Below are 253272 nucleotides of genomic sequence, written 5' to 3'. Positions count from 1 at the left end.
GTAAAACTTTGCGCTGTGCCATAGGCCCGCAATGCAAAAAATGTTTGGTAAGCGAAGAATAATTTCACTTTTGTAGTTCCTTTTTTTAGATTACATAAATAAATAGCTTCGGATTGGGAATTATTTCATTTCCATTGGGATTTATTTCATTGGAAGTTATTTCGCTTTTTTGGGACTAATATTTTTAAAATTATGAAACCGCCGATTATTGGGAGTAATTTCATTTTACCCTTTGGTAGTTATTTCATTTTTCAAGTTTGGGAATTATTTCATTTTTGATGGCAATTACTTCATTGGGGTTATTTCTTTGGGAGTTATTTCATTTGGGAGCTATTTCACGGTACCCGAAAAGTTTCAGCTAACGAAATTCTAAATCAAACTAAAGCTAAATGAAATATAATAAATAAAAATCCACTAAATATTTGATACTTTATAGAAAAATAAAAGTAAAAATAATGCATTTAAGGGTTAAATTCATATGTACAATTTATTGCTCTATTTGACTAGCAAAATGTTTAGTTTTTGCGGCATATGTTGCGTATGATTAATATTTATTTATATTTAATTAAATATTAAGTATACGTCGATATTGGGATTTGAATGTTTATAATTTCAGTAAAATATTGAATAAGTCGAATTCAAAGTTTTAAAAAGCTGTAAAATGCTTTTTCAAATTCAAATTTGATTATAATTTGCAAACTTTCCGAGTCATTTTATCTAATTGTTAAGTGTGATTTACAATGTTTTTGAAAATTTGTTTAAAAAAGACTTTTTTAATACATTTGATTGGGTGTCATTTTGAAGGGTACATATCTGTCATTTATTCTCACTTAGTTATTGAATATTATAGTGTAAACGAATTTTGTACCAACTTCTTTAATTTAAAAAAAAGTGCCGCTGAAGTACACCGATAGCTCACCAAAGCTTATGGTGAATGTTTTCCATCGGTTTTAACGTACGATAGATGGTTTGGGCTGCTCAGAAGTGGTGATTTTGACACTGAAGACCGCCACGGCCAGCCAAAAAACTTTGAAGACCAAGAATTTGAGGCATTATTCCATCAATATTGTTGTAAAACTCAACAGAAGCTTGTCAAACATTGGGAGCTACTCATGCAGCAATTTCAAAACTTTGGGGAGCAGCAGAATTCATACAGGGACAGAGAAATTGGATAACATATGATGAAAAATGGATCCATTACTATAACCCGAAGTGTAAGTGATCGTATGTGAAGCCCGATCAACCAGCCGAATCTACACCAAAGCCAAATATCAGTAGCGCTAAGGTAATGGTCTGTATTTTGTGGGAGCAAAAGTGTCCTATCTATTATGAGTTGCTAAAATCTGATCAGACCAACACAGAAAAACTTTACGGAACCCAACTGAGCAATTGCCGAGAAAAATGTGCGACCATCCATGAAACCGTAATATATCATCATTATAACGCTGGGCCTCATATTGCAATAACTGTTAGCAACTATTTAAGGAGATGGATAAAACTTCACATTGAAGATCAAAATCGCAAGAAGCTGTCTAAAATCAAATGTCGTTCGTTGGTAATTGCAGTTGAGAATGAATGTTGGTCATAGTCTAACTTAGGTATTTAAGGAATGAAAAATTGACCATGCCCACTTTTACGCCCACTAATTTTTAGTTTAAATGTTCGTAGTTATCCTATTTAAGTTTTTACTGAAGGAAAAATTGAAAACGACCACTTTTTTCGATTTATCTAAAATCACGCAGAGAAAAAACATGGTTGTGGTAACCATAAACTAAGAGCAACATATCTGTGGACATTTGACAAAACGGCTTCTTTCTAAAACGTCAACTTTTCAGGAGAGCGAAAAAACTGTAAAAACTACTAACAAAAGTTCTTGTGTAGAAAATCAAAGAAATGTTATATATAAACATTATAGACAAATATCCAATAAACAAGTAGCGCCTTTTCTTTTGTTTGAAAGAGCAATAGTTTTCTTTAAAACAGCAACAACAAATTTTAAGCCTTTTTGTCAAATGTATTTTTAGCAAACAAATTAGCTTGTATCATATAAGTCGTTTTGTCAAAATTGTTTTAATTAAATTAGAGTCGGCTTATGTAAAAACAAGTGGTTTTGTGAAATTGAAATATAAAAAAACAGTCGAAAGAAGTTGATTTGACAAAACATATTTCGGTATTATTAAAAAAATTATTCAACTTTTTCGGTACAATATCCAAATAATTAATCAAATATAAATATGTTTCTTTAAAAACAGTAAATATTTGATTAGGTTGAATTTTAATATAAAAATTAAATTTTAAATAAAATAATAATATTCTTATTATAAGAAGAAAACAGTAAAAAAATCATATTTTGCGATTTACTTTGTGAAACTTTATCGAGTTTCTTCTTCGTCAAGATCCAGATAGATTTTAAACGATCTTTATGCTTTAAAAAATGTGTGTTATCAGTGGCAGCATATCCATCAAATCGCGGTTTTTGTTATGTGATACGACTAATGGAGACATGTAACTTCGACCAATTGTGGAATCGGCATCTTTAGACGACGAGGGTGGATCTTGCCTATCCTGGGTCTAGTAATGATTTGTACTGCAAAACTCCAGGTTTACTTTACTCGTACCGCATCCATCGAAACTATTTTCACTCAAATTTGTTCACCTAAAAAATATATATGTATGTAAGTAGTAAAAAATTAATATATAATGTAGCCTATAAATAAAATTATCTTTATAATTACCTGAAATGTTGCATTTCCTCCATGTGTATTCATCAGACCAATAACATCTAAAAAATAGTTTTGGTTTAATTCGTGCACGATTTGTAGCCGTTATTAAATTTACCCAGTCGTGTGTACGGTATATTGAAAAGGATGAATTTTTCTTAATTTTTTTCAATTTGCTCATGCACTGTGTAAAACTCAAGATGCGTATGACCCACAACTAGAAATGTATGATCAATCCATTCACATGATCGAAATTTTTGGCAATCAAAGTATTTCCATCACTTGAACCATATATTTTTCCATTTTATGTCTTTGGTCGAAAACAAAGACATATTTACGTGTTCTTTTTTTCACTTTATTGGTCATAGCCTTAAATTTTTTTACTTCATTCATTTACACGAATTTTAATTTATTTTTATTTATTCTAGTATTAAGTAGCAAAACAGCTTCTTTTCTTCTTTTTTCCATTTTTAAAAGCACTTATGTTAAGATAAGACTTAACTTTTTTAAATTTTCGTTTTTGTAAAAGAACCTCTGTCTATACAAAACGTTTTGTCAAAACGAAAATTCGCGATCAACTGATTTAAAAATCTACTTGTCTCAGACAAGTGGTAGGTTTTTCAATCTTTGCTTTCGACAAAACGACTTCTTTCGAAAGAAGCTGTTTTATCAAAAAATAATTGTTAAAAATGTGCTAAACCTAAATAGAGATAGGCTGTTTTGTCAAAAGGCAGTTACTAGTTTTTTTAAAATGTTTTGAATTCTATGAGAGAAGTTGTTTTGTCAAATTGAAATTGGGGAAACCCTGAAAGAGGTCGTTTTTTCGATTGCGTATCTTATGTTCAAAAAGTCATAGAAATACGGCGATAAGACCAAAAGAAGCGCATTCAAATCTAATATTTACTACAAAAATCCTGTAAAATTGTCTTATCTCGAGAGAAGTCGTTTTGTCAAATGTCCACAGATATTATGATCAGATTTTTGCTTGTAGTCCAAAACATATTATGATCATTATTAGTATCATAAAATATCATAATATGTTCTGAAATAATCAAATTATGATAAAAATCAATCATAATATGCTTTGAAATAATCATATTATGATATAAATTAATCATAACATGACCCAAAGTCATCATATTATGATATTATGAATTAAATCATATTATGATCCAAAACAATCATATTATGATCCAAAATAATCATATTATTATTAAAATTTATTTTTGGGAATATATAATTTTAATAGGATTTAGTTTTAAAGTACTAAATTCACAATTAAAATATTATTGATAAAATCAAATTTATTGTTATTCGCTCTAGTAAAGTTAAAGATAATATATAAATAAAACTATAGAGTGAATGGGAATTACAGACACTCAAAATTTAGTTGTAAAAATAACACAGCCTAGACAAACACCAGCACTCACAAATGGTTGGAAAAAAGACTATTAAAAGTAAACATATTTTGTTTGCATCTTAAACATATTATGACTACATAATATAATATGTTTACCTATTTATCATTATATAGTTGTTGTAAACATATTTTGTTTGCATCTTAAACATATTATGACTACGTGTATATAAACCTAACATTTAATGGTTGTATATAAAAATATGTTTACCTAATTATCATTATTTAGTTGTTCGAAAACCATATTCATATTTATAATTGCGATGAAAATATAAACGTTTACAGTAACTATAATATTGTTGAAATTAAATTAAAACAATAATTATATGTTTACGACAACAATATATTGTTATAGAGAACATAGTATAGTTGTCGTAACCATGTCCAACCATGTTTTTTCTCTGCGTGATCGGAAAACGGCTGCACCTATTTTGCTAATTTGTTTTTAAATGTTCATAGTGAAATTCGTAAGAAAAATTTACCATGCCCACTTTTTTCAATATATCAATATATATCGCACAACGCCTGGACCGATTTGGCTATTTTTTTTTAAATGTTCGCAATAGTTCACAAAAGTTTTTTACACCCAATAGAAAATATCCATTGAAATAAAATTACATAGCCAATTAAATAACTCATTCGCTGTCATACAAAAAAATTCATTTAGAGGATGCAAGCACATTTTTAAACTTTAAAAATCGAATTAAAAGTATGCATTTCAGTGTTGTCTACATTCTAAATTCGCTAATAACTTGGCGTTCAATCAAGAAAAAGAGATCGATATGTGATCACTCATATTTCTGAACAAAAATTGATTTTATATATAAAAACTCAAAATATCTAAATTCGATAATAAATTGGCCAATAAGCGTTTAAGCAAGAAAAGGAGCTCGATCTGTGATCACTCATATTTCAGACCAAAATTCGATTACTTATATAAAAACTCAAAATATGTACATTGATTTACATGTATTCTGCAAGACTTAGGTTTTTGACAACAGTCTTAGGTTCCTTGTCTCTCAGTAACGCTTCTATGTATATTTTATTTTATGACCATAAGATTCATTGTACATATTTTAAAATCAAATGTAAATCAAACATAACCCAGGACGGGAGAACGTCTGTTGGGTCAGCTAGTTTATAGTAGTTTATGGCCCAAAACACTTAATTCCTTTAGTTTTTTCTTACAAACTTACATTGACCTAACTAAACGGTATTAACCCTTTAATGCATATTGTTGCCAATTGTCTACATTTCAGTTCCACTTAATTTTAGACGAATATAAGCTTGATACTAATTCAGAAAAATCAAATGGAGTACGAAAAGTTTCAGCTAAAGAAATTCTAAATCAAACTAAAGCTAAATTTAATATAACAAATAAAAATCAACTAAATATTTGATACTTTATAGAAAAATAAAAGTAAAAATCATGCATTTAAGGGATAAGAATCATTCCCAGGAAGTTCATATGTTCTAGAAAGTTGTTTATTGAGATCTTAGGTACTTTTTTGTAGTTGATTGTTGCCTTGAATTTTGAACGGCTTGCTACCTATGGACCTGAACAGGGGTAAAGAGGTGAAAAAAATCGATTTTTCCTGAAAGAAGCGTTTCAAATTAACAGTTTGGAAGATATGAGTCTGTGAAAATTTCACTTTTTTGCAAAATGACTCCGAGGCCCAAATCTTTGGGGGCCTATAAAAAAAAGTGCATGACTTTGGAGCAATACTGGGAAATACGGGTCTTTTTTTTTTGGTCTTTTATCACGTAGTGGTGTCCGTAATATCAGATACCTTCAATGAAATTCTGTAAATTTTTTGAAAACTAATGGTTTTTGCGAGCGATATTCAAATATATCTTCGATATATCCTATGGAGTTCTACGAATTGGTAGCATTTTAATATAAATTAAGCTAGAGCAAGCTGTATATTTAAGATTTTTTTTACATTTAGCTAGTAAATGTATCGAAATATATATCTACAAAACATGAGATCATGTTATAAGAAACACTTTTAGTTAAATCATTCAATTTTTTTGAATTTCCTTATATGTATATGAATATAAATTTCCTATTGAATATCTAAATAATAAGACAACACCTCCTATGTTTCTAATTTCAATTAACTGTCCAAAACAATTTAAACCCATATCATAATTACTCCATAATACATTTATTGCATCAAATTTGTGATAAATTGCCCAAATCCAAATAAAAAAACACACATGTATTATTTCATTACTGAAAAATTGTCTTGTTTTCAATTTTTTTTGCTAACAAATTAATACACAATTTATTTATGGTGTAAAACAAAAGCAATAAATCCTTTAGCTGCAAAGCATCTTGTAAATGTCACGTAATACATTTAAACCCTTTTCCTAACAAATAATTACCCTTTGCCACATAATGCTACGCAACACAACATGCCGCTAAATATTTGCTAAGACGATTTCTTGGAAAATATTACAACATGTTTGTTAGCAAAATACATACGTTTATTGAATTTATTAATGGTCGAACGTTTATAAATCATTTTACAAAATCCCTGTGTCAAAATAGCGATTTATGGGGATTTTGTTTATGGAGATTCATGGTTTTTAAACATTTTTACATGGCAAAATAGAAGGGGGGCAAAAAGTTTGCAACATAAAACTAAGCAATTGAGATGTATTAAACATAATTTTGCCAATATACAGACATATTCATCAATAACACTAGTTTACTAGGTTTTTGCTTATGATATGAAACGTTTGTGTAAAATTTGTGGTGGAAAAAAAATCATGGAAATATAACCATATACGGACACCAGTACTTGATAAAGGACCAAAAAAAACCCGTGTCTCCCAGTTTTCCCAAAGTCTTGCACTTTTTTTATGGACCTTCAAAGATCGGTGTCATTTTTGCAAAAAAGTAATAATTTTCACAGGCTCATATCTTGTGAACAGTTCGGAATTTTGATTTGCTCTCTTAGGAAAAGTTGCAGCCCTTCTCATAAAGAATACAAATCATGAAAATATAAAATCATCTTCAAGATCAAAATCGCAAAAAAACTTTAAAAAATTAAATTTTTTTACCTTTTTACTCCTGTTCAGGTCCATAGGTAGCAAACCGTTCAAAATTCAAGAAAACAATCAACTACAAAAATGTAACTAAGATCGAAATAAACAACTTTCTAGAACATATGAACTTCCTAGGAATGATTCTTAACACCGTTTTGGTAGGTCAATATAAGTTAGTAAGATAAAACTAAAGGAATTAAGTGTTTTGGGGCATAAGCTATTAAATTATTATAAAGTAAAGCATACTTTTAGGCAGCTTTAAAAAAATGTGTTTCTTAATTTGTTTCGAATTTTTTTATGTTTTTTGCGATTTTGATCTTGAAGATGAAGATCTTTTGATTTTATATGTTTACAATTTTTGTTCTTTATGATAAGGGCTACAACTTTGCCTCAGAGAGTAAATCTAAATTCCAAACGGTTTGCTAGATATGAACCTGAGAAAATTATTACTTTTTTTCTTTGGGCGCCGATAAAAGAGTGCCATTTTTTGGTATTTTACTGACACCTGTATAAGGTTATTTTTTTTCGTGTTGCTCTGTGCAATTGGTCATAGTTCAAATATAAGGCCCTCTTCCAAAAATCACTCACAAAAATAAATTATTGAAATTTTAAGAGAAAAAGTTCTTTGCTCAGTGTAGGGTATCATATGGTCGTGACCGATTACACTTTCTTACTTGTATTTTATGTAAATCTTAACCCTTTATCGTATTTTGTAACTGATAAAAGAATGTTTTTGATTAAGACATAATAAAGGTATGAGGAAATGCAAACATTTAAGATAAATTGAGTTGTTCACTCGGGCAGCTATCCAGACAGACGGACGGAAGGACATAGTTAAGTCAACATAGAAAGTGAATCTGAGTCGATACTTTAAGGTGGGTGGTTGGCATTAGCACAAACCCCACTAAGGTGGTGTAGGGTATAAAAATCAATAAATTTACCAAAGAAATTCTATGTAATGGACAATTTCATCTTGTTCGTAATGTAACACAAAATGGCATCAAATACAAAAGAGACCATAGACCACCATTAATCAAAATCATTTACAAAAAATTCTCATAAATAATCTGAGTAAACAAAACTGAATTTATTTTAGAGCAAACGAAGAAAACAAAAATAAAAATCATCTCGAAATAATAATAGCTAATAAAAACTGAAAGAATTTTCCTAGCAACAACTGTATTTGCTTAAGACATCTGGGAAAATTCATATATTTAAGATAAATATGATACATTTAAGATAACAAAATAAAAATATGAACTTAATCAAATTATATTGTAGCAATTACATGTTTGTGTGTTTGAAAATTGAGATTTCTTGTTTAGTAAAGTTTGCTTTTTAGTTATATTCATTTTGACGGAAACTTTTCAGGAAATTTATATTTTATTTCATTTTCCGTTAAAAATAAACAGTTTTGTTAGTTGCGGAAGTTGTAAGAAACTTTATCCGCAACACATAAGAAACTGTTTGTCTTTGTAGGTTGTGAGAATTGTTGCAGACATTTTACTCACATACAATTTACTTATATACAAATATCTTAAGAATAGTTTAACTTAGTTGATTTAAGCAAATATAATTGGTTTAGCATTTTGTAATAATTATAATTTTAAAGTAGGAAAATGTAGTTTTGGAAATTTGGTGGGTTATATTTGTAATAAATATTCAATAAAAAAAACTTATACTTGTATTAAAAATTCTAAAAAGTACAAATTCATTAAACATTAAAATTAAATTGGCATGTTATTCGCCATTTATAAATTTATTCACTTTTTCCGGAAATCCTCCCATTAAAGATTTTATAGTTGCTTCCGTTACCTTTTTGGACAAGGTGGTAGACTTACGTTTAAAACCGGACATGTCTTGGGATACCATTCCTGTATTCTTTAGTACTTTTTTTTGACAAGAGCCCAATACTTTTCCACAGGACAGTTGAGTGAATTTGCCTCCCGTGGTACAAACTGCACGTTATTATTTGATTACCACTCAAGGGCTTTTTTTCCATAGTGACATGATGCCAAATCGGGCCAGGAATATGAAGGCGCTCTATGCTGTTTTAAAAAGGTTAAAACCGTTTTTGTAGATATACATTTCTGCGTTTATCGTTCCTGATGTAACATATGATTGGCCTCTTTTGCCAAAACTGCAACACAAGAAATTTTTTGTTTTTTTTTTAACCGATATTATTCTTGAACATAACCTCGTCCATCATCCACATAAAAATCTTGACCCGGAAGTTGTAAAAAGTCTGTCAGTACATAAGTTCCATCAAACAACAGGTTTATTTTATTTTTTAAATTTTACCTCAATTTTTTCGCTCGCTCATTTGTTTCTAAGTTAATTAAGGCATTGCGATCTGGAACTTTCTGAACTTTATATGACATCAAGCCAGCATTAGCTTTGGCTCTGAGCACACAAGAATCAGAGCGTTTAACTTTACTTTTCTCATAGAAGTGTTCGGTGCTCTTCGAAAAAGTTGTTCGACTTCTTTTTCCTTACCAATATCTGTTAGAACTTCTTTTATTCCTGACCCAGTATTTTTTTTAATGTTCAAGTCTTGCTTATACCAGCTAGCTTATTTCGTTTGGGCTCTATCGTGTTTTCAATAGACAGACAGACGGACGGACATTGCTAGATCGTCTTGGAATTTTATGAGGATCCACAGTATATCCTTTTTGGTTCTGCCACCAATTTTTCTATATGTTACAAATGGAATGACGAAATCAATAAATGTACTCCCATATTTTTGATGGTGGGTATAAAATCCCAAAAATGGCAATTTTAGGATTCTGCCCATTGGAACCACATTTTGTCCGAAGCTTCTAAAAGTCGTCTATGTCATATTAAAAACATATTAGGGTATATAAAACTGTATTCCGTTTGGGATTCTTTACTTTGGGACTTTAGAACAAATAAGGTAAATCCGAAATTTTAACATAAGATGTGTTAAATTTTAAAGGACATTAAAAATTGGAGGTATTTTCAATGTTGAAAAAAAGCTCTGTAATAATACGAGCATTTTAGACTTAATCATTTTATTTTTCAACATAGTCTCCTTTGAGCTCTATGCACTTTGTGCAACGATTTTCCAATTGTTTTATCTCTTCCAAAGAATAAGATTTGTCGAGGTCATCAAAATAGTTATTTTTTGTGAGATGAATTTAATCGTTGGAGTAAAAAAGCTTGTTCAAATTTTGACAGAAGTCAACTGACAGATGCCTGTCGATAGGAGCAGTGTTGAAATTTCTGTAAATAGGCGGGAAATTCTAAAATTCACTGACTTATTGGCCCTCCCCCATAAATAATATTCAATAAAAGGTGTATTGGTTAACATATCGCAATGATAGAAAATGTAAATGTGGAAACATGTATAAGTTTTAGTTTCGCATGTCCGAGGTGTCCTACTCTAAAACCCTTTAGCGCCGCTCCTGATGGTTTCATAGATCAACAGATAAATTCAAATACTCCTTTGCTAAATCTGTGTGAAGTGTCATGTCAGTACAAGATTCGGTATAGCCGAATATACATAACACTCTAATACAAATCAGATTACCTTGGGATATGGAAATTGACGGAACAATATATCTAAGTAGTATTATAAAATATTTCCAATTCAAAAATTATTCCAGTATCTATATTATTTGATTTTATTTAATAAATGATGACTTTTTTTATTAAATAAAATTATTTTCTTGTGTAAAAATGACAAGGAGCACAAAATATCCAGCAATAACTTCAGGAAAGCTCTACTAAAGCATTTAAGTTGATTGGAAGTGGTAGAATAAGGACGAAGCTTTAAATCAAACTGTAAGCAACTAGTATTTTTTTAGGTATTTAAGTCCAATCCTGATAACTTCTAACATATTTTTTACCTTAAACAATTGCTACAAATCACACCAAATTTCTCACTGTGTAAGAATTGTTTTTTTTTTTACCAGAATTAAGTAGGATTTTAACTAGTTTTAGTTTCAAAATTAATTAATAAATAATTTGGCAAAACTTTATGTCATAACTTGGAATTTATTTTATATTTAGTAGATTTACATTTGTAATAGATGAGGCAAAGTGTCAAAGGGAATTTGTTGGAAATAAAAACAAAACTATCATATAATACGTATTTAATTAATGTTGTACAAAAGTCCCCAAAAAAAATCAATAATAAAATACAAACACTATAGTAAAACAAGTAAGAAAGTATGATCGGTCAAGCCCGACCATATAATACCCTATACTAAGTAAAAGAGCAAAAACATTTTTCTTTTAAAATTTCAATAATTTATATTTTTGAGTGATCGGAAGTGGGCCTTATATGGGGGCTATGACCAATTATGGACCGATCACCATGAAATTAGGTCATGTGATTTATGTCTATATTAAAGTTAACTGTGTTTAATTTTGTATATATACCAAAATTTTTAAGCGATTTATACACGTTTTCGGAAGCGGGTCTATATGGGAGCTATGACTGATTATGGACCGATCGTAACAAAATTTGGTGACATGAATTTTGTGTATATAAAACTTATTTGGGGCGGAATTTGTGGAGATACATATATAAATTAAACATTTATGACCGATAAATTCCAATTTCGGAAGGAAATTTGTATGGGGGCTAGGTGAAATAATGGACCGATTTCAGCCAGTTTCAATAGACATGGTCCTTGGACCCAAAAAATAATATGTACCAAATTTGATCGAAATATCTTCAAAATTGCAACCTGTACTCTGCGCACAAGGTTTACATGGACAGCCAGCCAGCCAGACGGACGGACGGACATCGTTTAATCGACTCAGAAAGTGATTCTAAGTCGATCGGTATACTTTAAGGTGGTTGTTAGACTAGTATTTTTGGGCGTTACAAACATCTGCACAAACGTATTATACCCCCCCCCACTATCCCAGTATGCAAAATGATTCGAAGTTATGTCGAAAATGATTCATTTTTTCGTAAAATTTTATCGATATCGACTTCGATATAATGTCGAGAATGTGCGGGTTTTCCTAAGTAGAGTGCAGAGCGATAAAGAGTCGAAAATTATTTATTATTCTGATTCTAATTTTTATCGATATACTATAACTTTTTCGGTATTAAAAATATTCTAAAATGATTCGATTTCGATTAAATATATGAACAATTTCGAATACTTTATACCATCGAGCAATTTTTTCTTGAAATAATGCATATTCAATACCTTTATTATTATCCAATAATGTTGCGATAGATGTGTTTTCATTTTCAAATGAAATAAGCTCTGCACATATTTCTGATGTTTGCTGATTATGAGATTCGAATTGTCAATTATCCAGAATATGAAATCCCAGGTATTTTTACAACTGCCGCCAAGTTATTAATGTCTAATGGAAATGGGACCCATGATCAATTATAGGCCGATCTTAATATATTTATGTGCGTAAATTTCATGATATTATTTCCAATATATTTAAGGAAATAGCAAAGCCTTATTGAAAAAGATCAAGGATACTAAGCTTTAGTCCATTTTCAACACTAGACATTTCTGATTAACAAATAATATTTGGGGAAAATTTCATCCTCGTGAGTCCATTTCTCGACATACCAAAAACATAAAGACAGAGACATAACTAGATCGTCTTAAAATTTGGTTTTCGATATATTACAATCGGAAAGACAAACTCAATTTGCTCTCAATCTTAGGTATAAAAAGTATCTTTAAATTGTTCACATTATAATTCGAATTTGAAAGTATTAAATAGAGTCTCAAACTTTAAAATTTGTGAAATATTTTTTTTTGGAAAAACTTTAATCAAGAGCTTCAAATTAATTAAATTTTAGCTTAATTGAATGACATCTTAATTCGGAATTAAGAAATGCTAGTCATTCATGTCAAAATTCAGTCATTCAAAGGCTTTTATTTAAATAGAATTCTTTCGTCTTTGAATTAAATCATAATGGAATTCATTCATAATAGTTATTTTGTAAAGGATTTGAATTCAATAAAATTTGAGGATAAGGAAATCTTTATATATACATAATTTTTCTGTACGTGTGTTAGTAACTGAACTCCTCCCTAACGGCTGGGCCGATTTCGATGAAATTTGTTGTGTGTGTTTGAGTGGGACCCTGGATGGTTTAGATTCACAATTGACCTATATAGGAACAATGGGCATGGCACCTCCCATGCAAAGTAAAAATTTATTATTGCATATCTGGAGTACTATTTTCAATGAAATTCATTCAATACATTTGAAGTACAAAGGAATTAAGCCTATGAATAAATTCATAATGAATTTATTAACGGAATGTTTATGAGTTTAAATTTATTATACCCTTCACCATGAGTGGCAAGGGTATAATTAATAAGTTTGTCATTCCGTTTGTAATTTCTACATTTTTCATTTGCGACCCCATAAAGTATATGTATTCTTGATCGTTATAGATCGATATGGCTATGTCCGTCTGTCCGTCTGTATGTTGAAATCAACATTCCGTAGCCCCCAAATAACTGGCAAACATGATTGATACATAAATATATCGGGAATTCTTCACAAATGGCCGAGATATATGAAAAAACCGGAAAATCTCGATTTCTGGCCTATTTTTAATCTATATCTGGATTACTAAGTCATTAATATAGACAATATGGATATCTAATGATAGATATTTTAAAGTCCATTGCAACGATGTATATAAGGCTATAGTAATTTGGACCTACAATGGCTCAAAATCGTGAAGAATATTTTTTAACGCCAATTTTTTTTTCCAAAAAAAATTTGTTTCCCATAAATTTTTCACTAATAAATTTTGAAAAAAATTAAAAAAATTTAAAAAAAAAATTAAAAAGTAAAAATTAAAAAAAAAAATTAATTTTTTTTTTTTTTTTAATTTTATCCCAAAATGTGTAGATAACAAAAGCTAAGAAGCACAAAAGCACATTTTTTAAAAATTTTGATTTTTTATATACGGTGGCGGCTAGCTATTTAGGGTCAAATAAATATTCGAATTTTTTTGTATTTACTGAATTTTAAGTGTGAAAGTGCCAAAACAATAGGACCTAGGGGTATGAAATTTAGTGTTACTATTTTTAGTTGTTCAAAAATATTTGGAAAATCGGTACAATATATATAGACAAAAATATGTGGAAATATGTTGACCTGCCTCAGCGAGCATCCGTTGTTAATAACATGATATGACCGAAATTTTGTCTGAATATATTCTAATAATGAAAATATAATTAAATAAAAGTTAGGAAATATGTTTATTGAAAAAATAAAATTTTGGTCAAATTGTAGAAAATTGTTATAACAGTTCTTTTGCATATATATTTGTTGAAATATTTGAAAAATTAATTGAGAATCACATGGAATTTAGCAAAAAATTTTGTCTCTAATTAGCTGGCCACCACTGTATGTAGATTGCGAATTAATAAAGATTACTATTCGATTATAACTAAATGCGAAAATAAGAATTTAATTACAACCAAATTTGCAAAAACTTGAAAAATTTAAAAAAGATTCCTTATAAATGCATGTTCAAACATGATTTGGCTCAAATTTCCAGCGTTGGAGTTTCACATTAGTCTTATAAATAATTCAGCGACAATTTTCAGTGAAATAATTCTTAATTAGTAACTACGAAATTAGCGATCTAAATTTTAATTAGCGAAACACTATTTTTCCATATGATATAATTTTTCTTCCTAACAAATATTTAATTTGAAGTAAAAATAGAAATTTACTATTTTGGATGATTGTGTTAAACTGAAAAAAAGGTTTAAAAAAGTTTTTTAAGTTATTGGAAAACTAACTACAGTATTTTGTATAACTGTACAAACTAGTTTTATTTTAGAAAGACACGGGTCATGTTATTTTAAATTTTTTGTTTTGGCTTGTCTCCTGCTATGTATGACATTTAAAGTTGTTATTATGCATAGATAGATTCGAATACCTAGAATTGTTTAAATTTAGCTAAATAAATATCCAAGTGTGTATGTATAATTCGTTCTATATTATCATGGGTAAGTGTATCATTGTATGTCTAACAGTGACTGTGTTGTGAATTGTGGAAATTAGCTCTTGAATTCTTCATATGAGTGCAAATAGTTAACAACGTATATTACTAGGGTGGTCCTTATTTTATACTAAAGTCTAAAATTTTTTTACATCATATTAGGCTACATTTTGCAATACCTGTAAAAAACTATTTAGAAAGAAGTGGCTGGGAAGCTTTGCCTTACCCGCCATATAGTACAGACCTTGCCCCGTCCGACTACTATTTGTTTCGATCGATGCAGAACGATCTGGCTCTGTGAGATGTGCTACCTCTAAACATTATCCGATTTTGCTAAAATTTTCAGCATTTGTAATTTTGAGACAAATTAGGCATTGGTAATAACGAAAATCACAAAAGTCCAATATAAGTGTCACCCTAATAAATATGATCATCTGTATATCTAGATGTATACATCGTTTTTTTTCAGGGACCGTAGTGATATCAAAAAAGTTAATTTATAACTGCTATTTTGTGAGTTTGAAAAGAAAAATCCATCTAAACAATTATTACAATATACAACAAAATCTAATTTTTTCTAAAATTACAAGGTCCGACCAATAAATTTTGATAGAGGAGACAAAAAAAAAAGACACGTGTATCGGCGTTTTGATAGTTTACATCTGAATTTCATTTGAGGGGTATAAAATGTGTTCAGCAAATTTATGTAAAATGTTACGGAGAACATTTTTGTAGCATATGTTAACCCTCTAAATCCTCATGGCATGGGTCTTTTTGTCCTTCTTTTAGAAAAGAGCAAAAAACGTAATTAAAACAGGGATTTAATTTTACTATAAGTCCCAGAAAAAAAAATACTTCAAATTTAACTAAAAACCACTGCTATCTCTATTATTTTACCTTCGATAGCATATTTGGATAGGAAGTATTCATTAGGTACATTTTTGTAGCTCTAGGAAATTCCACTTCATATCATACAATTTCCAGCATATTTCATAATAAGTTCTCATGAAACTCTTGAAATAAGAGTTTTAAACAGCGCACAGTGGTATGAGAATAAAAAAAGAGGGAAATAAATCTGTAACTTCTAAACCTTTACTCCGAAAATTCACTAGAAAATTCATGGAATACTTTTTTGAAAAATATAACAAAAAATGCTTTTTATTAAGTTTTTGCATAGATACAAATTTTTCAAATTGAAATTAAATTTTTATTTATGCATATTTTTTAATGAAATTTTACACTTATATAGATTTTTTTTATTGAAAATGGAAAAATAAAAACAAATTTTTAAATTTATAAACAGGAATCCCGCAATTCCCAAAAAAGTATTGAAAAATTCCAAAAATGGTATTTTTTCGTTTTTTGGCTATAATATCCATACCAGGGGCGGGGTTATAACAAGCCTTTACAAAATGATTAAGAACATATTAGGCCATCTAAAATAGGTTACCATATTTTTATATCGAGTATGCGATTTGAGATTTTTTGCCCTAAAATTTAATTTTACATAAAAAATATGCATTTTTTGAATGGACCTGGTCCCCTAGGTATCAAAAAGTATAATTTTTTTTCATTTAAAATATTTGACGTAAAGTTAGCTTTTCAAAAAGTACAAATTGATTATACATCCTCTTAGAAATTTTTTAGATAACTTAAAAAGAATAAAAGTACTTTTTTCCCCAAAAAATTGCGAAAAATGGCCTTTTTTAATATTTTTAAATTCAAATGCATGTAACTTTGGACTCAGATTTTTAAACACTTCTTTCTTTATTTGATATATACATCTATTCTTAATCCTATAAAAGAAAAATGGATAAAATCGGGGAATATTTAGAACCGCGGTCACCAAAAAACTGGAGTAGGGTGGGTAAAAATGTTGAAAATTAAATTTTCAAATGCGAATATCTCCTAAGCTATAAGAGATAATTGATAGTGCTAAGTTTTAGTTTTTATGTTGTCGTCATCTATTTATATATTTTTAATGCTTAAAAAATTAACTGCCAGTTTTTGCCTAAACGATTTTTATTTCATTTAGAGTTTAATATGTCCATTATAAGTAAGGAGCTGTATTTTTATTTTTAAGGTTGGCGTGGCATTTCGCCCACTTCAAGTTTTTAATGAAAGGTAGCCTTTAATTCCTTCCACACATACAGTAAGACGGTGTGAAAATTTCAGGAAAATCGGTCCAGCTGTTTCGCCGTCTATATGCTTCAAACAAACCCACAAAGAAAAAATTGTATGTACACATTCATGACCAAACAATTTTTTTTTTTTTTTATTTTTTTTCACAGATTGTTTATATTGATGAAATATATAAACGTACAAAGTTTCACCATCAGAAAAAAAAAACTTATTTGAGGAGTTTTATTTTTCGCGTCACAAAAAAAACTTATTTGAGGAGTTTTATTTTTTGTGTCAGAAAAATTAAACTCATTTTATGTAAATTGACACCTAAAGCTTACAGCTAATCAGATCATTACAATTTATAAAGCACCTTGCATTGCAATTAATTAGATTTTCAATAAAATAAAGTCAAGTGGGATTTTAATTTGCTATTGTTTGATTCCTATTATTAGATTGTTGTTGGTATTTTTTCTTAAACAAATAAATTACTACACACATTATATCAGAAAGATTTAATAAAGAAAAATACTGAAAAAAGGTAGAAAATAAACAGAAATAGTTTTATTTTCCGACGAGAAAAATAAAACTCCTCAAATGATTTTTTTCTGACGGGAAAAAATAAAACACCTCAGAGTTTTTTTTCTATGACGGCTATTTAAAACTGTTTTTTTAAGAGTTTCGTGCGAACTTTTATTTTTACGTTGAAAAAGAACTGCTAACTGTGGAGTTGAGATCATTATAGATTGTGAAAGATCACGTCAATATGAATCTATCGGTCTCCATTGACTCTAACATAAAGAGTTATTGATTTCAAATTTTCTAGATAACCATTATTTACGTTCCCTGTTTTTTTTGTACAATTTCGTTTTTCTGCACTGCATTATTTTATTTTATTTGGCCTATTTTCTTGTTTATTTCATACCAAAAATAATTTCATCATTTATACTTTTATATACATTTTATTCTGCTAACTACCTAACTCTGCACACAGATACAGTGTTTTTTTATTAACACATCTATAAAGACACAAATAGGTTTATGTTGAACCATAAAAACATGTCCTCTGGGTAAAATCACATTCATACATTGTATTTTACCCAACACTTATGAGAAAGTGGTTTTATAAAAATTATATAAACTTTTATTATTGTTGTAGATGTTGCTGTTACTGACAGTGTTACTGAAAGGCACACAAATATATTAGAGGGTCATAATGAGGGTCTGGGGGGTGTTGCTGACAGCGAAAACATTCAGAGTTTTTTTTGGCCAAGTACATTCTTTTTGTGGTAAATGCTTACAAGAGCTTAAAGTACTTTGATAAATGCAAGATTATAATTGAATGAAAAAGAATCACACGTAAAATCAAATGTAGTCACTTCACTTTGAAAAATACGGACATATAATAGAATTTAGTAAGATGGACTGAACAATAGAATTTGCTTAAAATGAAGGTATCATTTCGTAAAATCTTACGAAAAGCTTTCTCTCACCCAAGTGATCATTCAAAATTGAAACCACTTAGCCATGTGAGATGCTTATGCCTTCCACAATCTCTAGCATTTTCAATCCCCTTTCGGCTAACACCATATCGAGAATTTTCTAAAGTGTTTCGGATGTAGAGGCCTCAACTGGGGGTCTAAAACGTTCGGCATCTTCCGTGCTTGTACGGGCACAACGAAATTCAGTAAACCACTTTTTTACCATTGAAATTGATGGTGCAGAGTTCCCGTAGTATTTATCAAGCAAAGACTTGGTTTGAGCGAGATTTTTTTTCCGCTTAAGAGCACACAAAATTATTTTTATACCCTTCACCTTCGTAAGAAGGGTATATATATAAGTTTGTCATTCCGTTTGTAATTTCTACATTTTTCATTTCCGACCCTATAATGTATATATATTCTGGATCTTTATAGATAGCGGAGTCGATTAAGCCATGTCCGTCTGTCTGTCTGTCTGTCTGTTGAAATCAATTTTCTGAAGACCCCAGATATCTTCGGGATCCAAATCTTCAATAATTATGTCAGACTTGCTTTCGAGAATTTTGCTATTTAAAATCAGCAAAATCGGTCCACAAATGGCTGAGATATGAGGAAAAAACCAAGACAACCTCGATTTTTGACCTATTTTTGCCCTATATCTGGATTATTAAGACATTAATATAGACAATATGGATATCTAATGATAGATATTTCAAAGACATTTGCAACAACGTATATAAGACCATAGTAAGTAGGACCTACAATGGGTCAAAATCGGAAAAAAAAATTTTAACCCGATTTTTTTTCACAAAAAAAATTTAAAAAAAAAAAAAAAAATTAAAATAATCGAAAAAATTTTTTTTCCAAAAAATGAAAAAAACAACTGGAAAAAAAATTAAATTTTGTTTACCTAAAAATAATTAAAATTTTGAAGTATAATTTGGTGAAGGGTATATAAGATTCGGCACAGCCGAATATAGCACTCTTACTTGTTTTTCCATTTTCTCCTCAAGTTTCACGAGGTAGTCTGCTATCAGTGGCTGTCAAATACAAACTAAATGACGCAGCTTGTTCAAATTTTGACAGGAGTCAACTGACAGATGCTTATTGACAGGAGCAGTGTTGCCTTTTCAATTTAGAGGCGGGAAATTCAAAAAGTCACTGACTTATTGACCCGTTCTCGTAAAAATTCTTATATATCATAGTTTCACTATATTTTCATTTAATCCTTTTCTTTTGATAGTGAGCCATTTTCATTCGAAAATTAATCTATATATATAAAAATGAAATGGTCCATGTATGTAATTTCATCAAGTGAGAAGGGCTGAGCCATTTGGCAGATTTTTTTTTATTCGATTCGAAATTTTCAGGAGATGGTTTGTAAAGAAAAAAAATCAAAAATTCCTGGTAAAACTCGGAAATATTTTTTTTTGGGTCCAGTCAACTGTAATAAAAAAAGCCCCTTAAAGTATGCAGTACAAATTTAAATATTTTATTTGCAAATAAATGAGAACATGCTGATGTGCGTGGGTTGGAGAAACTTGAAGAACTAACATTAGTAAATGCCACCGGGCGAAGCAGGGCGATCATCTAGTATTTAAATAAAAATGATTCAAATTTTTTTCATAATGTTGTCTTTAAAGAATAAATCCCGTAAATCCGTATTGAATTGTTAAGTGTCTACAAATGTTTATTACACAACATTGATTCTTCTTTCAATTTACATTAAATTCCTTAACAAATTTAAATGAAAACTGTAAAATAAAGATGAAGACTTCAAAGTTAGCACACTGACAGACAACGAAAAGAAAAAAAGAAGAATAATTTGAAAGAAATAACAAATAAAATTTAAATGAACAAATCAACAAACACTGACTGACTGACTGCATCATGCTGAATATACAATAGAATCCGAGTAAATTTATTTAACACGTGTATGAATTTTCCAATCCTAAGGAGTGAGATCGAAAAATTCTTAACATACATATATGTTTATAAAAAAGAAACCACTAAACTTACAGCTTTAATTTTTTTTTTATTTGATTGAAATTATTATTACAATTTACAAAAAAAATTATTTTTATAGTTTTAATCACTAGTGATGAAATTTTGAACCTTTTTCGGAAACCCTTCCATTAACGTTTTTATAGTGCTTTCTGTCACTTTGCTCGAACATGTAGTCCATCTCCGTTTAAAATCTACCACACTTTTGGACACCTTTTTTGTACTCTTCAATTCTCTTTTAACAAGAGCCCAATATCTCTCCACTGGCCTTAACTCCGGGCAGTTTGGAGGATTTGCCTCTCTTGGTACAAATACCACATTATTGTTCTTGTACCACTCAAGGGCTTGTTTGCCATAGTGACAGGATGCCAAGTCAGGCCAAAAATAAGTGGACACATTATGAAGTCTTATGAATGGAAGCAGCCTTTTTTGTAAACATTCCTTGATGTAAATTTCGGTATTTATAGAGCCCGTTGTAACAAATGAGTGGCTTCTTTTGCCGCAACTGCATATTGCTTGCCATACCAAGAACTTTCTGGGAAATTTTGTCTGCTTTTGGGTCCTAAACTTTTCTTCAACATTCCCTCGAGCATCAGCAACATAAAATTTTTGACCTGGAAGTTGCGAAAAATCTGCCAGAACATACGTTTCGTCATCCATTATGCAGCAAGAATATTTTTTTATAAAACTTGACTTCAATTTCCGTGCTCTGTTTTTGGCCTCTAAATTTTTAGTAGCGTTCCTGTCAGGAACTTTTTGAGCCTTGTATGTTTTTAAACCTGCATTAGCTTTAACTTTTCGTACCAAATAGTCCGAGCACTGAGCTAACCGGGCTGCTTTCCTACCGGATGTGTTGGGAGCTCTTTTGAAAATGCGTTCTATTTTTTTGGCTTTAGAAACATCATGTGGACCATTCCTTCTACCTGAACCAGGTTTTCTATCAACTGACAAGTTCTCCCGGTACTGTTTAATAACATTGGAAACAGTTTGACGGCAGACCTTTGTATGCTTGGCCAACTTTTTGTAAGACCAAGTTGGGTTTTGTTGAAAATATTTAATAATTTCAGTACGCACTTTTTTCTGGTCACTCATTTTAATCAGATTAACAAAAAAATTAATATAATTGACATTACACATAATAACTGACATGTTTTTCAAAGGTAACTTGATCAAAAAAAAATTCAAATAATACTTGGGTTAAAAAATGTAATGAAAAACGTGTGTTAAGAATTTTTCGATCTCACTCCTTATTGTATCTGTAACAAACTAACGCACAGTGGGGCAGTATCAAAAATTTTTGGAATAAATCTGTTGGGAAATAAACTGCTGGTCCTATCGGTATAAAATTTGGGTTGGGCCTAGACTAGCAGTATTCGAGTTTATGTTATTAAAATGGACCATGCTAAAAAATATTGCACTTTTTCATATGTTGCATAAAATAGTATAAACAAAATTTTAGTATGAAAAAGTGCAATATTTTTAAAGACGGAGTTTTAAAGTGTGATATTTTTCAATCTAATTGAGATATTGACTTGAAATTTTTTTTGTAAGACCAAAAATTGACTTATCTATACAAAAAAACAAATAGTTCCGAATAAATGTGGATGAAATTGTAATAATTGCAATCATATTAAAATTTTGATACAAATTTTAGTTTTAGAAACTCAATAAATATGTAATAAAATCTTTATTTATTAACATAACTCATAGAAATTTTCAACGTTTCTTAAATTTGTCATTCTAAATAACAAAGTGTAAAAAGACTTGTCAAAAGGAAGGATGGGAATCCCGCAATTCCTAAAAATTGGTGCTAAAAGCCCAACAATGGTATTTTTCAAAATTTTGCCTATAGGGTCCCCATTTTTTTCGATGCTGTGAAAATACATTGGGTATAAATAGGTAATACATCAAGGTTTCCAAAGCTGTTTTCCGTTTTCTGATCCCGGCTTTGGGATTTTAGAACAGGTGGCTGAGATTTTAATAAAAAATAGTTCAAATTTCGAAGGGCGTAGGGGCAACATTAGGGTGGCCCTTTATAAACGAAAGTTGGATTTTGGCCATTCTTACCCCCCAGTTTGGTGAACATTTTTACTAATGTAAAATAAATCATTCTGAAAAAATTTTAGGTAATCGGTGGGGTTAAGACGGAAAAACTATAAGAGATATTTTCATAATTTTTTCACATTTTTATTCCCTATTCCCAATAAATCCAAATGAGATAATCGAAAAATTCTTAAATTTGTTTAACAAAATTTTGAAAAATTTGAAAATGGAGTTTTGAAACTGGAGTTAAAAAATTTTAATTTTTTTGATCATATCTGCGAATAGGTTAACGGAATCCTACGAAGACAAAAACTCATATACAAGTAAATATGGATATATTTTAAGTAAAAATTAGCTTTTATTTTAATATTTATCAAAATATGTTAATTTTGTTCATACATTTCTTGTTCTAGTTGCCTGAGACACGTTAATGGCCTGGCGAATTTTTAATAACTTTAAAATTTTTTGACCAATTTCTGTTTTTTATGTCTCATTGGAACGACAATTACGTACACATTTCTATTCTATTCCTTTAAATTTAAATTTCTTTTATTTCTGTAAAAACTGGTGAGTTAAATAGATGATATTTACAAGCGACACTTACATCGACACAAAAGAGTGCTGATGAGGTGGTGGTGGCTAACCCCGAAAATGCATTCCATTATGTCGTGTGTCTAAATATAACTTTTTCAGTATTCTTTAGAATTGTGAAAATTTAATAGAATAAATTGTATTTCTATGGAAATCAATTTAATGAACTTGAGCCTAAATAATTATTAATAATATTAATCAGGAAAAACGTTCGACAAAATAACCACTAATATTAGTTTAAATTTTTATAGAAAAATTTAAAATTTTTCGTTTTTTATAATAGTTCCTTCATTTATTAATATTCTCCATTTATTTTAATACCGCACGCCACCATAGTCGGGAGGGAATATTTGGTTAGTGCTGATGTTTGTAACGTACTAAAATATTGTCCCAACACCACCTTTCAGAATCACTTTCTGAGTCGATTAAGCGATGTCCGTCCATGTAAACCTTGTAATCAAACTACAGGTCGCAATGTCAAAAATAATTCGAAGAAATTTCGTACCAGCTTTTCTATTGTCCCAAGGACGAAGCCAAATGAATTTGGTTAGAATTGGTCCATTATTTCTCCTAGCCCCCATACAATTGTCCTATCTGAAAATAGTTAAGCTCTCATTAATATCTTATTTATATAGATATCCAACCCAAATTTTGTGATGATCGCTCCATAATTAGTCATAGCTCCCATATAAGGCCTACTTTCGAAAATCACTTTATCGAGCATAAATATCTTAAAAATGTTGGTGTTCAAATAATATTCAATACAAATAAGTTTCATATCAAAAGAAAAATGTTTAGAATCATATACTATGTGTAGGATATCATATGGTCGGGCTTGACCGAGTATACTTTCATTTCATTCTTTATTTAAATAATCGAGCCCATTGGGCCATATACGATTAATACTTTCTTACTTGATTAAATTTGTTACTTTTCCTTGTGAAAGTATAACAAATATAGACAACCTTGAAAGCTTAATTTGAAGTCATAAGTTAGTTTAATTTTGAAATGTTGGCAATTCTTTAAACTTTATAACCAAAATTAACTTTTTAGCTCAAAATCTAGTCATTGAGCCCAATGTGCTAACACACATGAATAAAAATGTACTTGTTTGTCTATATCTACGGCTACACGTTAAAACAGCTTAAGTCGAAAACCTTAGTTTTGTGTTAATTTAAAAAAAAACTTTAAACACATATTTCTTTGATTATAAGTTTGATAGCGTTTTGCGTTTGTGCAGATGTTTGTAACGCCCAAAACACGCACTTTAAAGAATACCGATCGGCTTAGAATCACTTTCTGAGTCGATTAATCGATGTTCGTCCGTCCGTCCGTTTGTCCGTCTGCACAGTGGTTTCCCTTATATGAACAAGCGGTCAATAATCAATATCTCCAAAACTAACAGTTTAACATATAAATAAGATATTAATGAGAGTTTAACTATTTTCAGATAGGACAATTGTATGGGGGCTAGGAGAAATAATGGACTAATTCTAACCAAATTCATTTGGCTTCCTCATTGGGACAATATAAAAGCTGATACGAAATTTCTTCGAATTATCTTTGACATTGCGACCTGTAGTTTGATTACAAGGTTTACATGGACGGACAGACGGACGGACATCGCTTAATTGACTCAGAATGTGATTCTGAAACGCTTGGAATATTAACAACTGTAGCCACAGTAGCCCTTTGATCTTTCAAGGGTTATTTGGCTTTTACACAGAGAAAACAGATTCGTGATAGCAAACGAATTTGTAGCCAATCGAATGATTCGGTTGCACACATAGAATTTTTCGGTTCCATCAACAGAAAGTCAGTTGATAAAAAAGAATTTCGGTTGAAGCAATCAAAATTTTGTTACCGCTTCTAAAATACTGCAGCTACAACTGTAAAATTTAGTTACTTCGGTAGAATCATTCGATTGGCAACAAATTCGGTTGCTATCACGAATCTGTTTTCTCTGTGTAGATTTGTTTTATGAATTTTTGAAATAAAATATTTCAGTATGAAAATTCGTTTGTTTTAAACAATTTTAGTAAATTTTTATTCCATTTGAATTATACACTGAAGAAAAAAACTAAATTAAAAAGTTATACAAAGTTATATTGCGCGATATTTTTCGGGTATGTTGCAATCTAAACTGTTTTATATGCATATTTTTCGCTTCAGCTGCTTCCTCCGATAATTCACCTATTGACACTACTACATGCTTGCTTACCTCAGCTCCATGGATCAGATTTTTATATACCGATGCAAAAATAAGACGGCGCACAGATGGATTTTGGTGTCAAAAAGTCAATTTTTCAAACACTTAATTTCAACAATCAAATGATGCTGTTTTGTAGAGAAATATTTAAAGATGAAATGTACACTTATAGTTTTAAGAAAAAAATTATTTTATTTTTAAAAAAGTCCATGCTAGTAAAGTCCACGCTAGGGTGTTAAGCAAAAATTTACTTATATTTTCACGCAATTCAGTGGTTTATATATGTATAATTTTCCGAATAATACCATTTACCTTTAACATATTTGAAAAATATAACATTTCCACATCAATGAAGATATGCCCAAATCTATAAGTCTGTAATAATTATTGTATTTTTGATTTTCCATAGAGAAAAAAAATGTGGCCCCACTTTCCCCCTAGCTCTTTTTTTAATAAAATGAAAGGTGGGAGTGTCTTGTTTCGATTAAAAAAAAGAATTGTTTTCAGAAGTTTTCGGAACAGGATGAAAACTTAAAATTTTTTGTCGAATAATAAACGAAATATCCAAAAAATTCTAATCTGTGAATGGGTTTCGTGGGCGTTGGGCGTGTACGATTTTGATAAAATTTAATTTTTTTCTTAACTTAGTTCATATAATTCTCTGTGCCAAATTTCAGCGCTCTACGACCACACCTTATAATTTTTGCAAAAAAATGTATGAAGCCATCCCTCTGTGGGGCGAGTTAGTATATTAAAGATTACACGCCCATCCGCATATTTCCGCAACTACCTTCAGCACTTTTATTATCTTAAGAATCAGATAAATACAATGAAAAAGAACCCTACGGGGGAATCTTGGGGGAACACAACCAAAACTTTAAGTAAACATAATGAAGTTTTACAAAAAAGTAACAAACATATAGGTTAACTAAAACATTAATTTCACAAGCATTACAACACAAGTTAGTTTTATTATTTTCTAAAGATAAAATAAATACCTTTAACTTCAAAATCCATTGAAAATAATTTAATTTTGTAGACTACAGTAATTGCAAGACCGTTTTGAAGTGCACTTTTGCTTTGAATATTTCTTCCAGAGTTCAGCTGCGCTTTTCAAATGAATATTTGCTCATGCTTTTAATTTTAGTTTTAAAAAGTCCCGTTAGATTTCCAGCAAAACCCGGTTTTCCATTAAAAAGATTGGATATTTAAGAGAAAATTTTTTTGCATTTTGTCTAAATATTTTGTGATTGTTTTATTTATTTTTGGCCTATGGGCGGATCCACTGTGGTCTTGATGGCTGGCTGTGCGCAGAGTACAGGTCGCAATTTTGATGATATTTTGATCAAATTTGGTACATATTATTTTTTCGGCCCAAGGATCAAGCGTATTGAAACTGGCTGAAATCGGTTCATTATTTCACCTAGCCCCCATACAAATTCCTTCCGAAATTGGACTTTATCGGTCATAAATGTTTAATTTATAAATATATCTCCATAAATTGCGCTCCAAATAAGTTTTATATATACAAAATTCATGTCATAGCTCCCATATAGACCCGCTTCCGAAAATCACTAAAAAATATAAATTATTGAAATTTTTGAAATTTTTAAAAAAAAATATTAAATATTACCCTACACTAAGTAAAAGATTAGTGTAGGGTATTATATGATCGGGCTTGACCGACAATACTTTCTTACTTGTTTTTTTTAAATGAAAGGGAAAACATTTGTTATAAATTTTATGTTATAAACTAAAAATTTATAGAAATTTATCATCATGATTATACAAATTTCGTAAGTTTAAAAACTTTTTATTTTACAAAATGAAGCCCTGTAATGATGAATAATTAGTTATAAACTTTTCGTCATGAGCAATTATCATTATGATTTATAGTAAACATTGATTTTTAAATCTGATTTCAAGCTAAATTAAAAAAATATTACTAAATTCTGAATTTGAATTTGGAATAGAAATTATATATGAATATACTTTAGTAGTATTTTTTACAAAATACAGAAACCGGTAATACAAATAAAGTCGATTTAAGATGTTAAGCAATATAGCCACAGGCATGTAAGTGATAAGAATATATGTACATATACATATATATTATATACATATGGGCAATTCCATGGGAATGACAACCTCGACTGAAAAAACAAAAACCCTTGAAACTTTTTTTAAGATGATTTGAATAGGAAAACACACTAAAATTGTACTATGTGAAAGTATAAAATAATAGTTTAAACTGACTATATTTAATTTTTTAATTTAATTGGTATGTTTTAGGCTAAGATTGCGGCGAAAACTAAGCTCCCAATTAGCATACAGTATGAAATGAATTTGACTCTGATTGTTTTTTGCTATTATCAACTTGCTTATTGAAACCGAATATATGTATATATATTTAGTTTTTGTATAGAAATATTTACAGAATATATATTGTTTTACTATAAGAGAAAAACGTTGGGCATGTCACGTACGATATTAAATTATATTTATTATAAAATCATACAAATACTCTTTTATTTAAATATGACGGATTGTAAAGGAAAAATATTTTGTTTAGTGTGAGAAATTAAAAAAACATAACGGCTCTCACGATTCGAAAATTTTCGCATATTTCTGCATGTACCTCAAAATTAATTCCGTTTTATGTCACGTACGATAACCATTATTTCGCTTGATATTTTGGACAACAATGTTTCGAAAGTTCGTATTATTTTTTTAAATATAGTACCCTCTGAATGGAACTTAAAGATCAAATTATATTTCAGATATTCTTATTTTTGCAAAATCTATTCCACTCTATAGGCGAACAAATGTCACGTACGATGACATGGAATTGCCCATATATAGGTATACAAGCAGACCCGGTGCGCTTCGCCACCCCAATTAGAAGAATGAAATAGTACTATTAAGTCTCCCTTTGTGAATCTAATTGTAAATGTCTAATTTCATATTTCTGGGTCCATTATTACAGAAAATGCAAAAGAAAGTTACCACTAAAATCACCTTTTGTGAATTCAAATTCATTTAAAATCATGTGTGCCTAAAATTATTATAAAATATTCAAAAAGTACCATTGATTATCATTTCTGAATTCGCATTCACTAAACCATAACCCGTCAATTTTCAATTTTAAATTTGTATAGCCTTTCCTATATTATCATCTAATTTTGTTTCTATAACAATTAATATTTAAAAATTATCACAAAACCCAAAAAAAAAAAACGAAACCGCGGTTTTGAAATTCTTTGGTTTTTTGGAAACGCTAGGTCCATTATTATAGTAAATGCACAATAGTACGTATGAGAACAAAGAAAAAGTACCAAGCGCCTTGAATTTCCACTCACTTGGGACCATAGACGCCTAATTTCATATTTCTATGTCCATTATTACAGAAAATTCATAAAGTACCATTAGAATATATAAAAAGCACCAAAAAGCCCCCACTTGTGGTTTCCCACTCACTCCCATATAAGCTTAATTTCATGGTTTTAGGTTAATTGGTGAAGAAATTACAAAAAGTACCATTCGAATAAAGAAAAAGTACCAAAAAGTCTATCCCTAGAATTCTCACTCACTTTACAACATATACGATTAATATCATGTTTCTAAGTTCATTGTTATAAAAAATTCAAAAAAGTACCATTAGAATAAAGAAAATGTACCAAAAAGTCTCCCCCTGGAATTCTCACTCACTTTAGAACATATACGATTAATTTCATATTTTTATGGCCATTATTACAGAAAATTCAAAAAGTACCGCTACAATATACAAAAAGTACCAAAAATCAGGCACTTATGGATTCCCACTCACTCCAGTCCATATAAGCTTTACTTCATGTTTCTAGGTTCATTGGTGAAGAAATTACAAAAAGTACCATTCGAATAGAGAAAACGTACCAAAAAGTCTCCCCCTAGAATTCTCACTGACTTAGGACCGTGTATGCTTAATTTCATGTTTCTAAGTCCATTGTTATACAAAATTAAAAAAAGTACCATTATAATAAAGAAAAAGTACCATGAAGTATCCGCTAAATTTTCAATCACATAGGACCATATACGCTTAATTACATATTTCTAGGTACAAGTACCATTATAATATAGAAAAAGTACCAAAAAGCAGTCACTTGTAGATGCCCACCCACTGTGGCCCATGTTAGCTTTATTTCATGTTTCTAGGTTCATTGGTGAAGAAATTACAAAAAGTACCATTCGATTAAAAAAAAGTACCAAAAATCTCTCCCTAGAATTCTCATTGACTTAGGACCGTGTATGCTTAATTTCATGTTTCTAAGTCCATTGTTATAGAAAATTCAAAAAAGTACCATTAGAATAAACAAAAAGTACCAAAAACTCTCCCCTTAGAATTCTCACTCACTTAGAACCATATATGCTTAACTTCATATTTCTATGTCCATTATTACAGAAAATTCAAAAAGTACCATTAGAATATAGAAAAAGTACCAAAAAGCAGTCACTTGTAGATTCCCACTCACTCCGGTCCGTATAAGCTTAATTTCATGTTTTTAGGTTCATTGGCGAAGAAATTACAAAAAGTACCATTCGAATAAAGAAAAAGTACCAAAAAGTCTCCCCCTAGAATTCTCACTCACTTAGGGCCATATATGCTTAATTTCATGTCTCTAAGTCCATTGTTATAGAAAATTCAAAAAAGTACCATTAGAATATAGAAAAAGTACCAAAAACCCCACAATTGTGGTTTACCACTCACTCGGTTCCATATAAGCTTTATTTCATGTTTCTAGGTTCATTGGTGAAAAAATTACAAAAAGTACCAATCGAATAAAGAAAAAGTACCAAAAAGTCTCCCCCTAGAATTCTCACTTACTTAGGACCATATATGCTTAATTTCATGTTTCTAAGTCCATAGTTATAGAAAATTCAAAAAAGTACCATTAGAATATAGAAAAAGTACCAAAAAACCCACACTTGTGGTTTCCTACTCACTCGGTTTATATATAAGCTTTATTTTATGTTTCTAGGTTCATTGGTGAAGAAATTACAAAAAGTACCATTCCAATAAAGAAAAAGTACCAAAAAGTCTCCCCCTAGAATTCTCACTCACTTAGGACCATATATGTTTAATTTCATGTTTCTAAGTCCATTGTTATAGAAATTTCAAAAAAGTACCATTAGAAGAACAAAAAAGTACCTATAGTTCTGTTCACACATTTTGGTATCTAAATATTATACCCTATGCCTAACACAAACTTCACTCAGATACAAATCAGCTAACTTTAATGTCGATTAGTGCAATAATTTAAAATATTAAAAAAGTACCATTAGGAGAAAAGTACCAATTTCCCTTTTCTTCCTCGAACACCCCTCAAGTTCGACCTTTAAAAATATTCCATTTTGCCAAAATTGTTTATGCTACAGACATGTCGCAAAATATTAAAATTTGTGTTAATGTGCCCAAGAAAAAATATATTTTAAAAAAGTACCAAACTGTTTACCCGGATTTGGCCCAATATACACCTTGGCACTCGAGTTCCAAATAACACCCTGTTAGTTAATTTTTGTATGAATCCAGAAACCAGTGTTAAAAAAATTATCAAAATTGGCTTAATAATTTCAATAAAATGTATTTTTCCGATTTTATCCCCTTTTTGGTACCTTTTTTATCCCCATTGCTTTGGTAAAATTTAATTCAAATAAATTTCTGTATCGTGGTGGGAGCTCATAATAAAATATTCGTATGCCTATGTCAAATTATAAAAAAACATATTTTATGAAAAAGTACCAAAAATAAACACAATTTTTATCCCTTAAGGGTTTGAATTTCCAAAAAGTACCAAACTTGTATTTTTTATTTTTTGATAAGTAAAGAATGCGATTTAAAATTTGTTTATATGTTTATTGGTTTAAAAGATACATAGGGTGCAAAAAAAGTACCAAAATACAGTTTTTACCCGTTTTCTCCCCTAAATGTTTTGAATTTCGAAAAAGTACGAAACACCTGTCAGCTTATTTTTTAAATGGAGTATTATTAGTTTTGAAGATATAAGGTTACCGAATTTACCCGTTTTTACCCTTTTTTACCCCCTAAACGTTCGAATTTCCAAAAATCCCTTCTTATCGGATCGTTTTGGGGAGGGAGGAACCCACAGTTAAAATTTCGTGATTCTAGCTTCAGCCGTTTGGGCTGTGCGATGATGAATCAGTCAGTCAGTCAGTCAGTCAGTCAGTAACGTTACTCTTTTATATATATAGATAGTATAATCTGAACATTGTTCTTATCCATCTCTATCTCCTTTACTCTCGTGCATTCATTTAACACTTCATTTTAAATAAATCCTATATTGAAATTTTTGGTCTCCATGACTGTTTGTGGCCTCTGTGGAATACTTTATAGTTACGAACAGTTGTGGTATGAGCATCTATCATCTAACTGTGCAGATATGTACATTGTGTATAGGTATATATGGGTTTAAAGCCGTTGGCGGTTTATAGCAACTGTAAAACTTTAAACAGCACCTGAATGCCAAGGGCGAATGTAATGAATACGAGTAAAAAGTATTGTCTGTTTTCTGTTACTGTGGTGTGTATTTTTTTCCTGATTTGTTCATGTTTTATTTGATTTTTCTTTTCTTTCCTACTACCAACTACTAGTCTCTGGTGTAGTTCGTTATCTGAATTGTTCGTCATCATCATAAGATTAAACAAAATGCATTCAACAAACAACCAATATATAGACATTTAAAAAAAAACAATCATTACACCATTTCCAATTGAATTTCAGAAGTTTTAGCTTGTATTTCAAACATTTTTAATTACATTTCAGAAATTTCCAATTGAATTTCAGAAATTTCCAAATTCAGAAATTTGAATTATATTTCAGAATTTTCCAAATTTCTGAAACTTCCAAATAATATTTTAAAAATTTCTAATAGTATTTCAGAATTTTCTATTTGTATTTTCAGGATTTAAATCTAAATGTATTTTAGATATTCCCATTTGCATTTCAGAATATTTAAATTATATTTTCTAATTGTATTTCAGAAATTTCCATTTGTATTTCAGAAAAGTTTAATAGAAATTTGAATTTGACAAATGGAAGTATCTGAAATAAGTTTATCAATTTCTGAATCGGAAAGTTCTGAAATACAATTCGAAATTTTTGAAACACAAATGGAATCTTATGAAATATAATTGATATATTCTGAAATACAAATGGAAACTTTTGAAATATAATTGAAATACTCCTAAATACGATTAGAAATTTCTGAATTACAATAGAAAATGGTGTAGTTTCTGTGGTTGATGATGTTGGAATGTGGAATTTAGTGTATTGTATTATATATGAATCAGTTGTTTCAAAGAATCCGGACAAAACTTTGTGTTAATGGTAGAATGTTGGCATTAAACTTGTGTATAGATTTAAAAGCACCAGTATTGCATTTCAAAGTGTATGGTTTTACTTTTATTTTAATGGAAATCATGTTGAAATTTAAATCAACAAAACTCAGTTGAATATACTGTGATTAAAAGGTATTGGAGAGGAAACAAACATTTTCTACAAGATATCGTACCTTAGCCGTTTCAAATATGTTCAAACATGGTACACAGATTCCTTATGGTCATACAAAATTTTAAGTTGCTAAACAATTTTGAAATTTGCTTTGGTTTGATTTTTATCGAAGTTATATAGAAAAATGTAGTAAACATTTTATCTGTTTAGGCAATTTCTACAATATAAGCCTCATGTACCTTAGTTTCAATATATTTTCCTAAAAATCCTTTTATTTTGAACACAGGATACTGAACCAAAAATTTTTCTTTGAATATAGAATATTCAAAATTACCACATACATTATTTTGTAATGAGTGGTCGTTACCCAGCACATTATTTTTAGGTAGTAGATTTTATACAGGTTGGTAAAGAACTTTTACATTAAGAACAGCTTTCTAGTGTGCTTGAATGAAAAACGAGACAACACTAGTCAAAGCTGTTCATTATTGTAACCTTCACCATTTTTCATTTGAGACCCCACAAAGTATATATGTATATTCTAGATTTTTATAGATATCGAAGTCGACATAGCCCGTCCGTCTGTCTATCCGTCTGTCCGCCTGTATGTTGAAATCAACTTTACGTAGTCCCCAAATAACTTGCATACATGATTCATACATACATCAGTACATCGGGAATTCTTCCTACTCGGTTGCTATTTAAAATCGATGAAATTGGCCCACAAATGGCTGAGATATAAGGAAAAGACCGGGACAACCACGATTTTTGGCCTATTTTTGAACTACACTGAATCAATTAAGTCTCCGTACAGAAACACTTTTAATCTAAACTAGTAATTTATGGTCACTTTTCAATACATATTTAAAATTTTTTTTAATTAAGTTTATAAAAAATTTTATAAACTAGAAATCAACATAAAAAAAATACAAACATTTTCATTAAAAACATAAAAATTTACATAAATTCAATAATTGTACTAAAAGTATCACCAAAAAAGTCTCCGTACAGTTGACCGTTTTAAGACAAGGAACCCCTATATTAAAATTAATTGCATTTAATATGTGGTAGATCCTCCTTTCTGAGCAATTGCAGCATTTAAATGGCAGTGCATGGAATGGACCAGCTTTGTTGTTGTTAGGAAATCTATTTTATACCACTCTTCCATTATAACGGCTTTTAGCCGTTATATTGTGTTGCCGAATATTTATTTCCAGGTGACTCAGCTGGACAATTTAATCGCTTAGGAATATTATAAATAAGACATTCCTTTACTAATCCAGAGGTGTGTTTGGGATCGTTGTCTTATTGGAATCCATACAAACGTCCCAACCATAATTTTTGCATCACTTTGTTTTAAGTTTTCTTTTAATATATTAAGGTATGTATATTTATCCATCGTCTTTTCAATAAAAATAAGATTTCCCACCCCAGATGGAGCCATGCAACTCTAACCAATTACGTTACCTCCTCCATTACGGTTAGCGTCAAATGCTTCGGATCCATTTCAGTATTTGGCTTTTTCCTTACCATTTTTCTTCCATTAGAACCAAAAATATTAAATTTACTTTCATCGCTAAAAAAAAATTCGATTAAAAAAAAAAATCTTTATCAATATGCTCAATAGCGTAATGCAATCTCTTTCTCATGTTCACTTTTCGAACAAGCGGCTTCTTTCGGCTTACCCGACCATTGTATACATTTAGTTTAAGAGCGTTTCTTATAGTTTGGGGGTTTGCCGTTAATTCATCACTAGTTTTCAAGTTTCCCGCAATTACACATGCGGAATTGTAGGATTTCTACAAATCCTACAATTCTCTCTAAGTGGTGGTCTAGTTTTCTTGGACGGTGATTTCTTGGTTTATTTGCCATTGTTCCGGTTTTTTCGCACTGTTGAATAATGTACTGAATGGAAGAGCGTGGTCTTTTTACAATATCATTGATTTCAGTTAGACTTTTTCCTTCATTTTGCAGGTAAATAATAATTTTATTTCTATCCATTGAAATTTGCTTATTTTTGCATTCCCTGACAACAACAAAGCTGGTCCATTCCATTTAAATGCTGCAATTGCTCAGCAAGGAGAACCTACCACATATTAAATGCAATTAATTTTCATATTGGGGTTCCTTGCCTTAAAACGGTCAACTGTACGGAGACTTTTTTTGGTGATACTTTTAGTACAATTATTGAATTTATGTAAATTTTTTTGATTTTAATGAAAATGTTTGTATTTTTTTATGTTGATTTCTAGTTTATAAAATTTTTTATAAAATTAATTAAAAAAATTTTTAAATATGTATTGAAAAGTGACCATAAATTGCTAGTTTATATTAAAAGTGTTTCTGTACAAAGACTTAATTGATTCAGTGTATATCTGGATTACTCAGTCATTAAAATAGACAATATGGATATATAATGATAGATATTTCCAAGTCCATATGGGCTTATGCCCATAATACTTGGACCTACAATAGGTCAAAATCGGAAAAAAAAAATTTTTAACCCGATTTTTTTTTACCAAAACATTTTTTTGTCATAAATTTTTTGCATTAATAAATTTAAAAAAAAACTTAAAAAAAAATAATATTTTGTTTACCTAAAAATATTTAAAATCTGTATTTTAAAGTATAATTTGGTGAAGGGTATATAAGATTCGGCATAGCCGAATATAGCTCTCTTACTTGTTTTTATACAGGTTGGTAATGAACTTTTGCGTTTCGCACAGCTTTCTAGTGCTTAACTGAAAAACGAGACGTTAGTGGTTCAACAGCAGTCAAAGCTGTTATTTTTTTTATTCGTATTATCTACGTTTAACTTACCATAAAATAACTCGTACATGGAGCAGTGATTAAGCAGCTAGACTTTCAAACTCAAAAACAACACGAGCATGCCGGTTCAATTCCCACACAAGGCAATAGCTTTTATGTTTTTTTTTAGCTACATATTTCTGTAAGAGAGACGCATGAAGTTTGTCAAATTGCGAACAAAAATAACCAATAATAAGTAGTTATTAGTTAGCTCCAATATTACTGGCTGGCTTACTATTGAGTTTTTGCTGCGATTATATGCAAATGCATGTATTTTCTTGAACGTAAAAAACTATGTAGAGCAATGTCGTTTTCTTTTCTGACACAAAATGTTGCCCTCATTACCATTACCATTTATGCAATTTTCTTTTATGTAGGTTCTAAATATTCTAACACCCATATTCATTAAAAAAATTTAAAATTAAACAATTGGAGGATTCAAACGGTCTGCTATTAGGTCTTATTGTCATATTGTCCTAAAATACTGTTTTAGTTTAAAAACATTTTTATTGTGTTTCAAACAAAAAAGTTCTTAAATAATAAGACTTTTGAACAATGTTTATTATTTTGTCATAAAATATTTTTTTTTTGTTTGCAGCACAACAAAAATTTGTTTAAACTAAAATAATATATTAGGACATTATGACAATACGATCTAACAGCAGACCGCTTGAATCCCCCAAATGTTTTAAAGCAAACTTTCCATACCAAATTTGATTTTAAAACGTTGTTTAAATTTAGAAATTGTTTATGAATAATGCCTTAAAACTTAATTTTTTGATTGCATCAAAAAACAAAAACTATTACATTAATACAAACGAACTTCAAAAACAATTACAAGCAAAACGGTTCAAAATGTGGTGCCTTTTTAAAATTTTGATAAAATTGAGGGTTTATAACATGTAGCATATTTTCGGGGTTTTAGGGCAACATTATTTGAAAAGAACACGTAAAAGGCATAATAAATGCAATATTTATGTCAGAAAAGAAAACGTTATAATTATCTATCGGAATTACATATTTTGCAGCAAAATAGCATCGATTTGTTACAGCAAATTTGTTATATTTTACTTCAAAATGCAAGTTATATACATATTATTCCAATTTTTAATAAAAAATTGTTATATAAATACTAAGCTTCAAATGTTGACGACTAACTTCTTTCGACATTGAGAAACTGGCATTTTTCTATTAGCAATTGAAAATTATCATTTCAAAACATGTTGCTTTAAAAAAGTTTAGTTTTTTTTTTCAAAGTACCAAATATTCATTAAGGTATTTATAGACGGCAATACTGAGTATTAATATTTGTCAAAAACTCAAGTATCATAATACAATTTCATTGTCTAAACAAAATTTGTATTAGATTTAAAAAAATACAAATGATTTTTTTGATTTACTGTCGGTATTGAAAATTTGTTTAAAACAATTCAAAAACTTTGTATTTTCATATGTATCGGGTATGTATTTATAAAAACAAATAAGGCAAACAAAAATGTAAAGAAAATATAAAATAAAAATAAAGTTAGCAGAAAAATATCAATGAACAAAGAAATAAAATATTTGTAATACTATCGTGTAAACAAGAAATATATTTTTCGAAACGATTTCTTGACATACCGAAAGATTTCAATAATATTTTAAATTTGAAAAGTGTTAATACTCAGTATTGCCGTCTATAAATACATTTAAATGTATTAATATCATTCATATTGTTTTTCATTGTAATTTCGATATAAAAGAGATTTCATTAGCGAAAGATTGTGTAACTTGACATGCTCAGTTACCGCTCTTCACGTTCATTTATTACGAGATGAAAATAAATGTTGAATGTTACTTTACAGAACGATCAATATCTTTATGATTTTAAAGGGCAATTCTCATGATGGAGGCTCTAAAAATTGCAATGTTAAACAAGTATTAATACCAAGATAATATAATTGATTGGGGTTTTCACACGGTCTACTATTTGGTCATATTGTCATAATGTCCTAATATATTATGATAGTTTAAATCACCTTTTGTTGTGCTGCAAACAAAAAAAATATATTTTATGACAAAACAATAAACATAGTTCAAAAGTCTTATTACACTATACAACACCAAAAAAAATAAGTAAGAAAGTATGGTCGGTCAAGCCCGACCATATAATACCCTACACTAAGTAAAAGAGCAAAAACATTTTTCTTTTAAAATTTCAATAATTTATATTTTTGAGTGATTTTCGGAAGTAGGCCTTATATGGGGGCTATGACGAATTATGGGCCGATCACCATGAAATTAGGTCGTGTGATTTATGTCTATATGAAAGTTTCCTATGATGAATTTTGTGAGTATACCAACATTTTTAAGCGATTTATGCATGTTAAAGTGATTTTCGGAAGCGGGTCTATATGGGAGCTATGACTAATTATGGACCGATCGTAACAAAATTTGGTGACATGAATTTTGTATATATAAAACTTATATGGAGCGCAATTTGTAGAGATACATTTATAAATTAAACATTTATGATCGATAAAGTCCAATTTCGGAAGGACATTTGTATGGGGGCTAGGTGAAATAATGGACCGATTTTAGCTAGTTTCAATAGGCTTGGTCCTTGGGCTGAAAAAATAATATGTACCAAATTAGATCGAAATATCTTCAAAATTGCGACCTGTACTCTGCGCACAAAGTTTACATGGACAGCCAGCCAACCAGACGGACGGACGGACATCGTTTAATCGACTCAGAAAGTGATTCTAAGTCGATCGGTATACTTTAAGGTGGGTGTTAGACTAATATTTTTGGGCGTTACAAACATCTGCACAAACGCATTATACCCTCCCCACTATGGTGGTGTATTATGGTGTACTATTATAGTATATTGGGACATTATGACAATATGACTAATATCATATTCTTCGTTTTCTCAGGCGAACAATTATAATTTTAAACCATTAACTATTTAATTGTAAGTATAATTTAAAGAAACTCTTAAATATTTAATTGTCTTTCGACAAATATTTTAAAAGTATTTACTGTTAGAAAAAAAAAACAATTCAACCAGAACCACATTTTTACAGCACCTTCCGTTCATAGCCATGATAATCTAAACCTTTTTTTAAAACTAAAACTATATCAAAATGGCATTGACCACAATACAAAAAAATACCAACCTTGTATTTCTCTTAAAAACAAAACTTCTAATGCCAAAAACGTTCGCCACTTTAAAGTCCAAAGTAATTAAAAGCAAAACTTCTTTGCAATAGTTTTTAAGTGCTTTAAGAATATGAACAACAAAAATCTTTAAAATATATTTTTATACTAAACAAATCCTTTTAAAAACTATAACTTTTCATACTAAAACACGTACATTTAAATGCATTTGGAAAACAGAAAAAAATTGTTCTGCATCTTGCTCCTCGCCCACAAAAACACATGTCAGCAGCTTTAGATTGTTATATATAAATGTGTATATATTTGAATGCAAGGAATGCATGGATGTGTAAAGGTATGGGAATGTGCAAATGTCATTTACTAAATGTGCAATAGTGTGTATAAGTTTGTGTTAAATAAAAAATATACTCAATAAAGTTCTAAAAAAAACATTGTTAAAGAATCCAGACTATAAATACTATAAAAATCATTTGCTATGCATTTTTATATCCACCATCAAAAAAGATGGGGGGTTTATTGATTTTGTTATTCCGTTTGTTACACATCAAAATATTTGTCGCAGACCTTCGTTAGTATATATAAGATTCTAAGATGATATAGCCATGTCCGTCTGTCAATCTGTCTGTTTGTTGGAGCTCAAACGAACGTTAGAGCTCAAACGAAAAGAGCTATCTAGCAAATACATTCTGATTGTATTGAAAATAGGCAATATTGGTCCATGATTTCACCTAGCCCCCATACAAATGTCCACCGTAATACTCTTTGAGCTGTAATAAATATGGTGATTATACGACAATCCTGATAAAATGTAGCACAAATTAGTTCTAAGTACTTTGAAATTATACTGTGAAGTATGTCGAAAATTTGCTCCTAGTCCCCATGCAAGGTCCCCATCAGGAAATGATTTTAACATTCATTATTGTCTTATAATAATTAATGTGGAATTGGACATAAACAAGTTTATGTGAACCTAAATCCTTCTACCAACTTTTATGAGGATCGGTTCCCCCATGTAACCCCCATATCGAAAAAAATATTCTCAATGAATAATTTATATAAATAATGATAAGTATTAACATAAATTTCTATTTATGTTATTTAAAGTATTAAGAATTAATCACTCTATAAATTTCTGTACAATTTGACCCATTACTGATTCATGTCCCCATAGATGGCCAAAACTATAGCCGTATTCACTGTTAAGTGCGAATGGTCTAGCATCATTGCAAATGCAAAATTTTACCGTAATCCAATAACAAAATACACACAAAAACATTTACAATTTTGCATTTGCAATGATGCACTTAACAGTGAACTCCGCTTATATATTGATGGTGGGTGTAAATGATTCGGCACAGCCGAATATAATATTCTTACTTGTTTACGCCCTCTCTCTCACTCTCTCTTTATATTTTTTGTATTTAACAGACATCATCATTGTTGGTACCTTTTTGTTGATGTCTGTTAATAAAATTGCAACAAAAAAAAAATAACTTTTACAGACAAATCTAATGTGGATTTTTAGTTTAACGGTTTTTTGTTGTAGATTATATTGTTAGATATTTATACGCATTTACTCTATGAACCTTGAGGATGACCCCTAAAAATTTAGTTTTAATATTCTGGTAGATTTTTTATGAAATAAGAAGTAAAGAAGACACTCATGGTGTTCCATAACAGCTCAAGAAGTCTACTTATATTGGGTGTATGACATAAAAATGGCGTATCTTTTAAATTCGATTTTTGTTTTTAAAAACTTATTACTCCAATAAGATTATTGTAAAACTCAACAAGCAATTTCAAAATGTTTACAAGCTGTAGTATTCATCCAAAGGCGGGTAAAATGGGTACAATACGACCTGAAGTAAAGAGACCTTGAAATACGATTTTACATGCCGGAAATGATGCCTCAATGTTATTAAAGAAAATAATTTTTGCACCGAATCATTACTTGCGATGAAAAATGGATCCAATAACCTGAAGCGTAAGATATTGTATGTAAAGATTCGGCCAACCAGCCGAATCGACACCTTAGCCAAATATCCATGGCGCTGAGGTAATTATCTGTATTTGGTGGAAGCAAAAGGACCCCATCACAACATTGAAAATACTATTTGTTTCGATCTATGCAGAACTCTCTCTTTGGTATACGCTTCAGTTTGGACCTCAAAACGTGAGCAGTTCTTTTGTTTCGGAATCCGTATGTTGTAAAAAAGGTAGGAAAAGGTCATAGCTAACAATGACAAATATCTTGCGTAAATTTATATTGTACAAATGTTTTTAGCACACTTCGCTGTAAATCAGGCAGTATTTCGGCAAGAACATGTCGAATATTCGCTTCCAAGTGCTCGATCGTTTCTGGTTTTTCTGCATAGACTTTACATATCTTTACATAGGGACTTTACATATCCCCAGAGAAAATAATCTAATGATATCGAATCACATGAACAAGGTGTCCAGTTTACAGGTCCATTTCTTGAAATTATTCGCTTGCCAAAGGTTTCTCTCAGTTCTCTTGCTGTGTGACATGTGTCAGCTTACTGCTGAAACCTCATGTCTGCAATACTAATGCCTTCCAATCGAGGCAGGAAGAATTTGGTAAGCTGGTCTCTAACCACTCGCAGAGTGGCGCCATTTTTGCTTTTTGTTGCAAAAAACATAATATATAGTTAATCAACCTATGAATTGAGTGTTTGGAAGGGGTTCTACACCTTTTAGGTTGAGGAGTATCATCGCGGCAATGCAGTTTATATATAGCCGTTTAATCAAAAGAGAAGGGTGTGTAAAATTTTTGTTTTATTTCAATTGAAATGTCTCTAAATGATGTGCCGCAGAACAAAAGGTACTTTTTCGCACATTTCAAATTTTTGGGAAAATGAGTTTTATTTATTTCGCCCCATTAAAAAACAGCATGAACCTGGAAATGGTAACAAGTTTCTTACTTATCAATAGATACATCTAACTGCCATAAGTCACCATATTAAATGTTAAGGATGTTTGATATAAAACCATTTTAATATCGGAAAAAGAACCTTTTGTTAAAAAATAATGAAAAAAGTACGTTTTGTTAAAAACAAAATTAAAAATTATGTTTTGTATGCGTTTTTTTTAAACGATAATATTTTAAATGAATGTTTTTAATCCTGATCTAATATACATATTAACAAATTACACATTGAAATTAAATACAGTTGGTATATTCATCCTTGACTTTACAATACTTTTGATTTTGGACCAAATTATTTCAATAGAGTGAATAGGGACTCAATGGTAAAAATGTTGCTGGAGAGTTGTCGAAATCTTCACATAAACGACTGTGGCAAGGGGCATTGTCACATACCAAAACGAGTTCAGATAACTGATTACCCAACTCTTGCCATCTATCAAGAACACTTTTGGCCCATTCGTTTGCGCTTTCGGCAGTGAACGAACCTCTGCGACTATCCATTTGAATAATGCATGCGGTACCAATTGCACCTATCAGGTGGATGTCAGGGCCACGGGAAGTAGGTATCAAAAGAACTGTTCGGGATCCAACACAAAACCAACCATGTTTTCTACGACAAAATAAAGTGAAATTGGTCGCTTTACCCAGACCACCACATCTTTCCACATCTGATATAATCGTTAATTTTGTTCTTTTTAGTTTAAAATAATTTATATAATGTTTCTCAATTTTATTTAGAATTTTCCCAATTTCATTTGGAATTTTCTCAATTTAAAATGGAAATTCTCAATTTCAATTGGAATTTTCTCTATTTCAAATGGAAATTCTCAATTTGAATTGGAATTTTCTTAATTTGAAATGGAATTTCTCAATATCATTTGGAATTTTATCAATTTCAAATGGAAATTCTCAATTTCAATTGGAATTTTCTCAATTTGAAATGGAATTTCTCAATTTCATTTGGAATTTTCTCAATTTCAAATGGAAATTCTCAATTTCAATTGGAATTTTCTCAATTTAAAATGGAAATTCTCAATTTTAATTGGAATTTTCTCAATTTGATATGGAATTTCTCAATTTCATTTGGAATTTTCTCAATTTCATATTGAAATTCTAAATTTCAATTGGAATTTTCTAAATTTCAATTTGAAATTCTCAATTTCATTTGGAATTTTCTCAATTTCAATGAAAAATGGTGTAGTCGCAATGTATCAAATTGATATCAATAAAAGAAAGACGCGTTTGAAAATAATCTCTTCACTTTTAATTTCGAAAATACAAAAAAATAACACGGTGCTACGATGGAAAAAAAACTTGGAAAACGACCTAGCGTAGGTTATAGGGCTTGCTGAGTACATTAGAATTTGTGTCAAAAAATTTCCGAAACACCCTCAAATTCAGAAGTTATTCTGAAGAAACCGTTTTCAGTGATGTCCGTGAACTTATCGATCTGTAACTCATTCAGTCTCTGTCCGACTTTAAATTTTTAAACGGCGTTGGAAAGAAAACTGATTACGCTTTAAAATTACGTGCATTTTATGATACATTTTTTAGTTATAAGTATTGTTTTTGTTAGGAATATCTAAAAGAAAAACAAAATTTATCTACTTTTTTGAATTTAGTCGCTTTTCATTGCTTATTTTGATATGGAAGCTTAACAAACCATTGGTTTAATTATTCAAATCGGATGAAAATTATAAAAGTTATTCAACTTTTCATTAACACCTTTTTTAGTATTTTCTCCCCCAGTCCATATGAATAAAAAACAAGTAAGAGTGCTATATTCGGCTGTGCCGAATCTTATATACCCTTCACCAAATTATACTTAAAAATTTTAAATATTTTTAGGTAAACAAAATTTAATTTTTTTCCAGTTGTTTTTTTCGATTGTTATTTTAAATTAAAATTTTTTTTTTTTAAATTTTAAAATTTTTTTTTATTTTTTTTTGTGAAAAAAAAATTCGGGTGAAAATGTTTTTTCCTATTTTGACCCATTGTAGGGCCAACATTGTAGGTCCACCTATGGTCTTATATACGTCGTTGCAAATGTCTTTGAAATATCTATCATTAGATATCTATATTTTCTATATTAATGTCTTAGTAATCCAGATATAGGTCAAAAATCGAGGTTGTCTTGGTTTTTTCCTCATATCTTAGCCATTTGTGGACCGATTTTGCTAATTTTAAATAACAAACTTCTCGAAAGCATGTCTGACAGAATTATTGAAGATTTGGATCCAGAAGATATCTGGTGTCTTCAGAAAATTGATTTCAACAGACAGACGGACAGACAGACGGACATGGCTTCATCGATTCCCCTATCTATAAGGATCCAGAATATATATACTTTATAGGGTCGGAAATGAAAAAATGTAGAAATTACAAACGGAATGACAAACTTATATATATCCTTCTCACGAAGGTGAAGGGTATAAAAACAAAAAACTATAAAAACAAATTTTTTTCTACAATTTTTAATTTACAAGGTAAATTTTGTGGAACTTTTTTCGTAACAGTTTAATAACTTTTGCAATTATTAACCGATTTTAACAACTAATATCTCGTTTTTGTCTATATAAAATTGTCTTTAAGATACTGTGAAAAAATATAGGGTTTCATAGACAAAAATTAAAATAACTACTGTTGAATTTAAAAAATTACGAAAAAAAAATCATGAAAGCTTGGTTCCTTACCTATCCATTATTATGAAAATTTTTGAAATCGGTCTAAAAATGTGTGAGTTAGAGGTACTAAAGTACTACGACCTACCCTAAAACAGTTTTTTCAAAATAACTCAAAATTTTGAGGGTGTTTCAAAATCTTTGAAAACGGTTTTAGTATGTCCTCACCTAGGCCTACAACCTTCATTAGTTGGCTTTTCAAGTTCTGACAAAAAGTGTAATTTTGTAGAAGAGTGTAATTAATTCAAAGTATTTAAAAGAACAATAAAAATAAAATTGCAATAAAAATATATTTTTATCAAAAACAAGCTTAAAATTTAGGGTTTTTCAAAAAATTTACAATAACAAAAATTGTGCCTGTATCAACTAGAGGGTTAAATATAACAGATTGTAAAGGATTCGCAAATTTTCGCATTTTAAAAATTTCCCTCAAAATTAATTCCGTTGAATGTCACGTACGATATACCCTTATTTCGCTATTTTGGACAACAATGTTTCGAAATAACTTATTATTATACCCTACACCATAATTGTGGTAGGGTATTATGCGTTTGTGCAGATGTTTGTAACGCCCAAAAATATTAGTCTAACACCCACCTTAAAGTATGCCGATCGACTTAGAATCACTTTCTGAGTCGATTAAACGATGTCCGTCCGTCCGTCTGGTCGGCTGGCTGGGTGTCCATGTAAACCTTGTGCGCAGAGTACAGGTCGCAATTTTGAAGATATTTCGATGAAATTTGGTACATATTATTATTTCGCCCCATGGACCAAGCCTATTGAAACTGGCTGAAATCGGTCAATTATTTCACCTAGCCCCCATACACATGTCCTCCCGAAATTAGACTTTATCGGTCATAAATGTTTAATTTATATATGTATCTACACAAATTGCGCTCCAAATAAGTTTTATATATACAAAATTCATGTCACCAAATTTTGTTACGATCGGTCCATAATTAGTCATAGCTCCCATATAGACCCGCTTCCGAAAATCACTTTAACGTGCATAAATCTCTTAAAAATGTTGGTATACTGACAAAATTCAACATAGTTAACTTTAATATAGACATAAATCACAGGACATAATTTCATGGTGATCGGCTCCCATATAAGGCCCACTTACGAAAATCACTCAAAAATATAAATTATTGAAATTTTAAAAGAAAAATGTTCTTGCTCTTTTACTTAGTGTAGGGTATTATATGGTCGGGCTTGACCGACCATACTTCCTTACTTGTTTTTTTTTAAATATAGTACCCTCTGAATGGAACACAAATACCAAATTATTTTTCAGATACTCTTATGTTTGCAAAATCTATTCCACTCTTTAGGCGTACAAATGTCACGTACTATGACATGGAATTGCCCATATGTCATATTTTGTTCCATAAATTTCTAGAATGGTCTAAGATAGATACAAAATAATAAAATGATAGAGTTCTAAACAAATCATGAAAGCAATTTACTCGAATTTTAACAAAATTATATTTTTTTCCTATATCTTCAAAATAAATTCGAAAAGTTGACAAAGTTTTATTTAAAACTGCAGGGTACTGCAGTGGACATATGTAAAAGAGTCTGACAACGTAACTAGATAAACTGGGTAGTAATCCCCAGTTTATGAGCAAGCTAAAATACAAACATAAATGTATATATAATGTAAATATGTATAAAATATTCCAACTTTAAAATATTCCAACTGCAGAGCTGCAGTGGAATTATTTTTAGTTGACGCCACAATTTTTTTTTTCTTTTATTTCTTGCTATTTGCCAATGACACTCAAGACGTAAGGGAACAAATATAATGGAGAAAAAAAAGTCCAGACGTCGTCGTTGTCTAAAATAAAGATTATTTTTGTTTAAATTCTGCCATAAAGAGTTTTTGCTTTAAGATGTTTGTTTAAGATATTTAACTTTCACTGGGTTTAAGTAGTTTACAGCAACTTTCTCGTGTTTTATTTTCTTTTTCTTTTTCGCAAAAAATAAAGCAATAATAATAAGAAATTTTTAGCAATTACTTTTCTTTTCATCTTTTTGGTTTTGTTTTTTTCTTTATTGCTGACTTTATTTTCAATTGCATCTTTTGTTGGAAATTCACTTTTGTGGTTATTGTAAAATACTTATGGCAAACTTGCAGCATGTTGCCATGGCTGCATGTCTTATTGCAATTTCTTTAGCAATATTTCAACAATCTATGAATTTTCATAATTTGAGTTTATGGTTGGTTTTGTGCATATATTTTTAAATAGAATATTGAAAATCAAATTAGTTGTATGAGCATGTCTGAATGTGGCCACCAGCCATTGCAACGTTTTTGCTGGGGATGCTGTTGCAACTGTTTGTTTGTCTATGAGTCAAGGATGTTGTGCTGTTGTTTGCTTTTATTTCAATTATTAGTTCTTTTAGTTTGCTATTTTAGGTTTATGTGTTTTCTATTTCGAATATGCATTCATAGTTATGCAGTTGAATTTGGCTGTTTGCCAGCTTGGCTGGAAGACAACTTTTATCTGTAGTTTATTTTAGAGTTGTTTGCTTGTTTTGTTTCCCTGCTAAAAGTACATTTGGCTTGTCAAAATTTCCTTTGTTTGGTTTTCATAGCCATTATACTGTTTTTGTGTGTTTTAAGTTAAATAAAAACTAGATAAAATAAAAGTTAAGTATTAGTGAAAAGTGGCAAGTTACAGTCGAAGAAACTGTATTGTTAAACAAATAACTATGATGTTGGTAAATGTTAATCAAAATTTAAAAAAAAAAATAAATGATTTAAAACTTATTTAATTCTCAGTTACTTTACATAAGGTTAGAGTAGATTTTGATGCTTAGAATTTTCAGGATTTACAAATTGTAAATTAAAGTTGTCATTTGAAAAAAGTGCCACTGAAGCACACCGATTGATTACCAAAGCTTTTGGTTTGAAAGAGCGAGAGATGGTTTTTGCGTTAAGATTTTGACACGGAAGACAAAGATCGACCAGGTCAGACAAAAAAGTTTGAGAGCCATGAATTGAAGATTGTTGTAAAACTCAACAAGAGCTAGCAAAATTATTTGGAGCTACTTAAGTAGCAATTTTCAAGCAGCAAAATTCATCCAAAAGCAGGGAAATTTGCTACCATATGAATCGAAGCAGAGAGACCTTTCTTTTCATGATTTAAAATTATTCCAGAAATGTTTTAAAAATAAATTTTTTTTAAACAATTTTTTGTAAATATTTCAGAAAAGATTTAAAATTTTTTTAAAAATTATTATAAAATTAAAATTTTTTTTTAAACATTATTATAAAATTTTACTAAAAATTTTAAAATAAATTTTTTTTTAAAAAAAATCTTTTCTGAAATATTTACAAAAAATTGTAAAATAATTTAAAAAAAAATATTGCTCACAATCCGTAAAAATGGGTATTTACGGGGCAGCTGGACATTTTTGCATTAGGTAGAGGAATTACCTGTTTTTTTTTTGAAAACTGAAAATCTGTCAACTTTGAAGGACTATATCTTCTGAACAAAAAATCTGATCTGAAAGTAGCATATTTGAAATCGTTGCACAATTTCTTCTAAAATAGGTTTATTCAATATTTTTTTGGAGCACATGAAATTTTTGATTTATGCAACCTCACTTGTTCTACGGGCGCCACTGTTCGAAGTATATAAGTTGGACCTACAATGGGTCAAAATCGGAAAAAATATGTTTAAGCCCGAAGTTTTTTCACTTAAAAAAATTTATTTGTCATAAATTTTTTTCCAATAATAAATTAAAAGAAAAAAAATTCAAAAAAAAATCTATTTTGAAAAAAATATTTATTAAATTTTTATTTTAAAGTATAAATTGAAGAAGAGTAAATAAGATTCGACACAGCAGAATATTGCTTTCTTACTTGTTATACCCTTCGCCATGAGTGGCATGGGTATACAGTGGTTGACAAAACAATGGAAACTTTTCCAAATATTTCATTAGTGGCCTAAAATCTGAAATAATTTTTTTAAAAATTTTAACATTTTTGTAGTATTTTATTTGTATACTTTTATTAACTTAATTTAACAAAAAACAAAGGACATAATTAATTAAATTCTAAAAATGAGAAAACAAAATTAAAAGATTTCTTTATTACGGCATTCACAAATCAATGGAAACTTAGGTATTATTTTAACAAATATGGTCTAAACTTTGCAATAACTCAATATTTTGTTGGGTATCCCTTATTTCGACGATGCATTGAACCAATTAAAGAGTCAATGGTCTTCTTTGAAAAATTTAGCTTTTCTCTTATAACCGCCTCCAATAAATCTTCCTTCCTGGTGTAATTTTGGGTCCTTATTTTGAGATCTGGCGATTGGGCAGGTGTCGTTTCGGTTGGTTGGTCGGACTTCACATACGATCTCTTATGTTATTGTATTCGATAAATTTTTATAACCTTCACCATTAGTGCCAAGGGCATAAATAAGTTTATCATTCCGTTTGTAATTTCTACATTTTTCATTTTCGACACCACAAAGTATATATATTCTCGATCCTTATAGATAGCGGAGTCGATTAAGTCATATCCGTCCGTCCGTCTGTTGAAAGCAACTTTTCGAAGCCCCAAAATAACTTATATACACGATTCCTACATCAATATCTCCGGAATTCTTCCGGTTGCAGTTTAAAATCGTGAAAATCATACCAAAAATGGCTGAGATATAAGGAAAAAACCAGGACAACCTCGATTTTTGGCCTATTTTTATCTATATTTGGATTACTAAGTCATTAATATAGACAATATGGATATCTAATGAAAGATATTTCAAAGACCTTTGCAACGACGCAAGGTGGCTCATATCTCAATTTCATCGGCCAAAAGTCCAACTTTTTGTTAACTCCGATTTCAAAAATTTTAATTCCATTCAATAGTAAACACATTGAGACTAAGTTAGCCAAAAAATTAGATAAAAATATTGTCAATTGTGTGCGTGGCATGCTGTTAAAGTCAAATATTTTATGTCATTTTATAAAAATGTGATTTTTGTAAATTTAATCAGAAGTAAATTATCATTACTCGCAAACTATTATAGATAATTGGATGATTTTTCTTTTGTTATGTTGGTAGGATAATAGTCCTTAAGAGCTAATATGATTTGTCATTGTACCGTTTATAGCTGATGTGTTATTAATTTTTTTCTCAGGTACTATATTTTAGCCAAATTTGAATTCCAGTGGAGTAAAAGTGCTTAGGGTCAAAAGGGGTTAAACAAATTTTACAACCAGGAGAAAGTCCAAAGTGTCCTCTTTAAGCCTATATATACTTGTTGACCTGTTTTGACCTGTTTGTTGAAGACTTTTTTAATTTGAATGAAATTACTCCCAAATTTTTGTTCTAATTTTATTTTATTTGTTCATATGACTGGCGCAAAGTACAAGTCGCAATTTTGAAGATATTGAGATAAAATTTGGTACATACATTTATTTCGGCCCGAGGACAAAGTCTATTGAAAATTACTGAAATCGATCCACTATTTCACCTAGCACCCATACAAATGTTCTCCCGAAGTTATACTTTATCGGTCGTAAATGTTTAATTTATATATGTATCTACACAAATTTTGCTCCAAATAAGTTTTATATAAACTGAATTAATATCACCTAATTTTATGATGATCGGTCCATTATTAGTCATAGCTCCCATATAAGACCCGCTTCCGAAAATCACTTTAACGAGCATAAATCTCTTAAAAATGTTGGTATAAACACAAAATTCAATAGAAATAACTTCCATATAGGCATAACTCACACGACCTAATTTCATGGCGATAGGTCCATAATTAGTCATAGCTCCCATATAAGACCCGCTTCTGAAAATCATTCACGAAAATAAATTATAGTGTAGGGTATTATATAGTCGAGCTTGGCCGAACATACTTCCTTACTTGTTTTTATCTGCTGATAACTTTTTTAATAAGTATAGCTGATTCAAAAAACAAAAAAATTTGCATTTTCATACTAAATGCTATAAAAAATTAAAAGTTCAACTTTAACCTTTAACAAATTGCGCAACAACTGCTGAACCGATTTTAATGAAATTAAAACTGGAGAAAAATTCAAGAAGTTATCTGTCCACCAAAAAAAATGTCTAAAATATCTCTATCGGTTCAAAAGTTACAGAGTTTTGGCCGATGAAAAACGAAAATGAGCCACTGTGCGACGTATATAAGACCGTAGTAAGTTGGACCTACAAAAGGTCAAAATCGAATCGATTTTTTTTTTCGAAAATCACATGAATTTTTCTAAATATATTTTCAAAATTGTTTCTTTCCTCTGAAAGTGGAAAAAATTTAATTTGTTTTCTATCACAGCTCTAGTTTGTTTGCCTCTTATGTTAAAATTAAGAAATTGTGATTTATTAAATATTTTGTATTATTAATTTTCTTGTCAATCAAATTGTTATAAAATTAATTAAACTTTTTAATTTTATATATTATTGCAGATATAAAACACCATCCATACGACTTCTACTGAATCGTTAAACCACTAGCATTCTCGAACACAGAACCGATTAATTACTTTAACGTACTGTGTTGTATACGTTGTACAGTGGAGGATAAAACAAATTTATTAATTTGATGTGCTTGTGTACACATTGTTTTTTTTTAAATCATATCAACAGTTAAGTCAAGTGAAGAATAACAGATCAATACATATTCATACAGAGTAATCAATGTAGAGACATTGTAAAACACAGCCCGTCAATGTAAGTTCGTGTATTAATTTGCATACACAAAGTTAAAAGATACAGAATGTGAATGAAATAGCAACTGGGATACTATCGTTTAAATTATTTGCTTGAACTAAAGAAACAACTCCCACGACTACTGCTACCATACATACATATATGTAGATGTTTACACATGTACAATGTAAACAACCACATGTCATTGGAATGACAGAGAAACCAACAAAAAATTACACAGTTTTTGCCTCTTTTTTAATTTAAAGGCAAAGAAAAAAACTTAAAAAGGAAGTTAAAGAAGAGAAAAAAAAAAACATAAAACAAACTTTTCCTACTAAATCAACAACCAAGGAATGTTTGGTAAACACGTACAGACATATGTAAAATTATACACAAATACAAAATTTAAATAACTACACTTCCCCAGAAACTACAGTCTAAACGTTGTATTCATACTAAAAGTCAATTTATCAAGCCATGACTACTTGCGACAACTACACGGTTTTTTCTACACATTTGTGGGCCCTATAAACAAAACTCATATTGAAAACCAATTTCCAATACTATTGAATTTTTCAAATACATTCATTCATTCATACTGTGAATATGTGTTCATCTGTGCATTAAAAACATGTAATATTCAACTGTCATTTCGCCTCCGTACATACATGTGTCAATCAATTGGACTTAAAGATAAATCAATCGTTTATTAAAGGAAACCCCAAACATTGTCTCTATTGTACATTAAATTGACATCATTTTAGAATTTCCATATTAATGGGACACATTTAACAAATGTTTGTACCTATACACGCTCGTTTGTCTGTGGTAATGACACTAAACAAATAATAATACAATAATAAATTGTCGGCAGAAAAAAGTAATCAAGTGTATCTGAATGTATGAGTTTTGTATTGTGTTGAATAGTAAGCGGGGATTGCTCATGACATGAATCACCATGTGGACGTATATGATGGCAGCTGCCCGAGGAGATCGGGCCAACTCTATGATGTCAAGGCGTCGTAATGAAGTTGAATCACCCAAATATGGTTATAAGTAAGTAAATCAATGTTTTTTTTAGTTATGTACTGTTACAATAGGTACTAAAACTTCAGATTAGTGTAAGTTTTAAATCATAAGTTTTGACTTTTCAACATTTCATACCTAAAAATAGGTAACACCACTTTTTGCGAGAATTGAGATAACACCAGATAATAGGTTTTTATGTAAAAACTTGTTAACATAGAAAAAATATACATAGAAGCGCTACTGAGAGACAATAAAAATAAGTCTGTTGTCAAAAACCTAAGTCTTGCAACAACAAAATACAAGTAAATCAATGTATTTTGTTGTTGTGTCAGCCATAAAATTTGGGAGAGAGAATTATTTTTACTCTCAGCTTACTTTCAGTTGGGCCCCTAGTTCTACACTATGCTTGATAACTCCGTGTATTTTTTGGTAAAACAAGGTAACTCCATAGTTTCTTAAAAAACAGAAAAATTAGAAGTTTAAACACACATATTGAAACTAAGGTAGCCAAAATATTGGCAATTGTGGGCGTGGCATGCTGTTTTTAAAAAATGTGATTTTTGTAAAATTGATCAGAAGTAAATTGGGAAGATCCATGTGAAAGCGGACAGCAGTCGGATTAACCATCTCCGATTTTAATCCACATACATAGTATATCCAATATGTTTCTCATATCAATGACTTTTTCAATGGAAACTCATTCCGATGTAAAAATATCGCGATTTGAAAATTGAAAAATTTGTTAAAATTGTCTAAAGTTATATACACATAATTGTCCATAACTTTGAAACTACTCAAAGAACATCAAAATTGTTTACTCCATTTTAAAGACAAAGATATTGTTCTAAAAATGGTGTGAATAAAATTGTTTACTTCCAAAAGGTTAAAGGTCAATATTTGGGGTATATATTTCAATGTAAAAAATATCATAGATCGCGGTGTCAAAATTTAATAAAGAATACGGTATGAGGACACCTAAACTCTCTACTATATTTGTGCAAAAAAATTACGATGGAGTCTCGATTAGTTCAGGAGTTATAAAGAAAAACGTTAATAAAAGTAGGTTTTTCCATATAAATTCATATAAAAATTTAAGCAAATAAAAAACAGAACACATAAACACAGGTGCTTAAATTTTTATATGAATTTATATAAAAAAACATTGTGATACCCAAGCAGGATATTTGTACTACATCCTTTGTTTCCAAGGAAGGAATGGATTCGTCTCAGATTCATCCTTGATAACACTTTTATACACGAGAGGAAGGGTGTTCCATAAATACTTGCCATCATCGCCTTTGACCAATTATGCATATAATTCCCTAATCGTATTCTGGGACCCATACAAGCATTATCCTAGACATACGACAATGAGGATTTTAAGTGTCCAGCATTGGGAATGAAATCGATTGAATAGAGTCAACATTAAATGGATAGGTTTCATCATTCAACAAATAACTGGGTAATTTCCGAATCATCACTTAACTCTGTACTTAAATATTTCATAACATTCGGGATGCCACAAATCTTCCTTTTTGCGTTGATAAAAGTAAAGAATGACCTTGGATTGTGTTTAAAATTACGTTTGATTTTTGTTAAGTAGTTTTTGTATAGTTTAGAATTCAACAAATTGTATTCAGCACGAAGAATAGAATATTTCTTATAATCCAGTGCATGGTCAGATATCTTTTTTTTTAATTTTTTAAGGAAGATAGATGGTTGGGAGTTCCAGAGTGGACTAGTCTGAGAACTTGGTAAATGTTTTCGAATACATTCATCCATATTTTGGTACATGGTTTCATACAAAATTTTAACAGAATAAAACAGAAGGCAGCAGAATAAGGCATTTGGAATGGACGATAATTGAAGCCAATTATTATTATATAAAAGGTTATTAAAGTCAGCATAGTTCGTACGTTGGAAGAAAAATGCTTTTCCTTTTTTTGTAACATTATTAACCCAATAAAAACCTTGAAAATTATATAATCGTCCTTCCGAGACCGCTATTAAGAACATGCGTTTGTCTTGGCACCAACGCGTGTCAAATTGACCCCTAAAGAGAGGAGCTAGAGGGTTAAGATCTTCCACAAAATTGATCCCCTTATAATAATAAAAATTCTCTCAGACATTAACTTACAATTTTTCTTTCATTTAATATAACGCTCTCTTCGATCAAAAAATTAAAACTTTGATCTACTATAAAAAAGCTCAGACCAACTGTACTATAAGTTTATTCTACACAAAACGATCTACTCAACATGCCCTTTCAGAATAATAGGGTCGCTATGCTGTTCCAATCAAAAATTCTTAATTTGTTGGACAGTGCTACTAATGAGTTCCTGGTGTTAAATTTTAAAATAATTGAGTAATTCAAACTCATATTACTCACTTCCTTAATATTTTTTTTTAATAAAATAATCTTTTTATCATAACTATTGCAAAACCAAATTCCTGCAAATATTAAGGACATGACCGGCTTTGACCTAATATTATTTCCTTAGATGCTTAACTCAACACTCTATAATAATAATAAATTTGTTTGCCAAATATTAATAAGTTTTCATCTATTTATGCTCTCATACCAATAGTCTCAACCGTCCTATGTACCGTTCCATACGTCACAATAATGGACCATCATCACAGCAAAGTTGTAAAGCTTCGACATTGGGTAGCTCATATCCTTATACCACCTCAACGAGTCATCATTATGGCAGTGCCATTGGCACGAACCCATCATCAACTTCTAGTTATACACAGCAGCAACAACAACATCATCGTCAACAGCATCATATTATTGGTATTGATGATGTCTACACAAATCCCGTTACAAGTGAAAGTTATGAAATGGAAGATGGCACCAGCCTCTTCTCGCCCCTCCCAACAACCACTACCACAACAATGACAGCTGATACGGCTGTACTTATAGCCAGAAAACACATGATATCCAGTCAACAGAAACATGGCTCACATGCGAAGGGAAGTGGAGGAGGAGGTTGTAGCAGTAGTGCTGGTGATTTTGTCACTGGAGCCGATGGTGAAGAACAAAGTTGTTTTGTTGGCAGTCAGGCGGCTGTTGTTCGATTGCCATCACGTAGAACAACAGTAACCTCATCATCTTCGGCCTATTATCATGAAAGTGATGAAGATGATAGCGATGCTGATGGTGATTCGAATGGTGACAATTATGGACAAATTGTCAAATGTTCTGATAGAGTAACAAAGCCTGCAACATTAGCAATTGATCAGGAGAGACGTAGAAGACAGCAGCAGCAACAACACAGACACCAGCATCGACAGCATCAAGAGGACATTAATGAAGATTTCAATGTCGATGATAGTAGTGATGACGAGGATGAAGACGATGATGCGGATGGGATAAATGAGCAAAAGCGGGCCAATTATAATGAAAATATTATGGAAAATGGCAAAAAGTTATCACAGGTAAGTTAAGTAGTTTAGTTAGTAAAACAAATTAATTTTAGGAACTTGTGCCTCATGCTTATTTTTTCAATAAGAATACGGAAAAAATCTTTTTATAGGAAATTACTGAAATATTTGCAATTGCTAACACAAGAATACTATAAATAGTATCTTTGAAAATTTATATATGTGTGTATGTATCAGGCACGGATCTCGCTAAATAATTTAGGGGGGGATTTTTTCCAATAAGCAAATAACTACGTATTATTAAGTATGCATTTTTGAACCATACCTGTTTAAGTTCCCTTAGAAGGCCGAAACTACATAGAACACTTTTCCAGCCATAACTTATCCTTGGTCAAACAGATTATTAATTTTTTAATACCGTTAGCTTTTAAAAATATTTCTAATGTTATATTTTCTAAATCATTCATTTTCAACTATTATCTCTAAATGGTCACCTAAAAAAGTAAGTGAAAAAATAACACTGTCCAACAAATTGAGACTTTTTGATTGGTACAGAACAGTGATCCTATAATTCTAAAAGGGCATGTTGAGTATAATTTTTGACATTTTTTTATTTTTAAATAACGAAATTCCTATAACGGGGAAATGTGTTCCAAAAAGTGCCTACAGTGACGTCATTTACTGTGTGATAGTAAAATTGCTTTATATATATTAAAACAAGATATAGGGTTATATAAATATGGAGCTTTTTTGAGGATCGGTGCTTGCCTTTTTAGAATTTTTTACTCATTATTTTTTTTCAATTGGCAAATTTTAGATATGTCTGAGTGCGACTAGGTCCGCTTAAGTGAGCCATGCTTTACTTTACACGATTTTGTATTAAGTTATCGGATCATATACAAATGTCATATAGTCCCGAAGAAAAATTTTTTCAACAAAAGAAAAAATATAGGCACTTTTTTGGGAAAAAATTGGCCCTTTTTTACATTTTCCAAATGTTAATGCATGTAACTTTTTATATGTACGAGATAACTGTTAGCAAGTTGCTTTAATTTTATTCAATTACAATAAAAATATAGCTGATATTTTTAAACGTTTCGAGCCTCCATAGGCCCGCCATATCTAGAAAAACAAAAAAAGATCGAGCAGAATTAAAACAAGTAAGAGAGCTATATTCGGCTGTGCCGAATCTTATATACCCTTCACCAAATTATACTTCAAAATACAAATTTTAAATATTTTTAGGTAAACAAAATTTATTTTTCCAAAGTTGTTTTTTTTTAATTTTTTGGAAAAAACATTTTTTTAATCGTTATATAACTTTTTTTTTTTAAAATTAAATTTTTTTTTTTAAATTTTTAAAATTTTTTTTTTGGTGAAGAAAACAATTTGGTTTTAAAAATATTTTTTCCGATTTTGATCCATTGTAGTTCCAACTTACTACGGTCTTATATACGTCGTTGCAAAGATCTTTGAAATATCTATCCAGTAATCCAGATATAGGTCAAAAATAGGTAAAAAATCGAGGTTGTCCTGGTTTTTTCCTCATATCTCAGCCATTTGTGCACCGATTTTGCTGATTTTAAATAGGAAACTTCTCGAAAGCATGTCTGACAGAATTATTGAAGATTTGGATCCCGAGGATATCTGGGGTCTTCAGAAAATTGATGTTAACAGACGGATAGACGGACAGACAGACAGATAGACATGACTTGATCGACTCCGCTATCTATAAGGATCCAGAATATGTATACTTTATTGGGTCGGAAAATTATATTGTGGAAATTACAAACGCAATAACAAACTTATAGTATATACTAGGGTATTCGAATTATTCGATTTTTCTCTTGTTCGAATAAAACGAATAATTCGAATAAGAGATTTTAACTTGTTCGAATAATTCGATCACACGTTTAAAATTAATTGAATTATTCGAATAATTTAAATTTTTTTAAAATAGTAAAGAATGAAGTTTTGATGTCAGTTTTTTAATATTTTATTGTTAAAGAAACACAAAAAGTTAACAATTCAAGTAAATAGTAAAGAATGAAGTTTTGATGTCAGTTTTTTAATATTTTATTGTTAAAGAAAAACAAAAAGTTAACAATTCAAGTATTGATAATGTTAAAAAACATTCGAAAACAAAGTCTATCATTAAATTTTCAACAGAAATATTCTGATCAGATTAACTCCCGAACAATCTACAAAACAATTGACTAGCAAACCCAATAGTTTCCGTTTTGGATCTATGCTTTAAAAAATGTGAGCTAGTTGGACATGATCCTGAATTCAAATAGAATATTCATTAATTCGGGTTTTAACTAACTAATTCTTTATTAAATTAATTATTCATTATTTCTAAATAATTTATAACAAATCGTATTATTCATTCAACGTTGCAGCATCTTTGCTTAATAAAGTGGTTTTGGGAATTACACAATAAAGGGAATCTGCCCAAAGTTTGATATCATTGTCAGTGAACTTGGCTAATTTGAAGTCAGGCAGCGCGTGATACGCAAAAAGTTTATTACCATGTTAGACAAAGATGTTCAACGATGTTCAAAATCATGTATAAGACGAACTCCATGCTTTTCTTGCAACGAAACGTTAGTTTGCAATATTTGTGTTTATCATTCGATTTATTAAATATTTTGCAACACTTATGTAAGCGGTTAATAGCATCACTTATATACACATATTTTTAAGATAATGACCTTCATCTATTTCAATGTAATCATTATAAATGTCATACTCAATGTCACTTTCTATGACCGTTTCAAAATCACATTCTCCATCACTTTCAACTCCACTTTAATCTAAGTTAATATTTTGATTATAAATTGTGATTCTTCTAATATTTAGCCAGCTAAATAACAAATATTTTATTCCGTACCTTTTATTTTCATTGGTTGAAGTCTTAAGTTAAAAATTTTGAAAGATTTGTTTTTAGAATTGTAACTTCTTGCAGTAATATTTATATATTTATAGAAGGAGCTATCGGAACATTCATCTACAGTGATCAAAAGTCCCTTTGTCTTTAGTTATTTGTCGAAATTCAGAAACAATACAATTTTTGTGAGTCATTATTACTTATTTAAATTTGAAATTATGAAAAATTTTAAGCAATTTAATAAATTTAAATATATATGAACATTTATTCGTTTGTTCGATTATTCTACATAAAATTGTTCGAATTATTCGTTATTCGAAAATTGTCATTTTTAAATTGGTCGAATAATTATTCGTAAGAAATTATTCGATTAATCGAACGATCATTAGTCGAATGAATACCCTAGTATATACCCTTCTCACGAAGGTGAGGGGTATAAAAACAAATAAACCTAAATATCTCTTGAACCCAAAGAGATAACTTACATACATATGTTTTCACGTTTTTTGTAGATCTTCTTAAGAACTGTTCATATTTTAAATTGCAGCTTATTCGGATCATAAATGGATTTTTGGTGATTTTTTTAAAAAAGAGAGACCCAAGATGGCGTGTAATTGTGCTAGTTAAACGTATACAGCATTATTTACAACTTTGGTATCTTTGGTGACCCCCACTGAAATTTTCCGACAAATATTTTCGTGGAATAATTGATTCCTTAAATGTCCTTTTTGAAAGGACTTTTTTTGATTTTCTCGAAAAAGGGATCAAATTTACGCCTAAAGAAATGAGTTAGAGGGTTAAGATCTTCCACAAAAATGATCCTCATAAAATTCCACCATATAACTCTGACAATAAGAATTCTCTCTGACATTAACTTACAAAATTTTTTTCATTTAGTATCATGCTTCCTTCAACCAAAAAATCAAAATTTTGACCCACTGTAAAAAAAAATTCAGACCAGTTTATTCTACAAAAATTATATACTCAACATGATCTTTTAGATTTATAGGGTCGCAAAAATGCTGTTGGACAGTGTAAATAAAACTTTTCAAAAATTTAAAAAAAATATCGAAAGATTGTTTTAAAAGCAATTAAACAGTATAAGGAGGACTTAAAGATTGAAAGAAAACCTGGATAAATAAGAAAATTAGGAAAACAACTTTTTCGAAGAGCACCAAACACTTCTATCAGATAAGCAGCTCCAAAGTTAAATGAGCTGCTTTTATTGAAAAAGGCCATTGAGTGGTATTCAAACAATGCTCGGTGGTAAATTCCGGCCAAAAATTTTTTTTTTTTGTTTTTTTAATTTTTATAAAATTTTGATGGTAAATTTTTCTTAACACTTCAGAATATAAAGTATCATTATTATTTTGGATATAAAGTAACTATGTGGCCATTTATAGTGCTGTAAATTCAAAGGTTTTTTCTTGTCATTTTAATATTAAAAAAATTTGATTTTTTTACTTTTGAATCGAAGTATCCTGTGCTTTTTTTTAAAGTTTTTTTTTTGCAAATTAGCACATGTTTTTATAAAATAGTTAGCAGTTAACCATTCCCTGTAGTTATTAAGGAGTTTTTGCGTGTTCTTTTTACATAAATGTGAAGTGATTAGAAACTAGTTTTAAATCTATAGAAACTAAATTAAAAAAAGTTTGTAAGGCCAGAACAAATTAAATGGGGCTATTAGAGGTTAAGTGTAAATTACATCTAATACTTTAAAGTATCAAGAGTTAGTACTATAAATTTCAGCTGCAATTATCTGCCATTCCAATAACCAGAACGATTTCAGTGCCTTCATATTTTACAAATTTTTTTTGTATTTTTTTTGGTCAATTTCAAAAATTATGTAAGTTTGAGAGTTATTTACGTCTATGATGAATTGGCCAAACCATGTATTTGTATGTCGAAATTTTTTCAATGGATTATTTATGTTATTTTTAATTATAAACCTAATTTAAGCCATGTACAAAAATTACATACTTTTTTCGATACTTTTATAACGTCAATTTTTATTTGGCCAACACCTGTATGCAAGTTATAATATTTTGTGCGATGGATTTAGTGTGTATTTCTTAAATGTACACCAAATTTTAAATTTTACAAGAATAATCTTACTTTTCCGATAATTTCAAAACTTCCATGATTGTTTGGCCAAACTCTGTATACATATGTATTCCGAAATTTGAAGGACAAATTTTTGTTCGATTACATATTTTATTCTTTATTTTTGGACTAAATTTCAGCCACTTACATGCAATTTTTTTGATACTTTTAGAACGTCCATGCTTTTTTGGCCAAACCCTGTATTTGAACATCGAAATATTTATCGATCGATCGGTTATGTTAATCTTAATACAAATACAGAATTTAAAACATTTTTATGAAGAAATAAAGAAGTTATGTATTTTTGGCCGGAATTGAACACCGTGCAATGTATATGTATATTTTGTACGATGGAAGGCAAATTGACCTAACTGTCCAGAACTTTGGCCTGTAGAAATGTTTTGATCTCTTGTAAGATAAGAATTAAAGAAGATATATCACGACATGTGCGATTTTAAGCATAAGTGGTTCACTCCGTCCAAAAATGTACGGAAGCAACTATAAAATCTTTAATGGGAGGACTTCCGGAAAAAGTGGATAAATTTATAAATAATGCTTATATTTTAATGTCTAGTGAATACGTACAATATTTGAATAAATTTACAAATTTTTTTGGTTAATCACTCCATCAAATTCTAATTCAAATCCCTATTGAAGGGCGAAACTTATTTAATATTGTTACGAATTTTCACTAGCGATTTGAATTTAATGGTCTGTATATACTGCCAGCTACATTTATCGTGTTTGTAAACATTTTCATCAGTAGAAGCTTCTACTTATCAACAATGTCAATGATAGCATGTGGTTGTTAGCATTGTTTGAAAGTATGGCAACACCGAATGTTTAAACTGCGAACATTAACTTCGAAAGCTCTAGAATTCGAATATACCCAGCAAAAAATATTCTGGATTTGGAAGCAATAAATTTGATTACTGCATCTTCTACTGCTACATTAATTGAATCCTAAAATTAATGCCTTACAAAAATGATTTTGGAAGGCATACATTAAGCTATTTGTATAGGAGGTGAAGAACTTAGAAAAAATCAGCGCTTCTTGTTAGGCAATCACTGGGTCTGTAAGATTTTATTGCTTCTCAGCAGCTCTAAAATCTATGTGCACAGTTGTTTGCACATATTTAATTTGAAGAAATCAGGTAAATTTTATTTTGGATTCCTTATGTACAGCCTCTACGCGAGGAATCCCATATAAAAATCTTATAATCTTTCATGCGAAGTGGTAGCAGTATACAAGTGCTCTCTGCCTTACAAACCTGCTTCCGAGGAAGCACCATTTTTTTAGTAGTTGTCCGTTAAGATCATTGTAGAAGGTTCACGAAAGATGGCGTGTGTATAAATATTGGCAAAGGATGCAGTCGTCAATGAGTTTATTATAAGCGCTGTTAGAGTTAAAATCAACTGTCTTGTATATTCAAAAGTATGTCTGTATTTCTGCGAATTTATAAACGTGTATAAAAACATTTAAATAAATAAAGAACTATTACAATTTTTAAACTACTAAACGGTTTTTATTTGCAATCAAAAGTATACGGTTTATTTAAAGGAAATAAACCGTTTTTAAAAGGTAAAAACGTAACAGTAATAATGTTTCATTGAGGGGATTAAATTTCCTTACATTTCCCCCCTGCGACCTGTCCCTGGTATATATGTATATTTAAATCTAACTTGTCATGTACACATATGCATATACAAATGGATATTCCTTATTTAGTTATTTTTACCTAAACAAATATTTATACTTTACTTTAAATTGATCAAAAATTTTAAACTTGCATTTTCTTATTAGCCTAAATACTACATAATACATACATTAACTTACTTGCATTTTGTATTCAATGCTATTCAATAGGTTAATATTTGCATATTTCTTGTTGCATTTAGTATATAGTATCTAATTACAAACTTCATTAATATTTTTCATCATTGGCATACTTTTGCCTTAACTTAATTACATATTCATATGAAGATGACCTAATTGGTATTGAAAAAAATCAAGTTAGAAACAACAACCCGACCATACAAGTACTTTCGACAAATCAGAGCAATAAAAATCTACTGGTATTATCGAAGGCCTTCTTAACGCTCATTGTACTAAATGATTCGGTACACATTACAACATGCAGTCTTTTAAAAGGGAAGCCATATGTTGATTTTTTCGATCTTTCGTGGTCTTAGTTGCAATGAAAATAACTTTTATAAAAATCAGATCAAAACCATATAAAGAAAAACAAAAGTATTTTTGGTGCAATTTGATCCAGTATATTGGAATAAGCTCTATGACAATATCTTTAGAAAAATAATAAAACAAATACGAAAGTATAGTCGGTCAAGCCCGCTCATATAATACCCTACACTGAGTAATTAATCAACACAATTTATCTTTTAAAATTGCAATAATTTATTTTCGTGAGTGTTGGTCAATTATGAATCGATCCGACCAAAAGTTTTAGGTGTAATTTATTTGTATTGTATAATTAACTTATTTGTGTGAAAATGTGTGAGAATATCTATATAAAGTGATTCAGAATCAATCGGTTACAAACGTCAGCACCATGTGGTGAAGTGTAGAAATTTTTCATTCAGGGGTTACGATTGTATTGGAATTTTTTTACTACAAATCTATAAAATTCTAAATTTCGGTATTATTCAATATCAAACACACCTCTTTTTGAACTCGTACAAAATATTGATGATCTGAAACAGCATTTTCTAAACAATAAAGTTAATTTTATTGGAAGTCGTAGGAAAATTGTTTCCAATATTTAAAAAACACTCCAAATTTAGGAAGAAATGACAAAAGAGTTTGTAAAATTCATAAATATATGGGGGATTTCATGTCAAGTGAAACAACTTTTAAATTCGATGTCTTCCGATCGGGATGAAAATTACACCAAGGTTAAATCTATTTTTCAACAAGATCGGTCAAGAACTCTATGAGTTAAAGGGGGGTCAGACGGCATGTATTGCTTGTGTTTTGTGCCATGTATTGGGACATTTTTCCATATGTAAACATATACATGCCGTGTGATCCATATGAAACTTTGTGTATGTAAAATACATGTGTATTACTCGTGACATTTTTGGCAATTAGAGCATGTTCTATTTTCGTGTGTATAACAGAGTTGTATTTTGAAATACAACACTGTGTGAGTGCAAAATAAAAAAAACAAAACAAAAAAGAGTAAAGAAAAATCATAACAAAATAAATTTCTTTGCATTAAATATATATATTGTGATATAAAAATGTTTTAAATAAATATATTGTTAAAAACAACAAACATATAAACTAATAGAGGTTATGTCACATGCAATTACATATGTACGTTTGAACGTGGAAATTATGAATCATATGTATAACGTGAATTTTGACATACACATGGAATTCCATATGTATCGAATACATGTCCCAATACACAAGCAATACATGCCGTCTGACCCCCCTATTAGAGAGGGTAGAAATTTGACATGTTGGCCAACATGTTTTTTTCTCATTCATATAACTTATTACCTATTGTTCTTAGCAAAATGTGTTCCAAATAGTTTATATAGCTATTTCTTCAATCTTTCGAAAAAAAAAATATTTAAAAAAAATAAAAAAAAATTTAATATTTTTTTTCCGAAATCAAAAACTTTTTTGACTTTTTTTTTTTTCTTAAAATAAAGCTTAGATATTTTCCTTGAAGATCTATGTAGTCGCTTAGTGGGATGCAAGTTCGATATCTATCAAAATAATTGTTTAGTAACTCAAGACATGCAATTTTTGAGTTTTCTTTTGCAAAATCAAAAATTTGGTTTACTTTTTTTTTCAAAATGGACCCATTTTTTTATTTTTTTTTTGCTCAAAAGAAAGCTTATATATTTTCCTTGCAGACGTATTTGATCGCTTAGTGCGATGCTGTTCGATATCTATCAAAATAAATGTTTTGTAACTCAAAACATGCAATTTTTGAATTTTCTTTTGGACATTTTTTTTTTCCAAAATGGGCCCTTTTTTAAATTTTTTTTGTTCGAAAGAAAGCTTGGGTCTATGTTTTGTAACTCAATATATGCAATTTTTGATTTTTTTTTTGCAAAAATCGAACTTTTTTTTTCCAAAATGGGACCTTTTTTTAAAATTTTTTTGCTCCAAAGAAAGCTTAGGTCTATTCCTCTAAGAGCTTTTTGGTCTCGTATAAAATATAAAATTTTGACCCCCTCTAAGAGAGAGTTCTTGACCGATATTGTTGAAAAATTGTGTCTGAATTACTATCACATAGGTCTACCTTGGTGTAAATTTCATCCCGGAAGACATCGATTTTAAAAGTTGGTTCACTCGACATGAAATCCTCCATATAATATTCAATAAAAAGTTTGTTCGTTGACATATAGCAATGAGGTTTTGTACGTTGGCACACATTTTGATACCATATGAAAATTCGGAAACAAATATAAAATTTACGAAAATAAAATTCCGCAATTTTCAAAAAGAAACAAACATTTCCTTTTAATTCGTTCTTATACTGTAATATGCAAAGCGCAAAGTCCATTTTATGGTACGCAATCGTGCTAATTCCATTTTTGTTTTTGTCAAAATTTCAAAATTATTATCTAAGACAAATTATTAAATATTCAATAGCGCGATACTTGGATTATGCCCCACTGTGCTATGTACATCTAAATGTGATAATTTAAACTTCAACAACCCACTTTGTAATGTTTGTTTTTCCAAGTATTGTTGACAAATTGGGCAAACAAAATTATGCTAAACAAAATTTTAATTACTTACAAATTTTAGAATGACCCTCAAACTTTTGAGTGAAGTCAAGGTGTATTCATGAGGTAAAGTTAGCAAAAAGCAAATAATGTTTTTCTTTTTTGTTTTATTTTATTGTTTGTATTTTTGTCAAACTTATTTTCATTGTGTGGGTGCTTCCCCCAGAGATTCGACTGTGGTACTTTTTGTTAAAAACTGTGAAATAAAATCAGTTTAATAGTTTTTAAACAAAATTGTTTGCATTTAAAATATCTGAGTTTGACATTGATTATGTATTTCACAATAATAAAATGAGGCATTTTAAAGAATGTACACATGAGCACAAAAAAGTTGTGGTTTTACCCATCTAAAATTCTTGTTAATTTTGTTAAATTAAAAATTATAGTACCACTACATTATTATAAATACAAAATAATGAGTGTTACAGAAAATATTTACGACAACAAATTATAAACACAATCAAAAATTTAACAAATAAGAATTTTGTATTCGGCGGTGCCGAATCTTATATACCCACCATCAATATGTAGTTTTCGCCTTCCATGTTCCCAAACAGTACTGAATTTTATTTTGAGTGATACATTTTTTAAAGCTTTAAATTACATATGAAATTTATGTTAATATCATTTAATCGTATTTAGGAAGGCATTTAAAATGAATTGTAATATTCGATTGCTTAAGAAGTCATGAAAATTACATTCACTTTGAACTATTTCCTGTTTTTCCTGGATTATTTTAAGCTGCAAATCCATTTTTGCATATTGCGTATGATTAATATTTAATTATATTTAATCAAATATTAAGTATACGTATTTGGACGTTTACAATTTTAGTAAAATATTGAATAACACTGTGTGTAATTTTTTGAGTCACGGAAATATAACCATATACGGAAACCACTACGTGATAAAAGATCAAAAAAGGTTTTGCCCAAAGTAAAGCACTTTTTTATGGGCCCCCAAAGATTTGGGGTGAAGTGATCAAACAGTTCGGAATTTTGATTTAGTCTCTGAGGCAAAGTTGTAGCCCTTATTATAAAGAACAAAAATTGTGAACATATAAAATCAATAAAACTTCATCTTCAAGAAAAAAACGATTTTTTTTACCTTTTTTCCCCTGTTCAGATACTTAGGTAGCAAACTGTTCAAAATTCAAGGAAACAATAAACTACAAAAATTTATCTAAGATCTCAATAAACAATTTTCTAGAACATATGAACATATGAAGTTAGCAAGAAAAACTAAAGGAATTAAGTGTATTGGGCCATTAACTATTAAATTATTATAAACTAAAGCATACTTTTAGGCAGCTTTAAAAAAATGTATTTAGAATTTTTTAAAGTTTTTTGCGATTTTGATTTTGAAGATGAAGCTTTTTGATTTTATATGTTCACAATTTTTGTTCTTTATGACAAGAGCTACAACTTTGCCTCAGAGAGTAAATCAAAATTCCGAACTGTTTGCAAGATATGAGCCTGAGAAAATGATCACTATTTTGCAAAAATGACACCGAGTGCATGACTTTATCACGTAGTGGTTTTCATAATTTGTTATTTTGAATATGTACGTATTTATTCAAATTCTCTCTTCAAATATATCGCTAGCTTAGTACGAAATGTAACAAGTCCACTTTTGATTGAAATTAAGATTTTGATGCAGAAAGATAGTAAAACATAAGATACATATTTTGCAATAAAAAATTTCGTTATTTTGATTCTAACTGATGATTTTTCAGTGATACGCAAAAGTGCTAACTCCACAAAAAAAGTAATAAGAAGAAAACATGCTAAGTCCAGCAAAAAACATTGAATATGCTATTTCTAAATCTACTTTTTCAATACTATTTGCTATAATACTTTGAAGATTAACATTTTTCGATGTAATCACTATAGTATGGTTCACTGCAATATAAAAAAAAAAATTTTTAAGAAATAATAATAAAAAACTAATTTATTTAAGATTTTGAGTTATTTTGTTTTACAGCAATGAAATAGGATTGTTTTTTGTTATGTATTTAAATAATATAAAATAATAAAACCAATTTGTAAAATAATAAAACGAGAAATTAAAATGTATTATAAGAAAATGTGCTAAGTCCAGCCAAAAAACACAAAATCATAAAAGTCAAAAGACCTAAGTCCCTAAAAATGGCTTCAGTTTCTAAAGTCATTTCAATTATTTTATTTTTTTGAACTGATACTTAAAGCCAACAGATCATAGGAGAGAACTGCGTTTACAGATCTAAAGAATATTGAAAGCAAAAAAAGATATAACGTTTTTTGTCTCTCCTGTAAAATTCAAAAAATTTGACTTGGCACGTTTGCGTACTAAGCTAACGATATTTTAATCGATTTTGTTATATTTTGTATTAATTTATAATTATATTTTATGTATAATAAAGTTTCTACTTTTGTAAATGGTGTAGTATAAAATCTTCTTTTTACTTCTCTTAATATGTTTAAATTAAATATCATCATCTCAGTCTTTAATAAATCTTTTATCAAATAAATTCAGTTGTTTTCGAATATTTTGTTTAATGGAAAAGAAAATTTATGTGAATTTTATAGACTCGTTTGGTGTCTAATACCCGTAAAGAAAAAATAAATAATAAAAATCTGTAGCACGTTTGACATGAACTAAACAAATCTGCTGATAAACAATTTATTGAGAAGCGTTTATATTGTTTTAGGCAACAAGATGAACATATTACTAAAGCATAAAAAGAAGGTGTTAAAATGGAAGAGATTTGTGATGTGAAACATCATATAGGCTGATGTAGTAAATTGTTCTTTCTTCAGACGTACACATATATGTACATATATGTATATAAATACCCAGTTGGCCACGTCTTCAAGATATTCTCAAAGAAAGTTCACGAAAATGTATATTCCTAAAAGACAAAAGAAAAAAGACTTTTTCAAACAACTGTCGTTTAAATCGTAAAGAGAGACAATATCGCTCAGTTTGTCATTCACACTATAACAATGACAAGATAGGCTTTAAGTTGATATATTCTTCAGTCTTCTTATCGTCAACAGAGATATATGACAATATGCAAAACATTGTCAAATCGTCAACAACTTTTTCGAACAACAATAGCGAAAATCAAGGTGGACTACAAGAGAGACAATGTCACTCAGTTTGTCGTTCACCATGATACAATAATTGTAGAAGGTAGAATCACTAGGCAGATTTTTCAATATTTAGCCCTATAATGTCAAACTTTGATTTTGATTTTTTTCATATTTTTTTATATTTTCTTTTGTTTGACGTTACCAGAATTGTATTGAGAATTTATTTTCTACTGGCATGGAAAAGATAGGCTATAAGTTGAGAGGTTCATCAGTCTTCTTATAGTCAACAGACTGAGATATATTACAACATTCAAGACCTTGTCAAATCATCAACGGTGTTTTCGAACAACTGTCGCCAAAATCGAGGTGGACTAAAAGAGTGACAATATCGCTCAGTTTGTCATTCATGCTATAACAATGCAAAGTTACTCTATAAGTTGATGTATTCTTCAGTCTTCCTATCCTCAACAGACTGAGATAGCAACGACTTTTTGGAACAACTGTTGTGAAAATCGAGTTGGACTAAAAGAGAAACAATGTCGATCAGTTTGTCATTCATACTATAACAATGTAAAGTAAGGCTATTAGTTGCCTTTTTATCGCCAATATACTGAAATATATGACAACATTCAAGACATTATAACACTCCTTGTCAACAATTGTGTGTTGATATATGTATAAATTGCCAAATACAATATCGTCTTTGACGACTTGGCCAACTGGTTAAACATCAATACTGTGTAACTATGTATTACAACTTATTTCAATATTTTATGCAACACAAATCCTGATTTATGATGGTCGTCTGTCTACCTTGAGGCGTGCTTGTGCTTACGTTATGTAATACTTTTCTTATGTGTGTGATTGCCTATTGTTGGGCTTGGTATTTCAGTGTTGGAATCTCACATATTCTGATGCATTAATATTAACATGGATTTGCACACAAAATGTACTTGTTTGAGACATCCCAAATATAAAGTATGTGAGTTAAAATTTTTGTCTGAGTTTGACATGTAATAACAGTTTAAAGGATGTAACTTTTTCAAATGATTGTCAAATATTTGATTGAATTATGGAAATATAAATTGAGTTTGCAAAAATGTAAAATTTGTTTCCATGAATATGAATGATTTCAATAAAATGATTAAGAACTGAATAACTTTAAAAATGTACGAGCGTGGGTGATACACTGACTACTTGCTTAACTGCTGGGTATTGTGACAAGAGTCAACTGACAGAAGCTCTGTTGCCCTTTCAGTTAAGAGCTGGGAAAATTAAAAAATCATGAACTTATGACAGTAATTTTCACTAATTGAAACACTTAGGATCATTTAACATTTCTGTGCTCTTTGTAGTGCAAACAGAAGTCAATTGGTTACTTTACATTTCCCAGGTAATCTAGCATGAAGTCAATTGTCTCTTTAGTGTCTCTAAGTAATCTAGAATATAGTCACTTTAAACGTTTATTTCGTATTGAACTTTTTAATTAGTTCTTCATACAAACTGGTTTTATACAAATTGTATTGATATAATTCTCATACACTTTACTTTCTTTTTGCTTAAGTATACTGATATCCCAAGTAACCTAACGTGAAGTCAATTGTCTCTTTAGTGTCTTTAAGTAATCTAGAGTGTAGTCACTTTAAAAATATATTTTGTACTACAATTTAGAAAGTAGTAATTGTTTGCCCACCAGAATTAATCTATTTTAGAGTAGACGATGGAAGGTTTGCTTACAAGCAATTGGTTATGGCTATACGATATCTTTTTAACTGACCACTTGAGGTCAATTAACACCATTAAATGTTAAAATAACTTTCTATATAGCTGATCAAGTATCCAGTTATATAGATAGTAAGATAAGTGACTCTATGTAACTGGTATGTGAATCCAATGCTTTGACTAGTTTGGGTCAGCTATAAGGCAGTCTCATTGTTATCCAGCTAGTTACAAATGATAAAAAAATGTGTTTGACAGACATTGATAGCACCATAAAATTTGCGGGAAAAAAACATCACTCAAACCAAGTCTAAGATTGATAAATGCTGTGCGAACTCTGCCCCATCAACTACAATGGTAAAAAAAGGTTTACTAAATTTCTTTGTGGCCGTATAAGCACGGAAGATGCGGAACATTCTGGTTGAGGTGTCTACACCCGAAACAATTAAATGGGAGATTGAAAGTGTGAGAAATTGTGGAAGCTTTCGGCATCTTACACGGCTCAGTGTATGACAAAGCTTTCTGCAAGATGGGTGCCGCGTTGGCTCACAATCGACCAGAAACGCAATCGTGTGACAACTTCATAGAAGGTTTGGCGTTGTTTAACCCTAATATGGTCGATATTTTGCACCGTTTCGTAACCGTGGACGAAACGTGGAGCCTCCACAGCACACCAGAGAACAAACAGCTGTCAAAAGAGTGACTTTCTCTCGGTAAATTGGCCCCATTAAAGGCTATGGTGGGTTTGCCAGCCTAGTAAGTCATGGTGACCGTTTTTTTTTTTGGATGCATCAGTATAATCAACATTGACTACCTTCAATGGCGAATATTACGCCAACTTCGATATGGTCGATTTGATGAGGACATGGAAGAAAACGACCGCAGTGTAATGTAAAGGTACACACATGTGCAGTTTACATGGAAAAAACTCTATGAATTAAGCTACTAGTTGTTCCCTAGTCTACCCTATTTTCCGTCTTTAGTCCCGAGTGACTACTTCTTGTTTCCAAACCTGATGAATGGCTGGGCGGAAAAAGATTTGATTCTAACGATGAAATCATGTCACAAACAAATACCTAGTTTGATGACCTCAAACAATCTTATTTTTTGGAAGGCATAAACAAATTGTACAAACGTGGGACAAAGTGTATAGAGCTGAGAGGAGACATCAAATTTTTAGCTTTTATTTTGAAACATTAGTACAATTTAAATTTATTCAAAGTATTATCCATTGTTAGCTATAACCTTTTCCCATCTTTCTGTCAACATATGGATTCGGAGCCAAAAGAACTGCTCAACCTTTGAGGTCAAGAATAAATCAAGCCAATGTCGGATACTCTGTGCTTAAGTGAAGGGAATTCCACACAGAGAATCCTGCATCAATCGAAACAAACAGTAGTCGGACGGAGCAAGGTATGGACTACAAAGCAGGCGGATGAAGCAAAACTTCCCAACCACTTCATTCTAAATAGTTTTTAACAGGTATTGCAATATGAGACCGTGTAGTCATGATAAAATAAAAAGGTTTCATGTCTGGTCATATATTTCAGATATTTTTCGGTCAATGCTCGCTTCAAACGAATCAGTTGTGTTCGGATCAGTTTCCATGTGATGGTGTGGTCTGATTTCAGAAGCTTGTAATAGATAGGACCCTTTTGCTCCCGCCAAACACAGCGAATTATCTTATCGTCATGGATATTTGGCTTTGGTGTCGATTCAGCTGGTTGGCCGGGCTTCACGTACGATCTCTTACGCTTCGGTTTGTCGTAATGGATCCAATTTTCCTCCCCTGTACTAAAATGATTTTCTTTTATAGCGTCAAGCAGCATTTCAGACATGTGTCTTTCAAGGTCTTTTGGCTTCAATTCGTATTTTACCCAATTTCCCTGCTTTTGGATGAATTCTGCTATTCTCAAACGTTTTTAAATTGCTGCTTGAGTAGCTTCCAATGAGTTTTCAAGCTCTTGTTGAGTTTTACAACCATCTCCATGGAGTAATGCCTCCAATTCTTGGTGTTCAAAAGTTTTTTGGCTGACCTTCAATGTTATGAAAGTGTCCCGCTGAAACATGGTATTTTTAATACTTTTAAAACATTAATCCAACGGATATTTATACTTAATTATCAAAGTGTCTTTAAAGCTGTATTTTATTTACTAAAGTTCTATAATTATAAATTATTCGCTAGTAGTAATTTCATTGATGTGAACGTTAGCTGGGATTTCACCATATGCTGCTTCATTGTTACTTTTAAAATATTCTGGAATATAGTTATTTAAAAAGATACCACCACTAATAAGCTGCACATTTGAGTACAATGTTAAAAAGCGACAAGATATTTCCCAGAAAATAAATACATTTAGCAAATGATTCTATGGTACAGAATTTTGCCATAAATTATACTATCTAGAGACAATATTATACTCATATTGTAAGTAGTTTCGTTACTTGTACAATAAACTAAAAAGCTTTAAAAAAACCATATAGATAAACTAGAATATTCTAGAGAATTGTGTAGCATTTGCAAAGCAAGTCGATTATCAAATTCATGAAAAATGACACAAAAAGCACAGTATAGTTTATAACTATAAATTTATTTTTGTACATCAGCTTTGTTTCTTGTAAATTTTGTTGCACTTAATCTTATATTCAATAACATGGAAATGCATTTACTTTCTATCTATTACTATTACTATTATTATTATTTTTATTTTTTTAAACTTGTGCAGAGGGTTTTTACTTCCAAGCAGCTTGAGCTTTAATTTTCAGTTGTCTCTTCATTATGTGTTTTCTTTTTATCTTTCTTGTCGTTATCAACTTGTGATTATCGTTATCATATTACAAATTAAAAAGTTTTTGACCTCAGCCATGTTGTAAGAACAAAATGTTGAATATATAACTTATATTTCTGTTTGTTTCTTTTCAAAATGTTTGTAAAAGTTTCCTTATTCCAATCGTGCTGTTTACAAAAGTTTTTTTTAGTTCTTTTTTTGTCGATTGAGTTTGATATATAACGTTTCTTTTACACAGTTACTGCTGGTTCAATGTAATATCATTTGATTTACATTCATTTCATGTTGAAGTAGCATTTGCAATGAAAGACAAATATTTTACTTTTCCTGTTGTTTCTTTTTTAGTTGCTGTCTGAAGTCTGTTGTAAATAAATAAATGTATTTCTATTTTTATATTTGGACCATTACGTTTAAATATTTACACTTTGTTTTAAAAATGTTTAAAGTCTTAAACTAAAATATATTAAAAAAAGCAGTCAAATGTTTTTGGGGAAAAAAATTTTGACAAAAAATGTTGTTTTTAAGGGGTCTCGAATGGTTGTCATTAGAAGCAAAATATTTTGTGAAACATCATAAAACAAACCAATGTTTATTTTGAGAAATTTATCAAGAACAATTTTGTCCTTTCTGTACAAAGTGAGTCCCTCCAAAGTACATACTTGTTTGTTTGAAAAACATCTAAACATTACGTATGAGTAATATTTAATTATTTCACAATAAATATCATTTATAAGTTATTTTTATTATTTGTTTGATATGTAATGTTGTTGATTTTGCAACTTCGTACTTACGTATACTGGGGAAATATATGATGTTGGAAATAAATATGGAATTTCTAAACGGCCGGGACAAAATTTGACGTAGGCGTAGATAAGGAGTACTCGAGTTTAAGTTATTAAAATGGGCCCTATAAATGCTCCAGGTGCAGCGCTATAGAGGCTCAAAGAAGGATACAAAAGTGTAATATTTTTGAAGGACGGTGTTTAAAGTGGCATATTTTTGAATCTAATTGAGATATTGACTTGAAATTTTTTTTTGCAAGACTAAAAATTAACTTAACTTAACAAAAAAAAAAAAAATTATTTTGGAATTAATGTGGATAAAATTTTGATATAAATTTTAGTTTTAGAAACTCAATAAATATGTAATATGTAATAAAATCTTTATTTATTCACAAATGAAATTTTCAATGTTTTAAAAAGACTTGTCAAAAGGTCAAAGGGAATTCCGAAATTCCCAAAAAATTGGAGCGAAAATATCAAAAATGGTATTTTTGACAATTTTGCCCATAGGGTCCACATTTCTCTCGAGGCTATAAAAGTACTTTGGGTATGAATGAGGAACACATCAATGTTTCCAAAACTGCTTTTCGTTTAATAATACCAGCTTTGAGATTTTAGAATAGGTGGCCCAAATTTGAAATTTTTATAAAAAAAAAAATAGTTCTAATTCCGAAGGGCGCAGCGGCGACATATTCGAAAAATAGCACACAGTTTTTATACCAAGATACCCTACTGAGAAACATAAATTTGTCATGTGTTCTTAAATAAAGTGTTTTTTGATAAGAGAAAGAGTATCACCACAAAAAACAGCAAAAAGCTACTGGAAGAATCCATATCAAAAAGGACAAAAAACTGCTATTTTCAGATTTGACATTTTCGATTTTAATGAAATTTACCACACATATTACGGTTCAAAAGGGTTCCGCAAATTAATGACTTTTTCATCGGAAACCGTTTTCATTTAAAAAATATCTCGATTTGAAAATTTAAAAATTTGTTAAAGTTGTCTAAAATTATAGACACATCCAACATCATTTTTGAGTCCATTTTTGAGTCCTTAAAATGGTGTGAATAAAATTGTTTACTTCCAAAAGGTTAAAGGTCAATTTTCGGAATATATATTTCAATGTAAAAAATATCAGAGATCGCGGTGTTAAAAATTCAAAACGAACATGGTATGAGGACACCTAAACTCTTTGCTATATTCGTGCAAGTTCAGGAAGTTATAAAGAAACACGTTATTATAAGTACGTTTTTTCATATAAAAATTTTAGCAAATGGAAAACCGAATATTGAATCAACTTCAAATTATATGGTAAAACACAAGTGCTTAAATTTTAAATCGCATAAAACGGTACTCTAGCTTCATATAAAAACTAATGATTCGTTCCAAAAATTCTGAAAAACCGCATAAATTCAGATTTTAATTAAACAAGTAAGAGTGCTATATTCGGCTATGCCGAATCTTATATACCCTTCACCAAATTATACTTCAACATTTTAAATATTTTTAGGTAAACAAAACTTAATTTTTTTCCAGTTGTTTTTTTCATTTTTTGGAAAAAAATTTTTTTCGATTGTTATTTTAAATTTTTTAATTTTTGTTTTTTTAAACTTTAATTTTTTTTAAATTTAAAATTTTTTTTTTGTTTGTTTTTGTGAAAAAAAAAATCGGATTAAAATTTTTTTTCCAATTTTGACCCATTATAGTCCATCTTATTATAGTCTTATATACGTCGTTGCAAATGTCTTTGAAATATCTATCATTAGATATCCATATTGTCTATATTAATGACTTAGTAATCCAGATATAGGTCAAAAATCGAGGTTGTTTTGGTTTTTTCCTCATATCTCAGCCATTTGTGGACCGATTTTGCTGATTTTAAATAGTAAAATTCTCGAAAGCATGTCTGACAGAATTATTGAAGACTTGGATCCCGAAGATATCTGGGGTCTTCAGAAAATTGATTTCAACAGACGGACAGACAGACAGACGGACATGGCTTAATCGACTCCGCTATCTATAAGGATCCAGAATATATATACTTTATAGAGTCGGAAATGAAAAATGTAGAAATTACAAACGGAATGACAAACTTATATATACCCTTCTCACGAAGCTGAAGGGTATAAAAATCGATACAAAATCGCATAAAAAAAATCAACAAAAATATATTTATTTCACTTATTAAAACAATAAAAACAAAACACATTCAAACAAAAATATAATTGGTCTGTTCACTAACAAAAAACTATTAAAAATTTTCACACAAAAATTTTAAATTTGTATTGAAAAACTGGAAAATTTATAAAAAATTTGTGATAATTCGTAATAGGTTTTTGTTATTGAACAGACCAAATATTAATTCATTAATTACAGAAAAACAGAAAATGATCCAAAAATAAAGCTAAAACATTTTTTAAGAAAATTTTGTAAATATGTATGTATTTTTTGGAATTGGTTTGGTTCAACGTCACTTTCATCTCTAGATGATATAATCATATTGTCATCACATGGTAACATATCATTTTCATCACTAGAATTTATCTTGTGAATAGGGGATGAGATCGACGAATTTTTAGGGGCTTCAATTGTTTCTTTTCTTGCAAAATAATTTGTCATCAATCTTTGCGATTTTTAATTTTTAAGTTTCTTATGCAACTATTGATATCCAGAAAACAGATCAGTCAGTATGCATTCAATCTTTAATGCTCTTTCCGTATCTGGATCCATATTAAGAATAAATATTTTGTAAAATAAAACAAACTATAACCATTCAGTGATGCAAACTTTAATTTAAAAATAGTAAAAAAAGCTAAACAAATTTTTAAAATTTCAAAATCTGTTAAAATTCTAAAAAAAATCTTTAATTTAAAAATCGCATAAATTTGAAAAAAAAATCCGCATAAAACGAGACCTGAGTGTAACGTTTTACTTTATAACTCATGAACTAATCGAGTGTGCATCGAAATTGGAAGTAAACAATTTTATTCACACCATTTTAAAGACAATGGCCCATAATCATAGTCAAACACTAAAGTCGGTTCTTTTTAGAAACAACTTTAAAATAAAAACCTGCTTTTGAAATGTAGAAAATGTTTTCATACAATATACAAAAAAAAAACAGACAAGGCAACGCTGAACAGCTGACATACAAAATTAAGAAAAAAAAAACAAAAAGTATAAAAGTAACCGGGACAACTAAAGAAAAAAAGTTGTTTGTTGTGGAAAAATAAGATGAATATCATAATTAGAATTTTTTGGTACTAATTTTATTGATAACTGTTCAATAATTGCAAAATCTCTACCAATATCTTGTAACTTAAACATTTTTTACTTTGTTACGAACTTTTTTACTTGGTGAAGAACAGCTGATGCTATTGTTAAATGAGTTAATAACAGCTTCAGCTAGTTTTATATTTAGAGTATACCTTAACTTGTCTATAATAGACCTAAAGTCCACTCTAGAGTAAAGTCGAGTTTAATTCTCTTAAAGTATTCTTTATTTCTGACTATGATTATAGGCCAATATCTTTTGCTTTCAATTGGAGTCTGGTCTTTGAGTAGTTTCAAAGTGTAACTATATAATTTTAGAGACTTTTAACAAATTTTTCAATTTTCAAATCGCGTTATTTTTTTATCGGAATGAGTTTCCATTGAAAAGGTCACTGATATATGGTAAATTTCATTAAAATCGGATATGGTAAATACGACTGCTGTTCGCTTTCATGTGCACCCTCCCTACTATTTTGTTGAATTTTTAAATTGAAAATCGTTTATTTTTGGATGGATAATTAATATTGCTCTGAAATTTTTTGTATGTTTGAGTCCATTCGATCCAATATTTTAAATAAAACGGACCAAGGTACTGCAAAATTTTAAAATTTCAATTTTGAAACTCGGAAATTATAAGAGATAAATAGCACACGTTTTTCAAGACCTAGCCAAGCGATTTCCAAAAATATAAAAATCTTTGAAATAGGATGGGAAACAACAAAAATGGCACGTGTTTAAAAATTGTACATGTCGTTGAGCCCCTGTAGCGCCGCCCCTAGAGCATTTATAGGTCCCATTTTGATAACATTAACAAATACTTCTTGTCTAATCCCACTTAAAATTTTATACCGATCGGACCAGCAGTTTAAAAATGCCAGATTTATTTCCAAAAAAATTTCAATCTGCCCCATTGTGCATTCTTCATAATAAAAAGTTTTGGTAGCTTCATATTTGTTATCAATTTGTTGGGCAAAATAAATGTTAATTAACGTAATTAGCAATTTTTAAGTCATAAATTGGCTATAATTTTCTACAGGAAAATAATTTTGAAAATATTCACATCTCAACTCTGCTGTTTGGTCGTTTCTATATATCTATATTATTATGCTGTGTATCAATTTCCTAAAATTTAACCACTACAAACTTTAATTAGCATATGTTTGCTTCAATCATGAAACTTTTATTTATTTATTTTATACGAGTGCTCTTTCCATAAATTAAATAAATTAGTAAAGAACAGTTTTATTTAACAACGTATTTGATTTGAATTCTCATTTTAATTGAACTACAGAGCGTATGATTATTTTATTTACCAAGAAAATAAATAACACTCATACGTAACAACATTTTCTATGAAAATTACTCATACGTAGCATGTGTTAAAATGAAACTTTCTGCATGAATTATGTATAGAATGTTGATCGATTTTATTGAAACAATAATACAAATTATACATAGCAATAAAAGACAACTGATTATTTATTAGCTTAAACCAAAACACAGTGGTTTTAATTGCAACTAAAATGGCGATTAATTCAGGGAAGCTGTCAATAATCAGAAATACCAAAAAGTAAACTTTTTTGGCAATTTCAGCAAAACCAGAGACAATATAGAATATATGTTTAACTAATATAATCAAAATCGGAAGACCCAAGGTATAGTTTTTTTTTGATGTCTTCTGTAATTTATAATATAATATGTACAAAATTGCCACGTATGTACATTAGGGTGGCCCCGTTTGTATGGAGAAAAAATAAGGTATTGATGTTCCCGCCTAAAATGAAAATTTGATTCATTCTAAGACTACGTTTTGAAATTTTTTCGTCCTGGGGTCAATATTTGGCGAGCTGGATCAAAGGATAAAAAGGTCCTTTTTTGAGGTTTTTTACATTTTTTCCATATTTCTTCCAAAGGAAGTATATGTAAATTTGGTATCATATGAAAGGTCTTTGAGAGACGCATTGAATTAGTTAAAAGAAATTTAAAAAAAAAAAATTTTAATTAAAAAATTTTAAAAATTTTCGACAAAATTTTAGTTTTTTTTAATTTTTTCATAGAATTTATTCAAATACATAGATGAAATTTCTTGATCATAAACATCATGTAATTTCACCGAAATGGTTTTTCTCGTTTTTTAAAATTCAATCCAGTTCAATGTTTATTCAAATTTGTTTAAACCTAATTTCATCCCTATCTGACAATCTCTGTACTCAATTCATAGTATATGTATGGGCATCAAAATAACTCAAATTTTATAAGCTTTCCATCGATGTATAAATTCTTATACTTTTCTTTTGTTACACTACGAATATTTAAATTTAAGCTAAAACATTTACTATACATCGCGCTATAATGATTATTTTAATGTTATTCCTTTGGAATGTTGTTGTTAATTTTAAGTAACATGTGAAAAACTGCTTAACAGATAGGGATGAAATTGGGTTTAAACAAATTTGAATAAACATTGAACTGGACTGAATTTTAAAAAACGAGAAAAACCATTTCGGTGAAATTACATGATGTTTATGATCAAGAAATTTCATCTATGTATTTGAATAAATTCTATGAAAAAATTAAAAAAAACTAAAATTTTGTCGAAAATTTTTAAAATTTTTTAATAAAAATTTTTTTTTTTAAATTTCTTTTAACCAATTGAATGCGTCTCTCAAAGACCTTTCATATGATACCAAATTTACATATACTTCCTTTGGAAGAAATATGGAAAAAATGTAAAAAACCTCAAAAAAGGACCTTTTTATCCTTCGATCCAGCTCGCCAAATATTGACCCCAGGACGAAAAAAATTCAAAACGTAGTCTTAGAATGAATCAAATTTTCATTTTAGGTGGGAACATCCGCAACTTAAATTTTGGGGCCACCCTAATGTACATACATAATTACATTTCATTAATAATTTTTAAAATTTTATGTAAATGAACTGTTCTTAGAATATGTCATTTTATAAATAATACTCTTAATGTGTGGGAAGAAAAATTAACCTATCATTATTGTACGTCATAATATATTTGTCATACAATAATGTTTTATATATATTACAAATTAAATACATGAAATAAGAACCTGGTAAAAATACTTGTGTTTAAAATAAAATTCATTCAGCAATAAAGTAATTTATTTCTTTTTATACTTATTGACTTTAATATTTGTATATTGAACATTTTTAATGCAATGATTTTTATCACGTCTTACAACGTAGTTGCCTCAGATTATTGAATTGTTGAAATTTAATAATATTGACTTTGATGCTCTAACCATTGAACATTAACTCTTGATAATGGTTGTTACAATGAAATATAACAAAATATGTAATACATCGAAAATTATATAAATGTATTTGGTTAATCTTTCCACTATGACCTCAATATTAAACGGAGATGTATTAATTCCTGTACTTAGTAGTGTATGCTAAAGTCAGTGCATACCTTTTCGATATTTTCTCAACAATTTTCAATATATATTTAAACAATTTACACTTGAATGTGTATTCATTAGTATGGTCCATATTTGCACTTTTTCGATTTTGTATTCTTCCAAAATCTGGAACTGAAAACAAAATGCAGAAAATTTGGTCAAAATCGGATACTGTTTAAAGGAATCGTTTGAAGATGATTTTAAAAATAGAATATTGAAAAAAAGATATCCTATTAAAAATATTTTGACATCATAGCTCATTATAAATTGATACAAAAAAAAATCATAAAATTTGATTCTAAAGTTTATTACCAGGGAAACCGGAAATATGCTTTAAAAAAAAGCGTTTTAAGCGCTTTAAATATGCTGTAAAAACTTTAAAATATGCTCTTAAAATTTAAAAAATGTGCTCTTAAAAAACAAACTTCTACATAATTTTTAACCAAAAAATATACTTTTATTTAAAAAAAATCAATACAATTCATTTCTAAACTGGTAAAGTAACATAAAATAAACAAAAATAACATGAACTAAAACAAGTATAACAAAAAATAAATACAACATAAAAACAATGAGCTATGAAAAGGTCTCGAGAGGTATTTTTTGATGATATTTTATATAAACTAGCAGAACCCGGTGCACTTCGCTACCCCTACCCTAGTAAAATTAAAAAAATATGAATGGATTTCTGATAAAACCTAACTACGTACAATGGTACGAAAATAACACATACAAAATATTGAGAATCTCTCAATTACAGTTCACTTCATATTCAAAAATAACAAACTAATTTGGTATGGGAGATAATTCCACCGTTCTGAACCCACCCATTTTTAAACTTTTATGTAAATATCAAGCTTTACTTTAACTTTCCTTTATAAGGGAGGGGTCAATCCTACAAAGCCGATCATGCTTAGCTAAACTTCGAACAGGGATCAGGAACAAATTTGTTTTTAGCTAACCTCGGTAGAATGGTAATAAATTGATACTGATTGATACTGAGTTTAAATACTTTTAGAATTATAGTTCTCCATATATTCAAAATTAGTTATTTACTTTGTGCCACGATCACTAATGGAATCCTGACAAATTTTCTCATTTTCAGCCAATCTATGTAAAATGGTAAGAGAGTTAAGCGAACAAAGTTTGAATAACCTTGCAATTATTACTTTGTATGGAAGGTGACTCACCTCCTTTTCCGACCCCTCCCATTTTGATCCCCAGATATTCGAAATCAATATTTACTCTGTATGGGAGGTGCTACGCCCTCTAATCTAATTCCGTCTATATTCAGCTAAACTCCGCACAGTAATAAGAAATTAATTCGTAAAAAGTTTAAACAGTTTTACAATTATAGTTCTACAGATATTCGAAATTAATTATATACTTTGTATAGGGTGTACCACGATCACTATACCAATCCCGAACAATTTAAATGAAACTATGCAAAATTATAAAAGAGCCATTTAGACTAAGTTTGAAGAATCTTGCAATTATAGTTCACAAAATATTTAAAAATAACTATTTAATTTGTATGGGGCTCACCATTTGTTCCAACCCGTCCCAGTTTTTATTAAACTTCATGCAGTGATAAGAAATTGATTCGTATGAAGTTTGAAAACCGTAACAGTTATAGTTCTGGACATTAACCCCCAGTAACACGAAGTCTGGTTATGTGTTAACTAATAGTTATTCTGACAGTTTTCATACAAATATAATTTTAACCGACAGTATAACTATTAGTTAAGGCATAACCACACTTCGAGTTAATGGGGGTTATAAAATAACTATTTACTTATGTACAATTACATATTTACCCCCCCCATACGCATAAACAGTTTTTAAATTTGTCAAAGGGTTATAAAACAAATTTTGAATGGAAATTTGATAAATTTAAAAATTGTTTATGCTTATGGGAGTTAGAAAACAAAAAAAAAACACCTTCAAAATATAGTTTTTAAGTGTCTTTGAATTACTAAAGTCTTCTTATTTGTTTTCTATAACAACTCTCACTTAAACAGAGCGAAATCAATACTGTTTAATTGTTTCTCTTATTTATTTACAACAACAAATTGGACAAACAGGCATTGCTTTGTTTACATTTTAGCTTAAGGTTCACATGTACACGTTTCTGCATATGTGTTAGTAACATCTTTAAACGCTTATAACTCCTAAAAAACTGAACCGATTTCAATAAAATATATATTCAGCACTTCTGTGAATAAATCCCTTTAAAATGGTATATTTCTTACCAAAATTGAATATATAATATGACCGTAAAAGGGGTCTAAAGAAATCGACTTGCCTATTAATATTATGATGATGATGTAAAGTCACTTCTTCCATTAAGGTTATTATTGCAATAAATTACAAAATATTGACTTAATTTTTTAAATAAAAATCGTTGTCTATTGGATAGGAGCATATTTAAAAGACAATATTTCTTTAACACTTAGAACGGTTAAGTTTGAATTAGAACTAAAATTTGATATTTAGATGGCGCTATTATTAAAATAGAGCCTATTTTATATTAAAAAAAAGCTATCTATTTTTCAATTTTGAATTTCAAACAAAGGAAGTAAAAACCTGTAACAGAACAGCGAAAAATAAGTAAGACAAAATTTGTTTTTGATAAAGTCAAAATATGCTATTAAACAGTAAAATATGATCTAAAAACGCAAAAATATGACATAAATATGCTCTTAAAACAAATATATGCATTTAAGGGTAAAATATGCAAAAATATGCACTAACAAATCGATGCCAAAATTCTTAAATAGTTCTGAAACGTGTAAATATCTTATCCAAGTGCTCATTAGACTCACCAGAAAAAACACGCATTTGCATATTTTGGTTTCCCTGTTTATTAACAATTTTTTTTTAATAAAATTTCAAAAAGTTTTTAAAATGGATTTCTATTGTTAAATAGACAAATTTCAACACTTGTAGAGTTGTTGGATTTTGAGTAAATTCATTTTGAGGCCACAAATTTGTTAATATTATTATTGTTTCTTTGAATTGCTAATTAAGCCTGTTCGTAATCTTGAATTTCTATGACCAATGGTATCCACAAGCACATTGAAAATATAGTTGTACATGTTTACCATAACCAAAAATTTTGACAATTGTTTTTACAATAGTATGGCCACTGTAATTATGTATATGATTGCGGTATCCATAACATGTTTATGTAATCATTCATATGATTATAGCAATCATATATATAATTGTAGTAATTAAGTATATGTTTGTGGCAGCCATTGTTATCGGATTATGGGTATAATTCTCTTAGAACTACATATATTTATTTACTACAATCATATACATACATACATATATGATTGCTACAATTTGTCCCCATAGATCATGCATGGATCATGTATTGTATTTGGAGCGCACTCATAAAGGTTTCCATATGTCATCTAAGTTGCAAGTAAGTTGCGGGCTAAATATTAGTGTTTGCCAAACAAAAGCTATGAGCTTTTTTACTCTGAAATTAAATCAGAAAACTCATTCACATATCTCGGGAGTATTATCTACAGTTCTAATAGTTCCAGTGAAGATATAAAGTCATGTTTATTTAAAGCTAAGGCTGCATTCGGAGTGCTCGCTTCAGTTTGGCAATCCACAACCATATCCAGAGACACAAATATAAAAAATCTTTAATGACAATATAAAGCCTGTCCTACTCTACACTTGTGAAACATGCAACACATCCAACTGCGAACTGAAAACAATGCAAGCTTTTATGAATCGTTGTTTGCGTAGAATTCTGCGAATATTCTGGCCTAACTTCACGCAAACAATGAGTTGTGAGAACAGACTCGGCAGACACCGATTCTGTAATGCACGTTCGTTACTTTAGATAATATCGAAAATATATTTTTTTTATAAGACGATACTAACGCTAGGGAAAATACACTTCCACTAACGAAGGCAAATCGACTCACGACTCTGGGAGTAGCAAGGTCTGCGGGACCCTTTAATGAGGCTAGGCTTCAGCAGTTGGGGAGGTTCTTGACCCGCACCATCCCAAATAGCATTACGGAATTATTATATAGAGTCCCTATTTAAAAACTGAACACTATTTTACATAGAACATGTAATCACCAGGAATGAAATACTTTTATTATTTAGAAAAACTATGGAATGTGAAATTTATGATAAGGTATGCTAAATTCCTAAAATTTAAGAAATGGACAGATGTTTTGTCCCGTGCTCATAACCCTCCCACCGTGTTCCATTTGGCACGATATTTAATGAAACCCAAAAATCACCCTAAGGAAAACCTAAAATCTTTTAGTGAGCCATAATAAATAATAAATTCTAATTATTTCCTTCAATAATTCATAATAATATTTTTATTAATAAATTTTCCGATTAAGTAATTAGAAATAGTTGTTTACAGAATGTAATGTGGATCAAAATTTCAAAATATTTAACAAAAATAGAAAAAAATTCTTAAATATAAAAATTCAAAACATTGCAAAATGGCTTTTAACTAATTTTATAAGTAGTTTTGTTGAAACGCGATTTTATTTTGGTTTATTGTGATTTGGTTTTTAAAATTATCTGTATATTTCATATTTTATGTCTTCAACATAAAATAACCATAGTTATATATTTTTTTATTTGGTGAATATTAAATTTGTATAATTTAATTATATTGAAATTAAAGTTTTTTTAAAAAAAAATGTGAAGAAGAAAACAATCACAAGTTCTGATTATTTTATACAGTGGCTAATTATTCATTAATGTTTAAATAATCATATTTGAACATTAACTATTGATGAACAATTGAATTATTATCCACTGTACAGAACAAAAAGACAAAACAAGTAATAATAAAAAATGTAAAAATAAAAAGTGGAGACTTACGTATACACTGCTGATGAAAGGCCTTCCAACGATGCGGGTGTAGACGGGAAATATTCCATTAGGTTTATGTAAATTTTTGTTTTATTGTTGCTTTATTTGTCTGTTTTTTTTTCTTTTTTTAGTAATTTATCTATTTTTTTCTTTCTTTGCGTTATTACTGTTTTCACTGATCTTCTTTTCTTCACACTTTCGTTTCAATTTTTTTTCTACTTAAATTATTTTATTTAGATCACAGTATTCCGCAATGGATAATTTAACAAAAAAATTGAATTAGATCTTTTTTTTAGCAAATTTATTTTTTTCTTTCTTTTTTTTTTTTTTTGTTATTTATTTTCAAAAAACCAAATCACATACATATGTATATATTACCATATTATTGGTACTTTAATATATATTATTTATATATATATATTATTCTCATTTAATTACACTGATGTATAATTTATAATTTTTTTATACGATTCGAGCCACTGTGCAACGTTGTTAAACCAATAACATATACTATTTTTTTTAATTTGTTAATTACATAGCTTTTTTTAATATTACTCACTAATAACATTTAATCTTTTCGATATTTTCTTTTTCAATAGTTTTAATACTCTTTTTTTTATATGTTTTATAAATTTAAATTAATTAATTTTATTGAATTTTAGCTTTGCTGTAAATATTTTTTTTTGTGGAGTCTACCACTTTCACTACATTACTGAGTAGTCGCAATTCCGTCAAAAACATGAAAGGCAAGGCAAAACAACTCCAATTATGTGTCACTTCCAGTGATATTTCCACTCCTCTTCTAATAAAAGAGAAACAAAAAACTCTAAGAAAAGAAAGGAGACAACGACATATCGTCAATAGCCTTACCTCTTCATATAAGAAAATTGAGGATAATATAAAAGCAAGAAGATGACCACTCCGCTGTTGTCTGTAATTCCACTCCAACCCAAGTTGCCTGAGAATATTCCCTATTATATTTCTCCACTATTTCAAATTTTTCTTCCCTTTTTTGAGCAAAGTTTAAATAACTATCAGATTAAAAGTGGTCTTAGCTCCAATTTTTACAAACTCTTGGAGACTACTCTAGGGTTCAGTCTCACCGTGTTAATCTGATTTTTATTGAAAAATTATCTACAGGCAAACAAATTGAAGAAATTAAAAGAAACTGGGAATTTGATAATGAAAAATGACAGATTATAGAAGTGTTCTTACCAATATTAGAGGGCCAAGCGTTAATATTAGTATCAACTTAAATCCCCTGGAGTTAAAAACGGAAAGACCGAGTTATTTCCTTTTTAAAGGTAACTCAATTTCATGAAAATCACGTTTATTAATTTTCGAACACGACTGTCAAAAGATCTAGCTACAGTGTAACCATATTTTCAAGCCTCACTAATCTCCTGAGAATTTATATTTTGTCATTACACAAAAAGTAACATCAAAAATTTCCGTTAACAAATGAATAAGTTTTAAATAATAAACAAAATAAATTCAGTGGTGATTGTACATTACAATTCGTATAGAAATTAAACGACGTAAATGGTCCTGGCTTGGACATACCATACGCAAACCACAAAATCATGTAACAAGACAAGATATCGAGTGGATACCTCAAGGAATCCGGAGTAGATATTGTCCATCCAAAACCTGGCGCAGACTAGTGGAAATGGAAGCAGCGGAGACTAGTGTATCCTGGAGCATATTGCCAACGACAAAACCAGATGGAAAACCTTTAATGAGGAACTATGCTCTTAAAGGGAACTACAGGAAAATATATATTTTGAAATTTTCAAAGCAAAAAAACTAATGTTCAATAAATAAGTAAGAATAAATGACAGATCAATTGTATGTGTCCCGACTACTATCACAGAGACAGCAACCGCATTACGCAAACTTAAACGCAACAAAGCTTGCGGTGCAGACGAAATTCCACCAGAACTCATACAACCGAACATTACACAAGCCTGAAGAACAGAAATCAGAAATTATTTGTAAACTAGAGGTAATGTAGTAAAACTACCTAAACAAGAAAGAGAGCTATATTCGGCTGTGCCGAATCTTATATACCCTTCACCAAATTATTCTTCAAAATAAAAATTTTAAATATTTTTAGGTAAACAATTTTTCCAGTCGGTTTTTAATTTTTTGGGAAAAATTTTTTTTCCAATTGTTTTTTTATTTGTTTTTTTTTAAATTTGAAATTATTTTTAATAGATAGCAAAAAAAATGTTAAAGAATATTTTTCCGATTTTGACCCATTGTAGGTCCAACTTACTAATATACGTCGTTGCAATGGTCTTTGAAATATCTATCATTAGATATCCATAATGTCTATATTAATGACTTAGTAATCCAGATATAGGACAAAAATAGGTAAAAAAATCAAGGTTGTCCTGGTTTATTCCATATATATCAGCCATTTGTGGACCGATTTTCTCGATCTTAAATAGCAACCGAGCCGGAAGAATTCCGAAGATATTGATGTAGGAATCGTGTATGTAAGTTATTTGGGGGCTTCGGAAAATGATTTCAACAGACAGACAGACTTAATGGCTTAATCGACTCCGCTATCTATAAGGATCCAGAATATATATACTTTTTAGGGTCGGAAAATTATATTGTGGAAATTACAAACGGAATGACAAACTTTTATATACCCTTCTTACGAAGGCGAAGGGGATAAAAATGGCAGATATGTACCATTCAAAATGACATACATACATATATGTATGTATATTATTAAAAACAAGTAAGAGTGCTATATTCGGCTGGGCCGAATCTTATATACCCTTCACCAAATAATACTTCAAAATACAAATTTTAAATATTTTTAGGTAAACAAAATTTTTTTTTTTCCAAAGTTGTTTTTTTCATTTTTTTTTTAAAAAATTTTTTAAATTTAATTTTTTTTTAAAAATTTTAAACTTTTTTTTACAATTTTTAAAAAAAATCTTTTGTTTTTAAATTTTTTTTTGGTGAAAAAAATTCGGGATAAAAAATATTTTTTCCGATTTTGACCCATTGTAGGCTCAACTTACTATGGTCTTATATACGTCGTTGCAAAAGTCTTTGACATATCTATCATTAGATATCCATATTGTCTATATTAATGACATAGTAATCCAGATATAGGTCAAAAATAAGTCAAAAATCGCGATTGTCCTGGTTTTTTCCTTCTAGCTCGGCCATTTGTGGACCGATTTTCTCGATTTTAAATAGGAAAGATTTGAAGAATTGGATCCCGAAGATAACTGGGGTCTTCAGAAAGTTGATTTCAACAGACAGACAGACGGACATGGATTAATCGACTCCGCTATCTATAAGGATCCAGAATATATATACATTATAGAGTCGGAAAATTATATTGTGGAAATTACAAACGGAATGACAAACTCACGAAGGTGAAGGGTATAAAAACGGCGTTCAAAAGATAGGCTATATATTTTAAATCACGGATTTTTTAAGGCATACACCCACAAAAACTATTTTTAATTGGAATTTTATTATCAACATAATTTTTTTTTTAATATTGCTACTTCGACATAAAACTGAAAGAACTACAAATTGAATTTGCAATCTCTAAACGTTAAATAATGTTGATAAAATTGTCAGCATTTGATTTTAGATGACGGAGAAAAATTATAGACCTTTTGAGCATCCAAAATCTAAAAACGCAAATTAAGGACCACCCTAGTATTCATTATAAGTATTGTTAGAGTGACTGACGATGACAATCGCAATGTAAAATATTAAATCTCATTTAAAATTAGGTATTTACAAGAAAATCAACAATCATTGTGACAAGTCATTCGAAAACAAACAACAACTGTAAAATACATTTACAAACTCACAATCCTGCAAAACATTATTTAAAAGTGTATTGAATAAAAAGTCAACATTTCAACAACAAAAGAATTAAATAAGTTATAAATATTTGCTTTTATTCATAGAACGAACGAAAGTGAAAATATTGTTTGTATAGCAGGCAACTTTTAGATTTAAAGGCAGAAGACACAACATCACAATGAGTTAAATAATCAGGGTGTAAGTGTAGGATTGACTATCAGACCAGAAGGAAATTAAAAAAGTCTTGTATTATTGTAAAGGTTTTATGTTTAGATATCTTAAGCATACACAAGTATGAATACTTTTATTTGGCACTGTAGGTTTATTTTAAATTAAAGTCCTTGATTATGATAGAATGACTTGGAAATTGAATATTTATTGTAATAAAATAAACGAAATTTTCATTTTTACTTAGAAAATGCAGCAAAATTTTAATTTTAGTTAAAATTTAATTTTATATTTTTTTGTTCTTTATAAAGTTTCTTAAGAGAATTCTATTTAGATGTATTTTATGCATCCATTGTTTCAATGTCTTTCTTTGGCAAATCTTTGCATGTTTTTTTTTTGTATCTGCACATGATGAGGGTTTTTCTCTATTGTTGTATTCTGTAGATTTTCTTGTCTTTTGGTTGAGTTTCTAGTTCTCTATGTGTTTTAAGTAACGATTTTATGATTTACATTTTATAACGCATTTAACAAAAGCAGCAGCAAAAGAAGACAAAACAAAAACCTAAAACAGCTAATATTTTTTTTTGAAGGGTTGAGCATGAATTTCTTTGTCATTTAATTTATGTGTGTCAAAATCGTGAAACAACTTAAGTCGACTTAAGCTAAATTACATATTTTTCACTGTGCGCTTTGGAATTCATTTTGTAAATTTAGCAGATTTTTGAATTTAAAAGAAAACAGCTTAAATTAACAGAATATTTTTTAAGACGAAAAATATTAACATAATTTAATTTATAATTCAACGAATCAAGCCAATATCGGATACTCTGTTCTGAAGTGAAGTCTATTCCAGAGATAGCGTTCTGCATTGATAGAATAGAATTCGGACGGGTCAAGATATGGATTATATGGCGAGTATTGCATGCCTGGCCGCATATTTTGGGCGTTTTTCGGTCAATTCTCGCTTCAAACGAATCAGTTGCATTCGCTTCAGGTGATGGTCTGATCAGATTTCAGCAGCTCCCATCAAATATACAAAATTATCTTAGCGTCATGGATATTTGGATTTGGTGCCGAGTCGGCTGGTTGGGCTTGCCGGGAAATAAAGCAAAACTTCCCGCATTCGTTGATACAAAATTCTATATTTTCGAAGAAAAAAAAACTTTGTTGTTTACACTATAATTTTCAAAAGTGAGAATAGATTACAGATTTGTACCTTTCAAAATGACATTTAAGTTATTAGAAACAAAAACCATCTTCTAAATCCTATTGTAAATCCCGCATTATATTAGAAAGCACTCTTAATAAGTCGTCTTAAAATTTAAAAAATACGAAGGGTCAATCATTAAGTGGGTTTGAGATATCATCGATGACATTATGTATGGAAAATAACATCGCAAATGTTCGCCGGGAAATATCAATGGCGCATCAATCAAGCTGAATTTTACCGATGGCATGGGTTATGTTGGCTTTGAGTCACCTGTGGTTTGTGGCATAGAAAACACCACAATAAAAAGTCTAACGGGGACAAACTGCACGATATCTGTGCCCAGTTCACATGAAGGCATGGTCAGTGATCATGTCCTCAAATCGCTCATGCAGAATACCTAATGTGCATGACCTGTGTGGCACTTAGCGCTGTCCTATTGAAACCACATATCGTTGGTGTCCATATCATCCAATTCAGGCCAAAATAATTTTTTAATCATCGACCTATAGCGCTATCCGTTGACAGTGATGGACTAACCAACGTCATTATCAAAGAAATATGGACCGATGGTCTATGAAAGACCGAGTTCTTGTATTCAAATCTTGCTTTACGTCATTGCAAGAGCATTTGTTCATTGTTTACCGAACCAGTGGCTTCAAATTTATCCACCACGATTACGGCGACCGTATAATGGGCAAAGCGCGCGAAAAGTTGTCCGAACAAAACACTCATTTTAATTTTTTCAATTGCAAGTATTATTGATCGCTATAAACAATCTTATTAAATAACAGACCAATCGAAATATGACGCTTCAACAATATAGCCGTTCCAAACTGTCAAAGTTCGGAAGTCCCTATTGGAACACTCTATATTTAAAATTTATTAAATTAGTTCAAAAATAAAAAATCTTTAATATTTTAAAATTATGATTTTGTACATAAGCTGTTTTAACACAATTGCCAAATTGAGCAGATAATAAACTTACTGTGAAAGGATTACTTAATGGTTTTTAAGTGAAAATATTAAATTATGTACATATCTGTATGTATATTATGCTGGCACATATTTTAAAATTTGTTTATGTTCCCAAGGTCTAACATTGTTCTACGTCATCAAATAAACAAATACTGCAAATCGGATAATGTTTAGTTATTTCATATTTTATTTAAAACAAATTTGTAAAATTAAATGTTAAAAAAATCCAGTTAAAAATAGTTGTTCGAAAAAAAATCGTGTTTGATTTCAGTTCTAAATGAGGATTAAAAATCATTATGTGTTAGCGTGGGAACCGATTTGAAATTGACGGTTTTGGAGGTAAATTAGTTTTTTGTCATTAAATTGTTAAAATTATTTCGTAGCCTATTTTTCTAATATTTGCCTTCAGATTTTTTCTTTGGTTTGTCTACTTTGTTAATTTCTAGCACATTAACCTTTTGATTGGCTGTAAAAATGTGGTCTTTTAAACAATGTTCAGCTTTTATTTATAAACATTTGTACAATATAAATTTATTCAAAGTCTTGGCCTCTTCACATCTTTCAGGCCACATAGGAATGCCGAGCCAATAGAACTGCTCATCTTTTGATGCCAAAAACAAATCAAGACAAGGTCTGTACTATAAGGCAGGTGAGGCGAAACTTCCCAACCACATAATTATAAATAGATTTGAACAGATATGCAACTTGTGGCCCAGCGTTGTCATGATAGAATATTATGATTTCATGTATACAGAAAAAACAAAAATTCAAATCCAATTACAAAATTCATAAAGTCAATTGAATATTTTATTGAAATGGGATCTATCACAAAAATCACAAAATCAAACAACAAAATTTGTAAATATTTTATTGAAAAAAAAAATACTTTTTTTCTTATTAAAATATTTTAACTATCAATGATACATATTATTTGAAATTGCACATAAAATCAAACAATATTTTTAATAAAACCATACAAACAAATAATTGATTTTGAATAGATATTCAAACAATATTTATTATTAAATCAATTAAAATATTAATAACATTTAAATTCAAAATCAATAAATATTTTATTTAAATATTATAATATATAATGCTATAAACCATATTTTCTATAGAAACTACTGATATACTCAATATTTTCTAAAGAAAATACTGTTATACACAATAGTTTCCAAAGAAAATACTGTTATACAAAATATTTTCTATAGATAATACTGTTTAAAATACTGTTTTAAAGAAAATACTGTTATACACAAAATTTTCTATAGAAAAACACTATTACACACAATAGTTTCTAAAGAAAATACTGTTATACACAATATTTTCTAAAGAAAATACTGTTATACACAATAATTTCTATATAAAATACTGCTATAGACAATATTTTCTATACAAAAATACTGTTATACACAATAGTTTCTAAAGAAAATATTGTTATACAAAATATTTTCTATATAAAACACTGTTATACACAATATTTTCTATAGAAAACACTGTTATACACAATATTTTCTAAAGAAAATACTGGTATACACAATAGTTTCTAAATAAAATACTGTTATACACAATAATTTCTAAAAAAATACTGTTATACACAATATTTTCTATAGAAAAACACTGTTATATACAATAGTTTCTATAGAAAATACTGTCATAGAAAATATGAATTAGTTTCTGCCAAACTTACGGACTTTCCAGCAAACGGGAATCCAAGTTATATGGATTTTGTTCACATGTGGAAAGATAAACCAGTTTTCACATTCATCTTAATTGAAAATCAATCGTCTTACCATTTATGTCGTATTCTCCCAAATTTCTGTCATAGGAAGCTAACAACGTCTGCAATAATATAATAAAAAATTTTAAGTTCATACATACTTACCAATCTTGAAACGTGAGGAGTTATTGAGCCCTTGAACTCCTAGTCTGTTTCATGAAGACCAAAACTTAAAAATTGTGTACATAAATATTTTTTTTCAAAATATATGTATAATTTATTTTATTTTACAGCTGTTTGTCAAAATTCACTATAAATTTGTTTTTGTTTCAAAGTAAACAAAAATTTTTTCAATCAGTGACTAAAGAAAATATTTTGTTATGTACAAGTGTTGTCTATTATTTTTAATATTATAAAAATGGATCACAAAATTAAAACGTACTTGATTTTAAGTACATTATGTTAAACTATTTACAAAACAAATAGACGTTTCTGATTATTACAAAAAGTTGTTAGCATTGTTAACCATAAAATAAATAATAAAATACAAATCTGATTTCAAACATTCATATGTTTGAAAAAATTTTAGTCATAATTTTTTCTGTGTATATTCAGGGCGTTTTTCGGCCAATTCTCGCTTCTCGTTACATTCGGTACAGTTTTCCTATGATGGTCGACAACAACCTTCATGGAGTAGATCCTCCCAATTCTTGATCTTCAAACTTTTTCGGCTGATCTGGGCGATCTTTGTCTTCCGTGTCAAAATAACTACTTCTGAACTGCACAACCTATCTCTCGCATTTTGAAACCAACGAAACACATTCATGGTGGACACGAAAATTTTATTCATTTTATTCATAAATGCTAAAAGCATTTATTTAAACCAAAAAATTTTTATTAATTTTTTGAAATTTCGTTTACAAAAACCTTGGCAAATGTAAAATTGTCCATATTTTAAAAAAATTGTTTCAAGATTTCGTTTTTAGTTGAGGGTAAACCTTGGGTGCACCTAACAAAAATCGATTTTTTTTAATTTAAAAATAAAAACACATTTGAGCAAAGGTTTTTTTCCAAAGGAATTAACCAATTTTTAAAACATTTTTTACAGTTTTATTTTTTGTGTGATCTATATATGCGTATGAGTAATATTTATCAATTACAACTCGTAAACTTTCTCTTAATTTAATATCTTTCCTCTTAATTTGCAGTAGGCTAAAATTTTAATCCTTGTTAAACAGTCTTGCACTCCTCCAATTTTCACAGAAATATAACTTTGGCTTTAAAACTGTTTACTCTTTTTTAAATGACTGATAAACTTTTATGTGAATATCTGTACAAATTCCTTCCTTTATTACTTCTGTTGCTGTTGTTCTAGAAATTTATTTAACACAAGTGGTTTTAAACTCAGCATTATAAAACCCACACATTTACTCTTACATATTATATAAATTGTCTTTAGTTAATGGAATAATCTGAAAAATTTAAATTTCAAGTTAAAGACATAATTTAACCATTTAGTTAATATGATACATATACTCAGTTTTATACTTTAGCAAGCTTTACTTTACCAGTAATCTAACATAAATATCTGAACAATAAAAGAGATATTCCTGGTAAATATTCTTAACAGAAGACATAAAAACGAGTATGTAGTAAAATAAAAAGACATACATATATACAAGGAATGTGAATGTAATAACGCACATACATATGTATGAGTAAACATACATATTAGGGTGGACCTTATTTTGCACTTTAGCTTTTTAAAATGTTCCCAAGATCTAAAACTATTCTAAAATCATATGCAAAATCAGCTAACGGATCATTTTCCGAAAAAGAATATCAGCTAAGTCCCAAAAAGACTTCCAAATCGCCAATTCTTCTAAACAGTGATTATTTAGCATTATAAATCATACAAAATAAGTACTAAAACTGCTTTAGAGAATTTCAAAAATATTTAAAACAAAAGATTTGAGACATTTTTTTGTGAAAAGTGTGTTATCACAGAACACTAAGCTAACGATATAAGAATATACACATATTAAACAGGCTGTAAAGGAGTGCAGTTGTTAAAGCTTTAAACTAGTTTTGATCTAAGTATTGCATAAATACCTATAGATACAAAACTTTCGAATATATTACAATACTAGCTGACCCGACAGACGTTGTCCTGTCCAAATTAAAAGCTTATTGGCCAAGTTATTAGCGAATTTAGATATTTTGAGTTTTTATATTGTGAACGTGTTTTCTTTCAGTAAAAACTTAAACTGGATTACTATGAACATTGATACAAAAAATTAGCCAAATCGGGCAGACGTTTCCCGATTTTGGATAAATCGTAAAAAGTGGGCGTGGTCAGTTTTTCATTCCGTATGAGCCTAAGTTGGACTATGACCAGCATTTTAATTTGTCTAAATCGGTTCGGCCGTTCTCAACTGATGCAATTACCAACGAACGACATTTGATTTTTATTTATATAGATAACACTGTCCAACAGCATTTTTGGAACAGAATACCGATCCTATAATTCATAAAGAGCATGTTGCGTAGATAATTTTTGTAGAATAAACTTATAGTCCAGCTGGTCTTAATTTTTTTTACACTGGGTCAAAGTAAGTTAATATCTGAGAGAATTCTTATTATATGGTGGAATTTTATGGGAATTATTTTTGTTGAAGATCTTAACCCTCTATCTCTTCTCTTTAGGGGTCAAATTGACCCTATTTTTCGAGAAAATCAAAAAAAGTCCATTCAAAAAGGACATTTAAGGAATAAAATATTCTGCGGAAATTTTTGCCGGAAAATTTCAGTGGGGGTCACCAACGATGTAAATAATGCTCTTTACGCTTTATTAGCAAAATTACACGCCATCTCGGGTCTCACATTTTTTTAAAAAATCGACAAATACCAAATATGTTTCAAATGAGCTGAAATTTTAAATACAAATTGTCCTTAAGTAGATGTACAAAAAACATGTATGTTTAGGTTTATTTGTTTATTTTTTTAATTATGCTCGATCTTTTTTTGATTTTTTAGATATGGCGCACAGTGCTTTGTTCAATGGACAAAAATCAAAAACAAGATCATGTCTTTTATGTTAATGAAATTTATATTTTTCAATAGACAACTAAATAACTCATTCGTGTAAAAAAGCCTTTTTTATAAATTTCTCTTTTTGTCGTCACTATAGGTCGCTAAAGTTAGTACATTTTCAACATAAATTTTATGGAGAAAAATATATTTTTTTTATGGTTAACTAAAATCATTGTTAAAAATTCATTTTAAAAGATATAAACTCACGATTGGCTGCAAATGAAAGAATATGAATGTGGAATTATGGAAAATTACTTTCTTTGTCAAAAAAGGTTTAACAGTTTAATCTGCGCAATTTTTAATAATTAAAATTTGTTTTATTGTAAGCCTGAAATTCTAAAACTTTGTTGGAATATTAGTAAAATATATGTTAATCTATTTTGATTGTGTTTTACTATAAAATAGCCTTAAGTATTATCTATAAGAAAATGTAATAATTAGTTGTCCTTTCGTATGAAAACTATTAAAATTTTGTTTTTGTTTAAATGTATAAATTACCATTTCGTAAAATTTCAATTTGATGGTTTGGGGAAATAGCTCCAGATTTTTTGATTTCTATAAAATAATACCGTTTTTTCTTTTAAATAACTGAGAAATATTGCGTTATTTAACAAAAGTAGTTTAATGGAATAAAGTGTAATAATAGGACTTTATTTGGTTCTTGATGTTGTATATTTTTTTCGAAAGTTTAATTTAATTTTGAAAAAAAACATGTTAATCCATTTTAATTTTTCTTTAATTTTATCTAATGCCTATCTCTTATCTCTTATTTATTATAATGTGAAATCATTATTTGTCCGTTTTGACTAGAACTTTAAAAAAATTGTTTTTGATGGCACCCATAAATTATACATTTTTACCGTAAATGTAAGTAACTCAATAATTGAATATAACCTACATATCCTTAGGTTGAGATAGTAATATGAGCTTCTGCAGATATTAGGAACACTTAAAGTATAATCCAACATCCAGTTTCTAATATTACAGCTGAACCATAAGGCTATCAACATTTGAAAATGTCCGTCCATCCGTCCTTCCAAATTTAGAAAATATATACAATATTTCAGTATTTTTTTTAAAAAAAAAAGGATATATTGCAGTTATGTAAATCCTTGTTAGAATTTAAATGTTAATAACTAAATTAATCTAATATTATAAGAGAACAATATTTTCTGAAAATTAATAATTTTATTCAGGTTTATAGGTTTTTTAAGGAAAAGGATGTTGGTAACCACCCGAATCCTTGCTGCGATTGTAATAAAAATTTTCACAAACAACAAAAACTTTATTAAAATGATTATAACCAAATTGGTTCCAAAATAAGAAACGATTTTTACGAATTTTTTTAAAAAAATTTGATGTTATACAGGATATTGAAATCTTGATGTCTTGGAATTATAAATATCCTTCCGATAAAATTTTCATAATTTTGCATCTAATATTATAAGAGAACAATAATTTCTGAAAATTATTAATTTTATACAGGTTTATAGGTTTTTTAAGGAAAAGGATGTATGGCAGCCACCCGAATCCTTGCTGCGATTGTAATAAAAATTTTCACAAACAACAATAACTTTATTAAAATGATTATATTAGGAGTATAACTGTGAATTTTATTCAAAATTATATGTTCAGGATATATGGGAGGTACCCGTGTCCTTGCACGGATTTTTTCAAGAATTACATTTTTTCTTAATCTTACCAAAAGGTAATATTCTGCTAATTTTTATTCGTCTGCAATAACTCCTTCTATTTTTGTCCATTGCCTATATGAAAACAAAGCACTGTGTGGCGGGCCTACGGAGTTTCGAAATTTGTTTAAAATATTAAATTCGAAATTTTATCGCAAATATAGATTAATTTGCGATAAAATTTCGAATACAATAATAACAATGTTTTTTCCAAAACACGTTTAACATGGAATGCATATAAAAATGTTAAAATTTTTCAAAAAGGAGCAAGGTTTGTGGAGCTCCTGATGAATAAATATAAGTTTTTTTTGTATAAGTAGTTGGTATTGCTGAAAACCATAGGACTTGAAGCTTAACAGTTTAGTGAAAAAAAAAAAAATTTTATTAATTTTTCGGATGTCATTTACCTTAGAAACAAAAAAATTATAGTTCGAATTAATGTAAAATTTTTACGCTTAAAGATATTATAAAAAAAATTGAAAATAGCGTATATCCAAATGTCCTTAAATCAATGGCATTATAATTTTTGACGCTTTTTATTTTCAAATACCAAAATTCCTAAAACGGGGAAAATGTGTTCCAAAAATTGAGTTTTTTCAGAAAAGACCCTATTGTGGCGTTATTTACTATGTGATAGTAAAATTACTTAGTAATTATTTAAATTGGATATAGGGCTATACAAAAATGGAGCCTATTCGAGGATCGGTGCTTTGCCTTTTTAGAATTTTTTACTCAAACCTAATTTTTATACACTTCGCCATGAGTGGCAAAATCGGTAAAAATATTTTTTAACCCGAATTTTTTTATTGTCAAAAATTTTATTTTGTCATAAATTATTTTTCCAAAAATTTTTTTTTTTAAGAATTAAAAAAAATTTAATAACAATATCGAAAAGAAAAAATTTACAAAAAAAAATTAAAAAACTATTTGATAAAAAATTTTAATTTTGTTTACCTAAAAATATTTAAAAAAAAATTATTTTTAAGTATAATTTGGTAAAGGGTATCTAAGAATAAGCTCTCTTACTTGTTTTTTTTTTTAACTTGGCAAAATGTGGATATGTCTGGGGGCGACTATGTCTGTTTAAGTGAGCCAATTTTTGCTTACACGCTTTTGATTTAGGTTCTCTTTTCGGATCATATACAATTTTATACAGTCCCGAGGAAATTTGGTTCTACAAAAGAAAAAAATATAGTAAATTTTTTGGAAAACACGTAAAAAATACGTCCATTTTTACATGTTCCAACTTTTGATGCATGTAACTTTTTATAGGTACGAGATAACTGTTAGCAAGTTGTCTTGATTTTATTCAAAATTTTATAGTAAAAACAACTGATATTTAAAAAAAAAATGTCGAAAAGTTGGCCCGCCAAACCAAAAAAAATCGAACAGATTTAAAAAAATAAATAAATATACCTAAATATCTCTTGAACTAAAAAAGATAACTTAGAATTTATAATTTAAATTTCAGCTCATTCGAAACATACTGGCATTTTTGGCGATTTTTTTAAAAAATGTGAAACCCAACACAGAAAACATTTATCCCATATTGAACTGGTTTCAATTATTTCATAATTAAATCAAGTATTCATTTCCTCAAAAACAAAAATTTTTAATATTTTCTATTGAATTTTGAGTTTTGAATTTGATTATTTTGACAATTGAATATACAATTTTCGTTATTGGTTGAATTTCAAATACAAAAATTATTGAATAGATAATTTTCGTAATTGAAACACAAAAAATAACAAAAATGTGTTTTCAATTACGAAAATTTGTATTTGAAATTCAACCAATAACGAAAATTGTATATTCAATTGTCAAAATAATCAAATTCAAAACTCAAAATTCAAAGTTTATTCTACAAAAATGATTTACTCAACATGGCCTTTCAGAATTATAGGCTCGCTATTCTGTTTCAATCAAAAAGTCACAATTTGTTGGACAGTGTAATTTGTTACTGGTTTCTGTGAATCTTTATATATTATTTATGATAGGAAAAACAATTTTAGTAGTAGGATTAACAACGAAATTTAATAATTAGCTATTATAGTTTAGTTTATTTATTAAAAATCTAATATTTCTCATAATTCAACTTTCCACCCAAAATATAAGATTTCACTCTCTACAACCTCTGTTACTCTTAACAATCCTGTTAAGGAAGCTTAAGCAGTTGCTCTTTTATTTTCTGCTATGGTTAAATAAAATCCAGCTACTAACTGAACTCAAGATTTATTCCAGTTTTACTTATGTTTGGCGTATACTTATGTAGTAATAACTTGATATGACAAAAGGAAATACATATTAAAAGATGTTTTATGAAAAAAAATGCATTTAAGTATATCTAGCAAAATTTCCATAAACTTTAAGCATTGTCATTTAAGATAAATATACTTAAATTCCTTTATAAAGATATCAATGCAAAAGTCGATGTCAATGTTTGTGTAGTTCGTTGACTTCAGGAGTAGCAAGTACTTTATATTTATGACGCGCAATATTTTTCGAGGAATTTTCATAAAGTTAAATTTTATTAAATCATTTTATATTATATTTTGTTGAAGGACTCTAATCTCTAATCTGCTAGAACCAACGAAAATTTAAAAATGCAAACTTAAATATCGTTTATACTATAAGAGGTAACTTAGTGAAATAAACACTTGCTTTATAGCAAAATTTCAATCATTGAAATCTGTCCATATTCGAGCAAGGTTTTAATGTAGGCCCTAAAGTCTACCCTGCCATTTGTTTCGTAAATTTTCCATTCATCTTAAAAGTCAATACATAAATTTTTAATAAAAATAATAATAATAATTTTGTTTAATATTTATTTTTCTCATCAAATGATTGAGTACTTAAAGCATCATTAAACTTATAATTGTTGTTGGATTAAATTTAACTCAGGCACTTAAAACACGAATACAAATGAACAGACACGAACCAGCAAACCAACAATACAATAAGAAGAAAATAACAAAAATAATAACAATAACAAATAAACGACATAGTAATAAAGGCAAACATACATACATATTTATGCTCGTATGTATGTTTATATGACGAGTGTAAAACTACTCATTTAGTTCTCTAAAAAGAAGAGAGTATGAGAATAACGGAAAAATAAACAAAAAGAAAGAGCAAATGGGCTATTAACAAATAAATAAACAAACATGAAGGTCATTGCAAAAAGAAAATGTAAACAAAACCACAAACAAAAAAAAAACAGTTTGTATTATTGGTGTTCAGTTGCGGATGCTGCAATGATGAATTAATTTTTACTCGTTACTCATACGCAGTGTGAGGATTTCCTTATAAATGTCTCTTTTAATGAGTCGCTGTTAATCATGGTGATAATTTTGTTGATTTTTTTGGTTTAAGGACAAATATTTTTGCATTAAATTCACTCACAAATTTACTTAGTTGAAAAAGGAATTTATAATGAAATTTGTATATAATTCTTGTAATGTGTTTGTCATAAGCTGAATTATATAATTTATATAATTAGCTGCACTTAAAAAGAAACAGAATAAATTTATAGAGGACATTTTAATATTTTAATTTATTCAAACTAGCTTAACGTGATTAACTACGAAAATATTATTTGATAATTTCGTTTTTTAGTTTCATGAAAAATTTACAAAACTTTAGCTCTATTAAATATGTAATAAAAAACTGGACATGTTTCAATAAAAATTATTTATGTGGTGAATTTTTTAAAGATGATTTTTTTTTCATAATGAAATTTTTAATTTTTAGAACAAAATATGTTTTACAATGCATTGCTAAATGAAAATATCTATTATGAAACGCTCTTTAAAATCATTCGTTATTTGTTTAATATTTTTTTATTTTAATACAAAAATTACCTAAAAAGCCTAATATGTTTACTTTAAACGTAAAAAAAATCATCATTAAGTAAAATATTTCAAATATTTTATGCAATTTGTATACCCTTAGCATTAACATTAACACCCTTTATATACAAAATTTTAAATTTTCACACCTGTATCCAAATTGTAAAATATTTAGGTATACATTTGCTCTTATTATATAGGTAAATAGGCCATAATTATCTTAATAATTATTAATTATAATCATGGTCTTAACAGCCTTACCATTGTTTTTGCACAGCAAAAAATCAATAGTTAAAATTTATACTAATGTTGATTGTTTTATTTCATACCCAAAACATTTGGAAATTTTCAAGAGTTTTTCTTATTTTTGTACACACAATTATAGGTTGTGGTGCTTATAATAGTATTAGATATCCCTGTTTGTAATAGAAACTCCTCCCTTTAGGTAAACAAAACAAACAAACAGTGTTGGGGAACAAACAATGAAAATAGCCAACAAAAACATACTTACATACATATCTAAACTGTGGACATTAACATTAATAACAGGGATTCACAAACTTTTTTGTCTGTTAGAAAGCTATTTATTTTAAAACAGTGCACAGTGTTTTAGAAACATTTTATTTTGGAAATAATTCAATAACTTGTGAATCTTTAGCGAAATTTTACACAGCTGAAACGATTTATAATTACACGTGGTTGAAATGGCAGTTGATCTACAAAATTTATTTTAAAAAGAATTTAAAAAAAAATAATAAAATTGTTGTCGAATGAAATAAATGCTAAATGAGGAATTTTTATTCCTATCTAGGCGATACCCCTGTTATGAGATGGTGGAAAGAGTGGGAAGTGTTTGTGGACATTAGGCTTGAATTGGAGAATTTTATATTCCGCCGTGCATGTGCACGCGATCTGCATGATATTCGTGTGTTCCAAATGAAAGCGCGCGTATTTGGTATAATGATAATATCAGTAAAATAAGAATAAGCATCTCACATTCCGACGATGTTTTAAAGTGTCAATACACCGGGTAACAGTTTCATCTCCTATAAGATAAACCATGCTTCTATGAAACCGGCCCAGCAGCTCTAGACTGGACCTTACAGCTCCGGACGAACAAAGCTAGTCTATATAAGAAGTAAGTCGGAAGAGGAGAAATATGTATGTCCGCCAACGTCTCTAAACATCCAAGATAAGCCTAAAAAATTATAATGTTTTGAAATGATAATTTTCAATTGAAGAAGAGTACTGACAGTTTCTCGATGTCGAAAGAAGTTAGACGAAAATATTTGAAACTAAGTATTTTTAGAAAACTTTTAATTGATGTCAAATAAAAATATTGGGTGTATGACTTACAAATGTCGAATTTATAATAGATATCGTATTTTTTGAATGCGGTTCTTGTTTTTAATCTGTAATTTTTTCACTTAGTTATTAAACATTTAAGTTAAATTTGTGTGCCAACAAAGCGTCATAAACGGGAAGTTTTTCTTTACATCTTTAATTTGAAAACAAGCTCCGCTGCACAGTGGGGCAGAATCAAAATTTTTTGGAAATAAATCTGGCATTTCTAAATGGCTCATCCGATCGAGATAAAATTCGTAGCCAAAGAGTATTCGAGTTTAAGTTATTAAAATGGGCCCTACAAATGATCCATTTGCGGCGCTATGTGGGCTCAAAGTAGAGTACCTTCGACTTGTAAAATTTTTAAACATGTGCAATTTTTTTGTTTCCGATTTCAAAGTTTTTTATATTTTTGGAAAGCGCTCGGTAGGTCTTGAAAAAGCATGCTTACATGTGCTATAATCTCTTATAATTTCCAAGTTATAGGCATTTCAAAATTGAAATTTTAAAATTTTGCCATACCTTGGTCCCCTTTTTTAAAAATATAGGTCGGACTTTTGGACCGAATGTACTCGAATGGTTAGACAACTAAATTACGAATAACATACAAAAAATTTCAGAACAATATCAATTATGGATCCAAAAATAAACGATTTTCAATTTAAATATTCCAAAAATAGTTAATTTTTGCTGTTTTTTGGGCGAAAAGGTGACTTAATTCTTTTTATTAAAAATAAACTTTCTTTAAGAACATACAACAATTTTACGAAGAATATTTTGGTATAAAAAAGATGTCCTATTTTTCGAGTATGTCGCTCCTACGCCTTTCGGAATGTAAACTGTTTTTTTATCAAAATTTCATCGTTGGGCCACATGTTCTAAAATCTCAAAGCTGGGATCAAAAAACGGGAAGCAGTTTTAGAAACCTTGATGTGTTCCTTATTTATTTCCAAAGTATTTTCCCAGCCCAGAAGGAAATATGGACCCCATTGTCAAAATTGTAGAAAATACCTTTTTTTGGATTTTTGCACCAATTTTTAGGATTTGATTTTTACATTTTGTTATTTAGAATGACAATTTTAAAAAACTTGAGTTTTGTTAATAAATAAAGATTTTATTACATATTTATTGAGTTTCTAAAACTAAAATTTGTATCAAAATTTTAATAGCATTTGCAGATATTAGGACCAGTTTGATCCACATTTATTCCGAACTAATTTTTCCGTTTAGATAAGTTAATTTATGGTCTTACAAAAACAATTTCCAGCCAATATTTCAATTATATTTAAAAATACGTCACTTTAAAACTCCGTCCATCAAAAACATTACACTTTTTCATACTAAAAAATTTGTATAAATACAAAGCTTATGTTGAATGTGTTCTATCGTTTTCAAAATGCGAGAGATGGTTTGTTCGGGGAAATTGGGTACCATACTAATTGAAGCTAAGAGAATTTAATTATGCTTGAATGCTACAAAAGAAAAGGGGAGCGATGATGGATGATGAAGAGATCGATCCCTTTTCTGGTATTTCCCTTGCTAATTGCAAGATGGCTGTTCAGCGGATACTATATGAATCTGCAAAAAACAGGTGGACCAATGAGTCTTCCTGTGTTATAACGAGGTCTACTTGGCCCGTATATGACGAATCTACTTATAGAATTTAGTCGTGAGCAAATAAGGCTAATTGTTTCATTCATTACAGGACACTGTATAATTGGGACACATGCTAGGAGATTGGGCCTACGGTACAATGACTACTGTAGGAGCTGTCACTATGAAGAAGAGGAGGAGACGGTGTCCCACCTATTCTGCCAATGCCCGGCTCTGATAAACCTGAGGGAACGCATCCTCGGATTACCATTCCTATCATGCTTAGATGAGCTATCAGGATTGAGTCTTAGACGAATCTACTCTTTCATCAGAGAATCTGGTTGGTTTAGCCTGGAAACGATGGACGTATAATTAATACACAGACGTTTACCCCTTGGGTATCACAATGGGATCAGTTTTCTTAATGGAACCAAGTGAGCTGTTTGAAGAGTGGCTACCCATGGAACCTAACCTAGAGATCATATGCGAAGTTCGGCCAAACAGCCGAATCGACACCAAAGCCCTGGCCGAAAAACGCCCAGAATATGAGGCCAAACATGAAGCCGTGATATTCCATCATGACAACCCTAGGCCACATGTGGCAATACCTGTTAAAAAGTATTTAGAATGAAATGATTGGGAGTTTTGCCTCACCCGCTTTATAGTCCAGACCAGGCGCGAACCCTAAAACCGAAAAGTTTTCATATAAAAAAGGGAAAAAAACTAAATTAAAACAAATGGTTGACCTGGATCTGCGCCTGGTCCAGACCGTACACCAACCGACTGCTATTTGTTTCCATCGATGCAGAATGATCTCTGGGATATGCTTCACTTAGGAACAAAGTATCGGACATTGGCTTGATTCCTTCCTGGAAGATGAGCAGTTCTGTTGGCCATTTTACAGCAATATATGTGATTCGTATAAATAACACTGTGTTAGGGTTAAACTAATTCGGGTACTCCGAATTCCGTTTTATTAGGTTAGCTCGTATTTTAGAGATATACCGTTATTTCGAAAATGGAGCAGGTTGCCCAACATATATTCGCGTAACTTAAAAATGGTTTAGTTTATTGAATAAGCTAAAAAATACCGAAATTCCGCAATAATATTACCTTTAAATAAGGCTTAACATGTTTTTATTGAATTCAGAGTACCCGAATTAGTTTAAGCCGCTGGGTGCCCCTCTTGACAGAAAAAAGGTGTATATTTCGTGCACAGTGTAATTAGTCTACATGATATTTGAACATTCGATAAAAAACCTACATTTGCATATACATCCACCCCCTAGTGATTATTCTTCGAATTAGTAGGAAATTTTACTAAATGTTATTAGTTCGAGATCCCCTCATGGTCTGAATATTTTATGTGTTCTTAACCGTGCTACTGCGATAAATCTTAAGAAAATCCTTTGTGCAAAAGAAAAGGAATTTTAGGAAAATTTATCGAAACTAAGTTACAGAAAAACTAAGCTTTTAAAATATTTTATACTATTGAAATTGAGAGATTTTACTCCATTCTTATATAACATCGATAAATGATAAATTTGTTAACAACTTCAAATTTTGCATGACCATATAATATTTACATACATATATATAATAAGGGTCCTCATGTAAACGCTTAAAAGCATCGCAAAATGTGCAAACAATTTGAAAAACATTTTTTTAAAGCTTTAGTTGAATTTATTTTTATTTGACATTTTTATCAAATAGAGAGAATTTTAATGTATAAACTTGCACAAAATTGAAAAGGTGGGTTCATGAAACACGTCGCGCAAATTTGAACAATTGAACAAATGGGAAACTTAAGCGTTTAAATAAGTACCCTTAATAATTTTGTTTAAATACTTAAAAATTGAATTTATCTATTCATTCCTTTTTTTCCCTGGGAATTTATTCCTTAGTCACAGTTTGTAAACTCCTGCTCTCTAGAAAAAACCCCTTCATGTTGCTGCTATTGTTATAAAATTTGAAACCGCGATAACTTGCGACTACTATAAAGTTTATTTTTTTCATGTTCAATTTCTTTGTCATTTTGGTCAGTTGGTGTGATGAGAATTTTGTTATTGTCACCGCTGGTCTTATTGTTAGAAAGTTCCTTTCTCTTCATGATATTCCCTAAATTGTCTTAAAAATGTTATTATTGACTTTATTAATATAGTTATATTCATTTTCCTTTTTTTTATTTTTTTATTATTACATTTTGTTTCATTCCTTTTAACAATTTTTATTTTACCTGTTTCCCTTATTTTTTTTAAATATTTTGCGTGTTTTTACATTTACGTCGTTTATGTCTGAAATACAAGATAGACAAAAGTAAAAAAAAAAGAATATAAAAGTATGTACATCCATATATATGTATATAAAAATGTATAGAATAATAAAAAAATTATTGCAGAAATTAATATTGACTTCGACTGTATGAATAGTTTCAAATTTCTACTCAAACGCGACATATGATGAATCGAAAGAAAATACTGAAATGACAAAAACGCGGAAGGTTGCAGTTTAGAAATTTAAGAAAAAAAATATTTAACTAAAATGGAAAATATTAACAAAATATTGTTAATGTAATTTAGCAATTAAAGTGGATTTGAAAAAATCATAAATTTAAAAGTGAATTTGTAACGACTAAAGAAAATTAAGTGGATTAAATCTACTGTGATTGGAAGGAAAAGTGTTTATAATATGATATTATATTTAAAATGGAAATAATAAATATTTAATAATATAATTAAATAATTAATTAAAAAAATTTAAATAAGTAAATAAGATATAGGTTTTCAAAAGATAAATAATATCAAAAGACCTGAACAACAGCAACAGATGAGTACAGCAGTATTCATTGCAATCTAAAGTGACACAAATAAAATTAAAGTCCTCTCAAATGCACTGGATAGTTGGCTTACGGTCAGACTTAGAATTGGACCAAAAAGTTCGCAATGTACACAGAGAAAACATGCGTTGTGGTGACCAAAATTGTAGCCAATCGAATGATTTTTATTATTATCACAACCACAACTGCTTTCTCTGTGTAGCTATATGGGATATCTGATACGATAGTACGTTTTTTGAAAAGTACCGCGGTACTCTAATGAGTATTTTAAACAGTTTTTCCTGTTTTTATAGAAAAATTTAAGTATAACTGTTTTGTGTATAACAGTTTTTCTATAGAGACATTTTTGTATAACCGTTTTTTAGAAACGTGAGTGTATAACAGTTCAACAGTTCTTTCTATTGGAAAATGTGTGTATAATAGTTTTTTCTGTACACAAATGGTTGAGATAAAGGGTGTTTTTTAAGTCAATTTATTAAATATAAATTTATTCCAAGTATTATTGGCCCTTTTTAGCTTTGACCTTTTCCCATCTTTCTGGCAGCATATAGATTCCAAGCCATAAGAACTGCACATCTTTTGAGACCAAGAACGAATCAAGGCAATTTCGGCTACTCTATTCTGAAATGAAGCGTATCCCAGAGAGAGCGTTCTGCATCGATCGAAACAAATAGTATTCGAACGGCGCACTGCCAGGACTATAACGCGGTATTGCAACATGTGGCTTAGTGTAGTCATGATAAAATATTACAGTTTCATATTTGGACGCATATTCTCGGCGTTTTTCAAACGAATCAGTTGCGTCCCATACTGGTTCCCTGTAATGGTATGGTGGGACCAAAATATCTCCCTTTTGGTCCCACCACATACAGAGAATTACCTGATCGCCATGGATATTACGCTTCGGGTTATCATAATTGATCCATTTTTCATCGTAAGTAATGATTCTTTTATATCGTTCTAACATCATTTCGGTCATGATGCTCTCTCGGCTTCAATTCGTATGGTACCCAAATTCCCTGCTTTTGGATAAATCCTGCTGCTTGCAAACGTTTTGATTAAGTAGCTTCCATTTGCAAGCTTTTGTTGAGTTTGAAAACAATCTTCATGGAGTAATGCTTCTAATTCTTGGTATTCAAACGCTTTTGGCTAGCCTGGGCGATCTTTCTATTCATTGGGAAAATCACCACTTCTGAACCGAACAAACCATTCGTATGTTGAAACCGATGGAGCACATTCACCATAAGCTTTGCTGAAGCACACCGATTGTAAAGCATAAATAAAAAATAAATGACAGATGGCTCCAAAACGATTAATTCAACAAAATTTGCTGTAGTACATCAAAATGGTGTTCTAATCAAAACAGGATATATTAATAACCACTGCTCCAACTTTACAGCGGAAGCTCTTGCAGTTTTCATCGCCTTAGATTTTGCTAATAAAAGCAATTCGAAATTTATAGTCTGCACGGACAGCCTCTCAACCATTCATGTAATTCAAAACACCTTTTATGACTCTCCGTTAGCTAACCAAATCAGAAATCTACTTAACAAAAATCTTACAAAATTAAAACTTATGTGTCGGTATAAACGAAAACGAATATGCAGATTCATCTGCCTCAGAAGCTAAACGTAGACCACTTATCAAATATCAAACCTGGGAATATCGAGACATTATAAATTTCCTCACATCGCGTTTTGAGTCAATATGCGCTCAAAATTAGTCTCAACATCAGCACAACTATAAAAACTTTAATCCTGATGGCAAAAAGCAAATATACCCTAAAACATGCTCCAGATCTGAAAGCAATGTCATTTTTCGACTAAGAATTGGCCATTGTAAACTAACACATAAACATTTACTAGAAAATACACCTGCGCCTCTCTGCGCCACTTGCAGCACATCATTAACGATTTCTCATCTCCTTAACGAATGTACAATTTTCAATACGTCCAGGATCTGTTAAAAAATATAGAGACAGATAATATTAAATTAATTTTTAAATTTATAAAAGAAAATAATCTTTTAAACCAAATATAATTTTAATTTAATTTCGAGTCGAAGGCCATTTTGTTGCTAGTACTCTACATTATTATTAGTTACACTAATTGTATTCTGTAATTAATTTGAATAAAAAAAAAATGGCAGATATATCTACCCTTCCAAATGACGTATATGTTATTAAAAATAAAAACTGCTTTCAAAAGAAACGTCATCTGTTTTAAATTCCGCCTTTATAAGTCATACAACCAAAATTATAACAGTTTTTCCCGAAAGTATAACTGTTTTTTATAGAAAAAATTGTGTATAGCTGTTTCTTCTACAGAAAAATTTGTGTATAACAGTTTTTTCTAAAGATAGCTGGTGTTTATAACAGCTTTTCCTACAGAAAAATCAGTTTTTTCTATAGAAAAATGTGTGTATAATAGTTTTTTCATAGACAAATGGATGAGATAAAGGGTTATAACATTTAAGCTATCTTTTCAATTATTTTTTCTTCAAATTTTTCAATATTTGGAATTTCTAATGAAAAGATAGCGAAATGTTATAAGTGCACTTGGGATCAAAATGACTGTGTTTTTGTGATTTTAAAAGTTCAGGATTATTTGGACCCCAAGTGCTCTTAAGGGTTAATTTCCATTTGTTTACTGTTATTGTAAATACTAGACTTCATGTTATATTTTTCTTAAGTTTCATCAAATTCGGCCCAAAAATATATAACTTTCGCTATCTTTCCATTAGAAATTCCAAACATTGAAAAATTTGACCTTTGACCTTCACGATTTAAGGGTTAACGTTTTACGATTTTAGGAAAACTTTCGGACTATATTTAAAATTACCTGATCTATAATATTCTGAACAGATTTTACTTAAAATTAATAACAGTAAGGAAATTGGACTCATTCGCCAAAATATGGCCAAAAAATGAGTTTTTCTCGAAATCGCAGATACGGAAAAACTATAGGATTTTTTTTCCTTATTATGTTGTCAATAAATCCTCATGTGATGATCAAAAAATTCTGAAAATTTGTTTAACAAAATTTTTAAAAATTTGAAATTGGAGTTTAAAGAAATATTTTTTTTGGTTATACCTGCGAATATGTTAGCTGTATCCTATGAAGATAAAAACTCATATACAAGTAAATATGGATATATTTTAAGTTAGAATAAACTTTTGTTTTAATATTTCTCAAAATATGTTAATTTTGTTCCTTCATTTCTTGTTCTTGGCCTAAGAGACGTTAATGGCCTGGAGATTTTTTAATAACTTTAAAATTTTTTAACCAATTTTTGTCTTTTATATCTTATTAGATTGAAAATTACGTAGACTTTTCGATTCTTTTAAATTTAATTACAAAAATAAATATTTAATGGCAAACATTTTAAAAAAACTGAAAAAAAAATAATTTTTTCCCTTGGAAATGCACCTCAAAACTAAATCGAAATTCGGCACGAGTTGCCCTTCTTAGAACAAGCTATTCTTTTTTTTTGGTAGTATTTTAGGTCATTATGAAACTTTTCAACATTTCAAAAAATTTAATTCTAAGGGACACTCTAATTACCATATAAAACAGTGTTTTAATAAATTTGGAACGAGTAAGCTCCGATCCGTGTCGAATATTTTTCTATCCCCAACATTTTCCAAGTTGATGGTGGAATTTTCAAACCGCAGGTTGCTACTTGTATTCGTATTTAAGAAGATTTTTTTAAAGTGCACAAACACTCAACTTTTCTTTAATCACCATGAAAATAAAATCCTTTAAATATTTCCCCATAAAAAAGTTTAAAAATAATATTTAAACATTCCAACGAGTACAAATGCAAACAAAGAAAAACTGTCCTAACAAATGTCAAAATTCATATGAATTCGAACAAATGTTTAATGAAAATACAACATATTCATAATCTTACGAATTCTTTTCAACGTTTTTTTTGTTGTTGTTCCCTTCTTACGACTACAACAGAAAACGGGGATTATCATGTTCCTTGGTTGTGCTTGAATTTTGAGTAAATTTTATTCATGCTTGAAATACCGCCATAGCACACTGACAGCATTTAAAGGGCTTTCACACTTTCCCCTCTTGTGTTTTTGTTTTCCGCATTGTGTTCATTTAATGCTGAGCATTTGCCACAGAAAGCTTAAGATTTTAATCTTAGAAATTCATTTCTAAGAAAATAAAAGAAAAATTAAAGAATGAAAAAAAAATATGAAAAATACAGCAAAATTATGATGTAATTTTTAACAATTAAGAAAAGAAAAAGTCTGCACACACAGTAAATGACACAGAATTTATATTCATGTTAAATAAATTTTAAAAAAAGTGGAAATAATTGTGCATAAATTTTACTTTGTTTTAAAGTAAATGTGTCTGGTCGTTGGGAAATGAGAGAGCGAAAATGTCAAATTAAAGCTGAGGATGAATGATAAACGTTTTAATTGGACATGCTTCTAATTAGGAAATAATAACTGTTTCTGTTTTTATTTTTTCTATTCTCTTTAAAACATTTTGGGATTTGTTTTTATATTATGTGCCATGAAATTGTTAAAGGCAGTTGAAGCAGCACACGTGCCTTAAATGTTTTATTTTAATTTCAATTGTATATAACTTTTTAACAACATATCCAACTTGTGTATCCCGGTCTCAATATATTTTCCTAAAAATCTTTTTCTTTTGAACACAGGATATTGAACCAAAAAAAAGTATTATTGAACAAAGGATATCTCAAAAAAGGTATCATTTGGAGCTAATAAAGCAGCAATTTCAAAACGTTTTTAATTAAGGAATGTCTTTAGAAAGTGGGAGATATCTTGTATATGATAACTTTGTTCGAGGAAGTTTTTTTTATACCCTACACCTTCGTGGAAAGGGTATATATGTATAAGTTTGTCAGTCCGTTTGTAATTTCCACAATATAATTTTCCGACCCTATAAAGTATATATTTGGGTGGCCCTTAATAAACGAAAGTTGGATTTTGGCCATTCTCAATCCCCCAGTTTGGAGAATATTAGTAAAAAAATCATCCTGAAAAAATTTTATGTAAATCGGTTGGGGTTAAGACGGTGCCGCAAGCCCTCTGAAGTTTTGAGATGGATTTACAAGGGGAAAAAATGCATTTTTTTCAGTTTTTGTAAAAATTTTGCCATTAAAAAATTACTTTTGCAATGTAATTTAAAAGAATCGAAATGTGTACGCAATTGTCGATCTAATGAGACATAAAAAACAGAAATTGGCCAAAAAATGTTAAAGTTATTAAAAATTCGCTAGGTCATTAACGTGTCTCAGGCAACTAGAACAAGAAAGGTAGGAACAAAATTAACATATTTTGATAAATATTAAAATTAAAGCTCATTTTTACTTAAAATATGTCCATATTTACTTGTATATGAGTTTTTGTCTTCGTAGGATACCGTTAACCTATTCTTAGGTATGAAAAAAAAATAAAATTTTTTTAACGGCAGTTTCAAAACTCCATTTTAAAATTTTTAAAAATTTTGTTAAACAAATTTCAGAATTTTTGGATCATCTCATTGGGATTTATTAAGAATATAATAGGGAATAAAAATGTGAAAAAATTATGAAAATATCTCTTATAGTTTTTCTGTACCTGCGATTTAAATTTTGAAATTTTCGAGAAAAACCACTTATTTGGCAATTTTTAGGCGAATGAGCTCTATTTCCTTACTCTTATGAATTTTAAGCAAAACTTATACAGAATATTATAGTCCAGAAAGTCTTATCCCCAACCGATTTACCTAAAATTTTTTCAGGATGATTTTTTTACTAATGTTCACCAAACTGGAGGGTGAGAATGACCAAAATCCAACTTTCGTTTATTAAGGGCCACCCTAGTATATATATTCTGGATCCATATAGATAGCGAAGTCGATTAAGTCATGTCCGTCTGTCTGTCTGTTGAAATCAATTTTCTGAAGACCCCAGATATCTTCGTGATCCAAATCTTCAATAATTCTGTTAGACATGCTTTCGAGAAGTTTCCTATTTAAAATCAGCAAAATCGGTCTAGAAATGGCTGAGATATGAGGATAAAACCAGGACAACCTCGATTTTTGACCTGTATCTGGATTACTAAGTCATTAATATAGACAATATGGATACCTAATGATAGATATTTCAAAGACCTTTAAAACGACGTATATAAGACCATAGTAAGTTAAACCTACAATAGGACAAAATCGGAAAAAATATTTTTTAAACGAATTTTTTTTTTCACCAAAAAAAATTTAAAAAACTAATATTTTTTTTTAATTTAAAAAAAAAATCTAAAATTTAAAATTTTTTTTTTTAAATTTAAAAAAAAATAAAATAATTCGAAAAAAAAAATTTTTCCAAAAAATTCAAAAAACAACTTTGGAAAAATAAAATTTTGTTTACTTAAAAATATTTCAAATTTGTATTTTGAAGTATAATTTGGTGAAGGGTATATAAGATTCGTCACAGCAGAATATTGCTCTCTTACTTGTTTATTCTATATCCTGTTTTGATGAGAATCGGATTTCTGGAAGAAAACTTTAAAAATCTTTCGTTTCGTTGCTAAAAAAATAAATTTTCACTTCTTACAACTATGAATTCTATGAAATTAGAATTTAATTTTTCCAATCTACTGCATATATTTTTGTATCATTAAATTAGTTTGTGTGGTCGCTAAATAAAATTCTTAGTACTCGTACTTGTATTTAGAAAGAAAAAAATAAAAAAAATACTCAAAACTATTTGCCACATACGCACTAAATCGTGCACACAAAATATAAATATTCCAAACACACATTTATGAAATCATACTAAATCTACAACAAACCAACCAACCAACCAACAAATAAACAAATACCAATAATAATAATAAAACTAATAAAAATAACAATAAAAATAAAATAGAAACAACTACATTACAAAAAAAAAAAAGTTTTATTTGAATCATACCGTTAGATAATTCAATGGCAATGATTGAATACAATTTTTAATGAGATTTTAAAACTGATTTGAAATGCTAACTTACGCATTGAAAATTAATGCAAAAATAAAATATAAAAATTGATAACATCACTGAGTTAAAAACAAAAAAAAAATATTTCAAATACTGAATTATTGTAATGGCAATATATACTTCAACTGTTGTGCTAAAGTGTCAAATAAATGGAACCATTAAGTCAAATGTTTGCAGGAAATCACATAAATCACTTCAACAAATGTCCAAACACTCACACATCAATACATAGTCGAGTATTACGACTGGTATTTGACATTGTTTTGGCAATTATCGTAAAACTACAAAAATAACATCAACATTTGAGGGTGTTTGAGGTAGCGTTAGTTGGTTTCTACTCTTTATTTTTATTACACTCAAAATAATAAGCGATTACTTAAGTACCCTGATCATGAATTTTGAAAATACCAAAGGCATCTACCATTACCGCAAAGCTATCATTACAAAAGAAATATACTTTAAACTCGACAGCCGTTACCGCTATGATATCGTTCCGAAAATACCGTTAACGATATAATCGTAAATACCATTACCGCTATTCTAGAAATAATCATAAATTACTGTATTGCTTATTAATTTCGTAAATACAATTATCTGTATACCCTTCACCATGAGAGACAAGTGTAAACAGAGAAAACATATTCGTGTAGCAACCGAATTTGTTGCCAATCGAATGATTCGGTTGCATACATAGAATTTGTTGGTTCTATCAACAGAAATTCAGTTGATAGAGAAGAATTTCGGTTAAAGCAACCAAACTTTTGTTGTCCCTTCTAAAATTCTGTAGTCTAAAATTTTGTAACCACAACTTTAAAATTCGGTCATTAAGGTAGAATCATTCGTTTGGGAAATTTTTCTTTTATAATTTTAAATTTATTGAAAAAAAATTTAAGACAAAAAAAATTTAAGGCTAACATTTTTTTTGTTGAAAAAAAAATTCGGATTATAAAATATTTTTCCCAATTTTGACCCATTGTAGGTCCAACGTACTATAGTCTTATATACATCGTAGGAATGGACTTTGAAATATCTATCATTGGATATCCATATTGTCTATATTAATGACTTAGTAATCCAGATAGAGTTCAAAAATAGGCCAAAAATCGAGGTTATCCCGGTTTTTCCCTTATATCTTAGCCATTTATGGGCCGACTTTGTCGATTTTAAATAACAACAGAGCCGGAAGAATTTGCGTTATATTGATGTATGAATATGCGTAAGAGATCGTATGTGAAGCCCGGACAATCAATCGAATCGACACCAAAGTCAAATATCCCTGGCGTTAAGGTAATTCTCTGTATTTGGTGGGAGAAAACGGGTCCTATCAATTATGATCTACTGAAATCTGACCAGACCATCACAGGGAACCAGTAACGAACGCAACTAATGTATTTCATGAGAGCATTGACCGAAAAATACACAAAATATGCGGCCAGACATGAAACCGTAATATTCGATAATGACAACGGTAGGTCACATGATGCAATACCTGTTAAAAACAATTTAAAAGGAAGTGGTTTTGGAGTTTTGCCTCACCTTCCTTATTGTCCAGACCTTGCTTCGTTCGACTACTATTTGTTTTGATCGATGCAGCACGTTCTCTTTGGGATACGCTTCACTTAAGAACAGAGTGTCCCATATTGGTTTGATTCATTCTTGGCCTCAAAAGATGAGCAGTTCTTTTGCTCGGAAACCATATGATGGTGGAAACTTAATCAATTTAATTATATATTTAGCCCCAGAACAAAATGTACTTTTTTGAAAATTAAAAATTTTGGGAAAATGATTTTTTCTAGAAGATTTCAAGCCAAATATTATAAAAATACCAAAAAATCAATTTATAAAAGAATTCGAAAAAGTACCTTTTGTTCTGCTTCTCCTCATATGTACATAAAAGTGTAGCATGAGTGACTGACTGATTCAACATCGCTCAGCCAAAAAGCCAGAAGGTAGCGTCATGATATTTGGTCTATTTGAAAATGAAATGAAAATGCTTCTACAGCTACTCGCTGTAAAAATGTGACATTGCTTCTGTTGCACTTTTATTATGCGTGATTTTTGTTCGAGATGAGCCGCTTAAAATGGATAGTACTACGGCTAAAAAGAACAAATTTTCCCTGTATTGTGTTGTGCGGTCCACTGGCCAATCAACCACAAAGCGATGTGTTCTTGTTTCGGAAACAAGTTCCCTAATTTCAGCAGAGTTCATTCTATTGTAGTATCGCTAGAACACTACATCGTCCAAATTGCGACGATGTTCCAGTGAGTCAATAGAGCTGGATACCCTACTGTCACCGATAAGCACCTTCGCCTTCTCCTGTACGTTGTTCAGTAACTCTAAAATATTCTTATAAGCTCAGGCTCATAGATGACAGTTGTCGGATATAAGTGGTGCAAACAAAAAGGAGATCAGATGGAGTGAGATATTTCATACGCCATTTTAGAAAACCAAGGCACTTGAATGCTTCCTACGATACTTGAAACATTTGTTTTATCCAGCATATAACATGTTTTTTCTTGATCACATGAACACTGATTTGAGTCGTTCTTTGTCAGAAAAACGTTTACCAAAATGGAATATTTAGAAACATTAAGGTACAAAAAACGGAGAACTAATGGGACTTTTTCGTTCTTCAAGTGGTTATTTTTGAATTTCCTATAATAATGAACCTACACTGATCCCGACTGAGTTAGAATCAAAAAATATGAACCTAGAATTGTGAAATTAGTCACATATGATTCTAAAACTTTGCTTTACTCCAAAGTTTTTGACCATTGGTTTATATTGTTTAAAAGCGGATTTGGTATTGGCATATTGACTAAAAGTAATCATTCATCAAATGTAAGTAAAAGGCTTTAATTCATAAGTGCACGAAAAAAATGGAGGCTTAACCCACTATACTTTCTTAATTATTTATTTTTCTCATTGGTCCCCTATAATCTACTCTAATTTTTCTTTGAGTGTACCTCAATTATTCCTCTATACGATCTACATTACTGACCAATCAACGGTACTTCAAAACGAAACAAACATTTTTGTTTATTTGCATTGCATTATCGTGCAAAAATTCTCCCTTGTATGACTGTCAAAGTCAATGAGCCATAATGCCCTTCAAACTGGATTAATGGAACATAAAATTTATTAAAATCACACTGTCAAACTACAGCTGAAAAACGTACTGGGAATGCAAAATATCGAAAAACCCTCACACTTCTTGGCATACAAATGAGAAGTGACAAATACTTTCACAAAAAAAAATAATGATAAATAAAATACAAATATTTGGTAAAATTTATGTATCAGTTAGTGGAGGTAAGACTGCTAGTGATTTTTTGCCAAAAAAAAATAAAATATTTTATAGAGTTTTATTTGATTTTTTGGCATGTGGATTAAGTGGGTTAATTTAAACGCACACTCATTTTTTTTATATGTGAATATGTAACTACTTATGTGTGTTTTTGTAGTTTATAAACGTGATTTAATAAAACAAATCACGTTTATTTGTATTTGACATTTAGTGATAAAATGGGTAGACAGTTTTTATTTTACTTGCTTTATTATTTCATTTAGTTCCTCATATTGTAGTTCGATATGTTATTTGTTTATATGTATATTAGGTTTGCCCTTATTTGGGGCATTTTAGGTTTTCAATACTCCCATGGTCTGAAATTGGTCTCCGTCATCTAAACGAACACCATTTTTGGAAAAAATTGCTTATTTCACCCAAAACTCGAACCTTTAAAATAAAATGTGCAGCACCTAAACGTTATCCGATTTTGATAAAATTTTAAGCATTTGCTTTTTGATGATGGAGGATATATTTAAAATTTAAGAGCTTCTAAAAACGAAAAAGTGCAAAATAAGTGGCCCCCTATTATGCATAATTTTGCCAAATATACATATTTGGCAAAATTAACAGGTCAGTTTAATATAAAAAATTATAAATTTATATAAAGTTCAAGGCCATGAATGTAAAAACATGTGTGTTTATTTATTCAAATAAAATTTAGTTTTCTATTTAACATATCGAGCCCTTAGCGCCAAATTATCGTAAGCGACATTTTCTAATTTTTTTTATTGCAAAAATTTAAATGATGTTTTAGCGTTCTCAGAATATCAAATTGTTAATAACTTCAAAATTATAGGGGGTAAGATTTTATTGTAAGTCAATGTTTACATGTTACAGTAAACGAATATTATCGTAAGCGACACACAGTGGTATGATTGGTTTGAATGAAATTTTACATGCGCAAAGAAAAGGTGTTGTCGAGTTTGAGTTTTGAACGTGGACCTCATGGGCCCACCAGGGTCGCGACCAAGGGTCCTCAAAGTAGGATACCTCGGGTATGTTACATTTTTAAAATCACTTCGTTTGTGTTCCGATTTCAAAAAAATTACACATATAGAATCTTCTCATCGAGCACTATAAAAAATCTCGTAGTAGCTATCTCTTATAGCTAAGAGAAAATGAAAATTAAATTTTCAACAATTTTACCCACCCTACACCAGTTTTTTGATAACAGCGTATCCAAATATTTCCCATTTTCCTCCAGTTTTCCTTTATTAGACTAACAATTAGGGTATTCATTCGACTAATGATCGTTCGATTAATCGAATAATTTCTTACGAATAATTATTCGAACAATTTAAAAATGGCCATTTTCGAATAACGAATAATTCGAACAATTTTATGTAGAATAATCGAATAAAACGAATAAATGTTCACATATATTTAAATTTATTAAATTGCTTAAAATTTTTCATAATTTCAAATTTATATAAGTACTAATGACTCACAAAAATTGTATTGTTTCTGAAATTCGACAAATAACTAAAGACAAAGGGACTTTCGATCACTGTAGATAAGTGTTCCGCTAGCTGCTTCTATAAATATATAAATAAATCTGCAAAAAGTTACAATTCTAAAAACAAATCTTTAAAAATTTTTAACTTAGGACTTGAGCCAATGAAAATAAAAGGTATGGAATAAAATATTTGTTATTTAACTGGCGAAATATTAGAAGAATCGCAATTAATAATCAAAATATTAACTTAGATTAAAGTGGAGTTGAATGTGATGGAGAATGTGATTTTGAAACGGTCTTCGAAAGTGATATTGAGGATGATATTTATAATGATTACATTGAAATAGATGAAGGCCATGATCTTAAGATATATGTATGTAAGTGATGTTATTAACCGCGTATGTAAGTATTGCAAAATATTTAATAAATCGAATGATAAACACAAATATTGCAAACTAACGTTTTGTTGCAAGAAAAGCATGGAGTTCGTCTTATACATGATTTTGAACTGCTTGACTTCAAATTAGCCACGTTCACTGACAATGATATCAAACTTTGGACAGATTCCCTTTATTGTGTAATTCCCCAATACCACTTTATTAAGCAAAGATTCGGCAACGATGATAGAGCTTGATGTATAATACAATTTGTTATAAATAATTTAGAAGTAGTGAATAATTAATTTACTAAAGAATTAGTTACTCAATTTTAAACCCGAATTAATGAACGACATAAAAAAGTTCTTAATACGTTTATATTGTATTTGAATTCAGGATCATGTCCAACTAGCTCAAATTTTTTAAAGCATAGCTCCAAAACAGAAACTAAAGAGTTTGCTAGTCAATTGTTTTGTAGATTGTTCGGGAGTTAATCCGATCTGAATATTTCTATTGAAAATTTAATGATGGACTTTGTGTTCGAATGTTTTTAACATTATCAATACTTGATTGTTAACTTTAACATTATTTTTTGTTTTTCTTTAAGAATAAAATATTAAAAAACCGACATCAAAACTTCATTCTTTACTTTTTTAAAAAAATTTAAATTATTCGAATAATTCGATTAATTTTAAACGTGTGATCGAATTATTCGAACAAGTTAAAACCTCTTATTCGAATTATTCGTTTTATTCGAACAAGAGAAAAATCGAATAATACATGTATGTGTCAAATAGAACAAGAATTGTTTAAAAATAATGACTAAGTCCAAAGTTATATGCATTTGAATTGAAAACATTTTAAAAAGGCGATTTTTCGCTAATTTTTTTGGAAAAAATAACTTTTTTTCTTTTTAAATTATCGCAAAAAAATTCTAAGAGAATGTATAAGGAATTTATACTTTCTGAAAACTAAGTTTTCATTAAATATTCTAAATGAAAAAAAAATTTAAAAATTGTTGTTACCAGGTCCATTCAACAAACATTTTTTATATATAAAATTAAATTTTAGGACAAAAATTCTCAAATCGCATATTCGATATCAAAATATAGTAACCGATTTTAGATGGCCCAATATGTTTCTAATTATTTTGTAAAAGGTTCCGATTACCCCGACCCTGGTATGGATATCATAGCCAAAAAATTCAAAATTCCCATTTTTGAAATTTTTCATCAATTTTTGGGAATTGCTGGATTGCTGATAATAAATTTCAAAATTCGTTTTTATTTTTCCATTTTAAATAGAAAAATCTACATAACTATGAAATTTCATTAAAAACTATTCATAAATAAAAATTTAATTTCAATTCGAAAAATTTGGCGCTAAGGGCTCGATATGGCTAAAGAGTTTCGATTCCCATTTCGGAAACAAACAAATAAGAGCGTTATATTTGGCTGTGCCGAATTTTGTATACTCGCCATCAATATGTGACAATAAAATATTTGTCTGATTTACGATTTAGGTTTAAATTATTATAAGACAATTATGAATGTCCAACTCATTTGCTGAGGGGGGCCTTGTATGGGGACTAGCTACAAGTTTTGTCTGCCATACTTTGTAGTATAATTTCAGAGTACTTAGAACTTATTTGAGCAAAATTTTGTCAACATATTTATGACTGCTCAAACTATATTCATTTTTAGCAACAGACAGTATTTGTGGCAAATTACAGTCAGTTAGCTTCTTTCATTTGCGAACATTGCTAGATCGTCTTAAAATCTTATGAGGTCCCAGATTATGTATACTAATGTGGTTCTGCAATAAATATTTTAATGTGTTACTAACGGAATGACAAATTCAACATAAACCCATCTTAAAGATAACAGAAATTAATTCATAACCAAATTAAATAATTGAATGATTCAATTTGTTGTTAAATTAATTTTAAGCCCAAAAACAAATTGAATAAAAAATACATTTTATTTTTATTTAAATTATTTACAAAATGAATTAGAATTGAAGAACAATTTAATGATTCAATACATTTTGTTATGTAAATTTGTAATGTACATATGTGAAATAAAGAAAACTTTAATGACTCAATTAGGAATTAATTATATTAAAAAAAAATTCTTACAGGTATTATTGAAGTTCTTAGGAATTAAGCCTGTAAATAAATTAGAAATAAATACTTTAATGGATTGGTTAATTATAATTAATTATTTAGAATCTTTGACTGGCTGCAATGTAAAAGTATATTAATTTGTTCATTTCGTTTATACTTGAATATGCCTACCAATTCTAGAACCTAATCTAAAGTAACAGGTTCAAAAAGTTATGCAGCTACTTATGCACTCCAACTCTATGAATAATTTTTCTAGAAAATCTTTAATGTCGAATGCATAATGATGAGCTTTCTTAAGAAAAACAATAAATTATTATTAATATATTTATATGGTTTTAGTTAGTTTTAAAATTTTCACAAATTTTATATAACTTTCATATATATTTCAATCTAAAATATATACAAAAATACCACAAAAAAATCTAATTATTTATTCATTACGTTAATTACACATGCCAACAAGCTTCTGACTAAAATCACTGGCAGTGACATTGAATTAGGCCAGTGTTACCAGCAATTTTGTACTGCACAAACACACAATAATACTAATTTCCGAATGATATATTCATATGTATGTCTACATGAACATATGTATGTAGACATACATATTTATAAAAATATTCGTATGAATGAATGTACAGTAGAACTTGCTTATAACAAACTCATTTACAACATAGTTTGCATATATTATTCGGGGTATGTTTTAAAAATTCGGTATTTTTTTAAAATTTTAATTTTTTATATTAAAAACATTTGTATAATATAAATTTGTCCAAAGTATTGACCATTTTCCCATCTTTCTGGCAATATATGGATTTCGTGCTAAAAGAACTGCTCACGTTTTGAGGCCAGGAACGAAGCGATGTCTTACGCTTCGGGTTATTGTAATGGATCCATATTTCAGCATGTCCTTCAATCATGTTCGATCCACTTAAAAAAACTTAAGAACACACAAATAAGCTTGGATACACACAAAAGTTAATCTACCAAATTTTGTGAATTCGGTCTGTAATTGACCCTAGTCACATTGAAAAAATAAGGATCCTATTTATTATGAGCTGCTGAAATCTAACCAACTGATTCGTTTGAATGGAGCATTGCACGTGGGGCATAATCAAAATTGTTTGGGAAATAAATCTGCATTTCTAAACGGCTGGTCCGATCGGGATAAAATTTGTCGTGGGCGTAAACAAGTTTAAGTTTAACTTATTAAAACTGATCCTACAAATGCTCCAGGGGCGGAAACCTTCGACATGTTAAATTTTTAATTTGTTTCCAATCTGATTTCAAAGATTTTTTATATTTTTAGAAAGAGCCCGTCTAGGTCAATTTTGTTAGAGTTTTAAAGTAGCATAATTTTGAATCCAATTGACATATTGACTTGACATTGACAAAATCATCTAAACAAAAAATTAGTTCGGAATAAATGTGGATTAAGGGCCTGATTCAGAAAAACGAAATGAAAACTATTTTAAATTTTTTGTATGAAAATCACTCAGTTTTTAAATAATTTTTGAGTGTTTTTCATACAAAAATTTGAAAATTGTTTTCCTTTCGTGTTTCTGAATTAGGGTGTAAATTGTTGCTAATATTTGTAATCCTATTAAAATTTTGATATAAATTTTAGTTTTAGAAACTCAATAAATATGTAATAAATTCTTTATTTATTAACAAAACTCAATGAAATTTTCAAAATTTTTTAAATTTATCATTCTTAATAACAAAGTGTAAAAAAACTTGTCCCTATAGGGTCCACATTTCATTCGGGGCTGGGAAAATACTTTGGGGATAAATAGGGAACATATCAAGGTTTCCAAGGCTGTCTTCCGTTTTCTGATCCCAACATTGGGATTTTAGAAAATGTGACCAAAAGTAGAAACTTTGATTAAAAATAGGTCAAATTCCGAAGAGAGTAGGGGCGACATATTCAAAAAATAGGACTCGGTTTTGAAACCAGAATGATTCTCGTAAAAATACCTTAGAGATAAACATAAAATTGTTATAAGTTCTTAAAGGAACATTTTTTTTTAATAAAAAATGACTTAAGTCACCTAAAAAACATCAAAAATCTACTATTTTCTTCATATTTGAATTAAAAATCGTTTATATTTGGATCCATAATAGATATTGAAGTGGGAAGTGGGCCTTATATGGGAGCTATGACCAATTATGGACCGATCACCATAAAATTAGATCGTGTGATTTATGTCTATATGAAAGTTATTTATGTTGAATTTTGTGTATATACCAACACTTTTAAGTGATTTAAGCACGTTAAAGTGATTTTCGGAAGCGGGTCTATATGGAAGCTATGACTAATTATAGACCGATCGTAACAAAATTTGGTGACATGAATTTTGTAAATATAAAACTTATTTGGAGCGAAAGTTGTGTAGATACATATATAAATTAAACATTTATGACCGATAAAGTCCAATTTCGAGAGGACATTTGTATGGTGGCTAGGTGAAATAATGGACCGATTTCAGCCAGTTTCAATAGGCTTCGTCCCTGGGCCGAAGAAATTATATGTACCTAATATTATTAAAATATCTTCAAAATTGCCACCTGTACTCTGCGCACAAGGTTTACATGGACAGCCAGCCAACCAGCCAGACGGACGGACGGACATCGTTTAATCGACTCAGAAAGTGATTTTAAGTCGATCGCTATACTTTAAGGTGGTTAAGACCAATATTTTTGGGCGTTACACACATCTGCAAAAACCCATAATAACCTACCCACTATGGTGGTGTAGGGTATAAAAATATTTCAAAATATAAGCTAAAAATTTGAAAAAATCTATAATTTTTAAGTCATAACAAAGTTTTGCATTTAATGCAAAAGTGGAAAAGAAATTAGTTTAGTTTATGATTTTAAAATAAATAATTATTTCTAAGAACTTAAAAGTTTGATATTTGTTACGAAACTGATTAATTTTAAGAAACAAATTAAAAAAAAAGTTTGAACATTTTTTCTTTACTAAATCAACATTTTGAATCGTTTTCTGTTATCAAAAATGTCCACAGAAATCTTAAATTTTCTTTAGTTTTAGTTAGAGGCGGATAAATATCAGCAGATATTTATCATTTCAAATTTGTTCGTTTCTGTTATTTCATTAAGAGATTAATGTAGAAGAAAATTTAAATCAAAGTTTGTTATTTATCTTGAATCCAACCAACTCGAAATGAAAGTAGACTTATTAGTTGACTAAAACTCCTAAAGGGTTTATTTGTGTAAGCATTAATTCAATTTACCATTTTCATATTTATTTAATTTTGAAACCAAAAATAGGTGGTAATTTACTTTAATAGAATTGTTGAACAATTTTTTTTTAGGTTTGCATAAAATAACAAAAATTATATTTCATGTGATGGTTTAACTTATTTATTTATTGTTTTATGATGAACAATTTTTCAATATACAAAATTTTAACAAATATAAGCACTTGTATACCTACATGTATATATTTGAATACAAAATAAACATTAGAATCAAAGAAATGTTCTGCCGCACTAAATAAAACAGTTTAGTTGTTTTTTGTTAACATTATTTGATAGTTTTCAAAATGAGCTACATATGTATATTATTTTTGAATAATATTGCATTTAAATTGAAATTATCAAAAAAAAAATAGTAAACATTTCAAAGGAATTGGTGTTGCTGCGATTGTCTTTTAAAAATATTGGCTTATTTCCCGCTAATATGGGATCCTCATAAGATTCCAAGACGATCTAGCTATGTCCTTCCGTCTGTCCGGCTCTTGAAAACACAATAGAACCGGTCCCCTATCCCCCAGTAATCAATCACGTAAATAGTTTCCCTCCAGCAGAGCAATTATAATTGTTATACATATTTTTAAATAACAATTAATTTATAAACAAGACATGAAAAATAAAACGCAAACGTTCTTCAATGCTCCATTTATGATGACATTATTCAAAGTAAATTAAATGTAAGCAAAAAAAAATAAATTAATGGTTTATTGTCACAAACTGACCATTAAATGGACGAAGAAGCTCACAACCTTTACCATGAATTTTCCGTTGTCTTTTGTTTTGTTTTTTTCTTCTTTTTCTGGAAAAAAAATACATATAAATGAAGGAGAAAATACCAACCACTGTCATGGACACTTGTGTCAACATTCATTGTCAAAAGGAAATATTAAAGAAAACAAAATTATGGCAATAAGAAAATTTAATTTACAACGTACTACTGGATAGATGATGTATTACGAATAGGGTTTTTATCCCGGGAAATCCCGGTAAAAATTTCCCGGGAATTTTGCAATTATTTTACTACCCGATTCCCCGGATTTTTAGTAGGGAATCCCGGGAATTAAAACCTAACGAAAATACATAGAAACCAAGTTAGAACTCTATTTTTTTCACCAAAAAACAGTGAAAAGTTTTTTACAGTTTTTTGCTTATATCTCGTTAATAATAGATCGCTTATTATTATTATTTATTTGGGGTTTTTCGTATGAAAATTTAAAAAGTTAATTCATTATATGTAGAATTTATTTCTTATTGAATCATATAACATAACAAAATGGCTTCAAAAATTTATTAAATTATTAAATTTTTCTTCAATTCAAATCTAGTAAAAAATGGCTTAATGCTTGGTTTCCGCATACACCGTAATCGGCGCCGATAACGAAAACTGGAAAACGTTTGTGTTCTTCACAGTCTCGTTTCTGAATTGTTTTCGTTTCAGTTGGGTGCGTTGCGGCTTAAAACAGAAACGAAATTATTTTTTAAGTTGTCATTTGGAAATTAAATAGAATTTCATTATTTTTGACAAAATCTATTATTTTTTCTTCTTCCAATAAAGAAAATTAATTTTTATACCCTTCACCTTCGTGAGAAGGGTATATATTAGGGTATTCATTCGACTAATGATCGTTCGATCAATCGAATAATTTCTTTCGAATAATTATTCGAACAATTTAAAAATGGCCATTTTCGAATAACGAATAATTCGAACAATTTTATGTGGAATAATCGAATAAAACGAATAAATGTTCATATATATTTAAATTTATTAAATTGCTTAATATTTTTCATAATTCCTAATTTAAATAAGTAATAATGACTCACAAAAATTGTATTGTTTCTGAAATTCGACAAATAACTAAAGGCAAAGGGACTTTCGATCACTGTAGATGAGTGTTCCGATAGCTCCTTCTATAAATATATAAATATTACTGCAAGAATTTACAATTCTAAAAACAAATCTTTAAAAATTTTTAACTTAGGACTTGAACCAATGAAAATAAAAGGTACGGAATAAAATATTTGTTATTTAGCTGGCGAAATATTAGAAGAATCGCAATTAATAATCAAAATATTAACTTAAATTAAAGTGGAGTTGAATGTGATGGAGAATGTGATTTTGAAACGGTCGTCGAAAGTGATATTGAGGATGACATTTATAATGATTACATTGAGATAGATGAAGGCCATGATCTTAAAATATATGTATATAAGTGATGTTTTTAACCGCGTGATAAACACAAATATTGCAAACTAACGTTTTGTTGCAAGAAAAGCATGGAGTTAGTTCGTCTTATACATGATTTTGAACATCTTTGTCTAACATGGTAATAAACTTTTTGCGTATTTGTAAATGCGTCAATCATGCACTGACTGACTTCAAATTAGCCACGTTCACTGACAATGATATCAAACTTTGGACAGATTCCCTTTATTGTGTAATTCTCCAAGACCACTTTATTAAGCAAAGATTCGGCAACGTTAATAGAGCTTGATGTATAATACAATTTGATATAAATAATTTAGAAATAGTGAATAATTAATTTACTAAAGAATTTGTTACTCGATTTAAAACCAGAATTAATGAACGACGTAAAAAAGTTCTTAATACGTTTATATTGTATTTGAATTTATGATCATGTCCAACTAGCTCAAATTTTTTAAAGCATAGCTCCAAAACGGAAACTAAAGAGTTTGCTAGTCAATTGTTTTGTAGATTGTTAGGGAGTTAATCTGATCAGAATATTTCTGTTGAAAATTTAATGATGGACATTGTTTTCGATTGTTTTTAACATTATAAATACTTGAATTGTTAACTTTAAATTTATTTTTTGTTTTTCTTTAACAATAAAATATTAAAAAACCGACATCAAACTTATTTATTTAAAATCTCTTATTCGAATTATTCGTTTTATTCGAACAAGAGAAAAATCGAATAATTCGAATACCCTAGTATATATAAGTTTGTCATTCCGTTTGTAATTTCTACATTTTTCATTTCCGACCCTATAAAGTATATATATTCTGGATCCTTATAGATAGCGGTCTGTCTGTCTGTTGAAATCAATTTTCTGAAGACCCCAGATATCTTCGGGATCCAAATCTTCAATAATTCTGTCAGATATGAGCAAAAAACCGGGACAACCTCGATTTTTGACCTATTTTTGATCTATATCTGGATTACTAAGTCATTAATATAGACAATATGGATATCTAATGATAGAAAAAAATTTAAAAAAAAATTTTTAAAAAATTTGGAAAATTTTTTTTTTTAATAAAAATTAAAAAACAAAATTTTGAAAAACAATTAAATTTTGTTTACCTAAAAATATTTAAAAAAATTTATTTTAAAGTATAATTTTGTGAAGGGTATATAAGATTCGGAACAGTGAATATAGCTCTCTTACTTGTTTTCATTCATTTTGATTTTCTTTAAATTTTAAATAAAAAAATAATTTAAAAAATTTGTTTTCGTTCCGGCAGGTTTTTCGTTACTGATCGGTGCCGTTTCGTTCCCAATTTTCGTTGCAGATTTCTGAAACGAACTTTTTTCTGTGCAAATGTATGGAATTTCGTTTTCGGTGTATGCGGAAACGTAGCTTAAGACAATTTTTTTCAATAAGGCTGACATTCTTTAATTACGGATTAAGATTTTAGTGAATTAAGCTCAAATTTTATTAATTAGTTCGTTCGAAGCTCTGATATTTAATAATTATAACACTAAGTTTTTATATGAAATTTGGCTATAATATTCCTAATTTACAGTATCATTATATATTTCGGGAATAGCCTGGGAATCAAAAAAGGTCGAGAAATTAAAACCCCTAATTACGAATTGCACTATTTCTAGTTGAATTAAAAATATTTAATAATATATTGTTTATAACCACAACAACCAAGAGATTTTTCTAACATATGACATTATGTAAAATAAAATAAAATAAAATAAAATAAAATAAAATAAAATAAAATAAAATAAAATAAAATAAAATAAAATAAAATAAAATAAAATAAAATAAAATAAAATAAAATAAAATAAAATAAAATAAAATAAAATAAAATAAAATAAAATAAAATAAAATAAAATAAAATAAAATAAAATAAAATAAAATAAAATAAAATAAAATAAAATAAAATAAAATAAAATAAAATAAAATAAAATAAAATAAAATAAAATAAAATAAAATAAAATAAAATAAAATAAATTAATGGACTGTATTTTTGTAACATATACTTCCTAAGAATCAGTCAACTACTAAGAATAGACTATTAGTAGTTGATATCTGATTGGGTTGAGACGTCTTTTAGACTGACTTTTGTGGGGTCTTGGAACTTGTGAGGTCAATTAACTTCCGCGTATGATAAATACATGTTGGAATAACTACTTATGCCGCTAGTCAAGTAAAGAATTAGGTGTCTAGTAAGGTCATTGACGATATTAAACCGGTAGTGAATCCCATGCACTGACTTCATTGGACCAGCTATGAGACAGTCTATTTGTAATCTAGTTAAAATAACTAGTCATGTAGCTAATTATATGTAACCAGAGGTGACCCTAAATGATAGGTAAAACCCCTAGTTCGGGACAGCCACCCAGAACTTCTGGGATATTTGAAACTCCTACAACTATATGATCATCAATCTTAACAAATTGTCAGTAATAACAGTAAATTTCATTCATAAACTCAATACAATGGCGAATAGTTGAAAAAAATACATATTAAGTACGTGCTCGTTTAAAGCTGATGATGGTGATGTCGTGTACATTATTGCAGGCATTTAATGTGTTTGGAAAATTGTTCAAAACTTTTCTAGCACTATCAGTAAGTAAGTAAGTGAGTACCTACATAGTAGATGTTTTTGCTATTTCCACTCCTGCTATTGCTGTTCCTTCTGTTTTTGATATTGTGGTTGTGGTCATGGCAGTGGTGGAAGGAAGTGTTAGTAGTAATGGTTAACACACTAATGCCAACATTAAACTATTTATTCTTGGCTTTTCTTCAATTTTTATATTGATTGAGTACACTTTCAGCATTATGCCCTTGAACAGCTGAGGCTGACACAATACGAAAAGTGTTTTAAATGTTTTAAACGAATGTTAGTTACTCTACATAAATATTAACTTAAAATGTTTTGTTTACTTTAAATTTTGTTTGGTTTTCAGTTGAAAAAACTTTATAAAGATTATGATTTATAAATATTCTTATATCCTTTACCACTTTTTTTAATGGGAAAAAAAATATAATGTTTATTTTTTAATCATTTTTTCATGTTTGTAACACCTTGACCGACTATAGTTTTCTCATTTTTGACTTGTAAAACATATTAAAACTTTTGTTTAACAAAACATGCCTCATTGGTTTCTCCAATATGAGATGTGTTTATGAAAATATTGTTGCGGTAGACACAGTCTATAGTTTTTCACAACAATTGTGGCTTTTATGTTTTTTTCATCGAATGCGGCTCAACAGATGTTGAAAAATAAAAACTTTATTTTTTCTTAGTTTTTCCAACTTTCTTTTATTAATGTTAATTAATTTTCCAGTCACTATCAGAAACACAATTAAGATAAGTTACACATAATTTTGACAACATATATTTGTTTAATATGTAGGCATTTGAAAAATGAATGAAACACTTTAGTTGGGTTTTTATAAAACTTCAAATATACTGGAATTTTTATATTTTTCACGACCTCTTGGGAGGTATCAGGGATTGATGTTAGTCAGGTGACTTCATAATGCCCAATTATCTTGTCAATAATCTCGAAATTAATTGAAAAGTAGCTTAAAACTATTTCTTGTTGCCTTATTATTCCTCAACATTAATTTGACTTAGACTACTTTCGAAAAGGTAAAATGAAAATTTGTTAAATGACCCTAACTTAGTCATTTTCCAACCGATTTTCAAAAAGATTCTTCTGTTAAAAATGCAGGATTTATAAAAGATTGCTTATCTTTTGAACGCGATTTTTGTTTTTAATCTGCAATTTATTCTCACTTAGCTATTGAACATTATAGTGTAAAACAAAGTTTTTTTTTGGCTTCGAAAATGTCGAATTTGGTGTGAACAAAGCATCATGCGGGAAGTTTTGTTTTAGTTCTTTAATTTGGAAAAAGGTGCCGATGAAGCACAGCGATTGCACACCGAAGCTTATGGCAAATGCGTTTCATTGGTTTCAACGTGCGAGAGATGGCTTGTGCGATTCAGAAGTGGTTCAACAGATGTAAAAAAATAAAAAGGTCGAACAGGTCAACCAAAAAAGTTTGAAGACCAAGAATTGGAAGCATTACTCCATGAAGATTGTTGTCAATAACAGCATGCAAAATCATTAGGAGCTATTCAAGCAGCAATTTAAAAATGTTTACAAACAGCCGGATTCATCCAAAAGCAGGGAAATTGCTTACCATATGAATTGAAGACGAGAAACCTTGAAAGACGATTATGCAAGTCCGAAATTCTGCTTGAACGCTTTAAAAGTAAATCAGTTTTGCAACGAATCATTACTTGCGATGAAATAGTTATCCATTACGATAACTCGAAGCGGAAGAGATCGTATGTGTAGCCCGGGCAACTAGCCGAATCGACACCAAAGCCAAATATCCATGAGGCTAAGGTAATGCTCTGTATTTGATGAGACCTTATGAGCTGCTGAAAATTGCCAGATCATACCCAACGCGACTGATTCGTTTAAAGCGAGAATTTGCTGTGAAATGCCCAGATATGCGGAACCAAATTTTTTTTTTTTTTAAATAAATCTGGCTTTTCTAATCGGATGGTTCGATCCAGATAAAATTTAACGCGATCGTAGACAAGGAGTATTCGAGTTTAAGTTATTAAAATGGAACTTACAAATGCTCCAAGGGCTGCGCTGTGGGGGCTCAAAGTAGGGTACCGTCGACATACAAAATGTTTAATCATGTGCAATTTTTTTTTGTTTCCCATCCGATTTTAAATATTTTTATATTTTTGAAGAGCGCTCGGTCTTGAAAAAACATAGTTCCGCAAGCAATTTATCTCTTATAATTTTCGGGATGAAAAAAATAAAATTGAAATTTTAAAATTTTGCCATGCCTTGGTCCGCTTTTTTAAAAATATAGGTCGTACTTTTGAATTGAATGAACTCGATTTTTGTTTTTTTAGTTAGACAACTAAATTATCAATGATATACAAAAGATTTCAGAGTAATATCGATTATGGATCCTAAAATAAACAATTTTCAATTTAAAAATTCAAAAAATATATTTTTGCTGTTTTTTGGCCGAAAAGGCGACTTAACTCTTTTTTTATTAAAAAAATTTTACTTTAAGAACATATATGTTTTTCTGTAAGGTATATTTACGGAGAATATTTTGGTATAAAAAAAATTTCCTATTTTTTGCATATGTACGCTACGCCCTTCGGAATTTGACCTATTGTTATACTCTTCACCATGAGTGACAAGGGTATATATAAGTTTGTCATTCCGTTAGCAATTTCTACATTTTTCATTTGCGACCCCACAAAGTAAATATATTCTGAATCGTTATAGATAACGGAGTCGATATAGTCATGTCCGTCTGTCCGTCTGTGTGTTGAAATTAACTTTCTGAAGCCCCCAAATAACTTACAAACACGAATGATACATCAATATCTTCGAAATTCTTCCGGCTCGGTTGCTATTTAAAATCGAGAAAATCGGTCCACAAATGGTTGAGATATAAAACCAGGACAACCTCGATTTTTTATCTATTTTTGACCCATATCTGGATTACTAAATCATTATTATAGACAACGAATATCTAATGATAGATATTTATTCAAAAAAAAAAAAATAAAAAACAATTTCGAAAAAACAACTGGAAAAAAAATTTATATTTTGTTTACCTCAAAATATTTAAAATTTTTATTTTAAAGTATAATTTGGTGAAGGGTATATAAGATTCGGCACAGCCGACTATAGCTCTCTTATTTGTTTTTTTATAAAAATTTCAAATTTGGGCCACATGTTCTAAAATCCCAAAGCTGGGATCAAGAAACGGAAAGCAGGTTTCGAAACCTTGATGTGTTCATATTTATCCCCAAAGTATTTTCCCAGCCCCAGGAAATGTGGACCCTATGGGCAAAATTGTAAAAAAATACCATTTTTGGGATTTTCGCTCCAATTTTTAGGAATTGCGGGGTTGACATTTTGACAAGTTTTTTTTACACTTTGTTATTTTGAATGACAAATTTGAAAAACGTGTTACATATTTATTTAGTTTCTAAAACTAATATTTTTATCAAAATTTTATAGAATTGTAAATATTAGGAACAATTTGATCCACATTTATTTTTAACTAATTTGTTTGTTTAGATCTCAGTTAGATTCAAAAATATGCCACTTTAATCTCCTATTGTAGGTTTTCATATTTTAGTATAAAATGTCAGAACCTTGCTGTTGAATAAAATATTAAGAAAATTCATACACATTTTTATAGCCTTCACCATCGTGAGAAGGGTATATATCGAGCCCTTAGCGCCAAATTGTTTTGAAATTTATACATAGAATTAAAAATTTGATGATGCGATATATTATAATTTCGTTCAAGCTATTTGTCTATTTTTCAAAAATATTTATATTTTTGACAATTAAAAATTCATGGAATACTTTATTGAAAAATATGACAAAAAATATTTTTTATTGAATTTTTGCATAGATACAAATTTTTCGAATTGAAATAAAATATTTATTTATGAATAGTTTTTAATGAAATTTCACAGTTATGTAAAATTTTGTATTTAAAATGGAAAAATAAAAACGAATTTTGAAATTTATAATCAGTAATCCCGCAAATTCCAAAAAAGTGTTGAAAAATCCCAAAAATGGAAATTTGTAGTTTTTTGGCTATAATATCCATACCAGGGTCGGAGTTATCGGAATCCTTTACAAAATAATAAAAAGCATATTGGGCCATTTAAAATCGGTTATTATATTTTGATATCGAATATGCGATTTGAGAATTTTTGCCCTAAACTTTAATTTTACATAAAAAATAGGTGTTTTTTGAATGGACCTGGTCCCCTCGGTAACAAAATTTTTTAATCTTTTTTTCATTTAAAATATTTTATGAAAACTTAGCTTTCAAAAAGTATAAATTTCTTATACATCCTCTTAGAAATTTTTTGCGATAACTTAAAAAGAAAAAAAGTTCTTTTTTCCCAAAAAATTAACGAAAAATCGGCTTTTCAAAATTTTTTAAATTCAAATGCATATAACTTTGGACTTAGTCATTATTTTTAAACAGTTCTTTTCTTATTTGACACATACGTATGTTGTTAGTCCAATGAAGGAAAGTGGAGAAAATCGGAAAATATTTGGATACGCTGTTATCAAAAAAATGGAGTAGGTTGGTTAAAAATGTTGAAAATTAAATTTTCAAATGCGAATATCTCCTAAGCTATAAGAGACAATTGATAGCTACGACTAGGTCTTTTGTAGCACTCGATGAAGACATTTTATGTGTGTAATTTTTTTGAAATCGGTACTCAAACGAAGAAATAGGATAATTTTAAAAATGTAATATACCCGAGGTGTCCTACTTTGAGGACCTTTGGTCGCGGCCCTGGTGGGCCCATGAGGTCCACGTTCAGAACTTAAACTCGAGAACACTTCTTCTTTGCTCATGTGAAATTTCAGTCAAACCAATCTAACCATTTAGAAGTTACAGATTTATTTCCCTCTTTTTTTCTATACCAATATGTGTTGCTTACGATAAAATTCGTTTACTGTAAAATGTAGACATTGACTTACGATAAAATCTTACCCCCTATAATTTTGAAGTTATTAACAATTTTGATATTCTGAGAACGCTAAAACATCAGTCGGTAAATAAAATTTTAATTTTTACAATAAAAAAAGAATTTATAAAATGTCGCTTACGATAATTTGGCGCTAAGGGCTCGATATAGTATATCATTCCGTTTGTAATTTCCACAATATAATTTTCCTACCCTATACATTATATATATTCTGGATCCTTATAGATAGCGGAGTCGATTAAGCCATGTCCGGCTGTCTGTTGAAATCAATTTTCTGAAGACCCCAGATATCTTCGGGATCCAAATCTTCAAAAATTCTGTCAGACATGCTTTCGAGAAGTTTCCTATTTAAAATCAGCTAAATCGGACCACAAATGGCTGAGATAAAAAACCAGGATAAAAAACCTCTATTTTTGACCTATATCTGGATTACTAAGTCACTAATATAGACAATATTGATGTCTAATGATAGATATTTCAAAGATCTTTGCAACGACGTATATAAAACCATAGTAAGTTGGACCTACAATGGGTCAAAATCGGAAAAAATATTTTTTAACCCAAATTTTTTATTTTCACCAAAATTTTTTTTCGCTAAATATAAAAAAAAAAATTTTAAATTTTTTAAAATTTAAAAAAATTAACAAAATTTTAAATTTAAAAAAACAATTCGAAAAATTTTTTTTCCAACAAATTAAAAAAACAACTTTGGAAAACAAATAACTTTTGTTTGCCTAAAAATATTTAAAATTTTTAATTTGAAGTATAATTTGGTGAAGGGCATATAAGATTCGGCACAGCGGAATATAGCTCTCTTACTTATTTATTATGAAAAAGTGCAATATTTTTGAAGGACGAAATTTTAAAGTGGCAGAAATTTCAATCTAATTAAAATTTTGAAAACCAATTGTTTAAAGAGACTAAACTCTACATTTCTTACAGACATAAAAGTGACAATTGACAACAATCTAGATTACCTGGGATGTATAAAGTAACCAATTGACTCATATTTGCACTACAAAGAGCACATACATGTCAAATTAACCAAAAATATATAAATTGGTGTCAGCCAATCGATCACATTGACTACTTGCACAACTGCTGGGTTATAACAAGCACCACAGAAATCTGGATAATTAAATTTATGCCTAATAAAATACATATTTCATATTTTATTTAATATAAAATTAATAATTAACTGCAGTCGTTGTTGTTTTTTATGCAAATTATTTCTTGTTTTTTATGATTATTTATTACACTCTTTATTAAGTAACGTTTACAATTATTTTCGTGTTTAAAACACTTAAAAACATTGAAATTTTTTTAACAAATATTTGAGTGATAAATTGTTTAAAAAATAACTGCAGCTATGAAAAAAAAATATTGCCAGCTCAACAGAAAATAATTTACAAAAACAAAATGTAGTTGAAGATGAATAGTACACACAGTTTTAGACACTTGGGAAAATGAACAAGAATTTTAACAATTTACAAAACAATTAAAACCACAACACAATGGGGCAGGTGTGATGGTAAAAGTTTATAATGGTAATTATGAAACGAGATAGTTTATTATGGTTAAATTTATAAAAGACAAAAGAAACATTTTAACTTTAAATTGAATTTATTAAAGAGACAAGAAATTAAATTTTTGTAATGATTAAAATTATTTGTGAGCAAAGCCTCTTCATTTTGCAAAATCAAATAAATAGTAGCCAGTATTTATTAATTGACTATGAATAATTCGATATTTTCAATTGTTTTACGTTTTCAAACCGTTGCTATAACATTGTGCAAAACGCGTTTAAACTTTATAATTTTCTAGACAGTGTGTAAAAACTTGTATGTGTGTGAGAGTGTTTGTGTGCGTTTTTAAAATTAGCTGTCAAACCATAAATGACAGTTGATAACAATTTAGTATGAAAATAAACGCGTAACGATAAACGTAACATAGAAAACAGAAATCATTATTTTTTATGTTTTTGATTTTAGTTTAATGAAAAGAAAAAAAATAATTACTGAATAAAAATAAATAATAACACAAAAAATCCCCTAATTTCATATCAACAATGATATAATCGTGAAAATCATTTAAAAATCAAGTGTCAATTAAATTATCGTAATAAAATGAAATTTTATTATGATAATTATTAAAATGTAATTAAATATATTCAATATTGCACAACTTTAACAAGTGTTTAAATACAAAAAAAAAATAATATATACATAAATCAATAAATTAAATTGAATGATACATGAAATTATTCAATCCATTAGTTTTCAATACTTACAAAGAAAGTCACCGCATAATGACAATTGAAATTTAAGTTTATTCGCATTTGTTCAGATATTAATAGATTTTTTAGCAAATATTGATAGCAAACAAAAGAAAAATTTAGATTTGTAGAGAATGTTGTCTATCCGAAACATAATAAATTGGTATAAATTTACTTGCTAGTTAAGATTCTTATAACTTTATCATAAAATTTGTTTCTGACTGATAACACAGGTCAACATCAAAAAAAGGCATGAATAATCACTATATAGATTTAATGCATCATGGCTACCAAGTAACAAAATAGTACAATTTTTCAATTCTATGGATATATACTTTTTTTTTAATTTTTAAGTAAAATTATAAATTTTGTTACACGTTTCTCAACATAATTAATGATAACTCAAAAATTTTTAGACCGGTGTTATTAAAATAAACTTAGAAAAGTTAAGATTTACATAACCTTTAATTGCGTTTCAATAGGCTCAGTAGTTTCGGAGTTATAATAAAAAATTGAATCAAAAAATATATTTTTTACGTGAAAGTAGCACATTTTTTTTGAAAAATCGAAAACGGCAGAAATTGTTCAGGCTTTTGCTTTATCGCAAAGCCACATATAATAGCAACAACATGAGATATCGATCATAAAAATCAATTCATCCTTTTCGAATTTATTCACAATTAAGTAAATTTGCACATTTTCAAAAAAATTTTAGTTTTTTTGTTTGATATATATACATACATACATACATACATACATACATACATACATAAAATACATACATACATAATGTTCTTCTGTCGATTGATTGAATCATAGACAATAACTAGATAGGTAACTGAGAGCCAAAAACCTAAGTCTGTTGTCAAAAACCTAATTCATGAGAATGTATTGCATGTATTTTGTTATTGTATCACCCGTATATGTGAAAAGAGAGTAATTTTTCAATATATATTACTCTCTCCTTCCGTTCTATGTGTTTATTCTATGGATTGAATTTTCAAAACATTTTCCCCATCTTATGTGCATATATCACATACTATATATTGCGTTTCAATCGGCTCAGTAGTTTCGGAGTTATAATAACTAATTGAAGTAAAAAATATATTTCTTATGTGAAAATAGCAATTTTTTTTTTTAAAAAATCATGAAAAATCGAAAACGACAGAAATTGTTCAGAATTATTGCTTTATCAAAAAGCCATATTTATTGCGATAATGCAGTAAATCTGAAAAATTTCTGCAGTTTTCAAATTTGCGAAAATTATGGTAAAAATAAAACATCTGGTCTACCAAAAAAAAAAAAAACATTTAAAAAAAACTATTGGGTGTATGACTTAAAAATGAGCGATTTTTAGCTTTTATTTTAAAACATTTGTACAGTGTTAATTTATTCCAATTATTGTCCATTGTTAGCTATGACTTTGTTCCATCTTTCTGGTAACATATGGATTTCGAGCCAAAAGAACTGATCATATTTTGAGCCCATGAACGAATCAAGCCAATATCGGATACTATGTTCCAAAGTGAAGCCTACCCCAGAGAGAGCGTGCTGCATTGATCGAAACAAATAGTGTTCGGACGGTGCAAGGATTGAACTACAAGATGAGAGAGGCCAAACTTCCCAACCACGTCGTTCTAAATAGTTTTTAACAGGTATCGAATAATGTGGCATGATGGAATATTATGGTTTCATGTCTGGCCGCATATTTTAGTCGTTTTTCGCAAATACTCGCTTCAAACGAATCAGTTGCGTTCGGTACAGGTTCTCTGTAATGGTTTGTCCAGATTTCAGGAGCTCATAATAGACAGGACCCTTTTGCTCCCACCAAATGCAGAGAATTACCTTAGCACCAAGGATATTTTGTGTCGATTCGGTGCAAAAATAATTTCGGACATACACAATCATCTCTCTCTCGGTTTCAATTTGTATGTTACCCAATTTCCCTTGTTTTGGACGAATCCTGCTGCTCGCAAAAGATTTGAAATTGCTGCTTGAGTATCTCCCATTGATTTTTCAAGCTCGTGTTGAGTTTTACCACAATTTTCATGGAGTAATGCCTCCAATTCTTGGTCTTCAAAATTGTTTAGCTGGTCTGGGCGAATTTTGACTTCGGTATCAAAATCAACACTTCTGAACCGAACAAACCATCTCTCGAACTTTGAAACCGATGGAACACATTTATATATACTCTATAAATAAGTGTGTCATTCCGTTTGTAATTTCTAAATTTTTCATTAGGGATTCCCTCCACAAAGTATATATATTCTGGATCGTTATAGATAGCCATTTCCGTCTGTCCGTCTGTATGTTGAAATCCACTTTCCGTAGCTTCCAAATAACTTACATACATGATTCAATATCAATATATCCGCTATACCCGGTTTTGTTGCAATTTAACCCTTTCGGAACGGAGTTATATTTTAAGAACCAAAAAATACATTTTTGCATATTCTAAAAGATGTGGAAAAAATATTATGTTCTGCATGCTCCGAAATCCTTGAATCGTCCTTTTTATATCCCAATAAACATTTTTCGTGGGACATATAATTCCAATCAGTGTCCTTGATTGGTGCTGTACAAATGTTGCAAATTTAATTATCGACTACGAATATCTCCTAAGCTATAAGAGATAATTAATAGATAAGATAAGATTTTTTATATTGCTTGACGAGGAGATTCTTTATATGTAATTTTTTTATTCAAATATTATAATGAACTCTTATACATGTTTTAGGGGTTATTTAGATAAGAAATTGTATTAAAAATAAAGAAAATACGAAAGTTTGAAAATTGCTGAGACGTATTATCGCAGTAGTCCCGAAAGGGTTAAAATCAAAAAAATCGGCCTACAAATGACTGAGATATAAGGAAAAACCCAGAACAAGCTCGATTTTTTACCTATTTTTGATCTATATCTGGATTACTAAGTAATTAATATAGACAATATGGATATCCAATGATAGATATTTTAAAGAATTTTGCAATAACGTATATAACGCCATAGTAACTCGGCCCTCCAATGGGTAAAAATCGGGAAAATTATTTTTTAATACAAAATTTTTTTTTTCAACAAAAAAATTTTTTAATTATAAAGTATTTTCTCTAATAAATTTTAAAAAAAATTTTAAAAAATTTTTGGCATACATTTTTTTTTACTAAATCGCAAAAAAATTTTTTTTAAAAAATATTGAAATGAAAATCACTTTTTTTTTTAATTTTTGTTATTTTTTAAAAATTGTTATTTTAAAGTATAATTTGGTGAAGGGTATCTAAAAACAAAAACCGCGTTCAAAAGTAAACCCCGCATTTTCAAGTCATCCAATAACTTTTTGTACGAACTTTTGTCAGACGAATATTTTACTGACACATATTTATTGGTACTTGTATAACTTCAGGATATCATTTGTTAATAATAGCATTAATAAAAAAATTTATTATTTTTTTTGTAGTTATGGTCCAATAGAAAACAAAACCATAACAAACTAATTTCATCTTTTTCAATGTTTAATCATTTTTAGTGTATTGCTCGAATTTTGTTGTCTTTCTCAATTTTGACCTCAGATCTAAAAGGGTATTAATTTATAATGAAATCGAAAATTTTTTTGAAAAACGTTATCTTAGAATGAATTAAATATTTATTTAAGTTGGAACATCCACAACAAAATCGTAAAACTCGGTTTGCCATGGTCAATGACAAAATTTTTGAAATTTTTCATACAAAAAAGAAACATTTTAATGTATATGTTCGTGTTATTTTAACTGAACAAGTAAAAAGCCAATATAACATTAACCACCAGTAACACGAAGTCTGGTTATGTTTTAACTAAAAGTTATACTGACAGTTTTCCTATAAAAATAATTTTATAGTATAACTATTAGTTAAGGCATAACCAGACTTCGTGTTAATGGGGGTAAATGGTAAATTATTTTCAAGCTAAACTTTTTAATAAAAAAATAGCTGATTTTAAAATAAGTAATCTAGATTATGTTAACTTACACCTAATTAAATGGTAAATTTTCAAAAATTATCAACATGTCGATCTTAATTACCTTTATGCTGATGGATTTAAAATAATAAACAAAAAACAATTTTATCTCAACATCATCTATAAGGCGTCCTTCCCTTCAACATATATAAAGCAAATATTTAGAGCATTTAGGCTTTTTTTGTGTGTGTTTCCCATGTTTGTTGGACAGAAGATGTGGGTCAAATGATAAGTTTTGAATACAGACAAATTTCCTTTAAAAAAACTGTGTGCCAAAACAACAAGACGTGTCAGAATTATTTATGCAGTTCTTCTTTTATAACAGCTAGACACTATTTATTTAAAAACATGACATAAATTCAGGAAAACTTACATTTTGTAAATGTGATTTATTTATGTATTTATTTTTTTAACTCAATAGAATTGCAATAAAATACAAATAAAACTACAATATTTATTGGCAATATATTTAATGCCAATAAGTTGTAAATTAAAAAAAATTGGAAAAACAACGAAAAAAATAAACCAGCTATACATAAAAACAACTTTATTACAACGACAACCAACCAACCACAGCAACAAATTCAAAAATACTTAAATGGAATTTTAATTAATTTTTATTGTTTTAACAAAATTTATTTTATTTAGACACTTAAGTTGGTCAACTCTTCTGATGGCTGTGTGTAGTGTGTAGAGAAAGAATTTTTTTATAAAAAAATAAGAAATATTAAAGAAAATAAAAAAAAGTATTAAAATATGCATTTTAAATTTGCATACCTACAATCAAGTGAATTTAATTATTATAAGCAATTTTCTGTTTGTTTCTCAAGAACGAAAAAAGTGTGTTGAAACTCAAATTTTAAAAAAAAGTTTAGTAAAGCTAGCTACTCGTCTTAAAACGTTTGTAGTAATTGTTAAGTGTTGCTATTAAAATTTGTTAAAAAAAATAAAATTAATTAAATTAAAATCAGTTTAATCAAAAGACTGACACATGTGGAATTGAAAAAAAATGTTTTATTAATTAAAAATGTTTAAAAATCATAAATACTACCTACATATATAATTCATCATATCAAACAAACTAGTAATTTTTCAAAAAAAAAGTGCATCTGAAATATTTTTATCGCAACCGTCATCACCATGGTGCAGGCCATAGATATTGCTGCGATTACCGGCCACAATGAAATGGTAATTATTTGTAATTTGTACACTTTTCGTTAATTTAATAAATATAATTTCCTAATTATTTTTTTGTTATTAATGATTTGCATATATAATTATATCGCTCATTTGCTGCAACAACGTCATAATTCAAAAAAAGTCGTTTCGAGAAAAACGATTTTGAATGTTTTATGACATTTTACTATTTCTATTTCAACAATTCATGCGATTTCTGATCTGTATTTAACCCAAATTTGTACTTGTCAAATATACGAGAAAACATGAATTTTCATTCTGACGTTTACAAAGAAAAAACACTCACACACAAAATATAATTGACTTTTTTTTAAAACTGATAAAACTATATGAAAGACTAAAGAACGACGCATATTTTTTATTAGTCAGTTCAAAACACCCGGATTTTGAGTTATGACATTGCACAGTGGTATGAGAATAAAAAAAATATAGAAATAAATCTGTAACTTCTAAACCCTTACGCCGATTTAAATGAAATTTCACATGCGCAAAGAGGTAGTGTAGTCGAATTTAAGTTTTGAACTTGGACCTCATGAGCTCACCAGGAGCGGGACCAGGGGTTCCCAAAGTAGGACACCTCGGGTATATTCAATTTTTAAAATGATCCTATTTCTTCGTTTGTGTTACGATTTAAAAAAATTAAACATTTATCTCCTCGTCGAGCACTACATAAAACCTCATCGTAGCTATCAATTATCTCTTATAGCTTAGGAGATATTCGCATTTGAAAATTAAATTTTCAACATTTTTACCCACCCTACTCCAGTTTTTTGGTGACCGCGGTTCCAAATATTCCCCGATTTTATCCATTTTTCTTTTATAGAATTAACAATAGATCTATATATCAAATTAAGAAAGAAGTGTTTAAAAATCATGGCTGAGTGCAAAGTTATATTCATTTGAATTTAAAAAAATTAAAAAAGGCGATTTTTCCTAATTTTTTTGGGAAAAAAGTACTTTTATTCTTTTTAAGTTATCTAAAAAATTTCTAACAGGATGTATAATCAATTTGCACTTTTTGAAAAGCTAACTTTACGCCAAATATTTTAAAAGAAAAAAACATTTATAATTTTTGATATCGACGGGAGCAGGTCCATTCAAAAAATGCCTATTTTCTATGTAAAATTCAACTTTAGGGCAAAAATTCTCAATTCGCATATTCGATATCAAAATATAGTAACCTATTTTAGATGGCCCAATAAGCTCTTAATTATTTTGTAAAGGCTTCCGATAACCCCGCCCCTGGTATGGATATTATAGCCAAAAAACGAAAAAATCCCATTTTTGGGATTTTTCAAGATTTTTTTGGGAATTGCGGGATACTTGATAACAAATTTCAAAATTTCTTTTCATTTTTGCATTTTAAATAGAAAAATCTACATAACTGTGAAATTTCATTAAAAAATATTCATAAATTAAAATTTTATTTCAATTTGAAAAATTTGTATCTATGCAAAATTCAATAAAATGCATTTTTTGTCATATTTTTCAAAAAAGTATTCCATGAATTTTTTAATTGTCAAAAGCTATATACATTTTTGAAAAATAGACAAAATCCTCTATCCATTGATATATAACATGTCGACCTTATGTTTTTTACGTGTCAAATAAATTAGGGAAAACTAAACAACTCGCTGAGAATTTACCTAGCACTGTTATTTACATTCATAAAAATGTTGTTATGTAGGCAACATGCTTTTTTATGAATTTCTATGTCTAAAGTTTAGAGTTTGAAATATTGTGGATTTATAATAAAATCATAATAAAATTTACTACTCACCCTTATCGTGGTTGGCGTAAACTTCATACGCCTACGACAGTTTCGTACTAGATTAAGGAAACAGTTTGCATTTTATCTTTAATCTAGTACGAAACAGTCATAGGCGTAAGACGTTTACGCCAACCACGATAAGGGTGACTATGATTTTGGTATGTTCAAAATGTATTAATCAAAATATGTATATCAACATCAGTTAGGTCATAATTGAATCGTTTATTTCAAAAACCAGTCAAGCAACAAAAAATCCAAAATTGAGTTATTTGTCGATTACTGTTTTGTAAAGGCAAATGCATTGATTAATGCAAAAAAAAATAAATACTGCCCGCTATATGGTGTGTTTAGTGCAGAAAAAGGTCAAGTGACAGCGCATGACTGATTTTATACTATGTAATCGTGGACGAATCATAATAAAATTTATTATGTACTGTGATTTCGGTATGTTTAAAATGTTCTAAACAAAATTTGTATCTCGATACCAACATCCGTTAGTTTATTTCAAAAACCAGTCAAGCAACAAAAAATCCAAAATTGAGTTATTTGTCGGTTACTGTTTTGTTAAGGCAAATGCATCGTTTAATGCAAAAAAACAATAAATACTGCCTTATATTATGGTGAAGTAAAGCCGAGAAATCCGTGTTTAGTGCAGAAAGAAGTCAAGAAAGATGAAGGCCCTAATCTGTTTTTTCCACAAATGTAGGTGTAAATAAATTGGAAAAACATATAAAATATTTACAAGCTCTAAGTAAGTGGTTGGATATGAAGAATTTTATGGGAATATTTTGCAATGGCCTACAACGGTAGCAGTATCTACTGGAGAACGAATGTATATTGACGAATATTTATTTCAGAAGAAATATTTATATATGAACTCTTTTTTTAAAAAGTTCATTTTTCATTTTTTTTACTAATAAAATTACAATATTTCGTATGATATTTACAATAGTGGTGGTTGTTTTGTTTCAGAAACCAGTCAAGTACAAACTTGATATTATTTTTTAAATATCTGTTAATATAGATAAAAAAAAGTTTTATGTTTATTAAACATAAATGTATAACTTTCATAGGAAAAATATCAATGTTTTAAAAATAATGTTGAGGTAGCTATGAAGTTTTCTTTGATTTACTCGAATAATATGTTGCTTGACTGTTTTTTGAAATAAACGTTTAATTCTGTGGGAAAAACTTAATTCTTCGCATTGATTTTTTCAATAACCAAATAATTGTTACTGTGTCTGGATTTTTATTAAAAAAACGAACTACCCAGATCAAAATAGATATATACATTAGGGTGGCCCTTAATAAACGAAAGTGGGATTTTGGCCATTCTCACCCTCCAGTTTGGTGAACATTAGTAAAAAAGTTATCCTGAAAAAATTTTAGGTAAATCGGTTGGGGTTAAGACGTGCCGCAAGCCCTCTGAAGTTTTGAGATGCATTTATAAGGGGGGAAATGCATTTTTTTCAGTTTCTGTAAACATTTTGCAATCAAAAACTTACTTTTGCAATTTAATATACAAGAATTGAAATCTCTACGTAATTGTCGTTCAAATGAGACATAAAAAACAGAAATTGGTCAAAAAATGTTAAAGTTATTAAAAATTCGCCAGGCTATTAACCTGTCTCAGGCAACTAGAACAAGAAATGTAGGAACAAAATTAACGTATTTTGATAAATATTAAAATAAAAGCTCATTTTTACTTAAAATATATTCATATTTACTTGTGTATGAGTTTTTGTCTTCTTATGATACCGTTAACCTATTCGCAGGTATGACCAAAAAAATAAAATTGTTTTAACGGCAGTTTCAAAACACAATTTTAAAATTTTTAAAAATTTTGTTAAACAAATTTCAGAATTTTTTGATCATCTCATTGGGATTTATTGAGAATATAATAGGAAATAAAAAAACTAATTTTTTGGCCATATTTTGGCGAATAAGACCAATTTCCTTATTGGTTATTAATTTTAAATAAAATCTGTTCAGAATATTATATCTCAGGTAATTTTAAATATAGTCTGAAAGTTTTACTAAAATCGGAAAACGTTAACCATTAAATCGTGAAGGTCAAATGTTAAATTTTTCAATATTTGGAATTTCTAATAGAAAGATAGCGAAATGTTGTATATTTTTGGGCCGATTTTGATGAAACTTAAGAAAAATATAGTACAAAGCCTAGTATTTATAAAAACAGCAGAAAAATTGAAATTAAGCCTTAATATCACTTGGGGTTAAAATGACCCCAAATTTCTAAAACCATAAAAATTTATGATTTTAAAAGTTTGGGGTCATTTTAACCCCCAGTGCTCTTCAGAGTTAATTTCATTTTTTGTGCTGTTATTGTAAATACTAGACTTCATCTTATATTTTTCTTAAGTTTCATCAAAATCGGCCCAAAAATATGCAACATTTCGCTATCTTTCTATTAGAAATTCCAAATTTCGGCCGGATCCATATCACCAATATTTTCAAACAAAAAATTTACTCACTCCATATACAGCAATTTTGTTTAATTATAGTAATTTATTTATATAAAATCTCGGTACATATTTTATTTAAACGATTTTCAATTAAAAATATAGGAGATTTTTTATGTTTTTTTGGACGAAAAGTTGACTTAACCTTTTTTTTATTAAAAAAAAACTTTCTTTAAGAACATATAAAAATTTTATGTTTTTCTTTTACGGATAACGTTTTGATATAAAAAACATATCCTATTTTTTGAATATGTGGCTTCGAAATTTGAACTATTTTTTATCAAAATTTCTACATAGTCTAAAATCCCAAAGCTGTGATCAGAAAACGGAAAGCAGATTTAGAAACCCGGATGTGTGCAAATGTACACCCTATGGGCAAAATTGTTAAATATACCATTTTCGGGATTTTCGCTCTAAATTTTTGGAATTGTGGGATTCCCTTTAACCTTTTGACAAGTGTTTTACACTTATTTAAAAAACGTTGAAATAGAGATTTTATTAAATATTTATTGAGTTTTTAAACTAAAATTTGTATTAAAATTGTAGTAGAATTGCAAATATTAGAAACAATTTGATTCAGATTTATTCCGAACTAATTTTTTTTTTTATTTAGATAAGTTAATTTTTGGTCGTATAAAAAAATGTCCTTCCTTTAAAAATATTGCACTTTGAAATCGGATGGGAAACAAAAAATGGAACGTGTTTAATTTTTTTAAACTTTAATAACTCCTTGTCTACGCCAATGCCATTTTATACCGATCAGACCAGCTGTTTAGAAATGCCAGATTTATTTCCAAAAAATTTTGATTCTTCCCCACTGTGTATTGGCAGTATATATTTGTTGCCATTTTCTAATATTTAATTTTAGATGGTTTCTTGGGGATATTAATTTACATGTTCCTAATTTTAAATTTCTAGGACAATGTTAACATTGTGTTATATCTGTCGTCAAATTAGTCCAAAACAGTAAAAATTAGACCTCTAATATTAAAAATATAACATAAGCAAGGAATTAGCCTTCTATTAGTTGACTCACAACTTAAACGTTTACAATGTAGATCAACTTTGATTTCTCTTTCGGTATTCACCTATCAAAAAATTTTCTCAAAAAAATACAAGACTGAATATAAATTGCATCTTCATGCATGTTAATCACGAAAATATTTTCGATATCCAAATGTGAAACAATCACACAAATAATTTAGTACTTGCAGTCTAGAGTGTCCGAAAAACCGTCAAATTTTAAAAACCGGTTTCCGGTTTAACCGAAAAAGAGTGTTTTTGAAAAAACCGGTTTTGATTATTGTCTTTTAAAAAACCGGTTAAACGGTTTCGGTTTTAATCTTCAAAAGAACCGGTTAACCGGTTTATATTAAATTTTTATTTAATATGAAAAAGGTTTCCTTAAATTTATTTTTATTTGTGGACGCTAACAGGGAATATGTTAAGAATTTTGTATTAAATCTTCGGAAATTTTACATTTTTTAATTCTATCTTTATGCAATTATTTTATATCTTTTACGAAATATTGTCAAATGCTATATTCTTCTATTTTCTTCTATATTCTTCTAGTATCAAAGTTTTTCATAAATATGTTTGAATGAACTTTAGAAAATATATTTCATTAAAACCGGTTAACCGTCTTACAAAAACCGGTTTGTCAAAAAACCGAAAAGTTAAAAAAACCGAAACCGGTGGATTTTACAAAGATGAAAAAACCGGTTGACCGGTTTTCGGTTTCGGTTTTGGATACTCTATTGCAGTCTCAAAAAAGTACTATTGTGGTTAGAGTTCAGTACAATTTCATAATCAAAATTTTCCATGGCAATCCTAGTTAGTCAGAAATTCATAACATATCGTTTATGAATTTTAGGAAGGCATAATTGTCTTCCATTACAGTATTTTCCAATATGCATTTTTTCCCCCTTAAACACACAATGCTAGTGGAAATTTTTAATTACTCAAATATTTTCCATCAAATTTTTTATTTAGCATTGAATTCGATTCTCTAACAATTAAGGTATAACAGGAACACAAGTTAGAAATCGCTGCAAAAAATATTACATCTTCTGTTAAGGAGAGAATAAAAGCTGCGGAAGCTTTTTTTATTTTATAGAAGACTTAAATTTTGTATCAATTTTATAATAATCTTAAAGGATTTACGAGTATATACCCCATTGCTGCATATTACACGTAAATTAATCCTTATGCATTAAACTTTAAATGAGTATTGTTTTTTTTAATAAATTGACCTTGAAATCTATAAATACAAGAAAATAAATATGAATAAATTTCGTATAAAATTGATAAAGTAATATTAATATGATTGACATATTTGCCAGGATACAAGGATATACTTACACAACTCACTCACTCACTTCACAAGCACATTACAGATACAGTAAATATGTCATATGGAAATAAAATTATAACAGTAATCGAAATGAAAATAATAACAATGATAAAATACATAATAAAAATTGTTATGAATGTAAGATCATGACAGAAAAACATACAGATACAAACTAGTACATTAATTAATATGTACAATACAATAGGTTAGACCCAATAATATGAAAAAAAAGATCGTGATCAATATTGTCAAATAAATTGAAAATTTAGGAACTTATTTTCTAAATCCCGACCAAGTGATAGTTTTTTCTGTAATGACAAATGTAAAAAAAAATCGTTTTTAAAAGACAACGCCATACCCTTAGATAGAGATAAACATAGATCGGAAACTCTCCTGGCAACTAAATTGGTCAGAATGTATTAGTAATCAAACTACACAGAAAAAACTATTTCTTAAACCGTTTCAATTCAAATATTTGTCACATATTGAACTGGTTTCAATCATGATATAAAAAAATTACAAGGTAGTTTCATTTATAATTTTTTGACAAGAAAGGAGATTTTTGAAGTTTATTTTATTTATAAATATTCAGAAAAGCGTTGCCACATTCAGAGAAGGGTTACAATACTCCGAGAAATTTTCAATGAAATATGTGTAGTGTTTAACAATTCACAATACTAATCTAATACTACGTTTATACGTAACTCTCTGTTTATATGTCACTTTGGTTACGGAAAATTCTTATTTTTTTAAATGCAAAAATGAAAGAATTAAAAATTCTTGTTTGTCTTACAATCCAATTAATGCAAAAACGCAATGAAATATTTAAAAAACGATAGAAAAAGTAAAAACATTAAAAAATATGGGATGTGCGTGATTATGGCAAATTCCTGGAGTTTATATTGGAAACTATAGAGCTTGAATACGTTGATAGTGTGCAGGGACAAATTCATTTCTATTTCCGGAGACTTTTTGCAGTTTATTTTCGAATATTTGGTGGAGGATAAGAAGATAAAACTACAACAGAGCCTGCTGTTGAACTATTCCACTATATCATTCGTTATACCAAGTCTCTGACAATTGTCCCAATGATGTTGTCTCTCAAATCGTATTAAGAGATTAGACAAACAGTTGAACATTCGTAAAATTGTTCCCTTATTCGTGCAGGAGCATGAGGGTTTGTGTCCGCAAATAGCTCAGTGATTTAGTTGTCAATATAACCACAATCAAGCATAAACCAAATTCTTCTGCTAACGATACTAAGCAATTGAAAACCTTGGCCCGAATTGTGTTGCTACTAAATGCCTTGGATAATAATATTTTGAATAAAATATTTTTTTTATTTTATTTATGTTTGAAGTATTTTCAATAAAGGCAAAAATGGGATTGATTTTCATGAATATGGTAGCTTTGTTTTACACATAAACTTCAAATCTCCTTTATTGTCAAATGCTTAATAAGGTTGACATAAAGAGAAAATGAGACTACCTTGTATTTTTTATATCATGGTTCAATTATTTCATAATTAAATGAATAGATAATTTTCGTAATTGAAAACACAAAAAATAACAAAAATGTGTTTTCAATTACGAAAATTATCTATTCAATAATTTTTGTATTTGAAATTCAACCAATAACGAAAATTGTATATTCAATTGTCAAAATAATCAAATTCAAAACTCAAAATTCAATAGAAAATATCAAGAAATTTTGTTTTTGAGCAAATGAATACTTGATTTAATTATGAAATAATTGAAACCAGTTCAATATGTGATAAATGTTTGAATTGAAATATAATTTTTTCTATGTATGTGAAAACAAAACCAACACTATGTGTAATTATTTTGAGTAATCTTTAAGTTTGAGTTTTTTTTTCTAGTTTCCGCTCTATGTGCATTTCTCTATGGCCATACCTACAACTTCTGGAGTTTATTTAATTTTTTATTTGTATTGAAAACAAAAGCAATTTTTCAAAATGTTTGATATTTGGCTTTTTGAAGTCGGAATTTAGGCCCTCAACTTAAAAGTAATTAAAAACTTTTTTTAATTTTTGGTATTATCTCGTGAACCATGCGTATGAGTAATATTGAAAAATCGTAAAAAGTATCCTCAAGTATTAATTGGTATCTTAATAAGAAAAATTTATTTTTTCAAAACTTAAGTTCAGAATTGCTACCAATGGAACATTATTAGTTAGTTATTATAAAAAAAATAACTTTAACTTTAAGTAATTTCTTTATAACTATTCATTTATTCTTTATTCATTATGATATCTAAATTTGTTGATAATTGAATGATTCCATTATATCCATAGATTTTTTCCAGTTCTACTGACAGATAGTCTGTTGGCAAAGCTGCATTGCGTTTGAAATGACCGAGGGTATATATAAGTTTGTCATTCCATTTGTAATTTCTACATTTTTCATTTGCGACCCCACAAAGTATATATATTCTGGATCGTTATTGATAGCGAAGTCGATATAGCCATGTCCGTCTGTATGTTAAAATCAACTTTCCGTAGCAACTAAATAACTTACATACATGATTCATACATCAATATGTCGGGAATTCTTCCGGCTCGGTTGCTATTCGACAAAATCAGGCCACAAAGGGCTGAGATATAAGAAAAAAACGGAAAAACCTCGATTGTTGCCCTATTTTTGATCCATATCTGGATTACTAAGTCATTAATATCGACAATATGGATATCTAATGATAGATATTTTAAAGTCCATTGCAACGATGTATATAAAGCTATGGTAGTTGCACCTACAATGGCTCAAAATCGGGAAAAATATTTTTTAACCCGAATTTTTTTTTTATCAAACATTTTTTTTGGCATAAATTATTTTTCAAAAAAAAAAATTAAAAAATTTAAAAAAAACTTTTTAAAAAAAAAAAATTAAAAAACAATTAAATTTTGTTTACATAAAAATATTAAAAAAAATATTATTTTTAAGTATAATTTGGTGAAGGGTATCTGAGATTCGGCACAGCCGAATATAGCTCTCTTTCTTGTTTTTCAATAAAATTAAAAAAAAAATTTCTAAAAAATAATTTGAAAAAAACTTTTTTAAAATAAATTAAAAAACAATTTTTAGAAAAAATTAAAAACAGTTTTGAAAAAAAAATTTAAAAACAATTTTGAAAAAAAATTTTGTTTAACTAAAAATATTTAAAAACTTTCTTTTAAAGTATAATTTGGAGAAGAGTATACATATAAGATTCGAATATAGCTCTCTTATTTGTTTTTATTCAACTCAAGCCGCAGCGTTATAATTGAAAAAAAATTGAGTACCCGTTTTGAAATGTCATGTTTTCTTATTTATACCTATCGATTATTAAACATACGTGTTGAAATACGTCTCATTTTTCTTCTTTAAAAATGTGCCAAATTATATAAAAATAAAAACATATTTTAAAGATATATTTTAAAATCAACTAGAATTTTTTACATTAATCAAGTTTAATTTATCATTTAGGTAAAAAAAAGTAAAATCTAATCTTATAAAATTGTAAGGTGCTGCGAACTAAGTCCCCAAACCGCAAATAAATTAAGGCCCCAACATTTTATATAGAAAAAACCAACAACGAAATTTAGGAACTTAGTTAATTTTTTGGGGATTTATTTCATTTCTAAAATTGAGGATTTAATTCATAATCGTTTTAAACGCCAACCTAGCATAGTTGTGTCCCAATGGCCTTGAAATCGTTTTTCAAACTTCACCTGCTCATCACTGACCGCAACAAGATTAAATGGAAAGAAAAATGAGAATGAAGAATATACATAAATATTCAATGACATCCTGCAACCCAAATTTTCATAACGCTGACTTAACATGCAAAGGCTTTAAGTCCACTTTTTTTAGAAATTGAGATTATAATGCAGTAATGTACAATAAGTAAAAATACATTGATTACAAAGAAAAAAATTGGAGTTATCTCGCTTTTTGTTGTTGTTTTGTAGTGATGAGCAAAATCGCTTAGTCCAATTTATCACAAGAAAAAGCTCTAAGTCCCAATAAAAAGTACAGTTTAACCATTTCTGTCAATTGTTCAATGACATGTATTAAAACTAGTAAGAAAAAATGGTCTGTCAAGCCCAGCCATACCCTACACTAAGTAAATGAGCAAAATTATTTTTCTTTTAAAATTTAAAAAAGTTATTTTCGGAAGAGGGTCTTATTTGGGAGCTATGACTAATTATATTTGTATTGAATTTTATGTGTATACCAACATTTTTAAGAGATTTATATACCACATCGAAATGTCTTCAAAATTAATCGATTCATAAAGTGTTCCTGAGTCTATCGGTATAATTTAGTTAGACTATTATTTATGGGCGTTACAAACATCCACCGTGCCGAATCTTATATAACCTTCACCAAATTGTACTTTAAAATACAAATTTTAAATATTTTTAGGTATATAAAATTAAAAAAAAAATTTTCAAAATTGTTTTTTAAAATTTAAAAAAAAAAAAAAAAAATCAAAACTTTTTTTTCTAAATTGTTTTTTTCAAGTTTTGTTAAATTTTTTTAAAATTATTAATGAAAAACAAGTAGGGGAGCTACATTTGGCTGTGCCGAATCTTATATACACTTTTTAAAAAAGTTTTTTCCAATTTATTTAAAAATTTTTTTTTTAATTTTTAAATTTTTTTTTTAAATGACAAAAAAAAATTTTTTGATAAAAAAAAAATCGGGTTAAAATATATTTTTCCTGATTTTGACCCATTGTAGGTCCAACTTACTATAGCCTTATATACATCGTTGCAATGGACTTTGAAATTTCTATCATTAGATACTTTGTAATCCAGATATAAAAACTAGTAAATAAGAAATGGAAGACAAGTTCTATGAAAAAGACCTAAGTCCAAAAAACCTTTTATCTCGGCAAATACTTATTTTCTCATTTTGCTGTTACGCGCATAGAAAACAAAGAAAAATGCCAAAAAATTGCGTTTACAGAATTCAAAAATATTTGGGCAAAAAAAAGTTTGAATGTTTTTTGTCTCTTCTGTAAAATTTTACAATATGGACTTAAGGTAGGGTCACACACGGCAAATATTTGCTCAAAAAAGCGTAACCAATTTTTAGCACAAATTTGTTTGACGTGTTTACTCTTACATGTGTTTTGTAAGATCAAGCAGCATCAAATAAAATAAAACTGAATTTTTTGTTTTGAATCATCCAAAGTAAAATAAGTTTTTGAAATAAATAAAAGAATTCAAATGTATTTTATTTAGTGGTTACGTCTTTTTCGTCAAATATTTGTCATGTGTGATCCTACCTTTAGAGCCTGTGCATGTTAATCCAGCGATTTTTAAGTGATTTAAGCACGTTAAAGTGATTTTCGGAAGCGGGTATATATGGGAGCTATAACTAATTATGGACCGATCGTAACAACATTTGGTGACATAATTTTGTATATATAAAACTTATTTGGAGCGAAATTTGTGTAGATACATATATAAACAAGTAAGAAAGTATGGTCGGTCAAGCCCGACCATATAATACCCTACACCAAGTAAATGAGTAAAAATATTTTTCTTTTAAAATATCAATAATTTATATATTTGAGTGATTTTCGGAAGTGGTCCTTATATGGGAGCTATGACCAATTATGGACCGATCACTATAAATGATTTATGTCTATATTAAAGTTAACTATGTTGAATTTTGTGTGTATACCAACATTATTAAGCGATTTATGCACATTAAAGTGATTTTCGGAAGCGGGTCTATATGGGAGCTATGACTAATTATGGACCGATCGTAACAAAATTTGGTGACATGAATTTTGCATATATAAAACTTATTTGGAGCGAAACTTGTGTAGATACATAGATAAATTAAACATTTATGACCGATAAAGTCCAATTACGAGGGGACATTTGTATGGGGGCTAGGTGAAATAATGGACCGATTTCAGCCAGTTTCAATAGGCTTGGTCCTTGGGCCGAAAAATTAATATGTGCCAAATTTTATCGAAATATCTTCAAAATTGCGACCTGTACTCTGCGCACAAGGTTTACATGGACAGCCAGCCAACCAACCAGCCAGACGGACGGACATCGTTTAATCGACTCAGAAAGTGTTTCTAAGTCGATCGGTATACTTTAAGGTGGGTGTTAGACCATAATACCCTCCCCACTATGTTGAATATTTTCCTCTTTAAAATATTAATTCTAACAAATGTTTCAATTGCTCTTATATATTTAAAAATTTGCATATGCATACATAATTTTTAATTCATTTTTTATGTCTGACAAAACAATTTGAAAGAACAACATACAAATTAAGCAAAAAATATGTTATATGCTAAATAAAATTAGCAAGTTTGTCTATGAGTCTAGATTTCATTAAATATAATTTGATATTAAAGTATTAATACGATACAAGTACCAATGTGTATAAAAGTATTTTGCCAAGACATGATGAGAAAATGACATGCACAAATTATTAAATGTCATTATTAATGGATTAATGCCTGCTGGAGTTGTCAACATATTAAAAAAACAAAAAAATAAAACTAAGTAAGATGGTATAATGTGTCAACGACACGTTTATTGACAATGTATTCCGAGTAATTCTTCCTTTTTCTTTAACATTTTATTACGATATGTATTTTATGCAGTGTGTGACAGTATAGATAAATAAAAACTCAAAGGATACACTCTGTTAGTCTTAAGACCAGCAAATATATGTTTAACAATTTCTAGGAATATTTTGATTTTTAAAATAAAACATTTAACCTAAACGACAGAAAGGATTGACTTAATATTTATTTAACAACCTACTCATTTTCTTAGCTAATATCTGTAATAATGTTTTTAGTTTAGAAACATGAAATTCTTAACAACTTTTAGTTGTATTTTTAATCAAATTGTTTATTGGGTTTAAGGACACACAAACATTGTTAATACAAATTTATACGATAAAGTAAATATATTCCCTTAGCTTTCTCTGGTGGGTGTGTTTATTATGATAATATTGTTGAGAAAAGCAAAAAAAAAAGGAAAAAACACAAAATAGAAAGAAATAATATTAATATTGATATTGATATAAAGTGCAAACATTTTATACCTCAAGGTTTAATAAGTACCGAAGGATAAACTCACAACAACAGAAAAACAACAACCACTTTCCTAAGGCATGCAACAAATCATTCATCCATCCAACCATTTCAATATCAAAAACTAATGATTAAAGTCAATGACAATATATTAGCATGTGCAAACTTAAACCTTTAATGTATTTTTTCTTATTTGCAGGATCCAAGTAAACGTACAAAACCATCCACACTGCGTCGCACTTTAAATGCCCTGCGTCAACGTTTAACGAAACGTAATCGCTCGAAACCGCCCGATTGGTTTCTGGAACGTTTCTCCAATGCCACCAACACCGACAAAATTGGTAAGACACCGCCTGCAGCCAACAATAATGATGGCAGCCTAACAAATCCTGCCGATTCGGGTCCGGCATGTGAGATAAGGGGTTCTAGTCGTCTGTGTAATCGTTTGTCGGTTAATCCTACGCTACAGTCACATTATCGGGTAAGTGTTTTTTCACAATTTCCAATTGATTTTCAGAAATTTCCAATTCTATATCAGAAATTTCGAAATTATATTTCAGAAATTTCCAATTCTATTCAGAATTTTCAAATTTTTATTTCAGAATTTTCTAATTCTATTTCAGAAAATTCCAATTATATTTCAGAAATGTCTAATTGAATTTCAAAATTCTCCAATTTTATTTCAAAATGTTTTGTATTTTAGAAATAAAATTTAAAAATTCTGAAATACAATTAAAGAATTTTGAAGTTCATTTAGAAATTTCTGAAATATAATTGGAATTTTCTGAAATACAATTAGAAAATTCTGAAAAATATATTTAGCAATTTCAAAACTGAATTAAAAATTTCTGAAATTGAATTTGAAACTTCTGAAATACAATTGGAAATGATGTTGATTTTTGCAAAATATTTTATTAAAATTATAATTTGTATTAAATTTTCTTTACTTGCAGTGGCTGGCAATTGTTTCCTTAGCTGTGTTATACAATATCATTTTTGTGGTGGGTCGTTCCGTGTTCTGGGAAATAAACCTGCGAGCCACCCCTGTCTGGTATTTCTTAGACTATTTATGTGATTTTATATATGTCCTAGATACATTGGTTCATATGCATGAAGGTAAGTTGACTCAGTTTTAAAATAATTTGATTATTATTTAACAATTCGAAACCCAGAAAAATATCAAGTAATATCGTTCCCTCAATAAAGCAATAATGTATAAGCATATACAACATTATATCTATATGTGGTCAAAATTTGGTGAAATACTACTTCCACAAAGTGGGTCAAAAGTTCAATTGAAATATTACTTTTGTTCTAGATGTCTACTAACTAGGGTTTGGGGTCCGGGAATTCTCGGGAAATTTAAAATTAATTAAAAATACTTTAATACATTTAAATATAACATCTCTGTTTGATGAATGGCGTGTTCCAAATATTAGTGGAGGTTTTAAATCCCATTAAGGATACAGTAGAAGCATTAAGCCGACATTTTGCTATGATGAACACTCTTTATGAACAGCTGTTATCTAAAAATTCTACGATTTCTCAAAAAATGGTCCTTGCAATAAAATGTAAAGTTAATAAACAATATAACATCAGACTTATATAAATTTCCTAATAACTTCACAACATAATAAGCTAAATTATAATACAAAAAGATAATGTTTATACATACGCCTATTTGATAGCAATGTTCCCTCATCAGTTCAAAGCGATAATGATGATGTTTCCGAAATACAAATGGAGCAAAATTTTAAAAACGAATTAGATTATTCAATCAATATTGAAAAAGAAAATCCTAAACATTTTAAATCAAATGCTGAAAGTCGTTTTAAGCGGGAATTAGCTTTATTTGAAGCAAGTAGCAATTGGAGAAACAATTTAGATTGTCTTTATTAACGATAAAGCCACCACCTGTTTAAAGCGAAAGAGTTTTCTCGGTGTCTGGAAACTTTGCCACTAAAATATGTAATCGTTAAATGACTTACTGAATGCATTTTGAAAACTAAATTTTTTTAAAAAAATAGTTCTATGACGAACATATAACATTATTTATATGAAATAATAGTGGTATTCACAGTGTAGAGTACTTGGCCTGGTAATGTAGTAAAAGAGCATAATATCAAAAAACTAAAAACAAAATACATTAGAAATTGAAATGTTTGTCAATAAATAGATCTTCAGCTTTTTTACCAGGCCAAGTACTCTACATCGTGAATACCGCAAATGTAGAGTACTTTCTCCAGCAAAGTAGCAAAAGAGCAGTTTAGCAGAAACCAAAAATAAAATCCACTTGAACTACTTTTTTACTTATTTACACCTTTTAAACTATATGATGTAATTTTTGTTTTGGAAATGAATTTTATAAAAAAAATATAATAAAAACAAGTAAGGAGGTATGGTCGGTCAAGCTCGACCATATAATACCCTACACTAAGTAAAAGAGCAAAAACATTTTTCTTTTAAAAATTTCAATAATTTACATTTTTGAGTGATTTTCGGAAATGGGCCTTAAATCACCATGAAATTAGTTGGTGTGATTTACGTCTATATTAAAGTTAACTATGTTGAATTTTGTGTGTATACCAAAAGCGGGTCTATATGGGAGCTATGACTAATTATGGACCGATCGTAACAAAATTTGGTGACGTAAATTTTGTGTATATAAAACTTATTTGGAGCGGAATTTGTGGAGATACTTATATAAATTAAACATTTATGACCGATAAAGTCCAATTTCGGGAGGACATTTGTATTGAGGCTAGGTGAAATAATGGACCGATTTCAGCCAGATTCAATAGGCTTGGTCCTTGAGCCGAAAAAATAATATGTACCAAATTTCATCGAAATATCTTCAAAATTGCGACCTGTACTCTGCGCACAAGGTTTACATGGCCAGCCAGCCAGCCAGCCAGCCAGCCAGCCAGCCAGCCAGCCAGCCAGCCAGCCGGCCAGCCAACCAGACAGACGGACGGACGGACATCGTTTAGTCAACTCAGAAAGTGATTCTAAGTCGATCGTTATACTTTAAGGTGGGTGTTAGACTAATATTTTTGGGCGTTACAAACATCTGCACAAACGCATAATACCCTCCCCACTATGGTGGTGTAGGGTATAAAAATGATTTCCAAATATTTAATCCAACATTTTTTTTTTGTTTTATGTTAGTAGAATTGAATTCTAATGTATTGTTTTTCATTTTCTTTTAATGAAATGAAACAATTTTGTAAAATAATATTCTTTTTTTACTTATTTTTCGCGTTTCCCGGGAAATAAAATTATCCGGGAAACCCTACTACTAACACAAAAATTTTAAACTCAATTATTTCGAAATGACAAAAAATTATACACTATTGTTTTATTAAGGAGACGATATGTAAATACTAATACAGAGTTTCTTCGTTAGTTTCTAAATTAGTTAATTAGCTGTCATAAAATAAAACTCATTTGAGGAGTTTTATTTTTCAGGTCAAAAATATAACTCATTTCATGTATTTCTTTAAGAAAATACAAAAACAATTTAATAATAGTAATAAACAATAATAAATTAAAATCCCACTTGTTTTTATTTTAATCCTTTCGGTACGGCTTTCGAATTATAGTAAATTTTGTATTTACCCAGTATGCAAAATGATTCAAAGTTATGTCGAAAATGAATCATTTTTTCGTAAAATTTTATCGATATCGACTTCGATATAATGTCGAGAATGTGCGTGTTTTCCTAAGTAGAGTGCAGAGCGATAAAGAGTCGAAAATTATTTATTATTCTGATTCTAATTTTTATCGATATACTATACCTTTTTCGGTATTACAAATGTTCTAAATTGATTCGATTTCGATTAAATATATGAACAATTTCGTATACTTTATACCATCGAGCAATTTTGTCTTGAAATAATGCATATTCAATACCTTTATTATTATCCAATAATGTTGCGTTAGATGTGTTTTTATTTTCAAATGCAATAAACTCTGCACATATTTCTGATGTTTGCTGATTATGGGATTCGAATTGTCAAAAACAACATCAATAATTGGCTGCGCTTTTCTTTTAAGACGTCTTTGATCCATTTTTCGTATTAAACTATATTTTTATGAATATGTTATTGATAGGATAAGAAATAAAATTTTATTTTCTCACAAATTGATAAAATAATAATATGTATGTATATGAATTTGTCAATTTGTGCAAAAATAAAATTTGACATTAAAAAAAAACTCGAACATTATTCGCCATTTCTATAAAATATTAAAATACGATATTCTAAAAAAATGTAGATTGGATAGAGCATCATAATAAATTCATATTTTCGATTTTAATTCGAAATAAGTTCGATATAAAGAACTGACTCGAAATATTGCATACTGGGTAATATGTTATACGTCTCTCACAAAATTAGTTTGTTGAAGAAATATGGGGGGACTCAGGAGGACACTTATACAGTCTGTCTTTTTCATTCATAATGTTTGCATTAGCTTGAGAAAGCTTTGGATACGACTGGTACCGCCTAGATCGTTTCTATGAGTGAAGATAAATGTATTATATGTATGTAATTGTTTTGAAATCGGAACTCAAACAATGATATAGGATTGTTTTAGGAATTGAACATACCCGAGGTGTCCTAATTTGGGGACCCCTGGCAGTACCCATGGTGAGACCATGCGGTTCAAATTCAAAACATGAACTCGACTGAATACTTCTTCTTTGAGCATGTCCAATTTCATTTAAATCGGACTAAGGGCTTACAAGTTACTGATTTATTTCCCTCTTTTTATACACTACACTACTAAAGTGGTGCGTTTGTGCAACTGTTAGTCTAACACCCACCTTAAAGTATACCAATTGACACAGAATCACTTTCTGGGTCGATTGAACGATGTCCGTCCGTCCGCCTGGCTGTCCATATAAACCTTGTGTTTTTAAGATATTTCGATAAAATTTGGTACATTCAACTATTTTGGCCCAAGGACAAAGTCTATTTAAGTTGGCTGAAATCGGTCCATTATTTCACCTAGCCCCCATACAAATGTCTTCCAGAAATTGCACTTTATCCATGATAAATGTTTAATTCATATAGGTATCTACACAAATTTCGCTCCATATAAGTTTTATATATACGGAAATCATGTCACCTAATTTTATGATGATCGGTCCATAATTAGTCATAGCTCCCATATAAGACCCGCTTCCGAAAATCACTTTAACGAGCAAAAATCTCTTAAAATATAATTTCACTCGGCGAACAATTTTGTGTGCGCACATGAATTTTTCTTGTTTGGACACATTTTGGCAATGTTATGTTCCTAACCAAATGAGGCAAATTCATCTGTGAATAAGAAATTGTGAGCTGAGCAATCAAAGTAATGGCTTGTCAAGATGTAAGGTAAGGACCGGTTTGTCGAGCAAACTGTTTCCTTAACACAACGAAACGCTGGTAGATATTGTGGTAATTTAATGTCGTCATATGACATTATGACATGCCAAATGTCATAATGTTCTTTAGCTTGGCACGTTTTGCATTTTAGATGCTCTCAAGATTTAAAATTAAAAACAAAATGCTGAACATTTAGAGGTAATTTTTAAATTATCTTAAGTACAAGGATATTTCTACTGAATTTGCTATTTTTAATATAAATGCATAGTTCAATTTGATAAATATATATGATACATCTGTATTTATGTACTTAAGTTTATAAACATGAACTCACATTAATAGAAAATAACATTTGTTGTATTCTGCTGGTGTCATTTACTGTTTTTTTCATGACATTGTTTTATATCTACAAAAATAGTTTGTTACAAAAACCCGCGGTTTTTTTTTTCTCGAGTAAATGCATTTTCCACCAATGTAACAGTTTAGTTAATATGAAATATTATTATTTTTATCCAGGCACTGTCATCTACAAATTGTTTTATCATTTAACATGTTTTCCACTTAGTTGATATTTAGGACAATAACACAGTTGGATGCATATAATTTTAGTTTATTTAGTTTTTGTTATTCACCAAATAGCATTCATTGCACAAGAATTGTGAACGATATGAAAAAATATTTAATCCTTTAAGAGATAAGAGGTGGAGTTTTTAGAGAAGGATTAAATTGAATTTCCTAAATTTATTGGAATTTGAAGAAAGGCTCTCCGAAATCAAGCCCACTAACTAGTGTTTATATACAGTAGCCCAATAAAGTCTACATACAGGAATTCAAATTAAATTTCTTTCGTTGAAAGCTGTATTTGTAAGTTAAAAGTAATGAAATATATTTTTTAAAAAAATAAATTCATACTAAAAAAAATTAAAACAACATCACTTAAGTCGAGTTTAGTAACATTTCCTTGGTTTTTTGGGCTTTTATGTTCAAAATATTATGAAACTTAATAGTCCCGCCCACCCAAAAGTAGGTGTGACCGAGAATAAATTTTTCGTTATTTTACTCAGAATCAATAACTCTAATAACGGTGAACTTTTATGCATTATTTGAATTTTTTTTGATAAAATCGACATAAGAGATGTATTATTATATATCTCATAAAAAAAACTGCTTTAAATTAAAGTAACATAATAATTTTTCCTGTATGTGGACTTTCTTGGGCTACTGTACATATATTGATCCTTTTAAAATTTTACGTCGTTTGAACAATATCCGTCTGTATGTCTGTGTAAAACACTCTCACGTACAAAATCAGAAAAATCTGTACAGTAGAACCAGAGTTATGGTCCATAATTACTGCTAACCTCATTACATTTCACAATATAATTTCCAATTAGGAAAATATAGTAAATATTTCCCATATGAGGAGCCGCAGAACAAAAGGTACTTTTTTGCATTTTTTAAAAAATTCGTTTTTTGGTATTTTTATAATATTTTGGTTGAAATCTTCTAAAAACAATCAAGTTAGCAAAATTTTTTTTAAATTTTTCTAAGTAAATGGGTTCTAAAAAAATGTTTGCTTAACAAAAGGTACAACACTAGAATAAAACGAAAAAAAAAATTATTTAATTTCAATGTGTAATTTGTTTATATATTAGATCAGAATTAAAAACATTAATTTAAAATACTATTGTTTAAACAAACGCATAAAAAAACAAACTTTTCAATTTTGTTTTTAACAAAACGTACTTTTTTTCTTTATTTTATTGATAACTAAGAAACTTGTTACCAATTCCAGGTTCATGCAGTTTTTCAAGGGGACGAAATAAATAAAACTCAATTTTCCAAAAATTTGAAATGTGCAAAAAAGTACCCTTTTGTTCTGCGGCTCCTCATAGACAAGGGTGGGTAAAAAGTCCGTTCCTTTTTGAATGAAACAAAGTTTTTTGATAAAAAATTATTTTAATTTTCAACATAGAGAGATCAAACCCACTTTGTCCAACGTTTCTTTATTTTTATATCCCTTCCAACAAATAAGTTTTGTCGAGGTTATAAATAAATCATCAGTAAATTCGGAGAATAGGGCTGATGAGGGAACAGACGAAATTCATTATTATCCAATTTCTCCTCAAGTTACGAGGTAGTCTGTTATCAATGGATCAGTGGAGCAGAATCGGAATTTTTTGGAAATAAATGTGGCATTTCAAAGATTTTTATATTTTAGGCTAGGTCTTAACTTGGTCCGCTTTTTTAAAAGTATAGGACGTACTTTTGGACCGAATGGAGTCAATTTTTTTTTGGATAGTTAGAAAGCTGTATTACCAATAATATACAAATGATTTCAGAGCAATATCAATTTTAGATAATTTTAAAAAATCTTTGAAATCGGATGGGAAACAAAAAAATTGCACGTGTTTAAATATTCTATATGTCAATGCTACCCTACTATAGGTCGCCATGGCACCACCTTTCGAGCATTTGTAGGTCCTATTTTAATAACTTAAACTCGAATTCTTCTTGGCTACGCCCACGTCAAATTTTATTCCGATCGGACCAGTTCTTTAGAAATGCCAGATTTATTTCCAAATAATTGCGATTCTGCCCCACTGTGGGCTAATGAAGTAGCTTGTTCAAATTTTGACAGGAGTATTTCCCTTTCAGTTAGGTAAGGTTACCTGGGTTCCTCGCAATTTAGCAAGTTCCCTCGAAGGCCTTGTGGCCCACTGTGGTACCCTTAAAAAAAACTTTATCCTCATATTCTGAAAATCAAACATGAAAAGAGAATGGTTTTCCTTCCTAATTCTGATGTCTATGTGGTCCCCGCGAGAACCAACTGGTACTTCTAATAAATTTGATTAGGTTTATTCGTGACACATTTCTGAGACAGTCCAGATCATAGAAAATAGCTATACCAAGATGTAATAGTCTACGATCTTGTAAGGCTGGGCAGTCACATAGAAGGTGTTGTACCGATTCCTCCTCCTTCTCATCCAAACAACTTCTACAATAGCTATAGCGTGGGTAACCCATACTTTCCGACATGTGTCCAATCATACAGTGCCCAGTAATTGTACCCGTAAGAAGTCTAATGGAATTCCCACTAAGAGACAAAAGATTCCTGGTCGTATCCTTTTTCTGAGTGTGTTACAGCATTCTACAAGTGATGATATTTGAATTCCGACTCTATAAACCCCCACTCATCTATCAAATTCGAAAACCAATGGAGTGTGATTATTGCTATGCGCAAAAGTTGCTTCCAGGGACGACCCGTTGGTGGCTTTTCTGTCTTTTAGCCATCAGTGTAGATTGAGATCAAGATCAACAGAATTTGCTGCCCAATCATCACTTGTCGTTAAACTGATCCTACATGTTCAATCTAAATTCGGTGTAGGAATCGTGAGCCCCATAAATCAAAATGGGTCTGATGACCGCAGTGTACACCCAGTGTACAATATATGGTTATAGACCCCATATCTTCCAAAAGGTTTTCTTACAAATGTAGAAGATACATAATGCTTTCCTCATTCGACTCTCAGCATTACATTTCCACGAGAGCTTAGAGTCCAGAATTACGCCATGATATTTGATTTCACTCGAATTCTTCAGAAAAGTGCCATCCGTTAGATTCCGCTCCATGTATATCTCTCTATGGCTAAAACTTCCCATGAAATTCACGTTGTTTATTAAGAGTCTGATTCACACAGACAATTCATTGAAAACTGAGTGATTTCCATACAAAACTTTGAAAATACTTTTAGGGTCGATTATCTGAATCATCATTACATTTCTCATCATATTAACTTTAAAATATTTTCCCTTTTCAGGTTATTTGGATCAAGGCCTGCTTGTACGTGATGCCTATAAATTAAGACGCCATTATTTTACCAACAAAGGCTGGTACCTCGACGTGCTTTCCATGTTGCCCACTGATCTATCCTACATCTGGTGGTCACCCAGTTCGTGTGGTGCACACTTTTTGCCTTGTGCTGTCATCGTGCGTCTCAATCGTCTACTGCGACTGCCACGCATGTGGGAGTGGTTCGATCGTACGGAAACAGCCACCGGTTATCCAAATGCCTTCCGTATATGTAAAGTGGTATTGGCCATTTTGGTGTTGATACATTGGAATGCCTGTATGTATTTTGCGATAAGTTATGCGCTGGGTTTCGGTACCGATAACTGGGTGTACCATTTGAGCGGTGAACGTAATGGTACTTTACAACGACAATACATCTATAGTTTTTATTGGTCCACACTAACGCTGACAACGATTGGAGAGACACCGACGCCCGAGAATGATCCGGAATATTTGTTTGTGGTGGCGGATTTTTTGGCTGGTGTTTTGATATTTGCTACAATTGTTGGTGAGTGGAATGTGAAAATAGCTGAGTATTTTTATAAAGATTTTATTTGTATCCTTAAAATAAAATGTTTTTGAAACATTAATTGATTTAGTCAAGATAAAGAAACACCAAATATTTTCACCATTTCTTTTGTTTGGTTCTTCCTAAACATTTAAATTTCCCAGCAGTTCTGGGTGACTGTCCCGAACTAGTGTTTCTACCTAACATTTAGGGTCAAGGAATACGTAGAGACACTAAAGTGACAATTGACTTCACGTTAGATTACGAGGGATATATAACGTAACCAATTATGATACCTTTGCACTACAAAGATCACATACGTGTTAAATGACCCAAAATATAAAAATTTAAGTCAGACAAGACATCATACATTAGTGAAAATTACACTTGAATACTTCTAAAACTGCTGGTTTGTTAGAGTAGAAATTTGGGTATTTGTGATTAAATATGTTTATTTGTTTTCTTGCGTGTTCTTGAAAACTCAAGTTTATTTTTGTTTAATGTTCTATTCAAGTTGCGTATCATTATGTCCGTCTCTTTTTTTTGCTAATTTTTCTTTTAACATTTACTTCTTAATTTTCGTTGCTTGCTGTTGCTAAGTGTAATTTTAACTCAATCAATGATAAACGTTGCTGCGAGTAGTTAATATTATTTGCCTTTGTGGCAAGTTGTTGCTGTTGTTGTTCATGTTGTTATTAGTGTTTGTTTGACCATATCTATTAAAATGTCATTTTGAGATGTTTTAATGCCGGAAGGATTAATTGTCAACACGTGGCAAGGACATAAATACTTTTGATATACATAGACGAAAATTGTGATGTTTGTGCGTGTCAAAAATGTTTGTATGTATTGTTTCTATTTAAGGATTTTTAGCAATTATATCCACTCACTCTTTTTGTGTTTGTTAGTCTGACACTTTTTTAGGTTATTATCTAAATTAATTGAATTATAAGTAGATGCGACAGCAGTTATTAAAAGTGTTTTTTTTTAATAGTTTATCTAACAAGCACCAACAAACAAATTGTAAATTAGACAATATATATATTCCACTCGCATCCCACTAAGTGACCTACGACCTAAGCTTTCTTTTGAGCAAACAAAAAAAAATAAAAAAGGGCCCTTGTTGGAAAAAAATTCGAATTTGCAAAAAGAAAAATTCAAAAATTGTATGTCTTGAGATACAAAATATTTATTTTGATAGATATCCCACTCGCATCCCACTAAGCGACGAAAAATCTCTTATAGGAATGGACCTAAGCTTTCTTCATAGGAAAAAAAATTCAAAAATTTTATGTCTTGAGTTACAAAATATTTATTTTGATAGATATCCCACTCAGCTTTATTTTGAGAAAATGTCCCATTTTGAAAAAAAGTCAAAACAGTTTTTGATTTCTAAACTATTTGGAACACATTTTCCTAAGAACAATAGGTAATAAGTTACATGGTGATGAATTTTGACACCCTCTAATTCAGAGAGTTCTTGACCGATCTTCTTGAAAAATTGTGTCTGAATTACTATCCAATAGAACTAACCTTGTGCAAATTTCATCCCGATCGGAAGACATCGATTTCAAAAGTTGGTTCACTTGACATGAAATCTCCCATATAAATTTATTTAAAGTATTGACCATTGCACAGTGGTTTAGAAACTTTTTTTTTGGGAATAATTCGGTATCTTGGGAACTATTGTAGATATTGTTACGAAATTTCACATGCTTTGAGCTGAAGTGTTTTCGAGTTGATTTATGTTTGTTCAGCTTCCTAGCACTAATGGGGGACAGTACGTAGCCCCTCAAAATTGGTCACCTCGAGTCTCAATTTTTTTTAAAAAAATCGCCAAAAATCCATTTATGGTCCGAATGAGCTGAAATTTTAAATATAAATAGTTCTTGAAAAGATCTACAAAATACGCTCACAAGTGTAGGTTATCTCTATTAGTTGAAGAGATATTAAATTTTATTGATTTATTTTTTTTAATTTTGCTCGATCTTTTTATGGTTTTTAAGATATGGAGGACCTACGGAGGGTCGATATTTATTTTTAAAATATCAGCTATATTGGCGATAAAGTTCTAAATAAAATAAAAGAAAGTTGCTACAAGTTATCACTTCCCTATAAAAAGTTATACGCATCCAAATTTGGAACTTGTAAAAAGGGCCGTATTTTTTACGTTTTTTCCCAAAAAAGCCCATATATTTTTGCTTTTGTAAAAAAAAAATTTCTTCGGGACTATATAGAATTTTTATATGATCCGGAAGGATAACTTAATGCAAAAGAGTGCAAAGAAAAATTTGGCTCACTTAAGCGGACATATCACACCCCAGTCCTACCCAAAATTGGCCAATTTAAAAAAATAAATTTCGGTTTAAGTAAAAAATTCTAAAAAGGCAAAGCACCGACCCACGAAAAAGCTCCATATTTGTATAACACCATATGTTTCTTAAATACCTACTAAGTATTTTTACTATCACACGGTAAATAACGTCACAGTAAGCACTGTTCACTGTGCATTGTTAGATATGACTTTTCTCATCTTTCTGGCAACATATCTATTCAGAGCCATAACAACTACTCATCTTTTGAGGCCAAGAACTAATCAAGCTAATATCGGATACTCTGTTTTGGAGTGAAGCGAAACAAATAGTAGTTGGACGGGCCATATTAGGACTATAAAGAAGGTGAGGAAAAACTTACCAACCTCTTCTTTCTAAATCTGTTGTCATTATGGAATACGGTTTCATGTCTGGCCGCATATTCTGGACCTTTTTCGGCCAATGCTCGCTTTAAATGAATCAGTTGCATTCAGTGCAGGTTCCCTGTGATGGTCTGGTCAGATCTCAGCAGCTCATAATAGATAGGACCCTTTTGCTCCCACCAAATTCACAGCGCCATATATATTTGGCTTTGGGGTCTATTCGGGCTTCACATACGATCTCTTACGCTTCGAATTATCGTAATGGACATATTTTAACTTGCAATTAATGATACGTTGTAAAATTGATTTTCTTTTGTAGAGATCAAGCATCACTTCGGACATACAAAATTGTGTCTTTCTTTCTTTTGAGAAAAAAAAAAAGATTTTGGAAAAAAAATTTAAATTTTTTTTTATTTTATTTTTTTAAGATTGAAGAAATAGTTATCTAAACTATTTGGGATAAATTTTGCTAAGAACAATAGGTAATAAGTTACGTGGATGAGATAAAACACCTGTTTGGCCAAAATGACAAATTTTGATCCCCCTCTAACTCAGAGAGTTCTTGACCGATTTTTTTTTTGGGGACGAAATTATACTTCTTGGAAACAGTACTGTAAGGGAATAAATAATCAATAGTAAGCAGTAAAAAAAACCTATGATTAAAAGCGAATAAAGGAAATCTGCTTACAAATGGGAAGTCAGCATATTAGAAATAAAGACTTCCTTAAGGGAGAAGGTACGAGCAAACGTAGCGGTCACAACCTGTCTCTACAAAATACATGATTTTAGACACTACTGCATCTAAAAACCGCTTGGGGTTGGTATTGTTACGTTTTTACCTTTTAAAAACGTGGTTTATTTCCTTTAAAAAAACAGGATACTTTTGATTGCAAATAAAAGCAGTTTAAAATTGAAACAACTCTTTATTTATTCAAATGTACAACAACAGATTTAAATAGTCACTCTGTGTCTTTATACACGTTTATAAATTCGTAGATATACACACACAGTTTATAATGTACAAGTATACACTGGCATTGCAGTTGATGTCTTTACTTAACAATGCTTCAAATTAGACTCAATCGACTACTGCAACCGCAGTCACTATTTATACACACTGTCATCTTCATATGAGTAGCCTAGGTCAAAACTGGTATATTCGAATTCTAGAGCTTTCGATGTTAATCTTAGCAGCTTAAACATTTAGTGTTTCCATACTTAAAAACAATGTTTATCAACCGCATGCTATCAACATTGTTGATATGTAGAAGCTTCTACTGATGGACATGTTTATAAACATAATGAATGTTGCAGGCAGTGGTTACAGTACATTGGCTTTGTGCTGATATTTGTAACGCCTAAAAATATTAGTTCAAAGACCACTTAAAGTACACCGATTGATTCAGAATCGTTTTCTGAGTCGATTTAAATTTTGTCTCAAGGAAAAATGTCCTCCCGAAGTAGGAGTTTTTTGTCATAAATGTATGATTTGTATAGATATCCACACAAATTTCTCCACAAATAAAGTTTATACAAAAGAAAATCACATTTAATATTTGTTTGAAGGATCAATAAGATTTGACCATGGCTCCCATATAAGGTTGGTTGGTTGGTTTACGTGGTAGTTCACTACGTGCGAACAATCAAGTAGAGTCGAAGGGACTCCGTTTTGATGAAACCACACCACTCGTCGAATGTAATGTCATAAGGCCGACTTTCAAAAATCATTTTAACGAGCATAAATCTCCTAAAAATTTTAGTACCCTGAAAAAAGTCAACAGAAATAGTGCCACAAAAAAAATATTGAAATTTTAAAAAAAATTTGATTTGCTCATATACTCAGTCTAGGGTATTATATGGTCCAGCTTGTCCGTTACTTGTTTTATTATGAGGACTATGTCTAATAATATTTCTTTATCAAACAACTTTTCAAATTATATCTCTCACTTATCTCAAAAATTTACAAATACATCTACTAGAACAAGTAGAAATAAATATTTATTTAAAACTCTTAATTAATATCCACTTAGAATACTTGTTTTCAAACATTTTATTTACTAAAACTTTTTTTTTCTTGATTCTATCAACCCCACACAGGTAACATTGGCTCCATGATCTCCAACATGAATGTGGCGCGTGTTGAATTTCAAAATCGCATGGATGGTGTCAAACAGTACATGGCCTTCCGCAAAGTGGGTCATGAACTTGAGGCACGTGTCATTCGATGGTTTGCCTACACCTGGTCACAAAGTGGCGCCTTAGATGAAGAACGTGTCCTGGCCGCACTGCCCGATAAACTGAAAGCGGAAATTGCCATACAAGTACATATGGACACACTGAAGCAGGTGCGCATATTTCACGACTGTGAACCGGGTCTCTTAGAGGCTTTGGTATTGAAATTAAAACTACAAGTCTTCAGCCCTGGCGATTACATCTGTCGCAAGGGAGATGTGGGCAAAGAAATGTACATAGTGAAGAGGGGAAAACTGTCGGTGGTGGCCGATGATGGTGTCACTGTGTTTGCCACCTTGGGTGCCGGCTCTGTGTTTGGTGAGGTGTCAGTGCTGGAGATTGCTGGCAATCGTACTGGCAATCGACGTACGGCAAATGTACGTTCGTTGGGCTATTCGGATTTGTTTTGTTTGGCGAAACGTGATCTGTGGGAAACATTAGCTGACTATCCGGAAGCACGTGCCACTCTTACCGAAAGAGGTTGTCAATTGTTACGCAAAGATGGTTTATTAGATGAACAAGTTTTTGCCGGTAAGTTTGATGAGAAAGGAAATTGATGGAAATGAATAAAAGTTTTTATTTGTATTTTGTTGTTGTTGAATCCACATTCCGTTTGGGAGGTGAGAAAAGTTTTTTATTTTTTTATTTTGAGGATTTTAGCATAAGGCATATTGAATAAATACTTAAATAAGAAAGATATCTGTAAATAGGTAAGAGTGCTGTATTCGGCTTTGCTGAATTTTGTGTAGCCATCAGCAAAAGGTTCTTTAAGATTAATATTAAAAAAATAATGTTTAAAAATATTTTGGTGAAAAAACATATGTATTTTAGTGAAAAAAAATTCTTGAACAAATCTAGGTAGTTGCAGTTTTTTGGTTATATCTCAGCAATTTGTGATCTGAATTTCTCGATTTATTTTTTTTAAAACAAACACAAACTAACCCTAGATTGATATTCCAGCACTCTATCGTCTAGTCTATCGGGCACCCAAATAGCAACCTAAGTTGGAATATAGAGGATACACCGATGTACGAGGATATGTCAATAAGTCCGCACCTTTTTGAATTTCACGGCTCTTAACTGAAAGGGCATCACTGCTCCTTCCAAGAGGCATCTGTCAGTTGACTCCTATCAAAATTTGAACAAGATGTGTCATTTAGTTTGAGTTTGATAGACTCTGTCGTAACTTGAGGATAAATTGGAAAAAAGTGTATTTCGTCTGCTCATTAAGGATTAATTTTTCCGAAAAAAAAACCATCTCTCAAATAAAGGCTAAGCTTGATAATGGGACTATGGGAACTCTACACTATCAATTTCAATGGTAAATGATGGTTTACTGATATACGTTGTGGCCGTACAAGCACGGAAGATGGCGAACGTTCTGGACGCTCAGTTGAGGTCTCTACACCTGATACAATTGAAAAAAGTCACGATATGGTTTTGGCCAATCAGAGTTTGAAAGTTCGAGAGATTGTGGAAGCCAAAGGCATCTCACATAGCTCAGTGTTTTCAATTTTAAATGATCACTTGGGTATGAGAAAACTTTCAGCAAGATGGCTGCCGCAAAATGGTTTGATTTTGAATTAGGCTACGAAATTCTCCTTCTTCCGCGGAGTGACTATTTCTTATTGCAAACATGCAGAAATGTCTCGGCGGATACAGTCGGACGGGGCAACATGTGGAAGAGCGTTATCACGATGGAATATTGCTTCAAACGGATCCGTTGCATTCGGTACAGGTTCCCTATGATTGTCTAGTCAGATTTCAGCAGCTCATAATAGATTGGAGCCTGTTGGTCCTATCAAATGCCGAGCATTACCTTATCGCCATGGATATTTGGCTATGGTGTCAATTCAGCAGGCTGGGCGGGATTCCAATGCGATTTCTTACGCTTCGGGTTATCGTAATGGATCCATTTATATCGTTCAAGCAGCATTTTAGACATACAAATTCTTTCAAAGTCTCTTAGCTTCAATTCGTATGATATCCAATTTACCTGCTTTTGGATTAATCTTGCTCTTCGCAAACATTTTTAAATTGCTGTTTGAGTAGCTCCCAATGATTTTGCAAGCTCTTTTTGAGTTTAACAACAAACTTTTTTGGCTGGGCTGGACGATCTTTGTCTTCCGTGTCAAAATCACCACTTCTGAACCTCACAAACCATCTCTCCCATTTGGGAGCCAATGAAACACATTCACCATAAGCTTCGATGAGCAATCAGTGTGCTTCAGCGGCACTTTTTTCACAACCCTAATACGAGTTATACCCTTACCACTCATGGTGAAGGGTATAAAAAATATGTACCAGCAGAAACATGGTAGATTGACAAGCATTAACAACAATATTATATTAGCCCAGCGGGAAAAAATGCTAGGTCTTCTAAAAGATTAGTTTACAAGTTCTAAAAGATGCGATACTTAAAATTTTAAAATTTTTTGTTCCAAAAAATAAAAAAAATAACTTTTGTTTACCTAAAAATATTTAAAAATTTTATTTTGAAATTTAATTTGGTGAAGGGTACATCAGATTCGGCACAGCATAATAATTTCACGTGATAATTTCAAATCAGTTCTTTAGGTTTTATTTTGAATTCATTAAGAATATTTTCCCTAATAACCCTCTTTAAAGTCTTGCTTCAGCCCACCTTCAATTAGGCTTTAAAGTAGATATTTTGTGAGGCATTACGTGGAAGCTCCCTTACACGCCTTCTACGGGTGATCTTCGAAGATGTCTTCTTAAGGAGGTCTTCTATCAGCGCTCTAACAGAAGCGAGTATGCAAGGTATTGGCGCGGCGTGTAAAATCTAAACGATTTTGCAATGCGGCTAGGTGTCCTTGTATCTGAAAAATAAGGCCTCTAGGAAGGCCTCTTTACTGCATATTTGTCCCGATGGTAACTGTATCTTTAGAGGTAGGGCCATGGACGTAAAGCAAACAAAAGCACTCACTATATTCTGCTAGATCGAAACATACATAACAAGCAAGCTTTACCCATATTTGTGTACTTTTTAAATTTTCGATGCTCCCATGGTGTCAAATTGTCATCTAAAAACCAAATGCTGAAAATTTGACAGAAATCGTATAACGAGCATTGGGAACATCTAATTGAATTAAATTGGGTTTTTAAATTTTAGAGAACTTGTCAAGAATGAAGTAGATAGCATGAGAAAAGGGTATTATAAAGTCGTTTTTACTAATTGTAATGCATTAATTTATTACTATCTTATGTTTTTACTTCTTTTAAACCAGAAAAAATAATACAAAATAAAAATAATAAAACTAAACCAACAAAATTTTTATAGATTCACAACGCGTTCACGACAGCATAGAGAGTGGCATTGAAAAATTAGAAGTTTCTGTGGAAAATCTTAACATGAGACTGGCACGTCTATTGGCTGAATATACAGCAAGTCAAGCAAAAATGAAACAACGTCTTGCTAAACTTGAACTAAAGTAAGTGTAGCGATGAGGACACACAATGATGTGAAGTGTGTCAATTATGTGGTGGGATGTGCTGTGATGTGCTGTGATAGCTTTTGTTGTAAATTACAAAATTGTCCAATACTGGCACCAACCCACATCCATACACACACACTCTCACATTTTTTGGTGCTATTTTTAATTGCATTATAATCATAAACTAATTGACTTTTACATTTTCTTTATGTTTTGCTAATATTTTCTTACATTTCATTTCAGCTACCAATTAACACATAACAACTCCCTGACCGAACAGCATGCGAGGCCACCACGCAGTGGCAGATTATATTCGCTGCAACCCAAAAAACGTCCAAGGCCAAGACCAGTGACCGCTTCAAAATCAATCGATAACAATAAACAGAACACTTTGTAAGATGTAAAAGAATGTGTAACAGCAAAAATAGGCTAATGAAAGTCGTAAAATTAGTAAAATTTTAAAAAGCAAAAAAACGAAAAACACACACAAAACAAGGTTTCACCAGAAATTTAAACTAATTGGCCATTAATGTAAAACACTTGAACATTTACACAATCTATAAGTAAACTTTTAGCTTTTACTGTGCAAATAATATACTTGAAGACTTAGACAATTTCTTAAGAGAAATGAATAAATTGTAACTATTTAGAACAGTGGTCGGCACAATCAAAACATGCCACAGTAGTAAATGCATTGTAATGTTTCATAAAACGAATTTTCCTATTGCGTTTTTGAGCTGTAATATCCAATGCTGTTGCATCTGAGTGCCGACCACTGATTTACATGTCTGTTGTACAGTAAAAGCTTAAAGTTTGCCTACACACGCAAGAGACGAACCAAGATACTTTTTTTTGTTTAAACATTTTTAAAATAAACGATCAACTAACTGATTCACAATTCTCACAACAAGTGAGACTTGTGTCTTGACAAGACACTTTTCTATTGCTAGAAATGTGTCTTGACAAAACCCTTTTCTGTAACTAGAAATGTGTCTTGACGAGACACTTTTCTATTGCTAGAAATGTGTCTTGACGAGACACTTTTCTGTAACTAGAAATGTGTCTTGACAAAACACTTTTCTGTAACTAGAAATGTGTCTTGACAAGACACTTTTCTATTACCTAGAAATGTATCTTGACAAGACACTTTTCTATTACCTAGAAATGTATCTTGACAAGACACTTTTCTATTAACTAGAAATGTGTCTTGACAAGACACTTTTCTATTACCTAGAAATGTATCTTGACAAGACACTTCTCTATTACCTAGAAATGTGTGTTGACAAGACACTTTTCTATTGCTAGAAATGTGTCTTGACAAGACACTTTTCTATTACTAGAAATATGTCTTGACAAGACACTTTTCTATTACTAGAAATGTGTCTTGACAAGACACTTTTCTATAATGTGTGAAATTTTTGTCTGTTATATAATTTAGTCTTGTGTAATTTTCTTGGTGGAAACAATTTATTAGTTAATATTAGTAATTATTTAGAATTTCATCCATGCCAACTTATAAACCTTGCAGCTACAATTTTGTCTACATCCTACAACAAATGTTTGTTTAATTGCTTTACATTTCCACAAAAGCTGAATTAACAAATAAACTAATAAATAAATATAATTAAGTTTAATATTAAATAAAAACCATAACGACTATAAACTAAAACCTATAAAATTTATTAAAATAAAAACCATTTCTTAATATTTAAGTAAAATCTCTATGTGTTTGAAACTCCTTAAACATTTTAAAATGTGCTACAACATAAATTATAATTAATAAATAAATAAATCCATATGAATGTTAACATTACAATTTAAATAATTATTTTTAAGATTTATAAACTAAACCAGGAAATAATACTAAAATAAAATTTAAGTTTACCCAGTAACATAAGTTATACTAGAATTGTAAGAGAGTTTCTAAAGGAAAAAAAGTAAATGTGCCTCAAGTAATTTAAAAAATATAAGAAAAACATATTTTTTTTAAATTAAAAACTAAATAGCAGTAATTAACATAGTTATTCAATAAGTTACAATAAAATCTTAAATATTAAATTAAGTAGCATTAATTATATAGAAAGTATTATTTTTACAGTTATATTAGAATTGAACAAAAACTATAGATTTAAATTAATGCAGCAGCCAGGGTGCTTAAAATTAAAGAATTAAAATAACAACTGTTAATTTTAATGTTAAGTACCCTTTTAATATAATTATTATAATTATCTTAATATTTAACAATATTTACTACCTACAAATTATATGCCAAAATTCCCACTTTAGGCAAAATAAAAATAAAATTACATTTTATGATAAAAATTTACTTAAATGATTTTGGAATTGAGACTCAAGTTTTAAAAATTTTGAGATATAGAAATTTTAATTCATGTGATTTTCTTTGTAAGAAACAAATTGGGTATTAAGGGATCACAACGCAATTGACTGGCTTCAGTACTTTTTAATAAATCTTTAAGTTACATTTCTTTGTGAATTACTATGGTTTAAAAGTAATACCCGATAGTTAATTTGGATTTATTTGTAAACTAATTAAATATCTATATTTAACAGGTTTTATAAACATCTAAGCCATCTGAGTTCTCTTACTGTATCCCAGACCTTTTACTTTGACGACCGATTTTTTTAGTTTAAATTTTTTTATTTTAATATTTCTATATTTCGTACGAACATATTCAATATACGCAACCGATACCATTAGAACAAGTAAGAGATGTATATTCGGCTGTACCGAATCTTATATATCCTTAGGTAAACAAAATTATTTTTTTTTTTTCAAAATTTTTTTAAAAAAAGTTTTTTTTTTCCAATTTTTTCTTTAATTTAAATTTTTTTGTTTGAAAAAATAATATAAAAACCGATTAAATGTTGTTTAATATTGGCATCCGTTATCAATTCCGTTGATCCTATCCCCATAAAACCCCGATATTAAAATAGTTTCTCTTGATAATGTTTCGATTTTGAATAAATATTTAACATAAAATGCTGGTTTAAAATTAACAACCGAAACAGTTTATCTTATTAACATAAAATATGGGTATAAAAAGCCGTTACCCTCGATGTATTGTGCCTGTACCGTTTCGGTTTTGAATAAATTCTCAAGGTTGGCTACCGATTCAAAATGGTAACGGTAATTTGTATTATTTCGATAATATTATTTTAGCGGTAACGGTAGTTGTTGGTCCAGCCTTTTTAAGAATTTCAAATTTAATAGTGACATTAGACAAGTGTTGTCTCTATCGTAGTTTTAATAGGTATAAAATCAATACCGACAATGGTAAATTTGGAAAACACGAGCGGTTCGTTTCGAAATTTTTCAAATTAAATTGTATATAATCAAATTTTAACCAACATTATTGTTATTATCTTCTCTAAATATGAATATCAATAGAAGTAATAATTCCATTAAGAACAATTTGATTCATTTCTGTATCTAAAAACTTGCAATTGGGTGAAAAACATCAATTACCAGAACCGAAAAAAATCTATGGACATGGTATCATTCAATTAACAAAAAATTTGGTCATCACAACGAATCTGAATATTGTAACTTTAAGAAGAAAGCTTATACAGAAATTCCTTACCGAATAAGTCCTTCCTAATATTGTTTTTTAATTAAAAATTTGAATCAAAATTTACAACTTTCTTTAACCTCGTTGTTTTGAATACTGCTACCGTTTCCAATGTCGTTATTCGTTTCCATTGCCAACTTAGAATATTTTCGAAATTTGTATTGGGGTTAGACGGGATTTTTTTTAATTTTTAGTTTGTATTTTCAACATTTTTACCATATAATACCCTACACCAAGTAAATGAGTAAAAATATTTTTATTTTAAAATATCAATAATTTATATTCATGAGTGATTTTCGGAAGTGGGCCTTATATGGGAGCTATGACCAATTATGGACCGATCACCTTGAAATTAGGTCGTGTGATTTATGTCTATATTAAAGTTAACTATGTTGAATTTTGTGTGTATGCCAACATTTTTAAGCGATTTATGCACATTAAAGTGATTTTCGGAAGCGGGTCTATATGGGAGCTATGACTAATTATGGACCGATCGTAACAAAATTTGGTGACATGAATTTTGTATATATAAAACTTATTTGGAGCGAAATTTGTATAGATACATAGATAAATTAAACATTTATGACCGATAAATACCAATTTCGAGGGGACATTTGTATGGGGGCTAGGTGAAATAATGGACCGATTTCAGCCAGTTTCAATAGGCTTGGTCCTTGAGCTGAAAAAGTAATATGTACCAAATTTGATCGAAATAGCTTCAAAATTGCGACCTGTACTCTGCGCACAAGGTTTACATGGACAGCCAGCCAGCCAGCCAGCCAGCCAGCCGGCCAACCAGACGGACGGACGGACATCGTTTAATCGACTCAGAAAGTGATTCTAAGTCGATCGGTATACTTTAAGGTGGGTATTAGACTAATTTTTGGGCGTTACAAACATCTGCACAAACGCATAATACCCTCCCCACTATGGTGGTGTAGGGTATAAAAAGGTATTGCAATATGTGGACTAGCGTTGATGTGATGGTCTGGCCAGATTTCAACAGCTTATAATAGATAGGATCCTTTTGGTCCCACTAAATCCAGAGCATTACCTTAGCGCCAAGAACATTTGGCTTTGGTGTCGATTCGGCTGAGTTGCCGGCATCAATTTTTCATCGCATGGTGCAAAATTTATTTTCTTTTATAGCTGCATTTCAGACATACAAAATCCTCTTTCAAGGTCTCTGAGTTTGAATTTGTATGGTACCCAATTTCACTGATTTTGGATAAATCATGAAGTAATGCCTCCAATTCTTGGTCTGCAAACTTTTTGGTTGGCATATGTGATCTTTGTTTTCCATGTCATCATAAAATCTTCACTTCTGAAGCACACATATGTGTTTTAGCAAAACTTTCCGCATACGACGCTTTGTTGGTACAAAATTCGACATTTGTGAAGCAAAAAAACTTTTTTGTTTACACTATAGTGCTCCACATCTAAGTGAGAATAAATGTCAGTTATTAAAAAAACCGCCTTATATTATTATTGATAATTGGGGCGAACTTCGCCTCGCCCCAATTTTAAGCCTTCAGACAAACTTTAGAGTAATAATACAACATTTCGCTTTTTCCGCAATTTTCCATGATTTACATTAAGAACTTTCTATTGTTTGATTTGGAAAGCCATTAAGGAATAATAATTAATAATTTAAAAATTTCATACAAAAACTTTATTTTTCCAATTTTCCGACTTTTCCGGTGGGACTTTCCAAAATTTTCTTCCGTAAAAACCTTCTCCTCGAAAACACGATTAACTGACAACCCAGTCGTTCTCATTTTATAAATTACTATACATTTTTTACACCATTTTTAAAATATATTTTTGTAAAAACAAGTACCAAAAAGAGGGATCACTTTGATCCCTTATACGTTCAAATTTCAAAAACGTGACAAAATCCATTTGAATTTTTTTAGAAGGACTACTATTTTATTTAAATTAAATTTCTTGGATATGGGATACAAAAAAGTACTAAAACTTGGGTTTCGCCCGTTTTATCCCCTTAAAAGTACAAAAATCAAAAAGTAGTTAATCTAAATTTATAGATAAAGTTCGACTTTAGGTGCAATGTTTAAACGTTCCGAAGATATAGAGATGCCGATTTTACCAATTTTTACCTACTTAAAATTCAAATTTCCCGAGTGAGGTACCTACTTACAAAATTTCAAGACTTAAAAATTTTTAAAAGTTCAAAATTGGGTAAATGTTTGTGTGAGGCAATATTAAAAAAAAGAGGTTTACTGAATTTCGTTTTGGCCGAACGTTCTGGATGCCCAGTTGAGGTCTCAATACTCAAAACAATTGAACAAATTCACGGGTATGAGCAAGCTAAGTAACCGTGGACGAACAGTGGATCCACCACATACATACAAGACCAAAAACCAAATACAAATCTTATTTTTTTGAAAGGGAAACAAAATTGGAAAAATGTTGGACAAAGTGTATAGGCTCAAAGAAGAATATCGATGGCTTAATATAAACGCCCTAACTTGTTTTTTTTTTTGCATGTCCAGATTTTCGTTAATTTTGATAAATCGTCCGATCATATATCATAATTACCCAAACAAATCACTACATAAAAAACATTTTGGAAAATCCACAATGAAAACAATTCACTGTAGCCAAAGGAATTATTTTTGCAAGTTCCCCAATTTGGGATGTTGTTACTAATATTTCTTCACTCATTTGAGTATGGGAAAAATGACGGCGTCAAAACATCTTCAATATGTATGATTCACCAATTGAAAGCTCAGCAGTTTATAGAGGAAAATCAATATATTTATAGATGGCAAGGAATTAAATGATTAGAATGATCTCCCTGGCAGTAGTTAGTTTTAGTTATAGCCCATTTGATTCTACACCTTCAACAAAAGTTGATGAATGGTCCCATCAAATCACTTTACAGGAAATTATAAATGTGACTTATAAGACAGGACTAGTTCTTCTACATCACTAAGACCCCTTTCACATTAGGCAATTTAGTTGCGCAAGTCTATTGTGTTTGTAGATGGCAGAGGTAATGTCGGGTTAAGGAAAAATTTTGCTTTTTTTGTTGTTTTGTTGATGGTCAAGAGACTTGCGCAACTAAATTGCCTAGTGTGAAAGGGGTCTAACTAATTACTATTTATTTTGAATTAAATGTTTTAATTATGAAAAACATTCAGTATTTTTTCCTCATCACATTTATTATCATTTAACCTCCCTTTTTATTATAACTATATCATTTCCTATTACACTTCAGAATTTTCTAATTGTATTTCAGAAATTTCCATTTGTATTTCAATATTTTCTATTCGTATTTCATAATTTTTAATTTATACTTAAAAATTTTCTAATTGTATTTCGGAATTTTCCAATTGTTTTTCAGAAATTTTCAATTTGTATTCCAGAAACTTCCAATGGAATTTCCGAATTTTCCAAATGTATTTCAGAAATTTCCAATTATATTTCTAATTGAATTTCAGAATATTCCAATTATATTTCAGAATTTTCAATTTGTATTTCTGAAAATTCTAATAGCAATGGAAATACAAATAGAAAATTGTGAACTAATGGAAATTTCTGAAACATAATTGGAAATGGTGTAGAAAGAAATTATATTATTGACTTTATTATAAGTTCAAAAATGAAATCATGTTCCTAACTATGCACTAAACTGATAACTAATTGAACTGCAGTGGAATGTACCTGTTGGGAAAACAGATACCAAAATGGTGATCTTGAAAGTTCACAATTAAAATAGACCAATAAATTATACAAATTATAAGAAAATCTAATAAAATAAATAGTGGGAGCATATCGTTCAACACAGGATAAAATTGTATATAAAATATGTTAAAAAAAATATGTCAAAAAAAAAAACAAATTATTAAACTTATAAAATTAAAATATTTTTTAAAGGAATTTTGAAAATAAATTTAAATTATTATTGAAAAAAAATAATAAGAAATTAATAACTAAATTTAAAATTACAATTATAAGTTTAAGTTATATTGAATAAAATAATTTCAAATAAATACAATTAAATAATTTTTAAATAAAAAACAATTAAAAGAAAACCAGTTTTGTGTTTTAGTGATCTCTATGAAGTCAAACAAATGGAAACGAACTCTTCTTGTTATTCAGTAATTACAAGTCCCTTACGAATGGAGTTTAATTAATTCCCGAAAGAGTCACAGTATGTGGCTTGTTATAAGTATTTGAGTCACCCCACAATTTTCAAAATTTATGGAATTCAAAAAAATTATTTATTGATTACTGATCAAAATTAACAACAACAAAATTTTGTATTTTTTTTATTAAACACATTCAATTATTGCGAACTTAAATACATATTTTCTTTAATCTATAAACAAATATATTGCAAAAATATGTCTTATAATGAATTTCCCCGATTCAAAAGAAATTAATTTAGTGCGTTGTTTAAAATGTGGCAAAATATTGAAATGTTCTCGCTATGACACAGCTGCTTTGTTGGAGCACATACGCAACGATCATCCCGAAGTTGATATTATCGATACGGATACTAAGCAGAAGAGAACAACTGTTACCAAATCAACCAAATCTTCACCCAAACAATATCGAGAGTCTCAAGTAAATAGATCTACTGGTTACTCAGAGCCGGAAGATGAGATTAAGAAATGCGAATGCTCTGAGGAGGATTGTGATTGTGAGGCAGAACAATATCAACCGTACAACAGGCAACATAATGTCAGTTATGAAAATACAGAGGATGAGGAGAGGGGGCCAAAACGACCACAATATCTTAAAGATGTAGATATGACACACTATTCTATAACATCGGAAATATGTAAGTTTTGCTTAAAATACATCACCACCAAAAGAAACTATATGAAAATTATTTGTTTGTAGTGGACAAATATCCCGAAATAAAGGAGTGTGAATACTGTCCTTACAATCCAAATGCTCAGGTTATTTATACGCGACGTTACAAAGTAAATACACCCTCAACTGTCAACACGGATGTTTTACAGCGACCCTTTCAACGCAATTTATATTGCACTTCCATTGAAAAATGGTGTCCGGCTAACGGCTCCATCCACTGCCCCAAATGTGGCTGCAACAAACGACCACTGATAAAAACAAGAGCTCAACGTTTTTCTCACAATGAATGTGCAGCCTGTTGCCTGTTAAGTTGTTGGCCATTTTGTTTTCTACCCTGGCTATTGCCCTCGCAAAGTCAAGAGTGTCTGTACTGTGCGAATTGTAAAACATTCCTGGGTTTGTATGATCGCAATACCAATTGTATACAACCAAATCGTTTGTATATCACAGTAGATCAGCAAGCGAAAGATGTTGAGAAAGATCTGACAAAAGATAACAAACTATTGGCTAATGAATCATCACCAGCTCAAAGCTCAGCGGGGGATAGTGCAAAATCCAAACATTTACCCTCCATAGTTATAGATGGCAAAGAATTACCACCTGATATGGTGGCTAAGATACAAAAGTTTAAAAGATATGGCTCTATGGCAGGCATTGATTTAGATGCATTAACCAATCCTTCAGATTCGGCAAAATCAACGAAACGTGATGGCCCCTTTAAAGAAAATCAAGATGCAGCTCCAGCCCCCTCTGGCGACAAAGCGAATAGACAAAGTGTTATAGACAATGTTTGAATTTGGTATATGTCTGTGATGTTACAGTAAGCTTTTTATCTATTAAAGCTTTTTTCGGTGTATTCAACTTTTCGTTTGTTGCTTTAATAAGCTTTTATGTAAAATTTAACAGCAATGTTATTGGTGTAATAATACATTTTTAAAATAAACTAATTGAGGTAAAGTTATATAGTGCAGATAATGTAGAATAACATTGTGCAACAAATGAAGACTTTAGGAAAAACACACAGTCTATAGATTCTATTGTACTACCAACTTGAAATTTAAAAATTTTGGCACACCTAGATCTGCTTTTTAAATATATAGGGCGTACTTTTGAAATGAATGAACTCGAATTTTTGTTAGTTAGACAACTAAATTACCAATAATATTCAAAAGTTTTCAGGTCAAAATCAATTATGGATCCAAAAATAAACGATTTTCAATTTAAAAATGAAAAAATAGTACATTTTTGCTTTTTTTTTGTTTAGATAAGTTAATTTTAAGTCAATATCTCAATTAGGTTCAAAAATATGCCACTTTAAAACTCTGTCCTTCAAAAATATTGCACTTTTTCATATTTAATGCGACTAAGTCAGAACCATTGACTTGTTGTTGAATAAAATATTAAGAAAATTTATAAAAACAATTTTAGTATAAAAAAGTGCAATATTTTTGAAGGACGGAGTTTTAAAGTGGCATATTTTTCAACCTAATTGAGATATTGACTTGGAATTTTTTTTTTGTAAGATCAAAAATTAATTTAAACAAGTATATAACAAGTATATTCGGCTGTGCCGAATCTTATATACCCTTCACCACATTATACTTTAAAATATTTTTAATTAAACAAAATTAAAATTTTTTTTAATTGTTTAACATTTGTTTTTTTAAATTGTTTTTAAAATTTTTTTTTCCCAAATTGTTTTTAATTTTTAAAAAAAAGTTTTTTTTAAAATTTATAATTTTTAAAAAAAAAAAATTGGAAAAATTATTTACGACAAAAAAAAATTTTTTATGAAAAAAAAAAATCGGGTTAAAAAATATTTTTCCCGATTTTGACACATTGTAGGCCCAACTTACTATTATAGCCTTATATACATCGTTGCAATGAACTTTGAAATATCCTATCATTAGATATGCATATTGTCTATATTAATGACTTAGTAATCCAGATATAGATCAAAAATAGGACAAAAATCGAGGTTGTCCGGTTTTTTCCTTATATCTCAGCCATTTATCAATTTTAAATAGCAACCGAGCCGGAAGAGTTCCCGACATATTGATGTATGTATCATGTATTTAAGTTATTTGGGGGCTACGGAAAGTTGATTTCAACATACAGACGGACAGACGGACATGGCTATATCGACTTCGCTATGTATAACGATCCAGAATATACACACATATATAATTTGTGGGGTCGCAAATTAAAAATGTAGAAATTACAAACGGAATGACAAATTTATATATACCCATGGCGAAGTGTATAGTTCGGAATAAATGTGGATAAAATTATTCCTAATATTTGCAATCCTATTAAAAGTTTTATACTAATTTTAGTTTTAGAAACTCAATAAATATGTAATCTATATATGTATATAAAAATGAAATGGTCCATGTATGTAATGTCATCACGTGAGAACGGCTGGAGCGATTTGGCTGATTTTTTTTATTTGATTCGAAATTTTCAGGAGATGGTTTGTAAAAAAAAAAATTCAAAAATTCCGGGTAAAACTCGGAAATTCTTTTTTTTTGTGAGTCCAGTCAACTGTAATAAAAAAGCTCCCTAAAGTAGGCAGTACAATTTTAAATATTTTATTTGCAAATAAATAAGAACAGGCTGGTGTGAGTGGGTTGGTGAAACTTGAAGAAATAACATTAGTAAATGCTACCGGGCGAAGCTGGGGCGATCAACTAGTATGTAATAAAATCTTTAGTTACTAACAAAACTCAATGCAATTTTCAAGGTTTTTTAAATTTGTCATTCTAAATAACAAAGTGTAAAAAACCTTATCAAAAGGTCAAAGAGAATCCCACAATTCCTAAAAGTTGGAGCGAAAATCCCAAAAATGGTATCTTTTACAATTTTGCCCATAATAATCCACACTTCCTTTGGGGGCTGGAAAAATACATTGGGGATAAATAGGGAACACATCAAGGTTTCCGTTTTTTGATCCCAGCTTTGGGATTTTAGAACATGTGGACCTAATTTGAAATTTTAATAAAAAATAGGTAAAATTCCGAAGGGCGTAGAGGCGACATATTCAAATGTCTTTTATACCAAAATGTTATCCGTAAAGATACCTTACAGAAAAATATAAAATTGTTAATGTTCTTAAAGAAAGTTTATTTTTAATTAAAAAAAAGAAAAGTCACCTTTTGAATATTTAAATTGAAAATCGTTTATTTTTGGATTCATAATCGATATTGCTCTGAAATCCTTTGTATGTTATTCATAATTTAGTTGTCTAACCAACAAAAAATCGAGTCCATTCGGTCCAAAAGTCGACCTATATTTTTAAAAAAGCGGACCAATGTATGGCAAAATTTTGCAATTTCAATTTTGAAATGCCTATAACTCGGAAGAGATAAATAGCACACGCAAGCATGTTTTTCAAGACCTAGCCGAGCGCTTTCCAAAAATATAAAAATCTTTGAAATCGGAAGGGAAACAAAAAATTGCACGTGTTTAAAAATGTTACATGTCGAAGGTACCCTAATTTGAGCCACCATAGCGCCGCCCTGGATCATTTGTAGGGCCCATTTTAATAACTGTACAACGGATACTAAAACCATATATTCGGTTTGGCGATTTTGATGATCAATTTTTTATGGGCCACCAGAGATGTTAAACGAGGATCAGTGGGTGGCTTCTGATCCGAATCTGAAATTTAAAATATAGATAGTATAGATAGTAGGTTATATTTAATTAGTTCAAGAGATATTAAGCTTTAATTTTGGTCGATAATTTGTTTGTTTTTTGACATGACTGGCCTAACATTTTTTTTAAAAATATCACGAATATTTGTGATAAAATTCTGGAGAATATAAAACAAACTGTTATCTTGTCCATATAAAATGTTACACGCATCCAAAGCTGAAACATCTTTTTACAGTTTCAACTTTGGATAGGGTCTAAAGTGTGTGCAATTAGTTACACAAGACTTCTGCCCAATTTTAATGTATGTAGATGCCATAGGTAAGGTCGGGTTAAGGAGAACAATATTTTTCGAATTTGAGTACAGACTTACTTGTACAGTTCAAGTTGGTTTGTTTTTTCATTCATGTGTTTATTTTAAAAATTAAAAACAGACTTACGCAACTAAATTCCCTAGTGTGAAAGAGGTCATATTTATTCACTTTTTCCAGAAATCCTCCAATTAAAGACTTTATAGTTGCTTGAGTTATCTTTTTGGACGAGATGGTCCACTTACGCTTAAAGTCGGTCATGTCTTGTGTTCTTTAATTATTTTTTACAACCGCCCAATACCTTTCCACAGGCCGAAGTAAACAGTTGGGTGGATTTGCATCCCTTGGTACAAAATTGACATTATTATTTGAATACCAATCAAGGCCTTTTTTCCGAAATGGTAAGATGTCAAATCAAGCCAGAAATATGAAAGCACTCTGTGCTGATTCAAGACATGTAAAAACCGTGTTTATCATGCCTAATGCCAAAAATAGTTTCTTTGTTTATTGTCCGATGTCGTTCTTGAACATTACCTCGTCCGGCCACATAAAAATCTTGACCCAGAAGTTTTTTACCTCAATTTTTTCGCTCCCTCTTTTGTGTCTAAATTCTTTACCACATTGCGATCTGGAACTTTGGATCTGCGCACAAAGGAATCATAACATTTACAAATAATTTCTCTATTTACATACATATCGATGGCTTAATATAAAAAGGCCCTAACTCGTGTTTTTTTTGTAAGTCCAGATTTCCGTTTATTTCGATAAATGGTCCGATCATTTATCATAATTAGCCAAAAAAATCTCGACTTAAAAAAACACGAGTTAGGGCCTTTTTATATTAAGCCATCGATATGTACATAAGTATTTATTTTCACCATGAAAAGTATTAATAAATATCTTAAAAATAACATTCGTTCCTTTATCCTTATTTCTTGTCTTCCTTTTCTTTTTCCTGTTCCGCCTTTTTGGCCTTTTCCTTGGCACGATTTTCCTTTACTCTTTCCCTTGCCTTTTGCATATGCTCCGCACAATCTTTCGGTTTAGTCTTCAAAGTCATGGCATCATGGGCTGCCTTCTTGCGGGCCCGCTCCGATATACAACGCTCACCGCAACCAATGGACACGTAGCGACCGATATAGCAACCACAAATGCTGCAATAATGATTGATGTCGTAACGACCTTCAGATGTTTTGCTGAAAAGGAAGAGATAGTCAAAATTCAGTAATTACATTGTGCACGAATTTGACACTTTTTTGCAAAAAAAATATATTTCTAAAACGACTGAGCAGATTTTTACTCAAATAAAATTTTATTGCGGAATTTCGATTTTTTTTTGAGTTTATTCAATAAGCTAAACCATTTTTGAGTTCGAAATAATGCTATATCTCGAAAATAAGAGCTAACCTAAAAAAACGGTTAGCACCACTGGATTCAGCGTAATCGAATTAGTTTTACCCGCCGGGTGCCCCACTCGACAGTTTTCGCAACTAGCACAGTGTTATTAATTTTCAGTTTCCACAATAGTTAAATAAATTTGAAACAATTTAAATCCATTTATTGAAATTCGAATTTTAGTTAACTGCTTCTTCAAAAATCCGCGATTTATGTAATTAAAACCTTTACTAATTCTACTAAAACTTCGTTTACACGATAACATTTTACGATACACTCTTTTGGGACAGCATCAAGGCGAATTCATACAAGGTGGTGTCAGTTCTACAAAAACAACGATTGGTCTTAACAAATGTCAAAAAACCAAAATGAAAAATTAAACAAATAAGTATTTAAACTTAATATAGTGTAGATAATTCAATAGTGAGGGCTTTACTTATTTATGTAAACAATAAACATTTTGAATTAGCTTAGAATATGTAGATATTTAAATATAAAAACAAGCTTTGACAGTTGTTAGAACCAAAAAGCGAATAAAAAAATTATCAGCTGTTTGACTGACTCCACCTTGTATAAATTCGCCTTGGGACAGCATCATATTAAATTATGATTCTCTTCATTTTTTATAACTTTTCAAAAAACCATTCTACAAGCTGATTCGATTTTATTTTTGTTACCGTCCCTTTAATACCGAAACACAATAAGAGTATTTGATTACAATAAATAAACACTTACCACATATTGGTGGCCTTTAGAAACTTTTGCCAACATGTAACCACTTCCAAACGCACTACACTTAACGATTCCGCCAAACATGCCGGACAATTTATGTATGTTGGATGCTTTTGCAAATATCCAATATTTTTCAATTCGATAGGTTTGATAAGGGGCTGTGGTGGTCCCGGCAAAATAACTTCGATGCAAGTTTCCTCCTCAATAGCGACCATTATCAATGATGTTGTTATACGATCGCTTAAATACTAAATGAAACTAATTGTTAAACAATTTTAAGATTTTTCTAAATAAATCTCTGGGATTGTGAGAAATTTTTCTGGGAAAATGAGTAAGAAAAATGATTCAGTGCTCTTAAAACTTTTAAATTTTTAAGAGCAAACTATTTGAAAGATTTCTCATGCTCTTAAAAGTTAGTTTGTTTACATATTTTTTTGTAAATATTTTTTTCATAGTACTATTATAAATACAATGTTTTAAATTAATTAAAGAATAGAAAATATTTAGAATGAATGACCAAACTTTGCCGCAACATTTGATACATTTTTTATAGAAAATTATTGCTATTGATAATTTGTATACACTCAGGTCTCGTTTTATGCGGATTCAAATTTATGCGGTTTTTAATTTCACGATATTTTTTTTGGAATTTTAACAGATTTTAAAATTTTAGATGTTTATTTTTTAAATTCTAGTGATGAAAATTATATTTTACAATATGATGATATGATTATATCATCTAGTGATGAAAGTGACGTTGAACCAATTCCTTAACTATGCCGACAATTATATTGATTGATCATACATATTTACAGAATTTCCTTTAAAAATATTTTAGATTATTTTTTTGATCATTTTCTGTTTTTTCTGTTATTAATGAATTAATATTATATTTTTGTTTATTTTTTTTAAAGAGTTTTTGTTTTTACTGTTTAAGTAAATGAAATAAATATATTTTTGTTGATATTTTTATTCCATTTTGCTTTGGATTTTTAATGAAAATTTGAATTTATGCGGTTTTTCAGAATTTTGGAACGAATCATTAGTTTGTATATGAAGCTAGAGTATCGTTTTATGCGAATTCAATTTATGCGATTTTTTTTGGAACGCATCTATCGCATAAAACGAGACGTGAGTGTATAGAAAATCATTGCTATTTTTGTAGAAGCTTATTGCGATTGATAAATTTTCTGTAGTAATTTATTACTATCGATAAATTGTTTATTGCTATTGATGAATTGTCTATAGAAAATTATTGGCAAATTTTTGTACAAAAATTATTGCTATTGCTAAATTTTCTATAGAAATTTATTGCTATTGATTAATTTTATATAGCAAATTGTTGCTAAAAAAAAACAAAAAAAAAATATTGTTATTAGTAAACTTTCTATAAAAAATTATGGCTATTTATAAATGATTTATAGAAAATTATTGCTATTGATAAATTTTCTGCAGAAAATTATTGCTATTCATTTTTTTAACACTTTAAACGCATTATTGGTTTTTGGAAAAAAAGACCTTAGTTCACAATTTATGCTATAGCTTTGGAATGGAAAGCGATAAATTAATGAATAAAATTGGAAATTAAAGCATACTTAATGTGCTATTAAAAATTCTATTAATAAATTTATTATAATTATTTATATTAGTATACATTTAATTTAAATTTTATTTTTGTTTTTCACAAAATTTTGTAAATTTTAAATTTTTTTCAAAAAAGTCAGAAAAGAGAATATTATAATAATTCATAAATACATAAAAACACAGCTTTCAAAAATATGGAAAAAAAATTTAAACCTGCTAGGCGTTTTTTGTGATTCGGAAAAATATAATTTTCGCTGTAACTTTGAAATGAATGTAATATTCCTATTAGTATAAATTTGTATCCAGTTTTTCTTTCACTAAATTCAGTAAATGTAAAAATTAAAATTTAAAAGTTTTGGGCGAATCTTTGGTTTCGTTTTACATACTTAATAAAAAATATATTAAAATATTTGTATTATTCTGCATTCTCAAATTCACCACAAATATCCCAATTATCATTATCATTATCTTAATCATCATCATTATTATAATCGTCTTCATCATTATCATCATCACAATCTTCATCGTTGTTATCATTTACTGGTGTTGTTAAATAAATGACAACCAGAGTTTTTAAACAAAAATGAAAATAAAAAAAGGGCCGGGCATTGTCTGGACTTTTTTTCTTAAATATAAGCTATACTCCTATACTATTCTAAAATCTATAAAACTAATTTCAACTATTACTAACTTAATACTTGTGTCCCATTAAATGCGGAAATTATTCCAATTTTGGACTTTTTTATAAAAATTATTAAAAAAATATACACATAATTTTTATAAAAACAAAAAATTTTAATATATGCTTTAATACCTGATTGAAGGTTCCATTATAAAAGATTTACTTTTAATAGATTTAATACTAACAATAATCGCTTGAATTGTAAAAATTTCCTATTTTTTCACTTTTTTAAAAATCAGCAATAATTTACTAACTTTGACCGCTCACTGAAAAGAAAACTTAGTTGATTTATTTTTACAGCTAGTGATGTAGAATTTTATCTACTTTTACCCTATACCAAAATTTATTATAAAAACTTTATTTCTAAATTTCAATTAAATGCCACTTTTATACCATTTGGACCCAACGTGCAAAGGTCAAATTTCAAAAAAATTTAAAATTTGACCAAGCATATTTTTCCAAATATGCTTATTATGACACGAACGCTAAAACTATTCGTGTTAATCATTTCGCTCATTGCGAGCAAAAGTTATGTTGGTTTAAAGTTTAAACTAAATCTTAAAAAGAAAGCTATGCTGATTATCATAGACGCATGATTAATATTATTTATTACCTACATCACATTTATGTTTATCATACGCTCCATAAGCAAAATTTATACACGAAATAAAGTGCCAAAAATTGTGATTTTTTAAATTTTTTAGGGGGTCATTGTCATTTAGCCGATTTTTAAATCGACCCGCCCTAGTACATATCTATCAGTTGCTCTCACTTAGTTATTGAACATTATAGTGTAAACAAAAACTTTTTTTTTGGTTCGGAATTGCTGAATTTTGTGTCAACAAAGCGTCATATGCGGGAAATTTGGCTTTACTTCTTTAATTTAAAAAAAGTGCAGCTAAAGCAACTGATACGTTTGAATCGAGCATTGACCGAAAAATGACCAGACATGAAACCGTAATATTCCATCATTGTCATGATGGCTAGGCCACATTGCAATACCTGTTAAAAAGTACTTAAAATTAAGTTGTTGGGAAGTTTTGCGCAGACTGTGTCCCGTCCCACAACTATTTGTTTCGATCGATGCAGAATGCGAAAGGCTTCAGAATAAACTATTCAGTTTTATGTACATATATCTAGCAAAAAAGTAAAATTTTGTGAAAATGGGCGAATTCACTTAATTGTGAATGGATTCGAAAAGAATCCTTCGATTTTTATGATCAATATCTCATTTTGTTGCTATTACATGCGGCTATGCGACAAAGTAATAAACATGTACAATTTCTGCCGTTTTCAATTTTTCATGATTTTTTTAAAACAAAAAAAAAATTTGGTATTTTCACGTCAAAAATATATTTTTTGCTTCAATTTGTTATTATAACTCCGAAACTACTGTGCCGAATAAAACGCAATATATAAACGGATTAAAACTTATGTAAATCTAAAATTTTCTAAGTTTATTTTAATAATATCGGACTCACTTTATTTGAGTTATCATAAATTATGTGGAGAAACGTGTAAAAAAATTCAAAATCTTATAAAAAAAATTCGGTTGATATTACGAATTTGTTTTCTCTGTGTATATATAAGTTCGTCATTCTGTTTGTAATTTCTACATTTTTCATTCTTCCGATCGCGATGACAGATTTAGATAGCTCTTTCTTCAGTCTTTCGAAAAAAATATTTAAAAAAAATAAAAAATTTTTAATATTTTTTTTCCGAAATCAAAAACTTTTTGACTTTTTTTTAAAATCGATATTGCAAAAAAATTTCAAAAATTGTATTTCTTGAGTTATAAACAATATCTTAAAGGAATGGACCTAAGCTTTCTTTTGACTAAAAAAAAAAATTAAAAAAGGGCCCATTTAAAAAAACAAAAAATAGAATTTGCAAAAAAAAAAAGAATTTTAAGTCATGAGTTAAAAAATATTTATTTTGATAGATATCCCACTCGCATCCTTCTAAGCGACCGAAAGGGTCTTCAAGGAAAATATCTAAGCTTTTGTTTGAGCTAAAAAAAAAAATAAAAAAGAATCCATTTTAAAAAAAAAAGTCAACAAAGATTTTGATTTTGCAAAAAAAGTCAAAAAATGTATATTTTGAGTTACAAAATATTCATTTTGATAGATATCCCACTACCCACAAATAGGTGTTCAAATATCTAAGCTTTATTTTAAGAAAAAAAAAGTTCCCATTTTAAAAAAAAAGGCAAAAAAGTTTTTGATTTCGGAAATAAAATATTAATCATTTTTTATTTTTTTTTTAATATTTTTTTTCGAAAGATTGAAGAAAGAGCTATCTAAACTATTTGGGACACATTTTGCTAAGAACAATAGGTAATAAGTTACATGGATAAGAAAAACACCTGCTTGACTAAAAAGTCAAACTTTGACCTCCTCTAACTCAGAGAGTTCTCGACCGGTCTTGTTGAAAAATTGTGTCTGAGTTACTATCTAATAGAACTAACCTTGGTGCAAATGAAAACATTCATCGGAATGAAAAAATTCATCCCGATCGGAAGACATCGATTTCAAAAGTTGGTTCACTTGACATGCAATGCCCCATATACATTCTGTCCGTCTGTATGTTGAAATCAACTTTCCGTAGACCTGAAATAACTTACATACTTGATTCATACAACAATAAAATTTTCACTAATAAATTTAAAAATTTTAAATATTGAAAAAAAAAATTTTAATATAATTTGGTGAAGCCGAATATCGCTCTAAAGTTTTATTTGTATAATATCTTTAGCTATTACCAAAAATAACTTTTAATGATAATATGATCTCATTAGATCATAAATATGATTACGTTTGATCATAATATGATTTCATTGAGTCATATTATGATCGCTTTAAGCAATAGTATGACAATAATATTACGACTATATTTGATAATGATATTTTGTGATACTAATAATGATCATATTATGTTTGGACTACAATTATAAATCTTATCATAATATGTTATTCTTAGATTATGTTTTTTCTCTGCGTTCACAATAATTGTTATTAATAATTTGTTCATCAAAATTAATTGCTGTTGGTAATTTTTCTATAGAAATGTTCTTGAGAAAATTTTTAATTTTCTATAACAAAACGGTTAGCTATTCATTGTGTGCTATCTATAGATTTTCTATAGAAAATTATTGCTATCAATATATTGTATATTTCCCATCTCTGCTTTCCAGCATCAATTACTTCTATTTCTAGACGAAAATTTCATATTCATACAATTACTTAATTGTTTATGAGTGGAGAGTTCACTACGGTTTATTTCTATATAGAAATATTTTTTATTATGCGTAATTTGCACTATAAATGACCTCACCCCCAATTGTTAATGAAATTTTTATTTCATTTTCCCCGTATTTCGTATTAATTTTTCTAAATGTGCTTTTTTCCACTTGTTTAGTTTAAAATTTATTTATTTTTTCATACAAGATTTTGTGTACTCTTCTCTAAATGTAGACGGTGTATAAAATTTGTTAGCTCATTTATACACAGAAAAAATTATATTTCAATTTAAACATTTATCCCATATTGATCTAGTTTCAATTATTTCATAATTAAATCAAGTATTCATTTGCTCAAAAACAAAATTTCCTGATATTTTCTATTGAATTTTGAGTTTTGAATTTGATTATTTTGACAATTTGACGAATTGGTCAGTGAATCTATTGATTCACTTTAACCTGAAAAATTTTCTGAGTGTCAAACTATGAGATCGAATCTCTATGTGTCTTCAAAATATCTTTCAGAATTCTCTCATATCAATTAGATCTTCAGTGAGGACAAACATTTCTTCAAATATTTTTACAATCTGAAGGAAACTTCAAAACCATAAATCTTAGCCACAAATCATTAGGTTTTCTCTGCAAAGATATGCTAAGTTCCACATAACCGCCTATAGCGTACAAAATTCTTCATTCTTATATAAAAATCTGGTATTTTAAAGATCTGCTTGAACTCACAATTGAATGTTTGTTTATTTTTCACATGTCAGTACAAGTACTTCTAAGATGGCATCATTATAAATCAAAGATGATGGAAGCAAAAATTAAAAATAAATAGAGAAAAAAATATATTAAAATGCAAGTACATTACTTGTTACTTGTCTGTCTATTTAGCTGCAAATGGGCTGTGTTTGTTTTAATGAACTAATTTGAATGTTTGTTTTATAAAAAAAAAAAATTCTTTGCAGTTTGCAATAAATTTTAAGTGCATTTATTTACTTATCATTAAATTTTTGCAATTATTGTTCATTACAAGCAAATCTTCTTACAAAAAAAAAAAAATTCAATCTTGACAAAGTGTTTTGTCAAGCTGTCATAATAAACGAATTTATTTAAGAAATGCTTTGCAATAAATGACCAAGTAAAAAAAAATATTTAAAATAGTAAATAGAAACATTTCACACAGTGTTTTATGAAGAAGTTATGTTTTTATAAAATGTCCTTCATTTCTTTAACAATATTCTTAAAAGAATCTTCATGAATATACCGACGAGTTTATTAAGTTTCAAAGCATTTAATTTTCTAATTGTTTTACACATTTAAATCTAGTAAAAACTTTTAATTTCCAAAAGAGTATAGAAATATTATAGAACTTATTAGTTGAATATATGGTGGCGTATGAATAATATTAATTCCCGATTTAAGAATTTTTGCACTAATTTTGAATTTTTTCGGATTTACCTGCTCCCCACAGTATCAATAATTTTAAAATTTGTCTTCATTTAGAATATTTAATGTAAAGTTAGCTTTTCAAAAAGTATAAATTCCTAATACATCTTCTTAGAAATTTGTTAGACAACTTAAAAAGAATAAAAGTACTTTTTTCCCCAAAAATTAGCGAAAAATGGAATTTTTAAAAATTTTTAAATTCAAATGCATATAACTTTATTTTTAAACAGTTTGAAACAATCTTTTTGTTTGAAATACACATTTGTTTTTAGTACAATAAAATAAAAATAGAGAAAATCTGAAAATATTTGGAACCGCTGTTAACAAAAAAATTGGAGTAGTGTGGGTAAAAATGTTGAAAATTTTATTTTCAAATGCGAATATCTCCTAAGTTGTAAGAGATAATTGACACCTAAGACGATGTTTTCTATAGTGCTCGACGAGGAGATTCTATATGTGTATTTTTTTGATATTGGAAAATTGAAGATACCCGAGGTGTCCTACTTCGAGGACCCCTGGTGTGCCCATGCGTTCAAAATTCAAAACTTAAATTCACCAACACTTCTTCTTTTTTGCGCATGTCAAATTTCATTCAAATCGGATTAAGGGTTTAGAAGTTACAGATTTATTTCCCTCTATTTTTATACCCTACACCACCATAGTGGGGAGGGTATTATGCGTTTGTGCAGATGTTTGTAACACCCAAAAATACTAGTCTAACACCCACCTTAAAGTGTACCGATCGACTTAGAATCACTTTCTGAGTCGATTAAACGGTGTCCGTCCGTCCGTCCGGCTGGCTGTCCATGTAAACCTGTCGCAATGAAGATAATTCGATCAAATTTGGTACATATTAGTTTTTCGGCCTATTGAAACTGGCTGAAATCGGTCCATTATTTCACCTATCGGTCATAAATGTTTAATTTATATATGTTATATACATATATTCCGCTCCAAATAAGTTTTATTTAAACAAAATTCATGTCACCAAATTTTGTTACAATCGGTCCATAATTAGTCATAGCTCCCATATAGACCCGCTTCCGAAAATCACTTTAACGTGCATAAATCGCTTAAAAATGTTGGTATACACACAAAATTCAACATAAAAAAACTTTCATATAGACATAAATCACAAGACCTAATTTCATGGTGATCGGTCCATAATTGGTCATAGCCCCCATATAAGGCCCACTTCCGAAAATCACTCAAAAATATAAATTATTGAAATTTTAAAAGAAAAATGTTTTTGCTCTTTTACTTAGTGTTTACTTTACTCTCTTACTTGTTTTCCATACCACTGTGCAATAGTTATTTAAATTTTTTTCTATGAAAACTTATTTTTTTTGCAGTGTTTTAAAGACAATTTTGTATTGACAAATATGAGACATTACTTTTAAAATCGGCGTATATTTGCAAAAGTTATTAATCTTCTTCGAAAAAAGTTCGAACAAATTTTCCTTGGAAATTAAAATTTTTTTTAAATTTTTTTGTTTTTTTTATTAATAATAAATATTCTATGCTAATCGACCTATTATGTTGTAAATTCAATATTTTTATACCCATCATTCATTTGCGACCCCACAAAGTATATATATTCTGGATCTGAACTTTCCGTAGCCCCTAAATAACCGAGCCGGAATAGGGGAAACCCTCTATTTTTGGCCTTTTTTTGATCTATATCTGGATTACTAAGTCATTAATATAGACAACATGGATATCTAATGATGGATATTTTAAAGTCCATTGCAACGATGTATATACTGCTATAGTAGTTGGACCTACAATGGGTCAAAATCGGGGAAAATATTTTTTAACCCGAATTTTTTTTTCATCAAAAATTTCTTTTGTCATAAATTATTTTTCCAAAAAAAAAAAAATTAAAAAACAAATTTCGAAAAAACTTTTTAAAAAAAAATTTAAAAAACAATTTCGAAAAGAAAAATTTTTAAAAAAATATTAAAAAACAATTTCGAAAAGAAAAAATTTAAAAAAAAAACGTTTTTATAAAAAAATTTTAATTTTGTTTACCTAAAAATATTTAAAAAAAAATTATTTTTAAGTATAATTTTTTGAAGGGCATCTAATATTCGGCACAGCCGAATACAGCTCTCTTACTTGTTTTTATTCATATACATATATATATTCATATGTTTTTATTCATTTACAATTCACATTTGAAAATTGTTTAGTTAAGAACTAAATTTCCTTTATACATTGGTATAAATTTGTATATGCTTTCATATCAAAATAAGCAATGAAAAGCCTAAAATCCAAAAAAAAATATTCTGACCAAAAATCGATTTTTTATATAAAAACTAAAAAAATATCTAAATTTGCTAATAACTTGGCCAACAAGCGTTTAATCAAGAAAAGGAGCTCGATCTGTGATCCTTTAGTTTTTTTGACAACAGGTTCTTTGTCTCTCCGTAACGCTTCTATGTATATTTTATTCTATGACCATAAGATTCGTTGTACATATTTTAAAATCAAATGTAAATAAAACATAACCCAAACCTATATGATTAAAAATTATCATTCAGCAATAACATTTTTTTCTTTTGACTATCTTTACCCATTTCAAATCGTTTCTCACAAAGTCACAAATCGATCAGAAGGATTTTTATACCCTACACCACCATAGTGGGGAGGGTATAATGCGTTTGTTCATATGTTTGTAACGCCCAAAAATATTAGTCTAACACCCATATTAAAGTATACCGATCGAATTATAATCTCTTTTTGAGTCGATTAAACGATGTCCGTCCGTCCGTCTGGTCGGCTGGCTGTCCATGTAAACTTTGTGCGCAATTTTGAAGATATTTCGATCAAATTTGGTACATATTATTTTTTCGGCTCAAGGACCAAGCCTATTGAAACTGGCTGAAATCGGTCCATTATTTCACCTAGCCCCCATACAAATGTCCTCCCGAAATTTTACTTTATCGGTCATAAATGTTTAATTTATATATGTATCTCCACAAATTCCGCTCCAAATAAGTCTTATATACACAAAATTCATGTCACCAAATTTTGTTATGATCGGTCCATAATTAGTCATAGATCCCATATAGACCCGCTTCCGAAAATCACTTTAACGTGCATAAATCGCTTAAAAATTTTGGTATACACACAAAATTCAACATAGTTAACTTTAATATAGACATAAATCACACAACCTAATTTCGGTCCATAATTGGTCATAGCCTCCATATAAGGCCCACTTCCGAAAATCACTCAAAAATATAAATTATTGAAATTTTAAAAGAAAAATGTTTTTGCTCTTTTACTTAGTGTAGGGCATTATCAAGCCCGACCATACTTTCTTATTTGTTTTTAGTTTGGACAGGACAACCAACATCTGTTGAGTCAGCTAGCTTCAAATAAAAAATTCTAATATTCAACTGAGCTTTTCTGAATTTCAAATGAAAATTCTTATTTTCAATTAGGAATTTCTGAATTTCAAATGAAAATGGTCATTATCAATTGATTTTTTCTGAATATCAAATGAAAAATCTAATTTTCCATGGAAATTTTCTGATTTTCTAACGAAAAATCTAATTTTTAATTGAGTTTCTCTGAATTTAAAGTAAAAATTCTCAATTTCAATTGTTAATTTCCGAATTATAAATGAAAATTCTCATTATTAATTGTTCTTTTCCGAATTTGAAATTAAGAATCTCATTTTCAATTGGGATTTTCTGAATATCAAATGGAAAATTTCACTTACAATTGTTTTTTCCGAATTACTGTTGAAAATGGTGTAGTTAATAAAAAGTCATACAATTTTTTGGACAATGATTGAATTTTTTGGACAGATTTTCAGAACTCGTTTATTTTAAACTTCTAAATGGGAAACAGATTTCTGTATTGCCAACAAACAGCTGTTTACTGTAGCAATTGAAATATGCCGCACAAATGTTCATATATGTATTTATAAAAATATTCCTAAATAATAACTAAAAATATGCAAAACATGCAAACTCTCTTAAAACAATTATATTTTAAACAAAATCTCTTAAGAGAATATTGAACGAGTTTAGCTCTTTCTTAATAAATCTCTAGCATAACATATCAATGCACTACTTTGAAGATTTCAATCTAAAATGTTTAAATAAATTTTAGTTGATTTTAGCTATTTGTATAGAAAATAACCACACAAACAGCATTTAAATTTATTTTCGAAAGAAATCTTAAAAAAACGAAAAGAAAATTTCTTAAAAAAAAAAGAAAAACGAAAGTAATAGACGTGACTTTTTCACGCAAAAAGTGAAAACGAAAAATAGAAAAAAATCATATAAAAATCAATGGCTACAATTAACGAACAAAAACCAGCCAATGTTGAGGTGGTCATTGACAAAAAGGCACAAAAGGCAGGCGAAAAAATGTTGAGAGCCCAAAGGAATCAAGAAATTTACAATAATTTTGCCACGCCCCTAGTGGGCACATATTTGAATTTAACCCAAGAACCGGCTTTAATTAAATGTCCCAGTTGTGGCATAGAGGAACTAAGCGAAGTGATGGATGAATTAAAATGGTGGGCTGCGGAAATGAATCGTTTCCTAGGATGTTTATTTGTGTAAGTGAAGTTTGAAAATGAAATTTTAAAAATTAATTTTAAATATTGTTTATATTTTTTTTAATCACTAGAACTTTATGTTGTTGTTGGTGTCTGGACTATAGCCTGCCCTGTAAATCTAGCGAACGTAATCATTATTGCAAAAATTGTGGCTGCTATTTTGGGCGAGCCATGAGAGTCCCTCCACTAAACAAAGTCAAAATGCGTAAGCAGTGATAGAGTACATGAAACAGATGCTGCTAAGGCGGGCGTTGAAAACTATATAGTGTTCAGTTGGTTCTAATGTAGCTATAAATTTATTTTATTTTATCTGCTTATAATTTGATTATATATGGTGGCATTTACTGTGCTAAAGAAATGTTTAGATTGATCTACAAATGATCGCATACAACAACAAAAACAACAACAACAACATCATCAAATGTTTTCAAACAAAATAACATTTTAAATTTGTTTCTTTATTTTTTGTTAATATATAAATAAATAAATATCTATACAATATAAATATATTTTAAAGATATGTACATATATTTAAGTACGCTACATAAATAAAAAACAAAATATAAAAATCTCCCCCAAATTCTCTTAAGTTCTCTCTTTTGTACAAAGCAACAAATTTATATTTGTTTACTTGTTTATCAAATATTTTACCCACTCAGTATTTCCCCAAACGTTTAACCATACATCACCAAGCGCTTCAATACAAATCTTAAAGATTTCATAAAAAGTGAGTAATAATTCCACATACGGTTAAATGTCTGTTTAATTTAAAATGTTTTAATCATTTTAGTAATTAAATTTATGAACTTAATTCTAATAATTTTAATTTCTATTCAAGGTTAGTATACATTGTTTTTTATTTAGATTCTATATCCCATCATGCAGACCGAAGTTGCTTTACCATCACCTGTGTATTTTGCTGTTGGCCCCCAACCCCATGAGGTTTCTTGTCCATTTTGTAAACAATATAGCAAAACAACCATGAAACGTTCCTTCTTTCGCTGCTGTTTACGCCGCCATTATTGCTCCCACTGTGATGAATATTTCGGTTCTTATAGACGTCCTCAGTTGTAGTCTTAAAGTGTGAATATAAATTTATTTAAATTATCTTGTTAATTGTTTCATTTAAATTTAAACTATGGAAATTATAATAATAATAATAATAAATTTTGGAAATTGGTAATAAAAAATTAGTTGTTTTCTATAATTCAGCAACATTTTTGGAATAGAATAGAGACCCTATAATTCTGAAAGGTCACGTTGACTAGATAATTTTTGTAAAATAAACATAGTTCTGATCTGAGTTTTTTTTTTGCAGTGGATTAAAGTTTAAATTTTTTGATCGAAGGGATCATTATACTAAATGAAAAAAATACTGTAAGTTTATATCTGAGAGAATTCTTATTGTCAGTGATATATTGTGGAATTTTGTGGGGATAATTTTTGTGGAAGATCTTAACCCTATAACTCCTCTCTTTAGGGGTCAATTTGACCCATTTGCAACTTTGGTATCTTTTGTCCTTTTTGAAAGGACTTTTTCTGATTTTCTCGAAAAAGGGCCAAATTGACTCCTATAGTAAGGAGCTAGAGGGTTAAGACCTTCCACAAAAATAATCCCCATAAAATTCCACAATGTAACTCTGACAATAAGAATTCTCTAATACAATAACTTACACCTTTTTTTCAGTTAGTAATTAAAATGTTTACCCACTTTAAAGAATATTACGTGTCTTTGATATTATGTTTGTTCCAATAGTTGGCTTAATTTTTCTTTATAGTCATTTAATGAAAATTAAAACAAAAAAACGCCAAATGGGAATTTTAGGATTTTTTTCTAATGCGAACACTTTTGGTCAGAGGCTGATAAAATAATTCTATAACATATTTAAATCACAATAAATAAATCAGTATCCCATTGGAGATTCTAGTTATTAAGATTTTAGAACAAATATAGTATTAACGACATTTCGACAAAAAATGGTCCTTCCAAACAAAATTGTAAAGAACCTGTGAAGGACCAACATAAACCTTAGAATACTAACGCTATTTTATATTACAGTTACATAGTTAAGAACTTTCTTTAGATATACACTGATTCAACATCGCCAATCCCAAACATCAGAAGGTATAGAAATGATGTTTGGACTTTAGGTTGCCATCTCCCAATGCAGATCCACTAAGAAACTAAAACGGGTAAATTCGGTAACTAATACAGATATGCTACTTATAAAATTAGCAGACAGGAACTGGGTACTAGGAGAAAACGGGTAAAAATTGTATTTTGGTACTTTTTTATTACCAAATGTATCTTTTAAACCAATTCATTTCAAAGCATATTATTTACTTATTAAAATATAACAAACTAGCTGTCCCGTCAAACGTTGTTCTGCCATAGCTCACACAAAGTTTGAAGACTCCCACTATAATAGTACTCCAGATATGCATTAATACATTTTTACTTTGTATGGGAGGTGCCATGCCCATTGTTCCTATATAGGTCAATTGTGAATCTAAACCATCCAGGTACCCACTCAAACACACACAACAAATTTCACCGAAATCGGCCCAGCCGTTAAGGTGGAGTTCAGTTACTAACACACGTACAGAAGAATTATATATATAATAGGGTATTCAATCGATTAACCGTTAATCGGTTAACCGTTAATCGGTTAACCGATTAATTTGTGTCGATTAACCGAAATTCCTTTTTTTGCACTTTAACATATCTTTTTGTATTTATTTTTCCATTTCAATTCAAATACAAATTTCAAATTAAAATTGTATATTTTTTCAAACATCCAAGAAAAATGTTTAGTGAGAATAACAACTGACATATTTAATTTACATGTATTTGAAACTTTGTTTGCATTTACATGTTTATTTTTTATTTTATTTTTATTTTATTCAGTAATAAAAAGCCAATTTGGCCAACATAATATTATATAGTAATACAATAAACCTAAGTATAAAAACAAGGTTTAAATATTCAATAAATTTCATGTTACAATACTTTCAAATGGGCAGAACTTAACGAAACTATCAAAAGTATTCAATATTTAAAACAATCCGATGATATAACGAAATCTTTGTTATGCTTAGAAAAAAACTAAAAAAGCTGAGATATTGGATATTCTTTATCACGCTTTCGATTTCTCCAACATCTACAATCATCGAGAGAGTTTTTTCCAAGTCAAGTTTTATTAAATCTAAAGAAAAAAATCGTTTAAGAGGAAAAAAATTTAATTAAATTATATTCTTTTTTTTAAAACATTATTTCAGAAGATCTCACTAAAATCCTAAAAAAAAATACAAAAAGGATTTAAAATACCTTATTTGCTACTATTTTTTGGTTGAATTGTTATGTTTTGTTTGTTTTTTATGTTTTTGTACACAAAATTCGTGGTTGTATTTTCAATGTAAAATTAAAATAGACATTATTCGGTTAATCGAATAATTTTAAATTAACCGATTATTAACCGAATAAATCTAAACCCCGATTAATTATTTGCTCGGTTAACCGATTAAACTAGAAACCCGATTAATTGAATACCCTAATATATAAAGATATAAGTTTGGTACTTTTTAGAAATTAAGTGGTAAAAATACTTTTTTTATAAAATAATGTTTTCTGTATAAATAGACTATGAATATTTTATTATGATAATTTTAAATTACGATACTGAAATTTATTTAAATAATATTTGTATCATTTCAATGGGGACAAAAAAAGTACCAAAAAAAAGTTATTTTTTGGAAATAACGAAATTCCACAAGGTTGGAAGTGAGATGTTTTCGAATTGATTTACAGTTGTTCAGCTTCGTAGGCGGAATGGGGGCCACTGGGTGTGCTCTCCAAATCGGTCACCTCTGGTCAAATCGGCAATAATCCATTTATGATCCGAATGAGCTAATTTATAAATAGTCCTTGAGAAAGTATTTTAGTTCATGAGATATTTAGATTTTTTTATTTTTTATTACGTTTGTCATTCCGTTTGTAATTTCTACATTTTTCATTTGCGACCCCACAAGTATATATATTCTGGATCGTTATAGATAGCGAAGTCGATATAGCCATGTCCGTCAGTCCGTATATCCGTATGTATGTTGAAATCAACTTTCCGTAACCCCCAAATAACTTACATACATGATTCATACATCAATATATCAGAAATTCATCTGGCTCGGTTGCTATTTAAAATCCACCAAATCGGCCCACAAATTGCTGAGATATAAGGAAAAAACCGGGAAAACCTTGGTTTTTGGCCTATTTTTTATCTATATGTGAATTACTAAGTCATTAATATAGACAATATGGATATCTAATGATATATATTTTAAAGTCCATTGCAACGATGTACATATATAAAGCTATAGTAAGTTGGACCTACAATGGGTCAAAATCGGGAAAATTATTTTTTAACCCGAATTTTTTTTTCATCAACAATTTTTTTTTGTCATAAATTATTTTTCGAAAAAAAATTTTATAAAAAAAAAAATTGGAAAAAACTTTTTAAAAAAAAAGAAATTAAAAAATAATTTCGAAAAGAAAATTTAAAAAAAAAAATTCGAAAAAAAATTAAATTTTGTTTATCTAAAAATATATAAAAAAAAGTAATTTTTAAATATAATTTGGTGAAGGTCATCTACTTGCAGCGTTGCCGCTTTGGTCCGATTGGACCAAAATTGGTAGTTTCAAGTTAACAAATTGACTTTTGGTAGTTTGGTTGGTTTGTTCCGATATTTGTCGTATTTTGGTAGGCTACGATATTTCTGAATACATAAGTATTTTTAAGAACAAAATAATTAAAATAATAACGAAAAAACTACTTATGTTAAGCCAAAATAATAAAACTACATATCTGCAAAATATGAAGACAGCATTTTCTTAAATATTTAGTTTAGACAGGTGTATTTAATTAGTAGTGTTGAGTTCAAAAAATGCCTAAGGGCTCTCAAAACTTTTATTTTCTAATAATATGTGTTAAACTCTGCTTCAATATTTCAGTTTCATCTGACACTTTAAATGTCCAATTATGGAAATTAGGACGCGTAATTTATTTATGAAACTTATTTGTGTTGAATTTTTTCGGGATACCAACACTTTTAGGAGTTTTATGCTCGTTTAAGTAATTTTCGGAAGAGGGCCTTATATGGGAGCTATGGTCAATTATGAATTGAATTTTTAGGTTAATTTATTTGTAAAAATGTTATTTAATATCTATATAAATCAAGCATTTATAATGGATAATGTCTTATTTCCGGAGGACATTTATATGGGGGCTATGTGAAATACATGGACAACCAGCCAGACAGACGTACGGAAGGACATCGTTAAATCGACTCAAAAATAAAATCTCGAAAACTGAACGATTTTAACATATTTATGATTGTAGTGTTATTAAATAACTTTCTTCCTCTGCACAGAGAAAACAGATTCGTAGTAGCAACCGAATTTGTTGCCAATCGAATGATTCGGTTGCACACATAGAATTTTTCGGTTCTTTCAACAGAAAGTCAGTTAATAAAGAAGAAATTCGGTTGAAATAACCTAATTTTTTTTATTCCTTCTAAAATTTTTTACCCACAACTGTAAAATTCGGTTACTAAGGTAGAATCATTCGATTGGCAACAAATTCGGTTGCCATCATGAATTTGGTTTCTCTGTGTGAGTAATTTTATAGCAGCAATAATATAATTTTAAGTTAACTATTAATTTTGAAACGAATCCATATAGCATTTCTCAAATATTATAAATTTGGTAGGTTTTGGTAGTTTTTAATTAGAAATTTGGTAGGAAAAATATTTTATGAGTGGCAACGCTGTCTACTTGTTTTTATAAAATAATGTCTTTTGGGGACAAAAAGTACCAAAAAGGAGTAAATTATCAAGCCAATTTGCATACAATTTTAAACATTGGTTCATGCAGTCATACAAAAATTAACCAACAAGGTGCTATTTGGAACTCGAGTGTGAAGGTGTAGATAAATCCAATCCAAATCATATTTCATATAAAAATTTGATATTTAGTATAAAAAACTCAAATTTATACCAAAAATCAATTTTAAGTATAAAAAAAACTAAAATATTTTATATCTTTAACAAAAAAGATCACTCAATCTGTGATCACTCATATTTGATAACAAAAATGCCTTTTTAGTATAAAAAACGTAAATATTTTAAATCGTTAACAGCTTCGTAAATACTGTGATAAATACTTAGAGAAAATAAACTCAATCTAGGATCACTAAAAAATTTTTTAGATTTTTATTAACTTCCTACATAAATTGATCTCAATCTGTGATCACGCATATTTAATACCAAAAATCGATATCCATAGAATTTTTAATTTATACAGTTGAAAATTAAAAAAAAAAAAAAAAATGCTATTGAAACAAGTAAGAAATATAATACCTTACACTAAGTAAAATAGCAAAAACATTTTTCTTTTAAAATTTCAATAATTTATATTTTTGAATGATTTTCGTAAGTGGGCTTTATATGGGTGCTATGACCAATAATGGACCGATCAACATGAATTTAGGTCGTGTGATTTATGTCTATATGAAAGTTTACTATGTTGAATTTTGTGAGTATACCAACATTATTAAGCGATTTATGCACGTAAAAGTGATTTTCGGAAGCGGGTCTATATGAGAGCTATGCTACTTATGGACCGATCGTAACAAAATTTGGTGACATGAATTTTGTATATATAAAACTTATTCGGAGCGGAATTTGTGGAGATACATATATAAATTAAACAATTATGACCGACAAAGTCCAATTTCGGAAGGACATTTGTATGGGGGCTAGGAGAAAAAATAGACCGATTTCTGCCAGTTTCAATACGCTTGGTCCTTTGGCCGGATATGTACTAAATTTTATCTAAATATCTTCAAAATTGCGACCTGTACTCTGCGCACCAGGTTTACATGGACAGCCAGCCAGACGGATGGACGGACATCGTTTAATCGACTCAGAAAGTGATAGTAAGTCGATCGGTATACTTTAAGGTGGGTGTTAGACTAATATTTTCGGGCGTTACAAACATCTGCACAAACCCTCACCACTATGGTGGTGTAGGGTATAAATATATGTATTCTAAGCGACTCTTACTAATGATTTTTTCCAATTACCTAAAAATATATTAAAAAAACAGAAAATCTCTTATATTTTTATTTTATGCATAAAATGCATACAACTTTATTTTAAATATGCTCTAATTTGAAATTTAAATGCCACAACATTTTCACTTTAAACAATTCTATTTCAAACAAATCGTTTTTATTTAATGTTAATACTTATTTTTTGTTCTCACAAAAAATTTCAATATAATTTCGTTGATTTATTTTCCTACTAAAAAAAAAAAAACTAAAAATAAACAATTATTTCATTAAACTATTTAGGTTTTCTTTGAACGCCCACTTTGCCACCACATTGACTACAATACAGGCCCTTTGTAGTCCACTCGCGATTGCAGCCACACCAAGTGCAAATGCAACAAATCCAAAATAAAGGAAAAACACTATAAAAACAAAAACAAGATGTAAAATAAACAAATTTCATTCATAAAAGAAATTACTACATTCCAAAAATTTGTAACACTTACCACGACAACATCGATAAACAACAAGTGGCATCTTTATAGCCAGCTGCACGCACAACTGCCGCATCCGCACGCTGACGACACAGGGGGCATTTAATGCGGTACGTTGATGGACCGACAGCATAATAACGCAGACGGGGCTTTTCATGTTTTACTTGGGTATTCTGTAATTGATTTACACTATTGGCTGTCACCACTTCATCAATATAGGGTACCAGTCCTGAACCATCCCCATTCGCAGTATCTTCCACCACCACCACATTGGCGATAATATTACGTTTACGTTCTTCGGCCGTTTGTGCCGGTATCAATTTTATTTTGATTTTATCCCGTACCGAAGATTCCACTTGCTGTTCCATGCTGACGGAATAGTTAAAGGGTACTAACGAGCTCATTGTTCGCCCACTTACTCATTTGTGGCAGTAATTGAAAATTCAAAATAATCAAATTATAAGAGTATTTTAATGTTCTTAATTGAAAGAGTAATTAAGTTGTTTTTCAGAGAAAAAAAATATTTTTGAATTTATTGTGGCAGAAGAGTAATGTATGCTAAGAGCTAAATGTGTGATGAAAATGAGCATAATAAGCTATTGAAGATCAAAAAATTACTGTGAGAAAAATGAAAAATAAATGTTTTATATTGTCAGGGTTGTCATATAGAAGTTGTCTTAATTAATATTTTGGGATTAATAGACTGTCTAAGCCAATGAAAAATATCAAAAAAGCTTTCGAATTCGAATGTAACCGTGCAAGAGTCAAAGCTGCAGAAGATCTCTAAAATTAAATCGTTATTTAAATGGATATCCACAATTTATATAGCAGATGAACCAGATTTATATTTCGCTCTTTCTTTCAGTACAGGTACCAGAAATGGAAAAGTTGACACGATAGTATTTTTTTCTATACTATATCATATTCAAAAATACTGAATCATTTAATACTGTCAAACAATATTCACAGTATTTGACGTAGAAAGACAAATGTACACATTCCTATAGACTCAGTATTATTTGCTGTTCCATATAATCATGTCCGTTTCCAAGTATACGTTTGAACAGAGTAATGAACCATTTGGAATGTCTAAATATGTACTGATAAGTTACCCCAAAATCGGTAAAATTCCAATTCAACCCAAGAACGAATATCAGATACAATTTTACTCCATCTTTAACGTTAAAAAGGTCTTAGCGGATCTTAACATAAACAAGTCTCCTGGTCTTGATGGTATAGTCCCGGTCCACACTGTGAAACATTAGCTGCAAAACATTTTTCAATTCTCTTTTGAAACTGCATTCGTGTCCATACAGTGAAGTTTTTTCTTTTCAGTTTTTGACATTTCTGTATAGTACGAATATGAACGAATAAATGTGGATGACATACTCAACAAAAACTTCATGTACATGAAACAAAGTTCCCTTTTTCATTCCTCTTTCCCCTTTCATCAACAAACTCAAATGTTTTGTAGCAAATGTTTCACATTGTGGAAGTATTTTTAAGAACAAAATAATTTAAATAATAACGAAAAAACTACTTATGTTAAGCCAAAATAATAAAACTACATATTTGCATAATATGAAGATAGCATTTTCTTAAATATTTAGTTTAGTCAGGTAAATGTGTATTTATTTAGTACCTTTTATTTTCTAATAATATGTGTTAAACTCTGCTTCAATATTTCAGTTTCATCTGACACTTTAAATGTCCAATTATGGAAATTAGGAGGCGTAATTTATTTCTATATGAAACTTATTTGTGTTTTTTAGGGATACCAAAACTTTTAGGAGTTTTGTGCTCGTTTAAGTAATTTTCGGAAGAGGGCCTTATATGGGAGCTATGGTCAATTATGAATTGAATTTTTAGGTGTAATTTATTTGTAAAAATGTTATTTAATATCTATATAAATCAGGACATTTAGCCAGACAGACGTACGGAAGGACATCGTTAAATCGACTCAAAAATAAAATCTCGAAAACTGAACGATTTTAACATATTTATGATTGTAGTGTTATTAAATAACTTTCTTCCTCTGGGTAATTTTATAGCAGCAATAATATAATTTTAAGTTAACTATTAATTTTGAAACGAATCCATATAGCACTTCTCAAATATTATAAATTTGGTAGGTTTTGGTAGTTTTTAATTAGTAGGAAAAATATTTTATGAGTGGCAACGCTGTTAACAACCCTGAAAATTATCGCCCAATAACAATTTGTTCTGCACTTTCCAAAGTTATGGAGAGTATGGTTAACTACCATCTTGTTAAATAGTATTTATATAGAGTCCAACAATTTACTCAGCGCCCGGCAGTATGGCTTTCGTAGATGACGGTCTGTGGGGGACTTGATAACCTTCCTATCGGAAAAATGGTTTAGTTCCATTCACCGTTTTGGCGAATGTAAATGTGGCTCTAGATATTTCTAAGGCGTTCTATCGGTTGCACAGTGGCACAGATTCAACATTTTTTTGGAAATAAATCTGGCATTTCTAAACGGCTGGTCCGCTCGGGATAAAATTTGACGTGAGAGTAGCCAAGGAGTAGTCGAGTTTAAATTATTAAAATGGTACCTACAAATTCTCCAGGAGCGGCTATAGCGGCTCAAAGTTGGATACCATCGACATATAAAATTTTTAAACACTTGCCATATTTTTCCAGTCCGATTTTTGAAAAGCGCTCGACTAGATCTTGAAAAAACGTTCTTGCGTGTTCTATTTATCTCTTATAATTTCCGAGTTATAGGCATTTCAAAATTGAACTTTAAAAAAAACATACCATATTCCGCTTTTTTAAAAATATAAGGCGTACTTTTGGACCGAATGGTCTCGAATACACTTACTGGACAGTGGTTTGCACAACATAATTTCCTGGTTCCAACACAATACAATGAATTCTCAATAAATTTGAAATCAATATTTTGTACGAGTCTAAAGAAGACTTTAAAGTTGAATATTAGAGACATTTTTAAGATTATTCTTTTTTAATAAAAATCCCATATACAAATCATAGCCATTGGACTCAAATAATATACTAACGTCCAATATTTGTATTATTTTCTTAAATATATTATTGAATTACTACAGGAATTATTCCAACAATAAAAATTTTTCAAATTTTTAATTTTTTTTAATCCGAAATTTTGAAAATGTGGTGAAAAATTATAAAGATGATTTCATCGTTGGAGTCAAAACTCTTTCCGCCGAGCCATTTTTTCAAGTTTAGAAACAAGAACTAGTCATTCGGGGATAAATTTGGAGAATAGGGCGGATGAGGGAGCAATTCGTAGCCTAATTCATTGATTTTTGCCATGGAAACTGCACATGTGTGTACTCTAGCAAATTCTCATTAAATCGCCATAATAATTGATTGATTGTTTTACCCTTTTGAAGGCAGTCAATGTGGACTAACACACCGTGGACTTCTTTGGCGCTGATTCACACCGATAAATCCATTGTTTTGACTGCTGTCTCGTCAATGGTTACTTTCAGTATCCGATAGGCCAATGGATCGTGATGTTTTTCAATTGTTTCGGTTGAACGTTGGGCATCTTCCATGCTTCTACTGCCACAACGAAAGTAAACTACTTTTTTATGATTTGTGATATTCATATACGAGTATCTGCATATTTGTCAAACCTGTTATTTAATAACAATATTCTTAATTTCCACAATATAATTTTCCGACACTATAAAGTATATATATTCTGGAGCCTTACAGATAGCAGAGTCGATTAAGCCATGTCCGTCTGTCTGTCCGTCTGTTGAAATCAATTTTCTGAAGACCCCAGATATCTTCAGGATCCAAATCTAATTCTGTCAGACATGCCTTCGAGAAGTTTCCTATTTAAAATCAGTAAAATCGGTCCACAAATTGCTGAGATATGAGGAAAAAACCAGGACAACCTCGATTTTTTACCTATTTTTGACCTATGTATATGTGGATTACTAAGTCATTAATACACAGAGAAAACAGATTCGTGATAGCAACCGAATTTGTTGCCAATCGAATGATTCTACCTTAGTTACCGAATTTTACAGTTGTAGCTACAATATTTTAGAAGCGGTAACAAAATTTTGGTTGCTTCAACCGAAATTCTTCTTTATCAACTGACTTTCTGTTGATGGAACCGAAAAATTCTATATGTGCAACCGAATCATTCGATTGGCAACAATCGGTTGCTATCACGAATCTGTTTTCTCTGTGTTTAGACAATATGGATATTTAATGATAGATATTTCAAAGACCTTTGCAACGACGTATATAAGAACATAGCAAGTTGGGCCTACAGTGGGTCAAAATCGAAAAAATATTGTTCACCAAAAAAAAAAAATTAAAAAACCCAAAAAAAATTTTTAAAATTTTAATTTTAAAATAACAATTCGAAAATTTTTTTTTACAAAAAATTAAAAAAAAACAACTTAAAAAATAAATTAATTTTGTTTACCTAAAAATATTTAAAATTTTTATTTTTAAGTATAATTTGGCACAGCCGAATATAGCTCTCATACTTGTTTATTTATATCTGGATTACTAAGTCATTAATATAGACAATTAGATATTTCAAAGACCATTACAACGATATATATATGGCTATAGTAATTTGGACCTACAATAGGTCAAAATCTGGAAAAATATTTATTAACCCGAATTTTTTTTTTTACCAAAACATTGTTTTTCACTAATAATTTTTTTTTTAACAAAAATTAAAAAAAAAAATTGGAAAATAGATTTTGTAAAGAAAAATTTTAAATTTTGTTTTTTTTTTACAAAAAATTAGTTTTTCACTAATAAATTTTATTTAAAAAAAAAATTTAAGAAAATAATTTCGAAAAAAAATTGGAAAATAAATTTTGAAAAGAAAAAATTTTAAATTTTGTTTTTTTTTTACCAAAAATTTGTTTTTCACTAATAATTTTTTTTTAAAAAAAATTTAAGAAAATAATTTGAAAATAAATTTTGAAAACAAAAAATTTTGTTTACCTATAGTTTACACATAGAAGTAGCGAAGTATTGGAAATAAAAACAAATAATATTTTATAAAATTGACCTCAAATATAAAATTTCTTTAATAAAAAGTTTCGTCAATCAATTTTTTCATCACACACATTTTTAAATTAAACTATACATGGCAATACTTTATTGTATTCATTTATTATTATGTTAAAACATATTAAATATTCTAATTTTAAAATTCCATTTTCATTATGATGTCATGGCAAGATTCGCATCAGTTGGTCAATATTTGAAAAAAAAAATAAATAAATAAACTCAACCAAACAAGTTCAAGTATTCAAATATGATACATTTCGATTATAATTTCAAAACACTTTAAAATACACACGAAATTCTCACGAAAAAAATAAGAAATACACTTGAATACTAAACATCTATCAAAAAGCGTACTTGTTCAAAATCAAAACACATCCAAATATTTTCTATATAGAGGTACATATTTATTTATCAGCTGCGGTTGGTTCTCCGTCAACATGTTGCTCTGTCTTTGAGTCCAATTTCAAATGTTTGTTTTTATTCTGGTCCAATTTCTCCTTTTCGATTTTATGGAAACGTTGCCATTTGTTTTCTTCCTCCACCTCGCCGCGTTGCATGCGAAACAGCTGACGTTTGTACCAGCTCAATGTAATGTGACGTCCAATAAAACAACCGCACTTGCTGCAATAGTGATTGATGTCATGACGCCCCTCCCAACGTATGGGAGTGCTAGTGTTAACATAAGGTGTGAAAAAAATATTTTGTAAATTGTATGCTTTGTTTTCTACTTGAATGGATGTATGTTTGTATTTACCAACAAAGACCGGTATTGATGACTGCTACAAAACGTTGCACTAGAGTAACCGCTTGTTTTTCAACTCGGGTAACTGCACGCTGTTGACAGGAGGGACAGTCCATTTCAATGGGTTCCTTTTGTAAATGTCCTACATTTTTTGGCACTGCCGGTAGTATATCTTCTAATACTTTAGGAGATTCTGTATGATCGGCCGTAGTAGTCATTGTTTAAGTGGACCAAATTGCGAGTGCGTAGTGACTGATTGTCTGTGACACAATTTACTAAGAAACGTATTTTCGAAATAAAACAAAATTTGTGAGTTTTTTTAATTCTTAAACAAAAACCCACTGCTAAAAGTTTGATGTTCTTTTTTTATTTATTTGTTATTCTTTTTATATTCTGTCGTCATCTCATTTTTAAGAGCAGCAGCATCATCTCATAGTAATCGCTTGTAGATCGTTTCAGTTTTTGCTACTTGAGTAGATTTGTCTCAAAAGATCTATGTAGATTTGTATGTTTTACAAATTTGTGTATTTTGTTTAAGAGTTTTTAAAAATTTGATGTTTCTTCGTTATGATCTTGAAAATTCAAAGTTTTTTTTTCATGTTTTTGAATTTTGTGCGTGTTTTATTTTATTTTACAAAATTTATTTACATTATTATTTTCTATTTTATAAATACACAAAACAAACAATTTTTGGTTTTAAAATTTCATTTATGTGGGTCTCCAATAGAATCCCAAATGACCTCCACATTTATTGCAAAACATTCTCTTGCTCTTTAGGCGACTCTGCAGGCACATATATACCAGGGAGAGTGCAAATATCGGAAAACAACTGAAAATATATAAATTGAGGCAAATAAATATAAAGAAAAACAAACAAAAATTAATTTAATTTAAATAGACATCTAAATACACATACATAAATATATAATAAAAAAAATTTAAATAAAAAAAATATTTGTTTATATGTATACAATGTATTAGCAGCAGAGGCAAATGTATACTTAATCGGTAAAAAGTATGATCAATATACTTGTGTTTTTAATGAGCATAATATCTTAAATTAATTAAACAAAGACTTTCCCATAGATCTTTGAATTCGACCCAAACATACTTTCTGTAGTAATTTGTATTCAAATATTATCTAAACAGTAACGCAATGTGGGAGAATTGGAAATTACTGGGTTATTTCGAACTGGTTCTTCCGTTTGACATGAAATTTTACACAGGTTTTCAGGAAGCTGTTGAAGTGTATGGCTTCAAAATGACTTCAAAGGCATTACTTCATGAAGATTGTTGTAAAACTCAACTAGAGCTTGCAAAATCATTGTGAGCTACTCAAGCAGCAATTTCAAAACGTTTGAAATTGCTGCTTGATTCACCCAAAACCAGGAAAATTAGCTACCATACAAATTGAAGCCGAGAGACCTTGAAAGACGATTTTTTTCACTACTTGCGATGGATCCACCACAATAACCCAATGCCAGTCGAATCGACAATAAATCCAAATTCGTTCTTGGCCTCAAAATATGATCATATGTTGCCAGAAAGATGGGAAAAAGTCATAGCTAACAATGGCCAATATTTTGAATAAATGTATATTGTACAAATATTTCAAAATAAAATCTAAATACAGTACGGGCTCGATTTGTGCAACTACCTATTATTGCAACTGACCGATTAGCGCAACAGCCTATTTTTTAACACTAGAGTCTTTATAACTGCAACTTTTTTCAAAAAACAGACGCGATAAATGCAACTATATTTTTTTTTTCATATGTAATATTATTCAGAAGTTATTCTATTCTCTTCTCTATTTATTCTGGTTGTTTTTTTAATCAGAAGCGTAATTCAAAACTATTTGCCAAATCATAGGCACCTAAAAAATACTTTCACGACGACACTGCTCTCATAAGGAATTTTGGCTGTTTATTCAGTTATTTTTTATTAAAAGATTTATTTACACAATTTATTTTTACTTTGTTTTGTTTAATATATGAATTAATTACTTTTTGTTAATTAAGTTGCATGCTTTTGTTAAAAAAAGAATACAAAATAATAGCATATATAGTGGTTGCTTATTGCAACATTTCGAATATCGCAACAACCTCGATTTCCTTTCGGTTGCGCAAATCGAGCCCGTACTGTATTTGAAAAAATCACTCATTTTTAAAGTCATACACCCAATATTTAAATAAAGAAATAAATAAAGAAAGAACGAACGTATAAATAAAGTTTCAGAGCAACATTTCTTTTAATCCTAAATCGATTTTAAAAGAGAGATTTAAAAATGAACCTGATTACGCCTCTAAAATAACGTTACCAAAAAAACTTCCATTAACGATTACCGCTAAAACACCATTACCGAAATAATAAAAAAATACCATTGCCTCTAAAATACCAATACTTATCCTATTAATCAATGTTGGTTGCCGTTACCGCTAAGCCACCGCGTCATTAAAATACCCATACAGCTCGACTACTTCTAAGACCAGGGAAATTTTAAATATACACAAAACAAGTAAGAGAGCTATATTCGGCTGTGTTGAATCTTATATACCCTTCACCAAATTATATATATAATTTAAAATAAAAATTTTAAATATTTTTTTTAATTTTTTTAAAAATTGTATGACAAATTAATTTTTTTTTGGTTCAAAAATATTATTCCCGATTTTTACCCATTGTAGGTCCAACTTACTATGGCCTTATATATGTCGGTGCAAACAAATTTGAAATGTCTATCATTTAGATATGTATATCATATTGTCTATATTAATGGGGTCGCAAATGTAAAATGTAGAAATTACAACCCTTCGCTAAAGTATACTTTTTTGAATTTGTGATCATAGTGGGGAGGGTATTATGCGTTTGTGCAGATGTTTGTAACGCACAATAATATTAGTCTAACACCCACCTGAAAGTATACCGATCGACTTAGAATCACTTTCTGAGTCGATTAAACAATGTCCGTCCGTCCGTCTGGCTGGCTGTCCATATAAACTTTGTGCGCAGAGTACAGATAGCAATTTTGTAGATATTTCGATAAAATTAGGTATTTTTTCGGCCCAAGGACCAAGCCTATTGAAACTGGCTGAAATCGGTCCATTATTTCACCTAGCCCCCATACAAATGTCCTTCCGAAATTGGACTTTATCGGTCATAATTGTTTAATTTATATATGTATCTCCACAAATTCCGCTCCAAATAAATTCTATATATACAAAATTCATGTCACCAAATTTTGTTATGATCGGTTCATAATTAGTCATAGCTCCCATATAGACCCGCTTCCGAAAATCACTTTAACGTGCATAAATCGCTTAAAAATGTTGGTATACTCACAAAATTCAACATAGTAAATTTTCATATAGACATAAATCTCACGACCTAATTTCATGGTGATCGGTCCATAATTGGTCATAGCTCCCATATAAGGCCCACTTCCGAAAATCACTCACGAATATAAATTACTAGCTGAACCCGGTCCGCGTTGCTGGCCCTTAGAAAACATCTTTTTATATTGTATATCAATTTTAATATACAGTGTCGGACAAAGTCGGTGATCCAACCTTCAATGTTAATACATATGGTGGCATTCCGGCTGGTTCCAATGAATTCAAAAATTCAGTAGTATAATAGACGCTTGTTCTTCGTTCATTACTGTGTCAATCTATTCGGTATAATGTAAAAAATTGATTTTTACACACCCCTCCGCCCACAGACCGAATATCAAAAATCTGACTATACGGTATTACCCGCTGGGCTATTCTGAAGATTCCCTGAACATTTCATCAAAATCGGTCCAGAAGTTGTTTATATATATAGATGGTATTAGCAGTATAATGTAAAAATTTGATTTTGTCACGCCCCTCCGCCCACAGACCAAAAATCAAAAATCTGACTTTACAGTGTTTTTGAGTTCATTCGGAACATACATACATACCCACATACAAACATCCATTTTTATATATATAGATTGATATTTTAAAAGAAAAATGTTTTTGCTCATTTACTTAGTGTATTATATGGTATTATAATACCCTACACTAACATATTGTCTATATTATGGCCTAGTAATCCAGATATAGATAACAAAATTGGTTAAAAATCTAGGAAGTAGTGATTCCGATTCTATAGAATATCTTGTGTATTAGAAAATAATTTTGTGTATCACAATATAGTAAATATTGTGATACACAAGATTGTCATAGACAAGATTTGCTATAGAAAATATGTTTTTTCGATTCAAGGCTGAATCTGGTTTAAATCGATCTACGGTATCACCTAAATCCATGCAAATGTCCTCCCGAAATGGGAATTTTTTTGACTGCTAATGTCTGATTTATAGAGGTATCAACACAAATTTCTCCATAAATAAGATTTATATAAAATGATTTGATTCGACTATTGTCTAATATAACTTTGAAGAGCATAAATATCTTTTGTTGTTATCCAAATGAAATTCAACACAAATAAGTTTTTGATATGTATCTACGAAAATCATGCGTCTTTCATGAGGATCGGTTCTCTTTCTTACTTTTTTCTTTAAATTATAGTTGATATAAAAACGTTTATACAGGTGATATTCAATAGTAGACCTGACCAAAGCTGTCAGATGTGACGATTTATCGTCAAACGTGACGAATTTTAAACGTCTTTGGCGATGAAAATTTCGTTTTGGCGAAATGGAAAATCAAGAGAAATGATTTTTCTCTTCTCATATTTATATGAATAACATAGAGAATAGGGTGGGTAAATTTTTTCCGGAGTGAAAAAACGTGACAGGCGTATAGCAAAATCGGAATCTACACAAAATTCTAAGAAAATTACCAAAAGAAAGTATGGGTCTAAAATCAAAACCTAGCTCCCGCTGAAATACTTCAAAATACACGTTTAAGAAATTTCACTGTTCAACAAATTGAGACTTATTGATTGGAACAGAATAGCGACCCATTAATTCTAAAAGGGCATGTTGAGTACATAATTTTTGTAGAATAAACTTATAGTCCAGCTGGTCTGATTTTTTTTTACAGTGGATCAAAATTTTAATGTTTTGATCGAACTGAAAAACTGAAAAGTTAATGTAAGAGGGAATTCTTATTGTCGGGGTTATATCGTGGAATTTTATGGGGATCATTTTTGTGGAAGATCTTAACACTCTATCTCCTCTCTTTAGGGGTTAGTTAAACCCTTTTTTCGAGAAAATCAAAAAAAATCCTTTAAAAAGGGACATCTAAGGATTAAAATATTCTATGAAAATGTTTGCCGGAAAATTTCAGTGGGGGTCACCAAAGATATCATAGTTGTAAATAAAGCTCTTTGTCAGTTTTTCTGAGTTCGATTAGCCCCCATAAAAACATCCACACGGAATAGGATAGGCTACCGTACTTTAGTAAATGGGTCTATTTTCGTCACTCATACCACAAACATTAATTACACCCAACAATTTCTACTAATCATTTGTCCTTTTCGGTTACTTACCACGACAACGATGACAACATACAACTCAATTGACCCAAAGCTCCACTCATCTGTACCGTTTCAGCATCGGCTCTCTGTTTACACAGCGGACAACGCAATTGATACGTACTTGGACCCACAGAAAAATAACGTAAATGTGGTTTTCCATCATCTTTGTCGGATAGGGTTGACCATGAACGCAACTTTTGCGGAGAAGTTACAAAATCGGTGGTGTCCTCTCCTTCATTCTGAACACTATCGATATTTTTCTTTAATGTAATGCATTTCTTAAAGTCAGCTGGATGTTGCTGATGCTCGTCGGGTGTTCGAGGTGAATCCAAATTAATATCAATCATTTCCTCAATTTGTGGCATTTTGTAACAAAACGAAGAATATTTTTTTTTTTGTTGGTTTTAGATAAATATTTAAAACAATTTAAAGCAAAAGATTTAAATGGACTGCGTGCCCACTACGCGTTTAGCTAAATAACTAAATATGCTGATGATTAATTCTTAAAGAAGAGTCAAATAAAAATAAATACATCTTTTTTGGCGACTAATGTTTTTTGATTTTTATTTTTTTTTTCTAATAATTGCTTAAGAGATTTTCATTATGTGAGCAGGTTCTTAAGAGTTTTTTGTTTAATTCTTTGTGGTTTAAGAGATTAGTAGTAAATTAATTAAATCTTTGCGACATTAAACAGTTTGTCAAACATATTTTGGAACATTAATATCATGTATTTGGGAATAAATTTAAAACATTTTTTCTACAAATCATTAACCTCAAATTGTTTATAACAATTACTGGAGTAAACTGCAATAACAGGTATAAAGTGTGACCTACTTCATGTAGTTAGTGAACACTGTGGTTTGAATATTAATTGAAACTTGCCTATAGCGGAAGAAACTGCATAGAGAGGGGGGAATGGCTAAAATACATTTTATAATAAAAAACACTTTTTTGATTGAGTACCTAAACATTTATTTAATTTAATGACTACATGTCTTTAAAATATTAACAATTCAAATGCAGTTTTAAATTTATAACGTTCAACATATTGAACTGAAAAAATTAAGTGTGTACTTTCAAAATTAAAACAAAAATACCGTTATTGACCACATTACATGAGTTTAGTCTTCAAAAACCAAAACTCATACTTTTAAACACACACTCGCACTTAAACAAAAGAGTCACGGTCAAAATGTCTTAACCTAAATTTAAAAGAGGCCTAAACAGTGTTTCAGTTGAAACTTCACTTTCAATTGAAACTACCCGACAGTTAAACAAGTAGTCAATGTATCCCTAATAGACAGTAATTGTTACTAATATCTTTTAACCCTCTAACCTGCAAGCTTTAAAAGAATTGCCGAATAATTTTTTTTAGGCTACTTATGACCCAATAAACTCAGAACAGCCATCAGAAACTAATTTGCAAATTAAGTTTAGGAACCAGGTGCAAAAAGGTGAAGAGTGCCTCAGAGCATTGTTGCCTGTTTAGGTGTTAAAAACAATGATTATGTTATGATTTTATTGAAGAATTCTCGACATATTGATGTATGTATCATGTACTTAAGTTATTTGGGGGCTACGGAAAGTTGAGTTCAACATACAGACGGACAGACAGACATGGATATATCGATTTCGCTATCTATAACGATCCAGAATATACATACATATATACTTTGTGGGGTCGCAAATGAAAAATGTAGAAATCACCCTTCTCATGAAGGTAAAGGGTATAAAACAAATGACACACAAAATTTCACGTGCTAAAATTATGACGTCACTCACAAAATAGCTGACAGAACAAAAACTAAAAGTCAGATTGCATTTCGACCTGCGAGGGAAATGTTAACAAATCTGTAACTAAAGTCGCAGTTAAATTTTTGAGATAATTGGTGTTTTGTAATGCATGTCTTGAGACACTCTTGCGGGGTAAGGGGGTTAAGTTGGCTGACTAAAATTTGTATATTTTGGATCACTGGACACGTAGATGAAGAGAGAAGTCAATTGGTTACTTTATATATCCCCAGTAGTGAGTGTAGTCACTTTAAATGTAGTAGTTATTTTACCCACCAGAAGTAATCTATTGGAGAGTTATCGGAGAAAGGTATGTTTACAGGCAATCGGTTATTGGATTGTCAATTAGATATCCTTTTAACTGACTAGTTGAGATCAATTAGTACCCGTACATGTTAAAATAATTAGTTATGTAGCTGATCAAATGACCAGTTAGTTAGCTAGTAAGGTAACTTACTCCATGTAACCGGTTTCTGAATCCAAAAAATGGTCAATTGACTCCATGTTTAGGACAAGCACGTGTCCTGAACTACTTATAACAGGTAAAATCACAAGTTCGCGACAGTCACCAAGAACTGCAGGGTAATGAAATTAAAATTGTTTATTATTTCTACTTACGGTACAAGTTTATTTTATTTATAATATATTTATGTAATTAAGTTATTATTATTTTTAATTTACTGCTATTTTAACATATGAGAGATTCGAAAGTGTTATTTAAAACTAAGTATGTAATAATTCATGAACGTTTCCAGTAGCCCAAATTACTGCCACATTTATTACAGATGACTTTACGACCAACGGAACGTTTTACACAGCATTGGTAGACACGATTCAGGGGAAATAAGGGCAGGCAACTGAAAAATATAAAATAATTAATGGATTTATGAAAAAAAATATTTATATTTTAAACATGTTAGAAATCGATAACTATAGTGTAGGAGGGGGACCATTCGCCGATTAATTTGAAAACAAAGTAATTGATTTTGTTATATAGCTAAATTTTCTACCATCCGTAAAAACTTGAACAGTTTCATTTTACACATCTAGGGCCTATATTCAAAACCTTCTACCTTTGATTTTCACGAAAATTAATTTTTATACCCTTCACCATGAGTGGCAAGGGTATATATAAGTTTGTCATTCCGTTTGTGATTTCTACATTTTTCATTTGCGACCCCACAAATCTATATATATAAAAGAGTAACGTACTGACTCACTGACTGACTGACTGACTGACTGACTGGTTCATCATCGCACAGCCCAAACGGCTGAAGCTAGAATCATGAAATTTTAACTGTGGGTTCCTACCTCCCCAAAACGATCCGATAAGAAGGGATTTTTGGAAATTCGAAGGTTTAGGGGGTAAAAACGGGTAAATTCGGTAACCTTATATCTTAAAAACTAATAAAGATACAAAAAAACTTAAAATTGCATGTTACTCTATTCAAAAAATAAGCTGACAGGTGTTTCGTACTTTTTCGAAATTCGAAACTTTTAGGGGAGAAAACGGGTAAAAACTGTATTTTGGTACTTTTTTGGCACCCTATGTATCTTTTAAACCAATAAACATAGAATCAAATTTTAAATCGTATTCTTTACTTATCAAAAAATAAAAAATATAAGTTTGGTACTTTTTGGAAATTCGAAACCTTAAGGGATAAAAATTGTGTTTATTTTTGGTACTTTTTCATAAAATATGTTTTTCTATAATTTGACATAGAGATACGAATATTTTATTATGAGCTCCCACCACGTTACAGAAATTTATTTGAATAAAATTGTACCACCTCAACTAACAGGGTGTTATTTGGAACTCGAGTACCAAGGTATATATTGGGCCAAATCCGGGTAAATAGTTTGGTACTTTTTTTAAAACATATTTATTCTTGGGCACATTAACACAGATTTTAATATTTTCAGACATGCCTGTAGCATAAACAATTTTGGCAAAATGGAATATTTTTAAATTTCAAACTTGAGGGGTGTTCAAGGAAGAAAATGGAAATTGGTACTTTTCTCCTAATGGTACTTTTTAACATTTTATAATAATAAACCTAAAAATTTAAAATTAGGAACACATTTTGCATTTTCTATAATAATGGACCCATAAATATGAAATTAGACATTTACAATTAGATTCACAAAGTGAGACTTGATAGTACTATTTCTATCTTCTAATTGGGGTGGCGAAGAGCACCGGGTCAGCTAGTTATATATATTCTGAATCGTTATAGATAGCGTAGTCGATATAGCCATGTCCGTCTGTCCGTCTGTGTGTTGAAATCAACTGTCTGAAGCCCCCAAATAACTTACATGCACGAATGATACATCAATATCTCCGAAATTTTTCCGGCTCTGTTGCTATTTAAAATCGAGAGAATCCGTCCACAAATGGCTGAGATATAAGCAAAAAACCAGGACAACCTCGATTTTAGACCCATATCTGGATTACTAAATCATTATTATAGACAATATCGATATCTAATGATAGATATTTCAAAGACTTGTGCAACGTCGTATATAAGACTATAGTAAGTTGGACCTACAATGGGTCAAAATCGGAAAAAATATTTTTTAAACCAATTTTTTTTTTCATATTAAAAAAAAATTTAAAAACTAAAAAAAAAAATTTTTTAAAATTAAAAAAAAAAATTTAAAAAACTATTTCGAAAAAACAACTGGAAAAAAATTTTAAATTTTGTTTACCTAAAAATATTTAAAATGTTTATTTTAAAGTATAACTTGGTGGTGGTAGAATGTTCAGTAAAACAGCCCTCATCTCTGGGTGAATATCATAACAAACATATATTTTTTTTTGTTTATTTTTGCATTTTTCTTATTTCTCTATCATATACAATTAATTTTTTCCGAATGGAAAACCCTCGATCTTTTCAAATAATTAATTTTGGCTCTCCTGAAAAGTTCTGTTTTTTAAGATAGGCCCTCGATGTGATAAGAGACAGACGTGATTAATTGTTTTTCTCAAATTCCCGAAAATATTTAGGTGCAAGAATTTAAATAAAACAGAGTGTGCAAGATATCACCGACATTTTTTATGCGTTTGAAATGTCGCCAGGGCTTCGGTGGTTCGCGCGCATTCGATACGTCCAATTTTATATAACCGGCGCATAAATCAGACTAAATTCGACCGATGGCATGGGTTGTGGGACGCTTTGGTTTATGGCTTATTCTCATAGACCTGCGACTTAAGTAAACTCCACAAGAAGAAGTCTAACGGAATCATATCGCATGATCTCGGTGGCCAGTTCACATCACCTCCACGTGAAATAACCATGCCCTTGAATAAGTCTTGTAGAATGTCCGAAATAAGTTCGTCATGGATGCCAGTCCAAAAATCCACAACAAATAGTAAAAACAAAGTTTTTTTGCTTTCAAAATGTCGAATTTTGTATCAACCAAGCGTCATATGCGAGAAGTTTTGCTTTATTTCTTTAATTTGATAAAAAAAAGTGCCGCTGAAGCACACCGATTGCTCTCCAAATCTTATGGTAAAAGAGTTCCAGCTATTTCATCGTGGGAGAGATGGTTTCAGAAGTGGTGATTTTGACACGGAAGACAAAGATCGCCCAGCCCAGCCAAAAAAAGTTTGAACATCAAGAACTGGAGGCATTACTCCATGAAGATTGTCTCTGTAAGAGCTAGCAAAATCATTGCGACCTACTCAACAGCAATTTCAAAACGTTTATGGGCAGCAGGATTCATCCAAAAGCATGAAAATTGGGTACCATACGAATTTAAGCCTAAAGACCTTGAAAGGTGATCTTGCATGACCCTAACGATGATTGAACGCTATAAAAGAAAAACATTTTTGCACCGAATCAGCGAATCACCTGAAGCCGAATCGAAACCAAAGCCAACTATCCATGGCGGTAAGGTAATTCTCTGTATTTTTTGGGAGAAAAAGGATCCTATGTATTATGAGCTGCCTAAATCTGACCAGACCATCACATGGAACCTGTACTGAACACAACTGATTCGTTTGAACGAGCATTGACCGAAAAATGCACAGAATACACGGCCAGACATGAAACCGTAATACATCATGACAACAATCGGCCACATGATGCAATATCTGTTAAAAACTATTTAGAATGAAGTCGTTGGGAAGTTTTGCGCCACCCGCCTTTTAGTCCAGACCGTGCCCCGTCCGTCCACTATTTGTTTCGATCGATGCAGAACGCTCTCTCTGAAATACATTTCACTTTGGAACAGAGTATCTATTCGTTCTTGGCTTCAAAAGATGAACAGTTCTTTTGGCTCGAAATCCATATATTGCCAGAAAGATGGGAAAAGGTCACAGCAAATGACAAATGTTTCAAAATAAAAGCTAAAAAAGGAAAAACTCCTGCATTTTTAAGTCATGCACCCAATAAATCTTCTATGTTTAAGCATGTTTATATTAGCAGAAAAGAAGATTTTAAAAACTTAAAATCAACAAATTTTTAATTTCCAGTTTAAAACTAATTTATGAATTTTTAATTATAAATTTATGCTAACATGAGAAAATGTAGAAAATGTGGTTTTTGACGCAATGTAGTTCTTATCCAGAATTTTGACCAAATTAATTATTAGTAAATTTAAGAAGAAATTATTTTTGAAAAAAAGTAGTAAAAAAAGCTTTATTACGAAAAATCGTAAAATTTTTGAATTTCAGAAAAAGTAGTAGAAAAAAACTTTTTCATTGAATTTAAAATTTCATCAAATTCCTATTTTAATTTTTTTTTAATATTTACTTAAAAATATGCAACAGTAAAAAAGATGTTTAAAAATTATTTTTGAAAAAAGTATTAAAAAAAGTACTTTTTACAAAAAGTTAAAATTTATGATGTTTTTCATATAAATTGATGCTAGACTACACCAAAATACGTCTCATATATATTGATACAAGATATCTAAGTGCCTTTGAAACATTTATTTGAACCATCATGCGGACAGACAATGTTCAAAAAATCAGAAATTTCAAATGCCTTATACTTAAACTTGTGTCTTTCCTGTTGTGTTTTTTTACGTATTTATCTTTGTGACTCATGGCAAGATAACTTTTGATTAACCAGAGTTATTATCCCTTGAACTTTATTTAAATAATATTATTTAAGATTTACTTACCACGACAACAAAGTCTCAAATCTCACACTCTCCGAGTCCAAACGCTGATGACAATCTGGGCAATACATTTGCCTCAGACAGCTGATATTGGGATTATCCAACATTTTACTGGAATTTTTCTTAATGCCACCAATTGTGGCATATTTCTGATGATTATTTAATTTACTCTCGGCCAATTCACGTTCTTTCAAATCATTAATACTATACGATTTCGTTAAACAATGCGAAGATTCGCGCAAACGAAAATCGTTTATTTCATCTTGCAATTGCATTAATTTCGAATTCAAATTCACTTCAATCATATCTTTGTCCTCAATCATTTTGTTTGTTTTTTTTTATTAGGTGTTTATTTTAGGCAAAAAAAGAAGGTGTGTTCGTTTTATAAAATTTCAAACCAACCGTTTGGTTTAACGAACAACTTGAGTTTAAATTCAAAATTGATTGAACGTTCGATTACATTTGCAGTTTTTGGTTGAGTGTGAGCTGTATGTGTTTCATTATTTTTCATTTCTTTTTGGGAATTTTATATAAATAGGTATAAATAAAATAGAATAAAGAGAGTTGCAGGTTGTTTGTTATTTAGGTAATAGTTGCTTTGTGTGCGCTACTCGGGGTAATATGAGAAAATATTAGTTTTAGTGATATGTTTCTTACTTTTATATGGATATATAACATTTTTAAAATAGTAAATTGAAACAAAATTTATTTAAAAACATCTAACTCAAAACATCTAATTAAAATAAAGTGTATGTTAAATTGATGATATTTACGACTTGACAACAAAATATACTAAATAATGCTGACGAGGGAAGGACTTATCAGATCGGAAAATTGATTTCGTTATATTAAGTATTTAAAAATGACTATAATTACTTGAATTGAATCGTTTATTTCAAAAACCAGTCAAGTAACAAATTATTGATTTTGAGTAAATCAAAGAAAACTTCCTAGCAACCTAAAAATAGCCAAAATTTGAGGTTGTCCCGGTTTTTTCCTTATATCTGAGCCATTTGTGGCCGATTTTATCGATTTTAAATAGTAACCGAGCAGGAAGATTTCCCGAAATATATCCAACCAAGTAGGGTTTTAGAGCTTGTAAATCTTTAGTTTTTTACATTTATTTAAACCTAGTATTACATAGGCAAAAAGCAGTCAAGCGCTGTCACTTGACTTCTTTCTGCACTAAACACGGATTTCTCAGGCAGTATTTAATTTGTTTTGCATTAAACGATGTATTTATCTTTGCAAAACAGTAATCGCTTCATAACTTTATTTTGGATTTTTTGTTGCTTGACTCATTTTTGATATTAACGATTAAAGACTGCAATAAATTTGCTTTAGCATTCGACTTAAACAATAAGCCCAATAAAGCCCTTTTGTATTTGATTCAAAGGAATCAAGCCCAGTTGGTGGTTCGAGCGACATTTTTTAAACAAGAGAAATAACTATATTTTAATGCGGATGTCACAAATTTTAGACTTTCTGTATAAACAATAATGTAGTCAAAATCTGACAACATTTCAGGGTCATAAACCTTTCCAATTTACGAAACATGCTGCACAATTGCCTAAAATTGTAAATATTGCGTAACTTTTTGTACAGTGCTCGATTTAAAATCCAAATTGACAATGATTTGTATTCGAAATGAAGTTAATTTAATAAAATAAATAATTAAATTAAATCAGAGAGATTGCGGATAAAATGTAGCATAAATTTCGTTAAAAATTTAATGAATTTTAGGCACAGTGGGGCTAATTTATAAACTTATTGACAATACAATGGAAACTTTTCGAAATATTAAATTAAGAAGTCAGAATCCCAATAAAAATCTTAAGACATTTTTTTCTCTTTGTTGCTCTTTGTAATGTTACGTTTTAACCTTTTAAAAAAGGTGATTTATTTCATTTTTAAACGATCCTATTTATACGGTTGTGTTCCGATTATCATAAAAATTACATATGAGGAGCCGCAGAACAAAAGTTACTTTTTCGATTTTTTTTACAAATTGATTTTTTTAGTATTTTTATTTGCACAGAAAAAAGTTTCAACATAAATATTAAGGGTACTCATTTAAACGCTTAAGTTTCCCATTTGTTCAATTGTACAAATTTGCGCGACGTGTTTCATGAACCACCTTTTCAATTTTGTGCAAGTTTATACATTAAATTTCTCTCTATTTGATACAAATGTCAAATAAAAATAAATTCAACAAAAGCCTTAAAAAATAAATTTTCAAATTGTATAAATTTTAATTTTAAAAATGTTGAATGAAAGTTAAATCTTTGGAACAAACGGTGATATACATAGTTTGTAAGATTTTATTTATGTTCTAGCTGTTGGTTAATGCTTTCATATACAATGTCATTTAATACAATCATTCTGTTCTAAAGTTACACAGTTTTCACATGCTCAAAATTTTTATATTTTATTTGATTTTTATTTCTTATTAATAAAAGTAAACAAAAGCAGCTGATTCATCAAATGCACAATAAATTCAAGTTTGCGAGTCTAAATTGTCGCGCAAACTTATCCGAGTTGTGCAAACGAATTTCCATACATTTTTTGACAGTTCATTTGCCAGAGTATAAAAATGCACAGATTGCACAGTTTACGAGGCATATAAGCGTTTACATGAGGACCCTTATTATGATTTGATTTCATTGATTTCAATTCATAACATTTATAAATATTTTCTTAAATAGTATGATTTTGTTCATATTTTATGTTTTCAAAAAAAAAAATCTAGAAGGCTTGAAAAATATTATTTCAATTTCATTTATATTTTTATGTTGTTCAAAAATGTTAGAAATTTTCCTTTGGAAATTTTTTATTTTTTTATGATTTTCAGCTACAAAATGAGAAAAAATGCGCGAAATTCACTAAATTTTGTTAAAAGGATGAAATGCTTTAATGTTTATTAATATTTTATTATGATTAATGATATTTTTTAAGTTTCAGATATTTATAATTCATCTCAATATATTGGCCAATATACGGCTATTATGCAAACATTTTAAAAATAATTCATTAGATAATACAATTATAATGCAATTTATTATAAAATACCATACAATTTACGTAAAAAAAAAAAAATCCGTCATGTTTAATTTTATAATATTTACTAGCAGACCCGGTGCGCTTCGCCACCCCAATTAGAAGAAAGAAATAGTACTATTAAGTCTCCGTTTGTGAATCTAATTGTAAATGTCTAATTTCATATTTCTGGGTCCATTATTATAGAAAATGCAAAATGTGTTCCTAATTTTAAATTTTTATGTTTATTATTATAAAATATTCAAAAAGTACCATTGCAATAAGGAAATAGTACCATTGATTATCACTTTTAAATTCGCATTCACTAAACCATAACCCGTCAAGTTTGAATTTTAGATTTGTATATCATTTCCTATATTATCAACTAATTTTGTTTCTATAATACTTAGATTTAATAAATTATCACAAAACCGAAACCGATCGGTTTTTAATTTTTTAAAACCGAAACCGTGGTTTTGAAATTCTTCGATTTTTTGGAAACTCTAGGTCCATTATTATAGGAAATTCAAAAAAGTACCATTAGAATATATAAAAAGTACCAAAAATCCCCCACTTGTGGTTTCCCACTCACTCGGGTCCATATAAGCTTAATTTCATGGCTTTAGGTTCATTGGTGTAGAAATTACAAAAAGTACCATTCGAATAGGTCTTGGAACTGTCTTCCGCATGAGTTACGTATATTTTCCCACAGCAATAATGTATTTCGTCTCAAGCTTTTGAGATCTTTTCATTAATTTCCATTATTTTACAATTGAAATTAAATGTTACCATATCCGGACGATTGCCTCTTTTTTTTAATTACAATGAAATTTAATTAAATTCATTTATAAATGGCTGGGGAGCCCTTAAATGATTATGATATATAAATATTATATTGTTTTTTTATTGATATTTACTCAGAATATTTGATACTTTGTAATACGTTTTTTGGCCTAGATGGCATTGTATTACTATAAAACAGAAATAAAATAAAAATAAATAAAATAAAATAAATAAAGAAAAAGTACCAAAAAGTCTCCCCTAGAATTCTAACTCACTTAGGACCATGTAGTATGCTTAATTTCATGTTTTAAGTCCATTGCTATAGAAAATTAAAAAAAAGTACCATTAGATTAAACAAAAGGTACCATGAGGTATCCGCTTGAATTTTCAATCACTTAGGACCATATACGCTCAATTTCATATTTCTATGTTATAGAAAATTCAAAAAGTAACATTAGAATATAGAAAAAGTACCAAAAAAAACCCACTTGTAGTTGCTCACCCACTCGGGTCCGTATAACCTTTATTTAATGTTTCTAGGTTCATTGGTGAAGAAATTACAAAAAGTACCATTTGAATAAAGAATAAGTACCAAAAAGTCTCCCCCTAGACTTCTCACTCACTTAGGACCATATATGTTTAATTTCGTGTTTCTAAGTCCATTGTTATAGAAAATTCAAAAAAGTACCATTAGAATATAGAAAAAGTACCAAAAAGCAGCCACTTGCGGATTTCCACTCACTCTGGTCCATATAACCTTTATTTCATATTTCAAGGTTCATTGGTGAAGAAATTACAAAAAGCACCATTCGAATAAAGAAAAAGTACCAAAAAGTCTCCCGCTAGAATTCTAACTAACTTAGGACCATGTATGCTTAATTTCATGTTTTTAAGTCCATTGCTATAGAAAATTAAAAAAAAGTACCATTAGATTAAACAAAAGGTACCATGAGGTATCCGCTTGAATTTTCAATCACTTAGGACCATATACGCTCAATTTCATATTTCTAGGTCCATTATGTTATAGAAAATTCAAAAAGTAACATTAGAATATAGAAAAAGTACCAAAAAACACCCACTTGTAGTTGCTCACCCACTCGGGTCCGTATAACCTTTATTTAATGTTTCTAGGTTCATTGGTGAAGAAATTACAAAAAGTACCAATCGAATAAAGAAAAAGTACCACAAAGTGTCCCCATAAAATTCTCACTTACTTAGGACCATATATGCTTAATTTCATGTTTCTAAGTTCATTGTTATAGAAAATTCAAAAAAGTACTATTAGAATAAACAAAAAGTACCAAAAAGTCTCCCCCTAGAATTCTCACTCACTTAGGACCATATATGCTTAACTTCATATTTCTATGTCCATTATTACAGAAAATTCAAAAAGTACCATTCGAATATAGAAAAAGTACCAAAAAGCAGTCACTTGTAGATTCCCACTCACTCCGGTCTTAATTTCATGTTTTTAGGTTCATTGGTGAAGAAATTACAAAAAGTACCATTCGAATAAAGAAAAAGTACCAAAAAGTCTCCCCCTAGAATTATCACTTACTTAGGACCATATATGCTTAATTTCATGTTTCTAAGTCCATAGTTATAGAAAATTCAAAAAAGTACCATTAGAATATAGAAAAAGTACCAAAAAACCCACACTTGTGGTTTCCCACTCACTCGGTTTATATATAAGCTTTATTTCATGTTTCTAGGTTCATTGGTGAAGAAATTACAAAAAGTACCATTCCAATAAAGAAAAAGTACCAAAAAGTCTCCCCCTAGAATTCTCACTCACTTAGGACCATATATGTTTAATTTCATGTTTCTAAGTCCATTATTATAGAAATTTCAAAAAGTACCATTAGATGAACAAAAAAGTACCTATAGTACAGTTCACACATTTTGGTACCTAAATATTATCCCCTATTCCTAACACTAACTTCACTCAAATACATATCAGCTAACTTTAATGTCGATAACTGAAATAATTTAAATTTTAAAAAAGTACCATTAGGAGAAAAGTACCAATTTCCCTTTTCTTACTTGAACAACCCTCAAGTTTGAAATTTAAAAATATTCCATTTCCATTCCATTATCAAAATATTAAAATCTGTGTTAATGTGACCAAGAATAAATATGTTTTAAAAAAAGTACCAAACTGTTTACCCGGATTTGGCCCAATATACACCTTGGTACTCGAGTTCCAAATAACACCCTGTTAGTTAATTTATGTATGAATCCAGGAACCAACATTAAAAAAAATTATCAAAATTGGCTTAATAATTTCAAATATAATGTATTTTCCCGATTTTATCCCCTTTTTGGTACCTTTTTTATCCCCATTGAGGTGGTACAATTTCATTGAAATAAATTTCTGTAACGTGGTGGGAGCTCATAATAAAATATTCGTATGTCTATGTCAAATTATAGAAAAACATATTTTATGAAAAAGTACCAAAAATTAACACAATTTGTATCCCTTAAAGGTTCGAATTTCCAAAAAGTACCAAACTTATATTTTTTATTTTTTGTTAATTAAAGAATACGATTTAAAATTTGTTTCTATGTTTATTGGTTTAAAAGATACATAGGGTGCAAAAAAAGTACCAAAATACAGTTTTTACCCGTTTTCTCCCCTAAAAGTTTCGAATTTCCAAAAAGTACGAAACACCTGTCAGCTTATTTTTTAAATGGAGTAACATGATATTTTAAGTTTTTTTATATCTTTATTAGCTTTGAAGATATAAGGTTACCGAATTTACCCGTTTTTACCCTTTTTTACCCCCTAAACGTTCGAATTTCCAAAAATCCCTTCTTATCGGATCGTTTTGGGGAGGGAGGAACCCACAGTTAAAATTTCGTGATTCTAGCTTCAGCCGTTTGGGCTGTGCGATGATGAATCAGTCAGTCAGTCAGTCAGTCAGTCAGTCAGTCAGTCAGTCAGTAACGTTACTCTTTTATATATATAGATGAACATGTTCTTATTCTGAATGAAAATAGTTTGGGAAAAAAAGTCAAGTTCGATTAATAATATTTATTACAAAATTCATTCCAATTATGAATTTCTTTTTTCTGTGTGGGTTGAAATCCCCTAGAAGAAATCAATTTCCCAAAATTTTTAAATTTTCAAAAAGTACATTTTGTTTTGCGGCTCCTCATATATAGATTCTATTGGGCGAACACTACAAAAAAACCTCGTCGTAACTATCAATTATATCATACAGCTTAGCAAATATTAACATTTGATCATTAACATCTCCCGATTTTATCAATTTTTCTTTTATTGGACTAACAACAAATGTATATGCCAAATAATAAAAAACTGTTTAAAAATCATGACTTACTTTAAAAACATAGTTATGCATTTGAATTTAAAAAAAAACCGATTTTTCGCTAGTTTTTTTTGGAATAAAAATACTTTTTTTCTTTTTAAGTTATCTAAAAAAATTATAAGAAGATGTATAAAGAATTTATACATTTTGAAAAGCAAGCTTTACATAAAATATTTCAAATAAAATTATTTATATAGATTTTTCTATTGAAAATGGAAGAATAAAAACAAATTTTGAAATTTGTAATCAGAAATCCCGCATTTCCCAAAAACTGTGTTGAAAAATCAAAAAAAAAAATGAATTTTTTTTTTGGCTGTAATATCCATACCAGGAGCGGGGTTATCGGAATCCTTTACAAAATAATTATAAATATAATTGGCAATATTACTATATTTTGATATTGACTATGCGATTTTAGAATTCTTGCCCTAAATTTGAATTTTACATTAAAAATAGGTTTTTTTATGTATAAATTCTTAATACACCCCCTTTGAAATTCTTTACATAATTTTAAAATGCTAAATGAGCTGTCGAAATTAACTTTTATCCAGTTTAGAGTATCCAACCCCGAAAACGAAAACCGGTCATTCGGTTTTTTCATCTTTGTAAACTCCACCGCTATCGGTTTTTTTAACTATTCGTTTTTTAACAAACCAGTTTTTGTAAGTTTAACCGGTTTTAATGAAATATATTTCCTAAAGCTCAATCAAACATATTTATGAAAAACTTTGTTACCATTTTTAAAAATAGTGATTTATTTTATAGAAAACTATAGCATTTGACAATATTTCGTAAAAGATATAAAATAATTGCATAAAGTTAGAGCTTTAAAAATTCAAAAATGCTAAATAAAAATTTAATATTAACCGGTTAAACGGTTTTTATACCCTACACCACCATAGTGGGGAGGGTATAATGCGTTTGTGCAGATGTTTGTAACGCCCAAAAATATTAGTCTAACACCCATCTTAAAGTATAACGATCGACTTAGAATCACTTTCTGAGTCACGTCCGTCCGTCTGGTTGGCTGGCTGGCTGTCCATATAAACATTGTGCGCAGAGTACAGGTCGCAATTTTGAAGATATTTCGATAAAATTTGGTGCATATTATTTTTTCGGACCAAGCCTATTGAAACTGGCTGAAATCGGTGCATTATTTCACCTAGCCCCCATACAAATGACCTTCCGAAATTGGACTTTATCGGTCATAAATATTTAATTTATAAATGTTTCTCCACAAATTGCGCTCCAAATAAGATTTATATATACAAAATTCATGTCACCAAATTTTGTTACGATCGGTTCATAATTAGTCACAGCTCCCATATATACCCTCTTCCGAAAATCACTTTAACGTGCATAAATCGCTTAAAAATGTTGGTATACTCACAAAATTCAACTTAGTAAAGTTTCATAGAGACATAAATCAGACGACCTAATTTCATGGTGATCGGTTCATAATTGGTCATAAATATAAATTATTGAAATTTTAAAAGAAAAATGATTTTGCTCTTTTACTTAGTATAGGATATTATATGGTCGGTCTTGACCAATTTCTTACTTGTTTTTATTTTGAAACCGTTTAATCGGTTTTTTAAAAGACAATAATCAAGACCTGTTTTTACAAACAAACTCTTTTTCGGTTAAACCGGAAACCGGTTTTTCAAATTTGCCGGTTTTTTGGAGACTCTATTCAAGTTGCTCCTAGTCTCCTAATGACTGTCAAGCACAAAGTAAATGGCGCAGCTTCTTAATATTTTGACAGGAGTCAGAATGACACAGACATGAGCAGTATTGCTCTTTTAGTTAATGGCCGGGAAATTCAAAAAGCCTCGGACATATTTACCCAATATTGTATTTAACAAAATGATGCATTTTACATAGTTAACTTACATATTATTTTTTTTTAGTCTTCTTTCTTGCAGAAGTTTAAACATTTCCATTGTTTTGCCAATGCTATCTTTGTAATTTTGCATTTTTCTTTTGCGACCAAATAGAGTATATATTTCTGAATCATTTTAGATAGCGGTGATGATATAGCCATGTCCGTCCGTTTTGTTAAAGACTCCAATTAAAAAAATAAAATCGAGAAATGTTCAACAACTTTTTTAACATTAATTTTTTTCACCACTTTTGTGATTTTCAATGCTCCCAATGTCATAATTGTATTCCATCAAAAATGATATGCTGAAAATTTTAGAAAAATCAGATAACGTTTAGAGGTTGCACATTTTAGTTGAAGTTTCGTGTTTTGAGTAAAAAATTACGTGTTAAAAAAATACAATAAAAATAGTTTTTGTATTTCATTTACCCATAGATGTTTAAATATAAACATTTTGTGACATAAATAGATAACTAATTACAACTTGTTACAAAAAAAAAACATGCTTACAGCCTTACAATTAGAAAACGCTTTCCATTCTTATTTAGGTATGGCTGTTAGTGTGCAAACGTGCTAAGTCCACTTTTTGTGAAAATCGAGATTTTATAAAAAAAATGCTAAACTATCTCAAAATTCCCGCATTTTTAAGTCACACACCCAATAATAACACTTTTTGTATTTATTGGTTTATCAAAAATGTTGCCTCATTTTTGGGAGTAACATTATTGACGATAGAGACTTAAAATCTAATAAATACGTTATAAGAAAATGAGTTAAGTCTACTAAAAAAAAACAAAAAAAATAAGTAACAGAAAATATGCTAAATCCCAAATCATTATTTTCAAAGTCATAGCTCAATTAAAATTCGTCACTGCCTCTGATTTCTTCACCTGCAAAGTACTTTTACTTGTTATTTAAACAATTGTTTTGTTTTTCTTTCTATCTAGTGTTTTTGTTTAAGCCGCTAATAAAAGAAATAACTGTTGCGTACACATTATGTTATAATAGAATATGTTGAATTTATTTATTTATTCGATTCGTTTGTTTGTATTATTTTTATTTAATTTTTCGACATGTCTACATTTTAATTGTTTTTAATGACACTGCAACAGCTGCTGAAACGTGTGTGGAAATTTTAATCGCACAACGAATAACAAGACAAACGCTTTTTTGAAATGTGTTCAAATTAACGGCCAGTAAAAATTAAAGAGCTTGTAAAAAGTTTTTTCATGCTCTAGTAAGAAAAAAGCTTTCGTTAGCTTTGCTGTAAATATTTAGCTTTCGTTTTCTGTGACAATGTTGCCATATTGAACTATTATTTTATATTGGTGAATTTGGTGGAATTAAGTAGGAGTAAATTACTTTCAAAGAGAAATATATATAGAGTGGAAACGTAAAAAAAACGGAAAATATTTTCAAAAATTGCACATATTTTTAGGAATATTCAATTAAATTTCTAAAGATTTTACTAAATATAAATAACCCTGCCACATTGGCTATAAACTATGGAATTGTCTTTATGTTAAGTTGTAGTCCGAAATGTAGTCGATTTGGGATACCCCAATCAAGAACTTTTCCGTGATCAGTTCAATGCAAACTAATCCGTTTTACGAATTAATGAATTCACCTTCCGAATATCAAACACAGCAAGAACCCAAATATGATAAAACAAACAAATATGATAAAATAGACAATCCAATATCGCGATACCTGACCCAAATAGAGCTGGGCAAAGTTAGTGATGCTTCCTTGACTCCTTATCATAAAAAATCTGCAAAACACATGTTCCCTTTCACTACACTTTCAGAGATCGTAGTCTATCCCATGAAATACTATCAAAGCCTCTGACTTACGGCTGTCATAAAGAGGCTAATCCATCAATCCATCCGCAATAGATTTCAGGCTGAACCGGCACCCAGTATAGCTACAGGATAGAATGTCTTGTCATTTCATTAAGAGACAAATGACATTCATTAACCAATAGACATGTAACGTAAAGACTTGAGAAAGATTTTACAGCATTTACTATCGGGATATTCTCTCCGCATTTCCTGTAGGACCTCAACCATTGAATGACCCTAGATTTATTTTTCAGCCTGAAACCAAATCTTCCAAAAATGGGGAAGGTAAAAGCCTTCACCCACCTCAGTCACAGACTTAAATCCTTCTATTTAGATCTCGAACGTCACATCTCATATTGAAAGTGATCGATGCAGAAAATATGTCTGTCAACGAATGGTGAGGGTGACACATCCCACAATGGTCGTATTCCCAGGACTTCATGGTCCTGTAATAATAAGTCCGAAGACCGAGTTTAAAGCCAACAGGTCGGCAGAAAGACGGTGCATCATTACAAACAAAGATCACCTGTGATCTTCAGTGCAGGAGTTATTTTTATAATTTCCAGGAAAGTGGAAACTCATTTATAGGAGAAAAACATTTTCTTTACCATTTTCTTCGTCACTGAATGAAAAATTATAAAACATATTTGCACCAATTTTTATATAAGTATATTGACACAGCATGGGTCCGTAGGAAAGTTTTGCAAACTAACACACGAACAGATGAAAACCATTAAGTCGACTTCCTTACCTGTAATGATATAGAATTGCAAGTTAATATTTTAGAGTAACCAAATACTTTTCTTATTTTATTATACCGTCCACCATTGGGGCGTGGCGACATGCTTCATACGGTCACGTCAGTATAATAGGTAGTATTCCGGATAATATCGATTACTGCATTTCTAGGCCCTTCATAGCGAGGGATTTTGGTTTCTCAATTCCGTATAATACGGAAGTAATGGACGGACCTATACATGACACAACTGGTTTCTCAGTCTATACAGACGGTTCTAGAAAGGGAGATCGAGTTGGTGTAGGTGTCTACATTCAGGAATTCGACACTAGGTTATATTTTAGACTTCCAAATGAATGTAGCATTATTTTGGCTGGAATATCAGCCATTAAAAGGGCGGCTAACTGGCTCAGTTATAAATCAAGCAGGGCTATTCGTATATATACCCTGAAGGAAACCTGTCGACAAGTGTTTTGTCGACACCAGTTTTGTCGAATATATTGGTGACTTTATGGTGATATTGTGAACGAAGCGTCAACAGTTTTTTTAACAACAGTTTTGTTTAAATATTTTGTTTGAAAAATTACTAAATTTTTTTGTCATTTCTTTAATTTTAATTTTCTTTTTGAATTTAACAAAAATTATCCGAAATTTTGTGCATAATTGTTGACTTTTAGATGCCGCTGAAAAACGTTTTAAACGAAAAACATATTAATTGACATTCTTGCAGAACATAATGTTTTATTAGACACAATTGTTAAACAAAATGAAATTGCTTCAAATCTTATGGAATTTTCCCCTATAGCTATTTTGAAATTTCATTCGGACCCATACGTAAGTATTTACTTTTATTGGGAAACTACTTCAACCAATAAAATTTATTTTTTTGTTTATATTTAATAGATTCGACAAATGAAATCCCTCCTTGCCGGTAATGCAGAAAGAAACCTACATGAAATATTTGGCCAAAATATTATAATGAATTTTAATTTTGATGTCTCTTTTGGTAAAAAGACATTGCGAGAATTCTTAAATGTATTTAAAGCCATAATAGGTAAAAAATCTTGTTTTTAACAATTTGTTTCGTTTTTTAAATATCCAACTTTCAATGAAAATTCAGATAAAACTCTTGGATCAGCATTTCAGCGCCAAAAGAAAAAATATTTCAAACAAACCGTGAAGACGATTCTCGGAAGGAAGATTTATAATTTAACTTGTTCCTTTATAAATAAGACTATTTTTAAGAAATGGCTGTAATAATGAATTCGTACCTTTTTATATTTGTTTAATAAAATATCAAATATTTACAAAATTTTGCAGTTTATTACCACAGAAAAGTACCAAAAGTGTAGACAAGAATTACTAAATTCTACTAGTGACTTACTGGTTCCAATGTCTACATATGGTCCCAAAAGAAGTACATAGTCAATAGTACTAACGTCAGTAGTAGATTTTCAATGACACGCACATGTTAAATGTCTATAGTAAAAAGCATTGTCTGTCATATAATAAGTCACTAGTACTGGTGACTGTGCCAATAGAAAGTCAATACAGTTTCACTATTGATATTTCCTGCAGGGTACTGACAGTCAGGCCGCAATAAAATCTCTAAGTGTATAAACAACATCTAATTTGTTCCAGGAATGCCGGGCATCCTGTTAGGGATGGCGAGACATTCACCAGTCGTACTCAAGTGGGTACGGGAACACGGAGATACTACGGGCAACTGCATTGCTGATGATTAGGCGAAAATAGGCTCCATGCTATCTAACGGAAACATGGATTTCCTATGTTAGATTCCGTTATACAAATGCAAGCTTCACATTAGTAACTTCTACTATGAGCTAGCTCAGACAAGATGGGGTTGTGAATCCACATGCTCTATAAGCTGAATCTTATTGGCTTGACACGCTCACAATTGAGTGGTGTAGTGGCGGTCATTACCACACACTGCTCTTTTGGCAACAGCGCGAGGAGACTTAGCTTGCCATACAACGACTTCTGCAAAAGCCATTTTTCATCTTCTTTGTCCAGCATTGGGAGATCTACGCTTAAGGTTTCTGGGACAGCGCTCCCTAAATAGTCTTTCTTAGCTCACGAATATAATACTAGAGGGCATTAATGCCTTTATAGGGAATATTAATTGGTTTAACCCATTTTCGGCTGGTGGTCGAATTTTCGACCAGCAACTTTGTAAGTGAATATCTAAGAAGCTGACCATATTTTTTTAAATATATTTTAAAAGAAATGAAGTTTTATATTTTTTTAACATCTTTGATATATTTATTTTTTGTCTTTAAGTAAAACCAGAATTTTTTCTTGATGGAGCAAAAAATGCAATTTTTAGTCATTTTTCTAAAATGTTAAAAAAATTAAAAAAATAAAAAAGTAATTTGTTTTTATTACTTTTCCGTGAAGACAAAATACCAAAAAACTCTTACTTTTGAGAGGCCGTAATTTTTGGTGGTCGAAAATTCGACCAATGGCCGAAACCCATCATATAGCGTCGTGCATATTAATTTAATTATTTTCTTTTCTTATTATATTAAAATGCTTCAAAATCATAACATATGTTTTATTTTTACCCTTGGATAATTTTTGTGTGATAAATGCATATCATTTTGTTTTGTGGGACCTAAATCTCCCTTTGATATTTATGCACTACATTTGGATAATTCCATTATTGCGGAAATGGTTGCTTTTACAAATGTCTATGTGCGTGAAAATAATGCTACTGCTAACCTTACACCAACAGAATTGCGTCGGTTCATTGGAATTTTATATTTGTCTGGTTATCATACTTTACCACATATCGATCAATTTTGATCTTCACAATTCGACATGGCATTATCAATGTTGAAACAGGTATTTGCATCTTGCCGATAATACTAATTTGGATATATCAGATCGTTTTGTTGCACTCATGTAAGATGTTAATAAAATAAAAGCCAATTCGATTCGGCTTTAAGTCGTGGTGCTTATGTTCAGAAAAGGGCTACTTATTTTATAGTATTTTATACAGTGGTTCAGCCACATCTTATAGTAAGAGCATATGTCCTGGTTCCCAAAAAGTTTTAAATATGCTTGCTAACGTACCTGATCCGAAGTTTCATTCTGTTTCCTTTGACAATTTTTTGTTCTTCTTATCAGCTTATGTGTCTTTTTGAGCGAAAATTTTATGCAACTGGAACTATACGTGAAAACAGAATGTAAAATGTTCCGTTACAAAATCTAAAGAAATGTAGCGAGGAGAATTTGTTCCTTTAGTTGATAGTCAACAGTAATGTTATAACAATAACTCCACAATTGAACCACTGGGCAATGCCATAGGATATTCTCGCAAGTAGAAGAAAACCATAACAATTCCATAGCCGAAAGTAATAAAAGAATAGAAAAACTTCAAAACAACAAACCATTATCGCAAACTGATTTTCATTCTGAAGTCACAAGTAAACTATTGACATATGAAAAGGATAATGAGTCTGAAAATGAGAACTTGGAATATCCCACGAACATTCCTCGAATCAATGAGAAAGTACATGCCGTATCAAAAAGCGCGTTGAATAACATAGTCGGTGTAAGCTATGCAAAAAGCACACTTTATTTACATGTAAGAAGTGCAATATTTATCTACACATCAAATGTTTTGATGAATACCATACATTCTTTTTAAATGTCACGTACTCAGAAATAATAATTATTTTAAATAAAACCGCATTACTTTAATATTTTCCATCAAACTAAAGAGTTTCTTTTATTAATTGCAAATATTTATATTTCTTAAATTATATCGTTTTCGGCCAATGGTCGATTTTTCGACCAAGCCATACTAGGGAAATGGCAACCCTGGGGCAAAACATTTTAAATTTTTTTTCTTAATTGGAGCCTTTAAACAATGCCCTTAAAAGGAATTTAATAAGCTCCGTCGGATTCTGGTAGTGGCCGATAATGGGTTAAAAGACCAGACATTGGGATCTCCTTAGAGTGACCTAATAACCGCCAACTCATTGGTACGCAATTTAGAAATCTCCTCCCTCTCTCTTTCTTCGGACATCTTCCTCTTGACTTTTCAATCTTCCCCTTCCCTCTTTTCATTTCTATTTGTCCCACTTTTTCTGACTTTCTGCTTTCAGGTAGCACAAAGGCAACTAATGCTTCCACCCATGTGAACTGTTCTTCTTCGTCACTTCGCGGCTTACCTTCACCATAAGTGGCAAAGTTCGGTTGCTATTTAAAAAAAAAAATCTGCCAACACATTGCTAAGATATGTGGAAAAAATTAGGACAATTTTTGGTCTATATCTGGATTACTAAGTCATTGATATGGACAATATGGATATCTTCAATGGTCGGACCTTCAATGGTTCAAAATCGGGAAAAACCCCGATTTGGGTTGTCACAAAGTGTAACTTGGTGAATTGTATATAAGATTCGCCAAAGATCTCTTTTTTCAGGTATCGTTTACCCATCCTACAAAAACCTAAGATCTGCACTTAGAGATTTTATTATGGATATTTGAGAGCAAGAATATAGAATTTCTATAATATATAGAGACGTATCCAAGAATAATAATTTTAGAGAGATTGTTTCTAGTTCTTAGGCTTTATATAAAAGGGTGCTATTACTTTATCATGGCGTTAACTTGATTCGTATTGCCTTGCAAACCCATTTTCCAGCTTCGAAACTGGTGCGAAACGGTTTTGTTTTTAAGAAATTAATTTGTCCGTGTTCAATTTTTTTAATTTACTAAATATTAATCACCCATTATTTATGGAATTATGCTTAATCAAACATGTTCTCGATATTGTCTAATATTTGTAGCTGCTGCTGTCTTATCAACTAATAACAAATAACAATACAAGCCAAAGTGGTGATGAGTAATAATAATAACTAATAACTAATGTATGGCGAATTGTAAAATTTGGTACATGCAAGTTTTTTCTATATTTATTTCACTGATAATACAAATTTATTATTTTATTTGTTATAAATATTTGTTTGTGTGCACAGAGAGCATTGCCATATAGAACAATAAATTCTATCAATGGGATCTACAAAAATGACTCATAAATAGAGCTCGTAGAGCAGCTAGTAAGAAAAAGAATTTCCTGTGTATTGTTTATAACTTTCACGTTATTATCATTTGTTAAATCGAATAAAAAAAGAAGTAAATATATTCGGGCCATATGAACTACGATATGGTACCCTGCATCAAGAATATTTTGTAGGTAAATGTTTCTGATAAAGGATTTCGATATTTGAAATTTATTTTCGAATAACTTTTATAAAAGTTATATGATTTCGGGATATAAATTTCTCGTGATTTGTGAGGAGAAGATAAAAATTAATTTGTGACAAGTATCTCAAATATATTTTTTTTGTTTATTGAATAAAACATATACAGTAGTTTTGACTTACCTGCCTTTCACTTAAGAGCATTTTGCATATAAGTGCACAAAACTTGTGTTTTGTATATTTATTTACCAATTTAATTTAAGTGCATTGTTCATACCTGCACATTTAAGATAACTGCATAATACTTTTGGAAGCTATATCTGGTTTTCATGAAAAAAATTTAATTTAGCTGCCTAATACAAAATTAAATCAAAACAAATAAGAACAAGTAAGAGTGCTATATTCGGCTATGCCGAATCTTATATACCCTTCACCCTTGTTGTGGATGCATTATTATTTTTTATAATTAGTATGTATGTACATTGCCCACTTTCAGCGTACAGCATCCTAAATTTATCAAGAACACAAAAAACAACAACAACGCCAAACGAAACAAAACACCAAAAGAAAAAACAAAAACAAAATACGCAAGGCAATGAAACCAACACACATCCAAACATACGTTTAATTGTATAAAAAACAACAACAACCCAGCAGTTAAGCAAGTAGTCAATGTATCCCTTAAAGACAGTAATTGTCACAAATGTCTTATCACTTGGCTGACTCCATTTTATATATTTTGGTCATTTGACACGTGTGTGCACTTTGTAGTGCAGAGAGAAGACAATTGGTTACTTTATGCATCCCAAGTAATCTAGCGTGAAGACAATTGTCACTTAAGTGTCTCTAAGTAATCTAGAGTGTAGTCACTTTAAACGTTTTGTGAGTAATTCGTACAAACTGGTTTTTTACAAATTGTGTTAATATAATTCTCATACAGTTTATTTTTGTTTTTGCTTAAGTATACTGATATCGCATGTAACATAGCATGAAGTCAATAGTCACTTTAGTGTCTCTTAGCAACCTATGGTGAAGTCACTTCAAACTTTTTTTTGTACTGCAGTTTATTTTACCCACCAGAAGCGTTGACTACCTTCGATCAGCTATCCAATAGTCACATTGTAATCAAAAGGGTCAATTGACCCCCTGCTTAGGACATGCATGTGTTAAAATAACTAGTCAAGTAACTGATCAAGTAACCAGTTACAAAGCTAGCAAGGTAACTGACGCTATGTAACCAGTTTGTGAATCCAATGCGTTGCCTACTTTGGACCAGCTATTAGACAGTCCCATTGTAATCAAAAAGAGACAATTGACCCCCTGCCTAGGACATGCCCGTGTTAAAATGACTAGTCACGTGGCTATTGAAGTAACTAGCTCCCACCCTAAATGATGGGTAAAATCACTAGTTCGGTACTGTCTCCTAGAACTGCTGGGAACGCCAAATGAAACAAAATACGCAAAGCATGCACATTCAAACATACGATTTGTTGTTTTTTTGTCAAAAAAAACCAACACACAACCAAACTAAACTTTAGTTGTATAAAAAACAACAACAACGCCAAAAGAACAAAACACAAAAAAACAAAATACACAAAGCTTGCACATCCAAGCATACGTTTTGTTGTTTTTTTGTCAAAGCATGCAATACATTGTGTTTTTTGATGAAATTTTCAGAGGTTGTCTCGGATTTTTGCTCATATCTCCGTTATTTATGGACGGATTTTGCTGATTTTAAATAGCAAAATTCTCGAAAGTATGTCTGACAGAATTGTTGAAGATTTGGATCCCGGAGATATCTGGGGCCTTCAGAAAATTGATTTCAACAGACAGACAGACAGACGGACAGTCTGTTTTGGAATTTGTCAAAAAAAATACAACTCTGAAAATATCTAGTAGCTTCGCCAGAGTGTTGAATACCCAAAAACGATGTAAATATATAATTACCACAATTCGGTACACTACAGAATGCATTAGTAGTACTCAGGGCAGGTGAAAAATAAAAACCCATATATCTCAAAATTTTGACGTATAGGTGGGAAACAAAAAATGGTCAATTAGCTAGCGTCCCTAGTTCTTCTCAAAAATATAAGATTCATTCCATGAGTAAACAAAAATGTTTGATTTGTAAACTAGTGTTATTTGACCATATTTTGGCGAATGAGCTCAATTTTCATACTATTATGAATTTTAAGTAAAATTTATACAGAATATTATAGTCCAGATAAATCTGAATATTCTCTGAAAGTTTTACTAAAATTGGAAAACGTTAAACCTTAAATTTATAGGTGCTAGATAACTGTTAGCAAGTTGATTTGAATTTATTCAGAATTTTCTAGTAGATCTCCTTAAGGACTATTTATATTATAAATTTAGCTCATTCGGATCATAGTTGGATTTTTTAAAAAAAATGTGAGAAAAAAAATTAAATGTAAAGAGCTTTATTTACAACTTTGGTATCTTTGGCGACCCCAACTGAAATTTTCCGCCAAAAATTTTCGTAGAATATTTGAATCCTTAAGTGTACTTCTTGAAAGACCTGTTTTTGATTTTCTGGAAAGAGAGGAGATAGAGGGTTAAGATCTTCCACAAAAATAAGATCTTAACCCTTAACCCCTTAAAAATAAAAATAAACTTTTATAAAAAACTCATTTGATTATAAAAAATGTCAAAAATTATAATGCTATTCATTTAAGGATATTTTTATCTACATTATTTGTCAATGTTGTTATAATATTTAACTTATATTTATTTATCAGGAGCTCCATAAACCTTGCTCCCTTTTGAAAAATTTTAACGTTTTTTTAAATATTCCATGCAAAATGTGTTTTGGAAAAAACGTAAAAATATGACAACTTTTTATAGGTGCTAGATAACTGTTAGCAAGTTGGTTTGATTTTATTCACAATTTTCTAGCAAAAATAGCTGATATGATCCCTATATCTAAAAAACCAAAAAAATATCGATCTGAATTAAAAATAAATAAACCTAAATATCTCTTGAACTAAAAGAGATATTTAGGTTTATTTATTTATCCCCATAAAATTCCACAATATATCACTGACAATAAGAATTCTCTCAGACATTAACTTACAACATTGTTTTCATTTAGTATAATGCTGCCTTCGATCAAAAAACTAAAACTTTGACCCGCTGTAAAAATAAAATTCAGACCAGCTGGACTATAAGTTTATTCGACAAAAATGATCTACTCAATATGCCCTTTCAGAATTATAGTGTCTCTATTCGGTTCCAAAAATGCTGTTGGATAGTGTCATTAAAGTACAGATCAGCATGAGTTATTATTTTTTTTATATATTTTATGATTGCAGTAAATTTTTTCCTTAAATAGCAAATTCCATTATTACTGTTGACAGTTTGGTGCACCAAACCAATATAAATATTGCTGTTTGCATACAGCTTGTATTTATACTAAAGCTGTAAACAAAATTTTCAATAAACCTAACAAATTAATGCGCATGTCCAAAAAATAGTCCACTTTAACGTTGACAAAGCAGTACTTAAGGAAATACAACACAGTTGATGTTGATTTAAATTCTTTTTTGCTCAGGCATGCGCAGTAATGACTAAAATTCTATTATTGAAAAGAAATTCAAGTTTGTGTATCTGTTTGCAGAAATTTTACGCTTGTGCATCAGCTATTTATACTAAAACTTTAAACCGAAGCGTATAGGAATTTTTATAAAAATTGATGCGCATGTCAAAAAAATAGTCGACTTTTATGTTGACAAAGCAGTACTTTAGCAAATAAAAAACAGTTGATGTTGATTTAAATTCTTTTTTGCTCAGGCATGCGCAGTAATGACTAAAATTCTATTATTGCAAATATGTGCATCAGCTATTTATACTAAAACTTTAAACCGAAGCGTATGGGAAGTTTTTGTGCTAATGTGATGAACGAAAATGTTCGTTTGTCGAATATCTGGAGAATTATAATACAGAGGCTTTTTAAACCACTACAAAATTTTGATGTATTGTGGTTCCAGTAGTACAAATATAGTCCAAATTTTAAATTCTATGGATAGGATTTTTTTTAAATTTTAAGTAAAATTGTGATTTTTTTTAGACATTTCTTTACATAATTAATGATTACTCAAAAACGGTTAGTCCAATATTATTAAAATAAACTTAAAAAAATTAGACTTACATATCTTTTAGTCCGTTTATATATTTCATTTGAATTGGCTCAGTAGTTTCGGAGTTATATTAACAAATTTGAGCAAAAAATATACATTTTATGTGAAAATAGCAAATGTTTTTGTTTTAAAAAAATCATGAAAAATCAAAAACGGCAGAAATTGTTAAGATTTATTACTTTATAGCAAATCCAAATATAATAGCAACAAAATGGGATATCATTCATAAAAATCAAAGGGTTATTTTCAAATTTATTCACAATTAAGTGAATTCGCTCATTTTCACAAAATTTTAGTTTTTTGTTTGATATACATAAAGTTGAATAGTTAATAGTCTTCCTTTGAATGATTGAATTTTGAAAACATTTTTCCCATGCTATGTACAAATTTTCATACATAAATTGCGTTTTAATCGGCTCAGTAGTTTCGGAGTTATAATAACAAATTGAAGCAAAAAATATATTTTTTAGGTGAAAATATAAATTTTTTTTTGTTTTAAAAAAATCATGAAAAATCGATACGGCAAAAACTGTTCAGATATATTCTTTTATTGCAAAGCCACATGTAATAGGAACAAAATGAGATATCGATCATAAAAAACTAAGGATTATCTTCGAATTTATTCACAATTAAGTGAATTCGCTCATTTTCACAAGATTTTTAGTTTTTTGTTTGATATACATAAAATTGAGTAGTTAATGTTCTTCTTTTGAATGATTGAATTTTGAAAACATTTTCCCCATGCTATGTACAAATTTTCTTATATATATTGTGATTCAATCGGCTCAGTAGTTTCGGAGTTATAATAACAAATAAGCAAAAAATATATTTTTTATGTGAAAATACAAAATTTTTTCGTTTTAAAAAAATCATGAAAAATCAAAAACGGCAGCAATTGTTAAGATTTATTGCTTTATCACAAGACCACATGTAATAGGAACAAAATGAGATATCGATCAAAAAAATCGAAGAATTCTGTTCGAATTTATTCACAATTAAGTGAATACGCTCATTTGGATATTTGCAAAAATTGCAAGCAGGTATAAGTTATAACCCTAATATACATGTACATGAATATCTGAAATAAATATACACATCTGAAAATTGTTGAACAGAATTTGAAAAATATAAGTTTTAAGCACTTTTCGTTGAAGAAAACTACATAAATGTATTGTAAATTTATTCTTTAATTATGCCCAATAATAATTATTGATTGTAGTTTGATAGTCTAAGAATTTAATATTGATTATTTTTAAAACTACTTATTCAATTTTAAATGTTAATCCCCTTCTATATTTGTGCTTTTTTCGTGGACATTTTATATATCTGCTTCATATAACCTTAAATCGGTTAATATTGATAAAGGAAGATAAGATAAAAACTTATAATTTTTTTAAGAATTTTTGTTGGTTTTTCTTTCATGTATAGATTGCAACAAGTAGTGTTTGAGAAATAAGAGTTGCCTTATTTAAGAAAAGAATTTATAAAATATTTTCTAACAAATAAATTAGAAATAATAATTATTTTATGCTTGCACAGAAAAAACTATTTCTTAAACCGGTTCAATTCAAATATTTATCACATATTGAACTGGTTTCAATTATTTCATAATTAAATCAATTATTCATTTGCTCAAAAACTAAATTTCTTGATATTTTCTATTGAATTTTGAGTTTTGAATTTGATTATTTTGACAATTGAATATACAATTTTCGTTATTGGTTGAATTTCAAATACAAAAATTATTGAATAGATAATTTTCGTAATTGAAAACACATTTTTGTTATTTTTTGTGTTTCAATTACGAAAATTATCTATTCAATAATTTTTGTATTTGAAATTCAACCAATAACGAAAATTGTATATTCAATTGTCAAAATAATCAAATTCAAAACTCAAAATTCAATAGAAAATATCAAGAAATTTTGTTTTTGAGCAAATGAGTACTTGATTTAATTATGAAATAATTGAAACCAGTTCAATATGGGATAAATGTTTGAATTGAAATATAATTTTTTTTGTGTGTAAAATTAATATAAATACTTAGCAAATGTGACATGAACATAAATTATAGAAAATTGTAATTGTTTTAGATAAATTAAAACGCTAGAATTTTAATAAATATATGTAGTCCACATGGGGAATGCAAATGTTCTGTAACCTGACAAATTTGTATCAAAATGGTTGTCAAGATAAAAAATCATCAGGTATAGTCTCAATATATTAGTGTTATTGCTTCGTTATGACAACATTTATTGCTTTTGCTCAGACAACTTTGTCTTGACAACAAATTATTATGCTAAATATTTGTCAAGTATAGATAGGGGGTAATTGTTTAAAAAAGTCTTCGATTTTTATTACAAAATTTCCTAAATGTATTATGAATTAGTATTGTTATACCCATAATCAAAAAGATGAAGGGTATATTGGTTTTGTCATTCCGTTTGTAAAACATCGAAAAATTGCTCGTAGGCCCACAAACCTATTTATGCATTTACTGGGTATATACACAGAGAAAACAGTTTCGTAGTAGCAACCGAATTTGTTGTCAATCGAATGATTTGGTTGCACACATCGAATTTTTCGGAAAGTCTGTTGATAAAGACAAATTTCGGTTGAAGCAACCAAACTTTTGTTACCCCTACTAAAATTATATAGCCACAACTGTAAAATTCGAATTTTAGAAAAAATTAAAGGGTTTTAAGAGTTTATACAAGTTAAAACGTATTGGTTCACTAATCGATTAAAGTTTTGCTTTTTTGACCGCAATTTCAATATCATTTCGATCACTAATGATCGGAGGGTCAAGGAGAAGGCGAGAGAGAATAGCATGTTGCCCAACCCAGTCAGTCCTTCTCCTGTTTCGGATGGGCATAGCCCCCTTTTCACGAACTTCAATAACAATATCTATGTACATATGATCCGAGAATGAACAGTCATTTGAAACTCTTCATCCACTGATAAGAACTGAGTGCCTAGTACTAACTAGCGTTAAATCAAGAACCTCCCTTCTGTTAGTAACTAAAAAGGTTGGTTCTGAACCAGTGTTGACTATGTCTATGTTATTGCAAAGAATGAATTCGAAAATTGACTCACCCCTTGCGTTGGTATCCGAGCTACCCCATACAATATGATGTGCATTGGCATCAGCTCCAATAATAACCGGCAGATTCTCAGCTCTTGCCCTTTCAATTATGTCGCGAACCTTGCTGTTTGGTGGTGGTTCGCTGTGGTCATGTGCCATGTAGCTTGAGGTAACTAGTATAGTTCCTACACCAGTTTCCCAGGCCGCTACCACAGTATCTTCATCGCTGTAATCAGAAAGAATGAAGATATTGAGTTTATTCAACAACACGTGCAAATGATAAAATTGTTTTACAGATGTTCTGTTCGGGCAACTTTTCGCGAGCTTCGTCCATTTTACGGTGAGGTTAATTGTGGAATTGGGCACGATTCTAATCCACATGAGATCCAAGAGTTTCTAATGCATCCCGAAAAAGTCACTGTTTTGGGGTGGATTTTTTCTGAGTGAACAACTTTGGAAAAGATGTTAAATCGGCAAACAGCTATGGATAAATATATTGGGACTTTTTAAAATTTTTAACTTTTATTTTAGTATTTTAAAACATTTGTTTATTCAAAGTATTGACCATTGTATGAATTCCGAGCCAAAAGAACTGCTCATCTTATGTGGCCAAGAACGAATAAAGCCAATATCAGTTACTCTGTTTCAAACTGAAGTGTATCCCAGAGAGATCGTTCTCCATCGATCGAAACAATTAATGTCCGACGGGGCGAGGTCAGGATTATAAAGCGGGTGAGGCAAAACTTCCCAACTACTTCATTATAAATACTTTCTAACAGGTACTGAAACATGTGCCTGAGTGTTGTCATGACGAAATATTACGTTTTCATGTCTGGCCGCATATTCTGGCCGATTTTCGGCCAATGCTCACGAATTAGTTGCGTTTCTGACCATATTTCAGCAGCTCATAAAAGATAGGACCGTTTTGGACCCACCAAATACAGAGAATTACCTTACCGCCATGGATATTTGGCTTTGGTGTCGATTCGGCTGATTTTGAAAACTCTTGTTAAGTTTTAGAACAATCTTCATGGGGTAATGCCTGCTGTCTTGGATGATTTTTATCTTCCGTATCAAAATCGCCACATCTGAACCGAACAAACCATCTCTCGCACGTTGAAACCAATTCTCCATTAGCTTGGGTGTGCTTCAGCGGCACTCTTTATACCCTACACCACCATAGTGGGGAGGGTATTATGCGTTTGTGCAGATGTTTGTAACGCCCAAAAATATTAGTCTAACACCCACATTAAAGTATACCGATCGACTTTGAATAACTTTCTGAGTCGATTAAATGATGTCCGTCCGTCCGTCTGGCTGGTTGGCTGGCTGTCCATGTAAACCTTGTGCGCAGAGTACAGGTGGCAATTTTGAAGATATTTCGATCAAATTTTGTACATATTATTTTTTTGGCCCAAGGACCAAGCCTATTGAAACTGGCTTAAATCGGTCCATTGTTTCACCTAGCCCCCATACAAATGTCCTTCCGAAATAGGACTTTATCGGTCATAAATGTTTAATTTATATATGTATCTCCATAAATTCCGCTCCAAATAAGTTTAATATATGCAGAATTCATGTCACAAAATTTTGTTACGATCGGTCTATAATTAGTCATAGCTCCCATATAGACCAGCTTCCGAAAATCACTTTAACGTGCATAAATCGCTTAAAAATGGTGGTATACTCACAAAATTCAACACAGTAAACTTTCATATAGACATAAATCAGACGACCTACTTTCATGATGATCGGCCCATAATTGGTCATAGCTCCCATAGAAGGCCCACTTCCGAAAATCACTAAAAAATATAAATTATTGAAATTTTAAAAGAAAAATGTTTTTGATCTTTTACTTAGTGTATGGTATTATATGGTCGGGCTTGACCGACCATACTTTCATACTTGTTTCTAATTAAAGAAGTAAAGCAAAACTTCTCGCATATGACGCTTTGCTGACACAAAATTCGACATTTTCGAAGCAAAACAAACTTTGTTCAATTACTAAGTGAGAATAAATGACAGATTTGTACCCTTCAAAATGACATAAGTATAAGTTATTAAAAACAAAAAACGCCTTCATAAGATACGCCATCTATTGTAGATCCCACACTTTTAAGTCATACATCCAATAATTTATGAAAATAAGTTGATGCACGTATTTTATTGGTGGGGGTATATAAGATTCTTACCAACCATTCTAAATCGAATAGAAAATTCTCACAAATAAAAATTCAAATTTTTTTATCCAACATCTTTTAAATTGTACCATATGTTTATTTTACTTATAAAATAGAACTCTTCAATGTCACATATTTGAGAGAATTTCACTTTGCTTTTCTCAATATTTCAGGCATTTGATTTGTTGTTTATTAGAAACATAAATATTTGGCATTATCACTCGGCGCGTTTCTGATCATACATACAAGTTATTCTTGCAGAGTTTTGTCTCAAAATATCTCTATTTGATAAAAGCGGTTGAGCTCATAATGTTTGATAATGTAAATCAAGTTTAAATAAAACTTATTTGTGTTGAATTTTATTTCGATACAAATAAGCAACTGGTTTCGATATTCTGAAACTTATTAATGTTGAGTTGTGTCTAGAATCTAGATATTGAAATTTTATTTATGAAATTCATAAGCGTTAATTCATAAGCGAAATTTTGAAAAATAGGCCTTAAATGGGAGATATAATCAATTGAAAACGGTAATAATAGCAGTGGTAATATTAAAATTAATATTGTGGGATTTTTTCAATACACCTGTTGCTCTTCAGAGCAACTAGTTGGGAAAACATTTTCGCGATCTATTCATGTGGCAACACTTCCCTCTCAT

General features: G+C 29.6%; 9 protein-coding genes across 10 annotated transcripts; 4 read left to right on the top strand and 5 right to left on the bottom strand.

Moving 5' to 3' along the window:
* The first annotated feature begins 52208 nt into the window (after positions 1-52208).
* On the top strand, positions 52209-174914 carry CngA (Cyclic nucleotide-gated ion channel subunit A). The gene is made up of 8 exons (XM_065512329.1): positions 52209-52482; positions 55044-55896; positions 156593-156874; positions 157347-157509; positions 165590-166129; positions 170922-171587; positions 174358-174508; positions 174755-174914. Exons 1-8 carry the CDS (start codon positions 52385-52387, stop codon positions 174906-174908), a joined length of 2907 nt encoding a protein of 968 aa, XP_065368401.1. The 5' UTR covers positions 52209-52384; the 3' UTR covers positions 174909-174914.
* A 7499-nt stretch (positions 174915-182413) lies between these two features.
* Positions 182414-183990, top strand: LOC135962302 (uncharacterized). Its single transcript, XM_065514152.1, has 2 exons — positions 182414-182911; positions 182974-183990. Exons 1-2 carry the CDS (start codon positions 182482-182484, stop codon positions 183738-183740), a joined length of 1197 nt encoding a protein of 398 aa, XP_065370224.1. The 5' UTR covers positions 182414-182481; the 3' UTR covers positions 183741-183990.
* Positions 183991-187783: 3793 nt separating this feature from the next.
* Positions 187784-189272, bottom strand: LOC135961955 (uncharacterized). The gene is made up of 2 exons (XM_065513610.1): positions 189042-189272; positions 187784-188107 (listed from the first exon to the last, which is right to left on the bottom strand). Exons 1-2 carry the CDS (start codon positions 189251-189253, stop codon positions 187840-187842), a joined length of 480 nt encoding a protein of 159 aa, XP_065369682.1. The 5' UTR covers positions 189254-189272; the 3' UTR covers positions 187784-187839.
* A 10859-nt stretch (positions 189273-200131) lies between these two features.
* On the top strand, positions 200132-201150 carry LOC135961694 (uncharacterized). The gene is made up of 2 exons (XM_065513235.1): positions 200132-200570; positions 200642-201150. Exons 1-2 carry the CDS (start codon positions 200299-200301, stop codon positions 200784-200786), a joined length of 417 nt encoding a protein of 138 aa, XP_065369307.1. The 5' UTR covers positions 200132-200298; the 3' UTR covers positions 200787-201150.
* Positions 201151-201237: 87 nt separating this feature from the next.
* Positions 201238-201742, top strand: LOC135962200 (uncharacterized). Of its 2 annotated transcripts, none has more exons than XM_065513982.1 (2): positions 201238-201297; positions 201435-201742. In XM_065513982.1, the coding sequence occupies exon 2, from the start codon at positions 201450-201452 to the stop codon at positions 201642-201644; it is 195 nt and encodes a 64-aa protein (XP_065370054.1). In that variant the 5' UTR covers positions 201238-201297; positions 201435-201449; the 3' UTR covers positions 201645-201742. The 2 variants fall into 2 exon arrangements, with proteins under 2 accessions (XP_065370054.1, XP_065370053.1); XM_065513981.1 differs by having other exon boundaries at positions 201409-201741.
* A 5995-nt stretch (positions 201743-207737) lies between these two features.
* On the bottom strand, positions 207738-208576 carry LOC135961078 (uncharacterized). Its single transcript, XM_065512549.1, has 2 exons — positions 208180-208576; positions 207738-208095 (listed from the first exon to the last, which is right to left on the bottom strand). The coding sequence occupies exons 1-2, from the start codon at positions 208569-208571 to the stop codon at positions 207969-207971; spliced, it is 519 nt and encodes a 172-aa protein (XP_065368621.1). The 5' UTR covers positions 208572-208576; the 3' UTR covers positions 207738-207968.
* A 4727-nt stretch (positions 208577-213303) lies between these two features.
* Positions 213304-214276, bottom strand: LOC135961992 (uncharacterized). Its single transcript, XM_065513658.1, has 2 exons — positions 213975-214276; positions 213304-213889 (listed from the first exon to the last, which is right to left on the bottom strand). Exons 1-2 carry the CDS (start codon positions 214178-214180, stop codon positions 213625-213627), a joined length of 471 nt encoding a protein of 156 aa, XP_065369730.1. The 5' UTR covers positions 214181-214276; the 3' UTR covers positions 213304-213624.
* Positions 214277-214581: 305 nt separating this feature from the next.
* On the bottom strand, positions 214582-219885 carry LOC135960745 (uncharacterized). The gene is made up of 2 exons (XM_065512114.1): positions 219444-219885; positions 214582-214791 (listed from the first exon to the last, which is right to left on the bottom strand). Exons 1-2 carry the CDS (start codon positions 219794-219796, stop codon positions 214671-214673), a joined length of 474 nt encoding a protein of 157 aa, XP_065368186.1. The 5' UTR covers positions 219797-219885; the 3' UTR covers positions 214582-214670.
* Positions 219886-221819: 1934 nt separating this feature from the next.
* Positions 221820-226718, bottom strand: LOC135960746 (uncharacterized). Its single transcript, XM_065512115.1, has 2 exons — positions 226353-226718; positions 221820-222079 (listed from the first exon to the last, which is right to left on the bottom strand). The coding sequence occupies exons 1-2, from the start codon at positions 226670-226672 to the stop codon at positions 221962-221964; spliced, it is 438 nt and encodes a 145-aa protein (XP_065368187.1). The 5' UTR covers positions 226673-226718; the 3' UTR covers positions 221820-221961.
* Between the last annotated feature and the right edge of the window lie 26554 nt (positions 226719-253272).

Source organism: Calliphora vicina, chromosome 5, assembly GCF_958450345.1.
Source record: "Calliphora vicina chromosome 5, idCalVici1.1, whole genome shotgun sequence".
Classification (NCBI taxonomy): Eukaryota; Metazoa; Arthropoda; class Insecta; order Diptera; family Calliphoridae; genus Calliphora; species Calliphora vicina.
Note: the sequence above shows the minus strand (reverse complement) of the source record. Positions and strands in the feature narration are given on the sequence as shown.

Bases quoted from the DNA above. Each gene is read 5' to 3' on its own strand.
- LOC135961694 (XM_065513235.1), top strand. From the start codon at position 200,299: ATGGCTACAATTAACGAACAAAAACCAGCCAATGTTGAGGTGGTCATT. The intron at 200,571-200,641 runs GTAAGTGAAGTT...TTTAATCACTAG, and splicing joins TTCCTAGGATGTTTATTTGT to AACTTTATGTTGTTGTTGGT.
- LOC135961078 (XM_065512549.1), bottom strand. From the start codon at position 208,571: ATGAGCTCGTTAGTACCCTTTAACTATTCCGTCAGCATGGAACAGCAA. The intron at 208,096-208,179 runs GTAAGTGTTACA...TTGTTTTTATAG, and splicing joins TGTTTATCGATGTTGTCGTG to TGTTTTTCCTTTATTTTGGA.
- LOC135960746 (XM_065512115.1), bottom strand. From the start codon at position 226,672: ATGATTGAGGACAAAGATATGATTGAAGTGAATTTGAATTCGAAATTA. The intron at 222,080-226,352 runs GTAAGTAAATCT...TATATTTTTCAG, and splicing joins TTTGAGACTTTGTTGTCGTG to TTGCCTGCCCTTATTTCCCC.
- LOC135961955 (XM_065513610.1), bottom strand. From the start codon at position 189,253: ATGGTCGCTATTGAGGAGGAAACTTGCATCGAAGTTATTTTGCCGGGA. The intron at 188,108-189,041 runs GTAAGTGTTTAT...CTTCCTTTTCAG, and splicing joins CTAAAGGCCACCAATATGTG to CAAAACATCTGAAGGTCGTT.
- LOC135962200 (XM_065513982.1), top strand. From the start codon at position 201,450: ATGCAGACCGAAGTTGCTTTACCATCACCTGTGTATTTTGCTGTTGGC.
- CngA (XM_065512329.1), top strand. From the start codon at position 52,385: ATGTGGACGTATATGATGGCAGCTGCCCGAGGAGATCGGGCCAACTCT. The intron at 52,483-55,043 runs GTAAGTAAATCA...TCATACCAATAG, and splicing joins TCACCCAAATATGGTTATAA to TCTCAACCGTCCTATGTACC. The intron at 171,588-174,357 runs GTAAGTTTGATG...AAATTTTTATAG, and splicing joins AGATGAACAAGTTTTTGCCG to ATTCACAACGCGTTCACGAC.
- LOC135960745 (XM_065512114.1), bottom strand. From the start codon at position 219,796: ATGCCACAAATTGAGGAAATGATTGATATTAATTTGGATTCACCTCGA. The intron at 214,792-219,443 runs GTAAGTAACCGA...ATATATTTTCAG, and splicing joins ATGTTGTCATCGTTGTCGTG to TTGTTTTCCGATATTTGCAC.
- LOC135962302 (XM_065514152.1), top strand. From the start codon at position 182,482: ATGAATTTCCCCGATTCAAAAGAAATTAATTTAGTGCGTTGTTTAAAA. The intron at 182,912-182,973 runs GTAAGTTTTGCT...ATTTGTTTGTAG, and splicing joins TTCTATAACATCGGAAATAT to TGGACAAATATCCCGAAATA.
- LOC135961992 (XM_065513658.1), bottom strand. From the start codon at position 214,180: ATGACTACTACGGCCGATCATACAGAATCTCCTAAAGTATTAGAAGAT. The intron at 213,890-213,974 runs GTAAATACAAAC...TGTTAACACTAG, and splicing joins ATCAATACCGGTCTTTGTTG to CACTCCCATACGTTGGGAGG.